The sequence below is a fragment of the Camelus ferus genome, chromosome 12, assembly GCF_009834535.1.
Source record: "Camelus ferus isolate YT-003-E chromosome 12, BCGSAC_Cfer_1.0, whole genome shotgun sequence".
NCBI lineage: Eukaryota > Metazoa > Chordata > Mammalia > Artiodactyla > Camelidae > Camelus > Camelus ferus.
The window spans coordinates 30,752,675-31,041,032 of record NC_045707.1 but is presented as its reverse complement, the minus strand read 5'-3'; the positions used below and the strand labels follow the sequence as shown (position 1 = coordinate 31,041,032).

The window sequence follows — 288,358 nt, the reverse complement described above, 5'->3', positions numbered from 1 at the left end:
AGCTAGGCTGACGTAAAGTCATCCAGATACCCAAAGAAAACTACATGGAGAATCTTCAACAAGGATTAAAAAACTTCTGAACCTTAAGAGGTTTTCTGCCTATAGTCCTGAGAATCTTCATTACTTTCAGCTGTTTCCTTTGCGTATCCTGTGCCACAGGTACCATACTCTGTATATGTCACAAATTTCCTATCTCAGTATTTCTAAATACAATGTTTTCTTTTCTTGAAAGGCCCTTTTACCCAATATCAACATATCCAAATACTCTGCATCGTAAAAGGCCAGTTCATGTATGGCTTCCTGTATATAATCCTGTGTCTACCCTCCTAGTCTTCTCTTACTTTTCTTTTTTTCCACCTGCTTCATTAAAGTATAATTGACAAACAAAATTGTAATATTTAAAGTGTACAATCTGATGAGTTGATATACATACACATTGTGAAATGATGACCATGATCAAGTTAATTAGCACATTCATCACTTTACATGGTTATCTTTTTCTTTTTTTTTCGGTGTGATGAGAACACTTAAAATCTACTCTCATAGGAAATTTCTGCTGTACTACAACTACAGTCACCATGCTATACCCTAGCTGCCCAGAACCTATTCATCTTATAACTGAAAGTTTGCACCCTTTGACCAACACCCACCACCCTGCCATTTTATTCCTACTCTTAAAACCTCAACTCCACTGACAACTTAGGTAGTAATTTCTTCTTCCTCTGTACTCCTTTGTTAATCTTTAATTTTCTAAGGCACTTGCCATGTTGTACTCTGACTTCAATTTATTTGCATAAATATTTTAATCTCTTCCAGCCTCTTTTTCAAAGGCAGAGGCCATGTGATAATATGAATGTGATAAAGACATATTTAGGATAGAAACCTCCCAGAACAGACTTGTAAGAATTTCTACAGAAGTATGTATGCATTTTAATACAGATTTCTCAGAAGCCAGACCTCTTAATGGAAAGAATAAATTTCCCATGATAATATTTTAGGCAAAATAAGGGAGGTTAACAATGTAAAAGACCAGCCTCATTTTCAACATACATCACAGGCTATGGATCCCTTTCCAAGCTTTACAAAGGTATTCTGCTCCTGATGAGTAATTCTGTAATCCTAATAGGTCTGTCTACCTTCTGTGTTAACTTGTTCACTCTCCACCCAGCACAAGACATTTCCTTATATGTAATTTTAAAGCATCTCTGGTGCGTAATGATACCAAGATCCATGTTCTGGAAAATTACAACTCAGTTTTCCTTCAATTACCTTATAGTAGCTTTGTTAAACTTAGTATTTTGACTGTCAGGTTCTGAAGTTGCTAGGCAATCTATACTTTCGAAAACCTAAAGAAATACTATTCTTAACAACTCCCAGAAAATACAAAGTAAATACAGGTTGAGGAGGTTGACGAAGGGTCTAAAACTCACCCATGAACATAAGTTACAAATCCTTAGTCAAAGTCATTGTATAAGTTAAAGGAGCCTTGAGTCAGGACTGACTCTCACAGAACCTGATAAATTTTTTGTCTGCAGAACACTTTATTGCCAGACTCAAGACTAGAAAAACAAAGTTCCTAATGTCTTACTATTTCTTCTGGTGTATGTTTTTCTGGGCAGAGTTTGAAAAAAAGGCAGATCCAAAAATCATCATTCTTGGACAACAATTACTGCTGACACTAGTGAAATAGAAAAATTACAGGAGCTTTTCGAAGTATTCACTTTAAAATGAGACATTTTACAGAAGCCTTGTTGGAAGGCACAACTGAATCATTATAAAATATCTTTCCAGTTTTACTAAAGACAGAACTGAAGTTTGGGGAGGAGAGGTAACTTCCCAAGCACATACATATAATATGAAGAGACAGAGACGGGAAACAAACTCGGGATTTTCAACTTACATTCTTCTCCTAAATTATGAAGTTAGTCATTTTTTTGTTCTGAACTATGGTAGTTTTTTTTTTTTCATTTATCAATGTTATGGAATTTCAACAATAATAAAAATTTCAAATTATTTACAAATTAAGTGCCTGTCGCTCAGAAAAAAGTAAGAAAAATCCCGTATTTCCAGATAAATGGACTATAGCAGAGGATAGAAAAATGTCAGAAATGAAGCTTTTCTGGATGCAACAGTTAGAGAGAAATGAGATTATGGGTCATCATTATGGGTAGTAGGATTTAATGGAGACAGGTTAGTATCTTCCAGTTTTATAAAAAGAAATTGCTTAGAATAGCTTTTTCCTCAGTTTTATGACTTTCCAAGTAAAGGAGGATCAGCAGCAGCCTGGACTCTTACAGCACTCCTGGGAATCTGACTCAAAATGAACTGCAATAAGAGCATTACCAGTCACCCTTCACTGCCTGTGTTGTATTAACCTGTGATCTTTCCTTCCTTTATCTTCCATTTGTTACCGCAAGGTGGGGGAAAAGGCCTGGGTCCTTTGTCTTACCTGAGAGAAAAGAATTCGAACGGGACATTAAAAGCATTGTGTAAGCAGAAAGTTTTATTAGTAAAGCAAAAGTTATCAAAGCAAAGTACACTTTCCATAATTGAAGGTGGACCAGCTCAAGAGAGGAAAATGGTGCCACTCCTTTGTCTCTCCTGTCTTACAACCTGGCTTAGGGGTGTTCTCATGATTGACTGATGGCTCATGTCCCTTTAGTGCTTAGCCATACCCCTCTCCTTTGTGCATGCTCTTACCCATGATGCACACAGAAAAGCCCACAGGAGGGGGTCCAAACCCTAATGTTAATTACATTATAATGAGCATTTTGTTACGTTAGGCCGGGTCCTTCTCTCTACTGTGCAGTCACAGCATCCAATTCTAACTGGCTTCTTTGTTGGCACTCATTTAGAGAAAGTAAAACTCTTTGAAGCCCCTTATCCTGAGCACAGGTGTACTATTATCTTCTGGATTGTTCCCTCCCTTTTCCTCCCCTCTTTGCCCACTGCTCATCTCTATCTAACTGCCTAACATGTTGAATTAATTTTTAATATTGGAATAATTGTTTTCTTTACAGATCGCCTATGCACTGGGTCCTATTATTTCTTTTCAAAAACCTCTCTCATGCAATCATCTGAACAACCCTGTAGATAGGAACTTTTATCTCATTTGAACAAATGAGGAACATATATAAACTTTTTCTTGATCTCTCAATCAATACAGAGGCTGAGTCAGCTGCTTTGGTTCCAAATTTATTACTCTTTCCATTCTGCCATGATGCTCCATCACAGGAGATGATTCTGTGATTTCAAATTTATTACCAATTAACTTGAAGTAACTTCATAATATTAATCTTTAAACTACAAAAATCATCTCTATATTATTAATCTGTTCTTCCTCAAGAAATAGAAGTAAAAGTTACCTTCCAAATAATCCTTCAATATGTTTAGAAAAATTCTTATGCCCAAATTTCTGCGGTCTGGTCCATAAATGCTACATAAAGAGATGAGGACCAATAAGATGGGTCTGCTCAGTAGTTATCTGCCGTTTTCCACTGAGTGAGATCTATTTTGCTCTCAGAATTGTGGCTGTATTAATTAGAAAGGGAAAGTGTCCTTGTTAACCAAAAAGCTCATTAGTACCAAGCAAGGACTTGGATACTAAGTGAGGACATGGCTAATTCTCCTTACTCCTGAAAATATCAGCAGAGTCTTTATTCTACTCCAAGTCAATTAGATGTCCTTAACACAGAGGTTAAAGAAGTCAGTTCTGAGAAGAAGGATTTAATTTGCCTTTCATAAATTAACAAATTTATTTTCAAGTTGACACTTGTCCACAAGGCTGTTCACTGAAGTGGGAAAGTTTTCATTTCCTATAATTCAATTTGGTTAACAATTTGAAAGGTTCAACTCTGTTTTTCCATTTGTGTTTGGACTTCCAAGAAAGCCTAAATTTTACAGCAGGAAGCAGAGTTTTACATCTTCATTGGTAAACAAGACTTTGTCAGAAAATGAAGTATTCAAGCAGGCAAAATTCTTGCATTTCTGTTTTCTTAAGGGCATGGAACATGGGGCAGCAAAGAATTTAGGTAGGTTTGTGGAAGTAGTGAAAAAGGCTTTTCTCTGTACTGAAGGTCTGCATTTTGACTCAGCTGTGCACCCAAGGGCCAGCTATGTAACTTTAAAAAAGCCAGTTAATCTCTCCAGAGCTCCATTTTCTCATCCAACCAGCAAAGGGACTGGACAGGATTCTCACTGAATTCCCTTCTCTTTCTTGTATAATTGACTACAATGAGCCTCACACCAATTGTGTGTAGACCTTAGAAGAGCAAAGCTCAGAAGCTGAATATGCGGGTTTCACTTTTTCAGACTGATAAGCTTCAAGGAGGAGTGTATGTATGGATTTACCCTGAAGTTTTCCTTTGTAATTCAAGGACTTCTAACGAGACATGCTTGGGAACTTGAGATGAGATATTTGCCTAAATTTTTCTCTTAGTAACACATGTAGGAGGGAGCTATAAAAAGCTGAGTGGGGGAAACGTTTTAAAATTAGCTGCAGTAGTGGTACTAGTTAGTCACAGGAAACCTAAATTACATAGAAGCTTAATGCAACACTACACATTGAACTGGACAGAGCAGATACGCAAGGCTGGTTGCTTTCTAACCAGACACTGTTTTAGCTTCACAAGTTTAAAGTGCAAGAGCCAAACTAAAAGAGGACCAGAATTTGAGTAGAAGACAAAAAATTAGTTTGTAATTTCCTTTGAGCCAGAAAAACATCTATAAGAAAAAAAAAATCACGTGCAACTAAAAAAAAATCAAGAGTTTCAGACTAAAGTGTGATATAACCAAATAACTCAACTCCTACCAATATCAGAATTCTATTGTTAGATATGTCCCAGCTCTGCTAAGCTTATGAAATCAACTGATGAATGATCGAAGAACTTTGGATTAAAGAGAATCCATTTCTTACAGACGTCTGTATTCAGTTTCAGCTGAACTAACAGATCAACCAGCTTAAATTGCAAGGGACAACACCTACATAAGGTAACAGCTTATCTGACACAGGATTAACAAGTTGTTAGATGTCAAGTTTTGAGACAAAGGTATAAAATTATTAATACTACTGTCTCATATTTAATAGTATCTCAGTGCTTTCCAGAGGATTTTCTGTTTATTTTCTTTGAGCTGCTCACAGGAAGTCTGTGAATAAACATGCCTGGTACCAGTGTCCTTCTCAGCGTATGGGGAGTCTAAATCCCATGAGGGTTAAAAGACAAAGCCCAGTTCCTACTATAGGTAAAAGGCAGAAGTGGGTCTCCAACCCATGCCCTCTGACTAAATTCCCAAAAATGATTTGGTGAGAATGTGTCTCTTGAGATCCTCTCTTATGGATGCCTTGTTTTATATTTTTGTATGGACTGAATAATTAGCTATATCTAGAGTTCAATCATTTTGCTAAATTTTTTAAATGATTAAATAGTGACCAAAAGTACAAAGTCTTTCTGGGCAGCTCCTTCCCCTTTGGATGGCATCACTTTCCTTTCCATGTGTTCGCAAAAGACACCATGATACATAGTGTGTGATGCTGCAGTGATTATTTTGGTTCAGGGAAAGAATGATAAAAATGTATCTTCTCAAGGCATGTGGATGGCCAACATGCACATGAAAAGATGCTCAACATCGCTAATTATTGGAGAAATTCAAATCAAAACTACAATGAGGTATCACCTTACACCAGTCAGAATGGCCATCATTAAAAAGTCTACAAATAATAAATGCTGGAAACTTTGTGCGGAAAAGTGAATCTTCCTACACTGTTGGTGGGAATGTAAATTGGTGCAGCCACTATGGAGAACAGTATGGAAGTACCTTAAAAAAACTAAAAATAGAGTTAACATGTAACCTAGCTGTCCCATTCCTGGACATATATCTGGAAAAGATAAAAACTCTAATTTGAAAAGACACATGCACCCCAATGTTTATAGCAGCACTATTTACAATAATCAAGGCATGGAAGCAACCTAAGTGTCCATTGACAGATGAATGAATAAAGATGTGATATATATTATATATATATCTCAAATATTACTCAGTTCTAAAAAATGAAATAATACCATTTTAACCTACATGGATGGACCTAGAGATTATCATACTAAGTAAGTCAGACAGAGAAAGACACACATCATATGATATCACTTATATGTGGAATCTAAAAAAATGATACAAATAAACTTATTTACAAAACAGAGATAGACTCACAAACATGGAAAATAAACTGATGGTTACCAAAGGGGAAAAGAAGAGGGATAAATTAGGAGTTTGGGATTAACAGATATACACTACTCTATATAACACAGATAAACAACAAGGATCTACTGTATAGCACAGGGAACTATATTTAATATCTTATATTAACCTATGATGGAAAAGAATCTGAGAAATAATATATTATATGAATATATACCAATACATATATATTTTATATATATATACACACACACACATACACACATACACACACACACACACACACACACACAGCTGAATCACTATGCTGGTACACCTGAAACTCACACAACATTGTAAATCAACTACACTTCAATTAAAAAAATTAAAATCAATAAATAAAATTGATCAATATGAAATATATTTATATCTATATTATATTTACATATGAATATATAGATATCTTCCAATAACCAAGCAAGGAGACACCATTAAAATCATCTCCGTAGTAACTCTAAACATGGAGATAAGAGGTACTCTTCCTGCTTTCCCCCCTGAATTCTCCCTAAGTCTGATTTTCCCCTAGCCATGCACTTGGTTGTTCTGCAGTATGTTTATATGATTAGTGGCATAATAATTTTAAAGGGTTTTAGTTTAGTTTCACGGAGTAAACTCCCCAGTCTAGATAACAGCATGAAATTATTGACTGGTATCAGTGGTTTGCGTGCTGCCTGTTCACTGCTGCAGGAGGCAAAAAGATAAAGCCACTGGTGCTCCTGCTATGTTGCAGGCAGCTGATTTCCTAGGAAACCCCCAGGCAAGAAAGGAAGCAACTTATTAGAGATGCGCAAAGGCTTGCCGCTTAAATGAGAGTTTTCTAAATTCTTTCCTCTTCTCCCATTCCAAATTTCAAAGGCACAGGCAAGCACTGATTATAAAATGTCACTGGCACTTGGCTGCTAATCTATTCCATAATGTCTATTTGGGGCTCCTGCTTTAGAGCATTTCTGAACTGCGATGCTACTAACTTTTAAAAATCTTTTACTTAAAATCTACCTCAAAAGGCAAATAAAAAGAGCAGGCAAATGAATAGGTCCAGTGGGTACCTAACCAAACTTGGGTTTGCTTGCCCATTAGCAGTAAAGCCAGTCTACTGACCCACAGGGTTGTGATGAAAGAAAGTGTAGAGTTCATTGTAAGGTGTCAGACAAGGTAATGAGGGGCCGCTAATGTTAAAAGACCTGAACTCCTCAATAGGCTTCAGGCTTTTAAAGGCAAGATGAGGGAAGGGAGTTGCAGAGTCTGTAATTGGCTGGTGCACAATAATTGGTTGATGGTGAGATAAAAGGACAGTCTCAGGGTTAACGTTATTTGCCCTCAGGCTCCAGTATTTTTGGGAGTTACATGCTTGTGGTCATCAAGTAGTTAACTCCTTCCATTTAGTGAGGGTTTTAGCATCTGTAAAACAACAACAGGAAAGGTGCATTGGACACTCTTATATAGGTACTTCAGAGAGGAGCTAAAGCAGAAGACATGGAGGTGAGGGTTCTGTCCCCATAGGGTCCTACTCAGTTACACAGTTTCAAAGTGATCTCTAGATCATTAGGTTCAAAGGCAGAATGGATATTGAACAGCATAGAAGTTATGTTGCACAGATGACAGATATGACTTTTGCTGTGATCTAATTTACCTGGATACCCTGGCAGCTCCTGTGATCTGGCTGGTAGGATAACCCCACTGCCATATGCCAAGATGAGATGAGATCTCTGAGTGCATTTGAACATCATCTTGATGAAGCTTGGTTCAATTTCAAACAGAAAACAGCTAACCAGTTAGAAGTTCTGCCCTTAATAAATGTGCAAAACCCTGTCAAAAGACCAAGAGAAAAACAGAATACGTGGCCTATTTTTCCAATTCAATTGAGTTAATAAGCGAGAGTAAAAACTTTAGGATCACGATGTTGAATTGATCATCCACACTTCTCTTCCCTCTACTCAAGTTCCGTAAAAATTTCAATAAAAAAAGTTCAAAAAGGCATCTATTCACTATTCATGTTGAGAAAAGGAGTGACACATGAACATGCTCGTGATTTAGAACTTTTATGTGATACAGAAAGCAGATGGGACTTTGTGAATGATCAGAGCTCAGGGAGGTATCACCCAGAAAGTACGCAGAAGAGCGATGCAGCAGGCATGAGGGGTTTTCTTCTGGCTGAGTTATTAGCTGTTCAATCTCAAGGTAGGGGATTATGGAAATGGAGGAGTGTGGTGGAACAGAAATCAAAATGTTGAATTAAGGAAAGTTCATGGAAAGGTCACTCAATTTCAGCAGCACCTGCCTCATCTTCCTTTAATGCACAACAGCAGAGTTTGCACCAGGCCAACAAAAAGAACTGGAACTAATCCCCAGAAAACAAACTCTCAGGATTCCTTGACCATTGTGTGTCATGAATGGATTACGGGTAGGGTAACAGTATGACTTACTGTTCAGAGAAGATCACTGGGGCAACAGGTGTAAACCGGGACTATTGAGGACAAACCCGTGAAGACAGTTACTCTAGCTCTGTGTGTCTTAAGATATTGTCTCGGCTCTTGAGGAAAGGACCAGAAGCCCCAGACCAGGTTGAGTACCCTCAGTCTGTCTACCACCAAATATTGTCATTTTCTATGTGTCTTATGCCAATATACATGGGGCACTGGGTTGAAGCAGAAGACACACACCCATGGCCCTGAAACATGTTTCATTTCACTGTGAAGAGTTTAAGAAGGATTGATTCAAATTTAGTAAACAGAAAATTGTATATAAACATTTAATTTTTTATTGTTCCTGGAAAAAAAAATCTCTTCATACTACATCCACATTCCATTCTAGAAACACTCCAATGGAGCTGATTAGAGGCAAAATTCTCTCACCAGAAAGCTTTCTTTCTTTATCTTACCTCTGAGTCCCAAATAGTCCTGCAGGTGCATTTCTCCTGTTGGTAGTCACCTCAGAGAAAATCCCTCCCCATTCTGACCTGATGGTGGGGACGCGACAGCTGACTCGTGCTTGGCAACAGCAGATCCTAGAATAAAGCTGGCCTGCCTGCCAGGTGACCAGCCCTACCCACATTCCCAAAGCTCAGGTATAATTCTCTCATGGAGGAAGAGTGGGGAACACCTCTAATAATTCATCTGATTCTTCATTCATAAGTCAGAGCAGCCATTCAAAGGTCACAAGATATTTGGGGAAACCTAACTGATAAGAAAGAGAAGATGGGCGCAACATTGTAAAATGACTATAACTCAATAAAAAAAAGGTTAAAAAAATAAAAATAAAAAAGGAAGAGAAGATGTCCAATTCCAAGATGAACGAACACATCAACTGAATTCTCACCACCCTTCCACACCATTCCATGTATTACTCAGTATCATTCTCTTCATGGCACTTACCACTCTCAGATCACCCAGCTTCTTTGTTCTTTTGTCTATGGACTGTCCCCTCACTAGAAACTCAGCTCCACAAGAAGAATGAGTTTAAGTGTTGATTATTCGTATATACTCTGAACCTAAAATAGAGCCTAGTGCAGAAGCACTTTATAAAAATATTTCCTAGTGGTATGAAAGCAATCACTAGTCTTGAAATACAAGCAGAAATGGTTGAAAAATGCCTCCTTCAGTAGACAGAGACTAGAGGTAAGAAGGATGATCTTTTATCTATTAATTTTAAACAAATGTATAAAATTTTAATTTTTATTCTTATATTTATATATTATTTTTATGAAAATTTAAAAAAAGTGGAAACTATTCATTGAGTTAAAACAATCATTGCTTCCTAAGCTTAAAATTCTTCTCTAATCTAAAAGCCTAAAATGCTTATTTCCAAGGAATCCAGAGATTTCATCTAAGTGACCCAAGTAATTATTGGTTAGCTTCTTTGCTGACAAATTTAGCCTTGAATTCCTCAATCTGGCTAAAAAGAATACTAGTCTCAAGTATGGGTTCTGGAGTCAAACAGCTCTGGATTCAAATCCTTGCTCTGCCACTTTATCACATTTGTGTCCTCGGTTCTCTGCATCAGTTAGTCCTCGTCTATAAAATGAGGTCATGGTGAGAATGAAAGAAAAAAAGATAATACAGAAAATAATTAACCATACAGGGCACATTCAGTGCTCAATAAATATCGAATATTCTAATAATGAAATCTATATTTATAAGCTTCTATATGTTCGAATAATTTAAATCTGTGAAAGAGGTGTCAGATTATCATCTTTTCCGTGACCATTATGTGAGCACCAACTGCATACCAGCAGCTGTAATAAACTCTAAGGGGACAAATAAAAATAAGACAAAGATGTGAACTGTGAATGTAAGATATTTAAATCTACGTTTTTCACGATATCAGAATTCTAAAAGTGATTGATTAAAGAGGCAAAAAGTTAGAGCTGCTTTGAGTACTGATTTCTCACCTTTCTCCACACAATTTTTGAATTTTGCTTCTATGCTACCCTCTCGATCTCTATCTTTTTTTGTATATACGGATTTTCAGATTAGTCATTCCACAATTTTGCATCAGCATGTGGGCATAAATTAATTTTAAAATATTAACCCAACATTTCTACTTTTAACAGATCTCATGCACTCAAGTGGAATAAGTTTAGGGAAAAAAATAAATTGCTGGGAGGCATTGTAAGATGTGAAATGCTAGATACATCAGTTAAAGGAAAAGGTCATTGGAAAAATTAGGCACTTCGAATAAGTAAATTTGTGTGCATGTGTATATATGTGTGTGTGTGGTGTCTGTGTGTGTGTGTGCTGTACCAAAACAAAATTGTCTATAGGCAAATCTAAGGAAAAAAATAGTAATAATTATTTAAAAGCCCAGAGACTAATTCCATACTCAGCACAATTCTATTATTTTATAATTGGACTATCTTCTATAAAATGGGTGAGATTTAATTCAAAATGTTATACTTCCTGCAAGCTCTATGTCCCACCTCAAATCTCTAAACATTAAAAAAAAAGATTTTTAAAATAAATTTAATTTATCAATTAGAAAACCACAAGGGGTACCCACGCTTGGTGAATGTTAACCAAGAAGAATTCCGGGAAAAGAGAAAGCAGAGGGATTTGATTAGATAAGGAAGCACACAGTAGGAGTCTCTTGCAAAAAGTAGAAATGGCTCTAAACATGCCCTGAGTGCCCTGAGGTATTAGGCTCTGGAGCCAGCAACAGATGGACTAGGTGAAAACCACCAGGTGGATTGACTTTTCCACATCTCTGCTCCATGTCAACAAAAACACCACATGTCAACAACGGACGCCATTTGTTCCCGGGTGGGAACATACCAAAGAGAAACAAGCAAGGCTCCAGGAGAATAGTAACATTCAGAATAAATGAGGAGCTCGTGTGCCTAAAAAAAATAAAAAATAAAAATGACTGACATTGTGTATCGTTCAGGAACACATTCTTTTTGGTCCACCCACCCTCCTATTCTTGACAGGAGTGTTTACTCTCCAGTTGGCCATAGTCCCTACCACCCATTCTGCTGGTTTATTTTAGCAGCCCAATCCCATAAGCATTTGAGTTCTGACCCCTGCAATGAAAGACTGATGGGCATTCTTTGTGTGGTCTTAAAAGGCACAGTGAATTAAAATGGGATCTAACAAAAACATCACATGTTTTCGTGTTGGTCAAGTAACAAGCTGAACTATAAAAATCCCTGTTGGATAAAATCACTGACCTTAACCTTAAGGCTTTTCTAAACCAATAACTTGATTTTTTGGGTCCAAAAATAACTGTGTGAACCATCTAACAATAAACAGAAAGGATTTTATAGGAAGGCTTTTAGAGCTTCTGCAAAGATGGGCTGATCCATCTCCTGAAGGAGCACGTATGGGAAAGCAGCAGACGTGATTAAACTGAAAGAAATTTAAGTTGTAAGAAATAGGAACTGGGTTATTTCAAAATCCTTTTACCTAAGTCCCCTGTGTTTCTGTATTCATGTGGTTTCTGAGCAATAACTTATCAACTGAAGTGCACCCTTTTAACAAATTATAAATGGTTGCTTGTGTGAGAGATAAGACCTTATTCCAGTCTCAAATCACAACCAAAGTTTAGGGAGCCCCTGGCTGTACACAGGACAAATACTGAGAGTTCAGATTACAGGAGCCAAATATTTTATGATATAGAGACTGATAACTAGACAAACAAAGTGAATAAAATAAACTCAACAGTATTCTGAAATTATGCCCAAATTAGAACACTACACAGGCAATTCACTAAATATCTGATTTTAAGATATTACATGCTAGTGTAAACCTAGCTTAAAGACCCTAAAACTTAAAAGAGGGAATCCTAGCATTAAAATTGTTTAATGACTTTCTCCAGAAAGGTGAGAATTCTAATACAATGTGTGTGGGCCTAGCAAATTCTCAAATAAAGGTGAAAACTAAGCCATTCTCAATTCCATACGAAAGAAAAGTGTCATTATCCTTGAGACCAATGTGCCTTCAGAGGAAACAGTAACCTTTGTAATTTAGAACAGATTTTTTAGAAGTACCTAGAATGCATCAACATCCCACTTATCTTAAGATTATATTTTTAAGAACATCACATATTCACAAGAGCTTTGCTTACAAAAACTTCATGTGATTGTGAATGAAAAATATCACCTGCCATTATCAATAAACAAACAATGCTATGGCCATCAAACCATCAGCTGCTACTGACGCCCCTGACAGTGAGTGGAGGGAACTCAGGATGCAGACGAGCAGGGGGACCAGCCTCTGCAGCCAGCCCCAGGGGTGCCCACGAGGGGACTCAGGATGGGAAAGAACAGGACACCGGCCCTAGACAGCCAGGTGCACACCGAAGGAATGATTTCAGTGAGCCCCAACCTTTGCACCTTCCCATACATAGAAAAGTGCTAAATTCTTTAACTTGAGGTGCTTCATTTTCTTTATTAACAGTAAACTTTTGATGTTCCAACTACCTGGTCTTTGTTACAAAAATTCATATATCCTGGCTTCTACCTTGCCACTTTGAAACAACCTCTGAGAGCTATCTGAGGTGCTGTGTCCTGGGCTAAGTCCTCAGAAAGTCTGCTGAATGAAAACAGAACTCAGCTTTTAGCTTGCTGCATTTTCTTTCAGTTTGCATGATAAAAATGCTCCTAAGTTCTTCAAAATTTAAAACCATAGCTTTGAAGAACTAATACTTGATATCTTTTCAGAGATATATATACGTAGGTTGTGGATATTAACTTGAGGAAAATTCCTTTGGGAAGGGATTCAACAGTGAAGTTAAATGAACATTTTGGAAAAATCCAGAAAATACTTATCTCACCTTTCTGGAGAAAGTCATTTACCAACGTCATGTTGGATGTAGACATTGTGATATAATGATAAAAATAACCAAAATTGGAAGACAAAAGCTGTAATTTTGTGTTTCATCTGTTCTGTGTTCATGGGCAACTCAACCAAGTGTCTTCCGTTTTCTCACTTTTTGAAGTCACTTTGAGGGCAAGATTTTCCTTAATTTCTAATTAAGTAAGTGCTTATTAGTGTAAGTTTTCTGCATACATAGACATAAACCTGGCTGGGGTATTCGTTGGAGGCTGGCACTGTCATTGCTTTTTCTTTTGTTTTGCAAGATTTGTTCCCCATTTTGAGGTCAGTTTGTTGAGATCAAATCACTAGTGATAATTGTGTGGTGTGCCAATGTGCCGTTTGTGAGCTTGACTTCTACAGGTTTTACCCTAGTGTTGTTTCAGCCGCGTTCCGTGTCTGTTTCTCCCTTCCATAGCCTAAGACCACTCTGGATGCTCAGATCGTGGAGTGGCCAGCTCTTTTGCGTGTTCCTCGCAGAGCAGATTTTAAATGAAAATGAATGGCCTCCCCTATAGGGACGGCTGCACAGTATGAGGACTTGCCTTCACCATTCCTGCCAGTTCCTCAGTTGCCTGAGAAAGCTATTGCTGGCCAAGAGGAGATGTCCCTTCTTTGAGCTGAAAGCTCTCATGAGATATCTTCACACTGACTCCAACAGGCCCTATTAAAGTAGCCAGTTCAAGGAAAAATGGCAGGGCAGCCTTCCACCTAACTACCCAGTCCAGCCTTACTCAGTGTCTTTCAAGTGAGCAAAGCCTTCCATCTTTCAACTGAATATAACCCACTTAGTAATTAAACTGAGCAAAATCTTCCCAGTGTCTTTCAACTGAGGATAACCCAGGTACCTCTTCTCAAAGCTAAGTTTCAAGGATAACCTACTCCTCCAGAGAGTTTAACACCATCGAATAAAATGTAGGGTCATCAGCCAATGATGGGAGATCCAAGAACCAGGAGAGACTCACGCCAAATTCACCTGGGCTCTTTGAGGAGGTGCATGAGCATAAAGCTCTGATGGTTCCAGGCTCCAAATCTTTGAAGAATTCAGGCAAAGGAGAGAAATCTGCTCCAAGCCCCTTTGTTGATCACCAAAACTGTCAACACCAATTTGACCACTTTTAAAATGGGAATAGTAATTTCTGTCCTGAATATCTTTCAAGTTTTATGAGAAGTAACTCATAAAATACATGCAAGAATAGTGGAAAATGCTACTTGGATTATTTCCATAATTTTGATAAGAAATACTCTTTTAACCCATGTTTTTTGGCCTCTTATTACCCAGTGCATTTTGGTATCGTAGGAAAAGTCCAAAGCCTTTCTTCCCTTTCCCCCAAACTGTCTTTTCCACTCAAGAGTCAGAGCTGTCTCTGACCATGACACAGTTTTAAAATAACACATTTATTGGGTAGCTAGAATGTGCCAGAATGAGTTTAGACTTAAATAGCTTTTCTATTTGTGAGGAACCTGTGTTCTAGGGCTTTCCTACGTATTGAATCACTGGTATTGACAATAATCATATGAGGTAAGTACTATGAGTAATCTATTTTGTGAGTGAGGAAAAATGCGGTCAAGAGATTTAAAAACTTGCCCAGCATCTCAAAAATAGTAGGTGACAGAAACTCAATTTGAACTTAGTGTTGGCTTGAGAGCCAGTGTCCTACATTAAACTGCCTCTCTCATAACATGCAGTGTCATTCAGAGAAAAAAAAATACAAACTTAGTGTCTTCTGCATTTCTGACAAAATTTAAATACCACATAAGAGTGAGAGTCATCACTCATTGATCTAATACATGCATAACCCTAACTAGACGCTGATAGATAACTTTAATCTTGAGAAGGGCTATGTAAAAGAGAGTTACAACCTGAATTTTTAATAAAGAAAGCTGAAGCTCTGAACAGTTACACAAATCAAATACACGTGAGTCATATGTAGGGAAAGCAAAGATTCAACAATCATGATCTGAGCCCAGCTTTAAACTGCCTACGATTTCCTTCTAAGAAAATTCCAAACACTCATTGCAAACTCATGCAAAACTGGGGCATATAGGAGACTCACATCTTCTTGAACTATATACATAGCAAACAATAAAAACAATGAAATATAGATGATTTAGAGTAGAAACTGTAAATATGTCAGAAAATCTAAATCCCTAGTAGGTGTAAGTCAAGAATTTAATACTCTTCATGTAGCATCATATCCCATTCAAAGCAAAGTTACAAAGGGACGTTTTGGGTATAATTTTATTGAAACTCTGACTTCCAAAATCTAAGTTTTCCAAGTTAATAGCCTGTGTTGGGCAGGCCCCTAGCATTTAGAGTCGAGAGGAAGGATCCTGAAATGGTGCATGCCAGCTACGGTGTCAGCTTGCCAGAACAAGATCAAAAAATGCCTCCTGCTGTCATTGCATCCCCCAAAGGATTCCCAAATGCTTCCTGCTTCTCTGGGAGGCTCTCCAAGATCAGCACTTGGGTCTGACCCAGACACCTTTCAAACTCCTGCCTCCGTGCTAGATCCTAGAGCTCTTGTGCATGCCCTAAGGGTGGAGTTGAGGTTTCCTGCAACCCTCCACCTCCCCTGAACAGAGGCCCTGCTGACTTTCAAACCCAGATGTCTTGGAGGCTCATCTTCCTGATGCAGCTGGGGAGCCAGATGTGGGGGCTTATGCCCCTCTCTTCTCATGGAGGACCTGAGCGGTTGTGATGTACCTCTTGCTTGTGGGTCACCAACTGGGGGTATGAGTTCTGCTTAGACTGCATCTGCACTCCTCCCACTCATGTCCTTGTGGCTAACTCTTTGTATCTCTAGTTGTGGAAAACATTTTCTCCCAGTCTTCAAGTTGTTCTCAGAGATAGCTGCTCTGGAAGCATATATAATTTTTGTGTGCTTATGGAAGGAGATGAGCTCAGGCTCTTTCTGCTCTTCCATCTTGAGCCCTTCCTTTAAGCCACATATGTAATTTCAAATTTTCTAGAACCACACTTAAAAAAAGTAAAAAGAAACAGGTAAAATTAATTTTAGGGATATATTTTATTTAACTCTGTATATCCAAAATATTATCATTTCAACATACAATCCATATAAAATAGTATCTTATTGTTATCAGCATGTTAATTATTAATACAACACCAATAATAGTGTTATTAATATTAATTTATGCTATATATTATTATTAGAATATGATATAGATAATATTTTAATTACTAATATTGCTTGTTTGGTATTAAGTTTTTGAATGTGAGTCAATTCAATCTGGACACATTTCAAGTGTTCAGTGCCACATGGGACTGGTGACAACCATATTAAGTGGCATAAGACCCAAATGGCTCTCTTTGCAATGTAGTAGAATCACCTAGAGAGATTTTAAAAATGATGATGTAGGGTCATTTCCAAGGTCAATTAAATCAGAATCTCTGGGAGTCCCTCACAGCACACAAATCTTTTTCAAAACCAGGCAAAGACAACTGAACAGCAACACTGACAGCTCAGTGGCCTAAAAAAATACAGACTGACGTCAGTTAGCAATCTTCCTTTCAGTTTCAGAATTCTGGTTTGAATAGTTTTAAATCTTTTCCTCTTTGAAATAAGCCTTTGAAATGGAGAGAGAAAATAGTTGCAGCTGACACTCTAATCACTTACTTTCCTAGCAAAACCTGGCATCGGGCTCAGCTTAGCAGTGGATTTATCTCCGTCACCTCACAGTACCATTGTTACTTCAGCCGAACATTTACGATGGTGATGAAAAAAGACAGTGTTAATGTGGGTCACTGGTTGAATCCTATTCTGGCACAAGTGTGGGAACTAAAACTTTTCATTACAGAAAATCTCCACCTGGGAACACGGAGAAACAGATTAGTCTGGCAACACAGCATTTCCTCCCAGAATGCTTGTCAAGTGGATTTGTGCCACATATTGGCCCTTGATCTTCTCTTTCTAACAGATTGTCTGTTACCTTCCTGGAATCACTACTGGCCTTAGATACTTAAAAAAGCATGTCTCTGAACCAGAGCGGGATTCAGGTAGCCAAGCACCGAATACAGGACTGGCTTCTGAGAATCTGAGTAGCTCTTGAAAGTCTTAACTTTTCCCTGCATTTCACTCGAATTTTAGAAGAATTTAGGCCAGGAGAATATTTATCAGGTTGGCTTAGGAATGAAGTCTTCATAAACTACATAATAAGCATGTTGAATTTTGATAAATGCTTGAAAACCAAAGCTAGAAACTGTATCTACTAGCATTTTTAAGAGGTGCATGTCAAAGGGTCCAGTGAGACAGAAAGGTCAAGTGATTCATGTCATGTCACAGAGCTAATTAAGGCATCAGAGAGGGAATAGGAACCAGTTCTTCTGATGCCTGACCAACTGCTCTTGCCACCAACAAATTACAGTTGGTTAAAACAAATTACAGTTTCTTAAAATTTGATTCTTATTTTTTATACTCCAGATGCTAGTGGAGATTGGTAGTCTTTTTTTGGAGAAAGAATATTAATAATATCTATCAAAATTTTAAGTAAGTATATTCTTGACTCACTCACTTCACCTATAAGAATGCATTCTACAGAAGCATAGATGTGTCCAAAGACATTTGAACAAGAATGTTTGTTGCTACATTCTCTGTGCTAGTGAAACATTGAAATCAATTTAAATGGCAATATTTCAGCTTTTAAAAAGAATGATGGATACAACACTAAAGACAAAATCCATGAAAGAATTGATAAACTAGACTTTATTAAAATTAAAATTTCTGCTCTACTAAAGACAATGCCAAGAGAATTAGAAGACAAACCACAGAATAGGAGAAAATATTTACAAAAGACACATCTAGTAAAGGACTGTTATCCAAAATATACAGAGAACTCTTAAAACTTAGCAATAATAAACAATCAAATTAAAAAATGATCCAAAGATCTTAACAGACACCTCACCAAAGAAGACACACAGATGCAAATAAGCATCTGAAAACATGCTCCACATTACATGTCATTAGGGAAATGAAATAAAACAATGAGATACGATTATACACCTATTAGAATGACCAAAATCTGGAACATTGAAAACACCGAATGTTGACAACAATGTGGAGCAATTGGAATGCTCATTCATTGCTGGTGGGAATGCAAAATACTACAAGCCACTTTGGAAAGCAGTTGGAAACTTCTTACAAAACTAAACATGCTCTTTGCCATATGATCCAGCAAATGTCCTTGTTGGCATTTACCCAAAGGAGTTGAAAGCTATATCCACACAAAAGGCTGCACATAGATATTCACAGCAGCTTTATTTATAATTGCCAAAACTTGGAAACCATCAAAATGCCCCTTAGTAGGTGAATGGATAAACTGTGGTACATCCAGATAATGGATTACTATTCAGTGATTAAAAAGAAATACGTGATCAAGCCATGAAAAGACATGGAGAAATATTAAATGGATATTACCAAGTGAAAGAAGCCAATTCGAAAAGGCTACATACATAATGTATGATTCCAGCTATATGACATTCTGGAAAAAGCAATATTATGCAAACAGTAGCAAGGTCAATTGTTGCTGATGCAGGAGTGGGGCTATAAGGAGGCAGAGCACAGAGGAATTTTAGGGCAGCGAAAATACTCTGCATGATATTATAGTGATGCTGTGTGTCAGTATATATTCCCCCAAACCCACAGAAAGTACACCACCAAGAGTGAACTCTAAGGTAAACAGTGGGCTTTGGGTGATTGCGGTATGTCAATGTAGGCTCATCCTTGGTAACAAATATACCATTCTAGTGAGTGATGTTCATAATGGGGGAGACTATGCATGTGTAGGGGCAGGGAGTATATGGAAAATCTCATACCTTCCTCTCAATTTTGTTGTGAACCTAAAACTGCTCTTAAAAATAAGTTAAAAACAATACAGACTTGTATGTACTGATACGGAAAGATCTCCAAAACAGAGATACACTAAAAATTTATGTCACAAAAAATAGCTCTTGTACAATCCCATTTATACACAAGAGGGAAGTACAAATGTGTGTGTAAATTTATAGGAAGCTTCCAGAAGGATATTTGAAAAACTATCAGAAGCAGTTGTTTCTGCCAAAACAAGAGGATTTGGAATTATATGTCTGTATCATTTGACACTGTTACATGGAGAACAAATTTTCATAGTACATATGGAATAAAAAAATAAACATATCTGGAAAAATATTTCTTGACTTCATTGTAAACAGTTCAGAATATTCACAAAGGGGCAGAGGACATGCTTACTTAGACACATAGATTTTTTTAAATCATGCAAATCAAGATTTAAAATGTCCAACTACACTAGAAACTTGTTTTAAGTCATTTGTGTTATAGCTAAAGAATAAAAAAAAAAACTAATTGAAAAATGATTAGCAAGTTAATTGAAATTTTGCATTATCTTATTTTCTGAAGATTTTGTTGGGATTTCAGAATTATAAAAGTACTATAAAACAACTATGAATAATATAATTGCGTGAGACTTTGAATGTTTATGTAAGAAGCAGGTTTGTAAATTATAGCCAAAATAATAAAAATAAATTGCTCAGAACATGAGTTAAAGCAAGGAAATAAAATACTGATTCAAATATGTCTCTTCCTTATGCCAGCCAAGAGTAAATTCTACAAGATCTGGCTTCATAGGGTTGGAGAGAAGACCTCTTAGTATGGTAGGACTAGAAGGTACTGGATAAAGAAAGCTTCCTGTCGTATTGTGCGTGAGCCAGGACATATGTGGGTCTTCAGCAGCAGTAGAAAGATTTCACAGAAATGATATAAAGAGTAAGCGGATCATTGTGTAGATGAGATGAAGTGTTCTTCCCAGCGAAGAGAAAGCATGGATGCTAAGAACATAGGAAGACTTGAACATTTTCAGTAGGGCTAGAGTATAGTGTTTGTAAAGAATTTGGTGGGGATGATGCTGTAGATATAGGATGGGAGCAGATAATCAAGAGCCTTCATAAGTCATGCAAATTAAGGTGGATGTTCTATCATTTAGTCCTGTGCAGACCAGTAAGGAAGTCACTTCAGCCATGTGTAGCTGTGAGTGCTTTAAATGTGTCTAGCCCAACTTAAGTTATGCTGTAAGTATAAAATAGTACAATCTGATTTTGAAGATGTAGTATGCAAAAAATGTAGAATACTTCATTATTATTTTTTGACTGATTACATGTTGAAATGGTAATATTTTGGGTATATTGGGCAAAATAAAATACATAATTAAAATGAATTTCACCACTGCTTTTTTTAATTGGCTACTAAAAATTGTTAAATTACATGTATGTCTTGCATTATAGTTCTACCTGACAATGCTAAGAGAGAAAGACGGGATTTGCATTTTAGAAATATCCTACTGGCAAAAATGTGAAGGATGGTTTGTAGGAAAACCAAATAGGAGGTAAGAAAATCAGTTCCCCCAACTATTATAACAATTAGAGGAGAAAGAGAAAATATGAAAACTTATTAAGGCACAAGTTCTGGAGACAAAATAAAAGGATAAATTCAGTCCATGGGCTGCAGATAATGAAGGATCAAGAAGGTAACTTTTAAGTTTCTTGTTTGGATGGTTGTGTTCTTGATGACTCCATTAATTCAGAAAATGCCAACTAGAAGACCTAGTTCAAGTAAAGTTTAAAAAGATTATTAATTCTGTATAGAGTATGCTGTGATGCTTGCTGGACCTGAAATACACATTTCCAATAGACAAAAAAATGTGCAGAAATTCTGGGAAAAGCTTTGGGCTGGAACTGGAGACATGTGACTCATCGGCGCATGAGGAGAGGGCATGTCATTCCTGGGACGCTTTCCTTTCTGAAGAGAGTGCAAAAACTGTGAGGAATACCATATATAACCAGGTCATCATCTCCCCTAGAAAACTAAGTGGGCTAAGGGAAGTTTGTATTGTTAACAACATGGTGTAAATGAGATAAAAGAGAAAAGTTTGTTTCTTTTAAGCTGTTAGTTTTGGATCAGTTCTTTGGGGGACTGAGGAGTTGCTCAGGAGACGAAGTAAATGGAAGTAATTTTTGCTTCATTGTTTTCACCACCTTTGCGAGCTATTCTAAAAGCTTTTAGAAGCAAGCCACACCTGTTCTAGGCAGAGGCATTGCGTGGTGGGGTCACCACTCCCATCCCACAACCCCTTGCTATAGGATCAATCAGAAGCAGGAGGGCTGAGATAAGGAAGCCTGCAGAGACAGAAGGATGGCTGTTGCTTTCAGCTTTATGTAACTCTCCCTTTAATCCCGTTTTGTCCCCATTCTCAATCCCAATTTCTCTAAGCCCTGTGTAGAAGATTTTGTAGACTTTGGGAAAGAGAAGTGAGGCATTCTTTATGAGATCCCTTGAAGTCACAAAATTTGGTGCAGTCATTGTTTCCAGCTTGGTCCAGGGGACTCCATCAGGCGTGCCCCAGTCTCTAAGAGAACCGAGGTATCTTCTGGGAAGAAAGGTCCGTTTCTTTTCCCATGATTACCCCAGCAACCACTTTCCTTATCGTGTTGTCTGCTGGTCAGATTCAGTGACAGTCATTAACAAAAGACATTCTAATAATTATTATTTTAACAGCTCTTCTAACCCTACTCTGCCACCCACCCCCAACCCTGGCCCAAAACATATCTGTTTCATCTCTTCCATCCATTCAGTATACACAAATATTTTGTTAGCCAGGTATTCATTTGAATTACCAAGCATCCTGTTTGGAACTGCAAACAGAATCCCTGTGAATTTGGGATTCTGACTAGTTCCCCCTTGGACAGAAGAGATCCTTTGAGGCATGATAGTTTGAGGGAAGGGAGAGCAACAAGTTGGCAGAGTAACTCGGATACTGTCTGTGTACATAAGGTTTGGTAGATATAGGGGAAGAGGACAGAGATAGAGTACTTCCACCTAGATCTAGAAAGAAAAGATCCAGAAGAGCAGGGGAAAAAAAGAAAAAAAAAAAAAAAAAGGAGAGTATGGATGATAAACCAAGGTCACTACTGCACAGTTTTCCATGAGTTCTGACTTACCAGGAGGTTTTCCTCCAAGTTTAGCTCCTCAAAACCCAGTCCTAATGGGCCCCACTGAACTAAGAGGCTACAAGTTAAAGAGTTTAAGTGTCAAATGTCACAGGTCACCAGGGACCAGAAGTTATGGAGCTACAATATTTGACTGTGACTAGACAAAAAAAATAAACAACATAACAAACAAACAAAACCTTCACTCTAGGAGCCTAGAATATTTATAGAAGGCATACTTCTATTTCAGGGAAATTCTATCTAAATTACTCCAAAGCCCTCTTCAAAGGGTTAAACACAGAACCTTGATAAGAAATATAAGGTTTAAAACCCTTATTTAATAAAATTGCAGTCAAGTCGGAAGCCTGTGCCTAAATGTGGAAACAAATAACCATGAAATTGTAAGGCTAAAGGACTGGTGATTCATGGGTGTGCTAATCGCGCCTCCCCGGCTCAGAGCCAGGGCAGTGAAAGCCAGAGTATAAACTGCCGTCCTATGTTCGCATCTCTGTGCTGCTGGACGTTTTCAGGAGTGAGGCCAAGAAACGTACAGAAATCAAGTATTCTTCCAATGTCCAGAATGTTAAAGAAGGATTATGGGCTTAGAATGACATCTGAAGAGAATAAAGCAAAATACAGAATAAGCACAAATAAAAGTAAGGGGCAGAGATCACTATTTTAATACTTCTATCATTTCTATGCTACCCAGACCAGTTATCTAATTATATTAGACACTATTAATAGCTCTGATAGCATGTAAGTGTCTGCCAGGATTTTCCAATTCTGTGTGTTCAGTGATTTTTTTTTTAAGTTTATGCTGTTGTTTTTGTTGTTGTTTTTGATTTACAATGTTGTATTAGTTTCCGGTGTACAGCATAGTGATTCAGTTATACACATATATATACGTACTCTTTTTCATTACAGGTTACTACAAGCCATTGAATATAGTTCTCTGTGCTATAAAGCACAGGTTTTTGAAGAATACATCAAGTCAGTTATACTGCATTTATATGCACATGGCACAGAGAGAGAGAGAGAAATTAAGCCCAAAGTACACAATAGAAACCTGCTACAAAGGGGGAGGTTGTAGCTCAAGTGGTAGAGCGCTTGCCTGGCATGCATATGGTCCTGGGTTCAATCCCCGGTACCCCCTCTAAAAATAAAATAAAGAAACCTAATTACCAACCCCCTCAAAAAAAAAAAAAAAAAAAGGCAGTAAAGAAACCTGCTGTAGATGTAATACATTTCAAATACTTCCAGACTAATTCAATGAAGATTTAATGAAGAAAGGAAGCCTGGTAACGTTTACAACCCAGCAATGTGGCATTACTGTGAAATGTCTAACATTGCTTGTTCAAATGGCTTTTGGTTTCTTCAGTTATCTGTCTTTGGTACCATGTGTCTTAATGTTATTTTGCAATATATTAGGATGACTTATATGTTTCAATAAAAAGTTTTCCATTTTGAAACAAAATAGTAAATAGAAAACAATCTCTTGCTCTATTTTATTCTACTTAATAAGAATTTTTTTAAAGGGAGGGAAGGCAAGATTAGAATTTAAATTGTGCCTTTGTGTCTTCATAATTTAACCAATCAAATTACCTTGAACACTGGAATTCAAGATGAGAACACCATCAGCACTGAATAATTTTTCTCATTCTCTATGCACATATTAAAAAGATGAACTCCACAGAGATTGCTAAAGGCTCACAACAGCAAAACAAAATATTATATTTTTTATAATTTGTTATTTTATTATCCTAGCTCAATGACATCCAGTAGCAATTAATGACATGCCAAAGAAGAAAAATAATGTGTAAGACATATTATGAGGGCAAAAGGCAAAATGGTGCAACCTGAGTGGACATAAAGTAGCGAACTTTCCTTTATAACCAATTAAGTATAAACCAAAATGATGACTGACAGTAAATTTATAGCACCATATAGAAAATCAATCTTATTATTAATGGTTTCTTTTTCTTTCAATAAACAGACTTCTATTATTAAAAATCTATATTCACATAATAATTACTGGAAATCATGTCATATTTAACAAAATTCTTATTGTGCTTAAAGGATGGGTATCCATGTTCACCAAGTCCATGGATTGAAATGGATGGGACAGAGGTCATCATTTGTATAAAATGGTTAGAAAAAAAATCAGGCCTCCAATAGGTGGTTTCCCACCTGGGCCAGACAAAGCAGAAAGACAATGACTAGGTAGCTTTTAATAAGGACATTTTTTTTTCTCCATTAAATTATGGTAAAAAAAAATACTGCTGAAGTCTTAAAAGGGGGATGAGAAAATAAAGGCAGGATGTGAAAAGATCTGAGGGAATGGTAAGTGATTCATGTGATTGAGTGTGTTTCCTAAAAGTTGGCCCCTGACCTGGGTGTATCTATAGTATTTCATTTAGTCCTCACAATAACCCTGTGGGAAGGCATTATTATTCCATTTTATAAGCAAAGAAAATGAGACTCAGAAAAGTTAATTTATTCATAACTTGCCTAAAATTACTCAATCCAGTCAGTTTTGCCTCTACAAACTTTTGTACAGCATTTCATCTGTTGAAATGGAAGTAGGTCTCTCTTGAAATAAAAGTAGTCCAGTGTTCAAATAAAACTTGGGAAATGCTAGGTTACCCAAATCTAGCTAGATTTCTTTTCTATAGGACTTTTACCAAGTTTTTAATAAGGAATAATACATAATGAATCTTTAAGAAGTGACTACTGCATGCCATTTTTCAAAGTTAATTGACTATAGAAATCTTTCCCCCGGAATGCATGTTTGCATTGTGAAAACCAGGGTTAAGTCATCTAAGGGAAAAGAGGAAGTGATGATGAAGGCGGTGCCAGCATGGTAGCCACAGATGGGAGAGCCCCATGCTGCTTCTGGAGCCATAACTCGGTTATATCCTATGCTGCTCTCCCATCCATGACCCTGCACTCAGCTGGAGAGATGGGTGCTCCTAGGTACCGGGACAGAGGAGAGTTTCTTACTCACCGGAGGAGACTGCTGCCAAGTGGCAACACTTCCTGTGTTTGGCAGAAATTGTTGCTCTTCTAGTGTTTCTCTCTCCCCACCTCCTCCCCTCCCCTTCTCATTCAAGGATCATTTTCTGAGTGCCCAGCACTGTCTTGGAGAAATACACTGAGGCAGGAACACTTAGGTAGTTACAACACATGAGATATGGGGCGATAAACAAGTACATGCCGATGTAGGAGCAGAACAGGGGCACGCAAGCCTGAGAAGGTTGAAGATCAGGAGAAACTGTTATGAGCAGGTGAGGTACTGTATACAAAGAGCCGTGCTATGTATCAATTCTGTTTTTCATAGGAAAAGATTTATAATCTTTCTCTTGTGTTTTGTAGTATAACCAGTTTTTTCAGACCCTAATAAACAAGAGAAAATGTTTACTTTTTCAAGTCACCAGAAGCTGCAGAACAAGATTACTTTTCATTTTTTCCCTGCCACAAGCATCAAAGCCTCGGTGTATAATTTCCTGTAAGTTCATTAAAAGATTCACTTAGCCACAAACCCTAAAATAAAGACAAAATGCTACCACAGTGCTTCCTGATTAGTTGATAATATCAATAGTAATCATTTGCCTCTAAGATTGTATAAAAATGTTAATGAGAGGCAGGGGGAGGGTATATAGCTCAGTGGTAGAGCACATACTAATACTTACAATGCTGTTCTTGTCTTCTTTCTTACTACTCTAAATTGAAAAACTGTATCATTTATAAATTCAATGTCATCATGGAGGTCAATAGCAAACTTTGAGGAAGAATCAATATTGAGCGGAACTTCAAATAGTTTGTTATTAGGGTCATAAATGTAAAACAGGTTAGATTTAGACTGCATTAATCTTAAAAAATGAGCTAACTTCAATGTTACCAATAAGTGAAATGGGAAATGATAGTTATCTCCAGAAGAAAATATTATGAGGTACTTACCTGATGTACAGAATTTAAAATCTTCCACTAATAAACACTATATTCATTAAAAAAAAAAATACAGACCATCAGTAAGTAATACTTACCTTAAATAAGAGCCGATCTTTAGTATGAAATCCTATATCCATCACAATTGGAGAAATACCATTTCTGAACAGGGATATAGTGTCACTTTTCCTTAAAATTAGCCTATAAGGTAAACCAATTTTACTAGCCTAAATAAAGTATATTTGTTTTTATAAATGGGTGGAATTTCAGGTAAAAATCATGTTGCTAAACAGGGAGATAAACAAGTTACTCTAACAAGAAAAAAGGAAATTAAGATAAACATCTTGCTAAAAGCAGAAACATTGAGAAGTAGATGTTAAAAACTGGAATGATTATATGGAAAATCAACTAATTTTCTTTCTAATGCATCTCTAAAAATAGGGAAACCTGCAAAAACAACAACAAAAAATGGTCACCTGACTTAACTGATACTGACGCAGTCTACCCTTGTAGTAGAATGAAATAATGAGTCCGAAGTTTTCCTCTAGTCACAGTCAATTAGGATAGGCTGTCAATGACTTTTAAAAACTAGGCTTAAAAGTAATCAATGGGCAGTCATGCACCCAGAATCTCTGGGCACAGCCTCTCCCCTCCTAGTTCTGCCCTCCCTTCTCAGCTTGCACAAACGTGTATGAAACTATCACCTTCATCCCAGCTACTAGAATCTCCCATTCAGCATCACCGTCACTGCCATCACCACCACCATCCACTCTAACCAAGCCTTCCAATGTCAGATTCAGGGAAGCAGACCCATTTGCTCAGGTAAATTCTTGGTTGAGCACTTAGGTCTAGCGTGGGAAAGCACCACTTAACTTACATTGTGTTGCTGTGGAACATTCTTTCCTGATTTATAAAGACTCCATTAATATTTGATGAGTTGTCTAAATTCAGCAAGCAAAATAATTTGATAATCAAAATGAGATACAATGAGATCTCCCAAGCCCAGAGTTTAGATCAGGGCTAAGCATACATTAAAATAAGCCAAAGGCAGCCTAGACAGTGAAGCTACTGATGTTTGGAGTCTTAGCGAATTTCTCAGAGTACTTCCACTTCTCCTGCAATTCCCCTTTCCATATAATCTCCGTTCCCAGTCAGAATTTAATTTAGTTATAGTTTTATTTATCTGATTTTTATTTATTTTGTTCAGTTTTATGGTTCACTGCTGTTACTCATCCTGGGCTCTTTTTTATTTTAATTTTAGATTTTAATCTGTATTCAAAACATTTTCCATGATGGTCTCTGTTAAAATTTGTGAAAACTCAAACCAAGGGCAAATTTAGAATAACATAAAATAGCATGTAATGTAAGTTAGCTCAATCAAGTTCTATTTTTGAGCCTGTAAAATAGCCTGCTTTCATCATGGCAGAGCACTTTCAAGGCCCAGAAGCAATAAAAACAAAATATAATGATATTTGTCTTCGCTTCTTTCAATTTGGAATTCATTATATTTCTGAGAAGACCTTGTCCCACCCTGGGCATCTCTCAGCCCAGACTTCACCCTTTTGCTTCAAGCTACTGCCTCAACAGCTTTTTTTTTTTCTCTAATTGTCTTTGTCTGTAAAGAAGATGGTCTTCCAAATCCCCACTCTTAAGCATCATCACTAAATTTTATATCACTGCTTGGTAAGAAGTGTAACTGGAAAATACATATTTGGCACAGCTCTCAAGCCTTGATCTTGCAATGGATACAGAGAACCGCTCAGAGATTCCAAAGAACAACTGAGGTAACGTCCACTTTCATAACACACTGCTGAGCCCCAACTAAGTAAATGCCATAATTTCACACATTACATGTCCCAGTATCCTCAAAATCAGGACCTGCTCTCTAAAAATAAGCAGACATAATTTACAGTATCGCAAGTTTGTAAATGTGTGTATGTGATTGTCTCTGAGTGCTCATTTTAAAAAATATATACATACATTTCTGATTTCTAACCACAAAAATAGAAAAGAAGGCTTTTTTGGAGAAAGTTATTTTGTTTTAGTGTTCCTTTTACAACCCCTGGTTAGAACGCCTACAAGCAGTATGACTGAGAGTGGGTATAAAGTATAACTGGAATAAACCGAAAATAAATCCTGCTTAGAAAGTAGGGCTTAACAAAGGCTTTTACGTCAGTGAACGTTGGCCAGAGACTATGAAGACAAAGACTTTGAAAGGTGGACTTATTAGATAAGGAGAGTACTTTTCCAGTTGAAAAGGAAAGTTATATTCCAGTGTTTTACAAAATGAGAGTGTCATTGGCAGCTTCATTAATTAAGGGCTTTATTCATTTAAGTGAGAACTTAATACTTCTGGGGACATCATTCAATGTAATTTCCCACCAGGGGAGGCCCTTGTTAGCAAATCACAGCTGTGGGAATTCACACACATATGTGAAAGTTGAGCTTGTCACTGTCTGATGAGGTCAAAACAGAACTGTCATACACCGAGGAAACCTCAGTTCACACAAAAGATATTAGTTAGGCTAAGCAAATGCAGACGCCATACAAGCTGAATCTAGTGTCCAAAATAGTATTTGCCTCATTAGAGATGCTGACAGTTCATGACAATGCTTGTTTTGGTTACGGTTCATGTAGAGATATTTTTTTGTTCCCTGTGATGTCTAATGTATCGTACCTGAAAGTGAATTTGTTCTCTTAAAATACTTAAAAATTTTTAGATGTTATTTTCTTCAAACAAAAGTATATTATTAGATTTTATTATTTATATATGTGAATGTATATAGTACAGAAAAAAATTATTATGAAAGTAGGGCCATTTGGGAAGGCAAGCTTTTACAGTCCTCGTTAAAGATGACTTAGTTATTTATGGATCTTCATTTTTTTCATCTGAACTTTGCAATATGGTTACTAAGGTTTTCAAAAAATCCAACTGGCAATTTGATAGGGATGGCATTAATTTTTAGATTAACTTGGGGAAATGTGACATTTTTATAATATGAATGATCCCATCTTCTATCATTTTCTATATCCTTAATTAGAGTTTTAAACTTTTCTGCCTAAAGGACTTTTGTGTTCTTAGTTAACTTAGTGTCATAATATATTGGTTTTATTGCTATTATACTTACAAAATTAAATTTTATGAAATTTTTAATGTTTTAAAATGGAGGTTTATAGGTGTTTTTAAAAAATGACGTTTATCTTCAAGTAAGGCGTTGCTGTTACAGAAAATGTTTATCTCCAAATAACAAAAAATCAAAATGTCTATAGACTTTATACTTTCTTCTTTTAACATTTATTTTTGAATTTCAAAAGATTTTCTGAAGTTTGAATAAAAATTTGATCTAATAAATACAAGGCAATGAATCTGGGAAATATCATCTTTAGATGAATTTGAAGAATTATTTTTTTCACTCTTCGTTATTTTTGTTTCATTTTAACAATCTGCATTCCTTTTTCTTTTGACTTGAGCTAATAACCCTTTATAAGTATAAATTAAACAATACATAAGAATAAAAACAATTTAAATCCTTAAAATACTTAAAACCACTGCTTAACTGAGCATCCCAATCCTAAACCTGTCCCCTCCTCTGACCCTGACTTCCAGCTCATCATGTATGCTCACTCAATACAGACTTTCACACTGTTCCAAATTTTAAAGAGTACAAAATTATCAGTAACTTTGTTAGTTTTTATTTGTAGAGTTTAAACAGATGCTATCAACACCTTTAATTCATGAACACACGAGAACCCCTTCTAAACACCTGTGGATTTATGAATTGCCAAGTGAAAACTTCTGGCTTCCTGTAGTTTGCAAAACATCATCTGACTGTCAGGACTTTGAATCTGCCAGACAGTCCTTTGGCCTGGGCTACAGGTGGGAAATAAATGTCTTGGCTACGGGACTTTCCCAAATTCAATACGTTCAATTCAATTCAATTCACAAACTTCCCCCAATTAGTACAATTTTGAGTCCTATAAAAATTATGCATTCACATTAAAAGGAGGTTGTAAAATGAAAGATTTATATTATTCGGTTTGTGAGATTATGAATTTTGTGTTATTGTTAATTATTTTAACAACAATAATTTTTCAAAAAGTCAAGAATGAAATGCAATGAATTCAATACATATGCTATATAATCAATCTTGATTATTGGTGTAAGACATGATGAAAGGCTCTTATCTGATGAGTAGAAGTAAAATTGCAGTCAAGTTTATAGTTCTAATCTTACTTTGCAAAATAAATACTATTAAAATTTGCCATCATAGAACCCAAAATCTAGACACTTGTTACTCGCCCAATGTCTTCAAACCAGTTTTTGTAGTTATTAACCTTGTGAGTATGTTTTCTCTTCTTGGAGTTTTCTACAAGTTTCCAGGGAAACTTCACAACTAAGAAATACTATAAAGGAAAGGGAAGAACTCTCTAATCCCATTTTCTCCCCTCCCCTCCTCTGCTCTCCACTTATCCATCTCACCCCCACACCTCTCCTTCCCAACATCGCCCTAACCCCCGCTCTCATAAAAAGGAAAAAAAAAAAATGATACCTGACTTTTGACTCCTGACTTTTTACTGAAAAATCTTAAAATGAGGTTAGAAAAAATTTTGTCTTTTTTTTTTAATGATGATCTCTGACGGCACCAAATGCTGCTGAGGATGTGGAGCAAAAGGAACTCTCATTCACTGCTGGTGGGAATGCAAAATGGTACAGCCGCTTTGGAAGACAGTTTGGCAGTTTCTTACAAAACTAAACATACTCTTACTATACAGTCCAGCAATCATGCTTGTTGGTATTTACCCAAAGGAATTGAACCTCACAGAAACCTGCATATGGATGTTTATAGTAGCTTTATTCAAAAGTGACAAAACTTCAAACCACCAAGATGTTCTTCAATTAGTTGATGGATAAATAAACCGTAGTATATCTATACAATGAAATGTCATTCAATTCTGAAAAGAAATGAGCTACCAACATACAAGACCTGGAGAAACCTTAAATGCATATAACTAAGTGAAAAAAGCCAAGATGAAATGGCTACGCATGTTATTACTTCAACTATACAACATTCAGGAAAAGGTATGGAGAGAGTAAAAAGATCCGTGGCTGCCAGAGGTTTGAGAGAAGAGAGGAATAAATAGAGCACAAAGAATTTTTATGGCAGTGAAACTATTCTGTATGATATACTCTTTAACGATGGATGCATGTGATTATACAGTTGTCAAAATCCGTAATATGTATAATACAAGAGTGAACCCAACTGTAAGCTATGAACTTTGATTGACTGATAATAATGTGTCAATGTAGGTTTTATTGATTGTAATAAATGCACCACTCTGGTGTGGGGTGTTGGTCCCCAGGCAGGCTCTGGGTAATGAGGAAGGAGGAGGAAAAGAGGAGGAATGGGGATATTTGGGGACTTTCTGTACTTTCTGCTCATTTTGCTATGAACCTAAAACTACTCTAAAAAATAAAGTCTATTAATTAAAAAGGAAAAGGTAATTAGCTGACCTACAAAACTCTAAAGCCTATAAAGGATTATACAGAATGTAGTGTGCTCGAACACACTGAATATTACACCTTATTGATCAAGGCAGCTGACAGCAATATAAGATATGTTTACATCAGTGACTGAATGCAAATTAGCAGGCAGTAAACACCTACTAAGAGCTTCATTTTAAATATATTTAAAACATTATATATACACACACACTCAAAATGAAAACCGCAAAAAAGTATTTAATGTGATAACAAACTGTAAATAAAAATACAGAAGTAAACTGAGGAAGTGAAAGAGTAAGCCATGTTAAATTCAAATGTACAATCAATGATCCATCACAGAAAAGACGTTACAATGCTTTTGCATTTTAAAGCTAATTTCTGTTGGGGTGTCCTGCTGCTTTCTATTGATTGGAGAAAATATCAGAAAGAAATAGACATTTTTGATGGCAAAAAGTAGATCCTGTTTACCTCAACCCAGGACATTTGAAAAATAAAAGTGAGGAGGCTTTTACTTACATGAAAGAACAAAATTTATTTTTTCTATAAGAATATTGACAGCCTTTATTTTTCATGCGGTTTCACTTGATTCAGCCATGCCAAACAATTCTTCCGAGCTCAACTTTTCCAACTTTTCTCTTCTAGGAAAAGTACATGCTGACTCTCAGTCACAGCTTTGAATCCATACTTGTGTTCTTCATGTACATCCCCTTGGAGTATAGAGGAAAGTTCTCTACTTATTTGGGAAAAAGAAAAATCCACTTTTTATTTTCTGAGCCAGTATCATCAAACAGAATTGTGAGGCAACAAGCGGTATTAAAAGTAAAGGGGACAAAAGAGAGACAAATAAAAAGATAAAATCAATGAAAGAAATTCTAAATACAAACATGGAACATAAAAGCAGTCAATGAAATTTCAACAAGCATTTCAATCAAGGGCTTAAAAACAAAAAAACCAAAAAACCAAAAAAAAAGGAAAGCCTTTGACTGGCCAATCTAGACAGAAGAGTGTGCTCTGGCACTAAGAGGTAAAAAAAAAAGTGATTGTCATTGCTTTGGGAATTTACAGAACTTTTAAGATTTTGATCCAAGTCAGGTCTTTGAAATTAACAAGGGCTTATCGAGGCCACAGAAGACTTACTCCATTGAAGGAGAGGCACAGAGAACAAATTTATTCGCTCTGCAAGTGACTTCTTGAGCATCTTGTATGTATCAGGCCTTTAGGACTTACCAGTGAACAGAAGCGACTTCCCTTCCCTCCCCCCATAAAATCCCCTGCCATTGTAGAGGTTGCGTTCTATTTAGAAGAGGGCAGAAAAGGGACCCTAAACATAACAAATAGTTATACTTCAGAAGTTGAAAATGCTATAGGAAAAAATGGAGTGGAGATAGGATGATTAAGATACAGGAACTGGGATGAGGGAAATCTGGGTTGTAATTTACATAGGTGTGTCCAGGGCAGACCTCCTTAAGAAAGGGACATTTGAATACAGATTGGAAGCAGGGAGGAAGGGAGTTCTTGTAAACAGCCAGTGCAAGGGTCTGAGGTTAGATTAGAACATGCCTGCTGTGTCCTAGGAAGGTCCCAGTTCAGAAAGATTACAGTTATTGCGAAGGTCAGACATACACCCTTAAAAAAAGAGATCAGCCAAGAACTAAATACAAAAATAAAAACGATCAAGTTTCAAAAAGAATGAAATAGAGTAAATCTCAAAGGATTTCTGAAACACTGAGGAAGGGATGACAGTCTTACATGGGCCTTGAAATATTTCTAAGGTTTTCCTTCCCAGGAGAATGAAGTCAATGATCATAAACCCTTGTGAAATTTACAAATCAGTTGCAAAGATGAGCAATCTCTTTCCACTAAATGTTTAAAAATATTAGGTTATTCTCAAGACTTTTGTATTCTGAAATGATTCAGCCCTTTTCCATGCAACTTCTATGATTGGCCCAGTTGTCTCTTCTGGAAAGTCAATCTACTCTATGCTCTTTTCCCACTTTTTCTCTACATGCCTTAATCCACTGAAAGCTGGCTTAGCTCCCAGAGTTCCAAGAAAACAGTTTTTGTCTTGCCTGCAAATCCAATGTACACACTTGAGTTCTATTATCTATCTTGCTTACTTATTGTATTAGATACTATTAAAGGTGGCCACTTTGCCATTTTCTTGTCCTTTGGTTTCTCTCTTGCTTCTCTTTTCCTACCACTTTGTTCTTCACCAGCTTCATAAATAAATACTTCTGCACGATGCAATATAAAATCTCCCTATCTATGACTCCCACTGAAAAATCCTGTGGTCATTTCTCAGTACTCAGTCCTCATACCGTGTCCCAAACTCCCTAAAGCACCACAGCAAACTCACAAAGCTCCAAGGGATATTTTTAAATTTGGGGGGAAAAATATCTGCCAAATAAAGCACAAAGTGCTAATTCAAGTTAGTTCACAGTTTCAATGTGAGACTGCACTGCTTTCCTATCAAAGATGTCGTATCTTTTCAAAGTTGGGTTTTGATGTTTGTTGTGATAAAAAGCAAAGACTGTGCAAAAATCAATGTGGCCCAGGGTATAAGAGGTAGTTCCCAAAGAGATTCCAATAGTTAGAATTTGTGCAGTGCCCAACAGGGACACATATCCTATTACAAAATAATTGTGGTTAGTTAAGAATGAGATTAAATACTAGTTGTTTTTTTTTTCATTTTAATTTGTATGAGTTAGGTTTTCAATCACTTCTAAATTGATAGAACACTAATATTCATTAAGTTGTTTGGGCAAGACCACTTAATATACAAAACTATTAAGTATTTCTTCTGGCCTAGGACAACCATAAAAAAGACTCTAAGGATGACATGAACCAAGAATGACTGAGGGCCTCTGTTTCAGCTCTTGTCATAACTGACCTTCAGTAGTACTGACACAGTTGATCACAGCCTCACCCAGTTTTCTATTTGAAGTATAGTTGACATACGGTATTACGTTAGTTTTGGGTGTATAACATAGTGATTTAGCATTTAGATACCTTACCAAATGATCACCAATGATAAGTCTAGTAACCATCTGTCCCTATGCAAAGCTATTGCAACATTATTGACCATATTACTATGCTGCATATTACATTCCTGTAACTTATTTATTTTCTAACTGGAAGTTAGTACCTCTTAATCCCTTTTGCAAATTTTGCCCAACAACCCCTTTCCCCATGTCCTGGCAACCACTAGTTTGTTCTCTGTATCTACAAGTCTGTTTCTGTTTTGTATGTTTTTTTTTTTTCCCCCTAATTCCACATATAACTGAGATCATATGGTATTTGTCTTTCTCTGGTCTGACTTATTTCACTTAGCATAATGCCCTGCACGTTGCTCATCCATGTTGTCACAAATGGCAAAAAGATTTTATTCTTCTTTTTGGCTAAGTAATATTCCAGTGTGTATGTGTATGTATATGTGTGTATTTATATACATATATACAACATTTTAAATTGATAGACTTAATTTACAATATTGTTCTAGTCTCAGGTAGATGACAAAATGATTCAGTTTATATTTTTTCTGATTATATTTCATTATAGGTTTTTACCAGATATTGAATATAATTCCCTGTTTTATACAGTAAACCCTTGTTGTTTATAACATATCTTCTTTATCCAGTCATCCTTTGATGGAAACGTTAAGTGGCTTCCATATTTCAGCTATAATAAATAATGTTGAAATAAACATAGGGGTGCAATTGAAAAGAATGTACATTCTGCATTTTTTGGGTTGAATATTCCATATGTATCTATTAAATTAATTTGATCTAATGTGTTGTTTAAGACCAATTTTTTTATTGATTCTGTCTAGATGATCTAACTATTGATGTAAGTGGGCTGTGAAAGTCTTGTACAATCTTTGTATTACTGTCAGTTTATGTATTTAGGTGCTCCTGTGTTAGTTGCATATATATTTACAAGTGTTTTATCTTCTTGCTGGATTGATCTCTTTATCATTATGTAATATTTTACTTTGTCTCTTGTTACAGTCTTTTTATTTTATTATGTAGAATTGACTGCACATATGTAATATATTGCATGTAAATACATATACACAATATACTGGCCCAGGCTTCTATTAACTTACTGCTTCTCCTTGAGTCCTGGGCATGTTAGATTTTGTGTGCACCCTTTAAGAGTGACATCTCTATTTCCCCTAGTCCTTTAGACTCCCTAAGTTAAGCCCCACTAAACTTCAAAGTCATATGCTCGAGGGACTCATCTTCCTGGCACAGGATCCCTGGTCTGGGGAACCCAGCATGCGGCTCAGAACTCTCAGTCCTGTGTGAGAAGCTCTGTGGTGTAATTTTCTCCAGTTTGTGTGCCATCCATCTTGGGGTATGAAACTTGATTATGTCACGAATCCACTCCTCTTACCCATCTTTTGGTGGTTCCTTCTTTATGAGTGTACTTGTAGAATATCTTTTCTGATAGGTTTTGGTCTTTTTCATTGATGGTTATTCTGCAAATAATCATGGTTTTGGGGTGCTCATGAGAGGAACTGAGCTCAGTGTCTTTTTACTCCATCTCCTTGACTGCTCCCCAGTTGTCTTGGTCACAGAATCGCAAAGCCAAGTGAGGATCTGGATCGGAGCCTGAGGAATTTAACTCCAGAGCTCACGCTGGAACTATAAAAGGAGGTTTCCAGGAAATTTTCTGAAGCAGTGTCCCAGCTAAGTAAGTATAATAGGAAAACACTCCACCTTATAGGTCTATATGTCAAATTCCCAACACAGGTTTTATGAGTTTAAAATCAAAGTGTTCACAAGGGTGCATCCTTTTCTGGAGGTTGCGGGGAAGAATTTGTTTCCGTGGCTTTCACAGCTTCTGGGACTGCTGGCATTCTTTGGCTCATAGACGTTCTCCATTTTCAAAACCAATAGCAAGTTGAGTTCTTTTCACATCTCATCACCCTCCACCCTATGTCTTTTGATTGGAGCACTTAGTCCATTTTCATTTAAAGTAACTATTGATAGGCATTTAGTTTCTCACTGTTGTGGAGGCTGGGAGTCCAACGTCAAGTTGCCAACAATGTTGGTTCCTGACAAGACCTCTCTTCATACCTTGCAGACAATCGCCTTCTCATTGTGCATGGCCTTTCCTCTGTTCATGCAAAGAGCGTTCTTCTCTTCTTATAAGAACACTGCTATTAAGTTAAGGCCCCACATTTATGACCTCATTTAACCTTAGTTACCTCCTTAAAGGCCCTATCTCCAAATACAGTCTCTTTGGGACAGTGGGGTTTAAGGCTTCAATATTTAAGGATGGGGGGACATAAGTCACTTTATAACATTCTACGTTTGCCATTGTCATGAATGAAAAGATTAAAAATGCAATTAGCCCCGCCAGATACCTGACTTGTATCCTGGACTCTTTTTCCTTCCTTGTTAGTTACATCTAACGAGGTACCAAATCCAGTCCATTATACCTCCTAATTACCTCCTTCGGCTATCCCTTCCTCTTTTCCCTCTCGCCCTGCCCTAGTCAGCCTTCATCTTTGGCACCTTCCTCCACCCTGCACACTATTGACATATGATCTTCCCAAAATCTAACTGTGATCCGGTGATTCCTTGAGTTAAAACCACACAATAATAATATCCCATTTCCTAAGGATAAGTTCCACCTCAGTATCACCTACAAAATCTTTCTGGTCATCTTCTCCGCCTTCACCTTTGCTTTCCATCCCCTTCCTTCTCTTCTCACTTTGCAGTTTCTCAGACTCAATCCTTTTTCTGTCTTTACCCAGAACAGTTCATACATCTTATCCGTATTGGATGCTCTTGTCTGTCTATAAAAGTCCTGTTAATTCTCCCAGGATCAGTCCATCCTATGTGGAGCATTCCTGTTTTTCCCAAAAGAGTCAAGTGTTTTTTGTTTTTGTTTTTGTTTTTGTTTTGTACAAGTTACCTTGGACTTGCTCTATTAAAGACATTAGCTATTGAACTGAAATTGCTTATTTGCACAAATACCTCCCACTGACTTCATCCATGAGGCCTGAAACCACGTGTCATTGACTTCTGTATTGTCAGTGCCTAGCACAGACTTAGGCCTCAATACAAGTTTATTCAATGACTGAATTCATGAATTAAGTCAGTGGTGTTCACTCTGGAACTTTCTCCTCTGACAATTATTTGTCCAGCAAATCAGTAAGTCCTTTATTCTTCTGCCTTGTTTAAGAATAGAAAGTAAGTAATAATAAGTATAGTTTCTCTTGTCTTTTAGTCTTTCTGTTTTTACTTTTTTCCATATAACCTCATGGGGTTGCTGAAGAATCATCTGAAAAACCAAACCCTCTATTTTCTCAGGATAGCTCAGTGAGTTTTCAAATGGTCATGTCTGTCAATGAAAAGAAAAATAACCAGTGATAATGTGAAAGACAGTCATAAAAAAATTACAAATGTTGATATTCTCAGGTTAAAAATAAATTGAATGCATTTCTGATTATGTATTGGCTTAATATTTTAAAACCAGTTTGGATCATCCTAAGCATATAATGTTAAACACGCATCACTGATTTTCAACTTAATACACTACATTGAAGAGCATATAAAAATTTGAGTTTAAAAATGTTTGTGTATTCAATAAAAAATTATATACATTATTGAATATTTAAATAATTAAGTAATTAAGAATTAAATTTTAAAAGTTGTAAGAAGGACAAAAATGGCGAGCCTATAAGTAAGAGCTCCAAAAAACTAGAAAGATTAAGGAAATATTTTAAAAGAGAACGAATACCCTACCAGACTAAGAGAAACACTAAAACAATAGAGAGAATGTATAAATAGAAAGAGAAAAATGATTACAAATGAGAACAAAGCACTGTATGTAGTATATAAAGAATAAATGTATCAAACTAAAATAAATAAACTAACTTAATAATGTATGTAAACATATAACACAGGAAATGTGTAGGACTAGCCGCGTGAGTCCTGCGATGAGCTGTCACATTCCCATCACCGTAGTCATATCACTTCACATGAGGTTTTCATATTAGAAGACAGCCAATTTTCTTCTATATTAACTTTTTGATGTATTGAGTCACAAGGACAGAGTGTGTCCTTGTGTACTGTGGTGACTGTCCTTGTGTGCTGTGTTGTGTCCTTTGCACTGGTCAGGGTGGACTTATAAAAATGAAACAAAACAAACACCACCAAACCTCTGCAGCTGAAGAAGTAAAAGTTTCTCACACATCACAGTTCAGTGCAGGTCATACATTCATTGGAGCATTTGACATATAATAGGCAATGAATATGTGTTAAGAGAGAAAATGAACAAATAGAAGGAAAGGAAAAAGAAGGATGGAAGGAAGGAAAGAAGGAAGGAAGAAAGAAAGGAAAAAAGGCCTGTTTGACCTGGTCGAGCTATTTGATCTGTGCCAGCCTCAGGTCTCCCACCTGTGATGTGGGACAATAGTGCCCCACCTCACCTGGTAGCTACAGTGGTTAAAGTGTAATAGTACAGGCACAGGGCAGAACATGACAACCTAGTATTGTTTGTAAGAATTGATTCCTATCGGCAGGACAAGCTTGAGGAACAACTCACACCTTCCTTAGCTGCCTGCCTTATTGCCTTCTCTCTTACTCCCATTTTCTATTTGCCTCCCGTGCTAATGGTACACATGCAGAGTCCCACTAAATGTACTCTGTTTGCTTCTAATCAGGAAGAAACTTGTGTCACCTGATACTTCCTTCTTCACCAAGTGAAGGCAAATTCAACCAAACAAAATGGAGACAGCAATAGAACTTGGCCTTTAAAGAAAAATGTCAACAGCTAGAAGATGGATGTAGGGTGGTTTTCTAGATTGAGTCATCAACTGCTGAGAGAATGGACAATTGTGGATACATTAGTCCATTAGAGCTGCTAACACCATAATGCCAACATACCATGAACTGGTTAGCTTAAACAATAAGCACTCATTTATCACAGTTCTGGAAGGTGGAAAGTCCCAAATCAAAGTGCCAGCAGATTCAGTGTCTGGTGAAGTCCGGCTCCCTGGTTCAGGGATGGCCGCCTTCTCACTGTGTCCTCACATGGTGGGAGGTGCATGGAGCTCCCTAAGGTCTTTTTTAAAAGGGCACTAATCCTCTCATGAGGGTTACACCTGTATGACATAATCACCTCCCAGAGGCCCCACAGCCAAATACCATCACACTGAGGGTTAGGATTTAGCATATGAATTTTGAGGAGACACAAGCATTCTGCCTATGGCAATGAGAAACAGCCTATGTGCAGTAAGTGAAGGAAATTAGGTGAGAAAAAGATTGAGGCCAAAGTACTATCAACAAAAATATTAATATGAAATTCACGTGTTTAATGATATCAACACTTATTATTCTATAACTATTAGCAACTTACTGATGTTAGTGATTTCAGGGAATACCTAGCAATAGGTATGGCCAGTCTGGCACACGTTCGCAAATTACAGTGAGTACTGGGTTAAGTACTGGAATGAGATCTGAATGCTAGCTATGCTGCTAGCTTAGAATGGAATTCTCATAAATTACATGCCTCACCTAGTCTTCACATCCCTGCGTAAGCTTTGTCGTCCTTTCAGCTGTGTAATTTTATGAAAGAGAACATTGATTATGATCCTAGGGCAGATCTAGTCATTAGGAAACTTGCTTTGAACAACGACTTTTTCAGAATGACATGGAGGGGGCCCCTTTAGCAACCTTATCTGGCGTGCCCAAACTGAATTTATCTGTCATAATAGGAAAAGTCCTGTATGTGAGCTTGAGCTCATCTGTTATAATAAATTCCCATAGACTGAGGGGCGGGCAGTTAACAGACATTTATTCCTTACAGCTCTGGAGACTGGGAAGCCCAAGATCAAGGTGCTGGTAGACTCAGTGTCTGCTGAGAGCCGTTTGCAGCCAGCAGCCTTCTTGCTGTGTCCTCATGTGGCAGGGTCAGAGAGAGCGCACTCATCTCTTTACAAAGGCACTTATCCCTTTGTGAGCTCCCCCCCCCCCCCACATCCCCACGTATGCCTAATTACCTCCCCAAAGCCTCACCTCCAAATGTCATCACAACGGGGATTAGGGCTTCAACATACGAAGTTTGGGGACACACATTCAGTCTATAGCAAGGCCCCTTTGAGTTACTCACACAGAATCCACCTCACAGCTCCCTCAGGGATTCCTCCGCCATTCCGATGCAGTTTACACCCAGGTCTGACTGACAAGTGGGCGAGAAGGTTACCCAGCTGCATCTCACATAAGGCACTGATGGGCCATTCTCGCCCCAGAGCTCCTGGCCAGGTTGGCCAAGGCGTTGCCAGGCCTGAATCACACTTCAGAACTTCATGCTCTGCCTAGCTTTGCCTTTTCCCCTTCCCTTTGACATTTTTCTTTAATCCCTAATAAACATTTGGCTTCTCAGATTTCAGTTCAGTGTCTAATCCACTAAGCCAATCTGCCATAGCTGAATGAGAGACGTGTCATTAAAGAAAAGAGACGTGCAGTATACTCCGTGGCACGAGACAAAGTGATTAACACATTAAGGCCATTTCCCTATTTCTTTTTCTGGTCTGAAAGATGATCTCCATACAGGTTCATGGAACAGAGAGATTTTGCTGATTTACAAGTCTCGCTGATGGCTGTTGGTGGCATCCTCCAGAACGAAGCATACTCAAGAGTTTTGGATACCATGTCAATTCAATGAATTAAGGCAATTGTATTATTGTGTTTGTAAGTTTGATGTAGAACTCTTTCTAGTTCTACATTGGTTGCTATAATATTGTTATTCTGCCTTCTATCAGGCTTTGGTACCAAAACCACCTTGTTGTGACCACTCTTTCACTATTCCATCAGGCTGATGAATACTTACCATTACCAAAGATGAAGTAGAGGATACTACTGCCCTCTCGTGGAAACACTGAAGACTGTTCTAAGACTGTGTCCCAAAGAATGAAATTTTTACAGGTAGACTTATAAAGCAGCTTCAGAAGTAAAAAGACTGAATCCAGAAAACCATTCTAATTTCTGAGTCTTGGCATTCAGTTGGTTGTGTATTTTCCTAATTCCCATTGTCTTTCCTGTTTGCTTATCTTTATAACAAATTCAGCCATCCTCAGATCTTTAAAACACTGATCCACTAAGACATGGACCTCATCACATAATGTATTTAAAAACAAAGCTTCCAATCTCCTTTTCAGATATGGAAAAAAGAGAAAAGACACTCAAAAGCAGCAAAAGGCTAAAAAAATAAATTGTATAGAAAACTATTCCTACTTCAGTTCCTAAAATGAATTCCATTTTCTGAGGATACACCAGTAGACAAACATTTGAATTGCTGTTGTTTTTTCTCCTCTCTGCTAGATAATTCCATTAAGATAGAGAATAAAAATAAATCATTTATGTGCCTGCTCATGTGAGTGAGGGTCTGAGGCATGTACTTTATTTGTATGTGGGTGAAATAGCATAAAAAGTCATACTGATAATTCGGTTTTTAAGAATGTCTGTTGATTTCTTTTTTGTCGCTTCTGACTTCTTAGTGTAAAGAGAATAATATCAAGCAACTACGTCTTGAATTAAGCAGAAATAGTTTACATAAAACAGTCAGATCAGATAAACTTGGGCTTCAACCTTAACTTCTTGTCCTTAACTTCTCTGAGTCTAAACCTCCTTATTTGCAAAACAGTACTTTAAAGAGTTGTGGTGAGCATTAAATGAGATAATACATGGAGAGCTTAATTTAAGCACAGTGCCTGGCACATATTAAATGCTTAGAAATTCACTATTATTATTTCTAGTCTTTAAAAAAGACTGCATATATTTAAACATTTTGGTGCCCTAAAGTGCAATTTTTTTTTTAATTGAAGTAGAGTTGACTTGCAATATTATGTTAGTTGCAACATAGTGATTTGACGTTTTAATACATTATACTCCATATAAAATTATTATAAAATATTGACTTTATTCATTGTGCTGTACATTATATCTTTGTAACTTATTTATTTAATGCCTGGTAGTTTCTACCTTTTAATCCTCTTCACCTAATTTACCACCCCCCTTACCCCTCTCTCCTCTAGTAACCATTAGTTTGCTTTTTTCCTTTATCTGTGAGTTTGTTTCCATTTTGTTAAACAACGTGTTAATTTGTTTTATTTTCTAGATTTCACAGATAAGTGAAAATATACAGCATATGTCCCTGTCTGACTTATTTCACCAAGCATAATACCCTTTACTCCATCCATGTTGTTACAAATGGAAACATTTCTATCTATCTATCTATCTATCTATCTATCTATCTATCTATCTATCTATCTCACATCTTCTTTATCCGTTCATCCGTTGATAGACACTTAGATTGCTTCCATATCTTGGCTATTGTAAATAATGCTGCTGTGAACATAGTGGTGCACGTATCTTTCAGATTAATGTTTTTGTTTCCTTCAGTTAAATACACAGCAGTGGAATTGCTGTATCATATGATAGCTCTATTTTTAATTTTTTTGAGGAATCCCCATACTGTTTTCCATAGTGGCTGTACCAATTTACACTTTCACCAAAAGTGCACGAGGCTTCCCTTTTCTCCATATCCTTGCCAATACTTATTATTGCTCATCTTTTTGATGATAGCCATTCTGACAGGTGTGAGGTGCTAACTCATTGTGGTTTTGATTTGCATTACCCTGATGATTAGAGATGTTGAAAATCTTTTCATGTGCTTGGCCATCTGTCTTCTTTGGACAAATGCCTGTTCATGTCCTCTGCCCATTTTTAATCAGGTTGTTTTGTTTTTGATATTGAGTTGTATGAGGGGGAGAAGAGTATAGCTCAGTGGGAGAATTAGAGTTTTCTCTGGGTATATGCTCAGGAGTGGGATTGCTGGATCATATGGTAAGTCTATTTTTAGATTTTTTAAAGTAATCCCCATACTGTTTTCCATAATGGTTGCACCAAACTACATTCTTACCAACAGTGTAAGAGGGTTCCCTTTTCTCCACACCCTCTCCAGTATTTATCATCTGTGAACTTTTTAATGATGGCCATTCTGACTGGTGTGAGGTGATATTTCATTGTCTGTTTTTGTGCCCATACCCTGGTGTTTTGATGACTGCAGCTCTGTAGTATTGTCTGAAGTCTGAGAGGGTTAGTCCCTCAGCTTTGTTCTTTTTCTTCAGTAATGATTTGGCAATTCTGGGTCTTTTGTGATTCCATATAAATTTTAGGATTATTTGTTCTAGTTCTATGAAAGATGTGCTGGGTAATTTGATAAGGATTCAATTAAATCTGTAAATTGCTTTGGGTAGTATGGCCATTTTCACAATATTAGGTCCTCCAATCCAAAAGCATGGGAAATCTTTCCATTTCTTTAAATCATCTTTAATTTCTTTATCAATGTTTTATAATTCTCCATGTATAAATCTTTTATCTCCTTTATCAGGTTTATCCCTAAGTATTTTATCTTTTTTTTATGAAATTTTAAAAGGGATTGTTTCTACTTTCCTTTTGTGATATTTCATTGTTAGTGTAAAGAAATGCCACTGATTTCTGTATGTTAATCTTATATCTTGCTACCTTTCTGAATTCACTTATCTGCTCTGATAGTTTTTGTGTGGAGTCTTTAGAGTTTTCTATACATAGTATTATGTCATTTGCAGATAGTGACAGTTTTACCTCTTCTCTTCCAATCTGGATCCCTTTAATTTTTTTTTCTTGTCTGACTGCTTTGGCTAGGAATTCCAATATTATATTAAACAGAGTGGAGACAGTGGACATCCTTTTCTTACTCCAGATTTTAGCAGAAGGCTTTCAAATTTTTACCATTAAGTATCATGTTGTTTTTGGGTTTGTCATAAATAAATTTTATCATGTTGAGATATGTACCCTTTACACCCATTTTGGTAAGAGTTTTTATCATGAATAGATGTTGAATTTTATCAAATGCTTTCTCTGTCTATTGAGATGATCATGTGACCTTTACCCCCTTTCTTTTGTTGATGTGGTGTATCACGTTGATTGATTTGCAAATGTTGAACCATCCTTGTGTCCCTAGGATGAATCCAACTTGATCACAGTGTATAATCTTTTTTCATGTTATTGGATTTGGTTTGTTAATATTTTGTTGAGAATTTTTGCATCTCTGTTCATCAAAGATATTGGCCTGTAATTTTTTTGGTAGTGTCTTTGGTTTTGGTATCAGGGTGATGGTGGCTTCGTAGAATGAGTTTGGGAGTGTTCCCTGCTCTTCGGTCTTTTGGAAGAGTTTAAGAAGGACTTATGTAAGTTCTTCTTTGTATGTTTGGTAGAATTCCCCAGTGACACCATCAGGTTCTGGATTTTTGTTTTCAGGGAGTTTTTAAAATTACAGATTCTCTTTCACTTCTAGTGATTGGCCTGTTCAAATTATCTCTTTTTTCTTGATTCACTTTTGTTAGACTGTATGTTTCTAGAAACTTGTCCATTTCTTCTAGGATGTCCAATTTGTTGTATTCTTTACCTCTGATTGGTTCTTTTTTATATTTTCTAGTCCTTTATTGAAGTTCTTACTGTGTTCCTGTAGTCTTTTCCTGAGTTCAGTGAGCATTTTTAGTTAGCATTGTTTTGAACTCTTTATCAGGTAATTACTTATCACTACTTCATTAGGGCTTTTTTTTCCCCCCAGGGATTTTATCTTGTTATTCCATTTGAAACATTTTTTTTTTGTCCTCTCTTTTTGTTTGACTTTCTCTGTCTCTGTAAAATTAGGCAAAACAGTTGCCTAAATAGGTCTTGAAGCAGTTTTATGTGGGACTGTCCCTATGCAATCTGTGGGTACCTAGTGGTTTTGGTGGAAGAGCTGAATCTGAATGAGCATAGGTCATATCTTCTTGGTGCATTGGTGGCCACCACCTTGGTGGGGCGAAGGACTGGCAGTGGAAGGACTAGATCCAGTGCTTCTCCCAGGCTTGATGGTAGTTGAAAGCCTACTGAGGGGAGAGGGTCAAGGCCTGAGGGGCTGGAGCGGGAGCCCTGGGGGAGTGGGGTTTTCCCCAGCACTGTGGCAGCCTCAGCCTTGGCTAAGGCGAGCCCATATCACAACATCTGAAACTTTGGTTCACCATTTAATTACAGCTTGATTTAGTCAAGGAAAAAAAGCATAAAAATAACATAGCAATTTTATCACAAGTTTACATCTGTCATGGTTAACTATAATCACCACATATCATAGCATATTTCTGTAATATATCAATTTGGAAAGTAATATTCTTTAAATAAATAATTACCTAAAATCAAGCTAAAATAACTAAGTATTTAAAGTAACCAATTACAATAATAACAAAAATAAAATCCTCATAGGTTTCTGAATACTTGGGAAAGTTAAAATTCTGCATTGAAATACCATGGCCTTTACAATATCATTATTACTGATAATATGAATTCAACTTTTTAGACAAATGAACAATGAATATTTATTTATGACATATACAAAAATACTATAAAGAGGCTTATATGATGATTCCTAGAGTTCTAGCAATGAAATAAGTGAGATAATTTTAAAAAGTAAAAAGCAAAATTGTCATGATCTTCCAAATACAGCTTTGTTCATCCCTATTTCTTGGCCCAATTTATACAGTAAATAACATATTCTTCCTGAAATAACCTGTTTTTTTCTTGTTTATCTGTTTTTAAGAAAAAATACCCCACTCAGTGCAAAACACACTTGATTTTGAAAAGCCATGGAAAATAAAACTACCATTTATGGAGTATTTTGTATATGTCAAATTCTGTTAAGAAATTTACAAATGTGATTAGATTTAATCCTGAGAACAGAGTTACTATTGCTCTATTGATTTCACTGTCTTAAAAGAGATAATAATGCCCAAAGTCACATCAAAACTTTTGTAGCCATACTAAGCCTATCCAATTTTAAATCTATGTTTTAGTTACTAATGTAAAGCTTCCCAGAGTTCAAGATGTGTTCCAAACAATCAATAAACTGTACCGATAGTCAATGATCCAGAATTAATGTTTATCATTTGTCCGCAGTCTAAAGACCCTGAACTACTCATTTCCAAACAATAAAGTGGACATTTCTTATCACTTTGATTTACAGATTTCAGAAAAAAAAAAAACAAAAAAACTTTACAAAATCCTACATAGAAAAACAAAAACAAAAAAGCAAAAACAAAAACCCTCTAAATCTCCATTCAAAATTATTTCCTAAAGAAGCTTCCTTTTAAGATCATCACTTTTAAAAAAATAATATTCAATATGCAGAAACTGAAATATAGACTTCTGTACCACCATCTCTTACCTATAGTTGCCAGATTTTGCAAACAAAAATACAGAACATCCAGTTAAATTTAAATTTCAGGAAAATAAAGGATACTATTTTTAATGTAAGTATGTTCTATACATATTTATACTGAAAAATCATTCTCTGTTTACCTAAAACTTAGTGTTAGTTGAGAATCTTGTGTTTAATTTGGCAGCCTACTTTTGCTCTACCCCCGAGCCTCACATCAGATTGCTCAGCAGAGCTCTCCACCTGAAGTGAGGGCCTCCTTTGGTAATGATTCTCATCTAATGATTCTTTTTTCTTTCCTCATCAGTGATAAAGGGAACATTCTGAAAAATGTTTACAAAAAAATTGCAATCTATTAATTGACTTAAACAGTATAATTAGTGCACAGAGGGGTGGGAAATGCTGTACTTCGCCAATAAAGTCTAGTAATAAGAAAAAATATTTTTGTGATATTCAGGTTCAATTTGTGTGTTCTACTATCACATTTCACTACAAGTGTAAAAAAATGAAGCCAATACTAGTCTTATCAAGACTTTTTAAAAAAGGGTCTTGGTAAGTAGTCTAAGCTACTCATATTTTTAAAAGCAACCTTTTATGCATCGATATCAAGAGAAGATTCTAAACCTTTAGTTGAAATGTTGCCCATCACGGAAAAATGCAATTTTATCTTGCAGTAGTGAAATGATCATCCTGTATTTTATCTGACCTTGTTGAATAAAAACACACAAATACTCGTCAAATCTCACTTTGTTTAAATTACCAAAATTGACATGATTTGTTTATTGATGGAAAGGCAATTTGGGTTTTGGAAGATAACAATATAAATTTGGATTTCTCTCCTAGTGGTAAACAATCCCCCCCAAAATCAAATTTCCTAGGTAAATGTCGAGTGCTTTCTAAAACACTATGGATCAATTATATGCTTGCACTTTAACATATTGGATTTTGGACCATTTTACAAACTGAAGCTCTGCTCTTACAGAATATAAATGAGTTAATTAGTGTAAATGCCAAGTAACAAGACCATTTTGATGTGACTTAATGTAAGTGTTCTCATTGTTTTAAAAGTGCAGCAATCACATATCAATTTTCATACTTTTATACAGGTCCATGCTGCTTGGTTCTCCAGGAGTAGAAGAGGATTTCAGTGGACTAGGATGTTAACCATAGCAGGTGTCCTAGTCAGGGCTGCTGTAACAAAATACCTTAGACTCCGCCTTAAATAACAAACACGTATTTCTCACAGTTTGGGAGGCTGGAAATGCGAGATCAGGATTCCAGTGTGGTCGAGTTCTTGGTGTAGTCCCTCTTCCTGGTTTGCAGCTAGCCATCGTCTTGCTTTGTTCTCACCTGGCAGAGAGAGAGAGCTAGCTAGCTTCTGGCCTCTTCATCTAAGAGCTCTAATTTGTTCATAGTGGATCCACCCTCATAACTTAATTACATCTCAAAGGCCCAACCTCAAAATATTGTCGCATTGAGGATTATGGTTTCAACATATGTAATTGTCCGGGGCAGGAGAGGGAGGGAGGAAAATGCACAAACATGCAATCCATAACATCATGTGTTATGAGCTTTATAACTTAAAATACTTAAGCACAGGCAATGTGATACATAAAAGTTTATATATTAGTTTAAGTGACACTCTAGGCTTGGTTTGTTGCCCTAATGAGAAAGTAATACTCCATGCCTGATCAGCTAGCATTTAATAAGAAATATCTATACTCCAGAGGTTAATACTTTCTGCTATCATTTTTGTCTGATCAATACCAAAGGCTTGATCAATTAACATCATGAATGCTAGGAAAATTTTGGTGAACATTTCAGGGTTGTTAATCAGATAACAGATATTCATAATAGGGTTCTCAGTGATAAACTCAAAATACATAAATTGGCTAAAACATTTACATCTGTATCAACCCTCAAATGAAAGTGAAAACCTACTGATCCCTTAACTTTTAGAAAGGGTCCCAAAGATTGATTCTGTTGCCAGTGGATCCAACTGGTGTTCGACGTTCTTGTACCATCCCAGGAATAATTCAGAGACAAGACGTAGAGGTTAAGAAAAGTAAAGTGAGGATTTATTAAAGGATGGAGATTACACCCTCAAGGGGAGAGCCGGCAGGCTCAGGTGAGCAGCTGCCCCGATTTCTCTGGCAAGTTAGTTACATAGGGTGTAAAATGAATGGGTGGGATATTCATTGAGGAGGGAAGGGCTTCGGGTCGTATTTCCTGTTTATCATCCCAACTCCACCTTCCCAAAGGGAGGAGGGATTTTTGTCCTTATTTAGTCTGGATCAGAAGTGTCATGGCGTCGGTGCATGATGGGGACTTCTGACCTGCAAGGCTAATTTTATTGAAATGGGGGCATAATGAGCAAAAGGTTGCATTCAGACACTGGAAATTCCTGCCTTTTCTGACCTTTCTGTGTTGGTCTCCAGGCCAAAAGGTGTGGCCCCTTATCAGCCCAAAGATTCCTGCTTTTCTTTCTCTGCCCAGGGACCCCTGGTGTTTATGTATGTTTCCTGCATTCGGCTTGTGCCCCTCCTTTCTGCCCAATTCCTGCTATTTGGTCTGTGTCCCCCTTTCTCTGCTCATATCTAGCTATCTGCCTGCTCTAACAATTCTATAACAAAACTGGATCCAGCCACTTAGTTAAAGGAGTCTGATTGCCTGATGTCAATTATAAACTTAACTGACTTCTGCCTTTAGAATGTTGTCACATTTGCCTTGAATAAATATTCCCCCCTCCACATGTGTCAGAACACACAAAAGAACACAGAGCTAGGAATTCATTAAGCATGCAGAATGGATTATATGAGTTGCTGCATGCCTACTTGTTAATAAATGTTTAGCCTATGTGTGTATGCATGCCAGCCTTTGGTCTGAGTGCTTTCTTTATAGCTTGATAGGGAGGTTGAGAGGTGAAGGGTGTAGTTAACCCTGACCATCTCTAAATATTGGTAGCTCTCGTATTATCTTAAATCCTAGGATCCTGTTATCCTCAAAAGGCTCTCAGAGTTGTACTTGACTAAATCACTTAGGTCAAGCCATAGCGATAGACATGCACTGGGTAGGATCTACGGACATTTTTGGAATACAAAGAGATTTAATCCAAACTACCAGCTTCCTTCTTTTCTCAAAAGGTCTGATTATCTGTCCTTGGACTGTAACAAAAATATCCTCTGGCCTCTGCTGAACTTTCCCAATAGCTTAAAAAAAAAAAAAAAATTGGGGAGGAATAAACCTCATGAAGCATTAAAGTCAGTGTGAATTCAAACTGCCCTAAGGCAATGCAGAGTGAGAAACCATAGTGAGGTTTATGTGAAAGGTTTGCACAAAAGAATTATCATTTTCTCTTTCTATAATCTTTTGTTCCATGTTCTAAAGGATTTTGTCTTCTTTCTTATTTATTTAAAGTTTGTAAATTCTTTATGTTAAAATTCCTCCATATTTTATATTTCTTTATTTAAAAAAAGAATGAAAGGAAAATGTAAGGAAGGAAAAAAAATACATAAAATATCTCAGTTGTCCAAACTGATCAGTTAAGACTTACTTAGATGTAAAGAGCAAGGTGATTCTGAGAAAATCTTGCCTTTTCCAGGATTCTTGCCCGAAACACATCATTTCCCCCTTTAGAGTACTCACCCTTCCTGAAGATCCCTTTTAGACGGTCAGAGAAAGAGGTAAATTATACTGCTGTCTGCTCCCTTTAATTCTGTTCTTAAATGGATAAAATTTGAGAAAGAAAAAAAATCAGAGCAATTTTGGAAAGAAATGAAGGTCCCCACAGCGAGGCAGGAAGGAAGGAGTGCCCTTTGTCTTGCTAACAGAGGATCCTTCTTTCTCTTTTTTTCTTTCTCTTTTCAGTGGGAGTTGGGGAAGGTGAGAAGAGTGTATCATGGTACAACTATTTTATTCATTCTTGACACTCTTTTCCTCCTACCCAGAGATGCTTATTTATCTGTTGATGACTGCCACATTAAATTCTTCTGCTCCAAACTAACTGCAGTGCAATAAACATACCCAGAATGACATGTCATTCTTAACTGAGATTTTTAAATAATTTCTCAAGGGTCTGCACAGTTTTAAGAATAAAATTTTAATTCCTTAATTCAGTACTTGAGGCCCTTCGTGATCTGGCCCCTGACTACCACTCTAGTCCTGGCCTCTACTCCGCATCCCCTAACCTCCTGCCCCACCGTCACATACTACCCAACCTTGCTGAACAACCTACAAGTGCCTAAAAACCACACTGATGCACACTTCTGTGCCATCATGCATGGGTTTGCCTCCTCTGGTTGGAATGCTTTCTATTTTTTTTTTTTTTACAGCCCTTTGTTCTATATTTACAATATCTAAATGAATCAAGGTAATGGAATTTTACTTCTCAAATCTTGGACACGCATTCGTATTTATGGATAATATGTCATAACTATATGTTGACTCTAATTTTTCAGTCTTTATTTTAGTATGTGATAAAATTGGGGAAAAGCAAAGAAAATGTATGAGCCATCAAACACAGTTTGTTTTCTTCCTGCCATCTTACCCAGAAACACGAAAAGAGCTTTGTCGCCATCCTAGACCCCTGCTTCAGTGGCGCATTATCACCATCCTCGGTTTCACAGAGTGTGTAATAAAATCTCAAACCCACTCCTCCAGCAGCCTCACTTAATCACAGAATGTGAGACCAGGAATGGCCTTAAAGATCACCTACTCTAACTTGTTAGATTAATTAACTGTGATTTCCTCTTCCTTAACACTCTTTTAGGGGAACAGAATGTAAATCTTAAGAGTAAAGACCGTGGTACTCAAAAGTTAGGTAATCCCTAATTAAAATAAAACATTTTGGAAGTCAGATTTTCTTGGGCCAAGGGAAATAATTCACTATTTTCTGAATGATCCAATTTAATAATGAAAGTTTTAGCCTTAGATGATAAGGTATCTTAGAGTTCAGTTTACTACTCTTTCCTGATAAGTTTAAATAGGACTTAGGCAGAGAAACCAAAACCAGATCAAGCTAGAGGAACTCTCCTTGTTACCCCAGTGGGTTTCATCATAAAGCCTTTCACAATGAATTCGGTTTATAAATAAACATGGGCACTTATATAGACAGGCACATGGAGGGCCTCACAGTTCCTGGATTTTTGCTGAGATCTTCCAAATATTTCAGTTTCTCAGATATTGTCCCTGTTCCAGCATCAGGTTGAGTTCTTGCTCTAACAGATCTGCCCGTCATGCCCAAGCAGCAGTTTACTTCCAAATTACTGTGTGAGGATGGTTGATGGAGGAGGAAGGGAGAGAAAGAAAAGTATCAGATGAAACGCTCACACAGGAAAGGGAATTTATCGCAAGGCTTTGCAGGTTATGGTCAAAGTAGCTGAAAATTGCACATCAAACTTTCTTAGCTATGTTAAATTTCTCCCTTTTGAAATGAGGTTTCCCCATTTTAAACCTCAGATTTTGTAATGTGTTTGGTAAATACTTTTCATGGGAAGTGTAAAGAAACAGTCCCATGTGTTTGTGGTTGCACACATGGCGTGCACTTATAAGCCAACACGTGCGTAAGTCACTACTTCTGAGCATACAGCTTATAATTTCCAGAGACTTCCAGGACTAGCAGCTGAGAAAGGAGATGGTGACCTATATAAAATCCTTACTTGTGCCTGACCTCATTTAGCCTTATCCGTGAGGGTGTTAACAGGAGCTGTTTGCATGGATGTGCAAAGAACAGCAAATGCGTTGAGAAATGGGCTTTCCAACGACTTTAATCGTTTCCATCTTCCCACCTCCCCCCACCCCCACACCCACACACAATCACATCCATAACCAAAAATGCATGTTTGTTTGCATGTGTCAGATTCTATTAGGATTCTGGAACTGGCATTTTGCACATGAATATTAAAGACGATGTCGACTTTATTCACCATTTTACCCGAGGTATCTCCCACAATATCCACCGCCCAATGAGGATTTATTGAATAAATGAATGCGTATACATGAGGTACACTGGCTGCTGAATCAGGATTCCAATCCTTTATAGTTTATTTCTCCTTTTTTAAAGCTGTGATATTCATGAAAGTTTTATTAGTCTTTGGGAAGTTATTGTTATTTTTAAGCTGCATTGTTTTTATAAAATTAATACACTGTGATTTAAGAAGAATTAAACAAAACAAAAAACAGAAAGTTTAAAATAACTTTGCTTTTGGGCAAAAAGACAGCCTAACCTAAATCACATGAATGGCCTAAGAATGGAGAAGAGGTGGTCCCCCAAAGAGATAAAAGAGAAACTGGGCAGACAAAAATCCACCCACTTCATAGGACCTACCCAATGCTAATATATTTTAAAACCCGGAAAAGAGTCATCATGAAACAGCTTAATGAATGTGTGTATTATTTTTAATAAAATTAAAATGAAAAAATTACCACATAAATATAGGTAAAAATTATATGGCACTTGTCAAGGGTCAGACATCTCTCTAAGAGTTCACTTACAGTAACCCACGTAAGCCTTTGAACAGCAAGAGATAAATTTCTATTTTTCAGAGGGGAAAACTGAGACACAAAGAGATGAAGCGAAGTAACAAAGCTGGGAGTTGAATCAAGGCTATCTAGCTCCAGACACATGCCCTTCATCATTGTGCTATGTATTACTCCTTTTCTGAGATAGACAGGAAATTCTTAGATGAAATAATTAAAGAGAGAATGTAGCTAGATCTAAATTAACAGCTGTGCTGGTGCCTTCCATGACGGCTCCAGGTAGACTGGACTCTCCACACACTGACTCTCTCTGGGTTCCTTTCAATAATCCCTCCCTTTGCTCCCAGAAGTAACAACTTCTTGCTCGTGCTAGCCTCAAGGTATTTCACTATCCCTTTTCCTTACTGATGTCCCACTGCTTTGTAGAGTACTTTTATTAAATTCCTCAATAATGCCCTCAATAGTGCTCTTTCTGTTTCCTGCTTGATACGACAGATACAGTTCTATAATTCTGTCGTTACATATTTGAATTTGAAAGAGGACATCCACTACAGAGCTCAAGCATAGCTTTCCTCTTTGAATGGGAAGAGAAGTCATTTTTATGCAAAATGGCGAAAAGGTTAATTTTAAGGATCTAAAGCACAAGTTTGCCATAAGAATTATTCTCCTATTTTTGGATGGGCCCCTTGGGACTAATAAACATCTTTTCCCAAATTCAGCCCTCCCTTTGGTGGGATTGCCACATGTACAAATTAATTTAAACCATAGTAACCATATCATACGTAGACCTCTGACACTAATGTTTTATGGTGATTTGAAGGAATGAATGGAATCTTGCTTCTAAATTTTGTGTTTTGGTAAACCATAAGAACGGATGGTTCTAAGAACAGTACTGAGACTGACTTAAAGTGGTTGGCTGTGCACTGTTCTCAGGTTCTGTGGCACAGAGAGCCACCTGCCCACCAAAGACCTGTGCTCCCCTTCCACGGGGTTACTGGTTATTAGGGGAGGTTACTGAAGGCATCATCCTGGCCAGAGATCTCATTGTTTCAGAGCGCTTACTTCTGGGCACAGCCGTAGAACTTGATTTTGGCCAGTGGAATGCAGACAGAGGTCACATTTGAACTGAAAATTTCCACGTAAGTTCTCTTTCTACTTACTGAGTGTTGACATTCAGGGAAACTTTCAAAGCCACATGCTCTCACTCCCAGGATGCCTGAATGACTGCGTGGAGCAGAGGCCTTTCCCACGTCCAGCTATTATTTGTACCTCCTCATCATCTAAGAAATAAAATTCTACTATGTCAACTCACTGACATTTCTAAGTTAACACGTTGTCAGTTATGCTACTCTCAACTACCATTCCTTAGCAAACAGGAACAAAAACATTTCACATAACCTGTTCTGTAAGCTCAGTCGAGTCCCAGATCTCGGTCCCTGTATATATTCCAACCACCACTTTTCATGAAAGCTTTTCTGAAGGCAGTCGAACATTCCAGAGCAAGATTCTTCTTCCCTTAGAGTCAGCATCAGATGACCGTAAGTCCTCTACCTCACTGGCTGGACACAGGGCCATGCAGAGATCAAACCTCCCAAAGGTCTAGGGCCTGCTGGACTATGACCCTCTGTTTCATGCATGAGTATATCTAGAATTTTTCTGCCAATCCTTGTATCTTGAATATCCTAAATTTCACCAATTAGAGCCCATGGATAAGGCTTTTCTTGCTAACCATCAAATCATCAGTTTCACCAATAAAAGCCCAGTTCTGACATTAGCATGCTAATTAGCAAAGCTTCAAAGGTCAGTCAACTCACTGGAGCAGCAACTTACAGTGAGGCCCTCCTGATGTCTTGTTAGCTATCAGTCTTGTACTGAGCCTTCATGTCCAAATGTGAATGGATTGTAGCTTAGCCTGTTCCACACACTATAGAAAATAATTTCTAAGTAAGCGCAGCTACACTAACAGTAATATAACCCAGCCTCCAGTTGAGCGTACGTCTAGATTCGGTGTCAGCACACTAACCTAAAATAATGTCTGTGAGGCTATGTGTAATTACTATTCTCCATATTAGACTGGAAGGAAAGCCAAAAATTGTGTCTATGGTGTTAACCATTGTCCCTCCCCAGGACCTAACACCTGATGTATAGAAATCACTCAATGAATATTGGCTGAATTTTTAAGTGAAACTTCTGTGAACTGAAATAATATAGATATGTCTTCCTGTTAAGAAAGGGAAAAGTTCAGGGAGGGTGCACATATCTTTCTCTAAAATGTGTCTTTCCTGTAGTTTTCATTTTAAAAAGAGGATGTGGTAAAAAGGATCCCAGCTCACTGTCTAAGTTAAGTGTGAAATAAATAGTTAATGGAAGAATGAAATGTGCAAATACACCTACCTCCGTTTTCTGACAGCACTCTCATTTAACTTTTATTGAAACGAAGCTGCAAACTTTACTCACAGCACACTCAAGTGGACAGAAAAAAAAAAAAAAAAGAAGTGGTGTGGAATTGGCCTTTGGCTTTGAAATTCTCACTTCCTGTGTTCTGGGGTCTCCACGGCTCCCCGCGTTCTCTCAGCCCTTTTGCATCCTTAGCAAAAGGCACTCTTCAATCCCCTGCATTCCATTTACAGGCCACAGGAGTGGGCGCATCGCCTCAGGCTCATATGTTTAGCCTCTTTCCTCCGTAAATCTTCACTCTGACCCCATTAAAGTTGAATGTAGTTCTGAGCCAAATGAACAAATTCTCCTGCAGGCTCTCAGCCTCCCTCAGGCTTTCAACCTCCCTCAGGCTACGCCTGGGAAAATGTACCAGCATTTCCAGTGTTCCTGATTTACCAGTGCCTGTTTGAAGTTTCTACCACATCAAACTCATTCAAAGTCAGGCCTGTAAAAGGAAAAAAAATGCTGACATGGGATCTGCCCTGTTGCCCTCTTAGTCCACTGCTGAAAAAGGAAAGCTTTTCTCCCCCATAGCAATATACTGAGTTTTCTCTATCTGGTGTTCCCTTCTCTTGGACTTATTTTTGGCACCATCGGGGAAGTTTTTGAAAAGCCAAAGTGGCAAAAGATATCTTTTCGATGTGGGGTCTGGATATTTACTTCTACCCTTGTCGTTGTCTATTTTAGAACACTGTAAATTGAAGAAAGCTGAGAGTAATTATTTTTACCCATAGAACTACATATTAATTTTGACTAGTTTGATTTCCACCCTCTAGAAACAATTATTCCAAACGTTATTTTTTTTATTGTTCTGCAGGGTGTAAGTTTTGCATCCATTAGCAAATTCATTTTAGTATTCCCGATTACCTCTGTCTTTAATTTATCCTTTGAATCAGTTATAACATCTTACTGTTTATCTAACAGGGTGAATAAGTTTAATGATCTAATGAGTTAAGTGAAATCTTTGACATATGTTTGTTTTATATCTGTATGAGAATCACTTTACCTATTGAAATTCTATTTGAGCATCAACTTTCACCTTTTGTCATGGAAGTCAACAACCCAATGTTAATTTCTCCTTTCCTCAACCACCTAAATACATTCAGTGAGTCACTAAAGCCAAACAAATATGTATTTACAGTACCTTCTGATATATTTGTGCTGTCTGTTATCGACTTTCACTGCCATATTATTAATTGGGTTTTTTTTGAGTTAAGGATTTTTTTTTATTAATAGACTATTTTTTAGAGCCGTTTCACAGCAGAACTGAGCAGAAAATACAGAGAGTTCGCACATAGCCTTCCCCACCCACACATATATATACTCCCCCAACCTCAACATCCCTTATCAGTGTGATATATTTGGTACAATCAATGAACCAACATGGGCACATTATTATCAACCAAAGTCCATAGATTACATTAGGGTTCACTCTTGATATTGTACATTCTGTGGGTTTTGACAAATGCATAATGACATGTAACCACCACTATAGTGTCATACAGAGTAATTTCATTGCCCTAAAAATCCCTTGTGCTCCATCTGTTCATTCCTCCCTCCCTCCCTCTCCCCAAACCCCTGTTACCGACTTTCACTGCCATACTGTTAACTCTGTCCCTCATGTTCTCTATTGAATTTTGTCTGTCTCCTCAATTCTGTTCTTTCTCTTAAAAAATCTAAATTTCTCACAACCATCAGGGTGATCGATCTAATATGCAAATTAGATTCTACTATTCTGATGCTTTAAACCCTGCATTGTTTCCCCATTCCTCCCAAATAAGGTTCCTGAGCAAGGATCACAAAGTTCTCCCTGATCTGCTCTTTTGCCTCCCTCTAGAGATTTCTCTCCCCTCAGATCAGCAGCACTGAATTACTTTCCTTCCTCTGGGAACAAACTTCTCAACTTCCCACAGTAGGGCTTTTACCATACTCTGTTTTAAGTAACTGTTTTATTTGTCTCCACTGCCCAATGAGACTGTAAATTTCAGAGATCAGTAATTGGGTATATGTTTGTATTTGATTTTTATTGCTATGTAACAAATTGCCACAAATTTAGTAGCTTAAAGCAACACACATTTTTTTATCTCACAATTTCTGTGGGTCAGGAGTCCTGACAATGTTTAACTAGATCCTCTACTGAGGGGCTTACAAAGGCTGCATTCAAGGTATGAGCCAGCCTGACTGGGAAAGGACCTGCTTCCAAGCTCCCTCAGGGTGTTGACAGAAGTCATTTCCTTGTAGCAGTAGGATTAATGGCAGGTTGCTTCTCCAAAACCAACAAAGGAGAGAAGTCCTCTAGATGGAGTCTGCTAGCAAGATAAAGTGTCATACAGCATAACACAATTGCCATATTTTATTGGTACGAAGCAAGTCTTTGTGGGACTATTTTTTCCAGGTCATTTTTTGGTTGAAGATTATCAAGGGAAGGGTGATGAAAAGAGATGAGTCAGAGAGTGATTTGGATTTTTGTTTGTTTGCAGACCTTTCCTTCAGTACTCTGTCCCAAAGCTATGACTCAGCGCATAACAGCGAATAACAAAATCTCTCTGACTTGAGGTGAAGTCCCTTCTTTATAAGACACATGTGTGTGTTTTAATTTAGCAGTTGGCCACAATCACTAGCTACATCACCCACATTTTTTGCTCCAACCTGTGACACAAGTAGCTCAGTTTGGTGTGGGGGAAGGGGAAGTTTGCTACACATGTCCTCATTCATCTGCCTCATCATCCAGTCTGTGGGGCTGCCCAGTGCAATTCAAGGATATTTTCACAGCCCTCCCACATTCTAGGACCTGACTGTTTCAAAGGAAGAATATTCCCCTGAGGTTATGCAAGCTACTTTTGGACATCTGCCAAGGTACAACATCCACTCTCAGCTCTCTGCCTCAATGTAGCTATGTTGGGAAGCCCATCTTCATAAGTTATAACTGAGCTCAATTATTAGAGCAACAAAATGATTCTTGTGCTGTGCTTTCTTTAACAAGAGATCGCCCCAAGGATTGTTCTGGACTTATGTTGCTATCCTGATTAACATGCTATGGGCTTCCTCTCTATCTCACACAGCCTTGTCAAGACCACCCATTAGCCAATCTCCCTTTACTCCCTCAAACAGATCCTTGCTCCAAGTGTACAGAATTTATTTTAATTTTCATAGTCATATTCCACTTTAATATTTAGTAGATTTTTGAACACGCAGAACTATTTACCAAGTGGAAAGCTATTCCCACTTCATTGTAATGCTTCTGTTTAGAATGTCTTTCTCTTGTCTTTCCCAGACGTGGCTCAAGTGTCACCATCTCTGGGAATTTCCTTTGGGAAGTCTATCCCCTCAACTCAGCCTTTAAAATAATATTTTCTTAAAGTAATCATTAGCTTATGTACTTGTCTTCCTTAATAGACAGTTAGCTCCTTGAAGAAGGGAATTTGTAGAGTGTGTTTTGTATCAGCAGAGCCTAGAATGCTGCCTGCCCCTAAGATGGTCTTAGTTAAAGTTTGTTAAATAATAGTCTTCATTAAAAGCTTACAAAAGGAATGCGTCACAGTGTAAAGACTGATTTTTAGGGAACACTCCTAAAGACCTCACTCCAGATTAATATCCAGTTATTCAAATTAATAATTCATCAAAAAAGTGTTGTCATTCAGTCCACAACACATAGTTGATTCACAAGGATATTGTGGGACTTTTCTAAATAATTTGATGAAATAAAGATTTATTTGATCAATTCCCTATTTTATTACCTGATTTGCCCTATCAGTAAGGACATTAAGTTAATTTGGAATTATTTTTCCCATCACACTCACATTGGGTCCAACCTAAAAGTTACCATGTGACGGTTTTCTCTTCTTAGAATCACTTTCTATCTTCTTCTAGAAATAGCTACTCTTTTCTTTGGTTATATCGTCTCCTTACCTCAAATGTGTTGTTCTGGCGAAGACAGCCAACCTGCCCCCTGCCACCTTCCTGTCATAAGGTGGATTCATATCACCACACATAGTAACTCTAATGCCCAACCGTATGACTCAGCTGGATCAGTCACCAGGCTTCTCTATGAGTCTTTGGAAGGAAGTAGCTGGGATGAAGTCTTTCTGGATCATGATCCTGGCCAACAACCTCCTATGTTTCACTTAGGCTCATACGTGTTGAATTTCTGTCACTAGCAATTAAATAATTCCCTGAAGAGCTTTACTAAGGAAGCAGCAGTGTAATCGTTGTCTCAGATTTCTCTTCTGCAGTCTGCCAACATGCTGCTCCTCCCCATTTCAGCCCTATGGAAATAGTTTTATGTATATAAACTGTTCTCTGATTCACAGCACTTCATAGTTTGAGGAATGTAAACCAAGATCAGTACAGTGATTTCAAAAGTGAATGGATACATGCCTATTACATGAAACCTCAATATAGAAGCAAAAAAAAAAAAAAAAATTCTGGGACTGAAGATTTATGTTATAAATGGTGTCTTAACATTATACAATTATTATGATGATGATCAATAACAGATGATTCCTTTGAATAGTGAATGTCTGTTGGGATATTTAAAAAATAACTTGGCTAATTCAAACTTTTCAGAAGTATTTGAGTATATTAAATAAGTAAGGAAGAACACCCATGAATTGCTAAATAAGAACATTTGCCTTTCCTTTTATCATTCACATGTTAAACAGTGTTTTACAGATTCTAAATTCTCTGGCCACGAGCATAGCGTCATAAATTAAACAAATGCAGAGACACCACAGTAACATGTTCATTTAAGCCATAATACAATTTTAAGGGCAAAGGAATATTCCAGACCAAAATAAAAAAAAAAAAGCACAATATTTCCACGTGTTTACAGTTTACATAAAAATTTAATGAAGAATTTATAGAATAGTATTTTATTTATAAATTTATAGAATTTGTAGAATTTATAAAATAGTATTCTAAACAGGTGGGAAAGTTTCAGAATGTATTTCCAAATGTATTCATATTTATAATCTACATGTTTATACAGTTTTTTCTATTATTATTGACAAAGTTCTTCCAGGAATTACAAACACAGTGCTTTTAAAATAGGCTCAGCAGCATATGAATAAATTAAATACAAACGGGAAGTCCATTCTTCCTTTATATAAAAGTTAAAGATAAAACAGAAATAACTCCATTGGAAAGAAAAACTAAAATTTATTTTTGTGGGGATAGTAAAATGTTTCTGAGCACTAAATGAATGCATATCACTAAAAATTGGTTAAATAATTAATAACATTTTAGCACAGAATATAGGCAGCTGCACAAGCTTGGAAATACAAGTTAAAAGGTAACAGTGACACACTTTTTCTTCATTAGCAGATTAAAGTCAAGAACATAAAAAACTATTTTCTATCATTTGTTTATTATAACATGAAAAATAACTTATAGAATCAGGGACCTACTTAAGATTTATTTAAATGCTAAACAAGTGGGTTACAATTTGACCAACAGACTCAAACTATTACACTATGCATATGAAAGTCACTAGTGCTTTAAATTGCATTCCACTTATCTTTTTTTCACAAAAACCAGACATCTTGCAGTTCAAAAATTTTAAGATTTTTTTCGATAGACAAAGAAAGATGTAAGTCTATAAACAACAGAAGTGAGTAACAAATAGTATACAGAGAGTTAAATGTAGATTTAAACCAGACATTCAAATTAAGATCAGTGTTGTGTACAAGTATACCAGATTATAATTTACATTTAGGTACGTTTTTGTTTATTCATTCATAAGAGCCCATTAAGTAGAGCAAAGTGCAAACAATCCATTCATCAATTTTGCAGAATCAAATACTGAAAGGATTCACAAGACTCCACAGGGTGCATTCATGTAAAGCTTCAATAATTATAGAGGATAAGGTACAGTGTGGGAACAATGCTTAAGCAGAGAAGGTTCAAAGGATCTGCTGCCTCCACAGGCACCAACAAAGGCCACCCTTAACCCATTTGACCCTTTTAGATGTAGACTGAGGTCCAAGCCAGCTCTGCTCCCCATCCCATGTTTGTATTCTCCCAGGCAACAGCAGCCTTTGCTCTAATTGAGAGCCGCACCAGAGCTAGAGGGGCCAGAGCATGTGCTGGAAGATCACAGGAAACCAGACAGAGCCTCTAGAAGTTTCAATCTGCTTGTTCCACCCTGTTCCCAGGAGTGAGGGAGCATGTGGATGTGCTCTTCGCTAATGGAGACTGCTTCTTACAGCCCTCCTGTAAGTCCCACTGGTTTTCCTACCAGCTAAGGGCCTCATCTTCCTAGTGCCAGACCCCAGCGCTAGGGTGCCCAATATGTGGTTCAGATCAAATAAAAATCCAGTCCTATTGGAGGCTAAAATTACCTACCACTCCTCACTACAATACCTACATTAAACCATTAGTCTAATGACAAGATGATATCCTTCATGAATTAACATTGGTGGTAAAACATTAACAAAGCTGCAAAAAGTGCCTAACTCACTTGTCCAAAGCATGACTCAGGGAAACTTGTTTGCATTTCTCCTAGATATTTCAATCTGCCTCTTTGACCATTTGAGGTCTGGCAAATATATTTCATACAACACAATATGTTTTAGTTATGATCTGTATGTATTTGCACTGGGCTGAAGCCTTCCTTTGCAGATAGGTTACAGCTTCATCTGTGAATAAAGTCCTTTTGGAAAAGATTATCCCTACTGGTGAAATTCCTCTTAAACTTCATAGTAATTGATGAATCCTCTTGACTGGTCAGGTACATCAAGTCTGTGCTGTTTGGCCAGTTTTAAGACACGTTATACTTACCGTTTTCAATCCTCTCGTTTAGTCAAATGCGCTAATGGCATTACTAAGACTCAATTATCAGAATTTGAGTCAACCTTTCAAATACCTCAGCTGAAAGCATTGCCATTGGTCCTTCTAAGTTTCAGATCCACCCCTTTTGGAACTCACTAGCTCTCACCCTTTGAGATACTCACAGGATGCCCAATGCATTTGGCTCCTGCCTCTTTTGTCCTACAATTGATAAAAGAAGAGATGCTCCAAAATTACAAAGGCCTAATTCTTTTTCTATTAAAAATAACCATGTTTTGGTAGAACATTCTTTTCATGGTGTACTCTTGGGATACAAAGATCTTAAGCATCGCATCTTGTAACCTAGATATTTTGTCTGTTGGAAAAGACATCTCCAGAAAGACCCCCTTCAACCTCACTGCAAAGGTCCCTATAAGGTATTGCTAACTAACCCTTGGGCTACCAGACTCCAGGGAATAGACTCTTGGCCTCAAGTGACACACTTAAAGAAAGCACTGAATTCTGACTTGTCTTTCACACCACCCACTGACCTGAAAATAAAGATTTCCTAGCACTGAAGCAGATGACATCTGATAAGACAGCTTTTCCAAAAGATTCAGATCAAGCCTGTTGGGCATTGTTGCCAAACATTCGATGATGATAGAATGCTTCAGATGATCTCCAATGGCTGTAATCTTTAAAACTTACAGAATTTAGATTAAAAATGCCTGTTCCTCCGCTACTTCTCCTTGTTAATTGAATGTGATCTCAATAGGTTTCCAATGTGTGTACTTTTCCTTTGACATGAGACACTACACCCAAGAAAGATCCTTCTTGGCACTGAGGGACAAAAAGTCACTGAAGGCAGAAAACTTGGCTTGTACAGTAATGCTTTCAGAGAAAGATCTTGGTCAAAATGTGGGAATGTTCAAAGTTAATAAAAGGAAGAAAAAGACTCTTCTTTCCTGGCAACAGCCCAGCCAATTAAGAGCCATGCTATAACCTTCCCAACGCCCTTTTTCCCCTTCTTTAAAATAGTTCTCCTTCCTTTACTGGGAAGGGGTTTTCACAGGGCTTGTCATGATTGCAGACTCTCAATTGCAGTTCTTTTTAATTTATCCTAAATAAGCCTTTTTTTTTTTTTTTCTGGAGAAATAGCTGGCAGTATTTTTATTTCAGGCCAATGTTCCTTATGTAACTATATAATTTCAATTAATAACGATATTAATAATTATTATTATGTGATTTTTACATTGATAAGGATACTATTTTTCTAGATATTCCACACATTCCAACAATTCTATTAGGAAATAAACATAATAAGAAAATTATCTTCTTCTAAGTATTATATAATCCATGTATTTTATAAACCATTGCAGCCTACTTAAAAAAAAAGTAGAGAAGAAAGGAAGAAAGAAAGGGAGGAGTGAGGGAGGAAGAAAAGCTATATATATGGACAAGTCATTTGTTAGTGGGATAGTCTGGGTGTGTGTTTGGTGGTTCTGCCTAACAACCCTTCTTTGGAGGCATGATCTACTCCCACACCATGTTTGGTTGCAGAGGCTACTCACTGCAGGGCCATTATCTTCCCACTCCTCCTCCCACAGGATGAGTATAATTCAGTTAAGTCCAATTTGAACTTTGAGCAAACATTCATCAAGACAGAACACACTTAGAAGTGAATTAACTGATAAAAATGCCTGAGAGACAGTTCAAAAATTCTTGATATTTGATGATCTGTGCTCATAGCTCAGATTTCCTCCTTATTGTATGAGTAAAGTGTGCTTTTGTTGCCAAAAGTTTGGCCCTCATCCCTGATGAGCCGATTAACTCAGAGACAAGGTCTTGGAGTTTAGAAGAAAAGAGGCAGCTTTATTGCTTTGTTGGGCAAAGGGGACTCACGCAGGCTAGTGTCTTCAAAATTGTGAACCCGCCTTAAGGTTGGGGCTCAGTGATTATATAGTAAACAAATTGGGGCAAAAAAGGGGCTATTAATTAACAAAAGTCTCGGTAAAGCTTCCTCCAGAATCTTGGCATGTCTGTCTGGTGTCATGGGGCTGTCCGGTGGTCTGGCGGGTTATCAGCCCATGACCTTCTCTATCTGATCAGATTCATCAGGTGCCAGGAGGAACTTCAGAGGGTCTGGTCATTCTCCCGAGATTATCGTCCCATGACTCCTTTCCTAGGGGAATGAATCAAAATCCAAACATGATTGTAAATTTCAGTTATCAGAGTAAGGTAAATCAAACAGGGAAGTCACTAGCTCTAAGTCTAACAGTGGGCCTGGGGCTGGGAGCAGCGTCCGGTCAGTCAGATCTGCTGATCCCTCTAAAAGCAAACAGTAAGAATAGGGCCAAGAATTAGTTAGCCTAAGCGTGGCCATTTTATTATTTCTCCTTCACTTTGAATAAATAATACTTTTTGCCTAAGTTAGCCAGAATTGGGCTTTTATTGTTTGCAACTAAAGGATGTCACAATTAGAAAAATTGGAAACAGTGTAGAATTCAAGCAAAAGAAACTCAGGAATGTATACAGTATTTGAATGTGCTTACTGGGCTAGGGTGGGTCCAGTGGAAATAAAAAGCCAATTTACACTCCAAGAAGGGGAACTATGAGCCATTGCTACAAAGTGACAAAGCAATTAATCAAGTTTCCAGCTGCAGGCATCTTGGACAACTAGCCCAGTGAGGGTGAAGCTGCTGCCGTTAACCAAAATAAAATGTATAAGGAAATTTTAGACTATTGCAGAAAATAGTGTCCCTGAACAGCTTAAAGGAACTTAGAAAACAAATAAAAAATTTCAGTTTAAAAACTCTCCCCTCAAGGCATAGAACAGAGCTCAGAATTATAGGGAAGGAAAAATAATTTTGCCTCTAACCGTCCATGTTCTTGGCTGAGACCTCCCACCTGTAATAAAAGAGAGATTAATAGCAGAAAAATGAACACAAGTTTAATAACATGTGTACATCCTGTATACATGGGAGATGCCCATGATAAATGAGCTACTCTTGCAAATGGCCCAAGCATTGCCTTCAATACCTTCTTCATCTTAAAACAAAAGATGCTGAGGGGAGGGAGCATGGAGACCAGTTATGAGAGGTTACCAGGGAAAGCATAGTAAATGACGGTATGTTTGTTACGCAGATTTAAGTCTATGCTTTCTCCATTGATGGCAGTTTCTAGAGATTAAAGTCATTCTCTTCTTCCTAGTATAGAGAAAAAGACATCCTTACAAATGGCAATTTTCCCTTATAAATGTAGATTTCTCTTATGAAATGGTAACTTCTATGTTTCTTAAAAATAATCAGCTCAAGATAACCCTTATGCCAAAGAAGCATATTTAGGGGTAGCGTATTCTGCTCCTCGTTAGGGTCGTACTATGTCCTGCGAGTCTCTTCCTGACTGCCTGTTAAGTCTGAGATTATGGAAAACCAAACACAAAAATGGATGCTGTGTGTTTTCAAATTGCCCCAGATAAATGAACACCATGTCAACAGATCACTTGTGTAAACATCAGAGCCCTAGTCAAAACTAAGGAAGACACTAACAATTTTATCACAGTATCTAAAGAGAATTGGAAGAAATGGAAAATTGCAAAATCACAAATGCCTCAGAAACACCACAGCCTTTCTTTGCCTGAAATTGTCCTGATTCTCTTTCAGGGAAAAAATATAAATCCCATTCTAGCCCCTTTTCTTATTATTGCTGCAACACTCAGCACAATTCAGCATGGCGTAGGTGACAGACAGGCTTAGCTGCTGCTGGTGGACGTAACTGGTTTCCAGGTTCTTGTCCCATCCCAGAAAGAATTCAGAGACAAGACACAGTGGTTAAAAAGTAAAGTCAGGAATTTATTAAGGGATGGATAGTACCCTCTCAAGGGGAGAGCGGGCCGGCTCAGATGAGTGGCTGCCCTGAGTTTTTTGGCAAATTGGTTATGAGACAGGAAGGGGATAGGGCACAGCCATTCAAGGAATGCCACAGCAATTAACATCAAAATGGTGAAAGATTCAATCCCCAGTAGGCCTTGAGGCTCAGGATGTTGAGAGGTTTAACTTCTAGCAGAACTTGAGCTTCATTTTACGCCCATAGTAATATATTAACGTGGTGAATAACACACCCACAGGCACTGTGGCAGTCCCAAGGCTAGCCACAAAAAGTCAGAGTGGGAAATGGCCAACTTCCTGGGAATCCCAGCCCATTGCCCAGGCTACTTAGACTGGTCTTTCCACTTACTAGCATATGAAGCCACCAAGCCCTAAAAACTAGCAGCACGGTGCCTCAAGGCTGAGCCTCTCTCTCCCTCTTCAGAGACAGCCCGCACTCTGTCTATGGAGTGTGTATCTACTTTTAATCTGAGCACCCGAACCCCACACCTCATGGCCTTTCTCTTGCCTTTCAATGTATCTCTCTGAATAAATCTACCTTCACTCAACTGTGGCTCGCTCTTGAATTCTTTCCTGCGTGAAGCCAAGGACCCACACTTGGCAGGGGCACGTCCCAGGGGCTCAACCGAAGCCTGGGACACAGCCCTCCTCACGCCCCACATCTGTTTTCCTGCATCAGTTACATAGGGTATAAAAGTAAATGAGTGGAATATTTATTGGGGAGGTAAGGGTCTGGGGTCATATTCCCTGATTTTCATCCCATCTCCTCTTTCCCAAAGGGAGGAGGAATTTTGGTCCTTATTTAGTCTGAATCAGAAGTGTCATGGTGTCACTGCATGATGGGTACTTCTAACCTGCAAAACTAATTTTACTGTAATAAATGCGTAATGAGCAAAAGGTTACATTCAGACACTGGAGATTCCTGCCTTTTCCCACATTTCTTTGTTGGCCTCCAGGGCCCCTTATTACCCCCAAAGATGTGACCACTTATCAGCCCAAAGGTTCCTGCTTTCCTTTCTCTGCCCAGGGACCCCTGGTGCTTATAAGAATTATAACTTCAAGTTTTCATCTAAGAATATCTTTGTTCCCTAAGATTTAGAATTTTGAAAAGATATTTTATAAAGCAAGCTTTCTTAAACTGCATATGCAAAAACCAGTTTGGGAATGTCAAAAGAACCCCGTCTTGGCCATTTTCAGAGTGAGATTCTCTTTCAGTTCCTAATTAAGTTAAGCACTTGCAAGTACTGGCTCTGTATCACTTGTACATGAAGCCAATTGGAATGCCAGTGGGTGGCTGCCCAACTAGGAGCTCTTAGGCTTTAGAAGTGCAATTTCCCATTTTAAAGGGGTTTTGCCTCCTCTTGGTTACAGCAGTAAGATCTTTATAAGGCTCTCAATTAAGTTCTGACTCTGTGGTCCTTGCAGAAACTATCCAGAGCCAACAAGTTCAAGCAAGTTAGCCCCAGATGATCTGCAGCTGACAACTACTTTGCTGTGAACAATGAAGAGTTTCAAAAGATGTATTTTCTTAAAAGGGGGGCCTCTATCAGGCCATTACATGTCATAGGCAGATGCCCCAATGCATCCATAAATCCCTCAATTTTCTTGGGAACATCACAAAGAATTGGAAGGAACAGTGGCTCTTTTCTTTAGAATCAGAAGATCCTTGTAAGGTTCATTCCTAGTGAAGTTTTGCTAGTGGCCACCAAAAATCTCAGCCCCAGATGGCCAATTCTTAACAGATAAGATGATCAGACATGAAAGGCCAAAACATAAACTAGACTCAAAACCAAAATCTCAGGACACAGACTCTGGTTTGGAGTACCTCAGCAGTTGTAACCCTTCGTACTGTCCTATGATGGTGGACCTCCAACCCACAATTCTACCAGAATCCCTCAGGTGGGCCTTGAACTCATGATCTGGATGACTTCCAGATCTCACTAGGTGGGCCTCAAGCCCACCCTCTGGAGGAAATTATCAGGCAGTTTAGCACAGGTGCTTTTTATAAAGAGGTCACTCACCCAAAAGACATCTTCCAGATCCAGACATCATTTCTTACCTCAGAGTGAAATTATGTGCCTAAGGTCAACAGTGCCATGCTGGGGCAAATCCAGGGGACAGTTCCTGGAACAGACAAACCAGGAAGCTGCTCTGATTCATCCACAGGCTCTCAATACCAGTAAGGGGGCCAATGAACCATGGGCAAAAGTCCATCTGGACTTACCTCCTGCCTGGCCCACAAGTTTTATTACCGAACCAGGTTAATTTGCACACTGTGTGGCAATCCAAACACTGAGACAGTGGGGTTTGCAGCAGAGAATGGATTTATTCACAAGGCAGCCAAGTGAGGAGATGGAAGACAGATCCAAATCTGCCTCCCCGAAAGGAAGGGAACTTGGGATAGTTATGGTTAAAGAGTATAGGGTGGCCACACGTGTGGTAAAAGGTTATTGGAGGCAGGGAAGAGATGAAGTAGTCAGTGTTCTGTGCAGGCGTATCTGAGTTACATGCTTCTTCATGGGATGTATGTTCAAAAAATGGAGGCCATTAGCATGATTTGCAGAGTTTGGGTCATTCATAGATACCTGCACAGGCCCAGTATTACGTCCAGTGGTCCCAACTACTAGTCTTAGCCAGCATGAACTGAACAAGAGCTGGCTCCAAATCTCTGAAAAATAACTTTAGCTCCCGTTGCTATAGCGACCCATACATCACAGGTGTTATCTATAGAGTACAGTTAAGGCATCTTGCGACATACTATCCAGACTACGTGAAGCTTGTAGGGTATGCAATTTGTAACAAAATAATTAAGGCTAATTTGCTCAGTGAAAGCAGGCTAAAACTTGGGGAGTTTTTAAACAACTTATTCCCTTATTTGCTGTTTTGTAAGACAAGTTCAAAGATTTCCATTATCACAAGTTTCTGTTAACCCTATGGGGCATGTCTTCACTTACAGGATATAAGATCAATATAAAACCATTGTAACTAGCAATAAGCATTCTGAAAATGAAATTAAGCTAATTCCTTTACAACAGTATTAAAGTAATAACATACTTAGCTATAACTTTAATAAAAGAAATGCAAGACTTGTACACAGAAAATCTCAAAACATTGTCAAAAGAAATTAAAGATCAAAATAAACATAAAGATACACTCATGAATCAGAAGACTTCATATTGTTAGGATGAAAATAATTTTCAAATTGATTTATAGGTTCAACCTAATAGCTATCAAAATCTTAGCTGCCTTTCTTGAGAAATGGAAGAGATGTTCCTAATACAAGGAGCCCAGAATAGCCCAAAAATCTTAGAAAAAAAAAAAACAGTTGAAGGAATCACACTTCTTGATTTCAAACCTATTTCAAAGCTAAGTAATCAAGAGTGTGTGGCACCAGCTTAAAGCTAGACACATAGATCAATGCAATAGAAAATGAAAAAGTCTTACATTTATGATTAACTTTAAATAAGGGTATGAAGACAATTCAGTGGTAAGGAAATGGTTTTTACAACATTGTCAATGTAATGTTATGTATCTTAAAGACATAGAAAGAAAATAAGAGGAAATTATATACAACTTTATGTCAGTAAATACTAAAATTTATATGAAATAAATTCCTTGAAAAATATAATTTACCAAAATTGACAGGAGAAATGAAATACCAGAATTGCTCTTTGCATATTGTGGAAGCTGAATCTATTATTCTGTCACAAAGAAATCCACAGGCCCTAATACCAATACAACAAAAACCTCTTCCTGAAATAAAAAATCAACATTTCCCAGTTGATTTTGTTTATTCCCAGCCAGCATAAATTGATATCAACTTTTTAATAAGAAAATTACATGCCATTATCTCTCACAAACATATACAAAATGCTAAGCAAAAACATTATCAACCAAATCCAGAGATACATAAATAGGATAATATATCACAACTAAGTTGCATTAACTCTAGGAATGCAAGATTGCTTAAGATTTGAAATCTACTATTATAATTCACCACATTAGCAGAATAAAGGAGACGAAAAACCATACGAATAGATGTTGCAAGTGAAAAAAAATTTGAAAAAATGACCATTGTCAACTGAAATAAATGTGCAGCCTAAAAGTTGAGAGTCACGTTTTATTTGGCAGGAGGACTTGAGCCATGACAACAGCCTCTCAGATGGCTCTGAGGGACTGCTCCAAAGAGGGGGCGGGGGGGGGAGCCAGGATATATAGAAGCTTTACAACAAAGACCAGGTAGTTAGAACAATAAAAGATTACTTTTTATCTAAAGAAACCAGGCATCTCAAGTTAAAGAATTTAGTGCTTTTCTATGTATGGGAGGAAGCAAACATTTGGGCTCACTGAATTCATTCCTTTGACAAGCATCTAGCTATCTAGGGTCAGTATCCTGTCCTTTCTTACTCTGAGTCCCCTCAGAGGGCACCATTGTGAGTGGCTGCAGAGGCTGGGCTGCAGGCTTCTCTTCACTGGGGGGTAGTGGTAGCCGCTGATGACTTGGTGGCTTCAGCTTTCTTTGTTTACTGATATGGTTTGCAGTATTTTTCGTTCACACCGTGCACAAATGATAAAAAGTCTTAACAAACTAAGACTAGAATGGAACTTTCTCATTCTGATATGAGTACATACAAAAAGCCTACAATAAACATAAAATGTAACAATAAGAAGTTTATAGTCTCTCACTGACATTGGGGATTAGATGAAGGTGCTTAACCCACCACTTCTGTCCTACATTTTACTGGAAGTTACAACCAGTTCAATGGAACAAATTAAAAACAAGGAGAGAGGTTGATCAGTGGAATGAGTCCAACACATTGAGTGTGCAAATTTTTTTTCTGTGATTAGACCGTCTGTGGTAATTGGCAACCAAACGATTTCGACTCCCCCCACTTATCAGAGACCAAGGAGGGAGCTATCTTTTTTCTTAATGATTACATTTCAAAGGGATGACTCCCAGATCCTTATGTTGTAAAGTTGGCCAGAGGCTGGGGAAAGATTTGCATACAATTCAAGGGCACAAAGAAAGAATTTGCAACTGCAAAGTTTGCTAAAATAAATACTCTAAGCCAAGGATGGTCAGTGGCCAACAATCAGAAAGAAGTTTGCCTTAAGTTTAGTCAACTGAGGGAAACATTAAGCTATGTTGGTCAACTGTAGGATTCCATTTGTATAAATTCAAAAAAGGGTATGGTGTTAGAAATCAGGGTAGGGTTTCCCTCTGGGCAGATATTCTATGAGGAGAATTTCTGAGGTGCTCTTCACATTTTATTCCTTGTTCTGAGTGATTGTTTTATGAATGTGACTTCTTTGGGGGCATCGTTCTGTGTATATATGATGCAGGAAAAATGGACGTGGGGTGTGAGGAGGGCCGTGTCCCAGGCTTTGGCTGAGCCCCTGGGACACACCCCGCCAAGTGTACGTCCTTGGCTTCATGCAGGAAAGAATTCAAGAGCGAGCCACAGTTGAGTAAATGTAGATTTATTTAGAGAGATACATTGAAAGGCAATAGAAAGGCACCAGATGTGGGGTTTGGGTGCTCAGATTAATGTAAAAGTAGGTATACACTCCATAGACAAGGTGCAGGCCATCTCCAAAGTGGGGTGGGGGTGGGGGTGGGGGGGTGGAGAGAGAGACAGACTGTGAGGAGTAGTGTTGCCAATTTTTATGGGCTTTGGTAGCTTCATATGCTAGTAAGTGGGAAGACCAGTCTAGCTTGCTTGGGGAAGGGGCTGGGATTCCCAGGAAGTTGGCCATTACCCATTCTTTGACCTTTTGCGGCTAGCCTGGGGCTGTCATGGCGCCTGTGGGAGTGTTGTTTATCATGTTAATATATTACAATGGGCTATAATGAGGCTCAAGATCTACTAAAGTCAAATCTCCCACCATCTTGAGCCTCAAGGCCTACTGGGGGTTGAATCTTCCACCATTTTGATGTTAATTGCTGTAGCATTCCTTGAATGGCTGTGCTCTGCCCCCTTCCGACCTCATATATACTTTCATTAACAAGTTTATTTAAAACAGAGCAGAAAAAGGAATTGATAGTGTGAGGAGGGGGTTACAATTTTAAATATGGTGATACATGTAAGAAAGTAATATTTGACAAAAGATTTGAAGGGGTAAGTGATAAACATTTGTATATGAGGGACAGAAATTTCAGCATCACAGCATATGGGCTTATTATAGAGTCCATTATTTTAGACAAGGAAATTGAGGAATAAAGAATTTAAGTGACTTTCCTAAAATTACATTTATCAAGTAGTGAACGCAGGGTTCAAATTCAGACGTTTCAACTTAATTTTTTTTAAATTTTTGATATTTTTTCTTTTCTTTTCTTTTTGAAGGGGGAGGTAATTAGTTTTATTTTATTTTTTAGGGGAGGTACTGGGGTTTGAACCCAGGACCTCATGCATGCTAATCATGCACTCTACCACTTGAGCTATGCTCTCGCCCTTGCTTTGACTTCTGATCCAGTACATTCTTCTGTCTCTTTTTTTCTCAGTGGAAATCTGCTCCCAGGCTGTTAATGTCTTTGTGGTTGACTCTGCTGTCATTCTGAGACTTGCACTCGCAGCAGAAACTGGACATACATTGTGACACCCAAAAAATAGATCATAGGAGCCTTCTCTATTTTTGTAAATCCAATCTTACCTTATGACAGCATCAGAGATTCCAACATGAGGCCAGACCAACAGAGCAGTACACAGCACTGTAGTGTTTAACACTCGATCCACTGAGCTGCTTGTACAACCCAATCGAGTTCCTTACTCTATGAGTCTGTAGTCACAGTTCTAGATGGAAAATATCCTGCAGAGGGTTTGATTAGAACATAAATAGTTTAGCACAACATTTGTATTTTATTGTCCCCAATTCTAAGTGTCTGCTGACTCCCAAAAGGTAATTCCAGCTATTGAGACAGAAAAGTCAGGTGATTGACCGAAAGCTACACAGCAAGCACATAGTGTGTCACTATTTACTTCTAAGGCTTCAATGCATGCTTCCATAAGATTGAACACTGTCCAAATAACCTCCAGATTTTCCCACCAAGAAGACCTTGAAAAGTTTCATGGTTGCTTTGTTCTTTTTTCACCAACAAACCATCTTTATGTATAAAGGTGAGAAATTTTATTTCTCGACTGTGACAAGTTTTCTTCTGTTGGTGAGTGGGGATCAGAAATCCTCTATTTATTATATGTAGATATGCTCTTCCTTCCCGCCCCCCCTCCCCTCCTGCTTTCTTCTGGAGTCGATGAAGAAGTGCCTTCTTGACACTGATGTCAAGTAACAGAAAACCTACAAAACATGGCTTAAGCAATAAGGCAAATTACTAACCCATAAAAAAGAAAAATTCTGAAGTTAAGTGGTTCCAGAGTGGTCGAGTTTGGCAGCCCTGCAATCTCATCATGGACCCCTGTCATTTCCATCTTACATCTCTGCCATCCTTGGTCTGCTGACTTCTTTCCTCAGACATGTCTTCTAATGGTTGACATTGGCTGGCTGTATTACACCCTCACTCAATTATGTTGAGAGCCAGAAGACAGAATCTCTCTTCTTTGTGCCTCATCTTTAGGATGAGGAAAACTTTTTCTGAAGCCCTCTAAAAATACTTTTCATCTCATTGGCCAGAACTGCATCACATGTCCATAATTAAACCAATTTCTGGCAATAGGGTTCAGAATTTCCATGAGTGCTTTAGATTAATCAAGATTCGCCCCTCCATGGTAGTGATGATAGCACAGCATTGTGAATGTATTTAATACCACTAGAGTTTACACTTAAAGATGGCTATGATGGTAATTTTTATGTGTATTTTACCACAATAAAAATTGGATAAAAAATAAGATTCATCCCTTGAAGTGAAAAGTGGACCAATTTCCTCCAAAGTGCATGGCTCCTTGATACCTGAAAAGCAAGGTTTCGTTAATAAGGGAGATGATTGAGTATAGAGGGGATAGCTGCACAGGAAATCTATAGTGTCTGCTACATTTCTCAACTCCGACAGAGACACTCACGGAAATTAGCATTAGGAATATTTATGAAAGATCAAAATGGAGAAAGTTAAATCATTTTAATTATCTCAATGTGCCATCAATCTTCCATTTTAAATGAAGAAAAGGAAAAAGTCTATAGATTCCTTAAATGTCAATATCAAACAGTTTAGAGATTTTAATGACAAGTAAATAATCCTTTTTTTTTCTTTCAATCACTGTTGATACTGTCTCAGGTACAGAGTCTAACAAATCTTTACTCATGATTCTAAATCGGTAATGACTTTTTTTCTATCTGTGGTCGTCATTGCTAACTTATTAAAGAAGTAGAATTTTGTTAGATGTCAATTATAATTATCATTTCCTACCTCCAAATGATTAAGGTTTTCATCTTTTTAAATTGCCTCATTGTTATCTTGTATCTTTTATTATGCCTCATTTGTTCATACATATTTATTTAAATACTTTCATGATTATAAAAGGCTTTTGTTTAACAAAGACATGTATGACTCTGAACAGACTTCCTTGTCTCAAAACAAAAGCTAAAGGTATTTTTTTAGTTAAAATTCCTTTAATAAAATTCTAATAACTACAACTTACCATAGCATTTATCATATGCTGTGCCCTACTAAAATTTTACATATTTAAATTCATTTAATATTCCCTAAAGCCATATAAGGTAAGTAGATTTACTATCCTTATTTTAAAGTCATAAAGCTAAGAAACAGGTTAAGTAACTTGTTCAAAGTTGAAAAACTGACAAAAGTCAGAGCTAGGATTCAAATTCGGACAGTTTTGTTTCCAGAGTTCTGTACTTAGTCAGTACACTTGATAAGAAAGACTTCCCATCTTACATTAATAATGGGCATCTTATATAAGCATTGAAAATGTCTTCCATCTAAAAATCTTTATGTAAATTTTAAATAGTCTGTTCAGAAGTATCTTTAAGTGGTTTGTAGTTGTCTGATAGTAACTTGATGGCCATACGAAGTAAAGCCCTATTTAAGACATTAACTTAGACTCTCTTCATTTGATAGCTTTATGACTAAGTTGGAGAAATTCTATTGGACATAAAGGAATGGCTCTGTTTAATCTGCTGTTGTAATAGAAATTCCTAGGAAATTTAAACATTAAAAACAGACATCAGCAAGATGGCAGATTAGGAAGTCTCAGTCTTTGTTCCCCCAAGGAAACACTGATTTAACAAAGGTAGACTTCCAAAAAATACCTTTATGAGATTTTTAGAATCCAGTTAAAAGGTTACAGTATCTTACTGGAGCAAAAAGCCAAGAACATTCACACTGAAGTGGGTAAGAAGAGCAACTTCCTTTTACCTATACAAGCCCCTCCCCAAAGCTGGCACAGCTCAGCACCAGGAGAGAATGCCCCCACTCACAACTTCTCCCTCAGACGGGAAAGTGTAGAGGGTAGCTTACGGCTAATATTCCAGCTTTTGGAAGGGCTGCCCAAGGGACTTGTTCCTGTCTTGCCTTGTTTAAGAGCACAGGTGGAACCAGCATAGTCTGGAAACCTAGGGGCCACTGAGAACCAATATGAGTTGAGGGGAAGCTTGCTGCACCCAGTACAGTTACACAAGAAGGAAAGGACAGTCTCTTCAATAAAAAATTTTGGGAAAACTAGACATCCAAAGGCAAAAGAATAAAATTGGACCCTTATACTATATACAGAAATATAATCCAAATAGATTAAAGGCTTAAACATAAGACCTGAAACTGTTAGACTCTGAGGGGAAAACATAGAGTAACAGCTTTATATTATTGGTCTTGGCAGTGGTTTCTTGGATATCACCAAAAGTACAGGAAGCAAAAGCAGAAATAGATAAATGGGATTATAACAAATTAAATCCTGAGCATAGCAAAAAGAAAAAAAAATCAACAGAGTGAAAAGTCATACTATGGAATGAGAGAACATTGTAAAATACGTATCTGGTAAGGAGTTAATATCTAAAATTTATAAGGAACTCATGCAATTCAGTGGCAAAATAACAATAACCTGGTTAGGAATTGCAGAAGTATCTCATGGGTGGATATGTGTTTCTCTAGTTTTCAGGTCAATTAGTCGACTGCAGGGAAAGACCTAGGGCCTGTGAAAAAGCTGCCTTTTCACAAGATATGACCTGTACCCAAGTTGGGACCCAGGACCATGAAGGTATCTTTTCACAGAAAACTACTCCAACAGGTTGAGTTGAGATCAGCCAAGATGACAGAGTAGAAAGACCCTTAGCTCAGCTTCTCTCACAAGCACACCAAAATCACAACTATCCACAGAAAAACCATCAATGAAAAAGACCAGACCCTACCAGTAAAGATCCTCTACAATTAAAGAGATAAAGAAGGAACCACAATAAGATGGGCAGAAGTGAGTGGACTTATGATGTAATCAAGCCCCATACCCCAGGATGGGTGACCCACAAACTGGAGAATAGTTACATTGCAAGGGTTCTCACAGAGAAGTGAGAATCCTGAGTCCTCCCCAGCCCGGGGGTCCGACACACGGCATATGTACCTCCAGGACATTTGGCATTGAAGGCCTGCGGACATTAATTTCTGGGGTCCCACAGGACTAGGGGAAACAGAGGTTTCATTCTTAAAGGGTGCACACAACATCTCACATGCACCAGGACTGAGGGCAAAAAATTAAAACTAGAACTGCCATATAATCCAGCAATCCCACTTTTAGATGTTTATCTGAAAGAATTGAAATGAGCATCTCAAAATATTTGTGCTTCCATGCTCAGTACAACATTATTTACAATAGTCAACAGGCGGAAACAACCTAAAAGTCTTTCTTTTGTTGGATGAATAAACATAATGTTGTATATACGTGCAATAGAATATTATTCAACCATAAAAAGGAATCTTGTTACAACATGGGTGAACTTCGGGGATATTATGCTAAGTGAAATAAGTCAATCACAGGAGGACAAATAATTCCATGATTCCATTTACCTAAGGTGTATCAAGTAGTGGAACTCATAGAAGAAAGAAGAATAGTGGCTGCCAGGGGTCAAGGGAGGGATGAGAAATTGCTGATCAGTGGACATAGAATCTCAGTCATGCAAAATGAAAAAGTTCTAGAACTGTGCTGTACAACATTGTGCTTACAGTTAATGATATTGTAGTGTACACTTAAAAATGCATTAAGAGGGTGGATCTCATGCATTTATCATAATTTTAAAAAAATAGACAAGGGTATCTGAAAAAAAGTTGCACAAAACTATAAGCTACAGTTGCGGCAGTTTCATTTCCCTCCGCCAAAAAATTCACTAAGTTACCTCTGAGTCTGACATATTCAGCAAACAATGACAAAGTAGAGTCACCAGAAGGGTGCAACTGATTTCCATGCCAAATATGGCAATGCTGTATTAGCTGGTGGAATCACTCTCTGTGTTGCTGTACGAACGTATCCACCAACGCAAATTGGAATAGAACAGAATCTGTTCCCTTTGGGCAGAGTTACCCAAAGGAATGGAGAGGTCCGTAATCATCAAAGTTGGTATAATACTGACTTACTTCAAAACAAACTCATAGCTGATGCCAAGTATAAGCACTATGTTCCCATTAAAATTGAACAAAGTACACTTAAAAAACAGTCTTTCAAAAACATAAAAAGGAATTATTTATCAGGAAAAAGAAAAACATGAACTTTTAATCAAAACCTGGGTTGTAGCATATGTCTCCTGTCAGATGATTTAATCTCTCTAAATCTAGTTTCTCGAATCCATCAATCTGTCCCCCAGCCTCAGTGTTCAGAATCTCTAGCTCTGCTCCGTTAGCATCTCTGCCTCGGATGCCCTTAACCCCTCTCCATGGTCTGAATCCTAGTCAATCATTAACATTTGTCACTAAAAAACTTCCCTCCTCCCTAAGGCAGAATTGGTCAACAATCTCAGATTTCATCCACATCCATAATCCCTTCAGAGATTTTGGTCACGTCTGTATGATTTCATTAAACTTAAGGGAATAAGAGGAAAGTATAAACTGGAATTAAAAGGGCCTCTTCCCACAGTTTGCCTCAGGAAAGGTCAGTCTTTTCTGAAAATAGGCTAAATGCCTCTTAGGTTTAGCCCATGAAATTAAACATGATTTATGTATTCAAGTCACAGCTAAACTTCGTATAACAGAATTCACCACACTGAATTTGTAAACAGGACAAAGTAAACAGTCAAGAATCAGATACTAAGCAGGAGTGTAATTTAATTTGACTAAATAGGTGGTTGGTGGTATTCACTCTCATTTCTTATTGGGGCTCAGGACAGAGGTCACTAGATGGAAAAACTCCTTTAATCAGTGGTACTAGATAAGACACGGGACGAGGCTTTCTCAGTCTGGGATTAATCCAAGGGGAAATCAAGAGGCTGATTCTATCTAAACACTGGTTGATGTGTGTCCACACTAGGCAAACTTCACAACTGAGGCAGAAGAATTCATGGCATTCTCATTTAAGCTCCATTAGGGAAGGGGTTCCAGCTTTTGGCTGTTATTCCTGTTGTATTCCTAGCTCTTATTGATACTCAATAAATATTGGTTCAATAAATGAGTAGATAACTTGCAAATAAGATTTAAATACTAGCTATTCATAAGTGTGTTCCTTTGATTAATTGCATAATCTCTGGAGTCTTAATTCCCATCTTCTTGAAAGGGGAATGATAAGATACCTTCTAGATACTTGTGAGGTTAAGGTAAGAAATCTGAGTATCTAGCGGAGTTTGTGGCTTATAGAAATTGTTAAATAAAATTGATTTGTTTGCCTTTATCCCTTAATTTATTGCTTTAATTATTACAACTATCACTTAAAGCAATGTTGTGAGTTTTTTGAAAATATAGAGAACATCCTTTTTGATGATAATTTGCTTAAAGCAGTGAAAAGGTCTCCAAATTCTGTCCTAATGAGATGAATTTCAATTGTTGGAAATTTTAATACATTAATTTATTTACTTATTTTTAAGGAAAAATAATATATAGTATTTCTGTTACCGAGTCCAAACTTGTTCTGCTCGCCGCACGACAGGCCAATAAATCGGGAGACGAGGTGTTGGGGCAAGGAATAGCGACTTTATTTGGAAAACCAGCAGACCAAGAGGATAGCAGACTAACGTCTTGGAGAACCATCCTCCTCCAGTCAGAATACAGGCTCCTTTTATACAAAAAAAAAAAAAAAAAAAAAATCAGGGGAGGGGGTGTGGTTGGTTGTTGCAAACTTCTCAGTATAGGAATTCTTTGTTCCTGCAGCCATCCATGTTGGTCAGGTCATGGTGCGCTTCTAAAATATCCAACAAAAGAAAGGTTATTTTCTATTCTGCAACTTGTTATCTTTACTGCGAGCGCAGAGCTAACAAGACTAAGCCTAGAAAACAGGGCACAGTGGTTAAAGCTAAAGGAATAGATCCAATATGGAGTCAGATTTGTTCTTTCCTATTACATTTCCAGATGAACTTTTTTTCCTTCTGCTTAATTCTTTAGCCTTTTTTTATCCTTTGAATTTCTTGTAAAATCTCATTCTATGGGCAAAGCTTTCCTAAGCCAAATCCAAGATGCCTAGTGGTTTCTTCTGGCCAATGGTGTGGGTATGACTCCAGAATTATCATCACCATTCTCAAATGAACCTAAATGTATCCATATATGCATATCTCCAAGTCACCTACAAATTAATTTTTGCCAGTGGCAACCAGAACAGAATCTAGGATGACTGACAATTGTTTTGTCTGTATAGCAGCTAACACTGTGTAGAGCGCACTCATAAAGTAATATGCAGAAGCTTCAGTAACAATGATGAATTCACAGCTGTGTTTCCTCCTGTTCATAATTAGAGCCTCAAGAAATGATCTATTTTAACATGAACAAGATTCTCTTTGCAAAAAAGACAGATGGGGCCAAGAAGGCAAATAAGAATACTGATTTGACAATGAACATTTTGACATGCATTATGAAAAATTTATATAAATCCTCCCCAGTTTGGAATGTAAAGCAAAAGAGCTATGTATACCACATTAAAAATTAAGCCTTGACTAAAAAATTGTGCTGTACACTAAAAATTGACACATTGTAAACTGACTACAACTCAATAGAAAAATAAATAAAAATAAAAATAAATTTAAAATAAAATGAAAAAAATTAAACCTCCACATTTTCCACCCTCCAAAAATTTGTTTTGCATCATATTAAAATTTTTTTAAAAAAATATTGTTGTTCAAGCCCTTAATAAACATAAGAATAGATATCCTGGACATGACTGTGTCTTCTCTGCCAGTTACTGTATTGTCTGCCCAGTACAATTGCTTCTCCTACTTAGATTGTAACAGGATCCTCCTTGCATAGGTCAACATGTATGGGAGCTAAGTGTTACATCCCTTTTTTTTTTTTCCAAATATCCTTTAGTGCTTGGCTCAGGTGGGGTTACTAACAATTTGATCAAACAGAGGCCATCTCTGACCTTTTTCTAAGTGGAATTAGCTAAGTAGATCTTCCTTCCCTCCTAGGGACACAAGTGTGATCTCAAAGCTCCCGACTATCATAATCCCATCCATGAAATGGCACCACTGGAGGACAAAATGTGGAGAATCCTGGAGGTCAGCTCTGATGTTGAAGTCTCAAGTTTTCCTAGCGTTGTCATGTTCCAGGAGCTCTTCCTTCAACTGTATGAGCAATCCTAGTATTCTAATAAATTCACTAAAACTAATTGGATTTGGATTTCAATGCTTTCTAATGAAAGAATATATACAGGACTACATTAGCTGTGCACTTGTTCTTGGTGTCCATTATTCTCAAATTAATGTCATTTTGTATTTAGTGATTTGAAAATTAAAGGAGGCTTGCTTTCTGTATAGTGCAGAGAAGAAAAGTAGATTGTGTTTTCTTTTTTTTTTTGCCTGGACAAATGAAGAAAATTGGTTTGGAATATTTTTCCCATAGAGACCATTTTAAATGTACCGTGCATTACAGGAAATGGGACTAGAAATAACTCCAATAGATGTCATCTTCATGTAATTTTCACTTCTACTTACATTTCTCTAGAAAATGTGTCAAGAAAATAGAGTAGTTGTAACCTCTCAAAATACAACAAAATCAGTTGTATTTTTTTTTTTTGTTTTCATATGCAAACCTCTGCTTTTGTCTTTAGTGAGTTAACTTTAGATAAAATGCCTTGCTTGCTAAACTGGATGACAAGTGAAGTATGCAAGAGAGGAGAAACTAAAAACAGGTATCTCATGAGCATATATGGATTAGGAAAAGCCCACAGACAGCAAAGAAGGAGCATCTGAGAGGCAGTGGGTAGACACGTGTGTGGTGGATTTGGGCTGAAGAGGAGTTTGGAGATGTTTAATGGGGATTTTGACAAGGGATTGTTAAGTGTGGCACAACAATACACCTTTTTCCTCTATTTACATCCCCAGTAAAATTCATATTCTTTGCTAATGCTTTGTGGAGTTGGATTTGCCTTTTGAAGCCTATGATGAAGTATTGTTTCTTGATTCAATGTGGCTATAGGAACAAAAATCAAAACAAAACAAAACAACAAAACCCAACACCTGCACCCCAATGTTCATGGCAGCACTATTTACAATAGCCAACACATGGAAACAGCCTAAATGTCCATCAACAGATGACTGGATAAAGAAGATGTATATTTATACAATGGAATACTATTCAGCCATATAAAATGACAACATAACGCCATTTGCAGCAACATGGATGTCCCTGGAGAATGTCATTCTAAGTGAAGTAAGCCAGAAAGAGAGAAAGAAAAATACCATATGAGATCGCTTATATGTGGAATCTAACAAAAAAACAAAAACAAAAACAAAACCAGAACAGAAATACAAAATAGAAACAAACTCATAGACATAGAATATAAACTTGTGGTTGCCAAGGTGGAGGGCGGTGGGAAGGGACAGACTGGGAGTTTGAAATTTGTAGATACTGACAGGCATATATAGAATAGATAAATAAGATTATACTGTATAGCACAGGGAAATAGATACAAGATCTTATGGTAGCTCACAGTGAAAAAAAATGTGACAATGAATATATATATGTTCATGTATAACTGAAAAATTGTGCTCTACACTGGAATTTGACACAACATTGTAAAATGACTATAACTCAATAAAAAAGTTAAAAAGAAAAAAAGCAAATATCACAACAACAACAACAACAAAACCAGCAACAAAACCCAGAGGTTTCCCATGGAGACCTGGTCACATCTGGTTTCAGTTGTAAATAATAATAATTGTTCTTCATAATATATTTTTGACTGTATAGGATCTGATCATTGTAGACTTGGCACTTCCATATTAATCTGCAAATTTTGGAACTCTTTGCATTAGGTATTGTTGATTTTTAAAGAGATGAAAATAGACTATCCTTAAGTACTTTGAGTTTGGAAAACAAACATGCAATTCTCAATATATGAAGAATTTTCTCTTGGAGACTTCGTCAAATGCTGAACAGTATTTAAATCGTTATCATAATAAAAAGTATTTAATTGCACTGATGGTAGAACTAATTTGCTATTTATAGGCAAATAAGACCACTAGCATGAAGGTGTCCCTTTTTAAAAAGAAATTTTCTCTTGGAATTTGGAACACATTCTCACAAGTACACTTTTCTTACCATCAATTATAAAATTTCTCCAGTACAAAATGGTTTTGTAAAGTTTCAAGGAACAATTGTGTGTCCATATCCTTGAGAAGAATGATTTAACCTTTCAGGAACTGGAAAACTTCCCTCAGAATCAGGATCTTCATCTGAGAAGCTACAAAAGATTTCCGATCTTTGCCTCAAACCCTTATCTCTTCTCCATTTTTCTGTGTTACTTCACTAACTGGAGAAAAGAAAGAACTGAACTGAAAGCTCTCAGAGGACAGAATGATAACTGGATTGTCACTGTAACTTCATATATTCGGAATACTTTATATATTATTTAAGTAAGTAAATGTATTGTTAATTCAGTAAGAGTGGCTCCAGAAATTATCCTCTGTGCTTCTTAAACTAAGAGATGGACACATAGAGCTGGAAGGAGAAGGGTGTATAATTTATATTACAGAATGGGATGTAGACACAAAGCTTTAGATACAGTTGATCACCTTCTCTTAGAAGTGTAAAGTATTAGCATTTGGTTTTCCCTCCTTATTCACCACACTGAAACTACAGCTTAACCTGTGCTATGAAAGTACTGGGTTCTAAGTCACAATAAGTCATTTTAATACTAAGCTTTCTCTCCGCCATATTTATAGGTTATATACATCTTTGGTTCACACAGTTCAGTCCTGGAAGCAATATGGGTTTCATTAAAATCATGTAAACAGCTGGAAGCTCGTGAAATTCAATAGATGATGATTTTTTACAAATGTTTCATATTGCTTATAGGCTGAGCTTTAACTAGCCCCTTTGTTCCAAGTACCATACTGTTGTCATAGCAACTTTGGAGAAGGTTGTGATGAATGGGAAACTGAGCTGGTGGTGACCCAAGGAGATAATTTAATAATGACTGCAGGGATGCCTGCTGGGAAGGCAATGTCAAAAATCAGAGAACTGTGCTATTTTTCCAGGAACTCCATATGGTCGGTTTACTGGGGACTTAATATTTTCAAGCTAAAACAGAATAGATCTGAACACAGATTCTTTTCCTTCACTCTGTTACTAACTACAACTTTGTCTTAAAGAATGATACTTTAGAGGATTGTATCTGAATATCGTAAACTACATTTCTACACTTTTAACAATTTTAAAAAAATTTTCTTCCAAATGTGGAGCTAGCATGTATCTTTACTTTTCATATTTAAAGTCACTGGTCTAGAGAAAACTCATCTTTTTTTTCATTTTTACCAAAAAGCCTCCACTGAAATAACTGTCTTAAATGTAGCTCATGGGCAATGAGTACAGAGTAACTTCTCTTTTTAATGTATCTCTTTGTTACTTAACAAATTGGATATAGTTTAAAGTCTTCTTACTTCTTAATGTGGAGAGCTGAATGTGAATATCGTTCTAAGCTTGAAAGTCCACATGATCGTTTCATTTGGAAATTGTATCTAAAAGTCCTGTTCTGATTCCTAACCAGATTAAAATCTCCTAACTCAGGCCTGTGTTCTTTCAAAGTTAAACCAACATCTATTTGTCTCTAAATAACAACTTCCAGTATCTATACTGCTAGGAAAAAAAAAAAACAGATAACTCTGGGGAGTAATTAAAACTGGAAATCATTCAACATGCTTCAATATTTCTGTACATTGTTAACAGGCCACGTAATGGTTTTCCATTTTTGTTACCTATCCCCAGCAAAAGCTACTCCAACAGACGCTGTTTTGCCTACCTACCATAAAAAGAACATGTCAGACATGGGTTTAATCATAGCAGTTGCCACTGACTAAACACTTGTCCTTGGCTATGTTATACAAAGCCTTCCGGGTCTCCTCGTATATACAATAGAGATAATACTTACCTTGCAGGCACACAGAACGGAGTAGAGAAAATATATATAAATTTTCCTGAATCAATAATGAACAGTAGCAAACAGGAGAAGTACTATTCATGATATTTATTAAACATTTATTAATTATTTATTGATGTTCCATTTTGTAATTATCTAATTAAGTGAAATAAGTGACAGATTTTTCTATTAAAGGAAAAAGCAAGTTTGCTCACTCTGAGGCAAAGCTAACCAGCTATGGCTGCTGTAGATATTGATCTAAAATCCCAGATAAAGAATCATAGCTTAGCCAATGTTTAGCATGATGTTTACTCTTTTTTTTAAGTATCTTATCCTACAACACAAATCAAGATAGTCAATTTTTTAAAAATTCAGAATGCAATTCTTACAAAAGAAAACCAAAGAACTGTCTTCAGCAGAGATCCCTTTCAAGGAAGCTAGGATCCAATTCAGGAATACAGTCCCAAGTCCTAAGAAGAGAGGAAGGTCACAGTCATGGCTGGGCCACTGATTAAGATTGGTGTGAAATCATAAATTACTCAGGAAAGGTGTTCTCCAGGAAAAAACTTAAGTGCAATAGATCATACAATTTACAGCATAAAAATAATTGTGGACATTTTTTAAGTTAGATAGTAAGCAGTCAGAAATTTCTCCATCAGGCACGTGCTAACCTGTCAAGAGAAAGTTGTGGTTCAAGCACAAGGCAAACAAAAATACGACTTTTAAGCATGGGGCAAACTACAAGAAAAGAGAATCTATTTGCTCTTGTTCGGAACTAGGCCAGTAGTAAAAGCGATACAACAGGCCTCGCTTAGGACAGTGAACAATATTTACGTAGTCATTGATAATGAACGTGCCATTTACAAGTTGTCAGCTTTTCAAGTGAACCAATGGAGAAAGTGTCTCCATTTGAACAACAAACACAAGTGTAAGTGTTAATAATTTTTTTGGATTAAATACTAAAATTGTAACTGTTATAAAGAGGCAGCTGGAAGGGGAGAGAGGAAGAAAATCAAGATATAGACCATATAGATGAAACAATGAGGATAGGTAGGTGATTTCAAGTTAACAAAACTAACCAACATAAGAACTAAAAGTAGGTGAGTCCTCAAATATTGAGGGAGAGGAAGGATATAAGTAATCTACAATTTTTTTTTTTTTTTTTTTTACAGTGGAGGAATCAGACTAAAGTTTAACAAAAGAAGTTTCGATAGCAAAGGAAGAAGTCACTAGAAACTTTTAAAAATGAAGATCTTTTTGAAATGGTCACTGCGGGACAGGTATGGAAACCAGGAGTGGTCAAGGGGTTGTAACTATTACCATAAGGTTTCTGAGTTATTGGATTTTTATAATGTGTGCACCTTTATTTTTTTTAAACTCAGAGAATATAAAAGTAAAATCAGTGGATGTGTTTTCAATTTATAAAAAATGATTCCGATGGGAAGGTAAGTTTTTAAGTTATATTTTTTTATCTGAGATGGACTCCCTTTTGGTTGATTTCAGAAGGCTCTTGGTTGGCCAGAACTTAATTTACTCTGAAATGCTGCGGCATCCATGGAGTAGACTTCCCAGGCTGGTTTTGTAAAGCAAAAAGTCACAATAGTCGTAATACTCATCGTCACAGTCCTTTCATGGGCACCAGCCTCTTCAAAGACTGGGGCTTTTGGCTAATCTACTCGCAACAAATCCTTAAACAGTGGCAATGCCAGAGAAGTCAAGCGATACATAAAAAGCAAACAAAATTGAGATGATTACTTAAGTATACATAAATTTTAGTCCACAGCTGTGACTTTGTTTCTGCACTGGGTTATTTTACCAACTTTTTTCAAGATTATTTGCCAGCTTCTGAGAAACAGATGCACAAATCTGAAGTATTTCTGACTATTTTCCAATCTAAAAAAAGAAAAAAGAGGAAGTAAATTCACAGGTAGAATATAGTTTTGAATGAAGGTTGATCTCAGACAAAAATATTTAACCTATAGTGCTACCATCAGATATTATTAAACAGAAAATTGTTACCCATATATCTGCATGATGCACACAGCCTAACATTGCAAGTATAATAATAAGAATAGAAAATCTGAACATTTCTCATTAAGTGGATTTCTTCAAAAACATTTTTTCAAGACATCAAAGAGATTTTTTTTCCTGTAGTGATTTATTAAATTTTGTCTCTTTTTTCACTTAAATCTGTTGTACACATACGCAAATACAAACTTTTCAAAGCAAATTTCCCCAAGAAGAACCTCTGTCCTTAACGTAACTAAGCACTTTGTTTATAAAAGAGCCTTGAGTATTACGAAAAGCACCAGGCTGGACATGAAAAGGCTTCTTTATTAACTCTCAATCACCAGTTATATGAACATACATAACATCACTTGACCTTTCTTAGCTTCAGTTCCAACCCCTGAAAATAAGTTCAATATCTGTTCTTTCTACCTCTTGAAATTCTTTTCAAGAACAAATCAAACAATGTTAGCTGAAGTGCTCTGAAAATAATAAAATGACATGTAAACTGCATGAAGAACAGACCATTAAAAGAGAAATGTGAAAGTGTGAAGAAATAATTACCCAAAGGTCTTTGCTTAACAATGATTAAGAGAGGCATTTGAGAAACCCATTACAAAAAGTCTGGGGCTTGTAAATACTAGATTATTTCTGATCGGATATTAAAGAAAAATCAACTTTTCATCACACAAGGAGATGACAGAAGGCAGGGTATATTCTTAGGGCTTATGCTATTCGTATCCTCTCCTGCCAAGGGTTGCAGAATTTAAGTCCTATGAAAATCAGGTTAATTAGAAAAGGTAATGATAGATGTGATATTTACTCAACTTCAACTTTCTCTGATCAATGGCAGTCAAAATCTGACTGTGGAAATTGTTTCTTGGGCAATGTTAGATGTTGTGCTAGGATATATAAATCTTAACATCACAAATTTTAAAAACAGAATGCTCTATAGAATACAAACTTGTGGTTGCCAAGGGGGCAGGGAGTGGGAAGGGATAGACTGGGATTTCAAAATGTAGAATAGATAAACAAGATTATACTGTATAGCACAGGGAAATATATACAAGATCTTATGGTAGCTCACAGAGAAAAAAATGTGACAATGAATATATATATGTTCACATATAACTGAAAAATTGAGCTCTACACTGGAATTTGACACAATTTTGTAAAATGATTATAAATCGATAAAAATGTTAAACAAACAAACAAACAGAATGCTCTATCCTAGGCTAGTAAAATGGGCAATATACTTAGAATCTAGTCAAGTTATTATTCCATTTCTTTTCTTCGACTGCTTACTCTAAAAATTTAAACATGAAATTATAACTTATCAACATTTAAACATATTCAGTGTTTTTACTGACCTCTGAACAAAGATCTTTAATTCTGATGACTCCCTTAAAACATATATGTTATTTTGTTGTGAATTTTGTTTGTAACTTGTTTTAATTTAAAAAAAATCCTGTTATCTTATACAGTGTTTTGAATTACTCATATTTTTATAATTTTATTTCTCTTATATCTTATTTATCTGAAATGTTTTATGGTCTAGGTCAAAGCAGGAAAGTATTCTTAGTGAATAATTTTCTTACATTTTATAGCTGCTCATTTAGCAATTTATTTTAAATTGTTTTCTGAAATGTAAAGTGAAACTCATGAGAATACAATTTCTAGAGTACCCTTTTCTCCACTGGAAAAGAGATGTGAAATATCTGGCCATCTCTCCAGTCTTCTAGCTCTATGGTGTGGTATAAAGAGTGTGGCCTTTGTGAAAAAAAGACCAACATAAGCCCAATGGAAGCTGTGTAATGTTGTGTAAGTCATTTAAATGCTCGAAGTTTCCATTTTACCACAGAGATAATGGTGGTCACACAGCACAGCTCCTTGGACAGGATCTGGAAAATAATGAAATACAAACGTTCACAGTTGCCCTGGATTAAAGTTAACCAGATAATATCATGTATGCATCTAGCCTAGGAACTGATGGTTTTTTTTCTATAAAAGACTAAATAATAAATATTTTAAGCTTTGCAGATCATAAGCCTTTGTCACAACTCCCCAACTCTGTCAAACAATGTATTAAAAAATGGGTGTGGCTGTGATCTAATAAAACTTTATTTATGGACACAAGTTTGATTTTTCATGTACATATTACGTGACATGAAATCTTCTTTTGATTTTTTTTTTTTAAACCATTTATCTAAGCACAAAAACAAAGAGTGAGCTGAAACTGGCCTGCGGGCCATAGTTTGCCAACCCCTGTCCCAGCACAATGCCTAGGAGGTAGCAGATAATAAGGGCTAGAATCAGGCATCTGCAGTTGCTTTAAAAACTAAAAATCATTAGATATAATCTATTGACAACTTTTCCTCTTCTCTGTCATGCCTTAAAGACCATCTACCTCTTGCCTCGTCATCACATCTGCTAAAGACATAATTCATCTGGAACTGTGGACCTGGCATTATCTGAAGCATTGACCTGAACTCTTACTAAGTCTTTTACGTATGTCTAATTTTAATTACTTTTTTCTCAGTTATCATTCCTTCTTGCTACTCAGGGCTTCCATCTGGGATCACTCCTTCTTCCTGTAAACCTACAAAACATGTTTTTGAGGAAAACTCCCTGATTTTTTTGGTTTTTGTTTTGTTTTTTGGTTACCTTACTTTTGAAATATATTTTCACTGGGAATAGAATTCACCATGATAGTTACTTTCTCTTAGCTCACTGTAGTGATCACGTCACTGTCTTCTGGTTCTTGCTGTTGCCAATGAAAAACCAGCTATATGTCTAATTGTAGGTACAGTATTTTGAAGGTAGTCTATTATTTTCCCCTCTGGTTGCTTTTAAATTTTTCTCTTATTTTTCGGCATTCTACAGATTCACTATGTGCTTAGATGTGGATTTTTAAGATATTTCTTCTTCTTTAATTTACAGTTTGATGTCTTTAATAAATTCTGAAGAATTCTCACCCATTATTCTTTCAAACAGTGCCTCTTTCCTAATAGCCCTTTCCTCTTTTTCTGAAACTCCAATTAAATGTCAGTTAGACGAGTCTGCTCCATACTTCTTAACCTTTTTTTTCACATTTTCCATTCTATAGCCTTTTATGGGCTACGGTCCCAAAACTTCTACAGATCTATTCATCAGGTCTCTAATTCTGTCTTCATATACTATTAAATATATCTTCTTTTCTAGTTCATTATTTTCACATCTTATAGATCCAAAATCATCTTTTGCTTGTTATTCATATATTGATTCCCTTCTTTTATTTCTTCAAATATATTAAATATGATATTGCTATCTGAAGTCTTGTTCAGTTTGATCCTTCAGTCTTCTGCTTTTTCTCACTCATTGTATCTTGTTTTTTTGCATGGTCTATGATTTTTTCCCTATAACTTTTCATTGCTTGAATCTCTTTGTCTATGTGAATTTGTTGAGAGCTAATTTAAGGTTGGAATTTCTTCGGAAAAGATAAGTTTTTTTTTTTCTGCCAGGTGACTGCAGACTCTGCCAACTACAAACTCTAGTTTTAAAAGATATTCTTAATATTACTTTTAACCACTCAAATGATGTGAATTGTGGGCTGCAAACCCAACTGAGAACTTGATATAATTATGCATTCTCAGAGATAATTTTTCCCTCTTAACCCAGTGTCAGGTTTCCAGACAGGTAATTTTGCTTTCAGTTCCTGGAGTTTGGGGTTCACAGACTTATTTCTAGCTCACTTTTACATTGGATTTGTAGCCACTTGAAGTCCTATATTTATTCAAGGGTCTTCAATATTGATCTCCACAGCTTACATCTTTTTATTTCTGTCACGAGTTCATTCAGGCTCAAAAAATGCTCCAAGACAAAAGCTAGCTTTGTGACTCTGTTAGCTTTATTCTAGGCTTTTTATCACAATTTCTGATTTTTTAATTCAATAAATATGAATTATGCTGTTATGTTAATTGCATTAAGGATACATGGTAACACTTTAGCATCCTCCACTGTGTTAATATTTGCTACATATTTGTGCTTCAGATGGCACATCATATTACTGTTTTAACTACAGTTTAAAATACCAAAACCTAAATTTGATGAAATTATTTGTAGAGACTCTAAAGCATCTTTATGAAACACATTCTGAAAAGTATTGATTCAATCAATCAGGTTATTATAATATTCTGAGCACTAGATAATCTGACTGGTCTTTTCTAGCACTAATATCCTTAAATATCATTGTAGTTGCTGGTGAAATATTAACATTAACTGAAAGTAACATATTTTGCTCACTTCTGACTTTATAATTGGGACAAGTAATAAGCATGTTCAATGAATATCATCTCCTTTACAGATAATATTCCTTTATTCCTCTGTGCCTGAACCAATTCATCATAAATTCAATAACTAAATGTCCACACACTATATTTCACCAAAGGAAGTGCTGAAATGAATAACCTAGTTGTAAAGGATTTGCTGTATATAAGATATTAAAGTAAGTACCATGTAGAAGTGACTCTGAGTGTCTTGGAGACATGTTACTGATCTAAGGTGGGCTTCTGACCCAAAGGCAACATAACCATGGGCTACTCTTCAAATTGTAATTTATGCAATCTGGGGGGGGGAAAATACCCAATATTGATAAATCAGATTATCCTTCTCTTTCGGGAATTTGAAATCAGAAACTTGGGTATCTTATAGCTCAGGCAGCTGTAACAAAATACTATAGATTAAGTAACTTATAAACAACAAACATTTATTTCTCACAGTTCTGGAGGCTGAGAAGTCCAAGATCAAGGTGCTGGCAGAGTCAGTGTCTGGTGGCAGCCTGCGCCCTGAGTCTTGGATAGTCACTTCTTTTACTATAACTTCTCACATGACCGAGGAGGCAGAAGACCTCTTCAGGGCCACTATTTTAAGAGCACTAACCTCATTCATGAGGGCTCCACTGTCAGTGACCTAGCCACCACTCAAGGGCACCAACCTGAATATCATCACCTTGGGGGTTATGATCTCAACATTTCAATTTTGAGGAACACAAACATTTAGTCTATAAATGAAGACTATAAGGAAATTAAAAAAAAAAAGTTCCCCAATAATACCACAGGCTGAAGTGGGAGACAAAGGTAAAGGCAGACATGCCAGTTGGAAGAATCCATATCAGACAGACTATAACAACAAAAAGTCACTGACATCCAGCTTACAGGAAGATAGGAGTCGAACTGTAATGTACCAGCCAAGGAATGTTAGTGAAAGAAACTAGAATGAAGATCCAAAAACTACTGCTATTGAATTCCCCGTAGTCAACTGGAATTCAAAACCATCTTCTGTCACTAGTCTTCATGAGGTTGCTGTTGTTCAGAGACTCCTTTTATCAAATCTCTGTGATTTTTTTTTTAAATAAGAAATCTATTTGAACAAGTTTGAGCACGTCTGTCTAGGTAGCCTACCTCATCACAAGAGCCAACTTTGTAAATTAAAATGCCTTCTAGACTCTACTATAGAGAAGCATTATCATCAAATAATTATTTGTATTTAGTAAGTGAAATGCTTACATAGTTGTTAGTAAGATGGATCATACGAAATTGTTGATATTTGGCTGTTTCTTTACCCACAAACATGATTATTCTACCTAATAATAGGAAAGCCCCTTGAAAGCAAACTTTTGTCTGTTTTGTTTCCTGTTCTATCTCCAGAATGCAGAAAAATTCTTACTCCGTAGTTTCTGTGCTTTGTGGCAACTGCCAATCTAACATCCTTCTTTCTTAATAACAGTGCCCTTATTTCAGGAATGAGTCTAGGGGCAGAGATGTGCCCAGCAAAAATACTTAGCTCCCCAGTCATCTTCGAGGTTTTTTTTTTTTTTTTTTTAATTGAGATATAATTGACACAAAATATTGTGTATGTTTAAGGTGTACAACGTGTTGATTTGATACATTTATATATTGCAACATGAATACCACCATAGTGTTAGTTAACACTTCTATCATGTAACATAAATATCATTTCTTCTTTGTGGTGAGAACAGTTAAGAGCTGGTCCTAAAAATATGGAACGTTTCACAAATTTGTATGTCACCCTTGCACAGGGAGCATGCTTATCTTCTATCATTCTAATTTTAGTATATGTGCTGTTTAAGCGAGCACACGTCATCTTTGTATCAAGGGAAAGCCTGTCAAAATTCTAGCTATGCTTCTGTGTGGTGTTACTGTCTCAGCATCCACTTTGGCCAAGCAAACAAACAGCCTTAAACCAACACTAGCCCCCTCTTGCAAGCGCATGCCCTAAGACTGCAGCTACAGCTACAAATGTAATTTGCTGATATGACTTCCCCAACAGCCCTTATGATAACAATCTCCCGCCTCCCAACACCTGTATACCTTATGCTCTCCTTAGATAAGACCTCTGTGGGGTTTTTGGTTTGAATTGACCGGTCCAGCCCTAGCCTAGGAGCTCCAAAGCACTCTACTTGTAGACCTAATAAAGGCAAGTGCCCCAGGTCCTGCCTCTCTCCATCTGTCTGCAGTCTGCATTGCCCTCGTCCTGTGGCCCCTCAAGGTGTGCCGTGGACTTCCTCTAGGACCTGTGAGTAACAGACTTCTCTATTTCAGTTTCTCTCATGATCATTTGTTGAACCACGTGGGTGGCTCACCGTCTGCCACCCTGTGCCCCCTTTAACTAATGTTCATTTCACAAAGTTATAACAAAGCCTCATGACACACTTACAGCCAAGAGGTAAATGGATGTTATTCAGTGGTTCTTTCAGGAAAAGATTTTAAGGACATCAGCTCATCAGTGTATGTTTTACAGTTTGCTCTTTTATGACAGACTTGGCTTGCAGGTGGAACAGCCGGGCATCTCCTGTTTCTGAGACAAAAAGCACAATAACAGAACACTTCTTGTTTAGAGTGTTGGAGTAGAAACATGGAGAGAACTTGAGTTTCTGATACCATTGCTGATTTGTCAGATCAATCCTGAACTACCCATCTTAGGACTTCTTATTTGTGAGACAAGTCCTGATACTTAAAGAAGGATAAGCCACTCTAAATGAAGGACCTTGCTGAGAATCAGAAGACCTAAAATACTGTGCCTTTACCAACTGTAGAATCATTTAAAACATGGTGAGAGCAACATCAGATCAATCTTGGAACAGTATGTATATTCCATTTCTAGTTTATAATGACTAAATGATTAAACTATGTTGTCTCAGAAATTACATCTTCCTGGCACTTGTTCTTTTTATAAAGTTGTATCATTTGCTTGAATAAATGATACAAACAGACGGGAAAAATGCAAAAGTTATAAAAGACTTTTTCAGTAAAAGGTAACTCCCCCTGCCTCTCAGAGTCAACCATCGTTGCCAGTTTTTTGAGAGTCAATCCTTGAATTTGCAAATGTGTATATGGAAAAGTTTCAAGGAGGGAATAATGAAAAGTGCCAGTACTTCTGAGAGAGTGAATAAGATGATGGCAGAAAGATACTTCATTGGCTTTGGAAACCTGAAAGTTGTTAGTGATTCTGACAAGAAGAGTTTCAAGAGAGTGTTGACGGCAGACATCAGATCAGAGAGTGTTGGAAAAAAGCAGAGTTGGTTTCTGGACTGATTAGAGCAGGCGATTAACTGAAAACTTATATTCACTGAAAATATTATTATATTTTCAATATATATTACAATTATATATACAATTATATTTTAACAGTGATATGTTATTATGAAATTAAATAATCATAATCCATTTTAAAAAATTCATCAAGTTTTTCCACAGAGGGCAAATCAAGAAATTACTCTTAGAATGTCAATGAGCTTGTGAGAAAAATAACATTTAAATGATTCAAAAATTAAAACCATATTTCTTTTCTAACCAGTAAAAGTTATATATATATATATATTAAAAGACTATTAGTTTAAACATTGATACTTCACCAGGCCTTTTTCATTGGACTTTTCTGTTCCTCATTTTGTATGTTATTTGTCATCCAATTCACTCTCATGGTTTCAACTACCTACTGTCCTCTGAAACTATCTCTGGTCTATCTCTCTCTTATGAAACAGATCTATACTGAGAATTTTCTGGTACTATATTTATATGCCTATAAACTCAATATGTTTAAAATTGAACTTGTTTTCCCCTTCAGATCTGTGGTTTCATCCCTATTCCATAGCTCCTGAGTTCCATCCAGTTGACCGAGTCAGGAACCTGGGAGCGAACTCTGACCTTTCCTTTCCCTTTACCCCACTTATCCAATAGTAATTGCCAAGTTGCATTAACTTTACTTCCTTAATATTTCTCAAGTCAGTCTTGTATAAATATTCAGGGCTCAATTTTTTATTAATAGCTGGACTAAGGACTTCATTTCTGATCTGAATATTTTCAAGCATTTCCATTATTTGACTTTTAAAATCATCCTTTAACACTGTTGCCCTAATGGGTTCTCTATGACTTAACACCAATCAGGTACTTATCTTCTCAGAAGACGTCTTTGTTTCCAGGTTAAGATCCAAATCCCCTGGCATGACAGGCCAGCCCCTTCACCATCTGGTTCCTCATCATGAATTGATCTCCCATGACCTTTCAGTCTGGACACGTGCCCACCATTTCATTCCTCCACACTTTTTCAACTGCTCAGCAGACGCTTCTTCTACTCTTGCTGCACGGCTGGTTAAATATTTTGAATGTAATCCTTGGAGGCAGCAATATATCCCTCAGGAAAAACGTATGGGTTTAATAGCATAATGCATGTGGTAAAAGCTTTGTAAATGCAAAAAGACGATGGAAATATGTTTGGTTCTTTTTACTAAAATTTTGATGAGTGTATTAAGTCAGAATTGCCCATAGTTAAGCATTTTTCAATAGGTTCCTTTAGAAAGAGTTTACACTCTTTCGGTCCTATATTTATAGCTGACTAATGTGAACAACCACCAGTTCAAATAGCCTTAGTCCATGAGACAAGAGTCAGCATTAAGCTCAGATACCTGAACCTCATTGAAACCCTACCTCCCCACAAGGGCCTCTTGCTTTTTCAAAACTAACTGGTTCGAAAAAGGATTCTGAGGTAGACCAGCCATGAAAATAGTTTCCAGAGCTTCTGGGAATTCGAACATTTACCAAAATGTTTATAGATCCAGCAACAGGTCAGGCTTATAAAACTTTCCATTTCTCTCTATTTTGGAGGGCAATAGAGAGGACGTGGGTCCGGTTTCACATACACTTGGTATCATTAAATACCCCCCTCCACCGCCACAAATTGCATTAATGCCCTGTCTTCTCTCTTCTTCTGTTTAGAGGCATGTGAAACATGTAAAATGGTGATATAGACCAGGAGAACCAAGTGGATTTGAGCCACAGGGTTTGGGGTGTTTTTCAGTAAAGATCAGATGAAGAAGCAGTTGAAACACTGGCAAAAATGTCTTTCTGAAATGCTACTTTTAGATATGAAATAATCTAAATGGTCTCTAGGTGTTTATTCCTCAGTACAAAATATTATTTCTATAAAATTCTTTCGTGAGTATTTTAGAACCTGAGAATTTTTTAAGGTCTGTTTAGACATGTTGAACACGGGAAGAATTAATTTTAATTATAGAAATAAAATCTCTTTGAAAGTCAATATCAAAGTCTAAATGCAGCCATGATATTCCTGGATTAGTTTTAAGCACAAAATAAAAATAAGATTAAACTGCTCTAAAAAAATAAAGCCATATCTTAGCAGCATAAAATTATAGAATTTACATCTTCTTGAGTTGATGTTTGTTGCTCTTCCCTAAGGGAAGATTTTGACAATTTCATATCTCAGGATCAGAAACAAATCCAGTTTTGGGTGTGACAAATCATGTTTTGATTAAAAAAAAACTTTATTTGTAGACATTAAAATAACTAGCTTTTTAAAATCAGACTGTTCATGCTGCTCAACAAGAATTGAGGCCAAGTAGACAAAAAGGTGGAATGGTATTAATATTAAATGGAATAAATGTTTTGGTAATAATTGTCTAATCATGAGTTAAGTGAACTGACATTAAAAATGACGAATTATTCCATAAGCCTTGATTTCATCCTGGAAGTGTTCTATTGATATTCATGGGGGAGCTTACAGAATTCCACACATACTTATGGAAAATGATATTGAATATAAGATAGTCCACATTTCCCAGAGAGCACTTAAAAAAAAAAGTTAGAATTGGCCAAGATGGTGGAGTAGAAAAATCTTGCAGGGCACTTCAGCCAGACACCCCAGGACCTAGCTCCAGCCAGCAGTGGGAAGACATCAGCCCCAGCATCCCTATCTCTGCCCACCAGTGGGTCTGCTTTAGCCTCAAGACCAGCCTCACCCAACTACGAGTGGTCATCAGCCATAAGATAATGGTATTCCCAAAGCTTGAAGACCTAGCCCAACCTCTAGGGGCCAGTATGAGCCCTGGTACCAGCTCGGTCTTGGCCCTGCCCACAAGCCGGGAAATACAGGCTTCCGGACACCTCAGACCCTACAGCCAGCAGCGTGCTGATGGGTACATGCATTTCCTCCACAGTAAAGCTAACACCACACTAGTGAGTAGATATTTTGTTCTTCTAAGACGTGTAAACCTACACAGAACAAATGCTGATTCTCTTACACAGCATTCATAGAAGCACTGGGGCCTGGGAAATAATTAACCCTTCAGTGCTTTTGTACTAAATATGCCACATTTTCCCATAAACTAAATGGAAATTTAATATTCTCAGGATAAACCATCCTTGCATGATTCCTCTTGATGATGTGTTTCAAAATATATAACAAACTAGAAACTGGTCACAGAAAAATGAAGTCATGAAAGACAGTAGTACAAAGATAACTATACAGTAGGTGCTAAGGCCTAGAGAATATAAATTATTGCACAAATATTATGAAAAAGCTTTTAAAAGACAAGTGTAACTATTTCAATTACATTTTTTATTTACTTCCTTTTCAGTTATGATTTAGTGTCCTAATGTTCACAATATTTTCTTTAATTGAGGTAGAGTCAGTGTACAATGTTGTGTCAACTTCTGGTGTACAGCACAGTGTCATACATGGATACACATATATTTATTTTCATATTCTTTTTCACCATAAGCTACTACAAGATATTGAATATATTTCCCTGTGCTATACAGTATGAACTTCTTCATCTATTTTTTATATGCAATATTTTTAGTGATCTTTCAATTCCTGAATACTACTCTGTAGTGTACACTTATTTTATTAATCCAAATATGGGTCATTTTCACAGATTTGTTAAACTTTCTCTTTTACATTTTGCTTTTGTAAGCGTCAGGATCAGTGCAAAATTGATTCATGTGATTAAAGTTTGTCAATACAGAGAATGGTCAAATAAAGCAGTATAAAATAACAGAAGGCATATGGTATTTGGAATCAGATAGACAGAGATTCAACTTCAAGCTTCGCCATTTAATAGCAGTGCTATTTAGTAAAATTTCTTAGCTGTCTGGCTTCTAGTTCATCCATCTGTGAAGTGTTCACCATAGGCTTGCTGTGAGTATTCAGACTGCACATACACATTACTTAGCACAGGGTGGGAATGCAGTAACTTCTGCCTTTATGATTCACCATAAAGTGTGTTGAGCAAATGCCATGGCTCTACATCCAATTAAGCACGGTTATACACCTCGTATCTAAGTCAGATGTTACCTACACACAACTTAATGTTCTGACTGGCAGTTTGGGTTCAAATCCCTCTTTCCCTTTTAGGGAAAAAGCTGAAGAATAGAATAAACTGAGTTAGCAGCACCTGTCACCTGGATGCTATGGGCTGAATTGTGTTCTTACCCTGAAAAGTCAGTGTTTTGAAGTCCTGACCTCCAGCACCTCCGAATGCAGCCTTGTTTGGAGACAGGTTAAAGAGGTAACTAAGTTACAGTGGAGTCTTAGACTGTGTTCTAATCCAATACAACTCGTGTCCTTATAAGAGGAAATTTTGACACAGGCATAGAGGGAAGACAAAGTGAAGCTACCAGGAGAAGGCAGCCGTCTTTAAGCCAAGAAGAAAGTCCTTAGAAGAAACCAATCTTGTAGAGACCTTGATCCCTGTTCTAGCCTCCAGCACAGTGAAAAAAAATAAATTTGTGCTGCCTGAGTTCCCTGGTCTGCAGCACGTTGGTATGGCAGCCCTAGCAAATGAATGCACTGAGTAAAACCTTTTTCGCCTTGCGGAGATAGATCCAATTTTTGTGTCTTCCGGTAAGCCATTTTCAGAGTTTTAATTTCATTAAGTTCAGATTTTGAAAGTAATGTTATTCTTACCCGTAGTTATGAAAAGACTTAGAATTATACCTCTTCCTATTGAAAAAAGTACGTATCTAAAGAAGCTTTGTTCTTATTTAAGGCCTCCAACAGGCAACATAACTCAGATGCAAAATTGAAAGTTCCTGGAAAGCATAGATGTGGCTGGTGGTGTCTCAAGGCAGGCTTTTTAATGCTGAGCTGGAAGTAAGAATAGAATTCTTGTACTTTTATTGTGAAACTGGAGATGGCATATTAATAGAAAAATCTTGAAATAACTATGAGAGAGATCCCTTTTTTGTCTTTTATAGAGTAGCATAAAATATTAATTTATTTCCCTGTGGTGAAGCTTTCAAACACATGAAATCACTTTTCACTGCAAAAGTACAGTTGACAGGCCTATTTTTATGTGCAGCATTTTTTGTTTTTACTATTGAGAATATTGCTTAGTCAAAGTTTATAATCACTGTTTCCAGGTAAATCAAAACCTAATAAATGAAAAAAATAAAATGTAACACTGTTCCAATTTAATGGTAGATATGGCAGAGTCAGGTTCCATAATCACATTCTAGACTCTATTTTCCTTTCATGTTGATTTAAAAAAATGAATTTATGAAGTTCTCCAAACAAATAGCTCTTGATAACAGCTCTACATAAATGTCATGACTATACAACAATGAATTCTAATTTGTATGCCTTAAAATCAGTTTCATCTCAATTACTGTAACTCAGTATTATGGCCCCATGACTAGCATTTGTGCTTCCTCCTTATGTAAATGAAAGTGTCTGAATCTATCAATCACATATCCAGCCATGTCATTGTACCTGGCTAGAGGAAGCTTCCTTTTCCCCCATCTGATCCCCACATTCCTTACAGGAGATCAGAAATTCACCTCTGTGCCCAGGGACTCCAGGCAGCATTTAGGACTGAAATAAGGGTGGCAAACTGAAAACAGGGAAGTGGGGTTCACATTTCCATGAGGAACAGTGAGTATCTCAGCCTCCTTCTCACAGCTGCTGCCAGACAACTGGAACTGTGCACAGGAGCCTGGGGCATTCTTTTTTTGGAAATTGGACTACCTGAGATAGAAAAAGGGAACCTCAAGGAAATAATGGCAATGCATGAAGAAGAAGAAAAAATTCAAAATGGGAAAAGCCTCTTGATAATATCCTTGGAACATAAAAGAAGATGTTATGCCTTAAAACTTGAACAGGGATGAACAAAAAAGAAACAATACCAGGCAAGAAAGAGCAATAGCTCTAAATATATAATGAACGAGTGTTTCAGTAGAAAAAGTAAAATGTAAGGTCAAGAAAATCACCAATAAATAGGAGGAAAATGTAGGAAAATTAGAAAATTCTATCAAGAGAGGCAACATCTGAATTCTAGGGCTCAAAGACATAAGCGCTTGTATTGAAAGAACCACAGAGTGCCTACCTCAGTGGTTGAAAAAAACATCCCGCCCGAGTCTTTCTTTATTACTGTCCTTGAAAAGGGCTATTATGCGGGCTTTCATTTATTGGTGCTTGAAAAATAGCTCTATTTGAAGCTGTTGCTATTGCAGAAGGGAACACAGAGTAATTTTTAAATATTCTAAGTCCAAGTAGTCTTTAATATTCCAAGCACTGCTTAATGCCTTTTAATAACTGAAGAGTTTATTGATAATTTTGTGCCTTTCCTGATAATTCCGGTATTTAGTAAAAAGTAAGACTTTAACTTCTGTAATTACAGATAAGCTTTTAAACCCTCTACTAAGATCATTTCAATATGCTTTTGAGATGTTGCAGCTAGCTGTTGAAAATAATTAAAGTCACAGGCAATATGTAAAACAGATAGTAAATAAAGCAAAACATTGAAGGGGAAAGTGATTTTCCTTTGACCTTGTAAATCTAACATATGAAAATGAGAAAATTGGACATCTGTTCAAAAGCAACAAATTACCACTTCTCTGTCCACCATCTCAAATGAATTAAGGATGCTAAGATAATCAAAATATATTTGAGCTAAATTACAAAACCACTCTCCAGAAAATAGTTTTTTCTGCGATTAAAAAAATATAAAAATTTCTTAATCTCTGAAACAAACCCTGGGCATAATGTCAGTGGAGACAAACATTTATCAGTGATAGCTAAGGATGAAATGAAAGTGAATACTTATTCCAAATGTAATTCAAAAATCCTCAGATGTATAATTAGTATGCAAACTATTATACAGACATAAAAAATATTTGAAATCTTAAAAGCATAGAACCCAAAATCACAAGATAACCAAACGTGAACAGTGCACTATTCTCTAAAATTCTAGGTATAATCATTAAAATCTGTCTTCTATCACTAAAAAAGTATTAATGAATGATCACTTTTTTCTCTTCTACCCTATAATATTCAAGAACATTGACTTTTAATTAATTAATTAATTAATTAATTTTTAAAAATTGAAATATAGTCAGTTTACAATGTCATGTCAATTTCTGGTGTACAGCACAATGCTTCAGTCATACATGAATATACATATATTCATTGTCATATTCTTTTTCACCATAAGCTACTATAAGATATCAAATAGATACTTATCCCTGTGCTATACAAGGAGCAAGTATAAACTTGTTTATCTATTTCATATCTACCAGTCAGTATCTGCAAATCTCGAACTCCTAATATATCCCTTCCCACTCCCTTCCCCCTCTGGTAACCATAAGTTTGTTTTCTATGTCTGTGAGTCTGTTTCTGTTTTATATATAAATTGATTTGTCTTTTTTTTTTTTTTTTTTTTTAGATTCCACATATGAGTGCTATCATATGATATTTTTCTTTGTCCTTCTGGCTTTATCACTTAGAATGACAATCTCCAGGTCCACCCATGTTGCTGTAAATGGCATTATTTTATTATTTTTTATGGCTGAGTAGTATTCCATTGTATAACTATATCACAATTTCTTTATCCAGTCATCTGTCAATGGACATTTAGGTTGTTTCCATGTCTTGACTATTGTAAATAGTGCTGCTATGAACATTGGGGTACATGTGTCTTTTTGAATTAAGGTTCCCTCTGGATATATGCCCAAGAGTGGGATTGCTGGATCATATGGTAAGTCTATTTTTAGTTTTCTGAGGAATCTCCATACCGTTCCCCACACTGGCTGCACCAAACTACATTCCCACCAGCAGTGGAGGAGGGTTCCCTTTTCTCCGCACCCTCTCCACCATTTATCATTTGTGGACTTTTGAATGATGGCCATTCTGACTGGTGTGAGATGCTACCTCATTGTAGTTTTGATTTGCATTTCTTTGATAATTAGCAATATTGAACATTTTTTCATGTGCCTGTTGGCCATTCATAGAACATTGATTTTTAGAATGGAGGTTGGCCCACCACAGCTTGAAGACCATTTCCAGCCATGTCCGTTTGCTTACTGCTGTCGAACAAATGATTTCTTTCCATACTGCTACAGCGGAGTTGAGTAGTGGTGACAGAGGCCATATGATCCATAAAGCCCAAAATTCTTACTATCTGATCCTTTACAGAAAAAAAAAAAAAAATTACTGACCCTTGTTTTAGAAGCATATGTTAGAAAAATTATTTCTAAAAATTATTATCTGTCTTTTTTGTTCAGTATACTCCTAAAGAACAGGAACCTTTTTTTTTCTTTTACATCTTTCATATAATCCACAGCATTTAATTACCAGCATGATAATATCTCTCTTCTTTTTCACAAAATGATGAATCTTCTAGGTAAATGGGAAAGGACTACTGTTACATGTCTATAGCAAATGTTTTAAAATAGTTTTTAATGGAATATGAAATACTATGTAATTATAAAATACAATGAAATACTGTAATGATCTAAGGTAGCATCATCCATATCAGTGGGTTTCAGAGTTTTCTTACTGTAGATATCTTTTTTCTCCAATTAAATCTTACTCCGGAATTCCAATTTGCAGAACAGATAAGAGCAGTACACAGGTTCCTCTATGGTTTGGCAGAATCAAAACCTCCAGGGAGTCCTCGAATGTTGGAAAACAGTTTGCAATGGTCAAGAAGAATTGTTGAGTTATTATAAGCATAAGCAACTGAATCATAACCAGAGGAAAATAATCAAAGACTTAATTTCATTCATTTTCCTATAACAAATCTTTACAACAGACTCTCACACAAGGATGCAGCATATTCTAAAGAGCATTCTTATAGAGCTCAATGCATCCGCCACTAAGTAGGGCATGACTATGAAAGCTTGTCTGACCCAAAATCATTCTGTCTACCTTAGACCTAATACCAGGTAGGTCCCAGAATCTTGCAACTTACTTAGGTTGTATTTATTGATAACGATGTACTCTAGTCACCACCACAGAAAATACCTATATTTGGTTTAGTGTTTGAAGCAAACTTAATAAGCTAAAAAAGTCACCAAAATGCTCAAGATTTGAAGATTAGTAGAGTACTGACTACTGTGAGGACAGTCTTCCTGTAAGTTGGCTCTCTGAGGCAATCACACAAATAATTATTTAGGAAAGCTTTTTTATCATTCTTCATTTTATTAGAGATAAGCATCATTATTTTAAAAAAAAAATTCTCCCTGCCTGTGCCTCATTATATTTAGTGCTAACCCAAATACATGTTTACCAAGTGCTGCCTGGTTAGGATATATGTGTCTGTCATTCTTTTTTCTGAAATATTTGAGTGAAAGAATAATGTAAAAAAGATGTTCTCAAGGGGGAAAATACATTTTTTTGTATTGTAGTGGAAGATAAACATACTCTAATTGCATACAGTTGTCTGCCCATGTCTGCTAAATTTTGCAACACAAGTCCCAGCTATGGATCCTGTCTCTCACACCCAGCCTAGGTTTCTGGATATTGGTTTAATATTTTGACTATAGGATGTATGATGTACTCTGGAGTCAGACTTGAATTTAAATCTGGGCTTTGCCACGAAGAATTTATGAGACCTGATGCTTTATGATCTTTATACTTCTCATGCTCAAGGTGGAGTTTAAAAGAGAGCCTTTTGATGGTACAATGTATATAAAGCACTTCACATGATGCCTCGTAAGGTGGACAAGCAGACGGACTCTCTTGCCCAACTTGCACTGTGAACGCCAGGCACAGCCATCTATTAGGGCTCTGGCTTTGTCTCTCAGTTTGCCTGACACCCTGGTTCCTAGCCACTCACATCTCAAAGCAAAGCTGCTGATCGCATTTACTCAGAAAAAGATCAAGACCTGTTATTGAGAGAGAAGCGATTTAGAAGAACAAATAAACTACATGCCATCCTGGGACTTCTGTGAGGTAGGACCTCAAGTAAGAGAATCATTCTGTCTTTGAAGGAAGAGTTTGAAGAGACACTTTATCAAAATGATGGGATCCTAACGGGCATTAGTCAGCCTCCTTCATTATTGGATAAAGCAAAATGGGAACCCGGAGGAGGAAAGGAGGTCGGACTATTTTAGGAGCTGAAAGGGGGTGTTAAGCCTGCCGTGATGCCAAAAGCAAAAGGTAGACACATCATCTCTGCCCTTCTGAATTGAGTTTTTTCTAGCGCACAGGGGGAGATGCCTCCTTCACGTACATTATAACCCTTCGAACACTATTTGTTATGCATGCAACACTTCTTTGCTATTTAATCAGTACTGTAAGCTCCTTGAGAGTGGGGAGTCAGGTGTTCCCCCCTTTCTCCTTTTCCTCTCCACTTCCTGAATGTATTACAGTGGTAAACACTTAGAATAAAAGACACTTATCAAGTTGAACACAGAGTTCTTTAAATTCATATGAATTATTCCCCACTGTGGATTTTGCACATAGGTAATAATACCTATTAATCCTGAAATAAAAAAAACTACCAAAGCCTTTTGCGGATGGGTATAAAATCTGAATTGTGAATTAGGAGAGAACACACTAGGGAAAATGATGTGTTATGATCAGACACATACAAGTCCAGATGTCTTCTTGTAGTAGAAGAACAGAAACAGACAAGCACAGAAAAGGATTTTCAGGGCTATCTTGACCCTTACACGGATCAGAGTTCAACAGTACACAGTGCTAATGTCACAGCTATCAAACCTGTGCTGATTCTGGGAAACTCTCAGAAGGATGTCTTACTGATGCTTGAGGAAAAGCTTTAAAATTCTAAATTATTCCAAATGGAAGAAAATACCAAGAAAAGAACCCTTTCTTTATCCCACAGCTCAAATCATTTCCCTAAATACTTAAGAACTTGGTATGTTAATATCTCTTTAAATTAGTTTTTGAAAATAGCATTAATGACTAGAATTTATGCTTTCCTATAATTTCTTTTTTAGCTGCTTCTTTGGCCTGCTCTGCATCAGAGATTCTCAGTTCTGGCTGCACATTAGCAATTACCTGGGAAACTTTTTAAAATACTAGTATTAGGTCTCAGTCCCAGGAAATGGCCTGAGTTAACTGGTCTAGGATAGGACCTAAGCTTCAGAATTTTTTTAAAACTCCCTAAGTTATCTAATGTGGGACTAAGGCTTGAGAACTACTCCTCCAGCCAATCTCAATCATACCTAGAGCTTCAATTACTATTTTTACAAATACGTCCAAAATTAAGTCTTTGGTCCAGTCTTGCCTCTAATCTCCATATTGATGATGACTTAACATCTCTCTTGCCCTGCTAGACTTCAAGTTCTATGAGGATGAGAATCATATTGGTTTGCTATTCCTCATTTACACCGTTCATAATGGCTGGCACATAAGAGATATTTTTTGGTTAATTAATTTACCTCTTTGGTTATTTTACAGAACCAAGGGAGCTAATGTCTTCCGAAAAGAAAAAAAAAAAAAACCAACCTCATTTTTAACTGTACCAACGGCCTTCATTGACACAAGACCAACACAACTAGAAGGTTCTAGGACACAAATGCATCTAAGTCTAGTCCAAAATCTTTTGCCATGGCAGATTTTTGCTCCTTCTTCTACATCTTCAAAATTGAGATAATGATGGCTTTTCCCTAGTTGTAGTCAAAATATGTTTTGCAGGTAAATCATCTTATTTATACAAAATTGCTCTGAACTGCTTAGAAAATGAGTTGCTCAAAGATTTTTGAGTTATGTCTGAAAATTTTAAATTTAACCTACTGTCATTTAGTTTTCAAAACTACCTTCTCAAAGAAACAAAATATAATAAAACTGTTAAAATTTTAATTTTGAAACATCTCTGTATCATGTCACCACGTATATCTTTTTTGACTAAAATTTTCATCTGCTCACGAAATCTTCAAGTCAAGTTAAAGCCACTTGCAGGATGTGCACAGAAAAGGAAAACACTGGCAGAGTAATCTGGACATTTCATACTGATGTTCTAACCCCCTGCAGAGAAAAGGAAGTGGCCTCATCATTTTTGTAACAGGGAAAAATAGCCTTGGGAATCTGGAAGCTTCTGTCACTCCCCCGAGTCCTTATCCTCAGCCTGTCAGCCCCACTCAACCTGACTGCAAGTAAATTTTTTAAAAAATACATGATACAAGTTGTTTGAAAAACACATCTAAAATCATAACCAGTGTTATTTCTTCTTTTTTTAAAGTGCCCAAGGTAACATTAATTGTTAAAATTTTGTCTTATGTTTATTTCATACTTTTTTCCCCAACTCTATATTGTACTCTGTGTCAGGTAAAAAAAAAGATAAAGGAAGAAAGAAAGAAAGCCAGTCAGCCAGCCAGCCAGGAATCTTCAGGCAGCTAAACAGTCACTCATTTAAAAATGAACCCCAAAATGTATATGCAAATGCACATTTCCTTAGCATCTTATCACACCTAACAGGAAAGTCCATGGTATAATTACTGATTGGCTTAAAATGGCAAAACATTTGAAGCTGCCTAAATGGAAAACATTCAACATTAATACCATTTATTGATGTGATAAGCACTGTACTAGACCCTTTGCATAAATTAAATTTTATGTGAAGATAAAATGAATATATGAATATATTATATTCAAAAAAACAATCATGCAATTCGATACTGTCTCTAAATTTCCGAGGAGGTAACTGAAACAGAAATAAGGCAGCTTGCTCTAGCCCCTTGTTTCTCAAGGGCTGGTTCACAGATCAGTGGCATCAGCATTTTGAGGAGATTACTAGAAATGGGAAGTTTTGAGCCTTACAACAGACCTACTGAGTCAGAGTCTGCATTTTCACAAGGCCTCCAGGTGATCTGTATACAGTCTAAGTTTTGAAAAGTCCATTCTACATCAGATACCTGGGAGGTGACTGAGATGAAAACCCAGTCCAGGCTGTCTCCAAAGCCTGTGCTTTTTCCCTGTGCCATGTTGCCACTATAAATGTCATTTTGATGGTGTCATGTTCCTGCTCTCCACCCTCTTACTAGATGCTTCTTCTTAGGAGAGTGATTGGAGGTACTTGGTGAGTCTTCATCAGCTCCCAGGGGCTCTAAGCACATTGCTCTAGCCAGCTAAGGGCACTTTCCATCTCTACTGGGCCTCCCTTCCGGTGCTCAGTATTCTATCAGGGAAAGCACAGAGTAGCTTTCAAATCCCATTTCCTATCTCCCAGTATCATCTGATGAGGAGACATGAGCAGCCTCCGATCTCCAAAAGCCTGAGAGAAACATGGTAACTTACCATTTTTAGAATTTTAGTTTTGTTCTTTCCAGTTTTGCCTGCCTTTTCATAATAATTCAGTGGGAACTGAATCACCGCTCTTGCAAACGGCTGTAATTGCTTAGGAAATGTAAATAAAGAGCTGTAATCACTCAAACTAAATAGTGGAAAACAATTTCCCAAGCAGAAACTTCTATTTGCATAGAAGTTTTTAGTCCTCTGTTCGGTGGCCATAGCTTTTTATATCTTGCAGTTAACTGTCATTGAATTTGATTAGTTGTGAAAATAGCAAAATTTGGAGACAGAAGAAGCTTAACAGGCCTAACAGCTAATCAAGAAAACTAAGTCATCTCAGAGTCATCTGTAATATAATGCTGGGAAGTGTTAATTCCTTGGTCTATCTTCTTCTCTAAAAATAGACTAATTCCTTAGCTGAGAGAGATGTATTGGGACATGCCCACCATGAAGAAACCAAATGAAATGCGAAAAAGGCATGTGGAATTTTCCTTCTTAAAGCAAAATTAGCAGAAGTGCTTCTTGGAAAGGTAAAACTGATAAATTTTTAGGCAGACTCATGAAGAAAAATACAAAGAGGGCCCAAATCAATAAAACAGAAGAAGTTACAACTGAAACAAAGGATCATAGGAGATAACCACGAACAATTAGACAACAGTGAAATGGACAACCTAGAAAAATGGGTTAAGTGCCTAGAAACATACAATTTCCCAAGTCTGAATATGGAAGGAATATAAAATATGATTGGACAAACATCCAGTGATGAAATTGAATCAGTAATCAAAAAAGGTCCAACAAATGGAAGTCCAGGACAGGATGGTTTCACAGGGAAATTCTACCATATGTTTAAAGAAAAGTTAACACCTATCCTTCTCAAACTATTCCAAGAAGTTGAAAAGGAAGGAATGCTTCTGAAATCGTTCTAGGAGACCAGCATCTGATACCTGATATCAAAATGAAACGAAGACACCACAAAAAGAAAAGGAAAATTCCAGGCCAATATCACTAATGAACACAGATGTAAATGTTCTCAATATTCTTAGGAAATCAATATTATTAGGAAAACAAATTCAACAGTATATTAAAAGGTTCATACACTATGATCAAGTGGGATTTATCCCAGGGTTGCAAGAATTATATAATATCTGCAAATCAATCAATATAACACAGCACATCAACATACTGAAGAATAACAATTAAATGATCATCTCAACAAATGCAGAAAAAGTTCTGGACAAAATTCAATGTCCATTTATGATAAAATATCTCAACAGAGTGTGTACAGAGGGAACACACCACAACATAATAAAGGCCATTGATGATAAACCTACATACTGCATCATATTCAATGGTGAAAAGCTGAAAGCATTTCCTCCAAGATCAGAAACAAGGCAAGAATGCCCTCTCTTGCTACTTTTATTCAACATAGTATTGGAAGTCGTAGCCACAGAAATCAGACAAGAAAAAGACATAAAAGACACCTAAATTGGAAACAAAGAAGTAAAACTGTCCAATTTATAGTTGATATAATACTTTTTGTAGATCTCCAGTGTGTACTAGGAACTCAGTCCAGACATCAAGTTATCAAATGGTAAGCGAGAGTGCTTTTTTCTCCAATTCTCCAATTCTATATTGTTCTGTGAAAGGAAACATCTTGAACTTCAGAACTACGTGGGAAAAATTTAACCAATAATAATATATAACTTATGATAAGCGTATTGTGGTAGAGTAATTTTATAGCTCTATTTTAAACTATGCTTCTATCAAAATATTGAATTGTTCTGGAAAAGATTCTAGTTTTTCAACAAAAAATGTTTCTGCTATAAACTAAGATCTTTGTAATTATATGCTCTGCATCAGAGTGCTGGATGCCATGGAGACCAAAGGACACAAATATCAGAGAAAATCTAGATCATATTTAGAAAATTTAGACTGATTTTTTAAGATCAGCAGTGGAGAAAGAAAATCAAGGTTCTTAAAGCTGATGCAAACATGTCCCTCTGGGAGTCACAGAGTATAAGTAAGGAATATAAGCCTGTCTTTCCAGTTATTTGTAATAGCCAAGCAAAATAAGAAGTTTGCCATAACAGAAAGAAGCCTGCATCACTGGGGAAAGCCTCTGGGCATTCTTTGCTACTACACTGAACTGACCCACAGAAATAACTGGTCCTGTGAAATCTGAAAGAATTAAGGAAATGGAAGTTCAATTCAAAAAGTAATGTTCTCTTTTTTTATTGAAGTAGAGTCAGTTTACAATGTTGTGGCAATTTCTGGTGTACAGCACAATGCTTCAGTCATACATGAATACACATATGTTCATTTTCATATTCTTTTTCACCATAAGCTACTACAAAATATCGAATGTAGTTCCCAGTGCTACACAGTATAAACTTGTTTATCTATGTTATATATACCAGTCTGTATCTGCAAATCTTGAACTCCCAATTTATCCCTTTTCACCCCCTACAGCCCAGTAACTTCTAGGTGTCATGCAACCCAGATCTTCCCCTAGGCCTCCCTACATTAGTTCCTCAACTTCTGTTAAGCTGAAGGAGAATAACATTCTGAGTTTTCTTTCTCCTCCATATATCTCAATAGAATAAATGGTCTCAATTTAAGATGTTGCCAGCTTTACTATCACAACTCAAGAGGGAGACAGAAAAGGTGTGTACTTGTGCATATGTTCGTCACTCATGAGATGGTACTCATGTTTACACTTCCCTATATTCATTGGCTTTTAACCTCCAAATGGAATTCCCACATCTTGCATCTCAATTACATGTCTGCTGTTACTCAGCATCCCTTAAATGAATATCTGACAATAGCCACATATTTATAAATAAACATCTACTGAATATCAACAATATACAAGATACTCTGTTAGTTCTTTGTGGATAAAAGGATTACATGAACATAGATTCTTTCCCATAAAGAGCTTGTAGACTGTGTGGAGACACAAAGAGGTCGGGAAAGGTAGAAATAATGAGCCATACGAAGATACACCCAAAGTGCATGGGGGTTCATTTAGGGGAGAGAGAGCTTCCAGCTAAGCTGATGGGGAAATACTCAATGGAAAAGTTGGAATTAAAGTGAATTATAAAGATGAAACAATTCTGGAAAAATAGAACATGTACTCTAGATTGATTGGTTTTACTGGGGTATAAAATCTATAAATGGCTATAAATATAATAAGAAGTAGGTCCCTGGGTGGGTACAATATGGTAAGTAAAGTTTAGATATAATGTGTCTAAGATTCTTGTTTAAAAAATCCTGAAAGACATCAGATAAGGAGTTAAGATACAATTTGGAGGGGTAAGCTATTGGAAGATGCAAATGGAAACGAGGAGACTGCCAATAGAAAAACCATAGGGTGAGTGAAAAACAAAGATAAACAAGTATGCAGTTGTTAAAGGCTGCTTGGATTTGTTCTTTTTTTAATACATATGTGTGCTTGTGTTTCAGTAAATTCAAATCATGAGGCTAAAACAATCAAAACAGGACCATCATTTAGCGAATTTACTGTGATGAGCACCTTATATTAATTATCTTATTTTACCATTACAATGGTCCTCTAAATACCTCTTTATTTCCATTTTGTATGTGAGGAAAATAATTTCCCTCAAAGCTGAGTAACTGAAAACTTCGCGGACATTACTGGAACCAGAATCTAGCTTGACTTCAACTCTAAATCACGGTGCTGTCATGCCTCTTCAGTGTTGCCTTTCCCTAATAGATGCGTGACCTAAATAATTGGGCCAACTAGCGTTGGCAGAATTAGCAAATAAAAATACGAAATTCTGAGTTAGATTTGAATTTCACATATACAACATTAAATTTTAGATCACTTTTTGGATGTAATACTTGGGGAAATAATTGGGAAATAAATATAATAAAAACTGTTGTTTATCTGAAATTCAAATTTGACTGGGCAGCTTATATTTTATTTGGCAAACCTAGAGCCAAAGGAAACTTGAAGAACAATGTCAGTTCTCTTAAAAAACAGATTTTTTTTTTGCCCATAATCAATAACAGCAAAGCAGGCCATACATGAGGGAATTATATATAAAAAATGAGCAAATTAATGAGTAGATCATACATTATAAAAAGCAATTTAGCCGTTTTTATATTAGTGATGTGACTAATACTCTTTATAATATAGCAGTATTATAATACCTTTTGGATATTAGTATATTTAGTAATACGGGGTAAAACATTCTCATAAGAGCCTCAAATATAAATGAAAACATTAACACACCCATTTTAATTAGGATTTGCAGAAAAAAATTGCCACAACCCAAACTGTCTGCATATATAGTATTCTACTGATTTAACTTAGCTGAAAAATGCATCTTTTGCTGTTCTGATTTTCTGATTATGTGTTCTCTAGACATATGGTTACATCCAAGGACTAAACCAAGAATATAATAATGTACAGATTTTAAAGAAGGAAAGAATAATTTAAATGCATGGCATTATTCTTCAGTTATTTATCACAATCTCAGTTGATAAAATAAGCCATTTAAAAACATACTGTCATACTTGGGGTCAGCAGCTTTAATTGAAATAAATTTTCATGAAATTTCAAATCACTGATCATTAGACTATAAATCTAAAACAAATCAGGAAGATATACACATTTATTGGACTCATTGATACGACAAAACTCTCAATTTGCCATGCGGTGAGATGAGAGAATTATACTGAACTTTAGAACAGGAAATTAAGAGTTTAGTCAAGGAGTGCTGTGGCAATCAAAGCTTTGTATAAGAAGCTTTGTATTTATGAAAATTACCAAGACCATTAATTACACCCACTTTTAAATCAGAATCTATCCTTCGGCTGAAAATTTTTCTTTGCGTTGCAATTAGAAATTTGTCATTTCCAAACAAGGATGTGGTTTCACATTTTAAAATACTATCCTTTTTGTTAAATCAGTGATGTCACTATTTTGATACCTTTTGGAAGTTATCGGATTTAGTAATACTTAGTGATGAAGTAATCAAACATCCACCTAAGCACCTCAAGTATAAATGAAAATATTAACACACCCATTTTAACTAACCACCATATATTGGCTACCATATATTTTATAAAGTAGAATATTAGCAGCCATATACTTTTAATGTAGATAGTCTTTCTTAAGGTATTTGTATGAAGAGTGTTGAATATTAAGAAACATTGTCATTTCATTGAGAAAAAGACAACAAAAGTCAAAGAAAATCCAGTTGAAAATAAGTTGCAACTCATACAGTAATTATGGAATGTCATTTAGAAGTTGGAATTGGGATATAATCTCCACCCCCAGGAAGTCTCCGTGGGAGAATTCAGTTACTTGCCCTGTTTGATAATGGTGCAACCTTCCATACCAAGGTTCACGTCCACACCTAGATTTGGTACAAGCCATGGCTGAAGCCTGACCATGATTGTAAGTAGTGATTACGCTGACACTGCCAAACTTTGAAGCAAACCCTAGCTGTACTGCACCATTTTGTACTTTTTGCATATTAAATAGAGATAAAATCAATGAAGGAGCTACCTTTAAAGCTCCCAGGTTACATGAATAACAGTTACACAGTTTACTATCAATTTGCTAGTTGCAACCCAACCTGTGAGAACACTCACGTTCTATCCAGGTCTGTGAACGAAGAACTTTCCTTTGCTTTTCAGGGCTTCTCTAAACCCTCTACTCCTCAGTCATATTTTGGTATATGTGATGTTAATTTTATGTGTCTCTTTGGCTGAGCCATAGAGTCCAGATACTCAGCCAAATGTTATTCTGGATGTTTCTGTGAGGGTGTTTTTGGATGAAATTAACATTTAAATCAGTGGACTTTGAGTAAAACATATTGCCATCTTTAATGTGGGTGAGCTCCTTTGCTTTTTTGAGGCAGCATATTGTTTCATTAGCCCTTGAGGTGCAAGGGGTAGATTGTGACGCTGTCTGGAGCCTTTGGCAGGCCCCTGCAGGTGAATCACATCCAGGCTCTTTCAATTTTAAAGCCAAGTCCTGCCATGCTCTGCAGATAACTAGTCTCCTTTTCAGAAACAGCTCTTGGTATGATAGATTTTAATCCGATCATATCAATCATGACATTAAATGCAAATAATCTAAACATGCTAATTAAGTAATAGATTGTCAGATTAGGTTTTTTTAATTGAAGTAGAGTCAATTACAATGTGTCAATTTCTGGTGTACAGCATAATGTCCCAGTCATGCATATGTATACATATATTTGTTTTCACATTCTTTTTCATTAAAGGTTATTACAAGATATTGAATATAGTTCCCTGTGCTATACAGAAATTTGCTTTGGGCCTGTTTTTGTATATAGTGTATATATAGCAAGTAAGTTAATATTTGCAAATCTCAAACTCCCAAATATATCCCTTACCACACCCTTACCTTGATAACCATAAGATTGTTTACTATGAGTCTGTTTCTTTTGTAGATGAGTTCATTAGCGTCCTCTTTTCTTCTTCTTCTTTTTTTTTTTTAGATTCCACATATGAGTGATATCACATGGTTTTCTTTCTTTTTCTGGCTTACTTTACCTAGAATGACAGTCTTCAGGTCCATCTATGTTCCTGCAAATGGCATTATTTTATTTATGACAACATGGATGGACCTGGAGAGTATTATGCAAAGTGAAATAAGTCATACAGAGAAAGAGAAATGCCATATGAATTCATTTATATATGGAATCTAAGAAACAAAACAAATGAACAAACATAAAAAAACAAAAACAGATTCATAGATACAGAGAACAAACTGATGGTTTCCAGAGGAGGGGGAGGTGGGGGAATAAATGGAATAGATGAAGGAGATTAAGAGATACAAACAGCGATAAAATAAATAAGTTATGGGGATGTAATGCACAACATATTGACAACAGCATAGTCAAAAATATTGTAAGTACTTTGCATGGTGACAGATTGTAACTAGACTTATCATGGTGATCATTTTGTAATGTATGAAAATATTGAGTCAATTTGTTGTATACTTGAAATATATAATATTATAAGTCAATTATACTAACATTTTTAAAAATAACTGAGAAGCTGGAAAAAATCAAGTAGACAACAAAAGCAAATGAAAGGGGAAACAAACAAAAAAAGACACTTGTAGTCAAGGTCCAAATATAAAACAAAATTAAAAGCAGCATCATTTTAAGCAATTGGGACTATACCTTTGCAACAGAAGAGAAGAAATGTAATCATAGCACCCTCTAGTCACAAACTGAATTTTGCCTGTGTTGTTATCACAGTAGCATTTTCTGTATCATTGTCCAGCACTGGATTTATCGTATGGACAGAACATGGAAGACTTGGGTGTGGTTTCTGAATGGAAAACAAATTTTAATAACCTTTATGACGTAAAGAAAAATCCTAATTGATAGCCTTATAAAGAAGACAGTAGAGAAGGGAGGAAGATAAAACAAAAAGAGAAGGATGTTGACACTTTTATCTTATATAATGGGATGTCAAACACCCTATGGAAAGAGAATTGAAGTTACTATTTAAAGTTACAAAGTGAAGGAATTGAGTAATATGAGTAATATAACCATCAGACACAGGCAAAAGGAACAAATAGAAGGAAACAGGAGGTCAGTGAAGCCAAAGGCTCATTTTTCATATCAGAAACCCAATCAGTGTTATCTATTTTATACTTTTATCTATGTCAATGATTATCTACTGATAAAGTAAAAATAGAGATATAGTTAGATTTTCTGGTCTACTGAGGCAATCACTAAAAGATGAAAATAGAAGTTGTCAAAGAGTTTACCCTAAGGCATGTGTTTGGAGAAGAGGCAGGGGCAAACAAGAGTTCGCTGCCTTTCATTGTATAAAGAATTAAATTTAAAATTTTTTCAATTAGTGAGGAGAATGAATTAGTGAAAACGGAAATGAATTAAGGACTTAAAAAGCAAACCAAGAGTAAATGCACTTAAAAAAAAAGATCAGTCTTTCCTATAAAGCAGATAACAAATAGATTTTTCATTTTAATGCTAATTTCTTTAAGAGTTTCCTGCTGAATTCTAGTGATTGTTAGAAATATCAGTCTGAAATAGAAAATGATGATGGCGAAAATAAACCCTTGCTTACTTCCACTTCAAGATATTTTAGGAATAAAGATGTAGGTTCTTTTTTTCACTTGAAAGAACAAAATCCATCATCTCCATAGGATTATTGACAACCTTTCTTCTACCATTTCATTTTATGCAGCAGCACGAAACCGAAATTCTGAGGTCTAATTTTCCACCTTTTATTTATTTTCTTCTTCCTTTCTTTGGAAAAAAAAATGCATGCTGATTCTTAGCCGGAGATTGAATCTGGGTTTCCCTGTACTCCTAGGAGAGAAGCGTTTTTTTTTTTCTTTTGAGGGATGTAATGGATTTCTCTTATCTAGAGCAGCGCAGGACCCACAGATGGGGTATTAGACACAGAAAAAATAAAAGGGCAAACAAAAATGTAAAAGTCAATTAAACTCTGCAATGAAAATATCATAGACCACAAAAGCAGTCTGATCTTATTTTAGTATGCGTCTTAATATGTCAAGGTTTCGAAAATGAATTTTAATGATTGATCTAAGGGGACGAAAATACTCTTTGGCACAAAAGATTAAAAAGCAATTGTCAGTAAGTAATGGCTTTTATTTTTTTAAATTAGGTTTTTAAATCAATGCCAGTCAGGTCCTTCAATTCAACAAAGATCTCCAGAGGTAATTCCCTTATGCTTTGTCCAGGGAAAACACCAAACGAGCATAAGAAAGAGTTTAGGGGGCTAACAATGTTATTGAGAAGACACTTGTATGCTGACAAAACTGGAAGGAAATCAAAGGTGAAATACTAAATTGAACACAATCAAGCCTCAAAATGCCTGGGGCATATGAATCTATTTCGGAAATACTCAGCAAGAGATGAGAGTGGGATGGGCCCTTGAAGCACTGAAGAACCCCTCCCCCTCCCACCTCATCTTACCCACAGGTGAAAAATTGGAGGACATAGGAAATTACAAAGTCCGGCACAGTCAAAGCTGAGAAACCACATCTCACCACTCTTAAGAAACACTAAGACCTCAAGTCTCTCTTGTCCTGTTCTGTTCAACAACTCTCCAGCTTTTGCCCTCACTGCCCGGCTTGACTCACAAGCAAGGTCCTCGTGCCGTGCCGCCACTTCCCCACCATCTTTTCTGGTTCGGTTCACTGCGGTGCTCTAACAACCTCCACCCACTCCACTCTCAGGAAGGCTACCAGGAGCCTCTTGCTGGCCACATCTAAAGTCTTTCTTTCAATTCTTATCTCACTTGATGTTTCCGTCCATATTAGCCTATCTTTCCTGGAAAAGAAATTTTCCCTGAAGTGGTTTATCTTTCACTGGCCCCCGACCTTTATGTTCATTCATTTGAAAAATAATTACTAAGGGACTAAGATGTGTCGGGCACTCTTTCAGGCTCTGTAGGTACAAGAGTAAATTAAACAGTCCATCCTTGATCTCACGGAATTTGCATTATAAATGGAGACATAGAAAAATAAGTAAAATACTGAATGTACTAGAAAATGAGAACTACTAAGAAGAAAAATAAAGCAGGGAAGGTGGGATAAAGAATTCAAGCAGTTTGGGGTTATAATTTAAGAGAAAGTAGCCAGAAAATGTGATATTGGTTACTGACTAAAAACCAGAAGGCAATAAGGGAGTAAGTAAACTATGTGGATTTCCAGGGGAAGATCAATTGAGGCGGAGAGAATGGTAAATTCAAAGGCCCTGAGGCAGCAAAGTGCAGGGCATATTAGAAGAACTTCAAGACCAGTGTGATTGGTGCCAAGTGAGCATTGGGGAGAGAAGTAGGAATTGAGTAAAGAGGAATAATTAGGAACATTATATAGGGCCTTGAAAGACCATTGGAAGGAACGGTCTTTCACTCCAACTGAAGTGAGAATTCCAAGAGGGGTTTCAACAGAGAAGGGACATGATAAGATATCTATTTTGAACAGAGTAATGACTGCTCTTTTGGAATAGAATGAAGATGTTCCTGAAAGATCAATCTGGAGACCATTGCAATATTCCAGAGGATGAATGTTAGTAATTTTGACCAAGGTGGTAGCAGTGAGGTGAAAAGGAGAAATTTGATTCTGGATGTGCTTCTTAGGTAGAGCTGACAGGATTTACTGATGTTTAGCTTAAGCAGTTGGAAAAACAGAGTCATCATTTGCTGAAATGGGGAAGACTCAGGTGAAGCAGGGCCAAGTTGAGAGTGGATGACAACATGTTAGAAGCTTGCTTTTGGCCGCGTTAAATACGAGATGCCTGTCTGACGTCCGTGTGTACATGGCAGTTGGGTATATGGGTCTGAAATTCAAAGGGCAAGTCTGAGCTAGAGATACAAATTTGGGAGTCTTAGGACATACATGGTATTTTAAGCTATGAAACTGGATGGTCACAAGGGTACTGAAGACAGATTTAAAAAAAGGACAGCTCCAAGGACTGAACTCTGGGTCACTCCAAAGTTCAAAGTTCTGTTTCTTCTTTCACCCAAATCACATGGGTGACCCCAGGTCCTGCCCTCACTCTCCCCTCAACCAGCACAAATGTTTCAGCACCTCTGGGCAAAGGACCATCTACTTCTGCTTTCTCTTTGTCTTCCTGCCAGTTACAGGCTGGGGGTAACCAGTATGACTTCTGTTTCTTTCCCATATCATCTTTGAGCTTCGTATAAACCACATTTCCTCCATAGCACTTACCACAACTCATATTTCTTGTATTGGTATGCCTTCTTGTTTACCATCTGCTCATTTCGTTATCCTGAACCTTCCATGAACACACAGACCAGTGTGTTGTTAACCGTCTGTCCCCCAAGCACGTAGCACAAGGCCTGACAAACTGAAGGAAAACGTTTATATTTGTTGAAAGAATGCACCTGAGCCTTTCACTGATGACTCCTCAGGATGTAATTCCAAGCTAATTTCTTTCTTGAGCTTCAGAATTCACCAAACTGGATATGAGATTTTTATTTAAATGTTCCATAGACATCTCAAACTCAATATATGCAAAAAGAACTATTAATATTGCTTTGTGAAACAGCATTGGCCCCTCATTTCCCATTTCAGTGACTGGAAAGATCATTTACTTAGCCATCCAAGTCAGAAACTAAAAGTCATCCGAGCACCTTTTTCTTCAGTTATCTATATCTCATTGCTTACTAAAATCTTGCCAAATCTTCTAAATATCTCTTAGCTTTACCCCTGCCAAATTTGCTTTCATTCAGCTTCTCAATGTTTATTTCAAAAGCCTCACGATTACTCTTCTTGATTCTATCCTAGGTTCCTTCAATTTATTTGGTTCACTACGTCCAGGATAATCCTTCCAAAACCCAAAACTGACCCCATTAACCACCCTTTCAACCTTTCACGGGGCCCCTCTCAGTTCCCACAGGGATCAGAAACCAAAGGCCAATCCAGTCTAAGTTCAGCCTAACCCATACACGTGCTAAGTACATTTGAACTAGTTTCCAACCTTTAAAATGAGAATATTTTGTGTACAAAAATCATGGCTCCACTTGAAAAATCCAAAGCTCTGGCAACACTGGACACAAGTTCCCACATAGCAGGCACGCGGAACTGAACTGCACCTAGTTCCTGCGGACTGGGACGTCCTGAGCTCAGCTCAGCACAGTCCACCCCAACCCACGTCACTCACGTCGGCTGTATGATTGGATCCACCGGCCTATCGAGCAAGCGTCACACACCTTACCATGGCGTGCAGAGCCATCCAGATCTGCTGGGCAGCCTTTCTGGAATCTTCCACTTCCAGATGCCCCTCTAGCTCCTGGTGCCCTCCCCCAGCTGGTCTCACACTGTATCCTTTAATCATGACAAAATATATGCAGGTCTCCAAACACACCACCACCTCTGATTTCCCTCCAGTTACACACCCTGTTCCCTCTATCGGGAATGCCTTGACCACCTTCAGACTCCTACACATCCACCTGGGAAGGGACAGGTCTTGATGGGCCTGCAGGCTCCTGTCCTCCTCCCCTTTGTTTCTAATAGCAAAGAGCTGGCTCAGCAGGTTTGAATTAACACACACACACAAAACCTGGATGATACCAGCTGCTGGTCTTCAGAGGCTCCCCCGTCCTAACAATGCAACACTGCCATCTATTGTTACAGAGTCACAGGCATGTCCCCTGCTCCTCTGATCCTGTAAATAAGTAGACTTACAGCGCCGGAGCCCCTTTCAGCTGGAACATTGTCCATCACGTATTAGCTTAGCATTTGCCTAAATGCAGGTCAGTGAGAAAGCAGAAGATTGCATGTGCTCTGTTAATTTTCTGCTTGTCAGTACCACCCCCCCCCCCCATAAGCCCTTTAAAATATCTGCTCCATGCAGTGATGTGTCCATGGTGTGCGCCCACGGCCCCTTGGCACAATACCTTCAATTTCCTGCTCGAGTCTTCCTTAATCTTTAAAGTTTTTCCTGACTTCCCAGGAAGACTCAGATCTTTATCCACATCTTTGGCATCTTGCCCATTCTCTTAGAGTTCACCCTAGCACTTAAAAGACTGATCAACTCTATTGTAATTCTTTGTGTGACTTCATGCTTTATTCATCTTTCTAACACCACTCCAGGCACAAAGCAGGAACTCAGTAAATGTTGATGTGAATTGACTGAGTACTATCAGTGGGGTCACTCAGATAACTTACAGCAGTTATTCATACGATGAACTAGTGAGTCTTTCCATCTAATTTAGTAAGAACTGAAATGAATGGCATTAGGTTTCATTTTTATTCACTTCTTAGTATTATATTTATTTTTATTCTTTATGAAATCATCTCATGGAATTATTTTGAAGGTTAATTTCAGTCAGACACCTAAAAAGTACCTAGCGATGAGTGGGTGCTCAGCAAAAGGGTGATACACCGGGGAGGCAGCGTTCGAAGTGGCTTGAAAACAGATGCTTTAGAATTAAACAAGATTCCAATCCAGGGGCTGAAACAATACATAGCATAGAGTCCTTGTTGAATAAATGAGTGCATCAGTAAATGGGAAAATCCTGGCTCTGCCCATCATTCTCGGGTTGCCTCCAGAACTTTGCACTCACTGCTTTCTCTGTCTGAAACAGCCTTTCCCCAGGTATATTCCCGAGGGCTCTGTTCGGACGTCTTCTTATTGAGAGGCCTTCCTGGACAGTATCAATGAATTGGAACCCTGGCAAGCCCTTCCCCCCTTACTCTACTTTCACAGCTCCCATTTCTCACCCTCCGCAACTCTGTACGGTTAGTTGTCCTCCAGCTGAAACTTAAGCTCAGGAGAGCAGACACTTTACCTGCTTTGTCTGCTCCTGTGTCTCCACCCAGAACAGCATCTGCATGAAGGAATCCTGAAGAATTTTGGCACGACTCCTCTTCCTCATTTGTAAAGTAATGGGGAGGAAATACGTGTACTGATGCCCTCTAGAGGAAACTTTATATGATCCATTTCTCCGAGCTCTTCGCCTGTTGACTACAGCAAGAAGCCTTCCTTTGTAACAAAGTTCCAAGTCTGTGTTGCCAGATAAAGTTGATTGATAAAAGGTTCCCCCCCCCCATGTCATGTTGAAAAATCTCTTCTTCCGTGCAGTTACACTGAGCTGCCAAGATGGTAGCTAAGTCCTACAGTAAAAATGTAGTAGAGAAAAACCTTTGTTTTGTTGGAGGTTTACAGGGACACCATGACCTAGCCCACGGGGACGGTTGCAAGAACAAAGAATGCCTGCAGCAAGAGGATTACAACAACCAACTACACCCCCTCCCGTATTTTCCCTCCTCCCTCCCTTATTTTTTGTATAAAAGGAACCTGTATTCTGACTGGAGCAGGGTGGTTCTCCAAGACAGTATTTGCCATTCTCTCTGCCGGCTTGCCGAATAAATTCACTATTCCTTGCCGCAACACCTTGTCTCCCGATTTATTGGCCTGCCGTGTGGTGAGCAGAATGAGTTTGGACTCGGCAACAAAAATGGACAGGTGTATTCATATAGTTTAGAATTTTAGGGTTGTGATGAATCCAAAAGTTCACCTGGACCAACTCACTTACTTTATAGACATGCACTTGTAAAGAGCAGAGGGGCCAAGCGACTTAGTCAAGACGACACAGTTGGTGGCAGAGCCGGAAAAAAAGCCCAGATGGGGGATCCTAACCCATACCCAATTCAGTAAGTGATAGTCCTCTGTCGTTAAAAGGGCTGCACTGGGATTCAGAGATCTTCCTCTGATTCTGAGTCTATTCCTCTTTCTACCTTAACAACTTCATGGCTCCTCAGTCTTGCTAAAGGCCCTGCCCACTGAACTTACCCCACTAGAAACATAGCTTTATTCTTCCAGCCACCAAATCTCTCCTGATGGAGCTGAGGTGGAATTCTTGACAAGACGGAGCCTGAATTCACTAACAGTCTTGAGTTCTTCAGAAATAATTCTCCCTTGTCTCCATTCTGTATAAGTTACTCCTTATGGATTCTTGGGACACATAATTCTTGCCAAAATCAAAGTCCTCTAACTTCCAAAGGGTGCTAGACAGGAACTTCACAAATTATGAATTTTCAGAGTCTTAAGATAGCTACTCAACTCAACCAAGGGCAGCGACTGATTCAATCAAATAGTAACACTGGCTTAAAAGATTCTGGTTCTACAGACGCTATTTAACCTTCCTCTCCTTATCTTCTGCTGGAATTTGCTCCAAATCCACCCTAAATGTCCCTGGGCGGTCAGAATTAATCAGTTTTAACTCATACCCACTTCAAGTCCAGAAATATGATCAATTTTCCCATCCGCCACAATCACCAACATTGTAGAGGACATTACTGCCCCCTGGTGGAAATACTAAAACCTGTTTTTGAGAATGTTCCCTTAAAAGATTAAGATCTTCCAAGGACAAGAACTTTCAGCAAGCTTATCAAGAAAAAACTAACTCAGTAGAAACCTGCAAGTTAAAAGGTCATGGGATCTCGGTTACTATTATCCGACTTCCTTTTCCCCCTCCCTAATGTCTCAACCTCCGGCTCAGATAGCCTCATTCGTCATCAGATGGTCTCTAGGATAGGGACCCTGAAAAACTGAAATCTCTCTTAGACAAAACACCAGTGATCACTTTTGGACAAGGCAAAAGTCTATATTCATAAACTAGAATTAGTACAGTATTGAAATGTATGGAGAACTCGAATTCATGAATCTACAAAAACCTGGCTTCTATACAAACTTAGCAAATTTGCAAATCATCTCTTAATTTCTTTCTAATTTTTCATGTTCTTTTTTTCCTGCTAACAAAGTTGAAGGATGGGTAAAAGGTCCTCAGGGACTTTTTCCCCCTGCCTGTGTGGATATACTACAAAGAGCATAAGAATCACTTTCATAGAAAGAGACTTTCCCAACAACTGCAACTTGATTCCTTCTTTGAACTCCAGCATTCTTATTTTCTAAGCCCATGAATGCCAACGCTGGCTGCCTGGTAGAGTCATTTGGACACTTTGGTGTCTTGTTATTATTGTTACTGTTTAATACAGATTCCCAGGCATTATCCATACTTCCTGAATCAGGATGCCTGACAATGCAGAACCAAATTGCTTTCATGAATGAATTAAATCCCTAAGTAAACTTTAAACTTCACAAAGAGTAGCATTTCTTTTGTATTTCTTACATAGCTAGTGCCATCACGATTAATTCTCTTTTCTCTTTCCTAACTGCCAGCACTTTCATTCATACATCACAATCATCTTATGTCTGGACTATTTATTGCAACAGGTACCGTATATTGTGAGCACAGATATCCTTTCCATCCATCCTCTATCTACACTACTTTCAGAGTGATATTTCTAGACACCAGTTAGATCATGTTCCTTTGCATAAAGCCTTCTCTAGGCTCTCCATTAGGTTTATGGTAAAATTCTCGTTTCCTAGTGTGACATGCAAAAGCTATGCTTCAACCGTGACTAACAACTTGTAGCTCCTCTGAACACACCACACCACTTCATGCCTCTTGGCTTTTGCTTAAGGCTCTGCTTGGACAGCCTTTTCCCCACCCCTTTCTGCAGGACAGACATAATGTTTCAACCCTCAAGGTCCTTCTTTTATAAAGCATTTTTCTGATCTTCTTCCTTTTCCCAGATAGAATTAATCACCGTACTTATAATGCTTTACTGTAATTTCTTGTTCACCCCTGTCTGGTAAATTACATCCTCTATGAAAATGAAAGAATTATGTCTGAGCCGTTTGTGGATCTCCGGAGCACTCCCAGGTGCTGAGCCCTCACCGCCAGCCTGTCCTGACTACCCAGGGACAACAGAATCACGAGTAGGCAGAGAAAACTAACAGCAGCAGCACCCAAGGGGAACCAAGCAAACGGACAAAGGAAGACACAGCGGAATGATGGTGGGGACTCCTGTCAAAGCAGCCCTGCCAGACAGCGCTGGGGACGGTGCTGACCCGACAGCACGATCCAGCTGTGTGACCCGGAAGTCGTCGGAATTGCACTGGTAGGTCTGAGGGCAGAGAACCTGGGGGGCACCAGAGCAGCGCATGACGTTACCGCCGCTAAAGCAGGGGGCAAGGGTGGAGTCAACAAAGAGCACTTCAAGCACTCCGACCCCGCCCGCCACGCACGCAGCTCAGAAACGGGTCTGGAAGCCTCCATTTCAACAGAAGGGAACAGACTCCGCCCCCGTCCAGAAACTAACACAACATTGTAAATCAGCCATACTTCAATTAAAAAATATTGTGAGTAGGTGCTAGGTTACCCCCCCAGAACTGGTCCACCAAGTTAGCACTTCCACCACAATGAGGAAGATGGGGAATGGAGTGAAGGAGCCACTGCCCTGACTGCAGGTTTGAGGACAACCACCTCGGCCAGGGGGAAGGAAGCAGTGCCCTGCCTCTCAGCACTACAGCCCGTGCCAGAAGCGGGGGCCCTGCCACTGCTGCCACAGGGAAAACCGAGGCCTTTCCAGCTTTCCCGCAGAGGCACGACTCCCCCTCACTCCACCTTGTTCAGGTGGGAGCCAGTTGAAATGTAGACCCCAAGCTGGAAGAAAGTCTGAGAACTGTGGTCTTCCATTTTCTTAAATCTAACATAGACAAAAACATATTAGAGGGGGTTTGGAATCATGTCATCTGCCCTATTGTCTGCCGTATGATGTAGTGGGCATTTGTCATTATTTTTGTCTGTCTGGCACAATCCCCCAGAATACTGTCTACTTCATCAGTTCCAGGATGTTATTTCACCAATCCTGGATCTCACCAATTCTAGGGATGCACACTGTTTTTTCACAGAAATCTGGTGCTTCTGACTCTGAAAGGCCTCTTAGATTCTCCCCCATTTAAGGGATGCCCAAGCAAAGGGAAAAGTAAGTGCTTAGTAAATGTTGGCTATTACAATTATAGACTTCATCTAAAAAGAGGGGAAATTAATGGCTGAAGTAACATGTTTAAACTGGCTGAGCATTTCATTATAGTTAGAAACTAGACAAATAGGTAACTTACTTCTGTACCATGATGCTCATATAGAGATATCTGTACATGTTACGTCTGTAGTTTGCAAATACAAAATCCTAACTATCAATAACTGCACAGTAATTGGCAAATTGGATCCCCAACAACATAGAAAGAACACAACCTATTCGGAGGCTGAAAACAGAATCTGAAAAACAGATTTTGAGGTAAGGTATAGGCATTGTTTATGAAAAAATTACAAATAGAACCATGGTACATTTGTTACCTGTTGATGATTTCAACTTAAATTTTTATAAAAGACTGCACATCAGTGGGGAATTAAATAAATAAACGTGAACATAATTATCTGCAAAACTTTGTTACTGCTCTTCAGCTAAAATGCAGAGATTTAAATTGGAAAGAAGAAATGTATCTTCCAGAAGAAGACGCCCTTCTGGGAGGACAAGGCATGTATTATACACATGAGGGATAAACCATTTTTAAGTTTTAGAGTTATTATTAACCGTTTTAAATGTTTTAAGTTATTGTTAACCTTTCTAGTTACGATCTTTAGGGGTTAACAGTATCCTTTGTTGGTTCATAAAGAGGTCCCTGAATGTGGAGGGCAAGGAGATACTGAAGAAAGAGGCAGACCACTTCCAGATTGTTAGGCAGCAGGTTTCACAAGCAAGGGAACTTGCAAACGAGGTTTAACTTGGTGGCCACAAGATGAGGCGTTCTCCATCCCCAGCCACAGAATCTTAAAGCAAATATGGAGGCCTTAACTGGGCTCAGTCATATATACTGTCTAGATGGTCTCAATAACGCATAGCTCTCCCAAGGCTGCATCCCTGAAACAGCTCTGGCTATGGGACTGATGAGTGGGACGTACGTGAAGAGAACACACAAGGACAGGGAACGGGGTGAGGGGCCTCCAGTGGCCTGGGTCCAGCTTGAGGGTCAATGGGCAGCCATGTCCTCTTGATGAACTTGTCCAACACCTGTCAAGGTGTAAGTCTTTAAGAGTGACTGCTTCTTTTCCATACTTATTTTAATGACTTCAGTCAGATTAAGTCTAGCTGAGCTTCTAGCATTTTTAAAGGTAAACCAGACGCTGAGCTTTGTGCTCTGCATAAGCACAGTGCTCAGGACCATAAAACAGACCTCTAATTGGACTCAGTCAGGGTTGGATGCCTTCAATAGCTGTTAAGCACCTGGATTTTCCTTATTAGAGCACTTAGCAATCTGTTATGTTAAGTGCTAGATTTCTTCTCTCTCTCTCTACTCAGAGGGCAAGCATCATCTCAGCCTTTTTATTTTTTTCCATCCCTAGTACCTGACCCACTACATGCTCAATAAACTTTTATTGAATAAATTAATTGTCAAATAAATAAATTGTTGCACAATAGTCCCATGAAAAGAAACATTTCAAGGGTTTTAAGTTCAAAATAGTCCTGCCAATATAACTCAGGTCTTAGCATAGAATCCTCCTCCAGGGAAGGGGGCAAAATTGCAAAGTAGCTGAGTTTCTCTTTATAGGAAAATCCTTTCTTTACATTTATATAATTTCACTGGGAAATACAGCACAGAGACATAAAATAAAAAAGAGAAATATATGTACAATTTAACATGTCACTTAGGACCCAGGTCAAGAAAGAGAACATTTCTAGGGCCTTCACACCCACCTACACTCCCAACTCACCTTCTGTAACACTTCTCCAAGTAATCAGAGTCTTTCCTGTCCTAACATTTACGGGAATAATTTTTGTTTTTCCATCTATGTAAAATCCTTAAACTATATGGTCTGATTTAATTCCTTTAAACAGCGAGTTGCCTCGGTTCCTCAAGATTAAGTTATGGTTTAAACTTTTAAAGAATATTTCATGTCTAGTGAGCAAAAAAAAAAGAAAAAAAGGAATGCCTATGCAGTGCCAGATAAAAATGTCTTTCCTTATATCACACACAGATAAAATATAAAGTTTTACAAACACTAGCTATTTTCATACAGTTAGGAAAGGAACATGAGAATAAAAATAATTCATAGCAGTATGTTTATTTAAGCCCTCGCTAAGCTTTCATTTACAAGCAAATATTTTCAGGGAAAAAAAATCACAAGACAATATTTTCAAGTGTCACATCATCCACATAAAAATTAAACTCATAGAATTTACAAATTAATTATTCTGAGCAGACAGATAAATTACACATTCTTTTCCAAAATCCAATCTACAGCATTTAAAAATTCATACAGTTACAACATGACATTCTCTCTTTACAATCTATCCTATTTACATAGCTTTTCCTACTACAGATAATACAGTTCTCATCATGGCTACCAAGGTTTGCAAACACATTATACTTAAAATATATTTAGCAGCATATAAAAAATTAGATAAAAAGGGAAAGAAATACTACTATTAAATAAAAGTGAAATGAAAAGGTGATAATAGAAACAACTCCATAGGAAAATAGATCAAAATATATTTCTGTTAGGACATCAAAAAATGTTTCCCATCACAGAACGTATGCACAGCACTAACGAAACAGTTTAACAGCATTTTAGTCCTGAGCGCAGAGTAGAGCTCAGCTGCAAAACTTTGGTCAATACAAGTAAACACCAAGGTTTAACACAAACTGTTTAACATTCTGTGTTAGTAGATTAAGGTCAACTCCACTTTATGAAAAATCATCATCGATACTATTCTCACATCTCTTTTCCATGACATCAAAAGAGCTTTCAAATTTGGGAACCCTCTGTAGACTGATATAAATACTAGACAAGCAGACCACAGTTTGACTAACATTCTCAACATGTTTAAATATATAAATCAGCTGAACAGACTATATGAATGAGTTAACAGGGGGTTGCACTGTATTCCAGGTGTATTTTCTGACTGTCACAAAAAGCAGACATCTTGTATTTCAGATAATTTGAAGGTGTTTTTTTTAATAGCTAGGCACAAAAATCCAGCCACGATACAAGTGCGAATCAAGCAGTATATCAATTATAGGATATATACGCATTGGTAGATATTAAAATTAAGCACACAGGATAGTACACAATTTTACCATTAATACCAATAATACCATTAATATTCAGCAGTTGGACTCAGGTATACTTCTCAGTTAATCCCATTAACAATTTTGCCTAATAAATGCAGGGCGACATTTTCCATAAAGAGCACAGAGTGTGATCACAGTATTCAGTTTATGACTCTCTTCATTGTTTAACTGCTCGCAATATCTTCCCCCAGATCGCCTGTGTCAGACATTTGGCCATCTTGCAAATTCCGAGCCTTCCAAATTCTCACAGTTCGATCACTACAAAATAATAAATTAAAAATGAACATGTGAAAAGAGGTGGAAAGATAAATAAGTTCTTAGAATTACTTACCATGGAAACATTTTCTGAAAAGGTCTTTAATAGATGTAAGTAAAAATATACATTGTCCCATAAGTATATCCAACAGTTAGTTACCCATAATAATGGAATTTAAAATAGCTCCTATTATCACGGGCTTACTACGTGCCAGGCATGGTCACTATGTGCACCCTACATAGACGCATGAATTTAATTCTCCTTGCCTACCATAAGAGATAGATAATGCTATTATCCTCTATTTACTGATGAGGAAATTGAGGTCCAGAGGAGTTAAGTAATTTGCCCAAGATCACAAAACAAGTGATAAAGGCATGGTTTGAATCTAGGCAGTCTGGCTCCGGGACCCTACCTCCTAAGCATTACACTGATATGACAAGGTCCGAGGTCTTCAGGCATAAGAGCCCAGAGTAAGGTCATAGTCAGGGGGCCAGGACAGGGATTCCAGGGGCTGATGAATCTGCCAACAGTCAGGAAGAATTATGTTCAGGTGAAATCAGCAGAAGCCCACAGGAAAAGCAGAGGGCTGTTAAGTGGACTACTGCTCTACTGAGCAAAGGACATAGAAGATTCAAAGTTTTTCTGAGAAACCTTATTTTTATTCACCCAGCACGTGGGTACTGGGGACCAGTCATTAGACAGTCACACTTTTTACCATGTCTCTCATGGCTCTAAAAAGAGAGCGTTGTTCTTCTCTAATTTCCTAATAAATCCAAAGCCAAAAAGAAAGAGTTCATAATTAAAAAGCATTTCAAAGGTTATGCAGTCCATTTCAAGGATAAAGGAAGTTTGGTGACTTGTTCAGTGTAACACAGTGGAGTACAGAGCCGAGCCTAGAATCCAGGGTTTCAAACTAGTTCTTAATCAATAATCTTCTCTCTTGTAAGAGTTCTCAACACAGGAATAAAAAACACACATTTTTCTTTTTCTTTTTGTATCTATATGAGATGATGGATGTTAACCAAATTTATTATGGTAATCATTTCATTATACATGTAAGTCAAATCATTATGCTGTGCACCTTAAACTTATACAGTCCTGTACGTCAATTATATCTCAGTAAAGCTCGGGGAAAAGCAATAATCTTCTCATCAACCCACACAGCACATGTACGTTGAAAACAGTAAGGGGATATACTCATTCATCCACCCATTTATCCACTTCATTTACCCCATTCAACTGTTCACTCAGCACGTTTTCACTGAGAACCTGCTGTGCTCTGGGCACTATTTTAGGTGCCTGGGATAAACTTAGGATGAAAAAATACATAAAAAATAGAATTTTCTGCCTTTATAGATCATACATCCTAGCAAAAGGAGACAGACAATAAACCACCATAAATAATTAGATTATAAAGTTTATTAGAAAGTAATAAATGTTATAGAAAAATAAAGGGGCATGGCAAAGTGGAGCAGGAGTATCAGGTCATAGGAAGGATCACAATTTTAAATAAAATGACAAGGTTATTCTTCTTGAGAAAGAAAGAAAGAACTTAGAGGAAGGTCTGAAGGCAAAGCATTCCAGGCAAAGAGATCAGCCAGGGCAGATGCCCTAAGGCTGGAGTGAGCCTGCTCTGCTCAAAGGCCAGCAGAGAGGTAATCCGTGTTGTCAGAGAAGGAGCCCACAGAGGGCACGAGAAGGTAACGTGAGGGACAGTGGATGCTCAGAGGGAGAGGTCAGGTCAAGTGTGGTCTCTACTCTACATGAAATGGACAACTACTGCAAGGTTTTGAGCCAAGAAGAAACATGATCTGACTTGTGTTTTTAAAAAATTACTCTAGCTTCTGTGTTGAGAATAGACTACATATGGGCAAGGGACCTTGTTTATAGGAGGCTGTTGCGGTCATCCAAGAGCTGATGGTGACTAGGGTCAGTGAGGTAGCAAAAGACATGGTGAGAAGTGGTCAGACTCTAGATGTAATTTACAGGTAGAACACCAACAGAACTTGATGATGGTGTGGATACGGAATGTGAAAGAAAGGGAAGGATGAAGGTTTCTGGTCTGAGCAACAGAGAAGACAGAGAAGCCATCGACCGAGATGGAGAAGGCTACAGAGGGAGCCTCAGGAAGGCTCAATTTTTGGCCTGTGACATGTCAGATGATCACCACTACTAGTCATGACAGAAAAACTTCTCTCCCCTGTTGTAAACAAAGTGAAAACGCGACAGAATCTATGGAACAGCTATTTTCAGACTCTGGGCAATGGGTAGTTCAGGCTTGTGATCCCTGAGAAAAGGGAAACAGAGAAAGTAAGCTCTGGGATGGACTAGGTTCTGGGTCTGGAAGCACTTCCCAGACTATAGCAGGGGAAGGGGGGACCCAAACAGAAAAATCACAGAATCAGAGTTGAAGAGATAGTAAGAAACATCTGGGAAGTCTGAAGTTGCTGGAACTTGTAAGACCAAGTAGAGAAGAGGAGAGAGCATGCAAAAACAACTATGGAGCTACAGGAAAAAAACTCCATAAATAGACACAGAGGTCCTCTAATGTCTCTGACTGAAGGTGAAGCTGCACATGAGTAAAGACTGTAAGGCCAGACTGAAAAACAGCTCCTAGTAAGTATAACAGTTCCCGGAGTTCACAGACGGCTGTGAGATGTTCAAGTTCTGACCAGCAAAGCAGAGAGTATCATCAAACATCCAAAGACATTCAGTACAAATCCAAGAAGAGCTCAGAACAAGTCTCAGAAAGATGAAGCTGAACCACAAGTAACTTAAGTGCCTGACAAACAAAGCCCAACACTGTTTAAAGGAATATAATAAAATCCAGATACTTAAACACAACACTGTAATGTTCAACATTCAATAAAATATTACTTGACATAAAAAAGGAGGAAAAATGAGACCCATTATCATAAGAAAAATCAATGACAACAGATCCAGAAACCAGATATGATGGAATTACTTATACAAGGACTTTGAATTCTATAGTGCCTCAGTTTTCCCACCTGTAAAATGGGGATTATCATAATGCTTACCTTCTAGAGTTCTTATGAAGACAAAATGAGTTAATGCCTGAAAGCACTTAGTCTGGCAGATACTAAGCCCTATACAAATGTTTGTTAAATAACAAATAGGTAGAACTAATTTGAAAATAGCCCTCTTGATTTTATTGTCTGTTTTCCTGATTTTAAGTTATGTGGTAAATACCTCTGCATCTGATGCACCATGAGTAAACTGAGGAAAATTTCAGTTCTTCAAAAATAAAACTGTATCATGGGAGAGAGGTACTACAGTCTCATCATACCTCACTGAACAGACCTCAGTGACACACCATTCTTTTATAGTCTTATCTTGAGTGTCCTACAACTTTGAGGGATATTAAGTTATTTCCAGTAAATTGTCAAGATCACAAGTTTCCAAGGGAATAGACAAAAGAGGTGACAAGAAAGTAATGCATCTTGGAAATAGCATCAGTGAAGCACTGAAAGGAAGCACCTTAGAAAAACACAAAATAAATTGGCTCTGATGTTCTTTAAAGATGAGAGGAAGTAAATCCAAATGAAAAGAGGGATTTGATGAAAACATCACAAATAATAAGAGACACCACAGAAATATGACACAGACTTCAAAATAAAATCAGGGTTATCATGCACTTAGGATAGAAGAATCAAGAAGGTGCTCAAGCTAAATTAAGTAACATAATTGGTGCACAAATGACATAGGGAGATTTTCAAGATAGATATTCAGGAGAAATTGCATGTTATTTGAAAGAGACGAACACCTCACATTACAATAATGTCATTTTTATGGTCACATCTCTACACCTCCTTCAAGCACCTTCTTAAATGTCACGTTCTCAGTGAGGTCTTCACTGACCACTCTTATTGTGTAATCCCCCCCTCCTCCCCAAATACTCTCTCCCTTGCTTTGTTTTTTCTCCACAGCACCTGTCGCCATCTGACATATTTTACTTATTCATTTTCTTTTCATCTCCTTAGAATAAAACTGGGGCTTGTTTGTGTTTTGTTCACTTCGCTATTCCCAAGAGTCTGGGACAGTGCCTGGCACACAGGAGATTCATCATAAATGAGCAAAGAAATCAATCAACCCAGCCATCCTAAGAGAGAGGAAGCAGATATTAATACCACGTACTTTAAAAGAGGTGGGAGAGGTAAAAAGAGGTTTTTTTTTTTGTTTGTTTGTTTTTTTTTTTTTAATGATTTGTTCTAAATGTGAAGAATGGCAAGTTTGTTGCCTTTCTGGGAAAAAAAATCTTTAGACATTAGTCACTTATGAATGATTTTTAAAAAACAATTAAAATCACCAAGGGAAGATCTGACAGTAGACTTCCCAGTATAAGCAGAGAGCTGACACAGGAGTAACACTATCATCATGTAACCTGGGGAGCCCAAACTCAGTGCCCAGTGTACCTCAGAAAACATAAATAACACAGCATGAACAGCCATTAGAATAACTGTAATAAAAGAAGGATTTCATATGTTCTACATTTCCAGATATTGACAACTTAGAGCATTTATTAAATCTGAACACAAGCAACCAACATAGAGAAAGATCGCACAGGGAAAAACTTACTCAGCTGCAGTAAAGACGTGGGTGGAATTAACACAGATGGCATTGATAGGGCTATCGTGACCTTTCATCTCTCCGACTGGCACAAGGTTATCCATGTTCCAGAGTTTCAAAATGCCCCCTCTGCAGCCACTGAGCAGAACGGGGTGGCCTGGCACCATTCCCAGGGCACAGACCCAATCCTTGTGTGCGTTCGGAACTTGCTGAGAGAAAAAAGAAAAACTACCAGCGTAAGAGGAGACTTCCGAACTGAATTTTCATATGAAAACAAGTTACAAAAGTTTTTACTGACAAAATTCAATATTTGGAACACTGAATTGGCCTGGAAACTATAAAAATCATTTTTTTATGCAATCACTCTTAGTGATTTAAAGAAATCAATCTGTAATTTGCTCTGCAATTTGCCTCCCTAGTTATCATCAGTGTTATCAGTATTAAAGGGCTAGAATATTAAAAATCCATAGAATCTAAAAGACCTGGAAAGTATACAGAATTTTTCAAACATCACTTCTTCTTCAAAGGAATAAATATCTCACCTTTCTCTAACATGTGTCTCATGCAAGTTTGAAAACTATAACCTGGTATGTAGTCTCTAAGGATTATCTCATAAAATCATTGCCTTAAATTTTGAACAAGAACATAGAGGCCTAAAGCTTTCTGTTGAAGGCTGGAGCTAACCTGCACATTTCAAATGAGTAGACAATAATTACAAGCACAGACATTATGACCATAATTTATGCATGAATATATTTCTATGCATAATATAGAAGTCACACCCAAGAATGCATATCTATAAAACAAAAGCTTTTAAATGCAATGTCTTTATCTGTTGCCAGGTTTTTTCTATCAGCATTCATGCTACTTTTGTTTATTTTTCCATATGGTTGAAAGCAGGAAAGTGATAGCATATAAGGAAAAGCTTGAACCTGAGAACAATTTCATCTGTTAATTAATTTCTCCCTCTGGGAATTAGGAAAAGCCACCAATATTTGGTTGTACTGACAAAACACTTCAACCCAACTCTCATTCTACAGGAAATGAGAGAACCACCACTCTTGGAGGTGTGAAAACGCTCCTGTAGAGGGGGCATCGTTTACACTGCTTTGACTTCAGCTAACCTTGGTATTCTTTGGAATATGCATACATAAAGCAAAAATAAAACCAAATGAGAAACTGTAACTGCTTTACTCCGGGACTGACTTTATTTAGTAAACCAATGCACAGGGCAATCCCAGATTTTCCAATTCTTATGAGCGTCTATTCTCCTCTTATCGAAGAGGTTATCATTAAATGTTGAATGTTGTCCCTTTTCATAATTAATAACTCTGGTGGGTGACAATGAAACAGTCTTTAAGAGGAAGCCCTGATCGATATCATCCCTAAATGATGAAATTCTACTTAGAGGCTCTTCAAGATCTTACATAGAATACTGGTGACTTTGAAGTACCCAATCTATCCCATGCATTACCTGTAGAAGGTCTTTTTGAGCCAGATCCCATTTCTTGATTCCATTGTCTCTGGACCCACTAAAGAGGTTATCCCCTTGCATGGTTAGTGCTTCAATGCCATCATAATGAGGGGGCTCGAAATTGTGGGTGGGACTCACAGTTCCAAGAGCGCCTTCAGTTACATCAAACATCTAAAGAAGAGCAGAAAGAAAGCAGTCACCCTATTTAACTTACAAGTAAGCACCTATATGTGTTCATTCATAGAAACACAGGCAGATGTATATTAACCAGACATCATTTGTTTCGTTGTGATATTTTACTAAGTTGACTAAAAAAACCTGCTATGAATGACTCAGAATGAACCTGAGCCCTATTTTCACATGTAGGCCCTATTTTGCTTACACGTTAGGCTTTTAATTTTTTCATGTATGAGTGCACAAATGGTGTGTTCAATAATAAAAATACTGTATGTCAATCCAGTTGCAATTCAAATAAGTGACATGATGGTGATTTCAACACTGTTAGGTAACTCTCTGGTCCTGGTGGTCCTCGCAAATACCCCAGAGCTGCTATTCAGAACTTTTCACTCCCCTCAGTTGCCCTCATCTCTCTCAGCTGTTGACCTTGTGATGTCCTGCAAAGGCGAGTATGATCAAAAATAAATTTTCTGGACCCTCCCCCCAGTTACAAAAGTTTCCTTTTATCCTCAGACATTCTCTTATCCATCCTTTCTTTTCAGCTGCTAAAGTGCCCTTACTTCTTTCCAAGGTTCACGTCTTCGATCTGACTATTTTTGATCTGATTCATCAATTGCCACCCCTTCTCTGTTCCCACTTCCCGTCTCCACAGAGCCCATCTGCTAAGCATTTAAACACGCTCAGTGTATAGAATACAAAATCCTCTCCCCTTAACCACTCTCTTTTCAAGTCACTAACCCATCTCTCATCTCTTGATCAAAGTTCCTTAAAAAGGAGTACCTATATGCTTCCTAGCTCTCTTCATTACCGTATCCTCTTTGATTCCTGTTGGTTCTTATAGGATTCCCCAAGGCTGAGAGTCATGTCAACTTCTTGCTCCTTTGGCCATGTCAACTACTCTAACTCCTTGAACATCTGCTCCTATTTGACTGTCTCTGAAACACACATATCTGATCATAACTTATCTTGAGCCCTGGACTTGCCTTTCAAATGGCCTACTGGCCTTCACGAGGAAACCCTCCTAATATTAGCATCTCAAACTTAACATCTCCAGAATCAAACTATGCGTCTCTCCTCATCTTATCTGCTACTTGCATAAAGTCCGAAGACCATAACATGTCCAGTATAAAAGATGGTGATGATGGGACGTAAGCATTAGTTGGATGACTGAGCCAAGAAATTTTTAAAATCCCTCCCAACCTATCTTCTATGAAAAGTGGTCATACATGTTTAAATAATAAGACAATAAAATCAGGAACTATGAGTGAGGAAGATCAGGAAGAAAAAGCAAAGGCTAGAAATGAGAAAAAAAGAAAACTGATTAAGAGAAAAGGGGTCCTATGTGTATCCAAATACTTTAACTCTATCATTTAATAGGAGAATATAATTCAACAACTCTGTTATACACACTTTGATGTAGTGATCCTTGGAGCCGGTGATGATTAGGTCTTGTCCGCTGGAAATCTGATCTACAATAAGACACATAACAGGGCCTAGGTGTCCTGTTAACTTTCCTGTGGACTGAAACCTTTAAGAAAAAAAAAAAAGAAAGAAAAATAATTTTGTTTGAAAATATCTCTTAGCATGCTCAGCAAAATAATCTATATTCTTTGATAAAGCTGCTCATTCATTTTCTTTTTGATTTAACACCACCTCTACACAACTCCGCTCAAATTAACAGTCAAAAAATGGCCAAACTATGATGGAAGTGTCAGGAGTCCTAAACAAGTTATTCCAAAGTGACTAATGTCATTCAGGTAGTAAACAAAACGGCACCAAAAGTCCAAAAGCTTGGCTACAGGTTAATTTTAACTGCAACCTAAGTCCAGGTAAACTTTAACCTGTTAAGTGTCTAGACATGTTATAGACATCTGACTGATGTTATCAGGCCCAATGTGAAATTCGATTAAAACAACATGTCACTGGTATAACTAGAAAATAACAATATGGAGAAACTAAGATTATTTTATTACATGTATTTTCACATATACACACACACATATATGTACACCCATCTTATATACACATGCATACACATATACACATACACGTATGGGCACTGTGTACCCATGTACACCAGGAAATAGGTAGTCCATTACATCAGTTATTTTAAAGATATGAAAATGACCAGGAATATATCTGAATGGTAGAAAACCATATGATGTCAATTATCAGGGGGTGACAATGAAACTTTGTTTTATAGTTGTGCCTCAAATCGAGCTGCTGGGATACAGAGATATATTTGGTTTCTAGAATATTACCATTTCTTGAAGACTCTTTTTTTGTTACTTTGTTAAGATGAATCTGTATTTAATCATGTTGCTTAAATCAAGCAGGTTTCAAAGGATCTAACTTTTCAGCAGAAAATAAAGTGTAAATTTTTTCAAAAGCTGATCTTTTCTGCCTCATGTTATGACTAAGTTACTTCCTCCATGGTGCTCTGACTACAAGTTGTATCTTCAAGAATAAACCAGGTCTTCCTTTCTTTCCTAATTTTCTTAAACAAGCACTGTTTTTATTTTTCTACTTTTTATTTTTAAAACAGTACTCAGGACTGTGTTTCTTCTTTCTCTTTCTCATTTATTTATATATATAATTAGATTTATTATACTTTTTCAGTCATGCATTAAAATATTACAAGTTATAACTAGTTATTCTCAAAATTTCTAAAATAAATTTCCCTTTTATTTACCACTAACAAATTCCTTCTAGATTGGATTACTACCTGAATTACCTGAATTGCAAACTTTACTCAGCATCCTATAATTGCTGTTCAATGGCCTTTATCCTCCAGTACGAGATGAGTTCTAAGAAGGTGGACCCCACGTTTGTCTGGCTCAGTCTTTATCCCCAGTACCTACCACAGTGTTGGTACAGTGTCTGCTATAATTGATCTTGAATAAATCTTTGTTAACTAATAAATTAATATTCTCTTGATGCCAAAATTTAAAGAGCTAAAATAAACACTGAAATGAAAGATAAAAGCTCATACTTCAATTTATCATTTTTCTCTTTTTACTCACTTCATCTTCTTAATACTTCATCTCTTATATACATTATTTCATATTCACCAAAATCCTATGGGGATTTATGTGCAAAGTTGTAAAGTTTATAAACTGAAAAATTTGAGATATAAGATGCATGATTGATGTTACAAAAAATAATTCTTTCAAAGGTATTGATGCAGTTAGGATGAGAATCTTGGTCTCTTCCTAGTAAACAACTTGCAGACACACATTAAGAAAGGCTATTTTCCTTCACATACATTTTTCCCAGCAATGGGGATTAAAGAAAGGAAAACTGTGAGTTTGCTAATGAGGACAGAAGAGACATTTGGGAGTGTTGGACTGAACAGAAAAGCCTAGGATTTTACATTAACTTCTGGGGTTATAAAAATTAGATTTCACATGCACTAATGATGAGTGAAAAACTATATTTGCCATACACAAGAAATACATTTTCCTTTCAAGTTCTACCTTTTAAGATCCCACATTCTGACTGCATTTCCAGAAGCTGCATAGAGGAAGGTGCCAGTTGGGTTCAGTGCAATCTGATTGATCTGGTTTTCCCCAGAAGGAATAGCAACTGTCCGGCTGGTACTTGCAGAACAAGCATCTCCAATAGTAACTTGACCTGAAGACCTTAACACAGATGAAGCAAAGCAAGATAAGTCACATTTCTGGATAAGAATTAGGCTTAGAATTCCTTAAATTCCTAGGAAACTGGCTGCAGGCAACAAGATCTGTGTTCTTTGGTCACTGTAAGCACCGTACCTAGCACAGCACTTCACACACACGTGGCTGGCACTTATAAATAAACATTCTGACAGATAAATGAATAAACCAGCGAAGAAAACAAGATGACATGGCTTAAAGCTCTTAATTTGCAAGTCTCTTAAACACTAAGAATTCTGGGTCCTGAGTTAGGGATGACTTAAATATGATTCAGAAAAGATTAGATGACAATGATTAAAAAACTCAACAAATGATACAGTGCCACAAAGGTAATTCATTTTCCTGCGGTTTCCAGAAGTCCCCTGAGGGGCAAGCCTACCAATATTCCTTTCATATGTGAGATCTGCCCTTTTGCCTTTAAGACTCTGAGGACTTTTAAAATTATTTTCAGTTTTTGTTTACTTTAATCCAATCATATGTGGATTATTTACTATTCCTTAAACATAACTTACTTCTATTTCCGCAGCTAAATTCTAAACAGCAAATGTATTTTTAAATTTGGAAACATTTTCTCAGCTAAATTCTAAAATATCAAGTTATAATCCATCTTTTCAAATTTGATTTTAGTGAGTCAACTGGATGGGTAAATTTCTAACATAAGATAACAGTGTTCTTTTTCTACAAAATTTCCCTCAAGAGACTTGTATTCGTAGTACTAATATAAATAATTAGTAGTTCTCAAAATGCAAAATAGAATTCAATGTTAGTAACCCCTACTCTACAAATTACTAAAAACTAACCATTCCTATGCTCCCTACTCTTATTTAAACCAATAGAGTTCACCTTAATTTTAATTATGTAAAACAGTTCATCAATCTTATGGCACAAAGAGTCATCTGCTCCACATTTTAAAGATATATATGATAAGAAACGCAGAAAACAAACTCATCCTCCAATTATCCAGCACAACCTAAAGTTATAAAATATGGGCTAACACCAAGGCTGTGTTTAAGTCCTAAAAAAACAAAACAAAACAGCAACAACAAACTCTCAGTTATTCAATACATGCTAATTAAATGTTGCAAGTACTTCTCAACCATCTACAATGGTGATTTCAGCCATTTTCCAAGGAGTGGTGTTCATTTGAAGCAAATAATGTAAATCATTTAACTATATAAGTAATAAATACTATGAAAATTTAATTCCTTAGGTATTTGGGAGGGAGGAAATATGAAATGTGTACTTAGTCACAGATCAAGTAAGACTTCTCCCTTCCTGTTTAATATTGAGCTCTTATATATTATTTTCCCAATAGTTTTTTTCACCTTACTTTATTGGCATTCTTACTGTAAACACTTTAATGTTTCTTGCAAGTAGACAGGTATAAATAAACAAAAATGCATTCACAGACCTATCTTTTCTCATATTTATGAACAACAACTCTTTGCCCCTTATGCTATTTGTCTTTAAGTGACTTACGTTAGTGTTCGAATGCACTTTGCTGAATCTCTGATATCCCACACCTTAATATAAGATGTTGACACTGTGAAGACCAAACTGGTATAATTACAGTATTTCACAGATACGACATTGTTGGGATGACCCCCTAGTGACATTATTTCCTGCCCAGTCACCAGATTCCATACTTTACAAGTACGATCTAAAAACAAACAAAAAAAGAGGAGATACTGTCAATATGAACTAAATTAGACTCTCTTAACAATAACAATTTCTCTTCTATGAGAAAAAAAAAAATGAGATAAGGAAACAGTAATTATTCCATTAACCTGAAGCAGGCATCCTAACTCCATCCTTGGCACTTTGCAGCAGATTCAAGGGCAAAGTACGTGTAAAGGATTGGATGAAAGCTAGGGATGTCCTGTGTATACATTATGCGGTATTAAAAAAATAATTACACAAAATTTTGAATTAGACATGTGAAAAGAGTCTTGCTCCAAATTGCCCCTGAATTTTAAACAGCCATCCTAAATCAGCCTTTTCAAAATCCACTCTTAGCAGCTTACAACACTCCATACTCATAAATACACACGTTTCTTTTCCAGGAGTCACCGATTGATGGATTTTACCTTCGACTCAAAAACATAATCACAGAACTATTCTATTTTGTTTTTCTAATATGCTGAATATGTAGTTATCCTGGAGGAATCAATTTAACTTGAATCATGAGAAAATTATATTTTTACAGAGCAAATATTTTTTAATGGGGGAACTGTTTGCCATTATTCACAATGCATTAAGTTCTAGCTAGACTCTTATATTTCCCTCATAGACAATGAGCAAAAATGTTTGCTGATTAAACTGATTCTTGGAACATCCCTAAATGCTAAAAACCTTTAACTAGCTCCCCAAATTCCTATACATCCTTCCTTCTCATCCTCCGAGTCTCGTTGCCCATTGTCATATATATTCCACTTTTCAACTCAATTGGATTTAGTTTCCAAATTCATTTTTTTTTAAGGATTAGTTTTATTCATTTATTTCCTCTTGGAAGAGGTACTGGGGATTGAACCCAGGACTTCGTGTATGATGAGCATGTGCCCTACCACTTGAGCTATACACCTCCCCCCACCAAATCCACTTCTACCAGCACGTCTCTGCTTATGCTCTTCTCTGACCTTGGTTGCCAGTCTTTATCTGTCAATATCAACAATCTTGTAAGGCTCATCCTAAACACCTCCTTATCAAAGCCTTCCTTATTTTTTACAACTTGGCATAATCTCTCCCTTTTCTGAAACCCCAAAACTCTTAGTCTATAAATTTTCAAATCATTTATAGCTTATTTTTCAGTTGTCTGCCATTATACCAAAGGGGCTAAGAGTGCAGGTTTGGAGACAAGTAGACCTAGGTTTCCAATCCTGGCTCTTCCACTTTCTAGCTAAGTTTATCTAGGGAAATTATTTAATTTCTTGAATCTTCAGTTTCTCCATCTGTAAGATGAGGATGCAATATGTACGTCATTCAGGTTGTTGTGAGAATTAAGTGAGATATAATTTGCATACTGGCCAGTACAGTCCCTGACATACAGTAACTGCTCAAGAGATGGTGGCCGCTACCCATCTTATTCTCTTTATCACACTGCACGTTGCAATAGCCTTACATAGATTTTTGCGCAGCCTGCATTGCTAAGCTCAGGGCTTTGCATACATTAGATGCTCAACTACCGAGGAGAGATGTATCCCCTCGCCATTCTACCCACATAACATCAACAGAAGTTTTACTTTCTTACCAACCATGCAATGATTTTATATTTTATGTAATTCAGGAACTGAACTAGATTATCTCTCAGATTCTTATGAGTCTTAAGCAGTTTGACATTTTTTTCAACACCCGTTCAACATAATCATTTTTTAAAAGATCTGTTAAATATCCACATGACACAACAACTAGCACCTTTTGATCCAGTGAAGAGAAGATCATCAGTAGCATCCACACAGAGCACAGCTTTTGTGTGCCCTTCAGCTCTGTGCACACACTGAAGGGGGGACGTTCTGATTCCTTTTGAAGCGGGAAATGGGTTGATTATGCCCCTGAGGTGGGGGGGAGAAAACAAAGCTTTACTTCAGTAGCTATATCATAAAACTACTTTTTATTTTTTTTCTCTGACTTTAAGAAGTCTTTCCAAGTAGTCAGTAGTAATAAAATCCAGATTGCTCCCTTGTCTCTTTTTTTAAGCAAAGGGACACAGTGTGAAATAGTAAAAGCAGGGATGGTGTGCACCAACTAATCAGGTATCAGCTAGCAGGTGCATTCTGCAAAAAGCAACGCCAATGCTGCATCTGGATTTTTTTTATTAATAATTTCACCTCTTGGAAATTTAATGAAGTAATATTGGGAGCTGTTCAAGTAAAGTGAATTCTGACAGGTAAGAAAGTATAAATGATGGTTAACTGGAAGGTGTGACTTCCTGTCAGGCTGACGTATAATTCTATGTCAAAAAAGACATTCTGGAGAAAGTATAACACATACCACCTAAAATACAAAGAAAGCAAATTTTAAACCAATTTGAAGAAATATAAGAATATTTGCATAGACAGAAATTCTAAAGGGAGAATGGCTCAAAAATAGCAAAAACTTTAAAAACTCTCAACAGTCTCAAAGAAAAAATTTTTTTAAAGAGTAAAGTTTTAAAAGAACAGTGAGGCTCTTTAGGGAGCTTTCTCACAAATTTAGTATTTCTGAAGTTTCTGCTTTATGCCATTGGACTATGAACTATGGAAATATAAAGTTTATCAAAACACTGCCCCTATCCTAAAGGAATTTAAGATATGATCTGAATTGAAATAGCTGTCTGAGGAAGACTAACGGTGAGTGTGAATTAAGACATGATAAATATATAAGTTGAATGTAACTTTGCTCAGAGCAGGAAGAAAAATTATGCTGAAATATGACCATTATCTAAGACAGATGGCATCATATTATGGCAGATACAGGGATAAAACAAAGCTGTCTGTTTCCATCTTCTTGATGAATGAGAACAACCTTCACGATGCAAGGGGCAGAAATAATTAAGAAGAAATGTAAGCCCAAGGTAAGTCAGAACTGATAATGAAGACTCATTCAATGAATTCAAGTATTTCTGTTTTTGAATCATTATATCACAGTGTTTTGAAGGTATACACCATTGTGGAGGCAAAGTCATTGTTGGTACAGTAAGAGGATCAATAAAGGAGATAAAACACATAGACCCGATTTTCTAGAAAGAAGAAAAATAGTGGATTTCAGAGATTACAGATGGGTAAATCTTGTTGAGTCTCACAGAAGAAAACATTAAATAATTATAAACACTAAAATGCTCATCTGTAAGAGGTAACATGAATTCACTAATCTCATGGGAGAAGTTCTTTGTAGAATTAATAGGGAGCATATTAGAGGAATGTCATATTCATAGTATATGTTGACTCCAAAAAGGTCCATACAAAAAGCTTTTCAAATGACATCCTTGAAGACGAGGTGAGTAAGTAAAAAACTATTGTAGTAAGTAAGGTAGTTCCATCAGTGGCTGAAGAATCACACCTAAAGAGTCAATGTTCCTGTCAGTCTGGAAAGAGGTCTTCAATATCCAGTCAATCTTTCCTCAGAAACAAAGATAGATATGGCATGTTGATTAAATTGATACATTAAAGAGATGTACTGCCTAGAAAAATTACAAACAAAATTCATTAAGTATATACTTAACACTAAAATATTCACTGGAAAAAATTTAAACATGAAATTTAAGTTGAAGATAGAAGAGAATGCTCCTATTAGGGAAGGGGCTTAACTCGATTTTACAAGCTAAAGAAATCTGTTTATTGATATGAGATCAGTGGATTAACAATTTTTGATTCCTCTACCAACGTTTTCAATGACTTGAGCAATAGAAGTAAATATTTCAGAAGAAAGCAAGAGAGTTACTATATTCTGCTGAGGCCACATCCATCTGGAGTGAGGTTGAACTCTGGATGCCACATTCTAAGAAGAACTCTGAAAAATGGGAGATTTCTGTGGAAGCAGAAAGAAGGATCCTAGACTATATCATATTAGGAACAGATAACTCTAAAACTATTGAGATGATAAGAGAACCTTCATTCGAGAGAGCATACAAAAGCACAGTTAAATGGCTGAATAAATCTTTGTAAAAGATCTGTCACATACCCACAAAAAGATGTGCTGGATTAATATTGTAGCTCAAGAGGGCTGATGAAAGACCAATGAATAGAATTTTAAAGGAGGTAAATTTAGGCTCAGGATTTTTAAAAATCCTTTATTTTTAAGGTTTAGTTATAATGATTTCAAAAAACAAAGGGAGTTCCTCATTACTAGAAACAATACCAGGAACTGTTATCATATGGATATGTAATTACAAAATCCAAAGTAGTATTTACATACATGCATCAATTTGAGATTTTTGAAATTAATACTCAGTAACTTGTTGGTAATCTAAGAATTTAACCAGAACTGAAATGGGAGCAAAACCTCCTCAAAAGTCTGAATCTGCCATTTTGAAATCCTAACTGATGTGGGGTTTAAAAGCTATGAACTGAAGCCATCAAATTATAACTATTGCTTCAAATGTTGAAAAGTTATAATCTAATACACAGGCAATTGCTACTTACTTTGAAAACAGAATATATATGTATGTATGTATGTATATTCCAAGAAGCTGATTATAAAGAAAAAAAAAATCCATGTTAACAGCTTAAGAGTTGCATGATCTGCATTTAATGACACAAATCATCGTAAGGGAAAAAAAAAAACTAAACGGTACCCTCAGTTATATAATACTATGTCTCCAAAAACTTTCCTTCATTCAGATTACTTTCTTTTTCCTAAGAATCTATTAAGTGTTTCCTTCATGACATAATGTCCAACACAATTCTGTCATGCCAAAGGTTGTAATATTATAAAAGTAAATATTTGCCTCCAGTGACATGTACAGCACAGCCTTAGAGACCAGGATGTCTCTTTTTCATTCTTACATGTTTTATTTTTTGAGACCTTTGAAGAAAAAGAATTTCAACACTAAATAGAGCATTTTATTCATTAGATACTGAAAAATACTCATATATTCAGAATATTAGGGTTAATATTTTATAAAGATTACCTTACACCAAAGATAATAGAAAAAAATACAGAAATTGGAAATATACATCTATGGTATTTCTTTTCTATTAAAATTAATCTATTCACATTCTGAAATATATAAATCAAGTTTAAAATAGTTTAAGTTAAGGTTAAATATTGCAAACTTATACAACAGATCTGATCTGAAGGAAAAAAAAATGCTTATTTTTGTTCCATGCAAAACCAGTAAAGCCTTGGAATGCTGTGAATAAGATTAATTTCCTCTCCCTTCCCCTGCCTACCTTCTGGAGGATCTACTGGTGATCAGGAAAATGGCCATAAAACATGGGGAGAAAGTGCAAAGAGAAAGGAGACAAAATGATTAGTGGAAAGAGGAAATGATAGAAAGAAAAAGAAATTAAGAGTCCAAAAAATTCCATAACATGAAAAAAAAGGCAACATTGTTATTTCTAAAATAGTATTTACTAGTTAAAAAATTTATTATTTTTTAAAAACTCTTTTTCTTTCTATATTTTAGGTACCATAGTATCCTTTTTCCCCTAGTGTACCTTTTTTCATCACAAAGCCTGCCATAAACTTCTCATTTAAAATCGATACACCAATATAAAAATCTTCTTCACCTCCCACACTTTGAGGGGGCAATATTCATTGAGGAAATTAATTTTCATTGAACTTAACTTCTTTTAAAGAAAATTTTTTAGATTACAGACAGAAGACAAATAGCACAAGTTTTTATGCCATTATACAAAAAAGCCTGCCACTACCTTGTCTGAGAGTTAAGGTCACAAAAATATATTTTTTATATATATTAAAATTAATGGTTAAAAATATTAGTGCATTGACATTTACCAGTTATGAATGCAACAAAAATGAGACTTGCTTAAAGTTTCTAGGAAGGCATTTTAGGTCATCAATGAAAGGCCAGAAAGTAGGAAAGATAGAAAGTACCTGTGTACCTCCGACAGAGAAGAGTCACTCTCATCAGACCTACAGTGAAAGAGTCAGAATTATGAGGAAAAGGAATGCAGATGTTAACAGGTAGACACTGAGGCTGAACTGATTCAATAGTATGAATAATAGAAACACAGCACACATTTCCTTTAACGGGCCCTGCTTTCCTGTTTGCACTGGATATCAGCAAATTCAACATACTCCTCAATGAGGTAAAATATTTTGTTCTTATGTTTTCTACCAAGATTTAGGGGGGAAAACTTTCTATTACTGATCCATGGAACCTATCTATCCTCACTTTCTAAAACGTAGGCCCTGAAGAGGTACAACATCAGGTAAATGAAATCCATCACTTCAAGACACTATTTAATTTGATGAGTACTAGAAAATTTCCCCCATTTCAATAGCCATGAATGAATTTCATTCCTCTTGAGAATTACTGTAGAGTCTCATGTGAAAGTTACACAAATATATTATATGTTTGTGTGGGGAGCGAATGACTCAAAATTTAATAACTTGATTTAACTCATCTCAAAAACATGCAGGTCTTCTGCCTAGCCAGTCCCTCAGTAACAGCGGGAGGTTCTGGTGGGATTTTAGAAATCGGTGAGCCGTTCCTGTCAGCCTGACCCTGAAAGCTCCAGGACTGACAATAAGTCCGGTTATTCTGATACTAAATATTTAGCGTGTAGTATCATACAGTAGGCTTGGGAAGGATGAGAACAGAGTGAGTGCTGGCATGTCATGTCATCAGAAACACTGTGTGGGGCCTCACTTCTAGCAGGTGAAATATGCTAGTCTCAAAAAGGAGCCCAAAGGAAGTGATTCAAAAGGTAGGTGAGTGTTTGGGGTAGTCAGTTATTCTAAGTTTTAATTTATAGAGACGGCAATGGAGTCAAATGATTGGTAGCTTGTAAACTATTTCAGTAAAAAAAACATGGAACTATGATTCGACTGTCAAGATTATCAAAAGACTGACGGAAAATTTTATGACTGCAAATACAAGGTAGACAAAATTTAGTAATTCTTCACATCACTAGTGAAAATGGACTCCCTAAAGACATTCCTAATGTTCCACTCTTCTCAATTAAATGAAAGGTATGATTTAACAATGTTCAAGAGTCTTGATATTTGCTTTAATTTTTTTTAAATCACCTAACTAGATCATTTTAAAGGACATATCATCTACTGATTAAACTATATTAAAATCTAATCAAGAATTTTACCCATAAATTAAGTAGATTAAAGATTATTTCAAAATACTGTTGTATCTCTCTAAGTCTACAGAGCCATTTAGCATGATCTAAACACGCCAGACAGATCTTAAACAGTATTCTGTAAAGTTCAAAATCGTTGATATATATAGGAAGATCATAGCATAGAAAACAAATTGGTGTGGCAGACTGGATATCAGGTACATACATCCACAATGTTATAATTTAAAATCAAAGCAGACAAAGTCAGAGTTATTAAATACTTTACAGCAACACCGTTAGTATGAAATTCTTGCAAGAGAGATTCTGGCTCAATGTGCGAATATTTTTTCACTTCAAATTTGATGAAAATTTTGTATTTTCCTTACCCCTCCTACTTTTCTTCCCCAACAGCCCACCCTGAGTTCTACCCCCTCCACCCATAAAGGTACTCTTTTTTTTTCAAGAACACAATGACTCAAGTTTTGTGGTGGATTTGTACAACAACCAAATGGTAACAACATGTTACACACATGTGGTATGGTCTTTGTAAGCTGTCATATCCACCAAAGGTACAATAGTTTGCGTCTTTTCAATGCAGGCTATCTAGATTAGAGGCTTTTATGGGCTCAGTGAAGATGGAGAATCCCAAGAAATTTGAACTTCAAGTGATCTCAAAGATTATTTCAATTCTAATTTACTTGCAAAAGGAAAAGGCAAGGCAAGTGCTGAAGTAGAGCGATGCAAATCTACAGCAGGGAATAATGTTCAGCAGGAAAATAAATTTGTCTAATTTTGTGTATGTGGTTCATTTCCCATTGGAAAAACACATAAAATAATGGCAAGAGTTCACAAGTCAGACTCCATCTCCCACGCAGAGAGAAAGTTAAATGTTTTCTACAGATTGTACTGAAAGGCTAAGGAATATTATAATCCATAGCTGGGACTCTTTTACATAATGACTTACTTATCCTGCTGAACTGATGTGTGTCCCTGAGAAACAGTGAGACGATTAAAAACATTCAGCTCATTACGGGGCCGGCTCGGTGGGGAAGACGGAGGTGAAAGGCTAGCCTCTGAGGCTCCAGAATCTGAGCTACAAGGAAAAGAAAAGTTAAATAGGCGGCTTTAATTGGCTTTAATTTGTTAGAAATGTTATAAGAAACATGCTTTGAAAACAAAAGCTTTTCATTAGAGAATTCCTTCCTTCCTTCCTTCCTTCCTTCCTTCCTTCCTTCCTTCCTTCCTTCCTTTCTTCCTTTTTCATAAGATAAAATGCACTTTGAACAATTTAATTAGAATTTTTTCCCACTGGACTGTGTTACACTGGCCACGAGATGGCACTAAAGAAAAAGTCCTGTCTGCTGAAATCTAAACTCAGTATGAATAAAGCAAGGCAAATTTAAAATTACACAGCTTTACAGTTGAGACCAAGATGCTCCCTTTACAGATGAGGAAACAGACCCTGAGAGATTAAGAGGGATTTGCTTATTCAACTGATTAATTCATTTATTTTAAAATTACTTATTTGCTCCATCCTCTACCTCCTAATTATTCTTGAGATACTTTATTCAGTAGAAACAGGTAAATTACATCTTTAAATACAGGAAGCAAGGCTGATTAGAAGAATTTCCATGACATTCAAGTCAGCTAAAACCAGTGGTCAAAGTAGAGAGTGTGCGTGATGGTACAGGGTTGGGGGATGGTATAAGACCAGTCCACTTGGGTACAGAAAACACCCAAAAACTTCTTTTTATATTTATTTTATGTTGAAGAAACTGGCTTTGCCAATGTTTGAATAGAGACTGCCATTGATACTCTCACTCAAGACCATGTCAGAGACCGACCTGCCATGTGCAGCTTGTTAGGTGACCTGAGGGAAATGTGAGTGTGCCGCAGGGGAGAAAAGGTGCAGTGGCTCTAACCCATCCATAACTTTCTGCGTGTTGTGGTGTTGCAGTTTACAAATGCCCAGGTAAGTGGACCATATTATGTACTATTAGGCAAACTAACCCTCACAAAACATACACATAGCTTTTAAAAGATTTCAACAACAAAAAAATTAAGGATAATACCAATTTAAATGTGAAAGAACAGCAAGAAAATAGCACAACTCACACATCTTCTAACATTAGATTTTTTTTCAACCACTTTAAAGAGGTGAAATCAATGTCTGTTTTATCAGGTATCAGTCAAAATTAATTTCAAATTTTTCTAGAAGACTATTTGAATTATAGTTTTAATAAACCTCTCCTCAAAGGTATATTAACCCTACAATGATATACACAAATAATTGAAAAATAAATCAGGGTACATGATCGGGAACAGTTACTGGATTTTATTTACAGGTTACGTGTGTGGCCAAGAAAATTAGAAGACCGTAAGCCAACAGCTGATTTGATTGTCTTAAGTCAAATCAGTCACAATCCCAGAGTCAGCCTAAATATGGAAAATGATTCCACTGTTGTCCTTCAGCATGTCAGTGCCGCTGATATTTTATACAATCTAACAGATAAAAAAGCATTAGCAACTTACTGCTTTTGCTCCTTGGTCTTTGGTTTTTCTGCTTTCTCATATGCCTTTCTCCTCGCTACGGGGGAAGGCTCTGGTAGTTTTTTTTCTGACAGAGATGACTGTCTGGAACTGAGAGAGAAGATTCTGTAATCATCTAATTTTAAATACATACGTATCACTTTGGCAGTTCAACCTAAATTTTTAATAGATTAACTAGAACTTGAAAAAGGTTACTTGGGAATAAAAGATAGAACAAGGAAAGGAAAATATTACACGAGTTATTTTTAATTAATGGGAGCTTGACAACTGTACATTTAATTTTTAAATTGGCAATCTTACCAAAAATATATAAGCCTATTATCTTTGAACATAAACATCAGTGCTATACTGCCAAATTGCTGAAACGAATTTTTAAATTTTAAACGTGTATAAGTTTGATTAAAATTGCTTTAGTTGAAGAAAAATTGTCTTTACAATCTTGCAAGAACAAAGATACTAGAATATCTGAATATGAGAAACAATGAAATTTAATTAATTATTATTTACAGAGTTACAAAAGAATACTACAGGTAATCACAAAAAATGTTTTACTTAACTAGTATTTAAGTATTCGTTAGCTATATAATTCGTTAGCTATATAAATTTTGGTAATAAAAATATTCTTGTTTTATTATAAATTTCAAATGTTGAATAATGGCTATGTAATTAACAACTTCAGACTACGATTTTTGTGTATAGTGGTAATGAATTTTAATTGAAAAAAATGAAATTTTGCTATCGTTGGCTAGTTATACGAATAAGGCAAGAAACACTAAAGAATTAGAATGCAGGATCCTCAGAATGGGCTTACAATGATTCCTACTTGAAAGTGAAAACTAAATGTAATTAAACTTCATGTGCCTGATTTTTCTAATCAGAGGAAATCACATTTTAGAAGGTCTGCATCATTTAAATCATAAGGCCTACCTAGGTAAATTATTTTATTTTATGCAATAAAAGTCATGAAGTAATGGGTTATAAGAGTTATTGCACCAGCACATGACCAGCTCTTAAATTTGTACAGAATTACACAAGCATCTTAATTGATGAAAACTTGAAAATAACTTATGAGAAGAGACAGTATCTGAAAGATATTTTCTACAACCTGTCATGAATGGTAACACTTTTAAAAAGAAAAAGGCAAAAAGAAGGTATTACCTGAATTCTGGATTCCAGGTCATAGATTTAGTCTTGAAGTTCCAAAAGTTTCTATTCATCTGACAGACTAAATGCTGAACACATGGGAGTTCCTAAAGTCTGTTCTCAGTTCTACATCACTACCTTCACCAAAAGCATTTCTTCTACTGTTATCTTATCAAAAAAGCACTGAAGCCATAAGCTATACTGGTTAGCAATCTTTATCAGCAAATTCAATAGTTAATCACATAGGCCACCTCAAGCACAAGCAAGAAAGTTCTGTCATCATCAAAATTAATTTTGGAACTAAACGTAGCAGATGGGCTTACTGAATGGAAGACAATGAAAATACCTTCATAAGATGAAGAAAGTTATGGGAAACAGATACTTAGGTTAGGGGCGGGGAGTTTGTTATAGTTTACTATTTGCAGAGTCATCTAGTGTGTGTCCCTTTTTTTGGCACTGTTTCTCAATGCAGTCATGTGTTCATCCAATAAATTATTTGCTAGATCAGATGTGAGGGTTAGTTTGATAAAAGTCATTAAAAATCTTTACTACTGAATGACGGATGTAGTTTTAATACAACAAAGCACACACACGTATATACACACTGGCCTGTGTAGGAAAATCTTTCTTCTCAAGATAATAATGAACAATTTCTAAGTTAAATCTGTTTTGAATAGAATGTTTCTTATTAAGATTATCTTAGATGGGAAATGTTCCCTCCTTCAACTCTTTAATAATATAATAACAATACTTTGTGTATACACTCATCCCAGATGTGCAATGTCTTCAAGGCAAAGAATTAGGAAAGTTCAAAATGTATTAGGTATATATATCTGATATCTGTATTTTTCTTTAAAAGTGTCAGCAAAAGTCTACTAACCTGACCAGGCTCTTAGAACGAGGATATACCATAATTTGGAGTAAACTAAAGAGTCTTTAAGGTTCTGTTTGATATAATGATTTTATAACCTAAATTTGTTTTTAAATAAATGTTGCCTGTAATTCACATCTCAGCCTTTATAAAAATGATAATCTTTATGAAAGAACCTAAAAGTTAGAAATAGGACAAAGCAATTTCAACAAAGAACATCTCATTTAAATTATTTTGAATGTTCAAAAAATTAGGGGACAAGACACCTAGCAGAAATTACTTTGAAAACTAGAGATCTTATTTACATAATTTAAAAAAAATAGAAATTAGCAACATGCATATTTCAAAAAAAAAAAGAAAGAAAGAAAAGCCAAAAGAAAGGAAGTTAGTGTAGCTGGGCCAGACTTACATGCTGCCTATCTTAGAAGGGAAGCCAGATGGGGGAGGGAGCTCTTTTTCCCTAGCAGAAGTACTGGTCTCAGTATGCATTCCAATCTCTTGCCCTTCTGCAACAGGTGTAAGAGGGCCAGGCAAGGAGGCATCTCCTGCACTAGTGTCTGAAGCTAGTTCACTGCTATCTGCATACAGCAATTCCATTTGAGTGGTGGTTCTCCTTCGAGCCTAGTCAGAGAATGGAAGGAAAAGCAATCAGGTGCAAACGTTCGCAGAGAAGATGATTAGGGAATAGAGATTTGATATTAGTTTGAAATAGGTAAAAACATTTAGCGTGTCTTTTCCTAGCAAGTGTGTCAAACATAGCATGTAAGATAGTGACAAGCCAGAGCTACAGCCAGATAAGACTTTTAGGGGCCATAATAATAGCCAACATTTGTATTATACTCATTGGATGCCAGAAATTGTTCTAAACACTTTATTATATTAGCATATACTATCGTTATCCCAATTTACAAATGAGGAAACTGAGGCACACAGAAGCTAAAAGTCCAAAGTCACACAGCTAGTAAGTGGCAAAGCCAGATTCAAAACCAGGCAATTTGCCTCCAACATAACTATGCCGTCCTGACACTAGTGGCCAGCTCCCTCAATGTCTCATTAAAAAAAGAAAGAAAGAAAGAAATTAAACCAAAAGATAATTGCAGGGACTTTCAACTAAGTTTTGATTTTTCCCAAGCTTAGATGATTTATTTAATATAAATTTTATTTTAATATCAATTTTTATATTTGTATTTCCATTTTTATGACACTGCCCCCTGATGTCTTAACTGGATGTTTAATCTGCCTGCTGGATATCCAACACCAGCCCATCCTAGCTTTTGGCAGCATGGTGAGGCAGGTGAAGGTTAATTTTCCCTAGAATCTAAATTCACCGTAAGCATTCCCTTCCATACTCCTAAAAAACCAAGGGACTACCTTGTTAATGCTTAGAGTTGGTTGTTATCACTAACGTATTAACAATCACGGTGTTTACCAGATTATAAACCTTTAGAGTGCAGACATCCTATTGTATTCAACTTTACATCCCCTGCATTTAACACAGTGCTGGTACATATCTGTTGAACATATACAGCCAACTTCGTTTGTTCAATAAGTGAAAAATGAATGATTTGAGATCCTTTTAGGCATCTTTGCAGTTCAAAAGGAGTGGCAGAGAGCACAAGAAAACTTTTGGAAAGAAAAAGCCCTTTAGGCCAGCTTTTTATCCTGTCAATTCTCTCTACTGCCAATGGAATCACTTTCTTGGGGATTCCTAACCACAGTGGTTTTCTCCAGGAGATGGCCTTTTGCCACCCCTTCACATCTCTCCCTGGCATCCTACGAGGACATGAATGACGAGGCTTTCACAGCAGCCTGAAACACAAAGTCACCTTAAGAGATTCTCTCCTCCACTTAAGACTGGATCCAAACTACACTAGAATGTTTTCTCTGAGTCTGGGTAACTTCTGCTTAGTCACTTAGAATAATAAAATGCAAACCACATGTTACCAAGCCGGTAGCTCCAGGACTGCACATAAAGCCTGTCGATGTGCTTTGACTGGCAAGCCCAGTATTTTAAAGATAAAGAAACTCTCCATTAAAATCCACATTTGAGACTTCTCTCGAAAAAACTGAGAATCTGGCAGCCTTAGGCCCATACTCCATCACGGCAAAAATAAGCAATAGCGGAGTGGTGTTTTAGGCAGGGCATGTCCTCTGCAGGTAATCAGACCCACCCCTACTAATTAGCTTACATCCAGCCCGGTTACTCACTTGCATTACGTGGCCAGCCACTGTGGGCCTCAAATCCATCCTGCCCATTAGCACAGGACAGTTCTTTCAGGTCCTGATCCCACCCATGCATTCAACAAATATTTACTAAGCACTGCAAAACTCCTTTGTTTTCAACATCTTAAAATGGCTATAATTCATCTAGTAGCAAATGCTACCAACACTCAATCTGAAATATATCGTGTGTGTCTTACACATTTAACAGTATGTATTTCTCATATTTTTTTATACTTCACAAATATCCATTATAGCCTCAGTTTTTAAAACAAAATAATGATTAAGAGTTGGCTTATTCAAACCACCTTTGGATACAATTAAAATAAATAAGGAACACTTAGGAACATATTAGAAATTCATCCACACACACACACACACACACACACAAAAATATTAGAATGTTAAAATTTCAAAAATCTCCTGTCCGTCTAAATTATTTTTAAGGACTGCTTTCCATAATCATATCTTATCTAATGGAAAAAGTGCAAGAATACAGTAAATCACAAGTTCCATAAAGGAGAAACTGTTCAATATAAATTGTTTTTAAAAGGGGACTATAATCAAGCACTAACTTTCTCACACATGAAACCTTTGGTGAAAGCATGCCTACCTGCTAACCTATGAAGCGTCAACCCTGAGCCCTCTGTTCTAATAGGAATAATAGAGAACAGTAGTAAAAACGTCTACCTGGTGTTTTCAATTCTCCTTACCTTGCTTTTAGGCTTCACTTCACCACAAAGCTTCATAAGGTCTGAAGACAGTGAGCTATGTGGAAATAATTAACCACAAGATTAAAAGGGAACTTCTTATAGAAAACTGTATGTCCTCTCTCAGCATAAACACAGGAAAAAAATTTACATGCTTATGGAAAACACAGAATGACGATACCCAAAATCAAAACAACCGAATTAAAAGAATTCATTTTCCTTCCTTACGTATCCGATTATTTTTAATGTTTTTGAAGTTTAAGCATTACACAGTTTGGTTTCCATATGATTGTTTCTAGTGCTCTTCACTTAGTCATAAACTCCAAAATTCTTTGTCTTATGGTAACTGATGCAACAAGATAAAAGTATTAAAATATTACAGACATGAGTCAAATCTACTAAGTTTCTGAAGACTCTCTTACCCGCCTTCTGATCCTGGGCTGTGTAAAGGAACATCGTCATCAGTGCTGTCCTCTACATTTTCTATAAAAAAGTCCAAAACGTGTGTATTACCCACATGTCACAATTTGAATGATGACTGTAATTCCTATGCTATAATAAACATCAGCCTAAGATCTCAATATGAGCACTTTGGTTTTGGAATATAGAAATCAAAACAGAAATGCAAAAAAACATTTCTAAGAAACTCCTTTGATTGTATGTCCTATGATGAGAAAAAAAAACAACAACAAATACATTCAAAATAGAAAAGCCATGAGTTTGAATGATAAAACATAGAAAACAGTGTTCATGGTATCCTGTATTTGAGATATAATGAGATCACGTATTTATCAGAGTATGTATAATTGTATATATATTTTTTCAGAGTATGTATTTATCCCATGTCATCCATTCATCCCACATTTGAAAAACCAGAGGAACACAGAGTAAAAGATTAAAGTAAATGCTACTTGAGCTCCCTCTAATGTACTGAGTCAACTTTTAAAACTACGTAAGTGTAAACATACTTGGTATGCATACTTTATCAGTATTCCAATTCACTTAAATATTTTCCCTTATCTTTATTTTTGTTTTCAAGTAGAGAGAGAGAGTACGTGTGTGTATGAAGATATTCAGAAGTCACACAACAGCATGCGGCTCACTCACACGTACATAAAAGACAAAAACCATAGGTTTGCATGCAACAGTTTTGTAAATAAATACAAACAAACCACTGCTATTTCAGAACAACAGCAGCACACTAATAAAAAAGAGAGGGAAAAGCAAACATACGAAACTAGTAGGAAGTCAGTAAATAGAACAGCCACTGAAAGTGAACTATTTAAAGTGTCAAAGAGCCCCCAACACAGGTACAAGTGTTCAAAACTTACACATTTTATTATAAAGTCATTTCACAAAACCAAAGATAATATTATCAGTAATTTATGTGTTAATGAAAAATATATAGGATTCATCTCCATTCAACTTCTGGATTGTGCTCATGAGTCAACTAAACCAAAGATAATATTATCAGTAATTTATGTGTTAATGAAAAATATATAGGATTCATCTCCCTTCAACTTCTGGATTGTGCTCATGAGTCAACTAATTCCTTTCTTCTTCACTGTTCAGCAGACACTTGGATGGAAAGTCAGTAATACCTGAGAGCGCTCTCTAAAATGGAGCCCTTCTAGGACCCACACAGAGGGAGTTTACTGTCTGAAATGAGAAACATGGTCTTGAAGGCCATATGTACCTCAAAGCCCACACCTGAAAGCTTTGGACGTGCTTCACAGACAGGAAATTGAGTGCTAAGGTGACAGAATCAGTCAACAACATAGAAAATGTCAAGATGACAAACACAGCCCTTATTTTCCCATGTATAAAAGCAGACCAAGACTGACCAGTAATTTTCTTGCAGGGAGTGATGAAACCGGTTAGTATGTTAAACATCATGTGAGTGCTTAGTAAAAACTACTGAACTCCTGCATATCACATACACCTTATTTAGAGATAATTATGGTCTGAAGTAAACAACCTCGCCAGAGGATGGAGACCTTCACCCCAACGTTCACCACATCAGACCCCTCTTAGGGACTGAGCTTGGTCTGCAGCACAATGGTCATCTGGGCAGCAGGACATGCCATCACCTCCTTGCTCTACTCTCAACTCTAAGAACATAATTCCAGCCCAACCCCAGTTTCTTTTCTCATCACTGCAGCATTAAAGCTAAAGGCAGAGACTTAAAATTCCTTAACACCTTAAACTTCATCCATATCTATTTAAAGTTGCATGATTTCACTTCACTAGACGTTAACCAGTTATTTCTTTAAAGTCTTTTTTATTAAAAGTTTTATATATATATATATTTTAAGTAGTGTATGGAAAAGAGTGAACACAAAAGCCCAGCGCTACTATCCTTAGAAAGGCCTGCTTGCAAGGTCGGACTTCATCAGGCATCTGGCAACTTGCTCTCAGAGTGTCCCTAGTCACCAGTTAACTAATGAGGGAAGTTCGTTCTACCTAGAATGTTAGTGCAAACAGTATGTCCTATGCTGAACTCCAGCATTATTTCTAATGTCTAGAATTCTGGTATGTTCTAAACAGAGGATACCTGTGTGACCAGTCCCCAGTAAAAACCGCAGGTGCTGAGTGTCTAACGGACTTTCCTGGGCATAAAAAACGCACACACATTGCTGCGTTTTGTTCCAGGGGAAGCATGCACTCTGTGGGATCTCTCATGGGAGGGAGAGAACAAAAGGCAGCCTGGACACGGATTCCTCCCAACTCCATCTGCATCTTTTTCTGCTACAATCCTGTTGTGAAGCCTTCCCTGCATTGCTCTCATGAATCTTCGCCATGAATACAACTATCTGCTGAACCCCACTGAGTCTTCTAGCATTTCTCCAAAGACAGGGAAAGGTCCTAGGAACATTAACGTAGGTAGGGAAAAAAGAAGGGGAAAATAAGAATGTTCTTTAAAGGCTGCAACGACACAAGCCTATTAGGCACGAGGTACGGGCCCGGCTCCCCCTCTAGCCTTATGTTCCATCAACCTATACCATAACCTTGTTGCTCCAGGGCACCAACCTGCTTGAAGAGCTCATGCCAATAATACTGTGGCTAAATGTCCATGCTTTAACTTACTCACTGCACAGAGTGACTCTTTTCTGCACCCCCTTCCACCTTGTCTCTTGCCTCGCTAATTTTTTTTTCTTCCTTTATGTTTCAGCTCAAATTTTACCCTGTCCAGAAAGCCTTCACCAGCTCCTCCATTCTTGTTGGGTAAGCCCACTTTGTACTCCTATAACTCCCTGTACAAATTTCAGTCTCTGCCCTCACTGAAATGTATCACAATCTGTTCATGGTCCATCACCCTCAGCAAGGCATCAAGTCCATGACTGCAAGATTTTGTGTCTCATTTATCTTTCAATTTCAGCACCTAGTCCAATACTCGAGATAAATTGGAACTAAGTAAGTATTTTTTTAAAGCAATGTGTATATGACTGTGTAGCTTCCATGGATTTACATCCGTGTTTTTCTCCTTCCATGCTCTTTCTTTCAGGCACTTTGGGCTAGATCATGGCCCCAATCCTTAGGGAAAATTTCCGTCATGAGTCACAGGTTATATCAACTAAATGCATCTCCTCTCTCTGCTTCTGACCCTTCTTTAAGCTACAGATGTTTGAAAGTTGTTTGAAGGCTGTGAAAAGTAACAACATTCATCAAAGAGCAGTTTAATATTTTTCTGCACAAAAGGTCATCAAAGAGGGAATAGCATTTTTCTTCCAAGTTAAAAGAGATAATGGAGCCACTGAGATGAAGAAGAATAAAGAGAAGGTGGAGGAGAAAGGTGAGGAGCAGAACAAGAACAAGGAGGAAGAGGAGCAGAAACATGCTTGAGAACACATGGAATGGCAAAAACTCTGGTTACGATCCAGGAACATGGGCAGTCTAACATGGTTCCTTAATACAACCACAGTTTCACTTTCCACCTGTCCTTGTTATATCTGGAGCAGGTTCAAAGGAGTAGCCTGTCCATATCTATATTACAGAGCTGATCTCAAGGAAATACTATTTTGAGATTAACACACAGTGTAAACATGTAAAAAAAAAAAATCAAATAGCTCATATATTTTATTTGTGTAACATCTTATTTAACATAAATTTATTTTAAATAAATTCAGATTCATAGATTATGTTTAATGACCTAGAAAGGTAATTACATTTAATCTTTCAGCTCATTCCTCTCCTTCAAGTATAAGTATTTAGAAAACTTTTGACAGTTATGTAATTTGAAAAAAAAAGAAAAAGTTAAGATCAGATTTTGAAATAATTTTAATTAAATAAAAATTGCTCCAAAATAATCATTCAGAAAAATCACAAGTAATAAAATTACCCTGATACTCTTGGACCTCCATGAATATAAATCACCAGGAGGAGCATAGATATTACTCAGGGTGGCTGTAGTTCACATGAATATTGCAGTGGCAAGAGAAAAAAACTGAAAATCTCAATATTCAATGAAATCTGAAGCTCCTTCTGACCTGCAAATACCATGTTATGATTATAAATATTGTTTCAATCTATTCATATAAAATCCTTTGGATAGTTTTATAAACTCAATCTATAATATATGCACTTAATTTTATAAAACTTAAGAACAGCTAAAGATCTAGCAAATATATGCCAGAGACAAATATATACCAAAGATAAATATTAAAGTTGTTTATGAGGGTAAAACAATAGATACAAGTCAACAGATATATTTAAAAATTAAAAAGGAGTATATGTTCCACTTTTTTCCCTATAAGAAAAGAAAGAATGGCTTATGAAACTGGAGCCAAAACTGGAGTTCAAATAGTAAAACAGAAAATTAACTAAACATACTTATTTAAATATCTAAGAATTTAAAACTCAGGAAATGTGTAACAGAGACAAAAGACTTAGTATGTTTGTGGTCACAGGTACATTTCAAAAAAGATCATGCAGAAACCAGCTGGCTGCCAATAAAAATGTTTAAAATAAGATGTACCACAATTAGTGTACATGAACAATTAGTAATTCATGCAGCTGTAGGGTACACAGAAAGCTAAACATACTTACCTAACGGTACGCTATCTAGATCTGTGTAAATAACAGCAAAAAGGAAACAAAAAGCAATACTCCAATCAAAACAGATCCAATGTTAAAAACTCCCACATTAAACAAAATTATGTACCATTTATAAGATATGTGGAATAGATGCCATAGCAAACGCTTATAAATTTATTTTTAAGGAAGTTAGATATGCAGAGTAAAGGAATGAAATTGGTTAATACTTTAAACAATTTAAATAACCAATTCAGAAACATGGTTGATCTTTTTATTCATAAAAACTCATTGCTTAATAATAAGTAAGCCCTTTTCAGTTGCTACTCATTTCTTGTAATGACAATAATTACATCCCCCCAAATTTATGCATGCAAATTAAAGAAGGAACGATTATTAAAAGCATAAGTAAATATAGCATCTATTCAGTCAAGCTATAGGGGACAAGGGGACAGTATAGTATACTCAAAGAGCAAAGTTACCATGCAATTTATTTAGCTGAAATTTAATCCAAATTACCTTGTAAAGCGTGGCCGAGTAGAGCATCTAGCTCAGGATTTAATTCTGCTTTCTCTTTCAACATATGGAATAAGAGCTGGTTTTGCGTAGCACTGGTTATTTCAGTTTGTTTAAGCCGACCTTCAAGTACTTTAATTTGAGCCTCCTTCTGGGCAGCCTGAAGACCCTACAACAACACCAAAAAAAAAAAAAAAAAAAAAGAAAGAAATCTTAGATCATACAAAACAGAACCTATACACAAAGATCTGTATCAAATAGCAAATGCATATGATGTCTGAACTCTGACATCAGATAGACCTTGATTCATCCCAGCTCCTCCACTCACAAGCCTGGTGACGCTGAGCAAGTTACCTTATCTTCCTGATTCTTGTTTCCTCATATTCAACATGGTATGAATAATACCCATTTCCTCGTATGTTGTGAAGATTAAGTGAGAGAACAAAACATAGAGGGTCTAGCACTGTCTCAGCGTGGGAAAAAAGGTGAATCAGTAATCATTATCACTTTCAACATTTAGGCAAAAGTTGCTTAAGATAAGCAGAGAGCAACTGTATTTTTTTTTCTTTTCTGATTTTTTTTTGAGCTGTAAAGAATCAGTATTGAATCAAAATTATGACACTAAATTTATTTTCAACCCAAGGGATTTTTCTTTTAATTTTCCTTTGTTAAAGTAAAATAGAAATTATTTTATTCTTTAAGTTGTTTATCTGTTCTAATACACAAGCGCAACCGATGACAGGCTAATGGAATTGATGTAAATAATGCTGACTTTTCAAAAGAATCTTCTTCCTTATCACAAAGGAAAGGATCACTGGAAAAAGATGAACAAAACCACAACAAATTAACCAAAGCTGAGGTTTTTAATAATAGCGTAGCTAGATCTTACCTTATTGATGCCCATTGACAGGAAGTGATCCAGCAGGTACCGGGCTTCTGTTAGTGTGCAAGCATTGATGACCGCAGTGATATCCAACGTTTCTCCTTCTTCCTACATCAAAACCAGCATATGATGCATCAGTACTTTGAGCTGAATGTGTTCAACAGAAGACAAAGCCTGCTATTTCATGAATTTATCCGATATTATTGGGTTAGCTAATGAGACTCCTCAGAAAAGTGTAAAATTTGATCCCTACCTCCAAGAAACATCTGGTCTAGTTTAAAAAGATAAGACATATTTGAGCAGTTAAGAATCCCAAGTGGATTAATAAATGATATATGTTTTTTACAAACAATAAATATCATAAAATCAGCAGAGAAATCTGAAAAGCAGGCAGGGAGTGGTAAACATGCAAAAACCGAAGAATCATATTAAAGATAGAAAGAAAATTCCTTCATATAAAAATTCCAAGTGCTTTTAATGACAAAAAAAAAAAATACTTCTCATTAATCATTAAACATGTTTTTTAAATTACAAACCTTTGCTTCTTCCATTTGCATGATGTTGGCTTGACAATCAGAAATACTGTCATTGATGTAATCTATATTAGCCGTTAATGACTCCATCTCCTCACTGATGTTAACCACGCTTTTATCTCCCTCACCACTCTCCTTGATTATCTTTTCCCTTCTTTTTGAAAGTTTCTCTCGTCTTTTTGTGAGTTCTTCCCGTTGCTGTTGAGAAAACAGATTGGATTTTAAGAAATTATGTTTACCTAGGACCTGGAGAACATTATGCCAAACGAAGTGAGTGAGTCACAAAAGGGCAAATACTGCAGGATTCCACTTACATGAGGTATCTAAAACAGTTAATGTGGTTGCCAGGGCGAGGGGAGTGGGAAGGGGCAGACTGGGAGCTCGAAATTTGTAGATACTGACAGGTATATATAGAATAGATAAACAAGATTATACTGTATAGCACAGGGAAACATATACAAGATCTTGTGGTAGCTCACGGTGAAAAAAGTATGCAACAGTGAATATATGTATGTGTATGTATAACTGAAAAATTGTGCTTTACAACTGGAAATTGACACAACACTGTAAACTGACTATAACTATAGTTATAAAATAAAATTAAATTAAAAAAACAGTTAAAACTCAGAAGCTGTAAGTAGAATGGTGGTTAGGACGGGCTGGCGGGAGGAGGAAATGAGTTGCTGCTCAGTGGATGTAAAGTTTCAGTTATACAAGATGAGTTGTAGAATTCTCTACAACATTGTGCTTATAGTTAACAAAACCATGCTATGTACACTTGAAAATATGTTAAGAGGTATCTCATGGTATCTATTACCACAATTAAAAAAAAAAAAAAGAAATGAGATGATGTTCATCTATTCATACACAATGCAGTCAACCCCCATCCCTGCCTCCCCCGAACAAACCTGACACATACTCAGTTTACCCAAGGAACGTATTTAGAAGACTACAATTAGCAGTCAGCAAAGCGAGAGCACATGTCCCCCCTGTTCCCCACACCTTGAGGAGCCTATTCATATCGGCCTCCATATTGGAAATGGTCATCTTCTGCATGATGATGTCTGTGACTCTTCGTTCAAGAAGCTGCCACTTCATGCGGGCGGTCTTGGAAATAAACACTCTGCCAGTCAGTCCTTTCCTCTGATATTTTTTCCTATATTATGAAAAAAGACAAACATGATTACCGAGGTGCTTATCTGATTATGTGCTGCCAAATAATGAGCTGTTTTTCATTTAAGCCTGACATTCAGTAATAACGCAAACATGATGCCAGGAGGAATAGAAGAATCGTGTTGACCTGGTTCCGTTTGTTGTGGGCGTTGGCAAGGCCTGGACTCTTGCCACGGGAACTCTCATCCTCTGCTGGGCTCCAGCCCGCGATGCATCTGTTTCCACAGCAGTTGCACTGGGACCTGTGTCCTGAACAGGGCTATCAGATGAGCTCAGCTTCCGAGTGACTTTCCCAGCAACTTTATCTGACATGGGCCTTACTTGCCGACGAAGAGCTGTGACCTGAAATGGCAACAGAGATTGGCTCATTCTCTGAGTCTATAGAAATACATCATTTATCTCGAAGCCAGAATGTTCCCTCCGAACGGTCAACTTGCCTCTTCCGTTTTGCGACGAAGAACCACTTCTTGGTTTCTTTTTTGGGCTTCCAGGAGTCTAAGTTGATGCTATAAAATAATATTGAATAAGTTAAAAGAGGAAGCTGAATGATAAGTATTTCCTGCTCCCATATTAACATATTTCCCCATTCCACTGGGAACTATAAGAGTTCTCAGAGGAATACGAGCTAATGACAATCCTGTACCCATTACTACAGATATATTTTGTTCCAGTAAACACAAATGCATACTGATACAGTCATTTCTCTCTGAAAAATGAAATATTACCTCTGTGACATACTTTCATTCAAAAAACACTAACATAGGGCTTACTAGATACAAATACTTTTCTGAACACTGTACAAATATTTTCTCATTTCATTTTTGTTAGACATTTTGTTTTGGTTACCGGCTGAGGCATGGACAGGAAAAAACACAGCTTAGAATATTTTGAATACAGGCATCTTACAATATATACAATAATCATAAACTCTGTTTTAAATATAGGGAGAACATATACTGACTGTTTTAGCACTTTCTAATAACTTGGAAAATATTATTATGTTGGGTAGAGCATATGGACAATAAAGCATGTCAGTATTCATTACCAGTTTGTTCCTAGTCTATACTTTAAGCCATGTTATAGGGATGTAATTTAGGAAATACCTTTGGATTAGAAAAAAAAAAAAACCCATAGAAACATAGATCCTAGTCTTGATTCTGTCATTTACCCAACTCTGTGATCATGGGAAAAGCTTAGAAACCGGACTTGATCACAAACATCTCTTCTAGGACTTTAATTCTGTGATGTAACAAATAACTCTCCATGTTCTGTATCCCAAATTCAAATTGATCATTCATCTCACGTTTATACATGTTCTTATCTTATCAGGTGGAAATTCTTTGAGAAAAGGACTCCATCTTATCACGGCCATACTCAATTGCCTACCATAATGACAGACATAGAAGCAAAGCTATAAATCTTTTTTTAATTGAGTGAACTATCAAAATCTCAAATTAACCTATAGTTTGAAGTTTGTTACTATACTAAGTTTCTTCATACTAAAAATCAAATCTCAAGCTCATTCATATTTTTATGTAATATATAAACACATTTGGTTCTTAAGCATTTAAAGCTGAATATGATAAGAAGCAATTTAGAAGGGAGATGAATATACATACAAAGCAACACACTAAAGGGAGGAAAAAGTCTGAAATGTTAGCTTTGTTAGGTGAACAGCCAGTCTCACATCTTTATAACAGAATATAGGCATATATGCTGCAGGTAAGATTCAAAAATTCAATCCCAGAAGTTACTTGTTCACTGTTGATCTCTTTATACATCACATGAATTAGTAACAAAGAAATAGGTAGCATACATTATAAGGAAATTATTCCTGTCATCTAAATGTTTAGTTTTCATTAAATTAAATGTTTAGTTTTCATTAAAAACAAAATACGTAGCCCCAAAAGTGGAAACAACCTAAATGCCTGTCAACTGAGGAATGGATAAACAAAATGTGCTCTATACACACAGTCATAAAAAGGAATGAACTACTAATAAATGCTATAACATGAATGAATCTTGAAAATATTGTGCTAAATGAAAGAAGCCAGAACAAAAGGTCACATGTTACATGATTCCACTTATATAAAATGTCCAGAATAATCAGAAAGTAGGTAAGCTGCTGTCAGGGGCTAGGGAGATGGAGGAACGGGTTATGACTGCTAGTGGGTATGGTGTTTCTTTCTGGGGTGATGAAACTGTTCTGAAATTAGAGAGTGGGGATTGTTGCACAAATCTGTAAATGTACTAAAATCTTTAATTGTACAGTTTGAAACAGTGAATTTTATGGTATGTGAATTATCTCAACTTTTTAAAAAAGCAGAAAAAAAGAATAGGCAATATGTTAGAATATGCTTCTACTTGATTTTAGTGGAAATGTATTGGTATAAACAAGATCTAAAATGCCCAGGAATTGAAAGCAACAAAAGACACTGATTATTAAAATACACTGCTATCCTGGGACAATAAATAAATAAAGCCATAAAGATGGAAGTCATCTGGCTAAAATATCTAATTTTCTATCTCATTATTCCCTCTTCTCTATCTCCTTAAATTGCCTCTTTACCTCCCAAAGTAGACTTCTGTTTTCTAAAATATCCTGTATTTTTTTTTCAGGAAAATTTAGAAAAAGTTGAACAAGAGAAAAAGAACAAAGGCTAAAACCTAACTGCTATGGGAAAAGAAAGGTGATGGCTTCTTTTAAGAAAAAAAGGTCGTAAGAAATAACCATATTGTCAAAAATTTGGAAAGAAAAAAAAAACAATCAACTGTAACCTATAACCCTAACATAAACACAATTAGCATATTGGTATGTATCTTTCAAATTTTCCCTAATTGTAATCAAGCATGCATATATAAAATGCTGCTTGACACTTAATGTTAAATTATAGTCATTGTTCATTTTACCAAGCAGTTTCCAAATCCTAATTTTTAATGGTTGAATAACAACTTATTCCTCCTACACTGTTGGTGGGAATGTAATTTGGTACAGCTACTATGGAAAACAATAGAGAGATTCCTTAAAAAATTAAAAATAGAGTTACCATACAATCCAGCAATCCCACTCTGCACACATCCAGAGAAAACTCCAATTAGAAAAGATACATGCACCCCAGGGTTCATAGCAGCACTATTTGCAATAGCCAAGACATGGAAGCAACTTAACTGCCTAATGATAGATGACTAGATAGAGAAGTTGTGGTGTGTATATGTACAATGGAATACTACTCAGCCATAAAAAAGAATGAAATAATGCCTTTCGTAGCAACATGGGTGGACCTAGAGATTATCACAGTAAGTGAAGTCAGACAAAGGCAAGTATCACATGATATCACTTATATGTGGAATCTAAAAAAATGAGACAAACGAACTTATTTAGAAAATGGAAACAAACTCACAGACATAGAAAACAAACTTATGGTTACCAAAGGGGAAGGGGGGAGGGGGGGAATAAATTAGGAGATTGAAATTAGTAGACACAAACTACTACATATAAAATAGATAAACAACAAGGTCCTACAATATAGTACAGGGTACTATATTCAATATCTTGTAATAACCTATAATGAAAAAGAATACGTATATATATGTATAACTGAATCACTATGCTGTACATCAGAAACTAACACAACATTGTAAATCAACTATACTTCAAATAAATACATACATAAAGAAATAAATGGATGAGATATTTAAAAGAAACTACTAAATGGGATGAACCAAAATTTATTTAACCATTACCCCTACTGTCACACATCTTAGTTGATTTTACATTTTTCACTATTACAAATAACCCTAAAGTAAAGATTTTAACAAACCACTGTGATTTTTCTTAGTTTAAATTATTTTCTTAGTCTGAGTTCACTGAAGCAGAACTCTTATGTCAAAGAATGAGAAAATTTTCATAGCTCTTAGTAAAGCCTATTTTAATGAAGACTGATTATTATTCCAGGAACACTGGAAGAATTCTTAGTGATAAAACTGTCTTTGGCACCATCCTAAAAATCACTATCTTATATAATACTGCAACTACTTTCTCTGTCTCTGTAGAAATAACCAGTTAATTCTTTGCCATTTCCTTCCATCTCCTCCTCTAGGAAATAAGCTTCCAATAAAATTTATAATAATATTATAGTGTTTTTCATAAGCTTTTATGTTGAATTACTATAATCCATATACTGTAATAAATGCCATCTTATAAAATGGTTATTCACTGTCCTTAATATGCATTATTTAATAAAGTTACCCAAAACTTCTCTTCCATTTATTGAACAATCTTGTTGATGAACAACACTCTTACATAACTCAGAGCAGAAGTTCACTCACATCTCTTTTACGCTGATCCTTTTTCAACTGAGCAATCTCTCTGTTTCTTCTAGACTCTGTCAGCCTGGCTTTTTCTTGTTCTTCTTTCATTTGTTTCATTAGGCGAACCTAAAATATTAGATAAATACATCCATTGTGATTACCCGATCACAATATGCATTAAATAAATCACATGTATGGAAGTATAGCCTTAGGATTCTGAATACTTAAGAAGAAAAAATGTGGAGTTTTGCTACACATTTTAAATGGTCAATTCTTATTTTCTGTAAGATTAATACATTTATATTTCTAACATACTTCTATCTGCTTAATGTTATATGCTTTCAGCTGTTCTATAACTTGAATGAATTTTGGGGACTTATTACCAGTAGCTGTGTCACTTAACCTTTCTAGGCTTTGGTTTTCTCATCTTTAACATAAAGGTAATAGTGTTATGGGACTGGATTCCTTTGAGAAGTCAATGAGTTAACACCTGCCCAGTGTTTATAACAGTGCCTGACACATAGTAAGCACCTAATCATTTCAGCTATTTTTGCTGTCATCAGCAACTACACAACGCAATTATCTAACTACTTCTTAAATTATTTCCACATTTTCCATTTTTAGGAACAACACTGATTTCCATGCCAAATATTAAGAATAATCTATCCCACAATAAAAACTACAACAGATTAGAATTCATATACTTTTTTTGGTCAAGGGAAGAAAATCTGTACTTTTCTTTGCATGGGAATGCTAAACACCAAATTCAAGATAGTTGTTACCTCTCAGGAAAAAGAGACTATGATCAGGAAAGGGTACATAGGGATACTTTGTACATATCTGTAATGTTTAATATCTTAAACTAGATAGTGGTTATACTGTTCATTATGTTACTGTCTGTGCTTTTTCACATGCTTGAAATACTTTTACTTTTGTTAACCTTGTATAAGAGTTTTAAGAGAATAAATATCCATCCCTGCTGACCAGCCCTGATTTTCAGCTACTCCAAAGAAAGGCTTTGATAATGGAAGACTACAGGAAATAGTTTCTAATTACCAAAGGAAGTGCATCATTTCTGAGACTGGGTTACCTTTTATTGAATATGGAAAAAACCACAATAATTTTTTTTTGGTCCCAAATCACATAAGCATTGTCAAATCAAACATTAATGGAAAATATAATCAATACCTTTGTTTTTTTCATTTCCATCACATCCTGCTGTAATTTCTTCAATTGCTTTTCGTATTGGGACTGATTTTTTAGTAACCTTGCGTGCTCTTTCTGAGCTGTCTGAAGTCTCTGTAGTTCTTTATTCATGGCTTGCAGTTTTTTTTCATATTCTGACCTAACTTTTTTTGCCTTTTCTTCTGAGTAAGATTCCACTGAGCCTGAATGATCAAACAATATTTGCATTTGTTTTTGTGAGACAACAGATTTTTTTTATTTCACAGATTTACAACTCATGACCTTAGAGAAGAAATGCCTTCCAAATACAAACCTCTGGAGGCCAGAGTGTCTTTCAATCACTTTCTCTTTTATTATCTACTCTTAACATATTTTACAATTACTGAAGTTTTTATCTGTTTAAATTTAAAAAATTTTCCCAGCATAAATCAAGGCATTAAAACAATTAGCCACAACTTTGGAAAAAAATAATTAAATAGCCTAGACAGGTACCAGCATGAAGAAACAAAACAAACAAAAATGTTTAACATAATGGGACAAATTAACATTTAATATGGCCTTTTATATAATTTTCTTCTTTCAAGGGGAGACAAAATAAAAATCCACTTCGACAATTTAGTTTGAACTTTAATTTGAATTAAATGAAATTCTTACCTAAGTTTTGAAGCACCTGGTCTCTTTCAAGCTGAGTGTCCCGAATTTTATGTTGCAGCATCATTAGCTTCTCTTCATATTGTTTTTTCAGGGTCTGCAGTCTTCTCTGGCTGTTTTCTAGTTCATCAATCAGCTTTTGCTTGATTGCAATTTCACAAGTAATGTTTGCTAAGTCTGCTTGATAATTGGCTATTATAAAAGAAGAAAATAAAGATACTAAGGTAGGCTATCGTGTAAGTCTAGCTTTTAAGCAAGAGCATGAAAACCATCATCTATATCACTTGGCAGCTATAAGGAAAATAACCTGAATACACCAAAAACTGAAAAAACGGTAACAAGATAGAGTGTTCACATCGGTCAAGGACACGTACTAAGTAAGAATGGACGTCATGCAATGACTAAACCTAGTAAGAGAACAAACATGAGCCTTGGAGGGCATACACAGGTCAGCAGTTATAAAAGGTGCTTTCCTCAAAGATGAAGAAGGTTAAGAGTTTTCTGTTATGTCTTAAACAAGTTCCCCAAATGAGTTTTGTCCTTGTACCAAACGACAAATACCTTTTTCATCTGATTCGGAATCTGATTCATCGGAGCTTTCACCCCCTTCAATGTCATCTTCCTCCTCCTCCTCTTCCTCTTCCTCGTCTTCATGATCACTCACTTCTTGACTCTCTTCCTAAAATATGATTTGTGTCCATTAACGGCACAATATTGGCAAAGCAAACTGATTCCCTCATCAAGAGAGACGGCTGGGGTACATAGTACAAGAGCGCAAGAATTTTACTTTTCATCAGTTAAAAAAAAAATCAATCCACAATTTTAATGTCATTTTATAATAATTTTGTCTTAAATCAAAGAGTACTTCATCTCTCATTGTATCCTATCCCCCACCAAACACAATGTTTTCACAATGCAAAAGACTGTGGGTTGCTAATATTTCATAGCTCACATTTCTCAAGATAATAAGTTACCCAGGAAACAGTTTAAAATGGATGCGCGATAACCAAGTCCCTTTTCTATGTATACTAGCACAGTTAACAGCAGTCAAGAACAGCCTAACTCAAGGACTCAAATTTACAAGTTCATTCTTTCATACTTACAACTTCTAATTCATTGCTTTCTCTTTCTGAAATACCCTTTTCTTCTTTCTTCTCTTGGTCAGTGTCTATAGTATCCTCTTTACCAGCCACACTTAAAAAAGAAAAAAAGGAACAAACGTGTACAGTATTAGAGAGGAAAATTGTTCACTTTTTCAAAACTACCAATTATTTGTAAAAACAAACTAGACGAGTTTATCATTTAACTGAGCCAAGTTACCATGTCTGATGCTTCAGAGGAAATCAGAAATTGCCATTCATCTCATAGTGCAGTGATTCATATCAATGGAGATAATCCTATTTTCTAGAAACACTGAGGACTAGTTTATACCCTGGAGCATGACAGCTAATGAGACAGCTAAGAACCAGTTGCAGTAACATGAAATAAACTAGAATATAGGCCATTTAAATTCAACATAGGCCATTTAAAAAAATATATATTTTTGTTTTCTCATCTAAACATGTAAAATTTTTTCTCAACTAAATACAAAGATACAGAAACTGCATTTTTTAATTGATGCCCTAATACATTTAAGAGTAAATTTAAAGATCAGAATAAATCTGCCCACAGTAAGCTTGTCTACACTGGCTGTACCCATCACAGTGCTCTGGTCTCCCTGGGTAACAGCACAGGGGCTTTTCTCCTAGGCGTGCCTATAGCACAGGGCTGTTTCTCATAATGTTCTCACAGAAATGGGTCTTTGTACTTCAAAACTATCTGAAGTTCAGCCTGACCTCTGACTGAACAGGAAACTCCAGGATCTGCCTCAAGATTCACCAAGCAAATAGAATCCTCCTCTTCGGTTATCGGTATAACAGCCCTGACTACACACTGCTGTCAGGTAATGTTACAGTTCATACATTTAATCCAACTTAAATAATACTAAGAAAGTGAACTTTAAATGAGTCTACCTATGAAAAAATTTCTTCTTGTGCTCTGGTAAAAAATTTTTAATCATTAAGAATAAAAAGAGTACTTGAATAAGGCAATATGCTCCAAATAAAATTCCTCTAGAAAGAGCTTAAAAATTTTATCAGAATAACTTTGTAACAGCTATGATTTCTTTCAGATATTCTGCTACACCAAATAACTGCTCTAATTCATGGATTTGTTTTTAGTTTCTAAGCTGAAAAATTAATCTTATTTAGGCCTTGTTCTTATTATTAAACTCCATCTAATGTTTAATTCTAGGTCCCAATTCTCAGACATTTTTGTACTCAGAACAAGATGAACATACTTTTCCTTAGTAAGCATTTTTCAGAGTTCTTAATTTATGTTTATTTATGTGATTATTTTCTTTAATTTCTATCTTCCCCACTAGACTGTAAGCCTCCTGAGGGCACGGATCCTGTCTGTATGGCCCAGCATCGCATGCCCAGTACCCGGAGGGTGTGCATAATAAATGTGCAGTAACTATTTGTAAACTATATTAGTCCCTATGAATGTGCATGAGCATCTCTGTTTGGCACCTCTGCCTGTGTCTCACACACTAATTACATTGGAGCAGAACAGCACACGTTGAAAGATGCACAAAGATGCACGGAAGACACCGTATCTCTAGAGTGAGAAGAAACTACCAGTAGGACCAGCAATAAATCCATCTTAACTAGAGAGGCAGCATGTCAATTATAAAATGAGTTTGTTAAATCACTTATTAAGAGAAAAATGCTGAACATAACTGAATGCCAGTTTTACATCACTTGTATTATAATAAGGCCGTTAGCTTTCCATCATCATTCATTTCAAGCTGAAAATCTGGAAAGAAACTCCCCTTTCATCCAATCATCTGATTCAAAGGCCAGCACCATGTGCTCAAGCAGTGCTCTCCTTGAGATTTAGGCCCAAGGCTTAGGGTTAGGAAAGGAGTGTGTGTTAGGAAAGGCATCTCCCGTCAGCATCCCTCATTCCCTCCCCTGTGCAGTCTCCCTTCCTCACCTGCAACAGTTGTGGCCTACAGTTTTTGTTCCTTCCTTACAGTCAAGTTCCAACCCAAATTCCCTTTCATTCGGGTTTATGCAACCACCTTATTCCAAAGACTTGACCCAACACACCCTCCTGCTCCCTCCAAATCACTAGAATCCAGGGTAACAAACATTACTTTCACTTCCATATAAAGTTAACGCATTTCTTATAAGGTGCTTGTGCCAATTCTGATGTGGAAAAATCAGCGGTTGTAAGTTTACATTATCTATTCACCTTTATAAATCACTAAAGATGTAAGCTTTTAAAGTACAGTTTGATACTTTGTGATTATTGTATGTCAAATATTCAAGTTTCTCAATAAGTTAAGGAAATTTTCCATCTAAAATAACTAAGCAGCAATGAAAAGTCATAGAATGTACTTTACACAGAATCAGCATCTTGGAGCTGGAAGGAACACTCGTGACCAAGTGGCTTAAACCCTTTGACACTTGGCAACCGAGGTCAACACTTTTGTTGACAACCAAAAAAGAAACTGTGGCCTGGGGAAGCCAATCAGCTCAAGGGGACTTAAAGCCGGTGTCACGACTCCAAGGCCAATATTCTAGAATGCTGCCTCAAAGTTTGGTTCACTGACAAGCGCCACCCAGGAGCTTGCCCGATGTGCAGAATCTCAGGCTCCACCTCAGTCCTACTGAGTCAGAACCTTCATTTTATCAAACTCCCCAGGTTACCGATCTGCAGGTTCATGTTTGAGAAGCCCTGTCCTAGAGCGCCAAACCGTTCTGCTTTTGTTTCCCTCTAGGGATTACATACAAACTGGAAGCAAACTCTCTTCACTAAGTACATTTAGCTATTTTAACGCGGGAAAATGTTTACATCACACTACTTTAACTATACATCTTATTTTGGCCTTTCAAAATAGAAAATTTTTCACATTTCTAATGCCCTAATTTAATTCCAAGGATAAACATAATGTCCTAAATATGAACTAATTTGGTGAGTCCTAAGACAACCTACAGACAGAATTACATTCTAATTACAGAATATTCTAAGTAAGCTATGGAATAAATTATAGAAACTTCAGAATACTATAAAATATAACTGTGAAATATAAATTATTAAATGACTTAAAGAAAATATAATTTTAAGGTTTCCCCTATTTATAGATTAGTTTAACTGACTGTTGCATAGTAAAACTTCTCAAAAGGCTTATTTTAAGAGACGAAATTTCAAAAGTGGTGCTTCTAAAACATTTAATATTATTTTGAAACCAGTTTATTTTCTTAATGATTTTGATTATGTAACCAAAAGACATGTTTAGAAAAATCTACAAAGAGAAATTCTAGTAAGAAGAAAATACTACTTGATACTTGGTTAAATAATCCTAATACTGAATGAGTAAAATGCAAATTTTTCTTATATTCAGAGTTCAGAAGTGTGCCTTTAAATTTGTTCAAATTTCAAATGGAAAAAAAAAAGAAACCCCAGAAGATCCTGTTTTTGATGCTCACTTCAGATACACTTTAAAAGCAAAACTTGTTTTTATATTTCATAATTCAACCTTAAATATGTCTTATCTTATCTGTAGTAAGGCCACAGTTTCCTTTTACTTTGTTGCCATTTTAATGTTGTTTTCCCAACAAAGTTTTCACCAAATAAGGAAGAGAGGAGAGGAGCCCACCCATGACTTAGCATGTGCTGCAACAAGATGTTAATTCCCACCAAATTAATAACTCCCTTTCTGCTCACAAGTTTCTGAAAGGTATTTTCTGAAAGTCAAATGGTGGTGTTCTTGGGTCATTTTTCGCCATCAGAATTATGACAGCTTATTCTAAATTCACATGAAATTGCCTAAATCTTAATTCATATAACCAGTGTGGGTTTTATTCTCGAAAAGTTTTTTTTTTTAAATATTTTTGGTGTTTTTGCTAATTTTATAAAATCACCATTATATTTAGGAGCACCAAACTGATCTAGTCTGAAACAATCCATAATTCTGTAACACACTTCCCTGCAAATGGCAACTAAGTATTTAAATGACATTTCAATAAAAAACCTGGGAAATATTCCAACCTTCTGTCTTCTCGATTGCTTTCCTCAAGTTTCTGTAGCCTTCAAAATCACGAGGCACAGTATTGGAAGGCCAAGCCAATGAAGGACAAACCAGACAGTAAAAAGCGAAAGTGATAAGAAGGTAAAAATGATACATGAGCTTGAAGACTTTAAAATAAATTTTAAAAGATAATCATCAAAGGACAATACACAGTAAAAAGGCAATACATTTTGTATGAATAAAAAGTAAGTAGAAAAAACAAGCAGCATTATATCTAAGAAGACTATATAGACTATCAGTTGAAATTATTCAGCAGTAAAATGTATAGTCTCAATTTATAAAGTTGATAAATAGTAAGACTATTTGGATACAATTGCTTTTCTTAACCTGAAATGGATCAATTTTCTCAGCTTCCAAAAAAAAAAAAAAAAGCCCACTTTCAATGATATCCTCTTCCATTTAAACTTTTAGAGAAGACTTTTTTTATGGCATCATTAAAAGAGCTTCAAAAAGTAATGCCTTTATACCATAACATGAAAATACCATTAATACTACATACTAGTATACTAGTTTTAAAACTTGTTTTCTATTTTAATACACTACATGTGAACATCACTAAATCTAAAAAAAAAATTATATTTCAAAATTATACATGAAATGGTGTTATGGTCAAATGAATATGGTTGTTATGATATCAGTAGAAAACTGTAATTTTATTAACTGAAAATTAATATCACTGTACTAATTACTCGACTACCAGAAAGACATATCTAAGGCAAAGGTGGCAGTAAAATGGGAAATGTAGTACTTTCCATTAGTAAGATTATTTTTCAAGCAGAAAAGTATGAGAAAGACTATAAACATGTACCTAAAGGCTTTGAAATGATGTTCAATGCACAGAACTGGGAATCTTTACTCAATGGAATGTACTGAGCACCAGTATCTGTCATGTAGACAAAAAGACAGATGTGCTAGGCTCTAATTAAGCATAAAGCAATCTTGATATAGTACATTTCTGCCTGGAATTCCAAAAATAATTTTCAGAATCATCAATATTTTAAAATGAAGAGACTGAGTCTTAGCTATGAATGACTTCATCAAGCCAGTTCTCATTCTCCTTTTATAATGTTAGCCTGTGACTGCTTTTCACGATCAACTTATAGACTACTGTTGCAACAAGAGACCAGCAATCTTTCAGAGAAAAAAATTCTGCCGAGTGACCTTCACCAGGAATCAAAATGTCCAGTATAATGGTTAGAAAGGGGAGAGAAATGCCAAAGAAATGCCTAAGAAATCCCCTGTGTTTCTAGAGTTTCAACCTGACACCACTAAATACACATAATAGAATGCAGTCGGACAAGCAAAGTTTTTTTTTTAATATAATGAAAGTCATTTAAAGCTAGATATCCAAAAATATGGGGATGAATGTGTGAATGGTAAATTTTCTTTATCCACATACACACAAAAAATGCAAAAGCTTTTATGCCTAGGCTTATACTGATGATAACGAGCTACAGTGGCTCAAAGGATATGGTTCCTTGGCAAAACCCCCACATTTTCTATTTTCAACATGCAGAATCTTTGTCTGCCTTCACAGGAGAGCTATGTTACAATGAGTGGATAATGTGTGCTAATAAGGAGATACACTTTATATGCCTTCCCAGTTGCCTCTAAAAACGAGTACAATCAGCAATTCCAAAAGACAGTGGAGGGGCAGAGATATAAACTAATAATCTGATACTTCTCCATGATTTAAAGAGTTCAGTTTTTATTTCATTTAGTTCCATTATAATGCCTCTTCCATAGTTAAAAGAGCGGGGGAGGAGACAAATCTTGTTAACCACTGCAACACTGTTGTAACCAGAAAAAAAAAAGATAATGTAGTCTATTCAGTTATTCTCCCTTATTTTCATATTATCCATAATTTCGGATTATTTTACAGCTCAACAGAAAACAAGCACAGAAAGGCAGAATAGTCAACATTTAAACCCCACATACCAGCTACTGATGGTAGTTTTGATGAAGACTTTGATGCTGACGAGGGTGAAACTTTCATGTGAAACAAGACTTAAGGTATTCTCCTTGAACACAAATGTAGCTTCTGACATAAAAATGATCCATTGGCCACTCTTTCTACCAACACTTACAAACGGGGTAAAAAAATAATCTTCCCTATACTACTTAACTTCTTTTTTCTTCATAAAGTTGCTGCCCAAACGGTCAGTAGTTGGACGGAGGCTCCCTCTTTCAAAATTACAAATACCCCTAGAGGAAGCCTATTCGTTATAAGTCATTTCCACTGGTATGAGTCCCTTTAGTCACACGGCTTTGCTCCCAACTTTGAAACTAAGGAGATGAGAGAAGAAAGCAGATGATTTTTGAAACTGGGAGTACTTCAGGCTGGGGAAGAATTACATGAGAACTGACCTCTAAGGAAGAAAGGGACCAAGGCAGCATGTGGACGGACACCGGTGATCAGCAGATGGGAGTAAGAGAGCATGGCTAGGGGAGAAATTCAAACTTCCCCCTAAAGGCTGGTCTACATTCATGAAAGAGAAAGTTCTCTCCTCTATTTCCCTTTTCCTATTCCCGTTTGAATTTCTCTTACCACACTATCAAACGAGTAAAAATCATTTTATGTGAGTGAGTTGGGAAACCTGGACATTATGTATTTGTAACACTTTCCGGAGAAAAATTAGTTTCAAGCTCCAAACAATTTTTAATTGAACTTACTGTATATGTTAAGAGAGGACCACATTTTGCAGTGTTGTCTTTGATAAATAAAATAAATATGAGGCATATAATACAACTCAACCAGAATCAGTACATCCAAACAGGAGCTACTGCTGTCAAAGAGTTCCCGTGGAAGACTATCTTCAGTAATGCTGCTGTCATTCTAAACACTTTTGGAACTCTTTATTATTTGTTTGTTTCAATCTGTAGCAAATCCTTTGGCTAAGTGAGAGCTTACCAACATTAAACAAAATAGGAATTTACATTACATACAGCTAATAGTTATTGGTGATAAACGAAATGAATTATCAAGCTGAGAAAAACAGTATGAGTTTTCATTTTTTAATCTATAGGGCTTGAATAGAATGTGGTAAGAAAAATTCTATTAAGTTCTACAAATTTATGTATATAGTAATATAAATTCATAAATTGATTCTAAAGGCTTTTCTAGTTATACAGTTTATGGTACATAAGAACATTTTTCTAGGTTCGCACTATAATATATAGATCGCAGTTCACCAAGACGTATTATAGCATGTGTGTGAAAATGCTTTTATTAAGCATTTTTAAGCACCATATAGGAATTATTAATTTTCAGGAAGTATCCATTTGTTTCTCTCATTCTAAGCTATCTTTCACTTGCTTCACAGATAATTAAGGTTAACATCTCTAAATTTACCTTTCTGGCTTGGGATTTCCTTCTCACAAATTTTTTTTTATCCCACATCACACTTGGTTAGGAAATAACTTTTTCACATTTAAATCCAGTTGTTTGATGCGGTCTTATTAGTATTAACACCTGCTATCGTTTTTATCATAATAATTATTACATCTACCACAATCACTGAAACAGTCAGTTTTTCACTCTTAAATAGTTGCTGTTTTATCTAAATTTTTTAACTTTAAATGGTTAGGAGTTCTATCATAAAGCAACAGAAACAAATCTTAATAATAAAATGTTTCTTCTTTAGTACTATTTAAGAGTCAAAATGCGTACAACTCGGCATTGCCACGAAAATAACCTGCATCAGAGGAATTAATTTAGGGTAACTATGATCACTATTAAAATGTCAAAACAGCCTAGGTTTCCACTAGGATCCCTATCTATTTTTCATTATTCATACCCAAAAGGTGATCATGATAACATCTCTAAATTTACCTCAGAAGGAAAGAGCAGAATCAGCTCATGACCTTGAGAAATATACCCTTGCTTATCCTTACTTGTTAGTCATGAACGCAAACCACCTACATCTTTAAAAACAAGTCAGTACCATTTCACATTTTGACCAACTATACAACTGAATTTTACAAATAAATGATAAGTCATGTGCAAAGTCTCATTTTCATTCCCACAGTATATTGGGTCACACTGGTTTTGGTAATTCTGTGAATACTGTTACATTTTTAATTGCCCTGCGTAAGAGCTAATCATTGCATATTTTTTAATGCTGCCGTCAGTCACCCATGAGAAATACCTATTAAAATATTAGCATCTTGAGAATGCAATTTCAATTGCAATGCCTCCCAACCATAGATATGCAGCTCGTTGTTTTAATTACTTTAATTACCCCTTTTTAACTCAGGGACACACAGCAGAATTGATTTGAAGAATTTGTCTCCAATAATTTTGGTCAACTGACTATTCAAGGAAGAAATGTCTGGTTGTCTAAATAAATTTCTAAATAAACTGAGCAAAGCAGCAGGTAGACTAAATGTCAATAATAATTACACAAAGTATATACCCTGTAACAAACTATGTGACAAATAAGATGTCTTTTCCCCCTTTGGAATATCTAGCCAAAAATGTTTAAAATTAATTTGCCTGGTATGTTCAAAATATATTCTAAGTAAGTAATTTGACTGCACACAGAATCAATAGGTGAACATGTAAACAATTTATGAGGTTTTAACCACTCACACATTACAATTTTAATTTTCCTCCTCTTCTTTGCATCCAGCTGATTTCAGAGGGAGATTATTACCAGGATGCAAGGAAAAGGAAGCCTAGAACAGTGGTGAAAAGCTGAGTAACTCCTTGTAGGAAGAGTCAGAAAGCCTGAAATAACATAAATAACTTTTACACAATCAAATTAGAAGCCCTGCAGAAAATACTTAAGAGACCAAATGACATTAAATGACAGCCTGATGGATTAGTTTAGCCTTTAGTTAAACTAATCTAGACAGGAAGCCAAATATATCATAAGACTATTTAATCATATTAGAAAATGGAGAAAAAAAAAAAATACTGAGCAACGGCAGAACAAGCTTTGCAGAAAAGATGAATGGAATGCAAAAGCAGCTATTTGAAGAAATAATTTCTAATAGTAATTTTACCTTGTCATAGTCTAAATAAAATTTACTACCATATTATTATAATTAAATTTATCCTTTACATATAGAGATAAATCTTTAAAAGTATATAAATATAACTATCATCTAATTTAAATATTTCACTCATTAATAAACTTATGAGACTATTTATATGCATTGTAATCACAAAATAAAGTATCTTGAAAAGTAAGAAAAACAGGGATTCATATAGCAGTGATTTTATAACACTACCTTTTTTTCTTCTTCTTTTCTTTCCTTTTCAGCTTCTCTAAATCTTTCTTAGCTAGATCTATAATTTCAATGGTCTCTTTGTCTGAGGATACTATAGGAGAGAAAGCTGATGATCCACTGAAATACGGTGATCTTGCTGTGGCTCTTGTCAAATTTTTTCGAAGGTTCTCATTCACTGCTTCACTTTCTAATAATTTGGCCCTAGTGAATAAAAATAGATTTAAGTTGGAAACATTTTATCATTGTGGTTAAAAAGTACATAACATAAATTTTACCACCGTAACCATCTCTAAGTATATAGTTCTACAGCAAAAATTACATCCATGCTGTTGTACAGTCACTGCCACCACTCACCTCCAGAACCATTTCATCTTCTCTGTACCCATTAAACACTAACGCCTCATTCCCCTCTCCTCCCAGCCCCTAGCAACCACGATTATACCTTCTGTCTCTACAATCTTGGCAACTCTAGGAATAAATAGGGAGCATTTTTAAGTGAGTTGTTTGGCATGCTAAAAAGTTTTTCAAAATCTATTTCAACATTATTACAAGGTACAGCTTTTATTTTAACAAATATGTTCACAAACATTAATGCTTAAGATATTTTTCAGATTTCCTGATTAAATAATTATAAATTTGAAATCCCACTCTTAGTGCTCAAAAGCGCTGATGGTAATTAGATTGCTTGCATTTTGGCCAATAGGCCCTAATTATCCTTGCTTTGTAAACCCATCACTTAAACTTAAAATGTACAAGCAGCATTGTTCCCTTCCTTTCTGTTCCTCATTCATCATGCTATAATAGCATTTCCAAATCTTTGCAAGGAATAGTTAGTCAAACTTGCCCCTAACTGGCTGAGAGATATCTGGCTCCTGAATGTGGCGTGGGAAAGGATGAAGTCTCCAAGGAAACCTCAGTTTGATCATTGAAAGCATTCTTTTGTTTGCTCAAGCGGTCCTAATAATGATAGGAGAATAATGTATGTACTGTCAGTATTATGCAAAAACACAGAATGATGAGATCCTAAAAGAGCCTGGATTCTTGAGACTAAAAGGGATTCAGAGAGTCCTCTAGGCCAGTTCCTTAATTCCACTTGATCTAAACCTTAAGAACACAACTATCTCCTTCAACATAATAGATTTCCAAGGTCAGTTTGACACAATGGTGATTAAGACAGGGCTATAAGGAGAAAATACTACCTGCTATCTCCTCTGCCTCAAACTATCTTACTAAGTACTTTTGCCATATGTTCAAATGTTTCAGAAGATGCCAGATTATTTGCAACCACCAAGATCTAGAAGTCAGATCCATGGTCAGCTCTGTATTTTTTCACTGTCCACCAAAATAGTTCATGCACTGTTGAAATCAGCTAGAAACAGAGTATATACAAATCAGTGAATATATGTTACAAGTGTCCTATATATTCTTCAATGAAATTGTTTTCTTTTATATCTGGCATCACAACAGTTACAGTGTTTTAAAATAGTTAAAATAGCTGTGTAAAACTTCTAGGTTAAACGATTGCAAAAATTTTTTAATATAAGGCTGTGATTTTTTATAAGAAGGCAACCTAAGAATAAAAGAAGCTTAACTATAAGACCTCAGAGTCAAAATTTACACTTTTCTCTATCCCAATACCTAGCACAAAGCCAGAGTACACACTAATGCATGTTAAGAATGAATGAAAATATAAATTTGCTATCAATAATAAACTGTCTTTTTGAAACTGGATCATTTATACAATAATCAGATAGCTTATGTCTTTGATTACCTGATTTTAAAAGTTTGCATTTGAGAGGGGCATATTCAATGCTTTTTCATTCCTGGTGCTGATAAAGGCTGAAACCTTCAAGGAAACCTCCCACTCCACTAACCCACACTACATTTGCAGAACCTGCTTTTTGTATGGGTTGTGGAAATAACATTTCTCTCTTTGCCTCTTCTTTTCTTCCCACTCACCCACCCACACACTTGTTGCTCTCTGCATTTCATTTAATAGGAGATCAGGCAGTGAGGCACAAGGTGAAGTACACAGACTTCCTTGGGAACGAGTAAACTGAGGCTTACATCTTAGCTCTGTCACTCACTGGATCTTGGGCCATCTCTAAAAGCCTCCCCTCTTTCCTCCATAAAATGAAGATAAAAATATATACTTCTGTAGGATAGCAATGAGGATGCTATAATGAATTTAAACTAATAATGTTTTTAACAAGTAATAACTATTCTCACTAAAAAGTTGGAAACAATATAATTATCTAACAGTAGGGGATTCATTAAATAAATCAATAACAACCACAAGACAGTACTCATGGAGTCATGAAAAAATCATGTTAGAAAAATATTTAATATTAAAAATGCTCCTAATATCTTGTCATATTTCAAAGAATAGATAGCAAACCAATATGTAGACACTGATATAAATTTTTCTGAAGTGTTCACTGAAAAAGATATTGAAGACATAAACCAAAATGTTAACATCAGTCCTTGGAATGGTGGGAATATGGACGATTTTAATTTTTTTAATACTTTTTTATACTTTCAGACATTTCTACAAAAATATTAAACCCCCAAAACTAAGATTTATTATTATTATTATTATTATTATTATTATTATTATTATTATTATTATTATTATTATTATTAATTATTATTATTATTTCACAACAAATAATGACATGTGAATTTATTAAAAGGTAACCAGTATTATTTTAAAACTAAACTGATAAGACTTAAAATATAAAAATTACCAAGTGGCAATACATTGATGTAATTTGCATTAAGTGGCTGGAAATGAATGCCTTCCTGAGAGAAAGAACTGATTAAGTTCTGGATTGGAGAAGAATTTCGTAGATAAAAACAGAACGTGAGAACTTGGATTTAAATAATAATAATAATATATTAGAACTTAACGGTATTTTTCAATTTAAGAATCTTTGGAGATTAGGCCAAAATGGCAGAGTAGACAGACCTTGAGCTCACCTCCTTTCATGAGCACATCACAGTCACAACTGCTGAACAACCAATGATAAAATAGACTAAAAACTACCAAAAAAGATATTCTACATCTTATAAAGAAGGAACCACAACGAGATGGGTAGGAGGGGCTCACTTGTGATATAATCAAACCCCATACCCCCAGGTGGGTGACCCACAAACTTGAGAATAATTATATTGCAGTGCTTCTCCCACAGGAGTGAGTTCTGAGCCCCACATCAGGCTCCCCATCCCAGGGGTCTGGCATCAGGAAGAGGAGCCCCCAGATCATTTAGCTTTGATGGCCAGTGGGGCTTAATTACAGGTGCTCCACAGGACTGCAGAAAAGAGAGACTTCACTTTTAAACGGTGCACACAAAATCTCACATGCACCGGGCCCAAGGGCAAAAGCATTAACTTCACAGGAGCCTGGGCCAAACCTACCTTCTGGTCTTTGAGGGCCTCCTGGGGATTTGGTAGGTGGCTGGGATTCACCCTGGGGACATAAAAACTGGTGGTGGCCACACTGGGGAGTATTCATCTACATGAACTCTCCTGGAGGCTGACATCTTGCTGGGATCATTAGCACCCAGACCTGACCCCACACAACTGTAGGTTCCAGTGTTGGAAAACCTCAGGCCAAACACAAACTGGTCAGGAACACTGCCCCACCCATCAGCAGACAGGCTGCCTAAATACTTTCTGAACCCAAAGCTGCCTCTAGACAGGTCCCTAGGTGTGGCCTTGCTCACCACAGGGCCAGGACCCTGCTCCACCCACCAGCCCCTCCTACTAGGAAGTCGACACAAGCTTCTAGACCAGCCTCACCCACCAGGGGGCAGACACAAGAAGCAAGAAAACAATGATTCCACAGCCTATAGAACCAAGTCTGCAAACACAAGGCAGACCATCCCCTGGAACCAGCTGGCCCCTGGCCCTTGGGTGACAAGAAGGGAGCATACTGCTGGGACACATAGGACATTCCCTACCGAAGGCCACTTTTTCAAGGTCGAAAAACATAACTAACCTACCACATACATAAAAATACAAATAGAAATTTATTTTAAAAAGAGAGAGAGAGAGAGACAGATGGTAGTGGAATATATTCAAAGAAAGGAACATGATAAAACCCCAGGAGAACAACTAAGTGAAGTGGGGAGAGGCAATTTACCCAAGTCCAGGGTAATGAATGTAAAAATGATCCAAGAACTTGGGAGAAGAATGGATGCACAGAGCAAGAAGTTAGAATTTTTTAACAAAGAGTTAGAAAATATAAAGAATAGCCAGAGTTGAAGAATACAATAACTGAAATGAAAAATACACTAGAAGGAATCCATAGTAGACTAAATGAGGCAGAAAAATGGATCAGTGAGCTGGAAGACACAATAATGGAAACCATTGCCACAGAACAGAATTAAAAAAGAGTAAAAAGAAACAGGGAAAGTTCAAGAGACCTCTGGGACAACATCAGGCATATGAACATTCACTTTATAGGTGTCCCAGAAGAAAAAGAGAGAAAGGATCTGAGAAAATACTTGAAGAGATAATAGCTAAAAACTCTCTAACCTGGGAAGGCAAATAGTCACCCAAGTCCAGGAAGCACAGGGAATTCCATTTAGGATTGATCCAAAGAGGACACATAGTAATCAAATTGACAAAACTTAAACACAAAATGTTAAAAGCAACAAGAGAAAAGAAACAAATAACATTCAAGAGAATTCCCATAAGGCTATCAGCTGATTTTTCAGCAGAAGCTCTGCAAGCCAGAAGGTGAGTGGCACAATGTATTTAAAGTGATGAAACGGAAAAAGTTACAACCAAGAATACTCTATCCAGCAAGGCTCTCATTCAGATTTGCCAGAGAAATCAAAAGCTTCACAGATAAACAAAAGCTAAAAGAATTCAGCACCATCAAACCAGTATTTACAACGAACGCTAAAGGAACTTCTCTAAGAAGAAAAGAAAAGACCACAAGCATAAACAAGAAAACTACAAAATGGAGAAGCTCACCAGTAAAGGCAAACATACAGTATAAAGGTAGGAAATTATACACACACAAACTAGTAGGGAGGTTAAAAGACAAAAGCAGTAAAATCATCTGTATCCACAATAAGAAGTAAAAGGATACAGAAAACAATTAGATGTAAAATATGATACCAAAACCAGTCATCATGAGGGGAGGAGTATAAATACTGGGCATTTAAAATGCTTTTGAAATGAAAAGATCAGCAACTTAAAACAATCATGTATATATACAGACTGCTATACCAAAACCTCATGGTAACCACAAACCAAAATTCTAAGATACATATACACACAAAACAGAAAAAGAATACAAATCTAACACTAAAGATAGTCATCAAATCACAAGAGAAGAGAACAAAGGAAGAAAGGGGGAAAAAAAAGATCTACAAAAACAAATACAAAACAATTAACAAAACGGCAATAACAACATACATGTTGATAATTACCTTAAATGTAAACAGGTTAAATCCTCCAATCAGGACACATAAACTGGCTGAATGGATACAAAAGCAAGACTGGGATGTATGTTGTCTACAAGAGACCCACCTCAGCTCTAGTGACACATACAGACAGAAAGTAAGGGGATGGAAAAAGGTATTCCATGCAAATGGAAATCAAAAAAGCTGGAGTGGCAATACTTATATCAGACAAAATAGATTTTAAAATGAAGACTATGACAAGAGACAAAGAAGGCACTACATAATGATCAAGGGATCAATCGAAAAAGAAAATATAACAAATGTAAATATATATGCACCCAATCAATATTAAAATGACCATACTACCCAAGGCAATCTACAGATTCAATATAGTCCCTATCAAATTACCAATGGCATTTTTCGTAGAACTAGAACAAAAATTTTTATACTTATGTGGAAACACAGAACACAAATAACCAAAATAATCTTGAGAAAGAGGAAAGAAGCAGGCAGAATCACATTCCCTTATTTCAGACTATGCTACAAAGCAACAGTAATCCAAACAGAACAGTAATGGCACAAAAACAGACATATATACCAATGGAACAGGATAAACGGTCCAGAAATAAACCCACACACTTACTGGTCAGTTAATCTACGACAAAGGAGGCAAGAAAATACAGTGGAGAAAAGACAGTCTCTTCAATAAGTGGTGCTGGGAAAACTGGACAGGTACATGTTAAAGAATGAAATTAGAACATTCTCTAACACCATATACAAAAATAAAGTCAAAATGGATAACAGACCAGATACTCTAAAACTCCTGGAGGAAAACATAGGGGTAACCATAAAATAACATATTATTTGACATAAATCATTGCAATATTTTTTTGGATCCATCTCCTAAAGAAATGAAAATAAAAACAAAAATAAACAAATGGGACCTACTTAAACTTAAAAGCTTTTGCACAGCAAAGGAAACCATAAACAAAATGAAAAGACAGCCCACAGACTGGAAGAAAACGTTTGTGAACACTGCAACCAACAAGGGATTAATTTCCAAAATACACAAACAGCTCATACAGCTCAATATTAAAAAAAAAATAAAATAAAAAAATGGGCAGAAGATCTAAATAGACATTTCTCCAAAGAAGACATACATATGGCCAACAGGCACATGGAACAGATGCTCAACATTGCTAACTACTAGAGAAATACACATCAATATTACAATGAGGTATCATCTTACACCATTCAGACTGGCCATCATCAAAAAATCTACAAATAATAAATTTTCAAGAGAGTGTGAAGAAAAGGGAACCCTCCCACATTATTGGTGAAATGTAAGCTGATGCAGCCACTATAGAAAACAACGTGGAGACTCCTTTAAAAACTAAAAATGGAGTTACCATATGATATAGGGATCCCCCTCCTGAGCATATGCCTGGAGAAAACTAATTGGAAAAGATACATGCATCCCAGTGTTCACAGCAGCACTATTCATAATAGTCAAGACATGGAAGTGACCTAAATGTCCAATGATGGATGGATGGAGGGGATGTGGTATGTGTGTGTGAGTATACACATACAGACACACACACACAATGGAATATTACTCAACCATAAAAAAGAATGAAATACTACCATTTGTAGCAGCATAGATGCACCTAGAGATTATCATACTAAGTGAAGTAAGTCAGACAGAGAAAGACAAATATCATATGGTATTACTTATGTGGATCTAAAAAAAAAATGACACAAATGAACTTATTTATAAAAACAGAAATAAGATTCACAGACATGGAAAACAAACTCATGGTTACCAAAGAGGAAAGGTAGGAGAGGGATACATTAGGAATTTGGGATTAATATATACATACTACTATATATAAAATAGATAACCAACAAGATCCTATGTCTAGTACAGGGAACTATACTTGATGTCTTGTGACAACCTATAATGGAAAAAATCTGAAAATATATATATATAAAATATATATATATCAAATATAACTCAATCAACTTAGCTGTACACCTGAAACTAGCAACATAAGTCAACTATACTTCAATTAAAGAGAGAGAGAAAGCAGCTCAGCCATCAGGACAAACCATGGAATCTGAAAATATCACAGAAATGATTAGTGCCTTTGACGATCTTTTTGACCCTATATTCTCCCAGTCAGAGCTCAGTGGTCCCCTTCCCATATTCCCACACTAGGCGTGTGACCAATTTCTGTCATCCTGTTTACCACAAATGACTATTTATGTCAGGTGACCCACCTTGACGGTGAACTCCTTGTTTATGTCACACTTGTTCAGTCCACGGCATGACACGTGGCATATAGTGAGTACCTGCAGTACGTGTGTGAAAAGTGGGTGATGAGTGAGCTTCTGTGTGTACCAAAGAGGCAGGCAAACTGGTAGGGATGCCATAACTCACACACAAAGAATCACTGGAGAACTCTTAGGGAACAGGTGCAATGGAAGATTTTAAAAAATTAGAGATGACTTATTGATGTGGGCCATTCCCAAATGGTGGGTGAAGAGGCACAGGGAGGTAACTTCATCAACACCAACTATGCCTAACCTTATGTCAGGTTAGGTAAGCCTCCAATGAAGGGTATAAGAACAAGAGTAGGAGGATAACACGGAAAGATAATGTGGGAAGAGAGGCAAGGAAAGTAGTTTGCAATGTGACATTATGTTCCCATATGTTCCACAACAGGCAAGTACTATTCCCTGAACGTTAAGGGGTGAAATATCACTGTGAACAGTTACTACAAAATTAGCCCAACAAATAGCAATAACACTTCACTGCAAAACCCATACTATGCGCATTATATAGTACAGAACATGAACTGTACCTGAGATCTTCAATTTCTTTAATATAACTGTGAATCATATTACTAATCTCCTCATTCCCTTCACCTGCAAGATAAAAGATGAAATCAAGAATTTCCTTTAAAATGAAAATTCAACAAAACAGAGAGAAAAGAATCAAGTTACAGAAACCAAACAAGAATACTTGAAAAATACAATTTAAACAGAAAATTTCCTGACCTTAATTACATGAGCAGAAAATAAGATAACATGATAAAGCAAAGGGCACATTTTGCTTCTGTAAGAATGCATTATTCACAAATTAAGTAACTTAAAATCACAGACTGTAAATACAGATATTGACTTTTTCATTTCAAATATTTCACATAACTAACAAACATGAAATATGTTTCCTGCCCTCCGCAAGTGAACCCCTCCCTCCTGCCCTACACACATACCTGCTCTGGCAAGGACTTGGTTAGCCTGATCGCTAACGAGCTGTGTGATTCTGGCCCTCAGTGCGTCAACTGTCTCCTGCATGGCTTTAATTCTTACACGCAGGTTGTTATTTTCAGTCTGCAGCATAGCGTTCTCATGGAACATGTCGTTGATGCTTTCCACACCCTCTTCATTGATTATTCTTTTACCCTAGAAAAGAAAAATATTTCCCTGTTCGTTAAGAAGCTTTAAACACCCAAGAGTTTTTGTTAAAGGATACTACAGGACTACACAATTCTACAGCCAAGAGCCCTTTTGTTTTAACAGCCTCGAGGCAAAAGAGATCCTTTTCCCTCTACGACAACTGTCCATGGAGCATTTGTCACTAAAGACATTGACTGCATAGGAAGCCTTTTGAAACAAGAGGTTTGGTCAGGCTGTAGACTGAACATAGGCTACCCACAAGGAAAACTGGAAAATTATACCTCCAAAAGGAAAGATGCCACCATTACTAGAGACATACATGAGCAAGCCATTACAAAAAGCTATCACTGTGTACACAACGTGTATCACAAAATGCAAAGTCAAAACCATGAGCTTACTGTTTTGTACTCCATGAGCTCCATCTGAAGCCGTGTGATCTCACCACGGAGTGCACTGATCTGCTGACTAGCTCTGTCCTGATTGACCATCACCTTGTTCTTGATATTTCTAGCTCGATTGGCATATTTCAGGGTATTCAAAGTTTCCATAAAATCTCTGTCTGAAGGGCTGACACATGCTATCATGATTGTTTGGCTGAAAGTTACAAATGATAATTAGGTTTACAGATAAAAGCAAATAAAACACTGAAATAATCATTTTAAAATTCCTGCCCTTTGAATAGTATCTACTCTTCAAGATACCAAAAGATTGATATTACTAACTTAAAATAAAAGTAAACTTAAAAGCCCCAATGCTTTAAGACTATCCGTAAGGAAAAAGATTTTATTTCCTTGGGTAAAACTGGGGGAAATGAATTAATATTTTTTTGACTCATAATACCTTGAGAAGGCATGTATTTCTCACCTCTTAACAAAAATTTTTGAAGTGATGCACACAGAAAAATTCTAAAATTTAATCTGCCTATATTGTGACATGTTGAAATTCAAAAACCACTGCTTTCATTATCTACTTAATATTTCAGGATTTCACATTTATCTTCTTTTCATTTAATCACTTGAATCCTGATTTTTTTAATGTCAGCAAAGAATTTTACACAAAATCCAATCCCCTGATCAAGAAAAGTATTTAGTATACCTGTATGTTTAACAATATGAAACACCATTTGTGGTTGAGTGGTCAGAGTTCCAGAGTTTCTGGCCAGATTACATAGGAAAAATGGGAAACACTACTCTACAGTCATGAAGAATTGCTTTACCAACCGAAGAACAGGATAATAAAATACTTACCATGCTTAAGCTATTTCTGTCAACGAAACAGATGCTGAACATTCTAATGCACACCTACACACTAACAAAAAAATACACAGGAACTACAATTAAGGAACTAATTTCCCCACCCTGGTAGGAAATTCACAGCTATCAATCCTAGTCTACAGCCTCCTAGCCCCTGCTTCCACTTCTGCATTCTCCCAATAATCTCAACACAGCACTCATAGTACTGACAGTAACCTTTTTCTTTTTTCTTTTTTAATTTTTTTTCATATCGTCAAGCTTTATTTTTAATCATTTTAGATGATACGTAGTAATGTCTCGCTGTGGTTTTTTTTTAACTTTTTAATTTTTATGCAATTTTTAAAGGTTACTTTCTATTTACACTTATTACAAAATATTGGCTATATTTCCCATGTTGTACAATACATCCTTGAGCCTCTCTTACATCAGATAGTTTGTACCCCCCACTCCCCGACCTCTATATTGCCCCTTCTCCCTCTCCCCACCGGGAACCACTAGTTTGTCTCTATACCTGTAAGTCGGCTTCACCAGTTTGTTTGTATTTTTCAGATTCCACATTAAGTGCTGTCATACAGTATTTGTCTTTCTCTGTCTGACTTACTTCACTTAGCATAACGCCCTTCATGGTAACCCTGTTAAAAGGGGGTCCATTCCACCTATCTCCCTCCCTTTACAAACTCTTGCTCAACCTTACTTACTCTTACTTTTATTTTTTAACATTCCAGATCTTATTTATTTACTTAAAATCCATGATATCATCCTAAAAACAATAATGTGAGTAACTTGATATTTACCCTGAAGTACTCACTAAATACAAGTCTTAAGCTAAGGAACTATTAACATGTATAACAAAAAGGACCGATAATCCACTTATTTGATTTTGCACCCTCGATACACTTTAATCAAAAGGGAAAATGTGTTAGGTAATAAGGGGGTATACAGAAGTATACAAGAGTATACAGGAGGCAGACCCTTCGAGAAAGCATGGACTTCCTTGGGTATAACCCCTTGGAAACTAGTTATTGTGCCGCCAGACTAGCTGATGTTAAAGTTTATTCTTCTAGGGGACAGCAGTCAACAGCAAGTACTTTTCTTGGGAGAATTTGATCTGTATTACAGAGTTATTTCAGCTTCCCCTGGCAGCCTGTTCCATCTCACAACTAGCTCACTACTCTAGCCTCCCTCTGGGGACTGTGACAGGTAATCCTCCAAAGACAAAAACAACATACATTTACTACACTTGAGATGTATGACTTACCCTTACAAGATTATTCGAGATTCAACTCGGAGATCATCTAGTCTGAGAATCCAGTCCTCAGTGTGGCTGTACTCTTTCTCTCGACCTTCTCACACTCTCTGCCTATCTCTTTTTTGTAGATTATGAGTAAATTATGATTGTGACTACATTGAAAGTTTATAGAGCCCAACTCTTAGATCCTAAACTCATCAAGTCTTTTTTACTCATCAGAATACTCTGTACAACACGGTATTTGGAATGCATTAGTCATTACATTTGTGTTATTTGGAACACATTAGGTCATTAGTAATTGTACGTCATGTTTATTTATTTGAGGTCAGAAAGTTAAGATAATTCATGCATATCTTTTGATGGAGGAGACAAGGTAATCAAGTGAGAGTGATGATTATGGATACTGATTAGAGGACAAAACTGCTCAAAGTGTGGTCCCCAGCCCAGGGCCATCCTGTATATTATTGTCACAGTAACTACAGAAATTGAAAATAAGCATTTTGAAAACTTTTACAACATTGGAGCTTGCTCATTTCATTGAATAGAAGATAGACCAGTTCAAGTGTATTCAAACTCACATAAAAAGTCACAAATGGGACAAGCTGAGTACAGTCATGTACAACATCAACCCACCACAAACGGGAAGTGGGGAAGGAGAAGGGCTTGCCCTTCACACATATTTTGAGGAGTACTGGGATCAAGTGCTTAAGAAGATTAGTGCAAGACAAGAATGAGAGGAGCTAAAATCTACTGCAGCATAGGAAAAAGGTGACATATTAAATAAAACCCAAAAGATACAAATTTCAAGAATAGTTGTTCATGAAAAAATTTTTAAAAATTAAAAAAAACCATATCATTTAAATATATTATGTTATCTTACATATTGTTATATCATATATATTAGGGAGGAAATATATCATAATATGAACAATAGTTACTTACAGGTAATAAAAATCTAAGTGATTTTAATTCATGTTTTAAATTTTTCTGTATTTTTCAGAATTTTAGGCATAAACTTTTTAAAATGTTAAACATTATGAATGTATGAAAGCCAGCTTGGTTGAAAAAAAAAAAGTCACTAAATTGTGCACATAAATATAGGCAGCTTGTTCCTAAAAATATCTTTGGCCTAATTTTTCTTAAAAGTAATTTGTACAAACATCACAAAATGAAGTACTTTATTCTCCAGGCTTATACAGAATATAATGCTTTTGAACTAGGAGTTCAACCTCACAATTTCAAGCAGGAATGGAAGATCACTGAGTATAGAATTAGAAGAGAGCAGTGACCACCCAGTGAGGAAGTGGGTGAGGAACAGAGGAGACTATTTAGCTGTAGCTTACATAAAACTCAGGAGGAATCCAAACCTAGAGTACAAATATCTTAAGACTGTTACAGGGCAAGCAAACTTTCAGAAGTATTATGCAAAAGTATTGACACTTGTAAGGGGAAGATGTTTATCATCTCTGCTTTGTTATAAAACAAAGTTATAAGTTAAGAAGTAAATACAAGAAAAGGCTACAATTTAGTAAACTTTAAAAATTTATATTTGGCTTAAAAAAAAAAAAAATTTGTCCTGTTACAATAAGACTCAGATTGATACTGAAGGTCAGAGTGAAAATATAGAACAGAAGTAAGAAATACACAATGGAAGCAATACAAAGAATATGAACATTACATAAAGAGTAGGAATATGAAAATGAGACCGCTGCCAGGAGGGTATAGCTCAAAGTGGTAGAGCACATGCTTAGCATGTATGAGGTCCTGGGTTCAATCCCCAGTACCTCCTCTGAAAAAAGTAAATAAGTACATAAACCTAATTACCTCCCCCCCCAAAAAAAACCTAAAATAAACAAATAAAATAAAAATGAGACCACTGAATTCTATAAAACAAAACTTTATTTCTAAATCCATCCAACTTCAAACCTAAATAGACTCAACATTATCAAAATTCTTTGACTAATAGTTGTTCAGAGAGAAAGTTTACAAGTTTAACTACCAGCTAATTTTAAGCATCTAAGGATCATTTTGACAGCATCAGTAAACATATTCAACCGTTGAAAACACTGTAAAATAGATTCACTTTAGTTGCTCTGTAACTTGTTGAATTGTGCTATGATTGAATTTAAATGCCAAAAATGTTTCCACTTTTAAAGCCAACGTGTTGATGTTTATAAAGAGGAATGCATTCCCCAAAGAACATGTTTAGCTGATGAAACATACCAGAATGATGCCAAGGACGGAAAAGGAGCGGTATCAGTGATTCTGGCAAAGTTAATAACCCAGCTAACACCCTGTATTTCATTCAACTGACATTAAAAGAAAAGGTTTTCCCAAGTATAAAAAAATGTTTAATTTTTAGAAGACTTCATAAAAAATTATCAGTAATGTTTAAATTACTTTGCAATTACACAGAAGAGAGTATTTATTTTTCAACAAAATTTTACTAGGCACCTTCTATGTGCCAATTGCTGAAAACTGAAACTATGATGTAGTAGAAAGAGCACATGCCAACGACTTCACTTATAAGCTAAATGACTGAATAAATTACTTGACCTCTCTAGAATTCAATTTCCTTATCTATAAACCAGGAACAATAACACCCACCTCAAGGGATGTTGTAAGAAATATGTGAAATAACAACTTCCAAAAGAACTCATACCTTGGAGGTACTCAATAATTATTATTTCCTCATCCTAATAATTTGCTTTATAGTTAAAAACAGTTCTTATAAATCACTTTACAAACTTATGTTTAAAGAATAATTGAAACACAGGAACACGGAGGATAAACACGTATGCATACCTATTACCCCCAAGAGAATCCTGCAGTAGTCTTGTCAGCTTAGAGTCTCTATAGGGAACGTGAGTGGCCCTCTTGCTCTTGTCTCCCAATGCACTTATCACATTGCCAAGTGCCAACTAAAAGAGAGAAAGAGAGAGAGAAAAATGATAAAAAATTTACCAACTGTAACACTTTTAAATAACTGAAAGCTTATAGAAAATAATGTGAAGATGTGGCAGAATTGAGAACATTTGTATTTGGTTTTACTTTGCATTTGTATTTTAAAGTATAAAGAAAACTTCAAAGCTTCCCATATTAACGACTAAAAAGCTGACAACCGCTCAAAATTTAGTGCTATAGATGCTCACAATTCACAAATCCTTAAGCCTCTATTCAGGGATTTTCTTTAGAAATAGAAATGTTATAAGATTGATGACTTCTGACCATTTCTAGAATTAACACAGCATTGGGTTGTATTCCCCCCTAAACTGCCAATTTATGTTGCAAATTCTTCTCAATTCAATGAAGAAATAACTTGTTAGTTTGTTTCATGAAACTTTCTTGTTGCCCTATAGCTGCCTTATGGGAAGACAAAATCTCCTTCAACCTCGATAAAAATATCAGTATGATATCTCTGAAGAATCTCAGTATTCCTAATGCAAGGATAGCCTTACCTAGAAATTCAATGATTCTACATGCTAAGCATCCAATATTTAAACAACAAGGTCAAATTACAGAACTCTTTAGTCACTCCTTCTGCCACCCCTACTGCTTTAGCTGCTGTCACTGAACTAGCAGGTACAGGGTAAGCATTTTCCTAAATGCCGGTCGCACTCCCCTTCAGTAATGCAAACATCTGTAACAATGTCTTTGTTCGAGCCAACGGATGATGCAGAGAGTGCATGAGCATCACATTGTGTCTCAGTCCTCCTTTTCCAAAGAGGATACAATTTTAACCACAGGCCACACTGAACTGCTCTGCCACGTAGCATGAACAGGAAAACAGTGCAGTGGCTTTTGTCTTTTCCTGACAGCACAAATGAAAATACCACCATGATTTTATCTTCTAAGAAATTCAAAACAATACACAAAGTCCAGGATCCAGATCTTTCAGTCCCTTTAACACAATATTCAACCATATGGTGGGAGCATCAAGACGGGGATTGGAGCAGGGAAGGCTGGCTCTCTCTAATCAGCCTCAGCTGGTAATTCCCCCGCAGAAGGGTTGCAATCATACAAGAGCAAATATTGGAAAATGACAGAAAAAACCCCAAAAAACAAAAAACACCATATGCTTGGAGCCCCAGCTCTAGCAAGAAAGGAAGAGAAGCAAAGCAAAATACACACGTCTTGATGCTGTCAGCATCACAGAAATTTAGGATGTCATTACATTTAAGCAGGAACAAATGACCAACTTTATAATCACATCAGTAAGAAGAAAAGATTTACTACATAAAAAGTTGGTTCAAGAGCATTTTCTTCCACGTAATAGAAGCTTTAGGCTAACTCAAACACGAGGTGTTTTTTTCCAAACAAAAACACGACTAGGTGGCAATGGTATTAAAAGTTAATTCCTAATACAATCTAGAAAATTTCTCTTTTTGAAGTGATCATTACTAAAAAAAATTTATTATAATTTCCAAAATAAAGTCTGTCATAAAATGTTAGCAAAAAAGCTACTATGAAAGTCATCCCATAAAATATTTAGTATGAAAACAGCATAGTCTTAAACGTGAAAAGAATGTTTGTCATTTCTATTATATATATTATTTTATGTACACATCATAAAATTTAATCCAACGAAATTTTTACACATGAAGAAAAATTTCGTTGTCAAAAGGAGAAAAAAAATCTGACAGCATGAGCAGATCAAAATTCAATGCATTACTCCTAGGTTTATAGCAATTTTGCTTTCTCAGCCCAGTGCATTATGTATGCCAAAAGGGAAAAGGACAATGACATAGCCCCGATATCATGTCAGCACAAAGCCTTCGTCTTAGTCTTACAAGTCCACAGTTGATGGAAATGCCTTCTTTTGCCCTCTCGCCAGTCGCTCCAGTACGCTTCAGTCTTTCTGATCCTGCCAGATCAACAAAATGGAACTTTGCAGTCAGAGTTTCGAATTCATTCATCTGGGATGATTCAGAAATCACCTTATTATCAGTTGCATTTTCCTGTAGTTGAAGAAAATAATCGAAAATATTTTATTAATGTGACACTAGATATCCTCCAATCCCACCTTGCCCTCATTTTATATATATTTTTCATATTGCTACATATAGTTCTCACATTATTTATTAAACCTAACCATAAAAGAATGATACAACACCAACAGTGAAAGTGCTAACAGTGAAAGAAAATGAAGGAATCCCATTAGACAGCATTTATGAGGGTTTAGTCCACAATACTTCTTTCATAAGAAAACTTGCACCAGTTTGACCTTTTCTTTCCTTTCTTTTAAATTTTAAGCCAAAGTTTTATTCCTCACTTTTTTAAGTTGCTGCTCCTTTAGAATCCTGAGCATGTCTCTCACAGCAAAGCATCCACACGCTCCCACATAAGTGGTTGAAATAGTATATATAGTACCAGACCTCTGAAATAATATATACTACATATATATACAAATATATAGCCAAATAGAGGCATGTAGCCAAATAAAATACGTATAAAAAAGTCTGATGCAATTATAAGTGTAGACAAAGTTAGGTCAGAGAAGGTCAAAACTCAATGGTTATCGACTGAGGCTTTGCTTACGTTGAAGGGAAATTTGTAACACATATAGTTCTCAAAAACAAAGGGTCTCAGGTAACCATATCCATCACCATATGGCCACAGCATGCTCTCTGGCTGTTGCAGACATATATCCAATTTTTTATTTCAAAATCTTACATGGTTGGCCAGCTTTAGCTTAAACAGGATCAGAGACATCTCATTAGGAAAAGGAATGGTTAAAAACAAACTTAATTTGGCACAAATGTTCTCTCTGAGAATTCATGTGATTTTAGGAAAGTGAAACCTGAAAATGTTAAGAGATTAGAACTAATAACTCACAGCATCTATTTGGGGACATATTCTGGTCTGACACAAGTGAATGGTAAAAATGGCATGAGAACGAGAGCTCTGAACATTCATCTGAGTACTAGCAGTGGTCCGGGATAAGGCACCCAGCTTCAAACACTGCATCATCTGGAAAAGGGAAAGAAAGAAGAGTTTTCATGAACAATACTTAAATAAGGTCCACACAATCAGAAGTCTGAGCTAATGGTTAAAATCCACCACATTAAGGAATGTAAAAGACATAGATTCTTATTTTGGTTACAGGCACTTTTTGAGCTGAACTTCTCAGTATAATAATAGTGTTTGTTTTTTTTTTAATAGGAAAAACACTGAGATTCCATTGTTTGCCACTGGCTGACATTTGCAGCTTCCATTTCAAAACTATTACAGTAGAACACTTTGGAACAAGCTAAACAATAACTGGAATTATCTTCTGTACCTTCTGCTGAAATTTTTTTTTTTTGTAATTTTCTTAACAGTCTCTCTTTAGGAGCCATGATACAGTCCTACATATGTTACAGCAAAAAGTACAAAAGGACTGTGGTCTCATACTTCACTTTCAATTATCTAACCCTCTTTTTCTAGCTGTGAAAGAAAGCTATACACACATTGCCTTAGTTTCTTTTGATGCTACGATAAATGTAATGACTTTATCTAACTCTGACATTTTTAATAATGAAATCCTGGGCAAAAAATGAAGAAGACGGTAAAGATTTTAACTGCTTGTCACACTTAAAGATAGAAATTTCATACCTTGATCAGCAAAGCTAACTATTAAATAAAGTCAAATATGCTCTATTTTAACTATAACGCAAAACGTCACCTCTGATTCTGTGTTCACATTACGTGTTGTGACGCCCACAGTATAAATTCCTCCAGCTGAATCTTCATGAATTCTTATATTTGATTTTTTATTTTTTGCATCAATATCACGAGTGGTATCAAATAAGTCAAGAACCTCTTCATTATATAGCTATCAAAAAGAAATAAATCTAATGTTAGCAGAAATAGCCTCATGATTGTAATAACACATACTACATGTTATTTTTCAAACATATCTTAAAAGTTCTTCCAAATGACATATATTTCTTCAAACAACACATAAAATTCATTACAAATACAAACAAATGCCAGATTTCTTTACAAGGGTAAGAACAGTAAAAGATTTAATCATGACTAAGGAGTTAAGGATTAGCTAAAATGATCCATTGATTCTTTGCAAGAGATAAACAAATATTTGTAAATATAAGCAAATTAAAAAAAAATGTACCAAATGTAGACATCTCTTAAGCTTAGAGACGATTTTAAGAATTTTTACTACTTGAGCTACAAATATATTTCCTTTCACCCTACAACCCTTCTTAATGTATCTAAAAATTAATACTTAGGTATTTTCGCAAGGTCAGCAGTATTTTAGTTTCTGTATCAATAGATACTGATGAGATTGTGCTGCCACCTTAGAAGAGGATGCGTATACCTGTTTTTTGATCAATATGCTTAAGTCGCAATGCCTAACAACATTCGGAGGGATGAAAGGGAAGATAGGACAACACTTTCTTTTCTTTCTCCACTATTAATTACCTTTCTTTTGGTAGAAACACACAATTATATTCTTCTTGATTTTTACTAAATACGAATGTCCATTAACCCGCAGCTAGGTAACTGATATTAATTTGAACTGTCTTCTATTTCGTGCCATACAGTGCTGGATAAAAGGTTTCATCGATGAGCAAAATGACTGGCTCAGTTGGTCTGGACTGACAGTTAGACTGGCACGCTCTCTGGATCAAGCACACAGAACTGCAAGGCCACTGTCCACCCGACTGCAATACTGCTCAAATCCTCAGTGCCCTCTTACTGTCATGTCCCTCCCACCAGCCTAGACTGTCCTACATGAATCCAAACTCGCCCCAACCTCTGGACGTTGCCTCTCCTTGTAGGAAAACCAGTTCCTGCAGCCAGACTAGTGCTACAGCGTCAATCCTGTTATTCCTCACATCCTCCCCCTCCCTTTTGGTGTTGGTCACTGATTTCCCAGCACTCTGTGAGCCTGCCTACATCACAGCAGTAATTACAGGATAAAGAGAGAATCTGAAGTAAACAATATTAATTGTGTTGCTCTGCGGACACCAGTTAGCTGTTTATAATCTTAAATGCAAACACACAAGAAGTACTTACTACCCATTATATCTTGTTACTGCCACCTATTACCTAATGTTCATTTACTCAAACAACATTTATTGAACACTATGTGCCAAGTACTAAGCTGGAAGTGGGAGTATAAAATTATAAGGGCTATGGTCTTAAGAATAAAATCTAAAGAAAACTAATGACACAATTAGATTATTACCTCTAAGAACTGGGCATTCACTTTAAAATCTGGAGGAGGAAGTCCATTTTTCATTGAAGTGTGCTTTCTTTTCTTCAATACCCTTGAAAAGGTGTTTAACAGCACGAGAAATAATACCCTGTTCTTCTTCAATGATGTTAACATCAAATCCTGTTCCCATTGTGTATGTTTTGCCAGCTCCAGTCTGAATAAAAGAACAGAAAAAATGGGTGCTTGATCTTACTAACATAATCTCAAGTGACAAAAATGCAAGTGCAACTTAAATGACACTTCTGAACAGTACGGCTTCTATGAAAATAATTTGGTACTTACCTGTCCATAAGCAAAAACGGTAGCATTATAGCCTTCAAAACAACCTTCAATTAGTTTTTCTATACATTGAGTGTAGATCTGCTCTTGCTGGGAGTCAAGGTCAAACACATAATCAAAAGTGAAAGCTTTATCTTTCCCTAGGAAGACCTGAGGTTCTCCTGGAGTGACAGATGTACAAATATGGCATCCTTCAATTCTTTCTTTGGCAAGCTGTGGTCTTATTCTGTGAAAAAAAAAAAAAAGATCAGTAAAAATAAAATAAAATAAGATAAAATAAATGGGAAAAAATGGAAGAAGTAGGATTTTGAAATTCCTAGCCAAATCTTTTAAAATCACTAATATAATCTACTACTTGCTCCTTGAGTTGAAAAGTTTAACTAAGTTAAATCATACTGAGTCATTTTCAGTATAAATTATTTCACAATCCCCCCAAAAATCATGAACAAGAGTAAAATTAATCTTAAAATTAAAATTTTGCAGGCGAATACTCTTCCTCAACTCTGTAAGAGGTAAAGACTCAGTTAGATAAATTCAACCCCCAAAATCCTATGTCGTGTTATCTTTTAGAGTTTTTCTTTTCATTTCCAGAGAGGAAGATATCCAAAAATGAGAAATTAAGGACATAATATTTATCTTTATGCCCTTGGACTGCCTTTTTGCAAACTCTCCTCGAATGGTGAATAGTTTCCAAACTTATTTGACCATAACCTTCTGTCAGCTAAACAGTTTCAAGCATAATCCCACAATATATAATATAAAAGAAAATGTATATTCATTTGTAAATATATGCATGTACTATATTGATTTGTCATATATTATGATATACACAAAAGCAGAATTTTGAAAAGGAAGAAATTAAAAATAAAGACAAGTAGAAGTTCTACTACTTTCTCCCCAAAACCTGTGAATCATCATGTACGTCTCCTAGGGGGTCCTCTCTCCACGTGGAAGACCACAGCATTACACCTGCCCTACACTCACCCTCATCTACTTCAGATTCTAGGAACTTCCTCTTCTGCCTTCTCTTCCTGATTTCAAGGCTTGTATTTCCAAGAAGGAAAGTAAATATGGTGACATGTTGCTAACAGAACAACACAAAATCTGGCCCTATTCTGTTCACTCCAGAATCAGGACCATCCTAGGCATACATGTCACTGACTTAAATCGTACTTAAGTTTTTTAAGAGGTCTCTTTTTGCCATGGAGGAGAAGCATTTTAAGGAAGACAGTAGAGACAACCAGTAATGGAACATATAAAATGATACAGAGAGAAGAAAGAAAGGATTTTAAAGGAAATCTGGCCCCATACTCTTATTTTCTGAGATATGAAAACTGAGATCTATAAAAGTAGGAACGAGTTCATTTATTTATCAGAGACAAAGCTAAGCCTAAGTCCAGACCACCTGAGGTTTGACCCTTATCAGTTCATCAGGATGGAAGGTCAATGGAAGGACAGGAATCACAATACTGAGAAGAGACTACATTTCTGTAACCCTGCTTATCTTAAATGGAATTCTGTACTAGCAAAAAAGTGTGTTAAGAATATATATTTATGCCTTTTTTCCTTCTTCTGTGATAATGATGTTTTTCTTTCATAAAGTCTTCAGCTTCACTTATTTGTTTTAATGGAATGCAAGAACCAAAGTGGAGCCTGCTGGGTACTGTGGAAAGAGTCAGGAAGTGGCCTTTGGGAGACTTGGGTTCCATGACTTCGGCCACTCCACAGACGTGATGTGGCCTTCTCTCAGAGCTCTGATTTCCTCCCCTGTTGACAGAACTATTACATCCAAGGTTCTTTTTAGATCCAACACTATTTGACTGAAGAACACCGTATTATAAAATTGGAAGAGGAAAATAATATTTATATACTGTTATAAAGGTAAAATGATAAATAACAAATAAAACAAAAGGGTTTCTTGTAAGAAGCTGCCTCCATGGACTATACAAACAGCGCATGATAGAAGCACCTTTCCCTTTCTAGTTCTTCATTTTCTTGATGAGTGGTCTTTCTCAAAATTCATACTCCCTTCTTTCCAAACTCCTCCTCTTCTATCTCACTTCATCCAATCATGAGGAGAAAATCATAAGCCCCACCCTCCTCAGGAGAGTCATGGAGAGAAAAACCAACCCCCCCCCCCGCCATCCTGACTACTGGCAAGCTAGAAACAGGAGAGTCAGCCTCACTTACCCTCTCTCCCCTACTTCATCTACCTCATCTAACCCTAAGAGCTATGAATTATCTCTGAAATAGCTCTTGGGCCCATCAATTTCTTATCTTCCTCATCAACACCACCCTAAGCAAGGCCGCCATTATCTCCTACTTGGATTACTGCAGAAGTCCCCTCACTGTCCAGCCTGTGTCAGTCTTGCCCTTCCCCAATCTGTTCCACAGATTGCAACAGCAGTGATATTTGTAAAATGTGAAGTTGGTCACTACCTTGCTGAAAACCCTTAAGCATATCTCTAAATCGCTCTACAATCTCCTCTTGCCATGCTCCATCTTTGCATCAAAGGATTTTGGTTGGGGATGGTGGTGGTGCTGATGGTTTACTTTTAACCAGTTTCACTAACAAGGTATGCTTTCTCTAGACTCCATGCCTTCAAATATCCTTTTCTTTCTCCTGAACACTCTTTTCCACCTTCTCAATTTCTAACTCCTCTTCCAGCCTGAACATCTCATGGTTTCAATCTCTGTTTAGATTTCACTTCTTTAGGAAGCTCTCACCTAACTCTCTGCATTCCAACATAAAGTCATATCTGAGCCCAGGCTTTTCCGTCTCCTGAAAGCTACCTCATTTACCCCAGGATTCTGCTCTCTCCCTGATTTATAGCTGCACCATGAAGCTTAATAAATTCCACATAACAAAACAGATGAACATAAAAACAACTATCTAAATGAAAATGAGCACTAGTCCTACTGTTTGAAATCAGTGCCTCATTAATTTTAAGTAAATGATTACAACCATAGGCTAACTTATTTGGCTAATAAGATACAATTTCAACATAAAGAATAAATACTATTTGAATTGCAAATATGACAGCTAATTTTAGAATGCCAATGTCACCTAGAACTTAATCTCCTAAACTCTACTCACCTGATTATTATCCTTGCTAATGTCAAGGGGAGCTGCATTTGAAGAACGGACCATATGCAATTCCACCATTTGCATGGGTAGGGAGACAGAGTGGCTTTAAAACCCAGCAAGATGGGTGGAACCCTTTCCCACTGGATGCAGGCAATGGCAGTTTCCCAGCAGGTCTGAGGGAATGGTCTCTGACACATGCAGATAATCAGAAGCTGACTATACTTCAAAGTTTAGCAGCTTATTCACCTGCTCAATTCCCCTTCAAAAATTCAGATTTTAAATTCCAAATCCCCTAAATGTATACTCAAGTCAAGAATTCTCAGATGAAGTCCTAACCCAAGCCAATTCACCTGCCTTCATGATGTGAAGAGTTTGAAATTTACATAGTTACAAACCTCAATTTAAAAACTATAATTTGAGAGTAAATATAGACAGAATGTACCAGCTCTCCTCAGAAAAGGAAGACTAAAACTAAAATCTGACATTTATTATTCCAAGTATTTTGAAATACTTTATTACTATTTTTATAGAAAAATAAGAACATTAAACATACTTATCTAACCCCAATACCAAGAAATAATGAGGGTTAACACTTCAGTTAACACTAAGGTTACTAAGATATAGTAACAAATCCTTGCAGGCTTTTTCAAATGTGTAATCATACAACTAGATATATTTGAAATTGCTTCTTAAAGAAAAACAATTATGCATAAAGCTTATGTCATAAACACTTAAGATCATCTAATACTATGCAGCAATATCATATTATAAAAGCCAATTATAGAACTCTACAATGTGGGTTCTAGCTACAATATTAATTTGCTAATGGAGATGGGATTTGTAAAAATTGTTACGTTGGAAATGAATGTAGGCAGGGTGAGGCTGTTATGGAAAATAGGGACAGTTTCACCAGCGAATGTGCCTTTTTCCTTAGCATGAGGTATGGAACTTTTTATCTTTTGCAGGCCAATGACCAGTGGGGTGGGATCTGAAAGGGAAAACCCACGGAGAGCCATAGAGCAACAAATGTAATTTGTGATCTCTACTTTGTGAAGGTTGACGGCTTGAAAGAGAATATGATCAAAGCTGTCAATTATTCAGTTTTAAGATAAAGAGGCACAAACAAATGTTTCCATTTTCTGAATCTCTCCATCAGCATTTAGCAACCATTTTGCTTCTGTTCTCACACTCTGTTGAAACTGCCTATATAGAAGGCACTGATGACCTTTTTATTTCCAAATACAACAGACCCTTTTTAGTCTTCATCCTACCTGACCTCTCTTCAGCATTCGATCCTATTTACAACTCGCAGGGGAGGGAAAAACTTTTTCCCTCTACCCTTCTAGATTCCCCTGGCTGGGACCCTGTAAATTAGATTGACAAAAGACAGATTAACACAAGGAAAACAAACAGAAGTTTATTAACTTGTGTTCATGCATGCACATGGGAATATTCAGTGATGAATGACTCAAAGAGTGGTTAGGACTTGGATTTAAGTAGCATCATAACAAAAAGAAAAAGGATTTTGAGTTTCTAGCAAATTGTGGGAATGTAAATATATGGAGGAACTAATGGAAGCTAGGGGCTAATTAAATAAAGTTTCCAATGTGGGATCTTTCGGTGCAATCTCTGGTAATGAATTTCTGCCCTTCCTGGTAGAGAGCAGAGGAAGAATAGCTTTAAAAAGTTATGTCCTGCTTTTAGGCAAATAGCGGAAGGGCAGAGATCTCTTTCTGTATCTGTTTCTTTTAATTACCTTCAGCTCAAAATAATCCTATGTCAAATTATAATATTATGGGGTGGTAATTTTCTGCTACCTTTAAACACCGTATTTCTCATTGATTGGCTTTTGTGACATTTATTCTTTATTGATTCCAATTTCTGAACTCATTTTTTCAAACTCTTATATCTCATATACCAACCTGCCTGAAAATGACAGTGTTTCTCCCGAAAAATGTCCCAATTATTTAGCATGATATCTAAGATTTTCCTAATCTGGATTCTACCTGCAATTCCACTCTCAAATCTAGTGATACTCAGCTATATCAAACCACTGATCATTTCTTGATCAACTTAAATACTTTTTTTTACCATGCCAAAGGACAGTTTTCTCGCTGCTTGGAATGCTGGACTTCTACATCTCTGCATAGAAACCTCTTTGCAATTCTTCAAGACCTAGCTCAAATATCTGTACATTTATAAAGCATTCTCTTTCCCCCGCCAAATTTGAATTAATCCATGCAATTTGTGTATCTTGTTAGAATAACAGACATCAAATTGAATTCTTGTTGATCCACTAGTAATTGAATTATTTAAGGACCGATAATATAACTTACTCAATCATAAAAGTAATTCAACAAATGTTTACTAAATGACTCCTATAAACTGCACTCCTTAAGGGGGGGACATTCTAATACCGGGCATGTGACTCTCACAATAATCTAACTTTGCCCCCCATCACTTTACTCTGTTACCAGAAACTTGATCTTGAGCAAACATTGAACTATTTTATGTCTTAATTTTCTGGTCTATAAAATGAATATAGGACCTGGATTTAATATTCCTAAAGTTCTTTCTAACTTCAAATTCTATTTTAATTATTCCTTTAAGAAAAAGCAAAATCCTGCCTTAAAAGAGGTAACCATAAACAACCTTTTTCTTCTGACACACTCTACATCCACCATTAGTTGTTTCCTTATTTCTTTATGGTTCCTATTATTCTCTCTAGTTTTTACATATAGCAAATGCTACTGTGGCCACAGGGATGAGGAACTTCATCTATGAAATCATTGTCGGGCTCTTTGCAGTGAGTAGCTAGTGAAGACTAGCAGAGAGTCTGAGAGTAAAATCAGTAAGTTTCCTTAAATTGGGCCCCGTTTTCTGTCCTCCGTCTTCATAATAACCATAACTGGTTTTAGTAACTGAGTATACCAAATATGCTAAGAGGGCTAGTTTCAAGATGTCCTAGATAAGACAGAAAAGTAAGGTAAGTATATTTGGGTGGGAAAGGCTTATAACTGCTTCCTTTTCGGCTAGACTTTAAGTCATAAAATTCAACAGAACTGTTTCTAAGGTTTAATTCTGCCACGCACTATTGGAAGAAGCATCCCACCATGAGGCCAGCGCATCCCTGCACACACAATGCTGAGTCTGCCAAGAATGCCAAACCCTGACTGCTCTTTTCATGGATCATTTCTCAAGGGTGCATCTGCAGCGAGCAACCTTTACGAATAATGTCTTCCACCTCACAGAGCTGACTTGCTTCCACAAAGCAACGGAAACAGTGAATAAACAATAAAAACAGTGAATCCCCAAGCTCAGTGTTTCTTCTCCCACCCCCCCAATTTCACTGAGATATAACTGACATACAGCACTGTATATACATTTAAGGTACACAGTATGATTGGACTTACAAACATCATGAAATGATTACTGTAACAGCTCAGTGAGCTTCCATCATCTCACACAGATACATTAAAGAAATAGAAAAATATATATTTTCCCTGTGATGAGAAGGTTGCTGTTTCTTGATCTCCCACTGCTTGCACAGCAGCCATGCATTAGGTATACCTGCATTGCAGCCTTCAGATTAGGAGTGTGGGGATGGGCAAGCGGTTCAAATCACCACGAAATGCATGATGCTTACTATCCTACGAGTAATCAAAGTCCTTTGTCTCCAGCTCAGGTGTCCTGTGTCTTCTGCCACTAGACATCAAACAGTAAAAGACTCACTTGTTAAGTTGTAAATAGGGTAAAATCTCAGACTCTTCACAGAACTTAAGACATGCTAACTGTGAGCTTTGGCAAGTCACTCTCTTAGCCTCAGCAGCCTTATCTGACAAGTGGTAGCATTACTGTCACCACATTCACATCACAGCATTTTGAACAAATGAGACAGCACGTGGCAATGAGAGCCTATTTAGGTACAAAGTGTTGTTACAGCACCACTTGAAAATTCTCCAAGTCAGTTCCCTCACAAGGCATCTTAACATCTTAAATCCACGTGGGCCTCCCAGCATGTTAAAGAATGCATGATTTTACTATATGGCTTCCCAAACTATTGTCGTATCTTTGAAAATACCCTTTGGGTATGCCGAATCTTTAGTAGAATTAAACGTAGAATTATTATGTCAGAAATAGAAGTATAATGCAACACTGAATATCACCCACATAAATGTGTACACACACATGCAAATATACATTGCCTTGCAGAGATAATCAAGCTGAATAATGTTATACCTTCTTTTGCAATGAAAAGTCATAATCCCAAAGTTAACCCTTTCAAAGTAATAAATAATCAAGCTTCATTATCCTGCTGTTCATATCAGCACAGCGTACAACAGAAGCCAAAATGGGAATTTTTATTCATTCAATTTTATCATTTTTACTAGCCCCATATAGCCAGTTAAGCAAATTTCATTCAGAATGGAAAAGAACCAAGTTCCTGAGTAACAGGTTCTTTTAAAAAGGGGAATCAAATTATGGCACATTTTGTCCTCATACTGAATTAAATTTGATTAAATGCTAGTGATGGGAAGGTTGACTAATAACTAATCATGATTCGTAGTTACTTAAGAAATGCTCTTTTAAGGAAAACACACGAATGCATGCCGTTAAAATTTATAACCTCCCAGAACTTGTGCAGTCACCCATAATTTTTTTCTAAATTAGAAAAGTTAGCATCACTCGTTAACCTAAGTCCAAAGATGCAAGCAACAAACCTGTATTTTTAATTTAAGCACATGCAGTTTTGCTTTTCCAGACTTTTTTGTATACCTTCATCTCTCCTATCCCTATGTTCCTTGTTTTATTAAAAGCATCACCAGAGATAAACCTTTCTTTTGCTAGGTGATTGGTCAAGTTATTTTTATTTTTCCCCACAAACAGGGAAGGAATAACACACAACATGCCTTCCCTTTTGCGGCTGGCCATTGCTAACCTCTTGTCCTGTTAGAAAACACGGTTGTCCTTAATCTATGGTTTCATAAGCATGACAAATTTTTCCATTGCCTGAATGTCTTTATAAACTGTCTCTTCTTTTTTTGCTTGAGTTATTCTGATCTCATCCTCACGTGATTGTGGTGGTTCTCCAGTTCACTCAACAATCTGACCCGACTCCCGCCTTGTGTGGCTCTTTTACTTACAGCTATCTGTAACTAGCCCACTTGGCACCTCGCTCACACCTTTGTTATTCTCACAGGACACCAATGAATCCGTTTACAGAACAGATATTTTGCTGTTTTTTATCTCACTTGTCAGCGGATGATCATTATATCAAACGCTACTTGCTAGTATTCAATTTGATATCTAAATGTTAATTATACCTCACTAATTTCCTCCCTTGCACTTCTTAGAAGTTAAGGTATTCTGGCCTAAGTCACTGGAATTTCTGGCCCCTTGTTTTACTCTCTCCTAGTCCATTCCAGTTAGTAGGCACACACTTAGAACCTGCCCCACTTTAACCCTCTACTTTCTGTTCTAGAAGAGAGTTCCTCACACACTGCAGGAACTTGCTGGACCATCTGTGGTCTTGGTGGATTATTTTCCTAAAAGATCAGGCACTGCATAAAAAGTAAGTGACACAAGTCCACAGAAAGAAATTCCCCTAAATGGATCTTTAATTACAGTGGTGGTTCGTCGATGGGAAGAAACATATTTCTTCAAGACATTCAAGAAAGAAACATATTTCTTCAAGACATTCAAGAAAAAAACATACCTCAGTAATTTTACTAAAGAGATTAATTTTTTTAAAAGCCTAAGAACAATAAAGAACAGTGGTGTGTACGAGACACCAGCAAGTACATACTTCTATGAATAACAGAGATGGCGAGAAGAACCTTACTTTTTAATCCATTAATGATGAATTACTTTTTAAAATTACTGAGAAATCTGTATAGTTAGCATCCTACTGCCTCATCCCCGTGTGGTCCACCTGCCTCAAGTTTTTCTGATCCAGGAACACCATAAGATACACATAGACACATCTATTTTCAATTAAAATGCTTAATGCGCGATGTATATAACTAATGTTTGGGGCTGTGATGCTTAAGCTAAGCTACTTAGTCTCTGGCTTGCAAAACCACTTGGCAGAACAAAGATTTATCTCCCCCAAGTGCAGTTCTGAGCTGGCTAATTAGGGAGAAGGAAATAGGGGAAATAGGATGATGGGACACCGTGCCATCTTCCTCTGACTTCCACTCCCAAGTCTCACACATTTTTATCCCCATGACTCAACTAAGGGTATAGCACACTGAGAGAAGCTCTCTCTCAAGTGAGGAAACTAGTATCTTTCACAGGGCTTGAGCACCAGTTGTCCAGAGGACTACCCTGAAACAGTGCACAGCGACTAACAAAATAAAGGACAAAGTAGCCAAATTCTGGATGTAGAGAAAAGTCCAATCCTATGCATCACTATAATGAATCCTTTTAGAAACTCTAGGACTTACTTCTGTAGACTGTCTCCCAGAAATATAAAAGCTTCTATTCAAAAAAGCTGAAGGAATAAGGAGAGTGGTACTTTAAGGGATGACATGATCCACCTGCCTAATGTCCAAAGCGCTTGTAAAATTTTGATGGTTGCTGGTGGCTGTACGTGGTGACATATCTGTAACCCAAGGCCATCAGAAAACTTCACTGAGTCAACAAATCCCTGTGGAGTACCTACTATATGTCAAACATATGTGGAAAGCAAGGACTTATAAGAACAAAAACAAAAAACTTGAGGAGGGTAGCCATGGGAGAGAGAGAGAGAGAGAAAAAAAAAAAAGAGCTAGAAGAAAATTAAATACATGCTCAATTGAATATTATAGACAAAGGAGGAGTGGAATAAAGATCAGCCAGATGATAATGGGATAGATGCAGGAAATGCTTCAACAGGAAATTATACCTGACCTTGCTTTTGAAAAGTGATTAGAATTTTTCAGGCTGAGAAGGAAGAAAAGGTCAGTTCAGGCAAAACAAAGGCAAAGATACTTGAAGTATATTTGTTCCTGTTTGTAACATAGTCCTCTGGAGTAGAAGCATGAGGATAAAAAGAGTTACCAGATTTTAGGAATGTTTTATTAATGTTATGGCACCACCTAAGTAGATATTCCACCAAGGGCATTATCCTCTAAAATGAACACTCTGCTCTCCGCAGGACAAAAGATGCCACCAAAAGGCACACAAAAGTCACATTAGAGATCTCTGCCAAATGCTTTTTAGTTTTCACCTCCAGATGGATTCTTAGCTCATTTTCACCTTACCCTGTGCCCTCGGAGCCTAACCTTCATGAGCTACAGCAATGGGCTTCCTTGCCCTCAATTTCCAGAAAGACTTAACAATGGGAGATGCCAGTAGGACATGGTAGATAGGGAAGGAGAGACATGCGGTGAGATCAGGTTATTAATTCTCCTGGTTCCTTCCCTGCCAGATGCTGGTGGTGGGCTGTGTCCCTCTAACAAAGGCCACAGCTCTAATCAGGACATCACAACCATAGGTGCCCCCAACCCCGACATTGCTAACATCAGGGTACTGCCTCATCCCTTGTGGTTTCCCTTAATGCTGCCCATCCACCACCACACTCTCCCCAGTCAACTGTTTCCTGCCAAGATCCCGACCAAATCGAGATTAGTCTCAGAAAATGGCAACAAGCCTTTTTTTAGCTCTACCACCGTGTCACCAGCCCTTTCTCTCCCATTCCTCATACGAATATTGACCTAACATAGAGAGCCACCAAGGTCCCTGCAGTTTTCTAGCCCTTCACAAGCAAGTGTCATTGGCCCATTCTCCTTCCTGAGAAGCGTTGGAGTTGGAGATACAAGGAATGGATGTTACGGTCAAATGTGCAATAGGCAATAGCAAAGTTTAAAAAGCATCACCTCTCTTGGCCCACAGAATTTGCTTTTTTAAATTCTTACAATTTAAAAGATTTAATTAACACTTCAGTTTTGTTTTTTTAAACTTGAAGAAATGGTGGGAAAAGATTCAAGAGGGGAAGAGTAAAGAGAGAAAAAGTAATCTCAGAATGAGAGAGTTGTGATAAATATATGATATTTCAACTCTCGTTCTGAGATCAATAGGTTTCTAATACCATATATTTTTCTTATGATACTCCATTCGAGTTATATACAAAATTTTCAAAATATTCCTATAAAGTTCTTTCTAAATGAAACTACATGTGTTCTTGGCGGAAAGAGGAGGTCTCTTTCTATGCTTAATAACACTGTATGTTTGTTAAACTACTTCATGATGAGAAAAAACGGTATTACGACCACATATGATGACAGTAGCACATCCTTGATCCCATGCATATGCCATTTGTGTTTACAATCATTCTTTGGAGGGGAAAAAGACTTGTCATTTCAGTTCTGCTTCTTAGAAATGTAAATAAGTATGATGATATTGTGCAGATGAAGATTAAGGTCCCAAACATATGAACAACAGCTCTTGATAACCAATTTTTACCATTAAGAGAAAATAATTTCTACCACAAGTACTAACATAAGCCACAGTTCTGTCATCTCCCAAGAAATCCAAAGTGACAGGGAACACAATTTTTTATAAAGAGAGTGTGGTAGATGGTTGTAAGATGATCTGCAATGGTCCACACCCATATAAAATTCCTGACCGGTAAGTGTGATAGAGCCTGTAAATATGACAGGATATCACCTCCAATTCAGTTACTAACCAGTTGATTTGGAGTTAATCAAAGAGAAATCACCCTGGGTGGGTCTGATCTAATCTAATGGGTACACTTTTAAAAGAAGGTGAAGCACCCAAGAGACAAGCTCCTGCTAGACTACAGGAAAAGGGCAAATAATCGTATCTCAAAACTGCCTATAGAAAAGGATGTCTTCTGGAGATGCGAGCAAACCCCAAACAATAGTTAGCAGAAAATGGAGACCTCAGTCATAAAGCCACAAGGAATTGAACTCTGCCACCAACCTGAATGAGTTCAGCAGAAGACAGTGAGAATCAGCTGAGAAGTGTAGCCCTGACTGACACCCTGATTACAACCTTGTGAGACCTGAGCAGAGAATCCAGCTAAGCTGAGCCTGTACTCTTGACTCATGGAAACTGAGATATAATAAACATGTGCTATTTTAAGTTGCTAAATCTCTGATCATTTGTTATAAAGCAACAGAAAACTAATACAGGAGAATACCTTATTACTCTTCACTACATTGAATCCTACTGCTTTAAGACCATAATCACTAAAACAACTGTTTATGCTAACTTTGAACATAGAATAGTCTGATGGGTGACATCTGTAATATTGCAGTAATGGTAAGAAATAAGTCAAAGAAGCTACATTCATCACACTATTACTCTATCTGCCCTCTTGGGGGAGAAAAACGAACTCATTCCATTTCTAAATTACAAATCTTCAACTAAGTTTCTTTAAGCTTAGTTTTGTTTAGTTTTGCTTTTTTTACTTCAGAATGTTTGACAATATCCTATATTTCCTATAAGTCTTAAAAATAAATGGTGATAAATATAAAGAAAATAAACTCCAATTAGAAACACATTTTCCTTCCAAGAATAATATTCTTTTCATTTTCATTCAGAAGCAATTATATTATTTAAAAATGCAGTTATATTAAGGGCTTTTATATTCTTTGTGCCTCTTCAACAAAAGTTAGACTGAATTCCCAGATTTCTCTTTCTGTTTATATTTTCTACTGTGAGACTGGGATATTTTTCTTTTGGTGGTGGACATTGCTACCTATAAGTACAAAACATGTCAGCAGGAGAATAGAATAGATTATTCCCTATAGCAGGCTGAATAATGGCCCCAAATTCCTGGAACCTTGTAGGGTAAAAGAGACGCTACAGTTATGATTAAATTCAGAATTTAGACATTATCTTGGATTGCCCAAGTGGCCCAATGTAATCACCAGCGTCCTTACAGAGGCAGGAAGAGGGAGATTTGCTGCAGCAGAGGAATGTCAAAATGACACAATGTGAGAAATCCTTGACCAATCATTGCTGGATTTGAACATGGAATAAGGGGCCCCAAACCAAAAAATGCAAGCAACTCCTACACAGCTAGAATTGTCTAGAAAAGAAAATCTCCTCTGGAACTTTCCAAAGGAATGTAATCCTGCCAAACCATTTTAGGGCTTCTGACCTCCAGAACTACAAGATAATATTGCATCTGTGGTTTTTATAAGCCCCTAAATTGGTGGTAATTTGTTACAGCAGCAATGAGACAGGAAGGAAGGGGGCAGGGCACAGCCATTCAAGAAATGACACAGCAATTAACACCAGAATGGTGGGAGAGTCAACTCCCAGTAGACCTTGAGGCTGAAGATGGCAGGAGATCTGACTTCTAGTAGACCTTGAGCTTCATTATATGCTCACTGTACTATCCTAGCATGGTAAATGGCACTCCCCCAGGCGCCATGACAGTTCCAGGGGTAACTATAAAAGGTTAAAAAGTGGGCAATGACCCAGTTCCTGGGAATCCAGCCCCTTCCAAAGTAGTTAGAATAATCCTCCCACTTGTTAGCATATGAAGTTACCAAGCCCATAAAAACTAACAACCCCATGCTTCATGGCTGCTGTCCCTTCTGAGTGAGACACTGTCTATGGAGTGTGTATCTACTTTTACGTTATACTGAGTACCCAAGGGCAACAGTCATAAATTAAGACTGTCCTAGAAAACTGAGATGTATGATCAGCCTACTCATGGTACACTCATAGCAGAGAATTCAATCAAATTATAGAGACGGATATTTCAGCTCTAAATAAGGAAAAAGCTTTTTAACAATCCACCAAAAAACAGATAGATTGCCTTAGGAAGTAGGGAGGTACCCCACACTGGCTACTGACAACAGATAGGCAGTACAGGTCCTCAAACTTGACTGTATGGGAGAAATCACGTGGTGTGTTTCAGTGCACTTGTTTCCTTTGTTTTGCTATATTTTTCATTTATATTGCCAGGACCCACCCCAGAACTACTGAATCAGAGTTTCAAGATGTGGGACCCAGAAGTTATGCTTTTAATTACCTCTCCAAGTCATTCGAACACTGTGCCAGTCAAGCACCAAACTTTGGAAGGAGGAGTGAGCAGTGATATATTTACTTTATTTCAGTCGTGGACCCTCCCACCCTTGGGGCCTCATACACACACATAATCACCATTTCTACAACCTTTGCTCCCTCGCCTGCTTTGCTCCCAAACACAATCTTAATCCTGAAGCCCAATATGCAAAACATATAAAAATGAAATCACTCCTACTGGAACTATCCCAGGGATTCCTGCCACTAGGAACCTCATCCACAGTAGCCCCTAAGGGTTCTCCACGAAATCCAGGGCTCCTCTGAGAACAGGCCTATTGAAAACCAAGACTCTGCACATTCAGATGCATTTTTTTTTCTCATTAACCTATGTTTTATTTTCAGCAAATTCATTGTTAATTATTTCACATTATAAAAAGTAACCACACACACATATGCATTCACAAATTAGATTATCTTTATCACACATCAACATATTTTAAAAAACAAATATTTTTCTAATATCTATGTACCTATATGCTGATTGCACTGTGAAATAGAGAAACTGACAACAGCTTCACCACAGTATAACTCAAGAACAGACATTTTAAAATTAAGAACTGCACATATGTTCCACAGGCAAAATTTTGATGGAAATATTAGCATTAGTACAAATAAATGCTGTTGACATAGCTTAAGCATGATAGCTTGGAATAACAGCTGATTCCAACTAGGTTCATCATTTTTAACTCAGTAAAGACAATCTAAAATGTAAACAAAGTATTTATAAAATAAATTCTTTTAGGAAATAAAGGAAATTCAGTAAGCACCTTTAAGATGTCCATAGTTTGTTGTAACTACTCAGAGAAGCAACTGTCTTTTAAAATTGTGTATTTGGAGTTTGTCTCCATGAAGTTTGCATCTTGTCATTCAATTTTATAATAAATTACCCTTCTTTGGTTTTCAGCTCCTCTGCCTGAGGGTACTTCAAATTGGGGTGTGGGTGGAGGGTGAACAGCCTGTTTTTCATCACTCTCTTTAAAGCATGGCAGATTCAGCTCCTCATTTATTTGTAAGATTTTATTTTAAGAAATGGATTTGAGGGTTCAGAAAAGAAGTTTGAAAACCACTGTTGCAGAGGAAATGCCTGCATATGGTTGGAGATGAAGTAAATAATCTTAAAGTTCCCTTCAGTGTCAGTTCTAAAATTCTAAAAACTTCATATTGCGATAATTCTTAGAACAATTACAGGTAATCTGATTGCCAATAAAATAAAAACAAGAGTCATGCTTGAGAAGGCAAGTTTACCTATGTCTCTTAACTTCCAAGGTCACTGTGTATTTAATAAAACAGATTTCACTCCAAATGGGGTATTTTTAACAGGTTCAGCAGCCTTAGACTTAAAAAATTATTTTCATACTCTATCAATGAATTGAAAGTGTCCCCCCAAAATTCGTATGTTGAAGACCTAACCCCAGTGTGATGGTATTTGGAGGCGGGACCTTTGGGAGTTAATTAAGTTTTGGACGTCATGAAGTTGGGGCTCATGATGGGATTAACAACCTTAATTTGACACAACATTGTAAAATGACTGTAACTCAATAAAAAATGTAAAAAAAATTTTTAATTAATTAAAAAATAAAAATAAAAAAAGAGGAAAAGAAACCAGAACTCTTTCTGTCTCCCCACCATGTGAAGACACAAAGAGACAATGGTCATCTGCAAGCCAGGAAGTGGACCCTCACCATGAAGAGAAGCTGCCAGCACCTTGATCTTGGACTGCCCAGGCCCCGGAACTGTGAGAAGTCTGTCTGTTGTATAAGCCACCCAGTCTATGGTGTTTCGTTATAACAGCCTAAGCTGGCTAAGACACAGGACTCATTCTATGAAACAATTCTGAGATCTCATACTATCATGTTTTATTGAATGCTATGTGACAGGATTGACCATGGAAGAGTTTTGAATAGAATTTTCAAACTAATCTTATAAGCACCCCCAAAACAAAGTTAACAAACCATACTTTTCTAAACATAAACACCCAAACACAGATACACACACCCCATACAATACCATGTGTAATGAAGTTATCTATCAATTAAATTAACCACCTAACAGTTAAATTACATACATTTGCTTCGCTTTTTACGGATTGTTTGCCTTTTAGAAAGCCAGCTAAATATCATTTGTGGAGCTTTATTTTATTTCATGAAGTATCTGGAATGGCACATGCAAATAGCATTTCCCAAACAATTCTCATAAATTTAATTTGATTTACTATCAATTTTTTTTCCAGTGCAAAAAAATTGAGAGGCCATAAAACAAGATCAGAAGGAAGTGAAAAGATCCCTGACAGTGGGCAAGAGCAGGTATCTAGGAAAGCTGGCTTTCTCTGCAACATTTTAGCCCACGAATATTAACAGATAAACATTACAGAACAAAGTATGTTTGATAAATGCACAAAATGCACTTACTCCTTTTCTTGAATTGAAGGTCAGAGGAAATAGATAAATCTCATATATTAGCGTGGATACCAAAAGAGTTAGCACAATCTACATTTGTACATTGTGAAAAAAAACTCTAGGTGTTAGGAATCGAATCAAAATGTCTTTAGAGATTTGTGAAACACAATGAGCTCTCTAAGCCATCAGCTCTCCCTTTCCAGCAGAAATCTAATAACTATATGTAGCTTATGGAAGTTCCTGTTTTATCAACAAAATGATTCCCTGAATACCAGATATTTGAAGCTGACTGTAGAAATAAAGCTTTTCAAAAAACAGAAAGAAGTCTTCCTAGAGTTGATCCAACTTAACAAATAATATTTGTATAAGTACTTTTGATACCTGTGTATGTAAAACAGCATGTTAGGCACTGCAGGAGAAATAAAATGAACCAACTTGTAGTTTCCAACACCTAGGAATTGTTCAACCAAATGCAGAAAAAGAGGCAAATACAAAAATAACTGTAATTTAACATAATATACTATTAAATACCATAAAAGAGGCTTACAGCAAAACTTCTCTAACTTTAACGTATATATGAATTACACGAGGAGCTTATAAAAATACAGATCCTGACGTTTAGAGTGTGGGTTAGAGTTGCGAATCTGCTACCAATAAGCTACACATAATGCTGATGCAGCACTTCTGGTAAAACAGATAAAGGACATCACCGCACGTTAGAAAAGGAAAAAAGTATCAACATGACAGGACGGGAGAAGATGATATTTCATAAGACTCTTGAATAGGCAGGATTTTGAGGAAAAAGAAATGAAATGCATAAATGAATCAAGCAAAGAAATGTGCTTTGGGGGAGGTGGATCAAGACGGAGGAGCAGGAAGACCCTGAGCTCACCTCCTCCCAGAGGCACACAGATATTATAACTACTTAACTACTTATACAGCAACTGCCTCTGAGGATGACCTGAAGGCTAGCAGAACAAAAGACGTTCCACAACTAAAGATATAAAGAGGGAGCCAGGTAGGAGGAGACAGAAGATAGGCAGAAGCGGGTGGAGACACCGTTAAGTCAAAACCCGCACTCCCAGGTTAGTGACCCACAAGCAGGAGGAGTATCACCACCGTGCAGGTGCTCCCCGAGGAGCAAGGGGTTCAAGACCCCCATCAGGCTCCCAGCCCAGGTATACTGCACTAGGAAGATGAGTCCCGAAAATTTCTGGCTTTAAAAACCTGCAGGCTTTTGTTCAGGAGAGCCAGGAGGGCTGCAGGAAACTGACACCCTACTCTTTAAAAATCTCACACACTCCAAGTCCCAGCACTGGGACATCAGTTTGAATGGTGTCTAGGTCAGACTCATGTGTATCTTGAAGGGCCTCCCAGAGAGGCAGGAGGCAACTGGAACTCCCTCCAGGGACTGAAACATTGGCAGCATCCATTGTTATGAACTCATTCGACTGTGCTGACATCAGAGCTGACACACACCATTTTTGATTCCTCTCTCAGGCCTATTACTGCTGGCCTGGTCTGCCCCACACACCAGCACACCCACACTAGTTGCCATGATGCCAGGGCTCACAATCAGCTGTGCCAGGGGGCCTCCTCCACCCACAGTGGGCCCACAGCAGTCACATGACACCAGGCTGCACAGCTGGCCAGGCCAGGGGCCTGCCCCACCCACCAGGATGATCTCACTGTACTCAAGCAGCCAGGCCTCAGTCGGCCACAGCAGGGGCCTGCCCAGCCCACCAGTGCACCCACAGCAGCAGAGCACCATGGGGCCTCATAGAAAGGTGCCCAGGAAGACTGACTCATCCACCAGTGTTCGTGCGAAACTGCATGAGCCAACTGGACCAGGAGGCAGACCCGCCTACCAGGAACCCACAGTGTTTGGCCCTGCCACAACCAAAGCAGCCCACATAGAAGACAGCCCTGGAGCACCAAGCTCTGGTGGCCAGGAGGGAGCATGCTGCTGGGCCGCATAAGACCACGTCTCACAGATCAGGGAAAAAAAACAACCAACCTCATACATGGAAAACACCTACAGATATTAGGAAAAAATGAAGGGGCAAAGAAATAGGTTACAAATGAAGGAACAAGACAAAACCTCAGAAAAAGAACTAAACAAAACAGAGATAAGCAATCTACCTGATAAAGAATTCAAGATGACAAACATAAAGATGATTGCTGAACGAAAGAGAATAGATGAAGACAGTGAGAACTCCAAAAAAGAGTTAGAAAATATTAAAAAAAAAAAAAAAGGAAGCAATCAGAGTTGAAGAATACAATAACTGAAATGAAAAACACACTAGAGGGAAACAACGTAGATTACACAGCCTTGGCATTCTAATTGGTTTTCAAACTGGTCAACTTATTTAAATTCTTTGCTTGTTTTTTAGCCAGTCACTGGATTAAAAATGTCATTAAGTGTGGTTATGCTAGAGGTTCCTACATAACTCAATGATATTACCTACTGAAAATAAGATCAATGTAGGGAAACAAATATCCCTCATTTGTTTCTTAAAAGAAAGAAAGAAAAAAAAAAAAAAAGAACAGATCAGCAATCTGGAAGACAAAGTAATGGAAATCACCTACGCAGAAAGAAAACAGAGGGTTTTAAAAAAATGGGGACACTTTAAGGGACCTCTGTGACAATATCAAGCATACCAACATTTGCATTATAAGGGTCCCAGAAGAAGAAAGAGAAAGGGGCAGAGAACCTAGTTTAAGAAATAATAGGTGAAAACTTCTCTGATTTGAGGAAGAAAACAAACATCCAGGTCCAGGAATCACAGAGAGTCCCAAACAAGAAGAACCCAAAAAGGTCCACATCAAGATACATTATAAGTAAATCACAAAAATTAAAGGTAAAGAGAGAATCTTAAAAGCAACAAGGGAAAAGCAACTAGTTACAAACAAGGAAACTCCTATAAGACAGTCAGCTGAATTTTCAGCAGAAATTTTGCAAGCCAGAAAATCATGGCACAATGTACTCAAAGTGATGAAAGGAAGAAACCTACAACCAAGAATCTAAGAATATTCTACCCAGCAAGGTTATCATTCAGAATTGAAGCAGAGATGAAGAATTTTACAGACAACTAAAAACTTGAAAAGAGTTTATCACCAATAAATTGGCCTTATAAGAAATGTTAAAGGGACTTCTCTAAGTGGAAAAGAAGGCCACAACTACAAATATGGAAATTATGAAAGAAAAAATCTAATGGTAAAAGCAAACATAGTGTAAAGGTAGTGGATCAACCACTTATAAAGCTAGAAGGAAGGTTAAAAGACAAAAGTAGTAAAAGTACTACTTTTAACAGTAAAATCACCCATACCCACAATAAGTAGTTAAGGGATTCACAAAACAAAAAGATGAAATATGATGTCAAAAACATAAAATGTTGGGGTGCATGGGGGTGGTAAAAATGAAGAGCTGTTATAATGCATTCAAATTAAGAGATTATCAACTCAAAATAGGCATCTATAGACACAGGTTGTAATATATGAACCTGTGGTAATCACAAATCAAAAACCTCTAGAAGATACATAAAAAAATTTTTAAAAATCCAAATTTAACACTAAAGATGGTCATCAAATCACAAGAAGAGAGAGCAAGAGAAGAAACGAACAGAGAAGAACTAGAAAAACTACCAGAAAACAATTAAGAAAATGACAGTAAGTACATACCTGTAAATTTAAATATACCTGAACTAAACACTCCAATCAAGGGAGACAGGGTGGCTAAATAGATTGGAAAAGATAAAAATAAAAGGCCTATCTATATGCTGCTTATAAGAGGCTGACTTCAGATCTAAAGACCCACATAGATTGAAAGTGAGGAAATGGAAAAAAGTATTCCATACAAATGTGAATCAAAAGAAAGCCAGGGTAGCAATACTTGGACAAAATAGACTTTAAAACAAAGACTGTAAAAGAGAGAGAGAAGGATATTATATAATAAAAGGATCAATCTAACCAGAAGTTATAACAATTGTAACTATATACACACTCAACATGGGAACACCTAAATATATACAGCAAAAAATTAACAAATATAAAGGGAGAAACTGACAGTAACAAAATAAAAGTAGGGGACTTTACCCCACTTACATCAATGGACAGATCATCCAGACAGAAAATCAATAAGGAAATACTGGCCTTAAATTATACATTATACCAGATGGAATTAATATATACAGAATATTTTATCCAAAAACAGCATAATACACATTCTTTTCAAGTGCAAATAAGACATTCTCCAGGATAGAACTCACACTAAGCCACAAAATGTCTCCATAAATTTTAGAAGATTGAAATTGCATCAAGCATCATTTCCAAACACAATGGTATGAGACTAGAAATCACCTACAAGAAAAAGACTAGAACAAACACAAACACATGGAGTCTAAACAATATGTTACTAAATATCCAATGGGTCCCTAAAAAGATCAAAGAGGAAATCAAAACATATCTGGAGATAAATGAAAATGGAAACAATGATCAAAATCTATGCAATGCAGCAAAAGCAGTTCTAAGAGGGAAGTTTATAGTGATGCAAGCCCATCTCAGGACACAAGAAAAATCTCAAACAATACAATCTTACACCAAAAGGAATGAAAAAAAAAGAGAGAGAGAGAAGTAAACAAAACCCAAAGTTAGTAGAAAAAGGGAAATTATAAAGACCAGAGTGAAGATAAATGAAGGAGATTTAAAAAAAAATAGAAAAGACCAATGAATCTAAGAGTTTGTTCTTTCAAAAGAACTACAAAATTAATAAATATTTAGCCTGAATCAAGAAAAGCTAAAGAGAGGGCCCAAATTAGAAATGAAAGAGAAGCTACAACTGACACCCAAAAAATGCACAAGGCTATAATACATTACTATGAACAATTACATGCAAACAAATGAAACACCCTAGAAAAAAATGGATAAGTTCCTAGAAATGTACAATCTTACAAGACTAAATCAAGACGAAGAAAATCTGAACAGACTGATTACTAGTAATGAAGTTGAATCAGTAATCAAACACTCCCAACAAACAAAAGTACAGGACCAGATAGTTTCACAGGAGAATTCTACAAAATATTTAAAGAAGAGTTTACATCTTCTCAAACTATTCCAAAGAGTTGTAGAGAAAGGAATGCTTCTAAACTCTTTCTATAAGGCCAGCATCACCCTGAAACCAAAATCAAAGACACTACAAAAAAGAAAATTACAGGCCAATATCACTGATGAACATGGATGCAAAAAACCTCAACAAAGTATAGCAAACCAAATTCAACAATATAGGAAAAGGATCATACACCATGATCAAACTGGGTCTTATCCCAGGGGTAGAAAGAATGATACAATATATGCATATCAATCAACATGCTACACCATATTAACAAAATGAAAGATAAAAACCATATGATCATTTCAAGACGCAGAAAAAGCTTTTTACATAATTCAACATCCATTTATGACCAAAATTCTCAACAAATTGGGATGTAGAGAAATGGGAACACTTGAACACTGTTAGGGGGATTGTAAATTGGCATAAAATATGTAAAGCTGCATGGGGGAGTTCCTCAAAAAATTAAAGATAGAACTACCATGTGATTTAGCTATTTTACTTCTGGGTATTTACCCAAAGAAAACAAAAACACTAATTTGAAAAGATATATACACACTAATGTTCACTGCAGCATTATTTACAACAGCCAAGATATGAAAGCAAACTAAGTGTCCAGCAACAAATGAATGGATAAAGAAAATGTGGAGTGTGTATGCATGTTTGTGTACACCCACACACATAAACATACACACACACACAGTGGACTATTACTCAGCCATAAAAAAGAATAAAATCTTGCCATTTGCATCAACATGGGTGGATCTAGAGGGTATTAAGCTAAGTGAAATAAATTAGGCAGAGAAAGATAAATACCATATGATCTCACTTACATGTGGTATCCAAACAAACAAAACAAAATGAAAACAGACTCACAGATACAGGGAACAAACTGGTGGTTGTCAGAGGGGTGGGGGAGTGAGCAAGTGGGCAAAATAGATGAAGGGGATTAAGAGGCACAAACTTACAGTCACAAGGATATAATACACAGCATAAGAAATATAGTCAATAATACTGTAATAACTTTGTATGGGAATAAATGGTTACTGAAGGTATCATGATGATCATTTTATAATGTATTTAAATGCTGAATCAGTATGTTGTACATCTGAAACTAACATAATATTGTACACCAACTTGTCAACAATACTTCAAGAAAAAAAAAGGAAAAAAGATGCTTTTTTACTAAGGGAGTGCTATTCATTTAAAATAATGACTATTAGATCTACTATTTTATAGCTATCTTATATTACCCGTATAGATATAATAGATAGAACTCTATTAAAGTGCCATTCCTAATAACTTGGGTTTATAGCCATTGCCAACTTAAGCAGCTTCACACTATGGTAGCATAATCAGTGGTTCACAGGATGAGGTCAGACAAGCTCAACAGAAGTTGACAGAAGTTGAAGTTTGTAAACCTGACCCTGAATTGCATCCCCCACCCCACTACCCTTGGAGAAGGCAGACCCAAACAGACAGACACAACTATGAGGAAGGAAGGCAGGATGTGGAATGTGGATTTTTTTCCCCTCAAGCAACACAGGACTCCTAACATCTACATTCATTTTCCATTGCTGTGTATCAAATTTCTATAAACTTAGGGCCTAAGACAAAACACATTTATTATCTTCATTTCTGTAGATAAGAAATACAGTCTAGGACCTCTGCTCAAGGTCTCACCAGGCTGAAATCAAGGCATCAGCTGGGCAGCGTCCTCAGCTGGACTTTCAGGCTCCTCTTGCAAGCCCATTCAAGTTGGTGGCAAAATTCAGTTGCTTGCAGTGATAGGACTGAAGGTCTTGTTTCCTTGCTGGCAGATGAGGAGTTCTCAGCTCCCACATTCCACACTCAGGTCCTAGACATACGGCCCTCTCACAACATGACAGTTTATTGCTTCAAAACTACCAAGGGAATTTCTTGCTCCAGTCTACTGAGTCTTAAACATCATGATGCAATCATGGGAGTGACATCCCATCACTCTTGTCAAACTCTACTAACTAAAAGCAAGTCACAGATATTGCCCAAAATGAAGAAAGGCATGAAAATCAAGACGCAAGGATCACTGAATGTCACCCTAGCGTCTCTCTGCCATCAGGAAAGTTCTTTCTCAGGAAATGTGACATTTGATTCGAGACTTCAAGAATGAAGAATCAACTAACAATATGAAAGCAGTGGGCAGAGGAGGCAACTGCTGGGAAGACAGGGAAGGGGAAATGGGATAAGGAAGGAGACAGCTCTGAAAATGACGCCCACCAATAGCCATATCAGTTGCTTTTTTCATTTCATCACCGGTTGCCAATGAATGTAAACATAGTATACAGTGTGAGTTTTACAATCCAATTACCCAAGTTCTCAATTATTTCACGTATACCCCAAGAGGTATGCATCAGAATAAGAAACACAGAAAAAATAACGTACGTCTTTCCAGAGGGTCAACTTTATATTTGGTAAAATAAGTAATGTCAACATTTTTATATTAAAAACAAACATATTTGTAGAATGAGTATATGAAATGGAGTACAATAGAACATTTGTATTAATTTTTTACATAAAACTTTAGTCCTCCAGCAAAGAAATTTCTGATTTGAGACTTCATAATACATTTTCTCTCTCTGCAGTTAGAGGAATTTTGGTACAAATGCTTGACACTCAACGCTATTTTGGTTCTATTCTGTATTTCATACCTCATTAAGTATTTATGAGGGGGAAAAAAAAACAACTCCTAAGTAAAGAAATAAATTTTTAAGCAGACAGTCTCAAATGTAAAGCATACGAGCATATTCACGGCAGTCTCTGAAGGCAAACTACAGACTGAATTGTTGAAAAGACAGCTAAATTTATACATCACGCAATCACCCTAGAGGATACTGCACTTTACAACTATCTTATCTATTTTCAATATGATGATAAAGGCTTTTTGGTTGGTTGGTTGGTCGGTTTGGGCTTTATTCTTGTTCTTGAAGATCCAAATGTGTATATGTATAATGTGGAAGAGAGGTAAATCTCTATTTTGATTCAGCTCTTGTAATTTAGGGTCTGTGTTTGAGCAGCTGAACCCATGGCCCAACTAACACAGACTTTGACAGCTGCCCTAGCAGAACCTATAATATGTGGCACACAGTTGGAGATTGAGCAGTAGTTGGTGACAAAACAGAGAGCAAGATGAAAAGTCGCTGACTCTCACTAAGCCACAGCAAAATGTTCAGCCAAACTGTCACCAAGCCTCTCACTGGAAAAGAAGTCAATGGAAAAAGTAAGAAATGTTAGCATGCACTGACTACTTCTTGACACTTCCAACAAAATCCTTCAAGAGATATAAACTCAGCCTAAATAAGGAATTCTCAGGCAGGTGTGGAAGAGAATTCAGCTCTATGGAAGAAAGCTCACCTTGCCAATAGCTTGCAACTTAAATTGACTGAGTTTCTGGTGAAATGTGACTTCATAGAATTTTAAACCTAATTCTTCCATATTCAAAACAAACATAGTTAAAACAGGAGGTTCAGAAGACACTGCTTAAGCTGATACAAGGATGAAACTCCAAGAGTTCAAACAGCCAGACAATGGGATCCAGCCCAGAAATCAGGAAGCTATCAAGGGCATGATGTTCTCACCTGACCTCAAGGCAACCATCCTTGATTTAGAAACTGGAGGATTTGCTGAGCACAAAGGCCAAAAATTAAAATCTAGTTATTTAGCTAGGAAAAAAAATTATGTCTTGATTAATATTCGGCTATGGTTACTTGCACTTAGAACTAATCAGTGCAAATAGAAAACCCAGTAAGTTTTTGAGGGGATGTATTACACACCCACACATTTGTACTATAAAAACCTGTAATTGCTCATCCCGAAGACAACCCCCTAGGCTCTCTCACCTGCACCAGCAGGAAGCCAGCTTTGAAAGCTATCTAACCCCAAGAAATGGTATACTTTTTAATGCTGACTTTAGATCTGGCCATGGAGAATAACAGACAATAAAGAATCTCCCACAGGACAAAACCAGGAACCATGGGGAACAACTGGTTTCCTCCCCAAGGACAGAGGGGAAAGCTTGCCAGGAGGGCTAATGACGAAACTTTTCTACTACTAGGATAAAAGTCTTCATGATTCCTTCAAATCCACATAGGATTTGACCGTTGCTGAATGACTACTGGGTTTCTTAACTTCCCCTTTTCCAAATGGGAGTGTCTTGTCCTGCATCTCCTCTACCACTGCCTTTTGTAAAAGTTACCCTACCTCGACTTTACCACAGTATATTGGATGTGCGTTTGGGGGTAGCGGGTGGTGAGCAGATGGCAGATAACTTGCCTTTCAGATCAGCTATGCCAACCATAAGAAGTAATATTAGGGTTTGAGAGAAAGAACAGACTTCACATTACACAGATATAATAAACTATGAGATGAATGAGACTTGGAGAGAAAGTGGATGTTTCATGGTCGGGGGACACAGTGTACATGGCAGAAAGTGTTAGATGTCTCCCCAAATCCATATTCTCCTTATTTCATAATAATAGGGATTTTAGCTAGGATTCAACATCCTACATTTCCTAGCTTCCTTTGCTACTGATTAAGGTGATATGACTGATTTCTGACTAGTAAGATGCAAGAAAGATGATGTGTTCTAAAATCCCTCAGAGGAAAGGAGCATGTCTTCCCTTTTCTGTTTCTTGCTGGGAGGTAAACATGGTGGTCTCCACCCATAAACAAGATAAGTATCTGAAGGACAGCAAACTGAAAAAATAGGAGACTGGGTCCCTAACACTATGCAGATTCCTTGGTAACCCTGGACAAACATAATAATAATATGTTTATAATAATTCTGTCTTATCTAAGCAACTGATGTTTTGGATCTCCATTATAGTGTCAAATCTATATCCTAAATTACACATGCTTATAAAAATATAACAAGGAACTTTTCAATGAAATGTATAAGATATATGTGGAGACACAGAGAATGGCTTTTAAAAGCCTATTCCAAACTATACTGCTGGCTAATTTAGATCATGACTCAGTATGGAAATTCTGTGTTTTATGAAACCATTAGCTACAAGATAATAATAGTAATTAAAATACAGTGATAAATTACAGCTTACTTAAACAATTTAAGAAAACTCTAAGCATTCTTAAATCTCACTGGAATGAAATGCATTCTGGAATAGAGATTTGTAAACACAGTGAAAATGCCCTGACTTATAAAATTGGGAACTAATTTGTTAAGGTGGTCTTTCTTTCTCTCTTTCTTTCTTTTCTTTCTTCCTTTCTTTCTTTCTCTCTTAGGAGGAGAAGAGAGAGAGAGAGAGCAGGGGCGGGGCGGGCGGGAGGGAGGGAGGAAGGGAGGAGGAGGACGAAGAAGAAGGAAGTAAGAAGGAGTAAGGAGGCGGAAAGACTTCCTCCTTCTGGAGTCCTTCCTTCTTCCTTCCTTCTTTACCTTCTCTTCTTTCTTTGGCATACCTTCCTGAACGACTCCCTCCCTTCTTTCTTTCTCTCTCTCTCTCTCTCTCTCTCTCTCTCTCTCTCTTTCTTTCTTTCTTTCTTTCTTTCTTTCTTTCTTCTTTCTTTCTTTCTTTCTTTCTTTCTTTCTTTCATAGAAGTACTGAGGATTGAACCCAGGACCTCTACCACTGAGCTATACCCCACCTGGCATTTCTTAATATATAATTTTTATATTAGCACATATATGTTTTAGAGTTGTTTAGAACTGAAATTTTTCATCAGTTTGTTTCCTCAATTAAAAAGAAAACTTTAAATAAAAAAATCTGACATACAAGTTAATTTTAACCTAATATATATTCAATATTTACTCATTTAATATTTAGTCAACAAAAGCTTATATACATATTGATGTTGCCTAAAAGTCCAAGAACAAAGAAAAACAGGATAATAACATATGTGTTTAATCTGTCACAGTTCCCACGCTTTTCATGTATCTTTTACATACAGAAATTGCTTTGTTCATTCAAGAGTTAGATATCAGTAAAATATAATATTGTATCATCCACAACACAGCTTTCAAAAGAGCAACATGTGATATAAACTTACAGAAACTTTGTTTCATGGTGCACTAGCTGGCTGCCCTAACTGGCAACTAAGATACAGGTTCCCCATAGATCTGTTTTCACTGCCATTGCCATTGCCACCAGTATTGAATTCTCATAAGCCAAATAATATTTGTAAGCATTTAAACCATGAAAGAATTTCAGGGCAGACACATTTACCATAATCAGGTGTCTTCCATTAGCTTTCAGAGCATGCCAAGATTCTGGGGCTACTGGGAGAATGACTAACCTCTTGCTAGGAGCAAATCACTCCTGGCACATCCTTACCCATTATTTTCTGGAGTTCAAGGAGCTTTTTCTGAGGTATCTATTGTTATAAAGATGAAAGCCTTTAAATGTTAAATTCACAGCACTTTAATTTAATTCAGTTCCCATTGATGATTTCATGGAAAGATATATAAGTGGTTTCCACCATGCAGCCTCACTCTCTGTCCCTAGATCTGGGGGGATTTCGTACAACTTGGCATTTGAAGGCTTAACGCCTGCTACTGCTTCCCTTACACCACCCAACCCCACTACACACCTTACCTTCAGGAGGCACGTCTGTCTGTCTCACACATATTTCCACCCAAATTGTGCTTTAGGGGACTATAAAAACTGTAAAACATCTCTGATTCATCTCTTTGTCTCTCTTCTCCCATTTAGCACTGTGCTTTCCACCTGGCAGGTTCTTAGAGGCAGGGGAGAGGGAAGACTATGGGAATGATTCAAAATGGCAAAAAAAAATCACCTAAGCTCTCTCCCAGCTGTGCAATTCACCAGTGGTACAACCTTTACACAGTATGGGTATTCAGGTCATTCCTACCACAGATTCATGAAAGTTATTCAATAAATAGCTGACTGGTTGCTTTAAAGAAGGGGGAAACGTAATTTTGATAACTGCAAAGTATACGGACCTAGAGAATATAATGCTTAGTGACATAAGTCAGACAAAGACAAATACTATCTATCACTTACATGTGGAATCTAAAATATAATAAAAATGATAAGGACACAGATGAACTAATTATTATTTTGATTTCTTGAGTATGTGTAAGAACATTCGACTGTCCTTTATGGTGGCATTACCACATTCTGTTGATTCTTATTTTGTAGTTGGCTTTATTCCTTTGATAACTATGTAAGTTTAAAAAGCTAAGAATCTATCTTTTCTTAGAAACAATAATTAGTACATATATGTAAACTAAAAAAAAGTGCAGTATACTGTATACATGTATTTACATGCAGTATGTGTATGTGCAGTCAAACTGTAATAATTCTACCTAATAAAACAGAAAAGGGGAAAAAAAGAAAAAACAAACAAACAAATTATAAAAATAAATTTATATATAAAACAGAAACAGACTCACAGACATAGAAAACAAACTTATGGTTACCAAAGCAGAAGCGGACAAGGATGCGGGGAGGGACAAATTAGGAATATGAGATTAACAAACTACTGTACATAAAATAGATGAGCAAAAGGATTTACTGTCTAGGACAGGGAATTATACCCAATTACTTGTAATAACCTATAGCAGAATATAATCTGAAAAAAAAAAACAACCCTGAATCATCATGCTGTATATCTGAAACCAACACAACATTGTAAATTAACAATACTTTAATAAAAAATAATAGGATCATATTCATACACACACCCCCAAAAATTATGTATTAAATTATAACCTTATAGTTTGACAGTTCAAAAATCCCCCATCGGTCTCACTGGGCAGTGCTTTCTGGTGGCTCTAGGGGAGAAGCTACTTCCTTGCCCTTTACAGTTTCTAGAGGCCACCCACATTCCTTGAGTCTTCCTCCATGTTCAAAGCCAGCAGCCAGGAGCAACAGTTGATTCCTTCTCATCACACCACTCTGACCTCTTCTGACTCTCTCCCCTATTTAAGGACCCATTGTGCCCACTCAGATAACACAGGTAAACATGCCTATTTTAAGATTAGCTGATTAGCAACCTAAATATTCCATCTGTTACCTAAATTGCCCTTTGCCACACTATGCAACATTTACAGGTTCGGCGGGGATTAAGATTTGGACATTTGGGGCAGGGGCATTATTCTGATTAACCATGAAAAGAAGGGAGTAAAGTATGATCTATGACTCCTCCACATCAAGTAACCTTCTACTGACAGAAATATAGAATATTAATGACAAAGAATACTAAGTGATTTCAGTCTGCATATGTAATCACTATTTTACCAGCAAACATAGAAGTAGGAAAGTCTGGGGCAGAGGAACCACAGTATAAGACCTCTCCTCATGTGGATGAGTCAACCTATAGGAAGTTACTTGCTTCCTCAAAAGAGACAAAAAGTCATTAGCAGATGAAAAGTTCAGAACATGCTGTCTGAGAAGCTTTTAACTGCAATGTATTTTAATCACTGACATCAACCTAAGAGTTGGTTAACTGCAAGAAATAAGTTTGAGAGGAGTCCTGAGACATTTTTTTCAATTCAAATCCAGTATAAGGTGGGGTGCAGTGACAAGGAAAGATGATCCCAGATTAAAGTCATCATAACTGAAAAGTAGGAATTACTGTGTATATAGACTAATCATTTTGGCTTTCTTTTCTTTTCTAAAAATTTATCTTTTGAGAGTATATATGAATGAATAATAAACACACAGGGGTAAATCTTTACAACCTCAGATTTGGTAATAGATTCCTAAATATAACACCAAAAGCATAAGCAGCAAAAGAAAAAATAGATTAATTGGACTTAATCAAAATTTAAAACTTTTTTACATCAAAGGAGATTATCATGAAGGTGAAAAGACAATCTTCAGAATGGGAGAAAATATTTGTAAATCATGTATTAAATAAGGGTCTAATATCCAGAATATAAAAAGAACTCCTACAACTCAATAATAAACAAATAAATAATCCAATTGAAAAACTGGCAAAAGATCTAAATAGATATTTCTCCAAAGAAGAAATGCAAATGGTCAATAAGCACATGAAAAGATGCTTGACATCCTTGGTCATTAGGGATATGCAAATTAAAACCACAGACAGATACCATTGCATATCCAACAGGATGAGCTATGATAAAAAGAGACTAACATCAATACCAACTGTTGGCAAGGATTTAGAGGAACTGGAACTTTCATATATTGTTCATGGGAATATTAAATGGTACAGTTAATCTGGAAAACTGAAAATATCTTAAAAAGTTATACATACACTTATCAGAGACCCAGTAATTCCACTCCTACTTATCTACCCAACAAAAATGAATGCATATGTCCACACAAAGATATGTGTGCAAATATACACAGCAGCATTATTCAAAACAGCCTATAACTTAAGAACAATCCAAATATCCAACCAATTGGTGAAGAGATAAAGTACAGTATAGCCAGACAATGCCATATTAGTCTGCAATAAAAAGGAATGAACTCAACATATACAACAACATGGATGAACTTCAGACACACATTACTAAATGAAAGGTCTGTCTCAGAGGACTAAACATTATATGATTCCATTTATAAACAATTTCTAGAAAAGGCAAAACTACAGAGGCAGAACACAGAAATCAGTGGTTGTCTGGGTCTAAAGCTAGAAGGAGAGACTGACTGCAAACAGGCACAAAGAAACTTCCTGAGGTGACAGAAGTGTTTTAGAGCTGGTTTGTGGTGACGGCTGCAAAACTGCATAAATTTACTGAAGTTTACTGAGCTATACATTCATGCTGGGTGAATTTTGTAGTCTATAAATTTTACCCAAATAAAGCTGTTAAAAAGTTATCCTTCAGTTCTTTATAATTCACAGCACAATGTGCACGCTTAATATTAAGGTGTTTTAATTTGGAGAACCACAATTGATGGGAAATCATATTCGATTACCATTTAAGTTATAATGTCTACAATATTGTTTCTCAAAGCGTGATCAAACACATATTAGAATAATACTGAGCACTGGTAAAATTGCACTCCCATCTCTACTTCCCGTCCCTCACCCCCTCACATACCACTCCCTACTCTGCTAATTCACCTTAACCAACTCTATTATTTCCATAGCACTTATCATCTTCTAACATACTATATAATTATTTATTATGTTCTTGTCTTTTTCTCAGAAATGATCCCCCCACACACACCTATACATACATACACATACAGTGCCAAAGTTGCCCTATTTATGAAGATAGTTTTTGAAAAACATTTCTTACACTAAAAAAAAAAAAATGTTTTAGATGAAAGTTCAGTATGCCAAGGATTAAAGGGTGTTCACAATAAAACATTATCAACAACAGTAGAAGCCAAGTTCCCATGATTCTACAGGCACTTAGTAAGGCAACTCAAAGAACTTGAGCGTGCATGGGAGGAACACTTGTCTGAGTGCCAAACCGAATCAAAACCAGAACATCAAGCAAAAGCACATCTTCATGAGAAATATGTAAAATGTTTCTTCTTCTTAAATTCTCAAATTTTTTTCAAGAAAAGGTATTTTGGTAGATACTTTTTGGAAATGGGATTTCAGAGTTAGTAATGAATGTACTTACCAATTACATATAATATAAAGAAGGAGAACTGTATAAATACATGAAAATCACAGTTGATCTAAAACATCTTAAACTACTGATTCAATATACTTTCTTGCCAAGCTAGCTATGAACTCATATCTGCAAATATGCAGAGAAATAGTGTATCTGATTCATTCATTCTTCCTACTACTGCTATAAAAAGTAAGTTATACATATATAGTTAAAACAAAAACAAAATCAAACGTAACTAATGGTCCACAAAAACTGTGTAATACATTTTAAATAACTGGCATAAGGAATAATCTGGTTCTAGGAAAAGAAAGGTGACTGTGTCTCTCAGGAGATTTTATACACTTAGGAAGGAACACTGAATACATTTTATTTTATACAACACAAAATAATCTCTAGTATACATATACCAAAATATTGGAAATCTTCCTGAATTACCAAAACTATCTGGGTAGAACAGGAGGTTGGTCAATTTCTTTCTAGAAAGAAAGGCAAAGAGAAAGTTATAATGGTAATTTAAAGTTGTTACCTTTTGTTTTTGTTTTTGTTTTTGTTTTTAGTTTACATATATGTACTAATTATTGTTTCTAAGAACAGATTAGACCTTCAGCTTTTTAAACTTACATACTTATCAAAGGAATAGAGCCAACTACAAAATAAGAAACAATAGACTGTCGTAATCCAATTATAAAGGATAGTCAGGTTTATAAACTATTTTCTTTAGATATTCTCTATGAGGTTCTGAGATATTTCTAAAATAAAAGAAACCCTTTCCACCTCTACTGAAAATTTATCTCTACCCTGGTAACACAGATTATAAAACTGACAAAAGTGTGTATATGACTTGAAAACTATAAAATATCCTACACTGCATTACCAAAAAAAAAAAAAAAACTATCATCATATGAATGTTGTGCTTCTTTACGAAGCACTATTTGGCATCTGCTTCTGAGAACTGGCATTACGTATGTATTCATAATTCAAGAATGTGTGTCACCCCAATTTAAATATCAAGAACCCAATAGTGAGTCTTTCCCATTTTAAGACAAGAACATACACCAAAATCCTTCAAACACTCTCTCCTGGCAAACACCAAAAGGTCATTCATTTATCCATCCGTTCATTCATCAAACACTTGTTGAGCACCTGGATTCTCTCTACAAATGAGTAAGACAGGCAATGAAAATACAAAGATATAAAACACAATCCATGCCCTTATCCAGCTCAAGCTAGAGTTTGTAAGATAAAGCACATTTACTGTTTAAAAATACGCTAAAATCTAATTAGCATGCTAATTTTTCTAATTAGAAAACTTCAACCGTGTCTGATGACATGTATGCGTATGTATATGTATACTTATATAGTTGGTATACAGGCATACCTAGGAGATACTGCAGGTTTGGTTCCAGACCACCACAATAAAGCCAATAACAAAATAAAGGACATCACACAAATTTTTTTTGTTTCCCAGTGCATAAAAAAGTTATGCTTACACTATAAGTTTACGATATCATTATGTTTAAAAAAATACCTTAATTAAAAAGTACTTTATTGTTAAAAAAAATGTAACCATCACCTGAGCCTTCAGCAAGTCGTAGTAGAAACAACAAAGATGACTGATCACAGATCACCATTACAAATACAGTAATAATGAAAAAGTATGAAATATTTTGAGAATTACCAAAATGTGACATAGAAACACGAAGTGAGCAAATGCTGTTGGAAAAATGGTGCTGACAGACTTGCGTGGTACAAGATAGCACAAATCTTCAATTTATATATATATTAAAAAAAACGCAGTATCTACAAACTCAATAAAGCAAAGTGCAATAAAATGATGTGCCTGTATACAGAAGTGTATGCATACACACACACAAGTTTGTTTGATTTTTTTGTTTTTTTTTTTAACTCTTCAATTCTAGTTAGTTGTATGGTGTAGTACCATGGAAAGAGCTCTGGTCTAAGGGTCAAGACCTACATTCTAGTCAAGCTGAACTGCTTAATAGCTATATGACCTAGGGCAGTTCACTTAAATTTATTAGCCAGTTTCCCAACACATGAAGTGAAGATAATAATACCTGTTTTACCTGCTTCGTAGGCTTTGTTACAAAGATTAAATGGCAAAAAAGTTTAATCGCGTCTACTCAACTGTAGAACTTTATACAGACGTACAATGTGTTATAATCCAAAACATGAAAACTTCTTATTTCAACTTCCAAAGCTTTCAAAATAGCTAAAATACCTTCCTGTAAGTTTTTCAAGCAATCTCAGCTCAACAGCAAAGTCTTACTACTTAGAAGACTAGTACTGAAGATGTGAGGAGAATGGAGTCGATGCTGAGGAACAACTACCTGGCCTGAGTCCCTCAAAGGAGCAAAAACACCCTAATCACCGAGAAGCCTGTTAAGTTACATTGACATGTAAATTAGGGTTTCCAGAGGGCTGAGTCTGCAAATCTACAAATTTATCAAGCACTCAGGAGATTTTTACACACATTAAAATATAAGAGCCACTAACCTATGGTGAAAGGTCAACTTAATCCTTCTGACTTTACTAGCAAATAAGACTAGGGGGAAAAAAATTGTCTTTTGATAAGAAAATGAAACATCACATAGAATAATAAATGCATTTTCCAGCTTCTTTAAAAATATTTTTAAGGAAGAATAACACATTAAATAACATGTTTAATTAAGAAAGAATTGGTTTTTATAACTTACATAGTGCTAAAAATAATCTTACTTGTTACTCTTTACCATAACTAAAAACCACATCCAAAAGCAACCAGGAAATACGCAATAAGCATTTGGGGCCATTAATATAAAAATTCCCCTTTCCCTTTAAGGAGCACAATTTAGCATAAATGCCACCCACTCCTTACAAAGTAATACTAACTTCATGGTTCATGATATAGTTAACAAGACAAAAAATAAGTAGTCAGCAGTTCTGCTAGTGTGCTCCCTATAATTTCAATAATAAATGAGAATTCTTACATGTTTCTAAACTGAATGTTATATAAATACAGTACAAAGAAAATAATGGAATTTTAAGAGTTATTCTTGGTAAATTAAGTGTAAGATTAGTGATACCTACATGCTATTTCAGCAATATCTATACTGTTCCAAATATTATGCATTCCTTACCAAGCAAACACAAATTTCAAATGCAGTGTTAAAGAAATTTTGCTTACACAAATTAATTTTTCATAAGGTCTTTTTTAATTAAAAAATAGTGGATGCTATTAAAATATATAGTGGAGAATTTAAAGCTATTTATGTAATAAAATTATACTTCAGAATTTACTTTTTAAATTGTCTTTAATATTAAATGCTATTTTAAAAACTAAAAGATTATTTAGAAAAATGTATAGAATCTGTTGTCCAGAAAATGTATCTTTACCAAAATAATTACAATATTTTTAAGGATATCTGTATAAAACTCACATTTGTTTATGCAATAAAAATATCTAGCGTCGTCTGTAAAATTGTAGCCATCTAATAAAACTGAAATGCAGGAAAAAAAAAATTTAAATAGTAACAGCCAAATAAAGCACTGCTGAAAAGCTTCATACAGTTCTTTAAATATTACTTACGTTAACACTTAAGAAACAAAAACCTACACACACTTTTCCTTGTAGCTGCTTTATAAAAGTGTACATAAAGTTCCAAAACAAACTACTGAAAAAAGCCCCACATTATTGTTGCATGTTTCTTCCAACAGACGTTTCTCTGTTTGAAACAGAAGGCTGCCTGTTCACTGAAATGACTAAAAACACAGAGTTGGTCATTCTTAACTAGGCCATAAGAAAAAAAAATGCAATTAAGAAAAATAATAAAGTCACTCAAATAATGGACAAAATTGTAGCAGGATAGTTACAAACTCATCATTATATTAATTATGTGACTAGTTAGTATTTTACTTTGTATACAAAAAATACTTTCTTTACTTCATATGTAAAGCTGGTTTTTACATATTTCCTTCCTGGCCACCATTCTTGTTGAAGTCAAAGAAAGCTCAGAATACTCAAAAAAGTTCTAACAGAAATCTGAAGTTACAGAACATGGCATGTTAAAAAAAAAAAATTACTTTATTCCCTAACAGCACTCCCTTCCCCCAAAGAAAACCTACAAAATAGTATTTCCAAGTTTCAATAAATTCTCAAGCAATATATTTGGTACATAAAATAAAAATGAAGATAATTCAAGGTCATTACAATGTATACTTCCTTTAAGGATGACTGTATTGTATTATCTTCAGAAGGAAATGCACAAATCAGTGTCTACATAAGACATAGAAAGTAGAATCCACAGATAAGGAATTCAAACATTATGGGTCAAAAAGCACAGTACTGAAACCAAGGAGATGCTAAATGTTCATCCGCTTGGCATCTACGTACACTTTAATGGCCAATCAATGCTCATCTCCTACTACAGCCACTCATGTTGCCCGAAGTGTTCACTCCCTCCCTTGAAGGCACAGAGCCTGAGGTCTAGGTAATCCATCTGGCATTTATCTTTTGCTTACTGATGTATTCTTTCAGGCATGGATCATTTAAATTGGTATGTAGACTTTAAGCTTTTCAAGGTAAAAGACTATCTTACTTCCTTCTTGGTGTCATCATGTTAATTCGCCTTTTATTCCTTCTCAAACATGTTGAGCTCCCTATCACTGTTTCTTCCCCTGTCTCCACAATCTCCACTTTAAATTTATGATCACAGTCTTCAAATGAGCCCTCAGCACTACCAAAAGGCTCATCCATATCCACGTTAATTCATTCACCCACTCTCCAAAATAACTATTTCACTTCTCCTCCAACATTTCCAACCCTACTCTAAGCTAACCCCTTTGTTTTTTATTTCAGTGAGAAGGTACAAGCTCTCAGAATAAAGCAAGTCTTTTCCCACTCCCAAATCTACATTATACACTTTGCTGTCAATACAAATTGAAACTAAATGAATGTACATTCCCTGTTCCTATCAACTGATTCACTTGTAGGCTGCATTCCATCATTTCTCACCTACGTGAAAACTTTATTCCTGGAAACACCCCTTCAGCTCCTGCATTCTTCCCTCCCTCCTAGATTATTCTCAGTGAACAAACATTTTATAATTACATTCCTATAATTACATGCCTCAGATTCAATGGGGGTAAAAATAGTACCTACCTTACAGAGTTGCTGTGAAGATTATTTTAAGTATTATTATTATCATATCTTAAATTCATCACTGAGCTTCATGTCTTCCTCTGCCTACCACATTTTTCTAATCCCTATTATAGCAATCTCAAAACAGTAGTCTATTCTTGCTGTCTCTAATTCCTCATTTCCCCATTCTCTCCTGAACCTCCTCCACTCAGGCACTTGTCACCATCAGGCCCTGAAAACCGACTTGACAAATATACTAATGGCTACCATGTCTATCCTAAGTTCTCAAATAAATAATAGCCAACACAAATTGAACACTTACTATGCTGCCAGACATGCTCGTTTAATCCTCACAATGACTCTGTGGGAGAGATACTGTAATTATCTCATTTTAAAGAGGAAACCAAAGCACCATGAGGTTGAGTAACTTATATAAGGTCACACAGTTTATTCAATCTCTTAGCAAGTTTGAGAGATAAATCTCACAATTTGGCTCTACTCTACTATTCATTGTAACAAATGTTCCCTACCCAGTTCCTTCACAAACAATAAGCTAGTGTCCTTATGTCCCTACACAAGACTTTCACAGTGATTCTCAATCTTTCTTAATCCATGCCCCATTCCACAAAACAAACAAAAATCTTCTGCTGGTCTTTTACACATTATATCTCACATAAAATCAAGTGTCAAGATATGAACAGAGAAAGGAAAATGTAACCAATAATCAAGACAAAAAAATGGATAATGGAAACAAATCAACAGATGATCAAGATGTTGTAGTTAGTTAACGAGAATTTTTAAATAACTATTACATATGTATCAAAGAAAAGAGCAGAAAAGATGAACTACATAGATGAAAAGAATTTTAAGAGAGAATTTGAATCTAAAAAAATGGATGGATATTCTAGAACTGAAATACAATAGCTGATATCAAGAACTAATTAAATAGGTTTAATAGCAGCCTGGACTAAGAAGACACATTTGACTAGCTCAAAAACAGATCAACAGAAAATATCCAACCTGAAGCACAGAAAGAAAAAAGAGTGAGAAGAGAACAGAGCATAAAGGAGATATGAACACTCTCAATATATAATATACGTGCAATTGGAGTCCCAACAGGAGAAGAGCAAGCAAATGAGACAAGAGCAATACTGGAGAAGATCATGGCCAAGAAATTTCCAAACCTGTTAAAAGACATGCGCTTAGAGATGTAAGAAACCAAATGAACCCTAAGCAAATAAAGTAGAGTTTATGGCAAGAAACAGTACTAATAACACAGAGGAACATTTCATAATGATGACAGGACTGTGACAGGCAGAACAATGCCCACCCCAACATGTCCATGTCCTAATTTCTGAAACCTGTGAAAATGTTCCCTTATATGGCAAAATGGACTTGGCAAATGTGACCAAATTAAGGATCTTGAGGTGAAAGATTGTCTTACATTACCAGGTATCAGATACCCTGCATTAAACCATGTAGGCATAATCTAATCACGAGTCCTAAGAGAAAAATGCAATGTGAAGATGAAAACAAGGTTGAAGATGCTACTCTGCTGGTTTTGAAGATGGAGAAAGGACCATGAGGCGTGGGATAGAAGGACTACAAACAGCAGAAGTTAGAAAACACAAGAAGAGGGATTCTCCCCTCAGGCCTCTGGAGCACCTTTGTTTCCACCCAGTGAAACCTATTTTGGACTTCTGATCCCCAGTACAGTAAGGTAATAGACTTGTGTTGTTTTAAGCTACTAAGTTTACGGCAACTTATTACAGCAACAGTAGAAAACGAGTACATGGATCAATAAAACAAGAAAATATAACAATCCCAAATATCTCTACCCAATAATATGCCTTTAAATATAAGAAGCAAAAATTGATAGGACAAAAAGAAAATCAATAAATTCATCATCATAGTTGGAGAATATTAACTCACATTTCTTGGTAACTAATAAACAAGTAGATTAAAAAAAACAAACAAACAGAACTAGAAGTTTTAAGCAGTACTATCTTGACCTAGTTGAGACTTATAAAGTACTAAAGGCAAACACTGTAGAATACATATTTCTTAGCGTACATATGACATTTACAGAACAGACCACCTGCTGGGCGATAAAGCAAGTCTCTACAAATTTCAGAGAACGAAAATCATACTAAGTCTATTCTCTGACCACAGTGAAATTAAAGTTGAAATAACATAAGTAACTTTAAAACTCCTAAATATTGGAAAGTTGAACAAATTACAGAGCTTCCCATCCCTGCACCAAATTCTCACACCTTAGAAGCTTGGGTGGAGAGAGAAAAAGAGGGAGGCTGCTTCTCCCTGCTCTTTGAAAAGCCTCTGCCCTCATTCAGATGCAGCTTTGCCCTTTGCTCCCTCCTCTGGAGTCTCCCCTTTTGCCTTTCCACCAATTCCTGTCTCCCTTCAAGGCCCAGCTTTTAACCTTGCCTTTGTCTTGAAGCAGCCCCTAATGATCTCAACTTCCCCTCAAATTTTAGACTAAATATTGTCCATGTCTCCTTTAGCTTTCAATCACCTTTTATCTTGAAGTACTTTTTAAATATTTCAGGTGTATAAACACTAATTTTTCAATAACATTGTCAGTTATTTAATGAAATAATTAATCTATACCTTCAGACTTGCTACTCATGTACCAGCACCATGCCTATCGACTGGGGAAACTTGCTACAAATGTAGTCTCAGGCCCCACCCCACTACTGAATTAAAATCTGCATTTTAACATCATCTTCAAGTGACTAGAATGCATAGTGAAATCTGAAATGCTATGCCTTACAATGCTTCCTTTTAACCTATCACGATAAATTGTATATAGAAGCAATTCAGTAAACACCATTCAAAATAATCGAACAATATATGCATGAGTTTACATTTTTAACACCCAAAAGTACACAATAAATTTAAGGTCAGGAAAAAAATATTTTCAGGGAGAAAAATTATTAATTACAGTATGTTGGGAGATGCATATAAAATCTAGGTACACTGCAACATAACAAGCCTGTAAAAATCAAGGTTTATGTTTCAATTGCCTGTTGTCTAGAAACTCTGCATAAAATATTTAAATGTTTGACTAGTCACTAAAAATAATAATCCATAATGAAAAAGAAAACAATTGTGGAAAGAAAAGAAAGCCTAGTCAACAAGCAACTGGATGAAAATGATTTGTTGAAAATTGAAGATAGAACTACTGTGACTAGCACATCTATCATAATTAGAGCAGTAACTCAAACACGACTTTATAAATAATACTTCTGAACTGCCTCAGTCCCACTTACAGCCCTCTAGGATATGATGTTAAACTTTGCATTAAAATACTACCTTAAAATTACTTCTAGATTTTAATAAGTGTCATATAATTTGCCAGAGTGCTAAAAATAATTTACAAAAATGAGAAAAATTAGTATCTCATTTAAAAAAAAAACAAGCATGTCATTTTGGAGGATCCATTGAGCTTTGAAACTTGGATCGAAAGCAGGCATATAGTGTATTCCTTTGTTTGTTTTGAAACCTCTAACATCGCAAATCTTTTAGAAATGCCTCCTCTGCTTTTCAGAACAAACATCAATCTAGACCTCTCTGAACGCCTTTAAAAAATCAGCATGGTACCTGAAAAAATAACATAAAGAATAAGTAAAATTTCATTATCTTGACACTGTAGTATCTGACAATCATCCTTTCTAGTTTAAACAGATTAACTGGTAGCTTATATTGCATGCCCAGTTTCTCACCCCAATTTTGGAAACAATTGGTGAATTCTTCGCTCCTGCTTCTGCCTATTCAATGCTACTCCACTTAAACAAAACATCAACATCTAATCCTTGAGTCCCTTTGACCAGGCAGGTTCTTCAGGGACAAGAAGAAAGGTGTGTACACACAGATGCTTACTGTCATACCTCACTTTTGATGTTTTGATGGATAATAATTTTGAAGTCCTACAAGGAATCACTAGTTCAAATTAATTCAAAACTGGTGGTAAAATGGGAACTAAAAAAATAATACACATAACATAGGATACAAAAGATATATTCAGGCCATGCCCTTCTTTTTATTGCCATAATGATGAATAAGACCATTAAATGTGACATAGGGAATTAAAGCTATGTTAAAATGTAAATATCTCATAAAATTATTTTCCCATAGGAAGATGTAACATTTGACAGTCCTGACAGATAAGATCAACAAAATACCACACAACAGAAATAATAAACCTATTTGTTGAAGCTAATAAAAGTACTGTACCAACATCCACAAAATGGGCATAAACATACTACATGTTTGATTTCACGAAGGGTTCAGATGTACTGCAGTTAAACTAAATCTCTACTCTATACGAACCTTAAAAGAAACCATGGGATATATACAATAAATTGACTAAAATTTATAAGATTGTCATTTTGTACCATCTTAATATCTGGCATCACTTTTGGAGCCTGGATTAGATGCCTCAACCTCCTTTAAAATAAAAAGCATGGATATTTGAATTGGCATTTCATTTTTCTTTACATATTAGCAGAAACATTCTAAATCATTCTATAGACTTAAGACATTTCAGTTGAAGATTTAGACATAATTATTCTTCCTATTGCTAGAGACAGTAATATAAAAATCATGCTTCACTTAACTGTCATTTTTAGTCTCTTCCCCCACAATTTATTCAATAAGAGAAATACAGCTGTGCAGGAAACAGACCAAAAATGATCACTATGAGACCATTAACTGCTATTACATCCTATCTCTGGTACTTAATTGTTGAAAGATCTAGCTAATATTTGGTTGACAGCTATGTACTCCAGACACGGTCAGAAAATCATATTTTAAAAAAACATTTAAAAAGCCTTTAAACAGCTCTTAAAGAATTCTATGCAGGCTTGGTAAACATCTAATCCACCTAAACATAGTATCTGAACACCAAATAGATCCACAGGGACTTGATAATAGGGAGGGTGGGCACCAGACAATAGGAAAAAAATTCGTGCACGTAGGCAATAGCCTAGCAGGAGGCAGAAAACAACATTAGGAACACAAGGGCAAGCAGCAGGCAGGCGTCTAAGCAGATGTAGTCCTCATCAGGGAGAGCATGTTGGTAGGTACCAGAGATTCAGTCACAAAGATTTATAATGAAACGTTATAGAGTCAATCAACCAACTTATTGAAGGTCTACTCTGAACTCATCACTGTTCTAAATACTGGCAACCCAGTTATGAACAAAACAAAAAAGATTGCTTACTATACACAAGAGTCTGTGCTAAATATTCTGTGAATACAAGTGTTGTGTTTGTCATTGGTGTTAGTTCAAGAGAAAGTTTAATGATGAGGTAAGCAGTAAACAAAGGCAGTAACTAAGACACATGGATCAACAAGACAGAGTACAAACTACTGGAACAGTGATCAAGGCAGGGTTCAGTTTCTACACTCAAGCTACTGAAAGCCTAGTAATAAAGGTTTAATTCATTCAGTTAAAAAAATTATGCCTGTACTAAATATTAGAAATAAAAAATTTAAAGAGATAAGACAAAACTGAACTTCTGAGCCACTGGAGCCCAGGATGGCTTGGTGTTTCAGAGCAGGATCTGTCCTAGCGTCTGGGGTAATGATAATGTGCAAGTGTTAAGGAGCCTAACTTCGAAGGGTAGAGATTCACAGAAGCAAGAAGACAGAGATCAGTACAGATGTGTTGGAAGCAATGCTTCAGGAAAGGATAATCTGATAGCAGTGAAATGGATTAGAGAGGGACATAAGATAAGGCAGAGGGCGTAACAGAAAGAGCATGTGACTAGAAGTCAGACGACCTGGTTTGACTCCCTGCTCTTTTACCTACTATTCTCTGATACTTTCAGAGTCCCTGCTTTGTCTTCTTTAAAATAGGTATAATGATAAGCTGATTAGAAGGCTCCTAATGTGGATTTACTCCTAATCTACAGAGAGCCATAAAAATTTTAGTTATTACTACCATTAGCAAAGAAACTAGAGCGAAAGGTCAGTCATTAAATAGTAAAGACCAGAACTCTAGTTAAGTGTGTTAGTTAGAGTGACCAGAACTCTAGTTAGTTCATAAAAGCAATGTGAATTACTAGGTAGGTGAGGAGAAAAGTACAATATAAGAGACATTAATGAGAAAGAAACAGCAGGATATGGCCACAACCAGCAGTCGGGGAAGAGAAGAGAAATTTTAAAAACATAGTCCCAGAAGACACTGTGTTAAGGGGGAGAGTAATGAAAAAATTAATTACAGAATTAAGTTGTGGGGGAAAATATTAAGGATGACTGTAACGTCTAACAATACTAAAACCATGTGAAGATGGCATTAAATTCTCAAAAGGATACAGTTTTGTTCTGTCGTGATTAAACTTTCTAATATCAATGATACTAGCAATTCTAGCTTTTCAGATTTTACTAAAGGTTGCTCTATTTGTATTATATTTCAAAACAGACAAAGAATGAAAAATGTATCTGCTGGCTGTTGTTTAATTTATAAGGGGAACGTGCTGGGATCCTTCTTTGTATTACTCCGCAAATGCAGTAAACAAGGAAAAAGTATTGCTTCCTTCATCTTGCTACCTGGTTGAGTCCTGCAAAGGCTACAGCCAACAAAACAATCTTTAATGACTCTAGATTTGATGGTCAGATCATCATGGAAGGAAGGTCTGCTCTTCGGAATGGTCATATCACATTGGCCCACATCAGTCATTAAAACACCGTTATAACCGTTTAGGCACTAAATACCCGAACGGTTTAAAATATGAACACTATGGTGGTGGCAAAGGGAATGGGGAAAAAAAAGATACATTTTAACACAGTAAAAACAGCACATCTATACCTGAGTATGGAATGACAAGGGCTTTGCCACCTCAATTATACTGGTGGGAATACAATTAGGTCCCCCTTCTGTGCAATGTCTAATTCTGTCATTTAAATGGGCAGAGTAAGCTGTAGATAGAATAGCATCCAGAAAGTACTGGTTTTGTAAGGTCTAATCTAGATTTTGGACCAGGATGGTTAAGCAACAGTTCTGAGGCCTGTCTAGTTAGTAATTCAGCAGGAATAACACACATACATAACATGACATGTTCAGTAATGAAAAACATACACATATTGTTGATCAGTTTCCTCCAACAATGCAAGTGCTTCTTCTCTTCACTTGAATATCTAATACGTAGAACACAATGTGGGGTTTCCTGGGGTACTCTGCGAGTTCATCATCTGTTGATCCTAGTATCTATTATAATATCTCACCTGAACACACAACTATGAGGGCATCTGGAAAATACTGGAAAAGTACAGAAGCAATAAAAACTATGAATCAAAGCCATTTAATTAAGAATTCTTCAGTGAATGGTGAATACTCAAGCATACACAATAGTATCAGTGAGAATTAGCCATTACTACGTTAAAGGTCTGATTTTGAAACAAAAGCAAGTGACTAAACATCTATGATGATGGAGATATTTCGTAACTATATTTTATTTATAAAGCACTAGAAGTACCCACAAATCACCAGGAATTTAACAATAGTATGACACAATTAGAGGAACTCCCAGGATACGTTCAACTGGCTTAATTGCCCTCAATATTTGTTAAGCAACTATTTTTACCAGGAACTATACCTAGAATCTACAGATGTTATTTTATTTGCTATTTGCTCAGCTACAGTTTCTCAAACTGTGTTTATTTACTCCTCTCTTTAGGAAAAAAGGTACATTATCTACCTTGTATGTCAAACTGGTGCAATGAATGGATTCCTATGAGTAAACAGAGTGAGTCAATTGCTGAAAAAAAATAAATTAATAGAAAGGTATAGTATGGTATGGTATAATATGGTGTGGTATGGTACGGTGTGGTATAGTATGGTATGGTGTGATATGGTATGGAATGGTACGGTGTGGTATGGTATGGTATGGTGTGGAATGGTATGGAATGGTATGGTGTGGTATGGTATGGTGTGGTATAGTACTGGCTTTATTCTGAGAGTTCCACTTCCATAGGTAATCTGTTGACAAGTTTCTAAAGTGGTGTCATTCTAGTAGTAGAAATGCCTTGGAGACTGATTCATCAATTTTAGAGCCAGAAGGAATCTTGGAAGACATTCTTTAGTCTAACTCTTTTATTTTAAATATGAGGCCAAAAGAAAATATGCGTTCTGTGTAATCTGGGGAAGCTACTGGGGAAGCAGGGCTGAGCCTCAGATCTTCTAACTTCCATTCCTATAATGTAATGAGTTCCTCTTTTTCTTTTTTTTTTGCCACTCCCTTAGGGTTTGATTGGAGTTCATCTGTGAAGGAGCCATAATGACCAGCAATATTTACTACGAAATCATGCTATTAATTCATTTAATAAAATGCCAGCGGTTATAACAAGATAAGGAAAGGGATTTTTCTTATTGCCTCATAATTTCAACTACAAGCCTCAGGAAAAGTTTATAGACACATGCCTACAGGATTTACAAAGAGCTAGCCCTTCAACTATTAGTCCTTACCTCTTATCCTCAGGCTATTTAAGATAAGGCTGAAGATTCATGGTGGGGATGCTTTGAAGAGAATTCACAGATACAGAGAACACTGTTTTCTTTTTTCCTCTCTAAAGTATTAGTGAAGCAAAATGTGTCTCTTCCAACAAGCCAAGTGAGTGGGTGGTCCAAAATTCTCTTTACTTACCGGGATTAAAGAGTTATAAGAAAGGGGTTACAGAGGCAGGGTATAGCTCAGTGGTAGAGTGTGTGCTTAGCATGCATGAGGTCCTGGGTTCAATCCCCAGCACCTCAATTAAATAAATAAATAAACCTAATTACACCTCCCCGCCCCCCCCCAAAAAATAGAGAGGAAAAAAAAAAAAAAAGAAAGTAAATCAAAAGAAACATTTTTTAAAGGAAAAAAAAGAAAGGGATTGCAGCATTTCACTTCTGCAGAATACAGAGTGCCCCAAAATGGCCCAAAATGGCCCAAACGTCCATCTCATAAAAGTGTCCATCCAGAAAAGAAAGATGAGAGAATCCCTGGGAAAAAGCTGATACATGTGCTTGGAGTCTAAGTACTACATATATAAACACCTAGAAAAGTCTGATGAAGATAGGAGGTTAAGGAAAAATAAAAAAGTTAGAGGGCAGTAACTGAGAAAGCTAGCTGCACGTCTGCTGTCTAACAAGTCACAGCTATGTGATATTTCTCATTGCGCAAGTGGACAAAAACAAGAGCGGCCTGACAATAAGCCAAGCTGACTACCACCAAGGCAGATGGACATTCAGTGTTACAGGCTATAGGCACACGAGGAGAGCAAAAAGGGAAAGGGAGCTAGAGCATTCCCAAAGGGCAGGCAGAGAGTGCAACTGTCATTATAAGATGTAGCACGGAGGCTGCTTTCAGGGGCTCTGCAAAGAACCCAACGGCACAATGGCCGGGTAACAAAAGCCAAGAAAGGACCACAAAGAGCACCAAATAAAGAAGTACAAAAAACACTAAGTTAAAAAATCTGTTCTTCCTTAAATGTCTTCCCGCTCCCTCTTTGGAAGATGCAGAAGAGGCAAAGAGAGGTAGAGGGAGGAAAAAATGGAAGAGCAAATTAAGGCAGAGTAAGGTATGCCAGGAGAGTCTCCCTTTTCCACTGTAGGTCTGTCTGCAGTCAGAACTGAGCTGGATGAAAAGAGAACAGTGAATTAGGTGTTTGGAGTTTAGACTGGGCAGGACTCTAATTCCTGAAAATGAGACCACTCTTGTAACTGAAAATAATCTGAAAGTAATGGGACCTAAAGAAGTTTCAAAGAAAAATGAGACAAATTTTTTTTGTAGGTAACTCAGACATTCATCCCTGAAAGACAGATTTTGATCGAAGCATAAAGCATAGTTTCCTAGCTGTAAGCTACCAAATTCAGCCCACTCAACAAACAAGTTATACAGGCTTTAGGAATCAGAGTTGAGAATATCACTTAATGACCTAGGGAAAGACTCATGAAATTTTAAACTGTGAAATTAAAAAAAAAAAGATGGAAAATTGTATATGCAATAGGATATATTTTTATTATATTACATAATTAACATGAGATTACATTAAAATATAATAAGCAGAAATAAAACATGTTCTTATTTATCTGGTTGGTCAAATTCTTGTAAATATTCTAAAATGAACAGATAATACTTTTAAAATCAGAGAAAATACACTGTTAAAAACGTTTGCAAGTAACCTTGTGGGAAAAAAATGTGAACATTTTTACCACTACAATCAAAAACAACTTCTATCTTCTCTTCAGTGTCATTAGTATAGTTCTGAATCTTGCAGCCAGAAGCAATTGTCTTAATAAATATCAGATGATGAGAACTACAACAATGCTTGAATTTCAGGACCAGAAAGATGAACTGGTCAATATAATGTTCAACCAAGACTGCCAAACGAGCTCTCTATCACACAATAACATGGCAGGCCACTGCTGCCAGAATACAGATAATCAATTGCCTTTCTGCTCCTCTGTGGTGTCACAAGCTACCTCAAAATTTTCATTGCTCACTGTCTCCCAGTTAGCAAAACCAGCCCCCACCAAAACCAGCCATCTAAGATCTTCAAGCTGCTCTTTGGTCCACAATACAGAAAAGGCACGTTATTTTTCATTTCAATGAAAAAATAATAAAAATTTAAATTTAAAAGAAATAAAATAAAATACAGAAAAAGCTCATCTAACTCCTGTTCACCAAACTAGCCATCAGAAACCCAAGCTTCTCAGATATAATATAAATGTAGTCAGTATAAAAATGCTCATTCAGTACTACACTGCATAGTCTCTGATTTGGCCCCCTCCTCTCTCATTGCCTTCCAAAACACTGTGTGTTGGAAATCATGCTCCATCAGCACCAGTAGAGACCAGTGGTTAACCTGGAACACTGGCTGAAACCACGTTTGCCATCCCTGTCACTTACAGCTGTGTGACCCCAGATTAATTGCTTAATGCATCAATTTCCTCATTCATAGAGTGGGATTCAAAATAGAGCCTAATGTTACAAGATTACTGTGAGGCTCATGTGAGTTCATATGTGTTCAGAATTTAGAACATGTGCTTCTGCCGCAGAATGAGTACTTGATAGTTCATTTATTTTGATCAGAAAATTCACCTACACCCTCAAAATAAAGCCTCACCTACTCATCCTCTGAGGACACAGCTTTATTGAAGTCCTCTCAAGTAAGGCTGTTTTTTTCTCCCACACCACAGGTGTATAAGACATTGCCTGGAGGTGAGTTGTCTTCTTGCTCCCTAGGGCAGTTTCCAACCTCTCTCCTCATTCCTCTTCCAAAGATCACATCTTCTCTGAAGCACGCGTGTCATCAAACCTTGCCCCAAGCTATCCTAGTCACCCTGCCCTAGCCACCAACCTCACGAACAGGCAGCAATATTCTCTCCACCACTACTTCTATGGGCATTCTTGGCAACTTCAAATCCCTTAAGTAATACACCCAACACCATTATCTCACTGTTGTTTGGCCTCCTTAAAACCTGCCTCATTTTTGTTTAAAGCAAAAAAAGGAAGATGCAGTCAAAAGAGAACCACTGAATGACTTCATCTTCATACTCCCAGGTCCAAACTACATGGCAGCTATACCCACAAATCTTGGTTTTTTCTATTAAAATAGAAGCATCACTGCTTCTGAGGCCACTTGCTCTACTTTCTCTCCTCAGTCCCATATCTCCTCTCTTTCCTGCACCATCCGTCTAAAGAATGTACTTGATTCCTCTTTTCCTCACATTCTTTATCAGCAAGTCCGAACAGCTCTCTATCCCAAATATGCCTCAGATCTACTGTTCACCATCTGTCCTGCTTGTTCAGTCCAAGCTGCCTCCACGTCTCTCCCGGAACAAAGTAACAGCTTTCTCACCTGTCTCCCAGTTGTATTTTTAACTCTTACAACACAGCCCATTTCCTACGTAGCAACCGGTTCTCTTCCTAAAATATAAATCATATCATGTCATATCGCCAATTAAAGCTCTCTGAGGTCTTCCCACTTTGAGTCCAAAATTTCCATTCTAGACTACAAAGCCCTAAATGACCTGGCTCCCGCCTCTCTCTCTGTTATGGCCTCCGCCCTCTTTTTTATTCGCTGTCTCTTCTCACCATTCCCCTAACATGTCAGCTTATTTTCTCAGGGCTTCTGTACTTGCTTTTGCTTAGAATGCTCTTCTTTCAGATCCTCTCATGGCTCACTTTTCATTATTCACATTTTAACTCAAATGTCTCCTTCCCGGCCAAGGCCAATTACTCTCAATCATATTGTTTTGTCTTTTCCATGGCACTTACCAACATCGGAATTATACTTTTTGATGTTTACTGTCTGTATCCTCATCCATGTTAACTCCTTGAAAGCAGAAACTCTTGTCTCACTCACATCTACATCCTCCACACCCCGAACAGGCTTCCTGGAACATCCATGGCAGTCAGGCATTTTTTGACAGACTGACTAAAGTCTCCGTGATGATCAGCAGTATACTGTATTTCCCTCTTCTGGTGCTGAGGACCAGATCTGACATGCCTACTGCTGTGTTAACCCTTCACAGAGAAGGGCAAAGAAGAAATAAATGTATCCGTGCTCTTAAATAATTCAAAATCCATATGAGGAAGAAGAGAAAACCAACACAAACCCAAGATACTAAAGGCAACGACACTTAACCCTTGAATAACATGGGTTTTAACAATATGTCTACTTATATGTGGATTTTTTCAATACATCTGTGCTACAGAACTATATGATCTAAGGTTGGCTGAATCCACAGATGCAGAATCACAGTTAGGGAGGGCGGGCTGTAAAGTTATACAAGGATTTTTGATTGTGTGGAACGGAGGGTCAGCACCTCTAACCCCTGAGTTGTTCAAGGATCAACTATATTTACAGAGCAAGCTATCATGTACCGTCCATTAGATTTTCATATGTGACCACGGGAGAATTAGGCAGGAGAGGATCCCTTAAGAGAGCATAATTTTATGAGGTATATATTATCAACATCACTTCACAGATGAGGAAATTGAGGCTGAAGTAGCTTAAACAATTCACCCAAGGTTAAAAACAAGGAAAGGAGTCAGGTACACACAAGTCCTTGATGTCAAAGCCCAATCTCCTCTTAGGAAATGATTTCTGCCACTTCCTTCTAACAAGAGCTGACAACTACAAAAGGTATATTTAACAGAAGGTTGAATAATATCAAATGGAGTTGTCAAGAACAACTAGAAGTCTGTAACTCCACCAATATTCAATGTCCAAAGTGCTCAGGTCCTTGGGTCTTGAAAGATAAATCAGTTCCCCCCAAAACGCACCCTGTTACCCACAGGACACTGGGATTGATGAAGCGGATACACAAGAAAAAGATATGCAGACAATAAAGGGGTTTTTACATTTAATTCAAACTACCCTTAGAAATAGAATATTTTAGGGAACTTTCCATAGAAGCTTCCTGCCTCACTCAGATCCAAGCTAAGCACTGGGAATGAATTGGTTATTTAACTAACCATACGGGAAAAGGATGTGTGGTTATGTGTGAGTATGCACATGTGCACATATGTGCATGTATTCATGTCTTTGTGTGGATGAACTGCTATAAATCTTTGCAATTAATATCTGATGAAAATAGCATGAAATTTAGGGAAAGGGATTTTTTTAATGGAATAAGCACGAAAATTAGGAAAAATCAGAAAGGTTAAGTTAAGAGAGGGGAAATATACAAGCAAATAAATGAAGAGGGCTATGTTAAAGATTAGGAGACTGGGAAAGATTAGATGTCATGGGACAAATTATTAAGAGTTTACATTACTATTTTGGAAAATAAGGAGTCATTTTCCTGCATCAGAAGGTTGTGCTCGTGTGATTACAATGGCTGTAGAGGTAGACTGCTCCAATAACTTGCACATAATACTTAATTTTTGACATGTTTCATGGGAAAGCTATCTTGTAAGGGCACGCAAGACTCTCCCAACTGGACTGAGTTTCTCAAGGGCAAAATCCAAATCTGATTCATCTTGCATGTCCCAGTGCCTAGCCAAGTGTTTTGAGTACACTTAATTTCAGTAGGGTTCAGTAACTAATAAGTTGAATTGAATTAAACTGAAATACATTGAATTTATCTAGACAAAATAAATTAGGATGGTCAGGGATGGGACCTACTAATTACCCTCACAAATTCATTTTTATTCCTCCATTTTAGGTATCAAAACATACTTACTTGAGTAACTTCTGCTGTGCTTACAATGAGCTTGGAGCAATACCCTTCCTTTTACACTTTTACTAGCTACGCTTTACAAAGAGGCTGTATGTGTGCAGCAGGAGCATAAGTATACTTTACACATAAAGGGACCTGAGTCATTGAGAGGCATCACGTTATTTTTTCCACAGGGTTACTTTTATACCACTGCCACCCCAGAGTGAGTCAGTGGACTGAAGAGATCTGAACTCAAAGTGCAAAAGCATTACTTTCATCACCAGAGTTCATTTTAAGATTCAATCATAAAAGGAAAATTATGTAGTTGTCAAATAAACCTGTTGGATGGTCCAAAACTAAAAGGTACAAAGATGACTGGTTTTGGTTACATAAGTTCTTGTTATTGCATCCTTTTTTTCTCATAAATAGAGAGCATGGTTCTCATCAGACTGTATAGGAAACAACCCAAATAGACAAGCATTTGTTATTACAGCAAAATAGGGTAGGGAATCTAACTGATAATTTTGAAGGATATCCATATCCTCCGTTACTTTACTCTATTTCTACTGCTGCGTTTATTATTTTGATAACTGATATTTCGAGTATTTTTCTGCTTGTCAAAGCCAGCAAATGGGGCTGTGTTAAGTCGTAAGGCTGTCTTAAGTCTTAAGCCATCTTCAATAGTCCACTTAACTTTCTACTACATATCACTTGTCAACACAGTGTTTCATTTCACCATCAACCAATTTATGAAGGACACATAAAGTATTTATTTTACCAATTCAATTAAGTTTGTTCTCTAAATAGGTGTGTTTTAAAAAGTGAAACTTGTTTTCAGGATCATTTAAGTTTCTGACTTTGTTTGTTGATACTGTACCACTCAGAATCCTGTGTTTCAATGAAAACAAAGCTAGTCATCTAGTCAAAGGTTTCGGCAGCAAACACTATATAAACATGGAAGACTCGATTGCTGAATAAGGTCCTAAGGGGAAAAAAACGAGTCACAAATTTATTTTATTCGTCTTTAATCACAGTAATTAAAACAAAAATTTGCAAAATGATATGAACTACAAAAAAAAAAAGGACAAAATTAATCTTTTAATCTTTTGTCTTTTTAAATTAGCAAAGGAACTCTGTCATCTCAATCAAATCTTTCAAGTACTTCACATTAGGCACGGAAACAGTGAGACATTCTCTTAGAGCCTATATATAAAATGAGTGTGTGTATACATGTGTGAGTATGTGTGAATATATGCATGTGTGTGTGCATATATACGTGTGAAGATATGAGTGTATGTGTGTGTCTGATCACTTTTGGATTCTTATTAAAAACTGTTGGCATAAGTAAAGCATGCTCAGATTAATGGTATAGCAAGCAGTATATTTAAGAGGTTTAAGGATTAACATATCAGCCAGTTCACCACGCCAGGTAAGCAGCTGGAAATCAAGAAGTATTCCCATGTCCTTGAAGATAAACAAGAAAGGAATGTAATTCCTTACAACAAAAGACAAAGATTAAAAAATATTCAATCTGGTCAAGAAAGCATAATGATCTCAGTCATATAAATGCACTATTACCATCTTTTTTTCAGCTTTATTCAGATACAGTTGACAAATAGATATTTAAAGAGTACACTGTGATGATTTTGATACACACAAACATTGTGAAAGGGTGCCTCCCATCAAGTTAATGAACACATTCATCACTTCACATATTTGCCTTTTTTTTTTTTTTTTGGTAAGAACTATTATGAGTGGTTTATAAACACACGAATTAATTCTCACAACTATCATATGAGATTAGTATTCTTATTGTCTCCACTTCATAGAGAAACTAAGAAGGAGGACAAGAGCTCACCAAAGAAATTATCCACACCTTGAGGTGATCAGAAATGAAACCGGGGTTAGTCACTGCAAGTCTTACCTAGAAGAGGAAAAAGAGATTTAAAGACAGACAGAGAGAGAGAGAAGTGGTAGGAAGAGGAGGAGGAAGGAGAGAGGGAAAACTGAAAAAGAAAAAAAGAATCTAACATCTCCCAAACACTTCTAAATGCAAGGCATTTACAACATTCATTTAATCTTAACAGCCCTTTAAAACAGGTGTTAACTCCATTTTACAGATAAGAAAACTAAGGTTCATAACAGTTAAACGGCTGTCCTAAAATTCTGAATTCCAATCTTTGTGACTCTAAAGTCCATGCTCTTTTCAATAAGCCGCACCACAAAGGAAAATAAAATTAAGGCAGGGAAGGGGTAAAGGGAAAGGCAAAGTTAATAAAAATGTGAAGCCAGAAAAAGAGAGGAAATCAACCAGCTTTCAGCAGTGCCTTGATGGATACTGGGACAAGACAGAGCACTGCTGCCAACGAGCCATGATGCTTTTAACCTAGAATGCAGGGCTGTCAGGAGCCAGAATGGCTACTTGGTTTCAAGAATCAGTGCCCTTGATCCCTTCAACATTCCTCTTCTTCCCCATCCCATCTCATTGTCAGTGAAGCTGCTATGAGAAAAAGCAATGGCCAACTCACCTAGATGTGTCAGTCCTATACTGAGCAACGGCAGACTGCATACAAGTGGCCTGGCCTAGCCCAAAGCACGGTCTGTGGACTGCTTTATCCAAATTGAGATGCCAATCCATCACTGTACATATGTTGCAGGGCCACAGCAGAAGCAAAGAGTACCATTTTCATATCAATTCAAAGTTAAGCACAGTTCAGGAGTGGCCAAATTTTTCCCATTTCAAAATGACAACCAAGAGAACTGTAAATGAGGACTCAAAACTTCAAAGCTTCCTGACAATTCCAATGTATCATTTTTGACCAAAATGTCATAGGGACAAGTTGAGAATCTTTTTCATTAACTGATATTAAGAAACATATCAATTTATTTTGTTTATGAACATTAACATATCCTATGCCATATTAGCCAGATTTATTAACTTCTAGTGAATTTTATGTTTTTAGGTATGTGTATGTGTTTCATGACAATCTCCTATCAAAATCACAGCTTTCTGAACCTCAAGTAGAATCTGCCTCAAAACATACTGGGGACTCTGGACTGGCATGGGTTAAGGGATAAAGTTGGACAACTAGCCTGGCCAGAGGCCTAGATGACATGGCAGTGAAGTGAGGTCAAGAGCGACCCAGGCTTGATCAGTGCCAGCACATGTACACTAGTAGATTCAATCTGGTGGCGGCCTCTGGCTCCGAGTGGCCCTCATGGGTTAAAGGAGACCCCAGTTAGGAAAAAAAAGGGACATTTCCCCTCCACAAAAGGGGGCTTTGAATAATTCCACTTAACTGAGTGGATTTGGATTCAAGATATAAGAAAAGGGATATAAATCAGGAAACCAAGGCAGAAGCCAAGTCTGGGTGAATAAAATAGGAGGTTACAGGGAAAGCTATGACTGTAAAAGCACGGGCATGTAAGTCTGGAACAGCAGGATGAATTTCAAACTAAGGGGCAGGTGGGGCAAACGACACTGCTCTGATTTACTTGTGGCTTTACTTGAGACAGGCCAAGAAACTCCAAGGGGATGTGGAGAGAAAAATAATGAAATTAAGACGACAATACCAACTACTCTTTACAAAACAAATTTACCAGCAGTGCGAGTGTTTACATATGTTATCTTATTTAATTCTTACAACAAATATATGAGGTAGGTTATTATTTTCTCTTATTGAGCCCCTACAGACTTTGAATGTAACAATATTTACTGAGTTCCTATAGAAACTGAATATAAAAATATTTTCATTCATAATAATCTAATGAAGGAAATGAAAATGCTGGAACATGGTTGGCAATATTTTTCACCTGCATTAACCAATCTGTACTGATTCATCGTCACTAATATCCAGCCGCTGCTTCTGAGCAGCAGTATTTGTTGTGATTGTAAAGGCTACATTCAAAAACAGCAAAGCTAACAAGCCCATCCAAGGGTCAAATTCATAATCCTGGACTTATTACCCTGACCCTGAAATCAACCGGACTCACAGATCACCAATACACACAGCACCCAATAACACAAAATTTCCTTACAACTATTTTTAAACATAACAAGGTAGAATCCTAATATTGAAACATGTAAAATGAGACCACAAAAACTTATGCCAAAACGTGCTGAAATTTAAAACTGCAAAATCACCAAAAGTCTTGGGGTTACTCTTTGTTGAAAGCTGCAATCACAGAATACTTGCAAAAAAAAAAAAAAAAAAAAGAGAGAGAGACAAGTTACACTAAGTTAATACAAAATTAAGAACCAAAGGTAACTAAAGAAACCCTATACACAAAGACAGGAACTGAATCTGCTACAAAGCTAACAGTCCAATTGCACTTATGTAACAAATAAGGATATAATCAAGGAGAGATGGAATTTTTTGCCAATCTAAAGCCAAGCTGGCAAAGTAAAACTCAGAGGCATCATATTGTAAATTGAGACTTGAAAATGTCACAGACGCCACATTTGAATTAAAGAACCTTAAGTGGCAGGCCAAATAGCCAGGAATGAAATCTGTGATCTCATGTTTTATCAGCCATGGACAACTTCCATTTCAAGGCACAACAGATGCAGGTGAGATGACCAACAAGCTGCTCAAACAGAATTGTTTTGTGTTGAATTGAGATGGACACAAGCAAAATAAAACACCTCAGACATGCACTGATTTTCAAGCAACATGGCATGAGTATGAGCCTGTGTTTGATTTACTTTACCGTCAGTGGCTTGGACGAATGTGTTGAGTGAAAGTCTGTATTATTCTAATATATTATGTATTTTGCTATAGATAGAGCTGAAAAGTTAAAATTTTCATATCAATATCTTTTTCTGAAAAGGATCTTCAGACCGTAACATTTACTCATCCATTCTGGATGAGAAGCACTACCCTCCCCTTTCAGTTCCGGGAAGCAGGCATTTGTAGACTTTGTGCTTATCAGTGGAAATGAAAACATTACTAAGAATCATAAGACACAGCAGAACTCTTAGAAAATGAAATTAATGTCTGCCCTAGACAATAAAGGCTTGTCAATTACAGTACTGTTTGATAGATGGGATTTAATAGAAATTGAATTGAATTAATGAAATAAAGCAGATGATACAATATATTTAGCATGTAACTCAAAATGCCCTTCTTTAATGTAAAGACATGGAAGAATTCTTACGTTCTACTCTATAAAGTGGTAAATATTAGGCTACAGAAGTGTATCCACATTACAAAAATTTAACAAGCTTACCACTGGAAAAAAAAAACAAGTCATAAAGGAAAACACTATTGGGGGGAAAAAAAGAACTTAAAAATATATAAGCACACATATGAAAAGAGACTAAAAAATATATCAAAATGCTAGTAGTAATTACATCAGGGTGGCAAACTATGATTGCTAAATATTACTAGTAATCATAGCAGGGTGGTAAACCAGTCGCTTTTCTCATCTTTTCCCACATACTTTTTCTAATTTGATTATACTATTTCAATAACAGAAAACAATCAAATAAAAATAACTTAGGAAGTTAAAAACTGGAGGTGGCTTTGTAGACAGACTGTGCTTGCAAGATCTATTTTCTGCAACTTAGTATCAACCTTCTTTAAAAATGCCTTCAGCTAAGTTTTCACCTAGATCTATCAATGACGGCAGGGGCACTGCTCTAAGTGCAGAAAAATTTTTACAGAAAATGTAAATTCATTTTTAAAATTCTGTGTTACATTATTTCAGTCTTTTTACTCGTTGACTCCTTACAACACTCTTTAATCCACAGCCTGGTTTAGTGTGTCGTTGCAAAGCTGATGAGAGGAAGCAAGGAAAGCATTAGCAATATTTTGAAAAATCTGGTGCAAGCCAATTCGGAAGGAAAAATTCACATTTTTATTAACCAATTTAGTCACCACCCTCTGACATCAAGTTAAGCAACTAATAGAAAATATAACAATATTGTTAATCTCACAAAGTATATGGTAGTAACTTCACAAACACTAAAACCCACACCAACTGAAAGTCTGTGTGGAAAGAGAAAAGAAAGAATTAAAATGGTGGACTTTACTACTCTATTAAAAAAAAAAAAAGGCGTTTGGAAAGATAGAGCAGGGTGAAATGTGATTTACATGTTGAAAACAAAATGAAAACTAGGAGACTAGATAAGGTAAAGTTTTGGGAAGTATTTATACACATTTTTGCTTCATTCATAGCGGTGCAAGCAAAAGACCAGATGCAACACCTACAGGAACTTTGCAAGGTTATGGGTTACAAATCAGAGAATGACTAATCCAACTGACAGAGTTTGGAATATAACCAACATACCCATTGTTGGTTATATATCAAACTCATCTCTCATAATATTACTGCCTTTGTTTGTGTAAAAACCATTTTCCAAATGCTTTCACATAGTTGTCTCTGTTGATCCCTTCCTAAGTTCACAGAGGTAGGGGGTAACTATCTATACACAAAGCCAAGTTTATCATTAATAAGGGTACACATCAAAGCAGCTTTCTAACCATCCAATGTTCATTCTATTATACCACATTTCTTCCAATTGCTTTAATGTCTCCAAATTAAGTGATCCCCGTACACAATAGACATTCAATAATTATGTCATAAATGCATGAATTTTGATCTAAAAAAGTAAGTAAGATCAGAAGGAATGCAACTGAGGGTGCAGGTGCCCTATGCTTCATTAGTACACCACATGATCAACATACACATCATAATAATTAACTACAGCTTGACCCTCTCCAAGGTTTCTTGTTCCTACTTGCTGAAAGAAAAGGTCTCATTTATTCTAATGTAGCTGTGTCAAAGAATGGGAATTCTACTCTGAAAAAATATAATGCCTTCATCCTATTCTGAAGAATGGATATTGTCATGCCTAAGTGACAGACATAGCTCCTCAAAATTGAGAATAAGGTCAAATCCGATTTCAAAAACTAAAATTTTACTTCACACTAAGAGATTCAATGGGTAGGGGACAAACTTTAAGCTGTCCTCGATTTAGCCCCTGGGTGGGCTCAGGATGCCCACCTCTCCACAACCAAGTTAGAACAATTTCTTGGTTCCTTGTTCTTACTGAAATAATAGATGGAGGGAGATAGTCTCCCTAGTAAATTGACCCTGGGGTTAAATCCTGAATGAGCTTCATTCCAATCTGGACATACAGATATATTTGTTTCAATAACCCCAATGTCCTTCAAATGTTCTATTGTAACAGTGCTATCAGTCAGTATTCTAGCAAATTCTTAAAAAAAAATTCTACTATTCTCTGAGTTTGGGGGACATTTCAAGCTGAACAGTTAAAATCATCATATTGTGTATACCTCTCCCATTGGAATTTTAGAGGGAGAGAGAGAATCATACAAAGAAGGTCTAAGGCCCCAAAAGGCAGATATTTCCCTGCAGGAAGTCTAGAAAGGCTTCAAGTACAGATACGATTTAGGATACTTCTGGGATGATAGACCTCCAGTATACCCAAAATGTGTTACACTCTTTACTTTTTTCTAAATAAGGAATGGGAGGGGCTGAGATGGTATTCAAAAGTTTAAGAACCACCTATCTATTGAAGTATACTCAAGTGTTTTTTTGTTTGTTTTTAAGCCACTCACATTTCTACCTCCAACTCCAATGCCAGATCCCAATAAATACACCACACTGACCCTACCCCTCTCTCCAGCCATCTTCCTTGCGGTGAGGCTGCCATTATAGCCGGAGTGTGCTACAATCCTCAAATCTGTTGGAGTAGGGAAAAAAACAAAACAGGACAGTTTCAAGAACCAAGGTGAGGGGAGAGGAAGAAGGCTACATCCACAAAATCCTCTTATTAATATGTTTAACATTATTTCCAAATTAGGCTACACAGACATTGTATTTCTGTGGTTGTTGCTAAAGCATTAATGTGCTAACACGTATATGGTGAAAACAGTCTGTATTATTTTTATAACTCTGTTCTGGCATTTCTTCACGTTTGAACACACTGGGAACCTCAAAATATAAGCATATAGTCCAGGGATCCCCTCTCTACCTCTAAGAGGTCCTTTTTAGCATTGCTGGTCTAGTTTCTAGGATTGAGGCAATCATAAAGCCAAAACACCGGGCACTGAGAGTGGGGGCACTCATCTACATGTCAAAGTAAACTTTTAAAAGGAGTGCTTAAAGGATTCAAACTGTAGTCTATAAAATATAAATTTATTCTATTTCTGGGACGTCTGCCAGCAAAACATGTAAGTCCTAGAAAATCCACAGCAACAGTCAACAGAAGACTTGAGCTGCTAGTTGTGGGACCTCAAGCAACTCCCTCAACTTCTCTGGGCCTCTATTGCCTCAAATGTCTTAAAAAAGGGGACTCAACCAGCTAGCTAGTCCATTTAAGGTCCCTTTCAGTTTTAAAATCTCTTTCGTCAATAATTATAGAATACTAAAAGTTACATTCAATACGTAAATGTCTACTAATTTCAAAAAACAAAGAACAAATGAAGCGCAAATGTAATGTTTAAACATTAAGAAAGATCTCATAATAATTGTAGGGTGTCATAAAAATAGTCCCTTTGGCTTGGCTGTCACTTGCTTCAAATAAAGCCTGAGCCATGGGAAAACTATTTTAACACTCTGAGAAGATTAAATGGTTAATCCACTGGGAAACCAAATTCAAAGACAGAATTCACAAATCCGCTCCCCAGAGAGAAGCCCTGGAAATAACAAACATTCATTCTATTACGAATAAAGTTATCCTAATGTTACACTGAATACAAATACTTTCTATCATCTAGCGTGCATTTTCATCAATAGGTTTTCCTTCCTAATCTGAAACTCAGATAAAGGTCTTGTCTAATATTGACAGAAAACAGCCATTTATAAGTCAGGGTCACACAGGTGAGTCATAACATCTCTTGGGGGAAAGCATCCACAATAACAGATATTTCAAGTTCACTGCTTTGAAGAGAAATTGATGAGAACTGGAAGATTGGACAGATTATGAAATTAACTACGATAATTTCTGCTTTCATGGCTTCACTAAACTGGAATTTCTAGTGCATCATTTACTACCCCATAATTATGCATCAAAATATTAACCAACTGGCAGGTCAGAGGGTAAGAGCTCAAGGGGTAGTAATAATTAGACATGAAACCTGAGCTTCCAGTGGAATTCCACATAACAATCAGGTCTACCACACTTTATAAACTTCATAAACCTTATCTGAAGAAAAAATATCAACTCATATTCAAATAATTTCATTGACTTTCAGTTCACATCATCCACAGGTTCCTTATTCTCCTAGCTTTCATTTCCCTTACTTCACGATCCAAATACAAAGACATACAAGTAGGGCATGTATGTTATATCGCACATACATATAAATAATATCCTTCTAATGCACAAGCTTTGGAGTTCAATTTTTGTATGAAATATGCTTGGAAGCAGGGCACACTTTTTGTTTTTTAAATCACTATTCTTGAGGCAACATATGAACTTAAAAGATGCTGTTTAGAAAGAAGGGAGAAATAAAAACTAAGCTGCAACAATTACTTTAATTTCTAGTTTGTTCTGTTGATACATTTTTGTTAGGACCAAGGTAGTTTGTGCATTTAAACAGCCTCACACTGCTAGAGCTAAGCTCCATAAAAGCAAGGACCATGTTTCTCATGTGTGCTGTATATCCTCAGTGGTAGGAGAGAACCCATCACATAAGTAGGCATGTAATAAATATTTGATGCATGAAGGAAGGAGGAAATAAATAAATGACCAAACAGCAGGTAACCATCTACTTCCATCAAATATTTCTAAAAGTCTTGCCTCTACATTTTCTAAACATTAAATTGTTTCAAATAATTTACCTCACATGTATATTCAAGTTTCAGCTGAAAGATCCTTATTAAATTGAAATTAGCATGTGAAATATTTTCAAAACATTTGGAAATATTTTTAAGAACACAGAAATAGGTCGCAGAAGCCTGAGTTTGAGTTCCAATTCTGGTATTTAGGGGCTGAGAAACCTTGAAGAGGTCACCAAGTATCTCTGAGACTCAATTTTTCATCTGTAAAATAGGAATAACATCTGTCCAGCCCACCTCATAGGGTTTTAGTGTAGATGTGTAGATTAAATAAAATATTGCGTACTTGTATCATAGCCAGAGAGACCACAAAAGCCTAAATGTTTCCTCTTAAGTAACAACAGTACCCACAGTAAACATACAGTGGGAAAATCAAGTTTGAAATGTTAAAATAGTTCCTTTCTATCAATATGGAGGCACCATTAGTACCAACAGTTTGGCTAACAAGCAAAAAAAATCACATATTTAATAGATTGTATATGGGAAGTTCTTATAACCTTGAATTGCCATCTCAGCATGAGTAAAAAGAAAAGTTGGGGGAGGACACATTGCAAATCAGAGCTAAAACAGAGCTTCTGGCTGTCCAATCAGCACTTAAGCTAGACGAGCAATGTCACTTCTTTAAAGTGCTGCAAGAAGGTGAAAACTCAGCAAATTAGACAACATTACACACTAATCTAAACCCACTGTCAAGGATACGCACTGTTCTCTGCCAAAGCCAAGCAAAGAAATCTTAGCTCACAACCACACACATAATGACATGAAAACACAATTGTTCTTTCTGTATCTCCATTTTCTTTCAGCTCTTGACATATTTTGCAAGCTAAAAATCTTGGGAAAAAATGTTCAAATGTTATGTCAGCATTCAGACAGGGGAAGCATGAGCTGCCCATTCTCCTTGCTTGGTCTCACAGCAGACACCTTGTAATAAACATTGTACTTTCCTTCACATCACTTCATAAAGTCTTAGATTTAGAATTAAAAATGTTTAATTGAGTTTATTATTTCAAATTAACAGAATAGTTCAATTCAATATATTTATATAATAAGAACAGAATATACACTACATTGCTCATTTTTGTAGATGACATCTATCAACTTACCACGTTTTCTAGGAAGTTGACTACTATACTGAGTCTATAAGCAAAAACTTTCTACATCTATGCATCCAGAGGAAAAAAATGTTGCTATTAAATCAAATATTACATGTATGTGTGTGTGTGTGTGTGTGTGTGTGTGTGTGTGAACGTGTGTGTTTGTACATGTATATATAACCACTCTAAAAACAGACCCCCAATAATTTGGAATTTTCTGGATCTAAAGGTAGGGTTAGTCTATGATGTGGCTGTGAACAGTTTTATTCTACATCTTTTCCTCACATTTTTTTAAACTGCAGAGCAGTACTGTCCAATAGAAGCACAATGGGAGCAACATTATATTTAATTTTAAAATTTCTGATAGCCATATTTTTAAAAAGGAAGAAATAGATGAAATTTTTAAAAATATTTTAACTCAATGTATCAAATACTATCATTTTAACATGTAATCAATCCAAAGATTATTGATATATTTACATTCTTTCTTCATACTGAGGCTTGAAAATCTAATACATATAAAATCTAATACACTGACAATACATGTCAGTGTAATATATATATATATAAGGATGACATTTTCATCAGAAATACTTTATAAGTATTTTGATTTCATAAACTTCACAGTTAAAAAATGGATCCACATAACCACATTGTTCCAAGCATACTTAAAAGTTTTCCAAAACTAAATGAAGGACCAGTTTTTCTTTCTTTCTTTTTTTTTTTTTTGCCTTTATTTTATTTTTTTTTTAATTGAGTTATAGTCAGTTTACAATGCTGTGTCAATTTCTGGCATACAGCACAATTTTTCAGTCATACATGAATATACATATATTCATTTTCATATTCTTTTTCCCCCTGAGCTACCACAAGATCTTGTATGTTTCCCTGTGCTATACAGTATAAGCTTGTTTATCTATTCCATATATACCTGTCAGTATCTACCAATCTCAAACTCTCATTCTGTCCCTTCCCACAAGACCAGTTTTTAAATTTAAATTTAAATTAATTAAAATTAAATAAAATTTAAAATTTAGTTCCTCAGTAGTGTTGCAACCAAGCAGAAACCTGCAGGGCCTTCCTGGGAACAGACACCACCACTCCCCCTACATACACCCCTCCCCTACTACCCCCTCACCTCTTCAGGTCCCTACCTCGTTTGTAGAAAAGTTTTAGCTTCCAAGGACCTCCCCAAGTTCCAAAGAGCAAATTTAATCAGACAAATGCAGGCACAAAGGGAAACAGTCAAGCAAGACAAAATAACAGTTTAGCCATAAAACAAAGTCAAGGGCCCTTAGTTCCTCCTCAAGGACTATAAATAATATTCCAAGCCATATTCCTGAGTGGTTTTAACTCTACTAAAACCCCCACAAGGTATAAACGTTAACTGCATGCTGACCACAAGCAGGTAGACTACAGACCAGCTGGAACCAGAGGGTGGATTATGTTAACCCCCAAAATACCTCTCTGTTACCTCACCACAACCAATCAGAAATATCCGTAAGCTGATCGCATAACCTATGACCTGCTCTCTCACCTCGCCCTTTAAAAGCCCTTCCCTGAAAGCCATCAGGGAGTTCTGGTCTTTTGAGCAAAAGCTGCCCATTCACCTTGCTTGGCCCCACGTGGGTGCCTGACAATAAACTGTACTTAACTTCACCACAACTCAGGGTCAGTAGACTGGCTTTGCTGTGCATTGGGTGAGTGGAACCAAGTTTGTTTCAGTTACAGCATTAATCGTAATTTAAGTGTGGCCTCCTAGGGTTGGATAGCAGGGCTGTCATCTAAATTCACATCTACCACAAAGACAGATACCCCTCAGAACACCTTCACATATACTCTGCCAAAAGGCATTTTCAGACATTGAATTTAAAGTGTTCTCCCTAAGTGAGAAACTTTCTGTTTAACTTCTTTTCCCCAAAGCCTTATATGAGCCATGCACTTATTTTGAGAAACCTAAAATAGAGTCATCAGCTTTAACATACTGATGAGCCTCCGCATCTAATAAAACACAAGGCCCTCTAGGACACTGTGTGAATTTACACAAGTAGAGTCAACTCTATATTACTTGTTATCACATTGTTCATGGAAGGGGAAAAGTAGGTCAAATGCCCTGCTGATTTGTGTCTAAGTGTTGATTTTTTTTTTTTTTCCCCTGCTGATGAAGCTTATCACAAACTAGAAGCTAGGACTGGAGGTCAAAGGGGAGATGTAAAAATCTGAGGAAATAGTTTAGAGTAAATTCAGTTTCCCCCTTTCTGAGCTCTGGCTTTTCTAGGAATACCAAGGTATAAATACCCTGTCAAAGCCATTCATTTGTAATTGAACCGGTGCAGAACCAGGAAGAGGCAAGTAACCTTGAGCTAAGTAAAGCTTTGAGACGCCTGTTGTTACCGCTCACCTATATAGATTTAATGGTTAAGAACCCAAGCTGTAGAGTCAAGCTATCTGGTTTGGAACTTTGTTTCAGCCACTTGCTACCAGTCTAACTTGGAGAAGGTTACTTAATCTTTCTGCATCTAATCTGTAAAATGGCCATAATAATAATAGGACCAAACTCAAAATTGGTATGAGAAATAAACGCAATTTCACAGAATACAAAACATCTTAACGCTCAGCACTGACCCTGGCACATACTGTGTGTCCAATAATTTTTGCTATTTTTAGCTCAGAAATGAGGACAAAAGAGATGGGACTATATGTTCAATAAATATTTGTTGTAAATGAAAATATACGTACACATATTTTATAAATCCCAAAGTGCTATCTATGTAAGATATTTTTATCCTGTGCAAATTAAGTTTAGAGTGAATCTACTCAGACAACGTACGTAATGGGGGAAAAAATAGGTCTTAACAATGTGGCTCACTTTACGTTTTTTATAAAGCCTTTCCCGAACAATCAGACTCACACATATTCCGTTTAAAAACAAAAATAACATGCATACCAAAACCAAATGTAAGTTATTTACCTGTCAACATTACTTTAAGGTTATCCATGACTCTGCTCATCTTAACTGTAAGCAGCATTAGATTTAATAGCATGGCCCAAAAAATTGCCCTGTGATATTCTAGAGAATTCACAGATAAAAATATTAACTCTCTAACAACAGTTTCTCTCATAGCCAAATTTTCTGTTTTCATTACTGTTTTATGCTCCTTCTTCACTGTCTTTGACTAGATCTGCTAACTAACAAAACTGCCTCTTACTGGGTTTCCTCTCTTTCTCCTTCCCTTTCTTCTGCCACGGTACAGTCACTAATAAGTATTTAAAGACCAGAAGAGAGGTAGTAGCACTAAACAGGAGAAACAAACTAATCCAACAATTGGATAAACAGCCTTGGAATAACCAAGAAGGCCAAACTGAAACTTCAAGCTTTATAACAGGTGATTCTAAATAGTCATAAAAATGTCACCTCCATAGGTGGTCATCTGTAGAGGGAATGAAAAAAAAAAAACTTTAAAATTCATTTTATTCTTTAGATTGATTAAAGATACAAAGTATATATAAAACTATCATTTCTACACCTCACCAACATTTGTCACTAAATTAACTATAGAAATGCTGACAGGATAAGATTTTTAAAAATCACTTCTCAGAAAGACCACAAGGGTGGAGAATTTTTAAAAAAATAATTTCTCAGAGGTCAGATTCTTTTTATAATCCTGAACGTATACATAACGAGAAGCAAATTCAGAGCAGACCATCGGAGCTGTAAAAGCGACGCACTTATCCTACCATGAATGCTTCATTAATATTTCAGGGATGATGTTGCAATTTTCCATGAGCAACTGTCAGAGCTCTGCTTCTTGATATGCATCAAAACCATCCAAATTACATCCAATAGTCGTGTATCTCTCCTTGACCGAATTACAATTTTGATTGTAAGTCTCTAGTATTTCGAGACTCACACCCCGGAATATGTAATTTTCTATTGTAACCACCCTGCTTTAACCTTAGGATGTTTCATCCAGTCACCCAATTAACCCTTCCCCTCAAGTTCTCTTCCTTTTACGGACCTAGTACCATTGAATTTTCCCTTAAATATAATGTCTCTTCCAACGCTAGAAATGTCTGCGAAACCCGCACGCTGGTGCCATCTGGTCCACGGTGGGTCACCAGACAGACGTCTATGCGCAGACATCAGACCCCCGGCCTCTGCAAGCGCAGTGCTGAGGCTTTGTCTCCCGCCTCCGGAGACCGGAGTTGCAAGCACACGTAAGACAGTCACTCTTCAAATGTGTGGAAAAAACACCACAGCCCAGGAGAGAGGCAGCTCCTCCGGGCAAAGCCGGACAGGCCGTCGCCCGAGGCGGCCAAACCTGAGGCAACTGTCCCGCGGGTGCGCGACCCAGCGGGGGCGGGCGGCGACGGTTCCTCCCGCGGGTGAGTCAGGGCGCCCCCGGGACCGGGCGCCGCGCGGCCGCCGGCCACCTGCAGACAAACGCCCGGGGCATGAGGGCGCGGGCTCTCCCCGCGAGCACCCGGGCCGCCGGGGCCCGCTGTCTCGGCTCCCCGCCACCGGGCTCCCGCCGGGCCGCCCCTCAGGTCCCCGCAGCCCGCAGCCCGCAGCCCGCCCGCCGGCGCCGCGTCGGCCCTCACCTGACAGCCACCCGCACCGAGCTCTCGTCCGGGGCGCCCCACATGCCGGCGGCGAGCCACGGCCGGGCCCCTGGGCCTCTGCACTGCACAGCTGAGGCGCCGCCGGCGCTCGGGCGCGGGAGACTGGAGCAGCAGGGGGCGGCCGGCTCACCTCCGCCGCGCTCCAGCCATGTTGGGCGACTGAATGGAAAGGTGGCGGCGGCGCTGAGGCAGGAGCGGGAGGGGGAGGAGGAGGAGGAGGTGATTCACCGCTCGCGGGCGCCCGCCCCTTCTCCCCGGCTCAGCCCCCTGGACTGGGGCGGGGACGAGCGCGGCGGCGGCGGCGGCGGCGGCCTCCAGTCCGGCCGCTGAGGGCGCCCTGCCCCCTCCGCTGGGGACGCGGCCTGCCGGCGGCCGGGACACGCGCTCCACGCCCGCCCGGGCTCTGCCCGCTCGCGGCCGGCCCCGCACTGCGTCAGCGGCCGCCGCGCTGCCCGGCCTGCGCCCCGCCCCGCCCCGCCCCGTGCTCGGCGGGCACTGCCAGGCGCTGCCGGCCCCGGGGCCCGCGGGGGAGGGATGCTGGCCGCGAGCTGCCCACGCCCGCGGGCGACGAGCCGTGCGCCTCTGTGAGATCGCCCTCCTGCAGCCTGTCTTTTTCTAAATGCAAAGCTTGATCCACCAGCGCAGCGCCAGCAGCCAGCCAGCTGCTGCCCGGGCTCGCCTTTGTTTCCAGCCAAAGCTCATTGTCCTCTCTCCAGCCTGGACTTTGACCCCCTTCCCCAGGCCCCCTCTGAACGCCCTGCTTCCCAGGAGCCAGTCATTCATACTAAACCGGCTCCCCAGCTTGGCTACAGTCTCTGAGCAGCTGGGCTTTTCTGCAGCCCGTCGCCCATCTACCAGCCCGTGTGGGATATGGAAATGATCGACTCGAGATTCTTGAATGCCTTTCTGTTCAATCATTTGCACACTGGTAAATGAACTGCGCCCTGGTACTGCCAAGAGTCCCAAGAACTGAATAAGCACCGAGATCTGCTGTAGAGTAAGTAAATCCCTCTCAACTGGCGTTCAGAAAGCGCCTCCCAAGCCGAGATTCTGTCAACATTGACCCACTGTGGTTCCTGCTGGTGGTTATTGTGCTTCCCGTGCCTTGAGACAGCTCTGTGGGAACAGCCTTTATTAGCTTTGCCACAGAGGATCTTTTGTGGGCTGCCCCATACGTTTCTCTAAATAAACATGCAGGTTCATACAAAACAGTATAATCCATTAAATGGCACTATCCAAATAAAGACACTGCCCCAAATACCTACAGTCAAGAATCTGCACACCTAATCATCCTTGTCAGCAGAGACACGGCAGTGTTGGTTGGAGGAGGCAGCGCACATTGGGACAAACGAGAAGTGTTTAATGATCTTAAGTAGTTTTAAATTTATTCCTCCCGTTAACCTCAATATTCCTGAGCCTTAACAGACACATACCTGGGAGGTAAAGAGGGCAAAGATGGGTACTATTTTCTTCAGATCAAATTAGTGGCGAAGCTCTCCCATGGCTGCCCTCTGGAGAGCCTCCTCTCCCCTCAGTGTCTGTCTATCAACAAATCAGAATACTGTTTCCTCCCCGCCTGGCAGGCCCACCACTGGGTGGATCTGGATTGACCACCTTGCTTCTTGGATTGATAAAAGCAACAAGGAAGGCAAGTAAAGCCAAGCACACTTAACAAGAAGACTAAAGAGAAATACATATAACTTCAGACATGTTTTTTAATTATAATTTAAAATAGTACCAGTACATGTTCTGTGTCACTAGGAGCTGTCATAAACACACATGCCACCAGGAGCCAGGCAGGTAACTTAAGTGAGTGAAGCAGGCAAGGTGAGGACAGCGATAAAATAGAGAGGAACACAGGCCTCTTGCAAAGGCAGTGGCCCTTCTCGGCCCTGGCCTGCTGGAATGCAGACCCAAAGCTGCCAGGCTCTTTGTTTGTTTGCTGTATGTGTGTTACTTCTCAAGAGATAGAGAAAAGTTAGACTTTTATGTGAAAATTCCTTAGTTTTAAACATCAGTAACTAATTCAGCACCATATTTACATTCTGTGTAAACCAACCTACCACGCAAACCAATCAAAATTGGTCTCAGGCCAACTTCAGTCCCAAGCCATCAGTCTGGAACTTCTGGCCAAAACATTAGCACCCATAATAGCATGTTGTACATGGGTTCAGGAAGAGGTAATGTAAACATTCAAATTCATATTGATGACTGAGTATAATTCGCCCAAATTTCAACATTTATAAATCAATTGTATATATTATATTTACTACAGATTTCTCATGGCTGCTATAACCCTTTTCCTTATGGCTCATCTAATTAATTATCTTAAGTTGAAGAAAACCGAGGACAGAGCTTTTAGTGTAAGAGTGGTTTAAATCCTATCCTAATATTCACTCAATAAATACTTGATAAGTCATTGCAATATACAAACAATGCTGGACACCAATGATTCAGAGAGAATTAAGACCATCATCTTACCGCCTAGTTCAAGGGGACACATTTGAAAATCTATAAGTACGATAATAGAAATTATGACAAGAGAATGATGAATTCCATCTGGAAGGGTGAGAAATTCTTCAGATCTGTGCCATTCTGGATGATCCCCCTGAATCCACTCTTGCCTCCACACTGTGGAGGAGTGACCTTTTGAAGCATAAGTCATTTATGGTATTCCTCTGCCTGAAATTTCCAAACTCTAACCTTATCTTTTGCCACTCCAAGTCTTAACCACTACTTTGGTGAAACTTGCCCTCTTTTTGTTCTTGAAAACATAAAGTTCATTCTTGCCTGAGGATGTTTGCACTAGCTAGTCCCTGTACCTGGAATGTTCTTTCCCTGGATCATCCCATGGTTGTTGGCTCCTTTCGGTCTTTTAGATATCAGTTTAAATGACATCTCAGAGAGATTTCTCCTGATAATTCAATCTAAAGTAGCACTTAAGCTCTCATGATTTGCATGGCCCAGTGCAAAGTGAAAATGCAGATGTCTTGTTAGAAAAGCAATATAATAATGTCGTTAAAGATATTAAAATATAAAACTATTTCCTTTCTTCTGAGCTCTCCCACTCAACTTGTCATGGTGTTTTTTTACTTGCTATTTAATCTCATTTTCCATAAAGAAAAATTAAACTGTTTAATTATTGGTTTAATTGCATCATTCATCTTTCTATTGTTCAATGCCAGTTTTGAGGATGACTAGAAAAGCACTGAACTCATACATGGGATTATAAATTATACAATTTCTGTTGTGTAGTTCATACATACATGCGAACTGGATTCTTAACCAAACTGTGGAAACATTATGCAAAACTAACTCAGCTGTTTTTAATTCATTTCTTGATCCACCTACATTCTACGAGCACTTCCTCACCTTTGGCTTACAGATGAGTGAGGAAGAACTGAAAGGGAGAGGAATTGTCTTTCCTATGCTTGCCTTTCCTTTATGTAAATCATCTTCAGAGGCAGCTTTTGGTAGCTACAAGGAAGTAATACTTAATAAGATAGGGTTGTTTGATCATTGTGTTTCTTAAAATACCATTAGCTTCTTTTGCATTTGAAGCAAGTTCTGATTTGAGGGAAACGTGGCCTCCCATGGCGTCAGCATCCCTGCGTAGTCAGTTGTAGGCATAACATGTCTACCACGTACTGGCTTTGAATCTCACTCAACTCCCACACATCGCGGGTCAGCCAGAATTCTGTGCTCACAGGGACTCACAATAGCTCTATGAGAATGGCGTGCCAAGGAATGGAGGATGTGGCTCTTGCCCATATGTCCTCTGCTTACCCAAATGCTCCAGTGTCGTATCAGACCTCCTGCACAAAACACATATCCAAAGGTAAAATTATTAAGAATTTCAAGACAGCAGTAGCAGCACATTAAACAAAGGTGTGACTGCACTGATCGTTCACCCATGAAACCAGCACTGTACCCCCAGTTCCTCGCTATCACAGGACTATTTTATATCTTCAGAGCCCTTATCACTAGCTGATATTTTCTTGTTTTTTGTTTATTTTTCATTTATTGCCTGCCCCGCCCCCATTTGAAAATGAGTTCCAAGATGACAGGGATCTTTTCTGTTTCATTTACTGATGTATCTGTAGTTCCTACAACAGTGTCTGACACAGTACGTGTGGGTCATTAAATATTAACTGAATGACTATGTGACTTTGGGCAAGATGCTTCTTATATGTAAGTAATGTTATTTTCTGCCTTATGGAGTTGTTTGGAGATGGAGAGCTTTGTTTATCATATGTTAATCACAGCACTAACTCATAATATATATATATATTTGTAAACATGAAGTGTTTTAAAAAGCAGATACTGATGCTTTAGCTGCACCTACATAAGGTATGTTTGAAAGAAAGATACATTCTAGCACATCCTAAGCAAGCATCCAAAAAGAAGCTACAATGTGCATAAGGGCAACTATCACCTAGTTTGTTTGTATGTTTGTTTGCTTTTTGCCCTCTGGGCTATCTGCCCTGTGTTTTTCTGGTTTCCACATTCTATTCAGTCATTAAAAGTTATTTGCCTCTTCCTTTTTGCTGCTAGCAGAAAGAGTAAAAGAAAAAGTTCTGATTATAATTCCATGGACAGACAAATGGCTTTGAAAGAGCACGCCTAGACAAATGTGTCCTCAGAAATCTTAAAAAAAAAAAAAAAAAAACCCTTTAGGAAACTAATCCTTCATACCATAACCAGAAGCATCAATTTTCCTTCAGCACTCCATGTTGTTGAATGCATTTTCCCTGTTAGGAACGGTGGAAGGCATTTAAAGGGCTTGTCCACCACGTCAGTGCAATGTGCTAAGGGACTCACATGCATTATTTCACTTGACTCTTTCAATGACTCTAGGAAGTGGATACAGTTATTACCTCCGTTTTACACACGAGGAAACAGAGCCTCCCCAGCAACTTCTAACTATTGAAATCGCATCTATATTTCAGGGTCAACTCAAAAATTACCTCTTTCTTCAAACTTTTCCGGATTTCACTCTTCCTCTGGACCAGATATGTGATTTTTTTTTCTGCCACATCTCCTTGTAGTTCATTTATGTCTTTGTTGTTGTTGTAATGATTACTTTTTAACTCCTCAACTAGATCGTAAATTTCTAAAGGGCAGAATTTGTGGAAAACTCAAGATCGCAGCCAATGCTCACTTGTATAGATCAGTGACTACCAGAAGAAGAGCATGATGTGTTTTGGTTTCAACACAGAACAAGTTTTCTCTGTAGATCATCTGCTGCTTATTGGTTATGGTTCTCTGAGAGCCTATTTCCAGACCATAGTGTCTATTGAAAGTGGCATTTGGACTATCAGGAAAGAAACCAGAGTAGCTGTGCCCATTAAATGTAAGCTAGGGTTCATTGATTCTGGAGATGGAAGGCATTTTACAATTCTAGTTCACTCTTTTCATTTTACAGATAAGGAAGCAGCTCCTGAGATAAGAAATGACCACTGCACCCGTCCCCTCCCTTTTCCAACATATATGTGTATTGCACAGTAAAAAGCTAAATAAGAATCCAGGCATCTTTACTCCCTGTTCTGGGTTCTTTGTTCTTCACTGTTAGTTTCATTAGACATTTTATTTTTTGGGCTTGGAAAATCTCAGCCTATGCTGCTAGTGCTTGCATATAAAGAATATATAACTGAAAAGTAACACAAAGTGAGGGGGAGGGTGTAGCTCAGTGGCAGAGTGCATGCTTAGCATGCATGATGTCCTGGGTTCAACCCCCAGTACCTCTATCAAAATTTTTAAAAAGACTAATTACCTCTCCCTGCCACAGAAAGAAAGAAAGAAAAAGAAGTAACACAAGGTAGAACTTAAATACTTATAGTAGTAGTTTTTACCTTATGATAAAAAGCAGTTAAACATCTTGTAAATTTATTTTTAATGGCTCATAACATTACTAGAAAAGCAACTTTTAACTATATACATGCTTCTCATTTATGTTTATTTTAAATATTGGTTAGAGTTTTATCTGAGAAAATAAAGGTTTGAGGAATTTTCCTGTTTTTCTTTCTTCACATATGCTTGAAAATTTAAAAATAACATAAATCACTTTTACAGAAACAGTGAAATTATTCTCCTAAGACAAAAAAAAAATGACAGGTAACTAAATTCTTTATGAAAAACAAACAATTTAATGAAAGTTACATTTTGTCGTTCACCCTTAAAATCAGAGTGTAAAGTCTAAAATTGCATTTAAAGTCTTGGACTTGAGTTCCACATCTAAGGGAAATTCAAAGAATAAAGACCCTTCTCTCCAGTGCTTGGACTTTACTGAGTTTGCAGCATATGTGTGTTGCACACAGCTTGATTACCCCAAAGTACTGGCCCAGTTAATTGCATTCAAATGCAAATTACAGCTATTAAGTCATGCTGGTCTTGAGCCAACATCTTGAGCCAAGTTTGTAAGAGGAGTGTGTTTTTTTCTAACTGTGCAGGACTGAACTTGATAAGCAGTCTGGTGTAGTCAATCAGTCATTAGAACCTCATTCTTTGTGTTTTTTCATTTTGGAATATTTCAGAACTTAACCACTGAAACATAATTTTATCAGGTATTTTTATTTATTTATTTTTAACATTTTATTGGGTATTTTTAATTGAGAACATTTCATCTTTTACTAGCCCATCTTCTTTTATTTATTCATCAGTAGACTGTTCTTTTCCCATATCTGTTGATTGAAATTCCTGTCTTTATTTTCTCTCTCTCTCTTTTTTTTTCCATGCAGGTACTAAATCTTTATTTATTTGTTTGTTTGTTTGTTTGTTTGTTTGTTTTTATTGAGGTAGAGTCAGTTTACAATGTTGTGTCAATTTCTGTTGTATAGCGTAATGCTTCAATCATGCATGAATATACATATATTCATTTTCGTATTTCTTTTCTCTTTTCTAAACATTTTCTTTTCTTGTTACCTCCACATGGGTATTTTTCAAATCCTCATAGCTCTGGATACCCTGAAACTGAAAGGTTAATGATATTCTGGATTTTTCTTCCTTATTATATTTCAGAAGACCTACAACAATTAAAAATATGAAGTTAAGGTCAATGACAATTTTTAAGTATATGATAAATATTTCACCCGCTTTTGTAATAATCATATGCTTAGATTCATCTCAGTGTTCCTTATAAAGGTACCCATTTGGTAGAATCAGTGCTTTTTAAGGGAAAACACCCAAGTTAAATTTGTAAGATGCTTTACCTAGATCAGTATACAGCTCTGTTCTTATTCCTTGATTTGATCAGAAATCAGTTATTTCACAATAGACCCTACCAAGACTTCTACCAAGAAAGGCCTTCCAGACAGGAGAAACTGGTGACATTTGCATTTATTTTATGATCCCAAGCCACCCTTCAATTTTTGCAGAAGCGTGAAAGGGAAAAACCATTTCTGGTGGGAAAAGTGTTGTTAAGCTTTCTTTTTAGCCCAAAATGAGTATTTAAAGTGCTTCTTTTTACTTCCTGTGTTGGCAATAAAGATAAAAATAGAGAGATGGACACAATATGGTGTCGATGGGCAGTAAATTAGGAACAAGATAATGGCAGCACCTAAACACACTTGCTTATGCACACACCACAGAAAAGGTGTGTTTCAACATCAATGAGAAATAAGGTGGGTAACGTCTAGAAAGCAGAGGAGTTTAGATTAATGAAAGTAGAATATAGGAAACCATTTAAATCTTGTGAGTGTAACACTAATAAGACAGAAGCAGTATTTTAAAGTATGTAAAGTAAAATAAAATCTTGAAAAGAATAGTGAGTCTGGGCCAAATCTGAGATGAATTGGGGAGACTCAGTCAGGCAACCGTATCATACTGAAGTAATTATGACATGGTAAGGGCCTAAACAAGGCATCTTAATAGACTATGGTGAAAACGGAGAAGTAGGACTTAAAAATGAAAAGTAACCTTAGGGAAGAACTAACAGGATTTAGCGATGTGGGAAAAGAATAAAAGGGGATTAGATATTAAACTCACCGTCACTGAAAATGTTCAAGCATAGGCTGGAAAACCACTGGGTGAAGACAGCACCAAAAAGATGCAGGCATAGCCAGGAGAATAGGAGAGACACGCCAGTTCGAGAGTCTCAAAGGGTCCCTTCAATCAGAGATTATGAATTTATATAGTATTTTTTTTAATTGTTAAATACAGGTATCTATGAAAAATTCATCAATAGTCAATCTAAGAAAGAAATGGAAAATTTTATTCAAACAAACGTGAGGACCATAACCCAGGAGACAGCCTCCCAGGAATCTCTGAGAACCATTCCAAAGAAGTAAAGGGGGAGGCCAGTATATACGTGATTTTGGTGAATGGGGTTACTTGCAATCAAGCACACATGTTGGTAGAAGGTCCCTGCTATTCACAAGGAACATAAATCTTAGTTAATGGTTTTAGTGTTTTTTAAAGTATGGGAGATGCAAATTCATAAAATTTTTTCCTGACAGCATCTAACTATCTGAAGATCAGTGGTTTTCCCAGAGCATAAAGTATCTCATCTTGATCTTCGCCCTGAATTCCTTTCAGCTGTACTGAGGTCAGCAACTGCAGTGGCTAATCACTTGATTCTTGTAGAACTGGATGGTGGGCAACATTCTTTATTTTATAATCCCCTACCTTTCACTCTTAATTTTAACCAAGTTTTGGGAGGCATTTTGTGACCAGTTTGTCCCATGGCACTAAGAATGCTCATTCCTAGGTCAGGTGAGGATTACATTGATAGATCATTCAATGTGCTATTCTTGGACCAAGCCCTGTTAACAGTGGCCAAAAGCCTCTGGACCGCCTGTCTTACTTGTCTGTGATGGTCCAGGAAATGGTTCCCTCTTTTGCTTCTTCCCATATCTAGAGTTACACTATTACACTATTACAATCCCTGATCTTATAGAACTATGTATTGATCAATCTTTTCAAGTCCCCTAATCATCATTAATTTTATTGGAAGCTCAGCCACAAATTTAGTAATGCAAGAAATATTAATCTTGCAAAACAGACAGAATACAAGTAACATAGCTAGTAACATTAATAAGATAAAAAGTAAGTATTTAAGCTAAGAACTTCCATAAGGTGAGCCCAGCATTTCCTCAGGTTGTCTGACCAGCCTGTTCTGCACCAATTACTATCTTTAAGGGAAATCATGTATTGGCATTTACAGAAAATTCATTAAAGATGTCTGCATGTTCAAAGCAAGAGATGCATCGTCCTGACCCCTTACAGGATTGAGAAAGAATGTTATCTTCTAAGGAGTTACATGCCTGGCACCAGAAGGAAAACTGATCTTTATGGTCAAGCGTATTTCTGCCATTGGGGAGGTCTGGTTAACACAGAATACAGATGCACAAGGCACACTAGATGGGAGGGAGGAGGGAAAAGCACAAAGAAAAGTTTTATGTTTAAATTTTTTTTGTCTTGCCTTAAAATTGGAATTTTTCTTTCACCGTAGGCAACTGAGAGTATAGTGTCACTAACTGAAACAAACAAATTGGGTGGAAGGAAGGGAGAACTCATCTGATAGAAGAAAGAGGAAACAGAAAGTGAGCAGTAGAAAGAGATCTTGGGTTGAAGCAATGTGACAAAAATAAAGGTAGAGATAATGTCAAAGGGTGGGTTGGACACAAGCATCAATGCACTGGAGGAACCAAAGGGCATGAGGACCGAGGAAGAATCAATGCATCTATCAGATCAACACAGCTAACTGTAACCATAGGAAGTAGTTTTAGTCGGACAGGGGAAAGGAAAGCTAGGTGTCCAGGGAACTAAGAATTGTTGATAGGAAGTCAAGAGGGCAATTTACTCTTTTGAGGAGTTTATAATGAAGATAAAAAAAAAGAGTTTGAACTAAATTTTATCTCTACTTGTAAATCATTACATTGATTCAATAAATGTTTCAGTGCTTAAATGACATATTTAAAACTACTTTCATCATTCTGTCTACATTCTACCCAATATTTCTTTGCCAAAATTCTACCCCATCTTGAAAGTGTTCCTAGACTCTTTTCTTTATGCCTTCACACTTAGATTAGACCAAGAATCTTTTTATATATTCACATTATACATAGGCATAATTAAGGTTATTAATTTTCTTTGAATTCATCTGTTTAAAAATGTCTTCCCCACGGATTGTAAGCTCACTATATTTACATCTTCAAACACATTGCATGTCATTTGATACTTAGAAATGTTCATAGATGACTAAAAGTCCTTCCTTATGGCTCTTGAATTCCAAATAGCAATTAAGAGTTGACTGTGCTCTTTTTTCCTGAGCTGCTGTCTGCTTTCAGATCATTAATTCAGGTGACTGTATTTTGGACTTCTCTGCAGGCATTTCTTTCCCAAGTTTGAAACTCTCAAGTCTTGGTCAAAAGTCCTTTCTCCTTTCCTTTTTATACTTTATCCCACTGCTTAAATTCAATCTAAATGGTAATTACTCCCCATTCATGCAAGCATTTATTCAGTAACTATGTTTTGAGTGTCTTACAACACCATTTTAGGCACTGGAGATATAGATCAGAAAACAAAATGGGTAAAACTTTTGCTCTCTTCAGCTTGCATTTTTAAGAGAGAGAAAGACAATATGCAATGTAAGTAAAATGTAATACACGTCTAATGATTAGTGCTGTAGAAAAAGAGGTGTATACAGAATACTCTGGTGATGGGAAGGTTTTGTATTTTAAGGAAAATAATCAGAGACTTAATAAGAAAATGACATTGAGTAAAGGCCTGAAAGAAGTGAAGGAATGAGACATGAAGAACCTAGAGGAACAGCATCCCCAGTAGAGGGAACAGTAAATGTGAAGACCTTTAGATGAAAAAATGTCTGACTTTTGTTTAAGGAACAACAAAGTGGCCAATATGGCTGCAGCAAAGTAAACCAGGAAGAAAGAGTGGGAAATGAGATTAGAGAGGTTGGTTATGGAGGTAGTACAAAGAAGAAAGGGCCAAATGCCATCAGATTATCATGAAAGGTTGACCGTGTATGCCACTGAAATTGCTGAGTGAGATAGGATGCCATTGGGTCATATTGAGCTAAGAAATGACAGAGCTGACTAGGTTTTAATGCAGTCACTTTGACCAGTGGGTTCAAAATTAACTGACGGAAGCTAGGAATGAGATATGGGAAATGTTTAGGTGGCCAATGCTGTAATTTAAGCAGGAGATGACCTGACTGGTACCAATAAAGGTAGCAAGAAGTGGTCAAGTTCAGGAGATAAACACACACACACATAAGAGTATGTGAGTGCATTCATTTATATTTAATTTTTTATTTTGAAATAATTTTAGGCTTACAAAGAGTTGCAAAAATAGAACAAACAGTTCCAGTACACTCAGCTCCCCTAATATAACAACTTATATAAATATACCATGTTTATCAAACCAGAACATCAACATGACTTCATACAATGTCCTTGCCCTGTTCCAGGAATCCAACCCAGGATTCCACATTGCATTTAGCCGTGATGCCCTCTTAGTCTTCTCCAATCTGTGGTTATTCCTTTGTATTTCGAGATTCTGACACTTTCGAAGAGCACTCACCGTTTATTTTGCAGAATGCCCCTCAGTTAGGTACATCTGCTGCTTTCTCAGGATTTGACTGAGGTTATGCATGTTTGGCAAGAAAACCAGAGAACTGATGCTGTGTCCTTTCCAGTGCATCATGTCAGGAGGTATATGATGCCAATTTGTTTTATCACTCAGCCATAAAAAACAATAAAATAATTCCATTTGCAGCGACTTGGGTGGACCTGGAGATCGTCATTCTAAGTGAACCAAGCCAAAAAGAGAAAGAAAAATGCTGTATGATATTGCTTATATGTGGAAACTGAAAAAAAGGACACGAATAAACTGATCTACAAAACAGAAACAGACTCACAGACATAGAAAACAAACTTATGGTTACCTCATTTAATCTTACTACTTCAGTAAAAACTTTATCTCCAAATACAGTCACATTGGGTATATGAATTTGGGCACGAGACATAATTCAGCCCATAGCACTAGTCATTAACTTTGACCATGAGATTGAGGTGATGTCTGTTGTGATTCTTTACTGAAATTTATTATTTTGTCCTTGTAATGAGTAAATACTTTATGGGAAGATGTGCTGACTGTATGATCACTGTTTTTCTTATATCCACCAATTCTAGCATCTGTCAATGAGTGATTTTGTGCATCCAATAAATATTACTGGGATGTTTGCCTAAGAGTGATTTTCTATTTCCATCATTCCTTCTCTGTTTATTAAATGGAATTCTACCATAAGGGATAGCTGTCTTTTCTCCTCTGTTTATTTATTTCTTCCATTATTTACCTCAGTATGGACTCATAGGTATTTATTTTATTCTGTGAGTTATAAACCATTAGGAAAAAGAAGACAAAAAAGAAGGAGGGAGGGAAGAAGGGAAGAAAGGCAATGCTGGTCTTTCCTCAGAATATTATTGACAGGGCCCAAAAGTCACTGTAACTAATATCTCATACACTGTAAACTATAGAAAATAACGTACTAGAAGTAGTCCACAAAAATAAGTTAGATTTTTTTAAAGAATATAGAACTTCAGTAAAATTTTTGAAGTGCTTACATACTTTGGTTATCTAATAGTAAAATATAAAGACAGAAATTATATATCTGTAAGACATAAATGAAAGAAAACTATTAACTCCAACCTCAAGCAATTGTCAAAACTATTACATTTTCTTCCCAAATAGTAACTTGGACTCCAGCCTGTCTTCTCTTCAATTCATTCCACACATCAGTGTCTGAGCACCAGAAAAGCGATCAAATTATCTGCAGATTCTTTTTATGTCATTAAGATTTTGGAAATATTTGAGTGTTTGGTTGAAAAATGTTTAGTGAATGTGCAAAATCAAAATGCTAATGGTGCCAAGTGCTATATACACATGGATTTTTCTAAAATAATGTTTCCAAAAACAGTTTTTCACTATTTCTATTAACTGATAACAGAATAGTATGGCTTCCAATTAAAATCAAATTAAAATCAAAGAAGAGTTTGATATCTATGTTTCTAAGACACACTATTTACCATCTCTGTGCCTGAGATCCCCCTGCCCTTTTCAGAGTTTCTCTGTCATCAGAACAGTTTAAGCCTCCTCATTCAAACTTCCACCTCGATCATATAACATAATCCTTGTTCTCTATCAAATCCATGTCTTCTTGACGTATTCTGTTTTTTCTTTGCCATTTGGTGAAAACTCTACTCACTTGACTGCAACTTCCCACAAGGCATGGACCATGTGTCTTGTTCACTCCTTGGTGTCCCATGTCTACTATGGTGCAGGGGCACAAAGTAGATGCTCAATAAATATTTACTCAACAAAAGGATTAAATGAGTGGCACTTTCTTCAGACACAAATATTAGGTAAGGAAAAGCTGCTCTTCATACAAGATAGCTCTATCAAGTAAGTTGCAGCACATTTTACTGAACATACAGGATGTGTGGATGTGTCCATGGGTTTTATTTTGATCCTGTTTTTTTAAACAAAATGACAACCTATGGAATGGGAGAAAATAGTTGCAAAAGATGAAACTGACAAAGGTTTGATTTCCAGAATATATAAACAGCTCATATGGCTTAATAAGTAAAAAACAACCGAATCCAAAAATGGGCAGAAGACCTAAACAAGCAATTCTCCAATGAAGACATATAAATGACCAATAGGCACATGAAAAAATGATCAATATCACTAATTATCAGAGAAATGCAAATCAAAACTACAATGAGATATCACCTCACACCAGTCAGAATGGCCATCATTCAAAAGTCCACAAATGATAAATGCTGGAGAGGGTGTGGAGAAAAGGGAACCCTCCTCCACTGTTGGTGGGAATGTAGTTTGGTGCAGCCATTATGGAAAACAGTGTGGAGATTCCTCAAAAAACTAAAAATAGACTTACCATGTGATCCAGCAATCCCACTTCTGGGCATATATCCAGAAGGAACCTTAATTCAAAAAGACACCTGCACCCCAGTATTCATAGCAGCACTATTTACAATAGCCAAGACATGGACACAACCTAAATGTACATTGACAGATGAGTGGATAAAGAAGTTGTGGTATATTTATACAATGGAATACTACTCAGCCATAAAAAGATAAAATAATGCCATTTACAGCAACATGGATGTCTGTGGAGAATGTCATTCTAAGTGAAGTAAGCCAGAAAAAGAAAGAAAAATACCGTATGATATCACTCATATGTGGAATCAAAAAAAAAAAAAAGACAAATGAACTTATTTATAAAACAGAAACACACTCACAGACATAGAATATGGACTTGTGGTTGCCAGAGGGGAGGGAGGTGGGAAGGGATAAACTGGGAGACCAAGATTTGCAGATATTGACTGGTATATATAAAATAGATAAACAAGTTTATACTGTATAGCACAGGGAAATATATTCAATATCTTGAAGTAGCTCATGGTGAAAAAAGAATGTGAAAATGAATATATGTATATTCATGTATGACTGAAGCATTGTGCTGTACACCAGAAATTGACACAACATTGTAAACTGATTATAACTCAATAAAAAAAAAAACTGGAAAATAAGAGAAAGTTTAGTGCATATAAATAGTCTGCCCAATAATCAAATCTTGACATAAACTAAATATTTGCAAATGAAAAAAAAAATACACAGAAGCTTCCTCTTTACCACCAGAATCCCAGAAACTTCTCACTGCTCTTTGTCCCACTATAAAACTCGTCATTTTGGTTAGTCCAGCCCAGACAAGCAATGATTGCTCCACCCAAGTGAGTATATCCTCAAATAAAAGCTCAACTGTGTATTCTATTTGTTCTGCTGAGTTCACCATGAATACGCTACTCAGATGTCTTCTACCCTCAGTCGGTAATCTAGCTGATCAACCACTAAACGTTGTTAACCAAGCAAATCGTTGTTGCAACATGCCTCGCCTACCATCACTGCTCCACTTTCCAGAGCCTCATATCAGAATTAGTCTCTTTATTTTGAAGATGCAGCAGCTCATTTTGCATTACAAGTAATCCATCTTGTTTAGAAGACTTGGCTCATTGATTTTAGCTTTACTCCAAAAATTAAGCCCAGTTTCAAAGGGTGAAGTTCGACAAATAGTACATTTTTCTAATGCAATTCTGAATTTGAAGGCTGTATTCAATTGAGCATTTCTAAAATTATTTGTAGCAGTGGCCTCAATAGATCAAACGGTCAAGCTTGATGATATACAGCAATCACGTGAAAGAGAAGTATTGGACTGTTTATGTCTGATAAGGTCATTTCAGAAAAATCAGCCTTATAAGTATACTTTGTTATTTATTGATTTTAAAAGAATATACATTCTTTTTACACATCCCAAAGTGGTCTGTGTGCAATATCATCTGTTAGTCATGGTTATGGATGTAATAAAAAAAAAGCAAGTTGTATACAAACAAAATATTGACTGCTTTAGTGAAATTCACAACTATAGTTAAATTTGAATTTCGACTCTAATCTTTACGAAATCCTCATTAACATGGAGTTATCATAAAAATGAAAACTCTATTTGTCCTGCGGCAAACAATAATAAAAAAAAATTTCATAAGCCTTTTCTATCTTTGTGTTTGGTTCTTGATTCTCAGTATCTTTCCTTGAATTACCAGACCTGTTAGTGTCTCATCCCAAAAAATATAATTTCTCACTGTCAAGCTTTTCCCATAAAATAGATTCCTCTAAGTATAGTGTGAATATACCTTGAAAATCTTGTAGCAGACAGGATTTTTAAAAATTATCATCTCTAGAAATTTTAAAAAATATTCTTTGGTTAAATTCCAACGTGTCTTCCTTAATTACATATTATTTATAAATGTTATAAAAACTGTTAAGATATATTGAGATCTACCTCAATTCACCTTTTAATTTTGCTATGTAGCCACATTCTCTGTCTCTTCTCTGCAAAGAGCTCAAACCCTCCAATTAACAATATATTCTAGGTGGGGAAGGGGTAGCTCAGTGGGAGAGGGCATGCTTAGCATGCACGAGGCCCTGGGTTCAATCTCCAGCACCTCTGTTTAAATAAATAAATAAACCTAATTACCTTCCTCAGCAAAAAAAAAAGAAAAAATATTTTAAAATATATATATATTCTAAAGATAGCAGTAAGAGTTATTATGCTTGAATATTTGCAGTGTTTTGTTGGTTTGTTTTCATTTTGTTTTTGTTTTTACAAATTCCTGGAAATTCAGTTTCTGGATTTTGTGTGAATTCCCAGAATATTCAGATCTATGAGGATGGGGCCATGGTCTTCCCTGTTCAACTCCTAGCATTTCACCTTGAGCTCTGTAAATATCTAAATTAGAGAATAAAGTGACGGAAAATGATGTATTATTTTCTGATCAAAGCTTGGTCGGATGCCATATGAAGTCCTAGAATTCAGACTACCTTTATCTTTTTTTCACTGCCTCTTCTGTAGAATTAACAGGACAATATCTCCAGAGCCATAATGACTGCCAGGTCCTTCTGGGAACTGTCTCTGCTTCCCTTCCCTTTCTTATTAGATGCACTCCCAGGGGTTTAAGCTACTGATTAAGGGGATGAGGTTCCAGAATCCACAGACCAAATTCTGAATGCCGTTTTGTCACTCATTTCAAGTGTGACCTTGGACAAGTTACTAAACTTCTCCTAGCATTCAATTTCCTCATGTGTAAAATGGAGATAGTAATCATCTATAGGGGATGATAAATGCGATAATTCACCTAAAACACTGACTGCTACTTGGCACCACAGGAATCACTCAATAAATGTTAGGCTTTATTATTATGACTACTACTACAATTACATATCTATTTAACTAGAAGCTCTATGGGCACAATAATCATTATTTTTTAAGCTTCATACCTAGCATAGCATTTGGTACATGTTTGTTGAACTGAACTATGTTTATGATCTACCAAAAGAAATGTAAAGAATAAATATTCTTTATGTTTCCTGATCTCTTGGACTGCGGGTGTAGGAAGGAAACAATACACTTGGCCTATCGAACCATAAAGGCTGATTGTCTGATCTACAGTTCTGAACTAAAAATTAAACTCCCAAATCTTTAACGTGAAGGAAATTGGCTTATAACTTCAAAGTGAGAAAACTGAAACTTCAGCAAAAGCCGAGCAAGGATACTTGCATGTCTGTAATCTGTTTTTCCTTGCATATACTTCTCGGTTTTAAAAGCAACACAGGTAAAGTAAGAGATGATCAGGAAGAGAGAGGAGGGAGTGCCAGCAAAATGTGTTTATTTACTTTATTTTGCCCTATTATTTCATTGAGGGAATATTCCTGTTGTCTTTGTGCAAAGCAATTTCCTCCACCCACACAGAAAACTATAACATGGTGATTCTTCCATTATGGCTAAATGCCAGTCTTTCCACTTTGCTTGGAAAAAGTTTCAAGAAGATTTCCTTAAAAAAAGTAACTGTGTAAGTGTATCATGATAATGAGTTGTAAGTTCATTAGAACTTCTTTCCCAGTCATCAGTTGTGAATTCCTGGCCAAGTAAACCTTTTTTCTGCACAACTGCGTGTTTTACACACCACACACTAAAATGCTCTAAGTGGGGATAGATGGTGATACTTTTAACTTCTCAATACAATTAAAATTCTGATTTTTTCCAAATTCCCCATGCAACATAATAAAAGAACTTTAAATCTCAAATACCGTCCATTTTGAATGCCCTTGTATAGCTGTCAGCCCAGAACTCAACTGATAAAGTGATTCCACCAGGCTAAGGTGGGGCCTGTTAAAACATTACATCATGTTGTTCGGACTGAGCCAAGAAAGGATCTTCTCGTGAGGTACCTCCATGAGTAGCTTGTCCAGTGAACACTTCAGTGACTCAAGCGGTAATGATTCTACCCTTGCTTGAGAAAATATTTTGTAAGCTACTCATCTTGGTCTTAGGAAACTGAGACACACTGACTCTTTGAGCTGCACAAAACATTTGAGATCACCAAATCCAATCCTCTTGTTTTTGAAACTTATTCAGGATCGAGTTGGTGGAAGAAATGGAACTAAAGCCTAGGCTTCCTGTTCTTTTCATTTCATGACACTGATTCCTATTTATTTAATGTAAAAATAAGTGAGTTTATTTATATCACTTCTGTTCCTTCTGTAATACAACTAAGGATGTATTTTTCCAAGTAATTATTTTCATACAAAGAGAGCTCTTCAATTTCATATTTATGTTTTTTATGCTATAGTATCTATTCTGTTTTTTAAATATGCAAAAATATTAAAAATTTTTCTCTTTCAGAGATACTGTCATTTGGTAAAAATTTGTTACATTTAACTTTTTTAAAATACTAAACTAAGTGAAATTAGTGTCACTCAGTGGAATGTCAATTACTGATTTGGGGAACGTAGCTTAGGACCCATATTTTAATGGAAGACTTAGGCATAAAAACATATGGTCACTAACAAATATCTACATTTTTTTTTACAACATCTCAGGTAGCTGTTTCATTGTGCAGTAAACTAAGAAACCCATTCTTTTCCAGTGACTATACCAGCAATGCAAATATAAGTTGAAGTTATAATTTCATTTTCCTTAAGCAGTCTGTGCAGCTTTGGCCATTAAAATCCTTAAGATTGCCTCATATAGAGTCTGATGTCTTCCATGGGACACTCATGGCATGAAATTCATGAAGGTAATGTGCCCTTAACTGCTTCAGCCCCTGAAATGACTCTCTTTCTCTTGGCATTCTGTCGGGCTTTTCACTGATGAACAGCATCTGATTACTCAGCCGCAGGGACAACATCTCTCTGGATAAAGCATCCAAGGAATAAATTGTGTCTTCTTTATTACAATTATCCAACAAGTCCTCCTCTTGCAGTAGTATCAAGACCCAGATTATATCAATCTCCTGTAACCTAGAGTGACAACTCTAGGGTTCAGAGTGAGAATACATCTGGATTTAAATGCTGACTCTGCCACTTAAATAGCTGTGTCACCATGGGAAAATTAAGGAATGCCACAGTGCCACAGTTTGCTAATGTGTTTAGAAGACAACAATTTCTACCTTTCAAGGTGTATGTGTATAAATTAATATGCATAAACTGCCTTCAGATAATGCTTAAAACATAGTTAGGTTCTGAATATATAGTACTACTTATATTACTGCCCTTTAAACAACAAGTCATCCCTGACTTCTACATCTTTGGGTACTTATAGAACCTCACGTTTCAGTTGACCAAAACTAATGCTGATCATTAGGTGACCATATTTTCTCAGTATTTCTTCCTAGGCTAATTTATCTTCTTTTTAAACTTCTGTATGTAACACTTAATTGTTTCATTTCTGGCTTGTGTTCATTATGATGAGTTTTTTTTAGCCTAGGGCTTTCCCATGCTGGAAGACCAGAATCCTTAATTATGTACTTCCTTAGTCACATAGCCAGGGATTTTGGAGCTCCTTAAGTAGATCAATTAAATTTGTTACCTTTGTCATAAATTAATTGACCATATGTGTGTGGGGTTATTTCTCAGCTCTCTATTCGTTTCCATTGGTCTGTGTTTGTGCCAGTACTGTACCGTTTTGATGACCATAGCTTTGTACTATAGTTTGAAGTCAGGGAACATGATACCTCCATCTTTCTTTTTCTTTCTCAAGACTGTTTTGGATATTCGGGGTCTTTTGTGGTTCCATTATTAATTTAAGATTGTTTGTTCTAGTTCTGTTAAAAATGCCATGTATATTTTGATAAGAGTTGCACTGAATCTGTAGATTGCTTTGGGTAGTATGGGCATTTTAACAACATTAATTCTTCCAATACAAGAACACAGGGTATCTTTCCATTTATTTGTGTCATCTTCAATTTCTTTCATCAAATGTTTTATAGTTTTCACAATATGGGTCTTTCTCCTCCTTGGTTAAATTTATTCCTAGGTATTTTTACCTTTTTGATGCAATTGTAGGTGGAATTTTAAAAAAAAATTTCTCTTTCTCATAGTTTGTTATTGTATAAAAATGATTTCTGTATATTTACTTTGGGTGAAATAAGTGAAAGAGATGAAGAGGCACAGACAACCAGTTATAAAATGAGTAAGTCATACTGGAATTAATGAACAGCACAGTGAAAATAGTCGTCAATATTGTAATAACTTTGTGTGGCATGAAACGTTATAAAAATATCAAATCACTGCTTCACACCCGAAACTAATATACTATTGTAATTCATCTATACTTCAATAAAAACCAAAACCAAACAAACAAACAAAACCTACGACCATTTCTGCACCAAAGCTGCCTTTATTTTAGACTGCTGAACTGAGGGCTGATTTATCAGAGCAACTCAATGGCAAATCTGGATGTGGAAGCCAGCAAGCTAGATTACCAGCTCTTTGTGATACTGAAAGAACACCTCCATTGACTGATGTATTCTTCTGCAGGGTTTCAACAGTACCTTAGTGAGAATCTGCCTAGAGACAGGAGCACCTTCCTGTACTTTGATACGATGCATCCGCACAGCCACAGACAATTCCCTTCTGACCTTACCTGCAGAAAAGGGAAGCCAGGCAATCTACTTAAGAATGGCAAGTCAGCCTAGTTAACAACTGCACTCACTCCTAGCTTTCCTGCAGCAATAGCATTTTGTCTGTAATACTTAATCACTGAATATTTATGGTGTGGATTTTTCGGCTTAGAAATAACTAGTTAATATTTATCAAATTTAATTTAGTTTTATTAGATAACTTAATTTTGTATAATTTACCAGATTATTAGCAGAATACGTAATCCAGCTCAGATTTCAATATTATTTCCCCTTGGCACATAAATGGAAATGTCTTCATATTCTTCAGTACTTAGTGATTTTTGTTCGTTTCTTTCCTCATGAAGGCTGAAAGGAAGAGAAAATATGCCCTTTTATTAATAAATACTTTTGTGACTTACTTTAATATATGGGTTTGTGCCAAAGCCCAGAATAAATTATCCCTTATAAAGCAATCTCTAAAATTATGAATTTAATGTTTTAATAGTTGAATGATATTAATCAGAGTGATGGAGAATAGATTTGAATAGAGAAAAATTGTCAAAACTGTCACATGTAATATTTATATAACATATATATAATGATTACCTGGGGGGGGTGTATGTGTGTATTAAATACACTATTGAGGGAAATTTTGAATTAAAGCAAAATTTAATCCTATGATATAGACAGCTTATGAAGATATTATACCTATAAGGACTTACATGTCATTTTAAAGGCATTTTGAAATGGCCTCTTCAATAATTAAAAATATTTTCCCTCCCAGTATAAGCTCAGTTATTGTTAAGTGTGTATTTATTTATTTATTTATTTTTTATATGTATATTTTTTAAATGGAGGAGACAAACAGAAAAATAAACCACAGATTGTTCTGTTCAACCCTCATTGTTTATTACCTCAGATCTTCAGCTTGATGAGCATGTTTGCTTCATAAAATCCATCAAACACTCTATAAAGTGTTTTTCTTCGGTTTTGGAATAAGGAGAATTTAATCCAAAAAATAACCCTGTTCATGCTCAGAGGTTTGAAGGTTCTGAATTACCTATTCTAATATACAATCTATTTCAGTTCATAATATTGGTACATATTTAATAACAAACATGAGAATTCCTGTGGCTGTTTATTTGTGATAAATTCCAAGGTAGATTGTACCATAAATATTTTTCTTGATTATTCATAAACATTGAGGGTGAGAAAAAAAAAGATTAAGTTGAAATCGTTTTTTATAGCTTATGTTTGCTCTCATTTAATGCTATAAACTGTGAAACATTAACAAAAGCATGATTCTCTAGCTTGTAAAGA

General features: G+C 36.7%; 1 protein-coding gene, 2 long non-coding RNA genes and 1 other non-coding gene across 4 annotated transcripts; 2 read left to right on the top strand and 2 right to left on the bottom strand.

Moving 5' to 3' along the window:
• Positions 1-93,276: 93,276 nt before the first annotated feature.
• LOC116667867 lies at positions 93,277-93,379 on the bottom strand. Its single transcript, XR_004324920.1, has one exon. It is a non-coding gene; the product is annotated as a U6 spliceosomal RNA (small nuclear RNA).
• A 34,180-nt stretch (positions 93,380-127,559) lies between these two features.
• On the bottom strand, positions 127,560-266,919 carry KIF21A (kinesin family member 21A). The gene is given in 39 exon segments (XM_032493308.1): positions 127,560-128,848; positions 133,443-133,642; positions 134,908-135,078; positions 136,495-136,612; positions 138,561-138,725; positions 140,238-140,418; positions 142,170-142,306; positions 145,625-145,636; positions 146,292-146,330; positions 148,455-148,583; positions 150,023-150,130; positions 152,464-152,675; positions 154,988-155,042; positions 155,407-155,467; positions 160,031-160,051; positions 160,535-160,700; positions 161,421-161,522; positions 161,951-162,145; positions 162,950-163,103; positions 163,248-163,462; positions 163,558-163,626; positions 167,450-167,557; positions 168,620-168,819; positions 169,271-169,459; positions 169,829-169,946; positions 170,371-170,461; positions 174,365-174,403; positions 179,640-179,840; positions 187,921-187,984; positions 188,335-188,524; positions 188,917-189,112; positions 193,826-193,941; positions 195,811-195,978; positions 196,856-196,990; positions 197,685-197,834; positions 199,212-199,277; positions 199,279-199,395; positions 199,524-199,746; positions 266,526-266,919. Coding segments are annotated over 39 exon segments (5,019 nt in total). The 5' UTR covers positions 266,570-266,919; the 3' UTR covers positions 127,560-128,754.
• Positions 157,960-171,885, top strand: LOC116667653. Its single transcript, XR_004324594.1, has 3 exons — positions 157,960-158,043; positions 165,270-165,275; positions 171,876-171,885. It is a non-coding gene; the product is annotated as an uncharacterized LOC116667653 (long non-coding RNA).
• LOC116667652 lies at positions 256,941-275,928 on the top strand. Its single transcript, XR_004324593.1, has 3 exons — positions 256,941-257,245; positions 271,649-271,651; positions 275,918-275,928. It is a non-coding gene; the product is annotated as an uncharacterized LOC116667652 (long non-coding RNA).
• The last annotated feature ends 12,430 nt before the right edge of the window (positions 275,929-288,358 follow it).